The sequence below is a fragment of the Oncorhynchus tshawytscha genome, linkage group LG10, assembly GCF_018296145.1.
Source record: "Oncorhynchus tshawytscha isolate Ot180627B linkage group LG10, Otsh_v2.0, whole genome shotgun sequence".
Classification (NCBI taxonomy): Eukaryota; Metazoa; Chordata; class Actinopteri; order Salmoniformes; family Salmonidae; genus Oncorhynchus; species Oncorhynchus tshawytscha.
In genome coordinates this window covers 52,537,213-52,825,570 of record NC_056438.1, presented here as the reverse complement: position 1 = coordinate 52,825,570, position 288,358 = coordinate 52,537,213, and the positions used below count along the sequence as shown (strand labels likewise).

Sequence of the window (288,358 nt, the reverse complement as noted above, 5' to 3'; positions counted from 1 at the left end):
AAATATTCTGTCTGTATTCATACCAGGTCTCATGTTAAATGTAGTTTTGACAGAAATATATTTATTTTCGCAATTCTCTGTGTGTAGTATACTCCAGCAAAAGTCAAGAAAGGTCAAGAAAGCAACGTGGCTCATCACCTTCCAGGAGCCACTGCTACCACAACGTTATTTAACAATGTCTATGTTTAAACATACTTAAAATAAGAGCCAGAATGGTCAGCCAAACGGATGGTAAAGGGGGCCAGTCTGTGGGTGAGGGGTCAAATTGGGGGCATTGTTGGCCATAATCTGAATACAGCTCATGCCTTTGAGGGGCTTCCCTTCGGGCGTCCCAGTCAGTCGGTCACCTAACACAGACAAGTGAGTCCCAAATGGAACCCTATTCCCTATATTAGTGCACTACTTTTGACGAGGGTCATTCCACTACATAGGGACTAGGGTACCATTTGGGACTCAAACTAGCCTGGGGTCATGAGAAAATATACTGTGCTGCCCCTCTGTACTAAATAAACCCTAAACAGATGTCCACAGTTGTCCCGGCCTCCTCTCTAGAACTCACAGAAACAGGCTTCACAGGGGCCTAACTTTGCTATTTCTGGAGCTAATAACTCAGATCCCCACTCACTTCCCCTTGGCCAGAGTTGGGAGCGTAGTCCGTCCCCCTCTGTCCCTCTCCCACCCAGCCTGACCCACACTGCCTTGACCAGAGTCATTTGTCCTGTCTCCCCCTGCCCCTCTTGTCCCCTCACCACTGTCTTGACCAAAGTAGCCCCCCCACCCCCCACCCCGAGCCACACCGATTACACCAATGAGGAGAAATTAGTCTGTACTTGCTCATTCCTCAAAAAAGCACGAGAGAGTCATGAGCCATGAAATGATAGCAGAAATAAAGCATTCCACGAAAAGTACAACAAATGGCCATATATTTAATCAAGGACATCATCTACGGCTAGTCCTCCCTCTCACTCCTACTCTAATGTCATACACAATGGGCAAATATATGATCTGTTCTGATTACAAGGGAAAACTCCATGCCATATGTCCAAATGAAAACACTAAATATAGCTAGAATGCCATGTAGACTTCTTGGCAAACTATGTTGCAGAAGTCAAGCCCAGTTTTAAAAAAAGACAAGAAGGACGGAATGGGACAGAGACGTAATATATTAATTCATTTACAGATCCTCCCCTCATCACAAGAGTAAACATTGGCATAAACAGAGAGTAGTAAATATGAGGGATGGGAGTAAGTAATTGAACAGACGTCAAAGCTTGGTCTTTAACCGAAGATCCCGAATTAAGATCGTCTTCGACACCAGTGTTCCATTGATACATGTGCATTGGCGGGGCACAACAAAAAAGACACCAAACCAAGCATCACACCAGTGTCTTATTCACTCAATTGCGTTCCAACCGCTCCCTCTACACACACAAGCTCTCGTTAGCCGTACAGAAATAAATGTCTAGAAAATATTCTGTTCTGTTTTATTCTATTATATTAAATCACATTCTTTTTTTCCCTCTGTAAAATATGTGTCTTGTCTGTGATAAGGACTTGGGAAATAAGAGTCGTCTGCTATATTAACAGAAGAAGTCTATGCCATTCCACAGCCATAAGCTTCTACAAGCAAGCACCACTACTGAGGTTACTGCCTTTCTGAAGATTGTGTTCCTCGATATAGTACGCTGAAAAATATATATAAAATGCAACATGCAACATTTTCTAACTTTTTTACTGAGTTACAGTTCATATAAGGAAATCAGTCAATTGAAATACATTAATTAGGCCCTAATCTATGGATTTCACATGACTGGGAAAACAGATATGCATCTGTTGGTCACAGATAATGTTAAAAATTGGGGCGTGGATCAGAAAACCAGTCAGTATCTGGTGTGACCACCATTTGCCTCATGTAGTGTGACACATCTCATTCGCATAGAGCTGATCAGGCGGTTGACTGTGGCCTGTGGAATGTTGTCCCACTCCACTTCAATGGCTGTGCAAAGTTGCTGGATATTGGCGGGAACTAAAACACACTGTCGTACACGTCAATCCAGAGCATCCCAAACATACTCAGTGGGTGACATGTCTGGTGAGTATTCAGGCCATGAAAGAACAGGGACATTTTCAGGTTCCAGGAATTGTGTACAGACCCTTACGACATGGGGCCGTGCATTATCAAGCTGAAACATGAGGTGATGGCGGCGGTTGAATGGCATGACAATGGGCCTCAGGATCTCATCACGGTATCTCTGTGTATTCAAATTGCCATCGATAAAATGCAATTGTGTTTGTTGTCCGTAGCTTATGCCTGCCCATACCATAACCGCACTGCCACCATTGGGCACTCTGTTCACAACGTTGACATCAGCAAACCCAGACGACGCCATGCTGTCTGCCATCTGCCCGGTACAATTTTAACTGGGATTCATCCGTAAAGAGCACACTTCTCCAGCGTGCCAGTGGCCATCGAAGGTGAGCATTTGGCCACTGAAGTCGGTCATGACACCGAACTGCAGTCAGGTCAAAATCCTGCAGAGGATGACGAGCACGCAGATGAGCTTCTCGGAGACGGTTTCTGACTGTTTGTGCAGAAATTATTTGGTTGTGCAAACCGGCAATTTCATCAGAGGTCCGGGTGGCTGGTCTCAGACGACCGCGCAGGTGAAGAAGCCAGATGTGGAGGTCCTGGGCTGGCGTGGTTACACGTGGTCTACTGTTGTGAGGCCAGTTGGACACACACAGTACTGCCAAATTCAAAACGACTTATGGTAGAGCAATGTACATTAAAGTCTCTGGCGACAGCTCTGGTAGACATTCCTGCAGTCACCAGCCCAACTGCACACTCCCTCAAAACGTGAGACATCTGTGGCATTGTATCGTGTGACAAAACTGCACATTGTAGAGTGACGTTTTTTTTGTCCCCAGCACAAGGTGGACCTGTGTAATGATCATGCTGTTTAATCAGCTTCTTGAAATTCCACACCTGTTGCATTTATATTTCTAGTCAGTATATAACCACTTGATATTACAGTTTCAATCAATTCATCTTAAATGCCACTCGCTTTTCTATTGACCAAATAGCAATTAGGATTTGCTATCTGTAATGGTTATTATAAATGCACATTTTTTTCCAGCCTTAAAAAAATATATTTGTGTCCCCCATTCGAGTATTAAAAAAATAAAATAATGCGAGTACTCCAAAACTCCAACAAAAAAGTCAGACGCTCAAATATAAACAGAGCTTAAAGCTCCTGAGAATAGCAATGAAGCACAACACTGGCTTACAGTGGTCTACATGTTTTTTCATTTATTTTACTAGGCAAGTCAGTTAAGAACAAATTCTTATTTTCAATGGAACAATAGGGGTTAACTGCCTGTTCAGGGGCAGAACGACAGATTTGTACCTTGTCAGCTCAGGGATTTGAACTTGCAACCTTCCAGTTACTAGTCCAACACTCTAACCACTAGGCTACCCTGCCGCCTCTCTGGAGTTAAGATGCATGGAATTCTATGTAAAGAATAGCCCTTTCAGATATTTACCAAAGCACACAAGACCCCCAAACAAATTGTGTTATTAACATATCAAATATGAATCTAATTTCCAACAAGTGTGGGGTGGAATTTCAAACAGCCTTTCCATTCCTCCACTTGAAAGGGTCATTCTCAGAGGCACACAATGGCTAATTCCCAAATAACACACTTTTCCCTACGTAGTGCATTATTTTGACCAGTACCCTGGTCAAAAGAAGTGAACCATAAAGGGAATAGGGTGCCATTTTGGATGCACCACTATATCTTCATCATAATTGCAGCCGCTGCCCCAGTTACATTAATGAAAAGAGTTTTACAGTTGAGGACAGTGTTCTTGCTTTACAGAACAATCCTCACATGGTTACATAATGACGAGAGATCTACAAGACATTTTATATTACACTGGTATCTTACAGACAGGGGATATGTCCCAAATGGCACCCTAGTCCCTTTATAGTGCACTACTTTTAACCAAGAGTCCTGGTCAAAAATAGTGCACTATATAGGGAACAGGGTGACATTTGGGGCTTACAACACTTTGTTCCTTCCCAGGCGGAGGGAAACTAGGTTAGACTACTGTGTACAGCAGATAGCCTATTTGTTAGTGCAATATCACAGGTTCTCAATCTCTGCTTTCCTCAGACATCAAATAAAACATTCATGGTCTGTGCTAAGCCTGTTCAACCCCTGACTCAACTCCCTCGCCCCTTAAGAAACACTGAAGCTGAAGTCAGGGGAAGCTGAAACGTGAGCACCTCTATTGGCTGATTTAGAACAGAATGGCCTAAGCTTATCAATATCCAGTAGGTCTACACTGACGGTGCTCTGCTTTATAGCCCCGTCAGGCAGCAACCACACAAGTTGCTCTCTGCGACCTCCGGGGGATGTAAGCCAGCGTTTGACAGGCCTGGACTTTAACACAAATGCCTCTACGCAGGTTTGTAAAGGGAGCTGCTGCATTCTCCTCCGTCTGTCAGTCCATCGATCTGCTCAACCACTCAGATGACAGGAATGTGTGACGAAACACTGCTACGCTGACCAGGAGGGAGACAAGGAACACATTTAGAAGACTACAACAGGACAATTAGACATACAACTGCCATTCAAAAGGGGAGTTGTATTCCACCACTCCAACCGACCCACAGTCAGACTTGATCATTGATGGAGTACAAGGAGGATCAGACAGACCAACGGAACCATCAGCAGGACTCTGGACATCACCATCGTCTCTGGAATGCATTTCATATTCAGCCTCATTGTTTACAGCATCTCATCACATCTTATCACCCCCTATCCTCTAATTAGTGCACTACTTTTGACCAGTACCCATAGTGCTCTGTTCAAAAGTAGTGCACTAAATAGGGAGTAGGATGTAATTTGGAACACAGCCATGACAAGCTATGTGGAGTTTGAACTAAGGAAGCTGCCATGACAATGACCAGCTTGCTGCTGTGGCACTCAATCCCTACGGGAAACTGATGAAGTCAGGATTTCTCCCAGCTCTGTGTGTGCTGTGTGTACAACTCTGCTATGTGGCTTAAAGTAAAGCTTCATGATGTGGAGCCTTGTGACGTGCTACTAATCCTAGCTACTGTCAACAGTCATTTGCTGTAACGGGTCCGAAAAACATGCATTGTGTTGTTCTACAATGGCCAAGAACTTTTCCTTACAAACAGGGTCCCAACCACCCATTGCATTGCATTTAGTCTGCCTCCCAAATGGCACCCTATTCCCTATGGGTCCTGGTCAAAAGTAGTGCACTAAATAGGATATAGGGTGCCTTAAGTACTAATGTATTTAGCTTTCACCAAGAAAATGAAAGAGCATTGTTAGGCCGCATATATACACTGCTCAAAAAAATAAAGGGAACACTAAAATAACACATCATAGATCTGAATGAATGAAATATTTGTATTAAACACTTTTTTCTTTACATAGTTGAATGTGCTGACAACAAAATCACACAAAAATGATCAATGGAAATCAAATGTATCAACCCATGGAGGTCTGGATTTGGAGTCATACTCAAAATTAAAGTAGAAAACCACACTACAGTCTAATCCAACTTTGATGTAATGTCCTTAAAACACGTCAAAATGAGGCTCAGTAGTGTGTGTGGACTCCACGTGCCTGTATGACCTCCCTACAACACCTGGGCATGCTCCTGATGAGGTGGCAGATGGTCTCCTGAGGGATCTCCTCCCAGACCTGGACTAAAGCATCCGCCAACTCCTGGACAGTCTGTGGTGCAACGTGGCGTTGGTGGATGGAGCAAGACATGATGTCCCAGATGTGCTCAATTGGATTCAGGTCTGGGGAACGGGCAGGCCAGTCCATAGCATCAATGCCTTCCTCTTGCAGGAACTGCTGACACACTCCAGCCACATGAGGTCTAGCAATGTCTTGCATTAGGAGGAACCCAGGGCCAACCGCACCAGCATATGGTCTCACAAGGGGTCTGAGGATCTCATCTCGGTACCTAATGGCAGTCAGGCTACCTCTGGCGAGCACATGGAGGGCTGTGCGGCCCCCAAAATAAATGCCACCCCACACCATGACTGACCCACCGCCAAACCGGTCATGCTGGAGGATGTTGCAGGCAGCAGAACGTTCTCTAAGGCGTCTCCAGACTGTCACGTCTGTCACATATGCTCAGTGTGAACCTGCTTTCATCTGTGAAGAGCACAGGACGCCAGTGGCGAATTTGCCAATCTTGGTGTTCTCTGGCAAATGCCAAACGTCCTGCACGGTGTTGGGCTGTAAGCACAACCCCCACCTGTGGACGTCAGGCCCTCATACCACCCTCATGGAGTCTGTTTCTGACCGTTTGAGCAGACAAATGCACATTTGTGGCCTGCTGGAGGTAATTTTGCAGGGCTCTGGCAGTGCTCCTCCTGCTCCTCCTTGCACAAAGGCGGAGGTAACGGTCCTGCTGCTGGGTTGTTGCCCTCCTACGGCCTCCTCTACGTCTCCTGATGTACTGGCCTGTCTCCTGGTAGCGCCTCCATGCTCTGGACACTACGCTGACAGACACAGCAAACCTTCTTGCCACAGCTCGCATTGATGTGCCATCCTGGATGAGCTGCACTACCTGAGCCACTTGTGTGGGTTGTAGACTCCGTCTCATGCTACCACTAGAGTGAAAGCACCGCCAGCATTCAAAAGTGACCAAAACATCAGCCAGGAAGCATAGGAACTGAGAAGTGGTCTGTAGTTACCACGTGCAGAACCACTCCTTTATTGGGGGTGTCTTGCTAATTGCCTATAATTTCCACCTGTTGTTTATTCCATTTGCACAACAGCATGTGAAATGTATTGTCAATCAGTGTTGCTTCCTAAGTGGACAGTTCACAGAAGTGTGATTGACTTGGAGTTACATTGTGTTGTTTAAATGTTCCCTTTATTTTTTTGAGCAGTGTAGTTACAGTATTTCCACTCAGTATTGTAGATGTGTTGGAGTAACAGATTACAAAAAACGTAAATATTTTAATCAGATTACAGATATGTTTGAAAAACTAGATCATTTCTAGGAATAGGGATAGGGGGCAGCATTTTCACTTTTGGATGAATAGCGTGCCCAGAGTGAACTGCCTCCTACTCAGTCCCAGATGCTACTATATGCATATTATTATTAGTATTGGATGGAAAACACTCTGAAGTTTCTCAAACTGTTTGAATGATGTCTGTGAGTATAACAGAACTCATATGGCAGGCATGAACCTGATAAAAAAAAAATCCAAACAGGAAGTGGGAAATCTGAGGTTTGTAGTTTTTGAACTCACCCCTATCGAATACACAGTGGGAAATTGGTTATTTTGCACTTCCTAAGGCTTCCAACTAGATGTCAACCATCTTTAGAACGTTGTTTCAGGCTGCTCATGTGAAGGGGGGCCGGATGGGAGCTGTTTGACTAAGGGGTCTGCCTACAGCTTCATTCTCAGTCACGCGCTTTCACTTGAGAGCGACCTGCGTTCCATGGCTTTTCTACAGACAATGGAATTCTCTGGTTGGAACATTATTGAACTTTTATGATAAAACATCCTAAAGATTGATTCTATACTTAGTTTGACAAGTTTCTTCGACCTGTAATATAACTTTTTGAACATTTTGTCTGAATGGACCAGATCGCGCTTTTGGATTTGTTTACCAAACGCCCTAACAGAAGAAGCTATTGGACATAAAAGGACATAAATGGTGGACATTATCTAACAAAACAAGCATTTATTGTGGAACTGTGATTCCTGGGAGTGCATTCTGATGAAGATCATCCAAGGTAAGTGAATATTTATAATGCTATTTATTACTAATGTTGACGACCCAACATGGCGGATATTTCTCAAGCTGGTTTGGGCTCTGAGTGCCGTACTCAGGTTATGCTTTTTCCGTAAAGGTTTTTGAAATCTGACACAGTGGATACATTAAGGAGAAGTGTATCTAAAGTTCCATATATAATAGTTATATTTTCTTCAACATTTATACAGTATTTCTGTGAATTCATGTGGCTCTCTGCAATATCACTGCATGTTTTGGAACTACTGAACGTAACACACCAATGTAAAATAAGATTTTTGGATATAAATACGAAGTTCACCGAACAAAACATACATGTATTGTGTAACATTAAGTCCTATGAGTGTCATCTGGTGAAGATCATCAAAGGTTAGTGATTAATTTTCTCTCTATTTTTGCTTTTTGTGACTCCTCTCTTTGGCTGGAAAAATGGCTGGGTTTTTCTGTGAGTTGGTGGTGACCTAACATAATCATTTGTGGAGCTTTCGCTGTAAAGCATTTTTGAAATCAGACACTGTGGCTGGATTAACGAGAATTCTATCTTTAAAATGGTGCCTAATACTTGTATGTTTGAGAAATTTGATTTATGAGATTTCTGTTGATTTGTATTTGGCGCCCTGCAATTTCACCGCTAGCGGAAACCCAGTCCTTGACAGGTTACAATTCAGAAAGGATGTTTGAGATTATTTTTATTTTTTTACACCTTTCATCACTAAATAAAGGCGCAAGTTTAAATGAGTTCCACCTGAGCGAGTCTGACCATAATTTCCTTTTTGTACATTTATTTAACTAGGCAAGTCAGTTAATAGGGATCGCCTTATTTCAATTTTCACCTAAAATGACATACCCAAATCTAACTGCCTGTACCCCAGGCCCTGAAGCGAGGATATGCATATTCTTGGTACCATTTGACAGGAAACACTTTGAAGTTTGTGGAAATATGAATTAAATGTAGCAGAATACAACACAATAGATCTGATAGAAGAAAATGCTACCACCAACCATCTTTGAAATGCAACAGAAAGGTCCCATATCTAGCCATCACTCTGTAATTCCCATGGTGTCCACAAGATGGCAGAAGTGTATGTGTAAAGTTTCAGACGGATAACTTGAAGTATGAGCAAACTACATGACATTTAGTGTGAAGTCACCCAGGTACATTTGGGCAAATCGTGAAGGAGACATTGGACTTTTATTTAGCTTTTCCAGTACTAGTAGCCATATTACAAGTTCAACATTTGCAAAACAGACAGTTTTCATAACTTCATTACTCTCCATATTCTTATACTTTTTGTCCAAAAGGAAAAGGCTTGCTGTCGCACAAGGTTAGCAGCTACATTTTGCGACAGATAAAGGGTTTCCGGCAATTGTAATCTAAAGTGTTGTACCACTTTTCTACCATACTCCCGTAAAGCCCAGCCCATTGGCTATCTAGATAGCTTTGTTTGACCCCGATTGGTGCTTATTTGACAAAGATACAGTCGATCAAGTGAAGACCGCCCGTGTCATTGGCGTGCCATGACCAAATTTGGTGTCAAAAATGATTGTGCATGCTATATGGACCTTTGTAGGATATGAAAAATGATTTTATCTATCAAAATGACACTTCATGTTATCTCTGGGTCCCTTTGGATGATAAATCAGAGCACGATTTCAGAATGTAAGTATACATTTCACCTTCAGAGGTGAATTTATCAAACGTAATTGCATTGAAAAAGGTGTTTTGTTGTTAGGAGCTGTCCTCAAACAATAGCATGGCATTTTTCTGCGGTAATAGCTACTGTAAATTGGACAGTGCAGTTATATTAACAAGAATTTAAGCTTTTGGCCGATGTAAGACTTATATGTACCAACATTTGTTGTTTCTCTAAAGTCTGCAATCGTGACACAAGGCGCTACATGATTTACAACTGTCCCATTGACAGGACGCCTATCCCTAAGTTAAGAACAAATTCTTATTTACAATGACGGCCTACCCCGGCCAAACCTTAACGACGCTGGGCCAATTGTGCGCCGCCCTATGGGACTCTCAATCTGGGCCGGTTGTGATACAGCCTGGAATAGAACCAGTGTCTTTAGTGACGGCTTGCACTGAGGTGCAGTGCCTTAGACGGCTGTGCCACTGGGGAGCCCCACTATGATGACACACCAAATGCGTTTGATGAATCGTGGGAAAAGGGCAAGAATAGGATTTTGTAGGCTACAGTCCAAGCTGTCTTCCAATGGTGCGACTGCTGTCAGAATCCAAAGATTATCCAACTTGAATAAATGCTTGGAGGTAAGGATGACCTATGTAAGGATGACCTATGTCCTCCCAGGCCCACCCATAGGCTGAGCCCCAGCCCAGTCATGTGAAATCCATAGATGAATAATATTTATTTAAATCTCCTTATATGAAAATTAAAATAAAAATGTTTATATGCCTAATGAACACATGCTCAAATTTACACAGATTACATTACTGAGTTTGGGTAATCGAAAAGTTACATTACTGATTACAATTTGACAGGTAACTAGAAACGGATAACATTTCGAAAGGAACCTAGCCAACCCTGTGTAATTAATTCGTTATTGCACATTTCAGACTTCACTGTTTCCATGTTCAGGCCTTGATGTCCTCTTCTGCTTTCGCTCCATCTTTTTGAACTAAGTTTTACAACCAACACTGCAACAGTAAAACTATGTATTTTTGAGGTTCAGTAAGCTTCGAGATTCAGGAAGCTTTGAGTTAGCCACCCAAGCTCTGCTGTGGGGCATAGCCAACCATTGTCATGGTTCAGGGGGGGGGGTCTCCTCACAGTCAGAGTCAGACAAATGCCTCCACTATGGGCCACTCTGGAGCCGGCGCCACACACAGTCCAGCTTAACGTCCTCGGATGCTTCTAGTGCTATGTATATTATTACAGTCAGACTAAGACGGCGCCCACACACACACACACACACTGTAGCACGTAGAAACAAACCGGAGCATTCACAAATATACAATCTGTGTTGGGGTTGTCTTCTTTAGACCATTAACATCATGTGTCTTCCTGCCTCCTGATCAGCAGTCACAGAGTTATGCGTCCCAAACGGCACCCTATTCCTTTGGGCTCTGGTCAAAAGCAGTGCACTATATAGGGAATAGGGTGCCATTTGGGACACAAGTCAATATCATTAACAGTAGAGCAGAATCTGGGGGCCTCGTCTCATGACCCTGTCGGGGTAAACCAAGGCAGCAATATCTGTCAGAAGAATGTAGTCAGGTGAAAGGTGAGAAGAGAAAAAAACATTCCCAATTTTCAGAGGGAGAACAACACTAGTCCCGGCGCTTCACTTCCACCTCGCAAACAGTTGATGCGCAGCGACAGAAATAAAAAAATTGCCCAACAAATGGTTTCAGAGCCTCTATGTCTGTTTCACCTCAGCATTGTCACGTTGGCGGGAGAGAGTGGGAAAAAAAATGGAAGCTGACACATTTTCTGACCGTTGTGACACGAGCCCTGTCAGTCTGTCACATCACAAAAAACACCTATAGGAAAGGGCAGTCCTCTCTCAATTGACATGAGAGGTTTTCATCATCCAGAGAAAAAGCCTACAGTGCATGAACAATAATAGCATGAGGATAAACATATAATAATATGTGCCAATTAGCAAATTATTTTATTCAAAATGACAATTTCAGATGGGTGGCCACAGCAGGTATCGAACCCATGATCTTTGGTGTCGCAAGTGCCATGCTCAACCAACTGACCGACACAGGACCAAAACCTTTGGTGTAAGGACCTAGTAGGCACAACACACTACTGTCCATAGACAGCACAATGCAAAATGTAGCTCTTACAGCTAGGTCAAGACGCAGTACCAAAGGTACATTTTACTAAATGTTTCTCAGAGTAGGAAGTTCTGATCTAGAATCAGTTTAGCCTTTTAGATCAATATTAATACATTGAGTGGAACTGTTCTTAGATCAGCACTTAATTTTAGACACTTTTTAAATGTTGGCCCCAATTAATTGATCTTGGGTCTTGTAACAAATTACATTTTAAATTTGTTGCTCAATGTCACCTTCTCACTTGAAATTGGACATGCTTCTGAAGAACCTTTGACAAATTATATATCATTATAACTAAGTTGTAAAAAAAATCAAACCGGTCTGGAAATAGAAATTGCCATAATATGATAGCTATGATGACTAGAAGTCTCTCCTCTCTTTCTCCTCTAGGCAAAGCCAGGTGGGATGTTTCATAACTCTCCTCTTATGATTGTCCTTTTGTGAAAAGAGAGATTGTCCGTACGTCTGGGAAGACTATGAATAGGCCACATTGTCATCAATACTGCTAATGTGTCTGTGCTCTGTCCCTCTCTAGCTCTCTTTCTCCACTTCTCCCTCCCTCCAGCAGACCTGACTAAATAATTAAAAGAAGCGACCAGCTTCCACAGGGGAAGCTTGTTAGACTTGGGCCAGAGTTTCATTACTCATGCTCTTTCTTCTGTATTTGTGACCAACCAGTTTGATCTCATGTAGCAAAATGTGAAATTGTGATTTCAAAAAAATATATCTATTTTTTTACATTGGAGAAAAGTAGACAGAGCTAGAAAATGGTGTATCGTACACTACATTTGAGGAACAATGGGAAAGTAATTCTGCTTTGAAAGTTCATAAACTTGTAACCGCACCTTTGAGAAAATGGCCCTTGAATAGTTTGGTACACCTACTGGAGAGCTCTTCTTTGTCTACACTCATTCAGCATCGTTCACACCCTCATAAGTCTTAGCCCCACCCATCTCTAAGGATTCACATGTGAGGCCATGTGCTAAACAGAGTGAGTACGGTAGTGTACTAAATAACCAAAGATTTCAAGACTAAAGGCTGGTTTATAATTCGTCTATCAACATGTCTGAATACAGTTGTTGCAGTGACATCATGAACATTCGATTGTCGTCCGACATCAAACTTGTCCTTGTCGTTATGAAAAAGTTTGAACACAAAAACAACAGGCTGCACGACATCGGCAGCCTGGTGGTCCAAAATTGCATAACAGGTGTATTTTAACACCAATAACCCATCAGTTTAAAAATGAATTGAGTATTTGTCAATCTAGCAAACCAGGCAACTAAAAGCAACTTTCCAAACCATGTTTGTTCATTTCTAACTTGTTAGCTGGATAGCCAGTTAAAATAATGACCATATCATGTACAGTACCAGTCAAAAGTTCGGACCACCTACTCATTCAAGGGTTTTTCTTTATTTTTGCTATTTTCTACATTGTAGAATAGTGAAGACATCTAAACTACTAAATATTGATACATGTAGTAACCTATTTTTTTTTACACAAATCAAAGTACATTTTATATTTGAGATTCTTCAAAGTAGCCACCCTTTGCCTTAATGACCACTTTGCACACTCTTGTCATTCTCTCAACCTGATTCATGAGGTAGCAACCTGGAATACATTTCAATTAACAGGTGTGCCTTGTTAAAAGTGAATTTGTGGAATTTCTTTCCTTCTTAATGCGTTTGAGCCAATCAGTTGTGTTGTGACAAGGTAGGGTTGGTATGCAGAAGATAGCCCTATTTGGTAAAAGACCAAGTCCATATTATATCAAGAACAGCTCAAATAAGCAAAGAGAAATGACAGTCCATCATTATTTTAAGTTATGAAGAGCAGTCACAAAAACCATCAAGCGCTATGATGAAACTGGCTCTCACGAGGACCGCCACAGAAAAGGAAGACCCAGAGATACCTCTGCTGCAGAGGATAAGTTCACTAGATTTACCAGTCTAAAAAATTGCAGCCCAAATAAATGCTTCAGAGTTCAGACACATTTCAACTAGTGATGCACCGATATGAAGTGTTTGGCCGATACCGATATCCGTTATTTTCCTTGCCAAACAACCGATACCGATGACCGATATTTACCATTTTAGAGGCCTTTAAGCATTCTGGTACAGTTAAACAGTTAACACACACAGATGTCTAGGCACTGCATCTCAGTGCAAGAAGTGTCACTACAGTCCCTGGTTCGAATCCAGGCTGTATCACATCCTGCCGTGATTGGGAGTCCCATAGTGCGGCGCACAATTGGCCACGTGTCGTCCGGGCAGTCATTGTAAATAAGAATTCGTTCTTAACTAGTTAAATAAAAGTTACACACACACACACACAAAAAAAATATATATATATTTTGTTGGCATTTACATTTGTCCCCATTACCAGTAAAACATAATCAAAACCTATTTCTTTCACTTACTTGCTGTGCTGTTTCGTTGTTCATTTGTTCAGTCATTTCATTCTCAACCAGGATTTCTATGGAACGCCATTTGGGTCTTTGCGTGTCAAAAAAGACACACGTCAAATAACACTATTTGACGTGTCAAATAACACAACATCTGTTTCAGTAGCTTCAGTAGCTAGGTGTCATCTAAAAAAAATGAATTTATAAGATAGTTCTTATTTGATTAATGGTGGTCGTACCCATCTATGTGAAGCTAGCCACAATAAGGATTAACCACAATAGTGGACTTTGCGGTTAGCCTTCAAAATAAAAGTATGGCATAATTCTACTCTTTGTATTCATTTGCATTACTGTCAATGACATACTTTTTAAGGCAAACCACAAATTCCACTATTGTGCCTAATCCTTATTGTGGCTAGCTTCACAACACATAACCCACATAACTAGCCAGATGAAGCTAGCTGGCTGCTTATAACGTTAGCTTTGGGCAACAGGGTTAAGTTGCTGTCTAGCTATTTATTTTCATGAACTGAAGTTCAATTTCAATAGGCGAACAAGTGGCAACCTAGCTAATACTTACTCACGAGGATTCCTAAATCATTGCTAAGAATAGTGAAAATGACAGTTTCTACTGGTCATTGTTTTCAGACTGGTTGTATTTGTGCTAGCTAGGTACCAAGCTAAAAACTAGCTACCACAGAAGTTGCAGTCGAACAAACAATGCTTCATTACCAACGCGGTATTGTAAAAACATAGTTCGTGGCCGGTGTTTGCTTGTTTGCAGATTTTTTTGTACAGCTTTGACAGTGCTACTGTATCTTTTTTGACATGCAAAGACCCAAACGGCGTTCCATAGTATGTATGTTGTGAAGCTAATAGCATTGACGCTATTACTGTGTTATTTCGGTAGGGAAATATCTGAAAAATAGCGCACTTGGTAGTGTGTACCGGTGCTCGACCAGTTGGTGAAAGCCAACATCACCCACGACAGAGAATGGTTGATTGTCAAGGGCAATTAATTCCATTATCTTGGCTTTAATGTATTTCGCCTTTGAGCTGTCTTGATGAAATGTTGTTACTCTTTCAAATGACTGCTTGATCCACACAGCAGACATTGTGGGCTAGGTTAGGAATGCTGTGTTGCACGTATAGTGCAAATGTTACGTGGAATCATTACGTCATGTACCTACATTATACAGGTATGCACATCAGCTTTGACATCGGTTTGCACATCGGGGCGTTAAACTAGACAGACATCGGCCATTTTTTTTTGCTAATATCGGCCGATTACGATATGTTCACCGATATATCATGCATCCCCAATTTCAACATGAACTGTTCAGAGGAGACTGCGTGAATCAGGCCTTCGTGGTCGAATTGCTGCAAAGAAACCACTACTAAAGGACACCAATAAGAGGAAAGAATTGCTTGGGCCAAGAAACACAAGCAATGGACATTTGACCGGTGGAAATCTGTTCTTCGGTCTGATGAGTCCAAATTTGAGATTTTTGGTTCCAACCGCTGTGTCTTTGTGAGCATGGAGGAGGAGGTGTGAAGGTGTGGGAGTGCTTTGCTGGTGACACTGTCTGATTTATTTAGAATTCAAGGCACACTTAACCAGCATGGCTACCACAGCATTCTGCAGCGATACGCCATCCAATCTGATCTGGTTTGCTCTTAGAGGGACTATCATTTGTTTTTCAAGAGGACAATGACCCAACAGACCTCCAGGCTGTGTAAGGACTATTTGATCAAGAACGAGAGGGATGGAGTGCTGCATCAGATGACCTGACCTCCACAATCATCCAACTTCAACCCAAATTGAGATGGTTTGGGATAAGTTGGACTGCAGAGGGCAGGGAAAAGCAGCCATCAAGTGCTCAGCACATGTGGGAACTCCTTCAAGACTGTGAATCTGGTTGAGAGAATGCCAGGCGTGTGCAATGCTGTCATCCAGGCAAAGGGTGGCTACTTTGAAGAATCTCAAATATAACATTTATTTTAATTTTGTTTAATACTTTTTTGGTTACTACATGATTCCATATGTGTTATTTCATAGTTTTGTTGTCTTCACTATTATTCTACAATGTAGAAAATAAATAAAAACTCCTTAATGAGTAGGTCTGTCCAAACCTTTGACTGCTACCATAGCCGACAATGTCTTAACTTCAACTAATTTGCATTCATTTTTACAGGAAAATGTACTTGTAAATAAGGCTCTTGTTGTGAGTTTATGGTGAGCTAATTACAGAAAATAGCTTACGGTTGTGAATGACAAAATAAAATCAGGGCATTCTACCAGAGAATTTTATAACTTTTTTTGAATATTATATCCTAATCTGACTTTGGTGCAGGTTATGTTCTTCACATTAGCATTTCTGGTAAACACACACCATTTCAAATCAAATCTACGTTTATTTATTTGTCACATGCACAGGAAGTGGAAACGGTACAGTGAAATGGATACTTGCATAGTGGAGTCTTTTGTTCAGACATGTAGCTAGCTAGCTAAACAATGTACCATGATCCCAGCTTGTAACGTTACTACCCTGCATGAATCTACAGGTAGCTAAAGCTAACCAACTAGGTTCAAGGTTAGGGCGCTGGTCAAAAGGAGTGCATCATATAGGGAAATGATGCTTTATTATAGGGTGCCATTCCAGACGGAGCCCTAGCTAGCTGCAGCGCTCCTCCACGACAGGGCCCAGAATTCCACACGAGAGCGTCAACGATAGGCAGCCGACACACACACAGGGGCCATTCTGTGATGTAGTGAATCGGAGGCCGTTGGCTGCATTCTGAGGCATTATTTAGCTAGAACACAGATGGCTCAGGGGCAGAGTGGGGGGGCCAAGCAGCATGGACCCAGTAGGCATCAGTCACTGACCATTAGAGGCAGAGCATTCCTCTCCTCCTTCTAGCCACACACACACACACACACACACACACACACACACACACACGAGAGAGAGAAGGGTGGGGAACTACGAACTACCAATAGCTCTAGATTTAACGGCTCTCCCTCACTGTATCCAAAAACAGAGAAAACACATTCTTCCCATGATGCAGATAGAAAATTGAAAACAGCCTAACTGCCAAGCTTTCTTTTCTTTCTCCCCTCTGCTTTTTCATTTGCAAAGCTTATTGTAGAGAGACACAGGCAGCAGGCTACCAGGAGAATGGATAACAAAGATGTTTACCATTAGTGAATAGAGCGATCATAGGGAACTTGTTTAGAGGCTGCATTACATTCATGAAGCACAGATCTGCATTACCCTCTAGGACTATGTCTACTCCATTAAAAACATCTCACATTCACCATGTAAATATTGAACTGAGATATATATATATATATATATATATATATATATATATATATATATATATATATATATATATATATATATATATATATATATATATATATATATATATATATATATATATATATACACATATATATATACATATACATGCACAGACAGACACACACACCCCTTCAAATGTGTGGATCCGGCTTTCAGACACTCAGGTTTCTGACAGGTGTATAAAATCGAGCACAACGCCATGCAATCTCCATAGACAAACACTGACAATAGAATGGCCTTACTGAAGACCTCAGTGACTTTCAAAGTGGCACCGTCATAGGAAGCCCCTTTTCCAACAAGGTAGTTCGTCAAATTTCTGCCCTGCTAGAGCTGCCCTGATCTACGATAAGTGCCGTTATTACGAAGTTGAAACATCTAGGAGCAACAACGGCTCAGCCGGGAAGTGGTAGGCCACACAAGATCAGAACGGGCCCACCGAGTACTGAGGCGCATAGCGCATTGAAAGTGTCTGTCCTCGGTTGTAAAACTCACTACCGAGTTCCAAACAGTCTCTGGAAGAAACGCCAGCGCAATAACTGTTCATCGGGAGCTTCATGAAATGGGTTTCCATGTCTGAGAAGCCGCACACAAGCTTAAGATCACCATGCTTATTGCTAAGCATCGGCTGGAGTGGTGTTAAGCTCACCGCCATTGGACTCTGGAGCAGTGGATACGTGTTCTCTGGAGTGATGAATCACACTTCACCATCTGGCAGTATGACGGATGAAACTAGGAACGCTACCTGCCCCAATGCATAGTGGCAACTGTAAAGTTTGGTGGAGAAGGAATAATGGTCTGAGGCTGTTTTTAATGATTTGTGCTAGGCCCCTTAGTTCCAGTGAAGGGAAATCTTCACGCTACAGCATACAATGACATTCTAGACTATTCTGTGCTTCCAATTTCATGGCAACAGTTTGGGGAAGGCCCTTCCTGTTTCAGCATGACAATGCCCCGTGCACAAAGCGAGGTTCATACAGAAATGGTTTGTCGAGATCAGTGTGGAAGAACTTGATTAGCCTGCTCAGAGCCCTGACCTCAACGCCATCGAACACCTTTGGGATGAATTGGAAAGCTGACTGCGAGCCAGGCCTAATCGCTCCAAACATCAGTAACCAACCTCACTAATGCTTTTGTGGCTGAAAGGAAGCAAGTCCACTGCAGCAATGTTCCAACATCCAGTGGAAAGATTTACCAGAAGAGTAGAGGTTGTGATAGCAACAAAAGGGGGACCAACTGTAAATTAACGTCCATGATTTTGGAATGAGATGTTTGACGAGCAGGTGTCAGTCTAGTCTAGTCTAGTCTAGTCTAGTCTTGTTCTGTGTGTGTGTGTACAGAATGTGTAGTGGATATGACCAGGGGTCTGTGGTTTTGATGTTAGGAATGAGAACACAACTATTTACTTAACCAGCCAGGTTTCCCCCTCCCCCAAAGATCATGTCCTGAACTTTGACTAGGTAAGCGTCCCAAATGTCACCCCAATCACATAGTGCACAACATAAGAAATAGGGAGCCATTTGTGACGAAGCCAAGACTTTAGCTCGTTCCCATAGCATGTTATGACTGTCAGTGTCTACTCACTATGCTCGGTTTATTGCTTAAGAGAAATGGGACATTAATGATAGTGGAAACAAATCGACAGTTACACGTTGGGATATTATTTCACGATATTTCGTATTAAGACAATAACGTAATATTATTTTTGTGGTAGTTGGCTGTACCTGAACTAATACTTTCAGCACTTGTATTTCCATGACTGATCAGAACTTGTTTTCTCATGGCTCTCTCGTCTCTGCATGAGACATACGGTGAGCAATATGTTTGCAACATCGAATCACAATAAAATTACTGTATCGAATTGCATACATATAGAATCGTGACAGTCGCTATTCATATCTTATCTGCACCGAAGTACCGTGATATCGTATTGTGAGGTCCCTGGCAATTCCCAGCCCTAACCTACATGGTTGGATGTTAGTTGCTGTCTGAAAGATTCATGACATACTCATCACCATCCCAATAGATATGATAGGGCTCTGGTCAAAATTAGTGCACTATATAGGGAATAGGGTACCATTTGGGCCACATTCTACTTCTATGTTGTGTACAGTAAGTCACAGGAACAACACACAGGAGCACACACAGAGCCACTCAGAACAACAAGGATGGAGGAACACTGTGGTTCTATAGAGAGTTAACCCCTGACCTCTTTGGTAACAGGGGAAGCAGCGCCCAGCTGGGACGTAACAAAACCATGAGGAACCCGAGGGTTAACTGTTGGCGAGCTCCATGATAACCACCGAGGGTGTGAACATACTCACAACTAAGACACTTGGAAGGAAACAGGCGGAGTATGCAGAGAAGAACATTCATACACAGAACTGCATACAAATGCAAATATTCTTAACTCCATTGTCACCCAGTCTCTCCATGCAAATTATGGAAATGAAGGATTTCAGAATACGGCAGTACATTCTTTAGACGTGTCATCACTTTTACATCCTGTGTCCCCCAACAGAGACACGGACAGTTGGTGGTGAGTGGGTCTCTGTGATGCGCTGGTATGGTGATAAAAGAATGAATCAATTGCTGGTCGTAATATGCACTGTGCACACATGGTGAGCAAAACAAAACGGGGGTACTGTGGGAAATGGTCTTAAGTGCTCATGACATTTCAGAAAACCAAATTTAGCAGAGATTGTGCATCCAACTGCTCATATGAGAAACATTAGCATTGAGATATTTAAGCTTGATAGATTGTGAATGGAAAACAATGGCAGCCAAATAATCCGCCCGGGTTCTCCGGCTATAAACAAAACAAGCCATAAAAACATCAAGCAAAAATCTCTATCGGACGGCAGAAAAAGGTCATATGACACGAATGCTAAAAATAGTCCCATTTTATGTGTGGTCTTTTGTGAAGAACTAGATAATTAAGTTTTCATCATTTGCTGGATAGGTGCGTGTGTGTCTTGCTTTTCCCCTAACAAGACATATTCTCCACTCTGATGAACAAATACAGCTCATTTGCCAAGAACGATGCCTATATGTACACTGAACAAAAATGATAAACGCAACATGTAGTGTTGGTCCCATGTTTCATCAGCTGCAATAACAGATCACAGAAATATTCCATATGCACAAAAAATGTCTGACAGGTGTGACATTATCAAGAAACTGATTAGACAGCATCACCATTGCACAAGTGCACCTTGAACTGGGGACAATAAAAGGCCACCCTAAAATGTGCAGTTTTAACAACACAATGGTCAAAGATTGCTCAAGTTGAGAGACCGAGCCATTCACTAGCTGAATGAAGGAATGTCACCAGAGCTGTTGCCAGAAAATTGAATGTTCATTTCTCTACCATAAGCCGCCTATGTCGTCGTTTTAGAGAATTTGGCAGTACTGTGTGTGTCCAACCGGCCTCACAACCGCAGACCACTTGTAACCACGCCAACCCAGGACCTCCACATCCAGCTTCTTCTCCTGCAGGATCATCTGAGATCTGCCACCGGTACAGCTGATGAAACTGTGGGTTTGCACAGCCAAAGAATTTCTAAACAAACTGTCAGAAACCATCTCAGGGAAGTTCATCTGCATGCTTGTTGTCCTCACCAGGGTCTTGACCTGACTGCAGTTCAGCGTCATAACAGACTTCAGTGGCAAATGCTGTCCTTTGATGGCCACTGACATTATGGAGAAGTGTGCTCTTCACGGATGAATCCCAGTTTCAACTGTGCCGGGCGAGCGGTTTGCTGATGTCAACGAGTGCCCCACAGTGGCGGTGGGGTTATACTATGGGCAAGCATAAGCAGACAGAGAACACAATTGCATTTTAAATCGATGACAATTTGAATGCACGGACACACCGTGAAGAGATCCTGAGGCCCATTGTCGTACCATTCATCCACTCCCATCCCCTTGTCACAAGGATCTGTACACAATTCCTGGAAACTGAAAATATCCCAGTTCTTCCATGGCCTGCATACTCAGCAAACATGTCACCCACTTAGCATGTTTGGGATGATCTGAATCGACAGCGTGCTCCAGTTGCCGCCAATATTCACTTCGCACATCCATTGAAGAAGAGTGAGACAACATTCCACAGGCCCCAATCAACAGCCTGATTGATCAACTCTAGGTGAAGGGACCTCCATAGTGACGCAGTGGTCCAAAGCACTGCATTGCAGTGCTTGAGGCGTCACTATAGACCCGGGTTCGATCCCAGGCTGTGTCAAAGCTGGCCCTGACCGGGAGACCCATGAGGCGGCGCACAATTGGCCTAGCGGCGTCCGGGTTTTTATTTTATTTTTATTTCACCTTTATTTAACCAGGTAGGCTAGTTGAGAACAAGTTCTCATTTGCAACTGCGACCTGGCCAAGATAAAGCGTAGCAATTCGACACATAGAACAACAGAGTTACACATGGAATAAACAAAACATACAGTCAATAATACAGTAGAACAAAAGAAAACAAAAAGTCTAGATACAGTGAGTGCAAATGAGGTGAGTTAAGGAAATAAATAGGTCATGGTGGCGAGGTAATTACAATATAGCAATTAAACACTGGAATGGTAGATCGGCATAAGATGAATGTGCAGGTAGAGATACTGGGGTGCAAAGGAGCAAAATAAATAAATAAATACCAGTATGGGGATGAGGTAGGTAGATAGATGGGCTATTTACAGATAGGCTAAGTACAGGTGCAGTGATCTGTAAAATGCTCTGACAGCTGGTGCTTAAAGCTGGTGAGGGAGATGTTAGTCTCAGCTTCAGAGATTTTTGCAATTCGTTCCAGTCATGGGCAGCAGAGAATTGGAAGGAAAGACGACCAAAGGAGGAATTGGCTTTGGGGGTGACCAGTGAGATATACCTGCTGGAGCACGTGCTACGAGTGGGTGCTGCTATGGTAACCAGTGAGCTGAGATAAGGCGGGGCTTTACCTAGCAGAGACTTGTAGATAACCTGTAGCCAGTGGGTTTGGCGACGAGTATGAAGCGAGGGCCAACCAACGAGAGCGTACAGGTCGCAATGGTGGGTAGTGAATGGGGCTTTGGTGACAAAATGGATGGCACTGTGATAGACTGCATCCAGATTTGTTGAGTAGAGTGTTGGAGGCTATTTTATAGATGACATCACCGAAGTCGAGGATCAGTAGGATTGTCAGTTTTACGAGGGTGTTTGGCAGCATGAGTGAAGGATGCTTTGTTGCGATATAGGAAGCCGATTCAAGATTTCATTTTGGATTGGAGATGCTTAATGTGAGTCTGGAAGGAGAGTTTACAGTCTAACCAGACACCCAGGTATTTGTAGTTGTCCACGTATTCTAAGTCAGAGCCGTCCAGAGTAGTGATGCTGGACGGGCGAGCAGGTGCGGGCAGCGATCGATTGAAAAGCATGCATTTAGTTTTACTTGCGTTTAAGAGCAGTTGGAGGCCACGGAAGGAGAGTTGTATGGCATTGAAGCTCGTCTGGAGGTTAGTTAACACAGTGTCCAAGGAGGGGCCAGAAGTATACAGAATGGTGTCGTCTGCGTAGAGGTGGATCAGAGAATCACCAGCAGCAAGAGCAACATCATTGATGTATACAGAAAAGAGTCGGCCCGAGAATTGAACCCTGTGGCACACCCATAGAGACTGTCAGAGGTCCAGACAACAGGCCCTCCGATTTGACACACTGAACTCTATCAGAGAAGTAGTTGGTAAACCAGGCCAGGCAATCATTTGAGAAACCAAGGATGTCGAGTCTGCCAATAAGAATGTTGTAATTGACAGAGTCGAAAGCCTTGGCCAGGTCGATGAATACGGCTGCACAGTAATGTCTCTTATCGATGGCGGTTATGATGTCGTTTAGAACCTTTAGCGTGGCTGAGGTGCACCCATGACCAGCTGTGAAACCAGATTGCATAGCGGACAAAGGGGAGGGTTAGGGGAGGGTTTGGCCGGTCTGAATTTCCTTGCATCATCGCACTCCAGCGACTCCTTGTGGTGGGCCGGGCGCTTGCAAGCTGACCACGGTCGCCAGTTGTATGGTGTTTCCTCCGACACACTGGTGTGGCTGGCTTCCGGTCGTGTTTCAGAGGACCCAAGGCTCTCGACCTTCGCCTCTCCCGAGTCCATACGGGAGTTGCAGCAATGGGAGAAGACTCACTACCAATTGGATATCATGAAATTTGGGAGAAAAAGAGGTAAAAGTCAAAAATGAAATTATAGTAAGTATGTGAACCTTTTGGAATTACCTGGATTTCTGCATAAATTGGTCATAACATTTGATCTGATCTTCGTCTAAGTCACCACAAGAGACAAACACAGTGTGCTTAAACTAATAACACACAAATTATCGTTTTTTTCTTGTCTATATTGAATACATCATTTAAACATTCACAGTGTAGGTTGGAAAAAGTACGTGAACCCCTAGGCTAATGACTTTTTCAAAAGCTAATTGGAGTCTGGAGCCAGATAACCTAGAGTCCAATCAATTAAATGAGATTTGAGATGTTGGTTAGAGCTGCCCTGCCCTATAAAAAACACTCACAAAATGTGAGTTTGCTATTCACAAGAAGCATTGCCTGATGTGAACCATGCCTCGAACAAAAGAGATCTCAGAAGACCTAAGATTAAGAATTGTTGACTTGAATAAAGCTAGAAAGGATTACAAAAATATCTCTAAAAGCCTTCATGTTCATCAGTCCACGGTAAGACAAATTGTCTATAAATGGAGAAAGTTCAGCACTGTTGCTACTCTCCCTAGGAGTGGCTGTCCTGCAAGGATGACTGCAAGAGCACAGCGCAGAATGCTCAATGAGGTGAAGAAGAATCCTAGAGTGTCAGCTAAAGAGTTACAGAAATCTCTGGAACATGCTAACATCTCTGTTGACGAGTCTACGATAGGTAAAACACTAAACAAGAATGGTGTTCATGGGAACACCACGGAAGAAGCTACTGCTGTCCAAAACAAAACATTGCTGCACGTCTGAAGCTCGCAAAAGAGCACCAGGATGTTCCACAGCACTACTGGCTAAATATTCTTTGGGCAGATTAAACTAAAGTTTAGTTTTTTAGAAGGGACACACAACACTTTGTGGATAAAAAAGGCACAGCACACCAACATCAAAACCTCATCCCAACTGTAAAGTATGGTGGAGGGAGCATCATGGTTTGGAGCTGCTTTGCTGCCTCAGGGCCTGGACAGCTTGCTATCATCGATGGAAAAATGAATTCTATGTTTATCAAGACATTTTGCAGGAGAATGTAAGGCTATCTGCCAATTGAAACTCAGAGGTTGGGTGATGCAACATGACAACGACCCAAAACATTAGTAAATCAGCAGAATGGCTTCAACAGAAGAAAAACACCTTCTGGAGTGGCCCTGTCAGAGTCCTGACCTCAACCCAATTGAGATGCTGTGGCATGACATCGAGAGCGGTTCACACCAGACATCCCAATAATATTGCTGAACTGAAACAGATTTGTAAAGAGGAATGGTCTAAAATTCCTCCTAACCGTTGTGCAGGTTTGATCCGCAACTACAGAAAACGTTTGGTTGAGGTTAATGCTGCCAAAGGAGGGTCAACCAGTTATTAAATCCAAGGATTCACATACTTTTCCCACCCTACACTGTGAAGGTTTACATGGTGTGTTCAATAAAGATGTGAAAACGTAGAATTGTTTGTGTGTTATTAGTTTAAGCAGACTGTGTTTGTCTATTGTGACTAAGATGAAGATCAGATCTAATTTTATGACCAATTTATGCAGAAATCCAGGTAATTCCAAAGGGTTCACATACTTTTTCTTGCCACTGTAATAATAATCTCTGTGAAGGAGATGTGTCGCGCTGCATGAGGCAAATGGTGGTCCCACCAGATACCGACTGGAATTCTGATCCACGCCCCTACATGTTTTTAAGCTATCTGTGACCAACAGATGCACATCTGTTTTCCCAGTCATGTGAAATCTATAGATTAGGGCCTAATTAATGTATTTAAATTGACTGATTTCCTTATATGAACTGTAACTAAAATCTTAGAAATTGTTTCATGTTGCGTTTATATTTTTGTTCAGTATTGGATGTGTCCCAAATGGCACCCTATTCCCTACATAGTGCACTACTTTTAAACAGAGCACTACAGTGCATTCGGAAAGTATTCAGAAAATATTTTAAAATTAAATACCTTATTTAGAGAAGTATTCAGACCCTTTACTCAGTACTTTGTTGAATCACCTTCAGCAGTGATTACAGCCTCGAGTCTTATTGGGTATGACGTTACAAGCTTGACACACCTGTATTTGGGGAGTTTCTCCCATTCTTCTCGGCAGATCCTCAAGCCCTGTCAGGTTGAATGGGGAACGTTGCTCCACAGCTATTAACAGGTCTCTCCAGAGATGTTTGATCGGGTTCAAGTCCACGCTTTGGCTGGGCCACTCAAGGACATTCAGAGACTTGACCCAAAACCACTCCTGCATTGTCTTGGCTGTGTGCTTAGGGTTGTTGTCCTGTTGGAAGATGAACCTTCGCCCAAGTCTGAGGTCCTGAGCGCTCTGGAGCAGGTTTTCATCAAGGATCTCTGTTCCTCGCCCTGTTCATCTTTGACTTGTCTTCCAGACCCTGTCGCTGAAAACATCCCCACAGCATGATGCTGCCACCACCAAGCTTCAACGTAGGGATGGTGCCAGGTTTCCTCCAGACATGACACTTGGTATTCAGGGCAAAGAGTTCAATTTTGGTTTCATCAGACCAGAGAATCTCTTGGCAAACTCAAAGCGGATTGTGTTATTGGTCACCTCCCTGACCAAGGCCCTTCCTCCCCTGGTTGCTCAGTTTGGCCAGACGGCAAGCTGTAGGAAGAGTCTTGGTGGTTCCAAACTGCTTCCATTTAAGAATGATGGAGGCCACAGTGTTCTTGGGGACCTTCAATGCTGCAGACATTTTTTGGTACCCTTCCCCAGATCTGTGCCTCAACACAATCCCGTCTCGGAGCTCTACGGACAATTCCTTCGACCTCACAACTTGGTTTTTGCTCACCGCATGCACTGTCAACTGTGGGACCTTATATAGACAGGTGTGTGCCTTTCCAAATCATGTCCAACCAATTGAATTTGCCACAGGTGGACTCCAATCGAGTTGTAACATGTCAAGGATGATAAAAGGAAACGGGATGCACCGGAGCTCAATTTCGAGTCTCATAGGAAATACTTATGTAAATAAGGTATCCGTTTTTTTATTTTTAATACATTTGCAAAAAACTCTAAAAACATATTTAATCCATTTTATTTTAGAATAAGGCTGTAATGTAACAAAATGCTGAAAAAGTTAAGGGGTCTGAATACTTTCCAAGGGCACAGTATGTAGGGAATAGGGTGCCATTTGGGATGCATACTTAAGCTTGCTGTTGTCAAGCGGTGCTTCACAAACGTTGAGAGATAGCGTTACAGAACCCAACACGTGGAACGACAACAGAGCCCCGGGCAGGCGGCCACATCATGTCAAGGAGTCTACATTCGATGTCACAGCAGAGGAAAGGAGAAGTGAATAGAGGTTGGAGCTGGGGCTCAGCGACCAAAGAGCACTCAGCAGAGATATGGTTGCATCCCAAATGGAACATCTATTCCCTTTATAGTGCACTACTTTTGACCAGAGCCCTATGGGCCCTATGCACTACATAGGGAAGTGTGTGCCATCTGGGATTTAACCGTGATTCACTACTTGGGACTCCCTCATAGCCAAATGGCTGTTTTCTTCTGAGCCCAATACAAGTGTCTCATATACGTAGCCAGGGCCTAAAATTAACACCCACCATCCAACAAATGAGGGTAGATTTTGGCATTGGTGGGTAAGAATGTCTAATTCATCAGCCATGTTGGCAGGTGATTGCACTCAGGGCTCTACAGTGTGTGCATTTCATATAAATATTCAAAAGTAAAGACTGAGCACATGTGTGAGTTGTGATTTCTAGCAAAATAAATGCTGCAGTAGCTGTTTTCAAAGTATTTCTGATTTTGTTTCATATGGTTATGTACAAAGAAATACAAATCCTAACAGCCATTCCACCTCACTCAGCAATACTGTCTTTGTGTTTCTTGGCTATTTACATTGTTTTGTTCAGATGCTAGGTTGCTTTTCAATGTTTGAGTTTGCTTCCACTGCTAGCAAAGACATTGTCAGCTTCTACTGTCACGACTCTAGTGGCTCCGTTACCAAGGTAACCTTAAAGGGGCAGTTGAACATTTGTCTAATCTGTGGTATTTTGGTTAAAAGACAGGTCACAACGTATATAATTAAATTGAGAAATATACCACATTACTTTTTACCAGTAATACATTTATTGTTTTAGAATCATTCCTAAGCATGCTCATCTAACCGATATGAAATGGCTACCTAGTTAGCAGTGCGCGCTAGTAGCGTTTAAAAATCGGTGATGTCACTCGCTCTAAGTCCTTGTAGTAGTTGACTTTTGAGGAGTGATGGGTAACGATGCTTTGAAGGTGACTATTGTCAATGTGTGCAGAAGGTTCCTGGTTTAAGCCCAGATTGGGGCGATGAGAGGGACAAAAGCAATACTGTTTTGTTGTGTTTTTAGTGTAATTATGGCAAAACAAATCTGTGGCTGGTAGATTTTTTATTAATCTACCTGCCACAGTGGCTGGTATACAAAAAAGTTATTTATAGGTCCTGTACGCAGCCGACTGTGCATAATTGTCTGATAACACAGGAGATAAACAAAGCATTGAGACGCTTGCGGGGCCCCATGGTGCCTGATCAAAGGTAGTGCACTGCATAGGGAAAATAGTGCCATTTGGGACACAGACGTTGATTGTATTTCTACTGTATCTACTGTATTTCTAATGCTGCTTTCTTTTTGTTATTCTCAATGAGACAGTGGATCGTATTCAATCAAAGCCGCCGGTAGCTAAGTGTGTTTCTGTGCTAATCAGAAGCAGCAGGGCATCTTGGAATCATTGTGCATGATTTAGCTAGTTTGTCTTTGTTGGAAATATTGTTACATTTATCAAGTTGCTATATGAATCTCAACATTCTTCCTCCACTCAGTGGTCTTAACCCCAGAAACCTAGCTTAATGGTTTGGATTGAATAGGCCCTACTACCGTATTATTCAAATATATTTTGTCCCTTCAGGATGAGAATGTCATTAAGAGAGCTAGAGGTGGTGTGGCATTCACATTCACAGAGGCACAACTTCCTGCAGCTGTGTGTGTGTGTGTGTGTGTGTGTGTGTGTGTGTGTGTGTGTGTGTGTGTGTGTGTGTGTGTGTGTGTGTGTGAAAAGGAACAACAATTCTCCCAGCTGCAACTCTTCACATAATTACCATGATTGCAGACAGAGAAAGACAAGAGAGTGACAGACAGGAGGAAGGTCATAATAAAGGAGGTTCTTCCTCCACCCTCCTCATCCCTGTAATGATGACAAGCAGAGGCAGAATAACAACAGCGTTCCTCTATAGGTTCTGAATGCTGAATAGAGAACATTTGTTCACCTTAAAGCCCTTCTGACTGAGTCCCAATTGGCACCATATTCCTATATAGTGTACTACTTTTGAACAGGGTCCTATAGGTAGGAGGGAGTGGGTATTAGTTACCTATATAGGTAGTAGGCTTCCATTTGTGATGCAGCCTCTGACAAACGCCTGGTGACAACTCCTCAGTGACAGTCTGTCCCTCCGTGGTGGCCTCCTCCACGATCCATCCACACTGAGATGACACGCTGCTGCCGTCCTGCCATGCCATCAAGGATGTTTAGCTTAAAATGTAGGTCAGAATCAGCCAGCCCTGTAAGCAGCCACGCGCCTTTTCCTGCTTTGTGCTGAGCCACCCTGTCGTTATGATAATTTATATGGTGGGAGGAGGGTGGGGTGGGACTAGAAGCAGCCTCTGCCCCGAGGGCACCCGCCCCAACGCCCTGCTGGTTTCAGAGCATAAAGTGAACTGATTAGGGGGTGCATAGTGAACATAGGGCCTAGACTCGGCCTATTCCCTATAATGCACTATTTTAGATGGGTCCATAGATGGAACACTATTGGGAATATAGACATATACACGTTATATAAATAACAATACAGAGGGGTGATGCTGGTTTCAGAGCATAGTGGAGAAAAGGAAAGGTGTCATGGAGTGGATAAGACCACAACTGCTTTCTCTAAGCCCAGAGCAGCAGATGCTGCATTGTTTTATGACCTGGTAATAACCTACGTCGTCTTTAACCAAATTCTCATCTAACTGCCATCGCTATAGGGCAAGCATAACATACAGTCAGTCATTTGAGCCCTGAATGCTGATTGGCTGAAAGCTGTGGTATATCAGACCGTATTCCACAGGTATGACAATAAATTACATTTTACTGTTCTAATTAAGTTGGTAACCAGTATAGAATACCTATAAGGCACCTCTGGGTTTGTGGTATTTTAACTGTGTTTTTTCCCATATATAGACCCACCCTGTGTGTTTAAATAAAATCAACAATATGTATTGAACTCGCCTGATGCTTTAAGCACACTGTTTGATGAAATAAGACACAAATGATTCCAGATGGAGCCAGAGATCAAGATAACCAGAAAAGGGCCTCCCAATTGGCACAGTGATCTAAGCCACTGCATCGCAGTGCTAGCTGTGCCACTAGAGATCCTGGTTCTGTCGCAGCCGGCTGCGACCAGGAGACCCATGGGGCGGCGCACAATTGGCCCATCGTCTTCTGGGTTGGGGGGGGTTTGGCTGGCGGGGATATCCTTGTCTCATCGCGCACTAGTGACTCCAGTGGCGGGCCGGGCGCAGAACATGCTGAACAGGTCGCTAGGTGTACGGTGTTTCCTACGACACATAGGTGCAGCTGGCTTCCGGGTTGGCTGCGTGCTGTGTTAAGAAGCAGTGTGGCAAGGTTGGGTTGGGTTGTGTTTTGAAGGATGCATGGCTCTTGACCTTCGCCTCTCCTGAGTCCGTACGGGAGTTGCAGTGATGAGACAAGACAGTAACTACTAACAATTGGATACCATGAAAAAAGGGGATAAAATAATCATTTAAAAAACAGAGATTGCCTGCAATGACAACAAGCTCAGTCCGATGATGCTGTGACACACCGCCCCAGACCATGACGGACCCTCCACCTCGATCCTGCTCCAGAGTACAGGCCTCGGTGTAACGCTCATTCCTTCGACGATAAACGTGAATCCGACCACCACCCCCGGGTGAGACGAAACCGTGACTCATCAGTGAAGAGCACTTTTTGCCAGCCCTGTCTGGTGGTTTGTGCACATAGGTGATGTTGTTGCCGGTGATGTCTGGTGAGGACCTGCCTGACAACAGGCCTCCAAGCCCTCAGTTCAGCCTATTGTGGACAGTCTGAGCACTGATCGAGGGATTGTGCGTTCCTGGTGTAACTCGGGCATTTGTTGTTGCCATCCTGTACCTGTCCCGCAGGTGTGCCGTTTGGATGTACCGATCCTGTGCAGGTGTTGTTACACGTGGTCTGCCACAGCGAGGACGATCACCTGTCTCCCTGTAGTGCTGTCTTAGTCGTCTCACAGTACGGACATTGCAATTTATTGCCCTGGTCACATCTGCAGTCCTCATGCCTCCTAGCAGCATGCTTAAGGCATATTCATGCAAATGCGCAGGGACCCTGAGCATCTTTCTTTTGGTGTTTTTCCAGAGTCCGTAGAAAGGCCTCTTTAGTGTCCTACGTTTTCATAACTTAATTGCCTAACGTCTGTAAGCTGTTAGTGTCTTAACGACCGTTCTACATGTGCAAGTTCATTAATTGTTTATGGTTCATTGAACAAGCATGGGAAACAGTGTTTAAAACCTTTACAATGAAGATCTGTGAAGTAATTTTGGATTTTTACGAAGACAGGGTTCTAAAAAAGGGACGTTTCTTTTTTTGCTGAGTTTATGAATGTGTGTTTATTTTTTTCCTACTGCTTGACTCAAAACAATCTTGGCCCACCAACAGCCTATTGACTAAACAATCGACCAGTCGACTAATTGGGGTCAGCTCTAATCTTAGCCCAGGACTAAGAACCTCCTTAGCCCTGGGCTAAGGGAGATTTTAGCAGAGGGCTAAGTGAGTGTAACACTTGCACATTCTAAAGTGGGCTAACACAGACCTTAGCCCAGGGCTGGCCCTGCTCCATAGAAGGGTTAGCACTGACTTTTCAGCGCTAGCCTCAGAAACACGGTCCCAAAACAGCCCGTGTGAAACAGGGTCAAGAACAACACCTAGAATGCTCACTGTTCAATCACAAAAGCTGTACGGTCACTTAATTTACATATGCTCGTGATGCCTAATGCGTTCTGCACGTTATATATCTATATATATATATAACGAAATTCATACTATTTCATCCTTCCATGGGAAAAAAACTAAATACTTTTCATCCTTGCAAAAACATGGTTGCAGGCAACCTTTTTTGAGTCTACTCTAATAGGCTGACCACACCGCTCGCGTCACGTGCGCGTCGCGTTGCAAAATAAATGTAGAAATCCATGTTATTCAATTATTGCGCCCACACTGCTCGTGCGCGCCAACGAGCGTCTGCGTTGCCAAGGGCTAAAATAGAAATTGGTTCCATTTCTGACACAGATCGCTCTGCAAGTCCTGCCTCTCCCATCTCCTCATTGGTTTGTAGAAGCAGGTACCCACGTGCCATCTCCTCATTGGTTATACCCACGTGGGTGACTGAAGTCGAACGAGGTCAGTGGCGGTAACGCACCTAATTTATGAAAGTTGCCAATTACAATATAAAGTCAAGAGAAGAAAAAGCCTGGGAGGAAGAGAGATGACTAGAAATTATTCGGTTGACCGTTTTATGTGTGGATTAATTGTCGGAGTAGAGGACCTTGGGCATTTCAGGTAAAATAACAACTCAATGTTTATAACCCAGGACAAATTAGCTAGCAACAGCAAGCTGGCTAAATAGGACAAATTAGCTAGCAAGTGCAAGCTAACTAGCTAAATTGCCATACATGTTTAATGCTTTTCGACCTGTCCCCAAATTAATGTCATTGGTTCAGAGTTTGTTTTGATATTTTAACCTGTGTGTCGTGATCATGTTTGGTTTGGGAGGACAAAATAAATGTGCGCACAATGGCGCACACGCGCAGAAGGATTGGATTCTGTGTAACTCCTGCAGTCGGAGTCGAATGAGTCGGCTCTTGCTCGACTCCCAGAACATGCCAAAACAGCTGCGCACACACATACACACATCATTATTCCAGAGTCATACTAGGAAGAGTAATTTTGCATTCAAGAGAGGACTGGCGTGAGCATAGTTCGTCCCATTTAATTATCAACTTATAAAATTACTATTTTGTTTGAATATAGAAGGTGATGTGTAGGAACTAGAATATTTCAGTAATATTTCTGCTGTGCGCAGCCTTCACAGATCCCATGGGATGATGCGGTGCACTCTACACTGATGAACCCATTATTTACTGTGTTCTAGGCCATGGGACTAGTATTAGAGACTTTGGTTATGTAATTATTATTCAAGCATGTGCGTTATTCCAGAGGACGATTCACACAGGATCCGTTTATCCAAACTGCCCCTTGTAATTATTTTTGATTAAAATTGACTATTGACAGAAGACTGGTTTTTATTCTGGGCCTGAAGATATTTCAAGTCAACTTCATATCTGTAGCCTATGATCGTCTAGACAACTCGTGCTTGGTTGCCACATGAACAGTATGTCCCCATAATATTTAAATTGAGCAAGTGTGATCATAATCATTATTTTAGCTTTCCTTGGTAGACGTCCATCCCATTAATGGTGTTGTTCAATTTAAATTGACTGGCACAAGGTAGAATAGTTTAGCCTATAATTGATAGACTAATCTATACTTTTGATTAATTTATGAGGCATTGCTAGACAAGACATTGCGAGATACAGATTACAAAAATATGGCTTTTGCATACGGTTCCGACTGTCCCTCCGCATGGCCCCTCCTCCTCCTCTCTTCCTCGCTTGCCCTTTCTCTTCGCTATGAAAGATGCGAGTGTGTGTTCAGTCTAAAGTCTGTTGCGCGTAGAATAGCTAAGCCTACTTATTGACAGCCCCTACTTTAGTGAATTTGCGAGACATTGAAAGCCAAGAAATTGCAAGATACATCTTTTGATTACAGTTTGAATACTGTCTGCATGGTGGCCGACCTGCCTAACTCTGCCTGGCTGTGCCCCTCACCTCTCTCTCCCTCACTCTGTCTTTGTTGTGAAAGATGTGAGACTGTTCTCAGAAGTAGCCTACGGCAACTAGCCTGCTCGGTCTCCTCCGTTGCAAAAATACTGAATCTTAGGAGTCGCTTCCAAATGGTGTCAAACTCTCCACCACTAACTTAACCAACTAAAGCTACAAACTCTACAGCTGGAAGGGCAGCAAACGCTCAATTTGTCTGTTCTCATAGCTCTTCTATAAAAATTTTATTGGATATATCTATGATAATATTGGTTGTATGATATTGCCTGGATCAGAGAAGTTGTGTTGATGTGCCCATAATTCTCTGTACAGGTGTGAAATCCATTTTCTACAGTGAAACATTGTTTCCAAGGTCAGACCTGCAGTGCAGCAAGGTTTATACACACCATGCCTGTTGGAAATCAAATGCTAGACTAGATATAAGAAGAAATAATGTGCTTATTGCATATAACATTGATAGCATGTCAGAGATATAAGTCGGTCGCAGACAAACTAAACAACTTCTTTGCTCGCTTTGAGGACAATACAGTGCCACCGTCACGGCCCGCTACCAAAACCTGCGGACTCTCCTTCACCGCAGCCAACGTGAGTAAAACATTTAACCCTCGCAAGACTACCGGCCCAGACTGCATCCCCAGCCGCGTCCTCAGAGCATGCGCAGACCAGCTGGCTGGTGTGTTTACGGACAAATTCAATTAATCCCTATCCCAGTCTGCTGTTCCCACATACTTCAAGAGGGCCACCATTGTTCTTGTTCCCAAGAAAGCAAAGGTAACTGAGCTAAACGACTATCGCCCCGCAGCACTCACTTCCGTCATCATGAAGTGCTTTGAGAGACTAGTCGAGGATCATATCACCTCCACCCTACCTGACACCCTAGACCCACTCCAATTTTCTTACCGCCCCAATAGGTCCCCAGACGACACAATCGCAATCACACTGCCCTAACCCATCTGGACAAGAGGAATACCTACATAAGAATGCTGTTCATCGATTACAGATCAGCATTCAACACCATAGTACCCTCCAAACTTGTCATTAAGCTCAAGACCCTTGGTCTCGTCCTCGCCCTGTGCAACTGGGTCCTGGACTTTCTGACGACGAGACGGCCGACAGGGAGGTGAGGGCCCTCGTAGTGTGGTGTCAGGAAAACAACCTCACACTCAACGTCAACAAAACAGATTATCGTTGACTTCAGGAAATAGCAGAGGGAGCATCCCCCTATCCATATCGATGGGACCGCAGTGGAGAAAGTGGAAAGCTTCAAGTTCCTCGGCGTACACATCACGGACAAACTGAAATGGTCCACCCACAGAGACAGCGTGGCGAAGAAGGTGCAACAGTGCCTCTTCAACCTCAGGAGGCTGAAGAAATTCAGCTTGTCACCAAAAACACTCCCAAACCTTTACAGATGCACAATTGGGAGCATCCTGTCGGGCTGTATCACCGCCTGGTTCGGCAACTTCTCCACCCACAACCGTAAGGCTCTCCAGAGGGTAGTGAGGTCTGCACAACACATCACCGGGGGCACACTACCTGCCCTCCAGGACACCTACACCACTCGATGTCACAGGAAGGCCAAAAAGATCATCAAGGACAACAACCACCCGAGTCACTGCTTGTTCACCACGCTATCCTCCAGAAGGCGAGGTCAGTACAGGTGCATCAAAGCTGGGACCTAGAGACTGAAAAACAGCTTCTATCTCAAGGCCATCAGACTGTTAAACAGCCACCACTAACATTGAGTGGCTGCTGCCAACATACTGACTCAAATCTCTAGCCACTTTAATAATTAAAAATTGGATGCAATAAATGTATCACTAGTCACTTTAAACAATGCCACTTTATATAATGTTTCCATACCCTACATTACTCATCTCATATGTATTTACTGTACTCTATACCATATACTGTATCCTGCCTTTTCCGTTTGGCCATCGCTCATCTATATATTTATATGTGCATATTCTTATTCATTCCTTTACGCTTGTGTGTATAAGGTAGTTGTTGTGAAATTGTTAGATTACTTGTTAGATATTACTGCATGGTCGGAACTAGAAGCACAAGCATTTCGCTACACTCTCATCAACATCTTCTAACCATGTGTATGTGACCAATAAAATTTGATTTGATCGCATGTTGTGTTTACCGTTAGCGCTGGGCTTTGGAATACAAGTGTGAATCCTTAGTCCAGGGCTAAAGCTTAGTCCAGGGTTAACAAATGCTTGTGTGAACCCAGGCTAAGCTAGCCCAGGGCCAGTCCAGCCTGAGGCTTCGAACAATGCAGTGTGAGAAGGCCTATTTAGAATCCCTAGTGAATTTTCTCTATCAGAACAACTGGATTTCTAATGGAACGAGTAAAGGAACACTTCACAACATGTAGATTTGATGATAAACATGGGAGGTATTTACAGTGATCAGGACAATTTATTCAAATAAACATTTTCTGTATGCCTATATCAATGTGAATAGATAAGGAAAAGGGAATAATTGACCATAAGGTTTATTTAAAATGCATAGAATTTCCAGATGCACAGAGAGCCCATTTCTCAGTCTAACAAATTGCAGGGTCAGCCTCAGTCACATAGCTTCAATCTGCCATGCAGTCCCATAAAAAAAGATTTACCAAAAAGCAGCTAGATTAGAAAGTGATTTCAAAAGGTTGAAAAAAAATCGAAATAAAGAAAAAGCCACCAGTAGAACAGACTCCTAAAAATAATTACAACTGAAAGCTCATAGAGCAGATAGAAAAGGAGACCAAATGATTTCCATCCTTAGCAGTGCTAATCTGACTGAGCCGCCCCAAAAATGTTTTTTTTCCCTCGTCCTCAGTTCTAAAGAGGAGGTTAACAATGACAAAGAGAGGCGGGAGAAGATAGAAGATGAGAAAGAGGAAAGAGAGAGAGAGAGAGAGAAAGAATAGTATTTTCAAATATAGGGATTTTGGAGAAGTGATGGCTGGCCCCCCTTGTGGAAAAGGCCCCCACCCTTCAGAAACCACCCTGGGATCATGTTGGTCTACCTCCCAAAATGGCTCCCTGATCCCTATATAACCCCATTGGCCTCTGGTCAACAGTAGTGCATTATATAGGGAATAGGGAGCTATTTAGGACGTACCCTTGGACTCTGTAGATTAATGACTCTGCAAAGGCCAAACACTGAAACCCTTTTTTTAAATTTATAAAATCTTAATACCTCGTTATGGCGATAAAGTAGATCAAAACCGGTTTGTTAATTGGCTTTATAGCCAAACTCCATCCCAGTAATCACCAAAAAGTAGACCTTGAGGATAACAAATATCACTACATTTTAGTAGCTTCCTTCATCATATACTGTATCGTCATAACTTCTCCCAGTAGGTAATGTATGGTCCTATATGGGCTATGCTTATGAGTGAAATCAAAATACAGTCACACTTGAATGGGCACAATGTTTTCCTTCCCACACTGAGCTCACATTAAGCCTTGTAACAAATCAGAAAAATGTATCAGATTGAGCCCTAGTTTCCCAGGATTAAGGTTTACGTGTTAACACCAGAACCGCCATAGGCCAATGGCCACTGACATTTGATTTAGTAAATAAAAATTATTTTTAAAAATGCAACCTCGTGCTCATGCCCTGACTTTTCCGCAATGTTTGTAATTTACATTGCTCAGTTGTCAGAATGTCTCAGTCACACACAGAAAAGTATTTAGAGCTTTTTTCAAACCTATTCCTACCTTAACGGGCCAAGACAAATGCGCTGTAGGACAATGGTACCCAGCCAGGCACTAATGTGTCGCTCTCCTCACTGAATGAATGACGTAGACTAAATGGATGAATGGGGCAATAGAAACTGATAATTGTGCACGTTACTTCACAATTGAATTTAAATTAGGCCTAACTGAATGATGAGGGTGAAGAGGTTGATTTAATTTAGAACAATAGTATAATGAAGAATTGTGGCCATTGTGACTGAAATCGGGAGCTTAGAGAAATTTGATGAACTGACTTGTTGGAAAGGTGGCAGTCAATAAGCTATTCAGTAAGGCCATTCTACTGCCAATAATTGTCTGTGGAGATTGCTTGACTTTTTGCTCAATTTTATACACCTGTCAGCAACGGGTGTGGCTGAAATAGCCGAATCAACTTATTTGAAGGGGTGTCCACATACTTTTGGTGATGTAGTGTATCTACCTCCATAACTCCAGTATCCCTGCACATTGTAAATATGGTGTTGGAACTGACCCTGTATATAGAATGCTTACCTACTTACTGTGTTCTTCATATTTTTAATATCTCGTGTGTTTTTTCTAGTATTACATTGTTATTGTTTATTGCATTGTTGGGTTTTGAGTTGGCAAGAAAGGCATTTCACTGTACTTGTGCATGTGACAACTTGAAACACAGGGTCTGATACAATCAGTAAATGACTCAAATTGTTTTCATATCTTGTCGATGAATATATACTGTATCTTGATGAATTTTTCTGTATGCAATTGATCATTTTTTTGTTATTCCTATTTATCAGCATTGGAGCTCATGTTTATAGAAAATAAACTTGATTATGCACCTTGCGGGTTGACGTTCTCTTTGAAGTTTTACTTTGTAAAAAAACATCCATTACTGGATTGTATTTTTCACTACAACTCTATTTTTAAATCTAATTAATTTCTTCGGGAAACAAAAACATATCTCGTGTTGTTGTAGACATTTAGCACAATGCAAAACATATTGTTGAAGAACACATAGTACATATCATAACGGCCTTTTCTACAGTAACTTACAGTGTGTGCAGTGCATTCTCCATCCACTGTAAATTGATTACAGATGCACGACTCCTTCTGTCTTGCATGGTGGCCGACCTGCCTGCCACTGCCTGGCTGTGCCCCTCCCCTCTCTCTCATTTGCTCTTTATATGCTGTGAAAGGTGTGAGACAATTCTCAGAAGTAGCCTACAGCAACTAGCCTACTCGGTCTCCTCCGTTGCAAAAATACTAAATCTTTGGAGTCGATTCCTAGCAGAATCTAAGCTTGACACCCAGAAATGGGAGCCGACTCTCCACCACTATCTTAACCAACTAAAGCTACAAACTCTAGAGCTGGAAGGTGTAAAAAATGCTCAATTTGTCAGTTCTCTCGCTTTTCTACTGACCTTTAATTGTATATATCTATGATAAAAATATTATGTATTAAGCACATATTAGAACGGCCCTTTCTACTGTAACTTACAGTGCATTCTCCATCCATTGTAAATTAATAATCAATGCAATATGCAGCAAGAATGTTTTTTTTCCTCTGGTCCTTATAAATACTCAGAGAGCTGTGATCTAACTCTTCAGACCCAACGCCTCATTGCCTGAAAGCATGAACTTATCTTCTACTGTGCGTGTGCGTGTGTGTGTGTGTGTGTGTGTGTGTGTGTGTGGCCTCCCTCCTGTTGTAGTGCATGATAACCACAACTCCCCATTAATCCCCTCATCTCTCAGCAACAGTACAGAACATCCTGTATTTACACAAATACCTCCTGTGCATACACACACACACGCCTGTCTATGTACCGAGGGATATATATATATATATGTTCATACAGACTCCTGCCTATGAAGACCTACTGGTCTAAAATATGTGTACATACGGAGGTTCCCTAGAGTCACAGAAGGTTCCCAGTTCCCACAGTCATGTACACCTCTTCTTACCTAAAACTCTCCTCTCAGTTTTCCAAGACAGCTAGGGAGGGGGGGGGATAAGGGGGAGAGAGAGGTCCAGATTGGCATCTGTTGTTCTGGCACTGACTGAGCACAAGGGCCGGGAGTTGAACGTGTTAACACAGAGGCAACAACTGACAAAAACAGCAGATATGGTGTCATCTGTATCTGTGAGAGCAGAGGGGAGAGAGCGAAGTGAGAGAGCAAAGTGAGAGAGCGAAGTGAGAGAGCGGAGGCTGCGTGAAGCAATGGTCATAGAGAGCAGGCGCTGGCACATGGGCAGAGTCAGAACAGCCCCTTCCCTCCCGCTCTTCCTGCCTGAGATTGTTTTGTCTGTGAGAAAAACGCAGTGCCAAGATGAACAGCGTACTAATATCCTCTGTAGTAGTAGTGAGTGGGAGGGAGGGAGGGAGTTATCTGGAGGAGTGATACTGTGATACTGCAACACTGATATCAATATGAGGCTAGCCCCCACTGACTGGTCTTGGTTCAGATAGAGAGCCAAGCTATTAGATCACAGGGATAAACATGGCCATTGTCTGGGATGATGCAATAATGGGAAATGTGATCGATTAAAGAACTCGCACACACAAAGACCACAAATGGTCGACACATTATCAGGTTGCTACCCAAATGGTACCCTATTCCCTACATAGTGCACTACTTTTGACCAGAGCCCTTTAAAAGGAATAGGGTATAATTTGGGTTGCATCCCCAGTCATTCTAGGTACCCAAGCACCCTCAGTTACCTGGGAATGTGGGAAAACAAAACAAACCACGAGAGCTGTGTAACCTTAAGACATTATTTACTCTGGTTATCGATAGTTACATGTCGCAATATTATTTTTGGATGATAGTATAGCAATATTAGCGTTAGTTGGCTGTACCTGCACCAAAACGCCAGTATTTTTCATCCTATCGTTTGTTCTCCATGTTCTTATTAAGTAGTCAACCAACATGTTGTTTTCGGTACTTTTATTTCCCTGATCAAAACTCGTTTTCTCATGCGCTCTCGTGTGCTCTCCGCGGCTGATATACATAGCAATATGTTTGGAACGCCAAATCGACGTATCGAATCGCAATACTTATAGAACCGTGAGAATCGCAATCCATATTGTATCGGCGGCACTGAAGTATCGCGATAATATCGTACTGTGAGGTCCCTGGCAATTTCACATCCCTTAAAACTGTTTAAAATTAGCCTTACATGACAACATGAGCAGTGTGGATTTGATCTACTCTCTCTGACTGGGTTTATTTCCAGGCCTCCCTCGAAACGTTGAGCGAGGAGGATGTCCACAAAACATCAATCCTCATGACCCAGTTAGCATGGCCTTATATAATTTTTACGTTTAGCACAGACCGTTCTAACCAACCCCAGCCAACTCCAGAACGGCCAAACCGGCCAAGCTCACATAAAAAGACCAGATGTGGGTCACTAAGGTTTCCCCTAACTTGAGGGGTGAAAATACCTGGTTTTCACAGAGTCCACTGCTGTATGAGGGGGAGGCCTTCTATGAGAGGGTATTCACTTGTTTTGAGACACTTCAGACGTAGGCGCTCAGTAGAAATTTGATTCAAAAGGGAGGATATGATTCAAGTGTTGCTCAATGAGCTCAAATGGGAGCATGAAATGCACCAGCCAACATTATCGTAACGGAGCTCCTCGAGTTTCCCAATCTGTTGCACAAGAAGACTTGTTGTTGCATGACTGGGTCAAAGGAGGATGAATAACTGATATTAATATTAAAAAACACACATTTCAAGCCTGCATTTGTTTTTGTTTTTGTTTAAAAAAAAATCATCTTAAAGGAGGGAAAGGGATATGATTTGAACATATTTCCTGAACATAATGTCCACTGTCAGATCAGAAAGTAGCTTCTCAACGCTCACTGACTGAGGTCACTTTGTTTCATGTTGGCATTGATCACATTTACTGGAAATCTGCGTTCTGGTGATGGAGCTCAAGCAATGACAGAAAAATGCAAATAAGCCTCATTCAGGCTTAAAACATCAAGAGTAAAAAGGTAGTGGCAGCATTTAATTTCACTTTGCTATGTGATGATGATGCAGTAAGAATACTCTGAGATGAAAATAACAGAGAGGGGAGAAAGAACACACACATGCCAAAACTGCACCGCCATACAAGATCAACACCTGGTAGGTTCAGAGGAAATTGTCCTTTTGTCTTAGGACGGCTACTTATTTTCCTACAGAAGACCATTTTATTTACATATTTAAAAGATGCCATCTGGAGTACTGTAAACCAACGCCCGGTGAGGCGGCTTGGCGCCTCTCCAAACTACCAACTGTCAGGTCGGATGTATAACATATTTTGAAAAGGTTCAAAGTCAGAGTGAAGCAGAGAGCGCGCAGAGGTTTAGCTTTTGGAAAAGACAGCTTTGCTCAGTCTCTTTACCTCGATCAGTACTGGCAACGCTCTCACTGGGAAAGCTGATGCAAAGCCAACAGTTCCAAGACAATTTGGAGAAAGGCTGGACTTTTAGGGCAGCTAGCATTACGAAAGCTTTTCTAACAGTGTCGGAGGGCTTCCCATTGAGTTTGAGCTTGTTCAAAAACCCAACATTAAGAATGCTATTGCTGATCTCTCCCCAACACCACCATAATTGAGCAGCCACATTTGATACTGTGATTTCATGCTTTGCTACTTCAGTTTATTGAATAGGCCCTAAATGTAAAAGCATAATCAATTATGTACAAATTTGCATTCCAGGAAGGACGACAGTGTGGTCTCTAACGGAAAACATTTAGCAGCACGGAGCTAATTTATCAGGGTGCTTTCCTGGCGGCCGTTTCCATCGACGTTCCAAAACCTTTATCACCCAATGTACTGTGAAGCAAACAGGAAGCCCAAATTCTAAACCACACAGCCCTAAGTTAGCTCCAGGCAGCAAGATCGAGAACCATTTATGTTTAGTGCACAATACCACAGTTATCCACTTCATTTGATTTTTTAAATATAATTTTTGGGGATGGTAAAACGTTTTCAGTGTCAAATTAAACGACTGAAACCAAAATTCTAGGAACTTTCAATAAATTCCCTGGTTTTAGGATACCGCATTCACAGGTATTCCCTCCTGATTCTGGTAAACCTCCAACCTTGACTTCTGGAAAACCAGGGAATTTCTAGAATTGATAATGGAGCTATATATATATATATTTGATTTTTTTGTTTAAAAAAGATCTTTAACTAAACAGAATCAAAAATTCCCACAATGTCATGGCATGATTTTGTTACAATGTTTGAGTCGCTCAGACAGCAAAATAACTAGTGTTGTCATGATACCTGATTTTTAACTTAGATACCGATACCAGGTTTAGTACCACAATGCAATCACGATTCTTGATATCCATGACAAAAAAAGAAGGCGTATTAGCCAAAGTCATAGAATGGCACTTGATTCAGACAGAAACTCAGCTACTGCTCTGTTCAATTGTTGGACATATTTTGAGTTCAATATCATTACATTGCTTTTTTCACATCAACATTTTTCAGAGACAGCAATGTATGCATTAATGAACAATCAATTTGACTTTGTTTTTACCCATCTAACTTCAAAAACAAAATAATGCATTTATTTTAATGGTAAATCTATTGATAAACTGGTTAAATCAAGCTGTAGCCAAGGCATATCCACAACACAAGTCAATGCATCTTCAATAGGAGTGGGTGCATGGATTGAGTTACTGAGCTTGTTTTGGCTGGTTTCATTGGGCTACAGATGACAATCTGTTTCCCTTCCATTTGGGACTTATTTTATTGTACTGATCAACATATGCAAAGAAGTAGCTTATTTCATAAAAACGTGCGCTCTCTTTAAACAGTAATGACGTCATTCATGAGGCAAGAGAGGGGGGCGGCCAGTCAGAGCAGTCAGTTCGCTGAGGGGAATTATCATCTTTGGGAGAGGCGTGAGAGAGACCGAATAAGGGAATTCATCAAATGTTTTTGTGGCAATCAGCTTTGAAATCAGCATATTTAGCGTTATGGTTTGCATATATTATCACAAACAAAGTACAAGGGTAGTGAATTGATGTTAACTTTAGCAGTCAGCTAGCTAGGAAAGTTGGCCTACAAATCTAGAAGCTACCTGGCATTGTAAAGTGTTCTAGCCTGTATGGACATTGTTTTGCGAACAGTATTTAAGTTGAATCATTTCTACATGCCGTGTCACATTATTCAAATGTGTTAACTTATGTGCAGCATGAGTGGGGAGCTAACATGATGCAGCCAAGACTCCCAGTGCAGGCTAGCAATGAGTAAGTGAAGCAGGCATAGTGCGCGCGACAAAAGGGTCGGCTGCGCTGGTAGACCAGCTTGAGCCGTGAGACACATTTGAAAGAAGTACCAAAAGTAACACAAATTCTAGAACTGAAAAAGTACCGAAGTTCCGGTATACCGTGCAACAGTAACAGGAACACTGCATAAGCCATAGCAAAATGTGTCGAATTGCAGGAAATTTGCTTTAAAACGCCTCTAAAAGTTTGTTCGTAGAGCGCACCATTTGCCACGCCCACTACCACACACCCCTTCACTAACTTTGCCACCTCTGCTGAAAAATCCTAGGGGAAACACTGGATGTAACTCATCATTTCACGTAAACTCTTACAGATTGCCTTGTGTTGCTTTAAAGAAGAAGAATCATTCTACTGTAACCCACAGAGAAAGCTTTTAGAATTTGTCAACTTTCCTTCTGAGCGCTGAGATTTGCTTCATCTTAATGTGATGTGGGATGTGTGGCTCTTGGAACGGGCCTTTGCGGTATTAATCTGTTTCTAACAGTAAGCCTACAGGAAAAGTAGGTCATACACTAAGCATAGGAGAAAGTAAGCAATGACACCACCATGCATGAGGCATAGATTGGCTGAGTGAGGATATCCGATACAGCTGCAGATGTGTTCTTTCTCAGCTCTTGCCAACCAACAATACTACATACTGGAGCTCAATCCACACAACAAAACATCCCAGAAGAGGGGAAGAAGAGAAAGAGGAGCATAATAAAGGGTGTTTATTCCAGTCCTCTGTCTGAGGTAACAAAGGTCCACTGTTCAGTAGAAGGGGATAATGTCTTCAACCACCAGGCAGCAAAAGAAAGTTTCAAATAGAGACTCTACTGACATCGTGATGTCATCAGAAGAGTTAAGTTGGATATCTTTCAGGGGATCCCAATAACATTCAGCCATGAGCGGATGGCCGGGGTGCCGGAACACGAACACACACACACACACACACACACACACACACACACAGTACCAGTCAAAAGTTTGGACACACCTACTCATTCTTTATTTTTACTATTTTCTACATTTTAGAATAATACTGAAGGCATCAAAACTATGAAATAACACTTATGGTATGTAATAACCAGAAAAGTGTTGAACAAATCCAAATCCAAATGTATTTTAGATTTTAGATTCTTCAAAGTAGCCACCCTTTGCCTTAATGACAACTTTGAGCACTCTTGGCATTCTCTCAACCAACTTCATGAGGTAGTCAGTCACCTGGAATGCATTTCAATTAACAGGGGTGCCTTATTAATTTTGGGAATTTTTTCCTACATAATTAATTTGAGCCAGTCAGTTGTGTTGTGACAAGGTAGGGGTGGTATACAGAAAATAGCCCTATTTGGTAAAAGACCAAGTCCATATTATGGCAAGAACAGCTCAAATAAACAAAGAGAAATGATAGTCCATCATTACTTCAAGACATGAAGGTCAGTCAATGTGGTAAATTGTGTGCAGTCGCAAAAACCATCAAGCACTATGATGAAACTGGCTCTCATGAGGACCGCCACAGAAAAGGAAGAACCAGAGTTACCTCTGCTACAGAGGATAAGTTCATTAGAGTTACCAGCCTCAGATTGCAGCCCAAATAAATGCTTCACAGAGTTCAAGTAACAGACACATCAACTATTCAGCAGTAACTCTGGGTCTCCACTACTAAAGGGCACCAATAAGAAGAAGAGACTTTCTTGTGCCAAGAAACATTGGTCAATAGACCGGTGGAAATCTGCTCTTTTGGTCTGATGAGTCCAAATTTGAGATTTTTGGTTCCAACCGCCGTGTCTTTGTGAGACACAGGGGAGGTAAGCGGATGATCTCTGCATGTGTGGTTCCCACCGTGAAGCATGAAGTAGATGGTGTGATGATGTGGGGGTGCTTTGCTCGTGACACAATCTGATTTATTTAGAATTCAAGGCACAAATAACCAGCATTGCTACCACAGCATTCTTCAGCGATACGCCATCCCATCTGGTTTGCGCTATCATTTGATTTTCAACAGGACAATGACCCAAAACACACCTCCAGGCTGTGTAAGGGGTATTTGACCAAGCGGGAGAGTGATGGAGTGCTGTATCAGATGACCTGGCGTCCACAATCACCCGACCTCAACCCAATTGAGATGGTTTGGGATGAATAGGACCGCAGAGGGAAGGAAAAGCAGTCAACAAGTGCTTAGCATGTGTGGGATTTCCTTTAAAGACTGTTGGAAAAAGCATTCCAGGTGAAGCTGGTTGAGAGAATGCCAAGAGTGTGCAAAGCTGTCAAGGCAAAGGGTGACTACTTTGAAGAATCCCAAATATATTTAGATTTTTTGAATACTTTTTTGCTTACTACATGAATACTTACTACATGATTCCATAGGTGTTATTTCATAGTTGATGTATTCACTATTCTACAATGTAGAAAACCTTTGACTGGTACTTCATTCTTCTGAATTGACATACACTCTAGCACAGAGAGCATAGTGTAATTCTGAGATGCTTTTAGGCTACTTGATAACATGGTTTCACAAGCTAGATTGTGTTTTCTGTGTTTCTGTCTACCACTAATAATTCTCTTAAGTGGAACTAAACCCATAATAACTCCATCTTTTTTTGACCCCCTCCATGCCTCATTCCCTGTCTGATCCCTCAAATAAAACATGGAACACCTTTTGTTTTGCCTGGTAGGAAACCGTTTTAATAGAAACCCGTGTTTGGGATAGGGTGGAGCGTTAAAGGCCATGTAGGGACATTCCCATTCCTTTCATTGGGGAACGTTTACTACTTCATTGCCACACAGGCACTAGTAAAAGCATGGGATGCGTTCCAAATGGCACAACAATTTTATTTTGCTTGATTCATTCTCTACTTGCTTTGAAGCCAGCATATTGCAAGGGCTCATCATTTAAAGTGGGCTCTCTGGGGTGAGAGAATCCAGCACTCCCCAACTGTGAAAATAAGTACTGCAACCATGGCCTTATCCCAACATTCAAAACATGGAGATGACAAATGCCTCAGATTCTGCATTTCCCTTTTTATGAGATCCCATCCCATTGTATAGGTGAGGTTAGTTTACAGTTCCAATGATTACCCTGCCTCCCCCACTCTCCCCAACGGCCATGATTAATAATTTCATTTCCTTGTTCGAGTAATCTCCTACAGACCTCCCACAGCTCAACCAAACTCAGTTAATAATTACATTTTAACCAAATGTTTTGTCTGGGACCTTAAAGAACAACATATACTGTTTTTAATAGGGCAGTGTGACACAATCCCAACATGGAGTGTTCATAGAGCTCAGTGTAGATGAGCTCAAACCTTTGCCCGTCCAGACAGTTGCAGGCTGTATTGCACAAGATACTGATTCAGTTTAAATAGGTCTGAATCTAATAAAGCTGAACTACTCTCTCAGCGATGGCTGCAGGATGCGTCCCAAATGGCACCCTAGGCAATAATGTGCCATTCGGGACAAAGTCTCTGTGAGGTCCACGGAGAACTTCCACTCCTCTCGGAACAGAGTTCAAGTAGCAGACATCATCATCAACTGTTCAGAGGAGAATGCGTGAATCAGACCTTCATGGTCAAACTCCTTAAAGACTTAAAAAAGGATTCCTCATGAAGCTGGTTGAGAGAATGCCAAGTGTGCAAAGCTGTCATCAAGGCAAAGGGTGGCTACTTTGAAGAATCCCAAATATATTTTAATTTGTTTAAAGAATTTTTGGTTACTACATGATTCCAGATGTTTATTTCATAGTTTTGATGTCTTCTACAATGTAGAAAATAGTACAAATTAATCAAAACCCCAGAATGAGTTGGTTATAACTTTTAACTGGTACTATATACACTACCGTTCAAAAGTTTGGGGTCACAGAAATTTCCTTGTTTTTGAATGAAAAACACGTTTTTGGTCCATTAAAATAACATCAAATTTATCAGAAATACAGTGTAGACATTGTTAATGTTGTAAATGACTATTGAATCTGGAAAAGGCTGCTTTTTTTATGGAATCTCTACATAGGCATACAGAAGCCCATTATCAGCAACCATCACTCCTGTGTTCCAATGGCATGTTGTGTTAGCTAATCCAAGTTTATCATTTTAAAAGGCTAATTGATCATTAGAAAACCCTTTTGCAATTATTTTAGCACAGCTGTAAACTGTTGTTCTGATTAAAGAAGCAATAAAACTGGACTTCTTTAGACTATTGGAGTATCTGGAGCATCAGCATTTGTGGTTTCAATTACAGGCTCAAAATGGCTAGAAACAAAGAACTTTCTTCTGAAACTAGTCTGGCTATTCTTGTTCTGAGAAATGAAGGCTATTCCATGTGAGAAATTGCCAAGAAACTGAAGAAGCCCAGCATCCCGGAATCGCCTCCTCACTGTTGACGTTGAGACTGGTGTTTTGCGGGTACTATTTAATGAAGCTGCCAGTTGAGGATTTGTGAGGCGTCTATTTCTCAAACAGGGTGGCATGAGAAATGTCTGAATTTAAATATGAGACTTGCCTGAAAAGCAAAATAGTGTAAATGCCTGCCAACAACAACCAACGTCTTTATAGACTAGGTGATATAACATAAAGCAGACACACAATTACAAAGATCGAAGAATCATACATTTGGCCAATTAATTGTGGAGTCAGGAATACAATATTTATAGCTCCGTGTTCCTGATCGTTTCAGCCAGTTTTGCATTGAGCTGGGTATCCAGCCATTTACATCAGAACAGTCATGTCGTATAAACTACCAAACAGCGGTCTGGACCAATGAAAATTATAGGATTTAGAAACGCTCACTTGGAGATGGGACAGACTTAAACCCCTGCATACCCAGGCTGTGGTTAGGGGTGGCAGGTAGGTAGTAGGGATGGAAAGATTCAGCGATACATATCGGTCCACAGTTCAATTGTTTAAGATACAAGTGCATCAGGCCGGAGGGAGCCCAAACCGATCATATAGTGGTCAGAAAACAAATTCAAAAGCCATGAATCGCAAGCTCACATTTTGTTTCTCATATCATTGTGACTGAATTGATGAGTCCTCTCCTTCAGTTCAGTAGCCCATCTAACATTATGTATGTAACTGTGTATGACGGTCAGTTAGGGTTGCACATTTTGGGAAATATTCAGAGGTGGAAACTTTCCGTGGGAATTAACGGGAATATGCAAATTAACATTAATACCATTTAAAATGTAGATGTTGTTTGCATTTGATATATTTACCATATTATATGGAGACAGAAACATAAATCTTTTACCTCATCATAAGTAGACATAATTGCAAATGATTAAATCCCTTCTATAGAAAAAAGAAAACAATTTAGTTACAAATTGAACTTTAATTAAATAAGTTGACTTTTCACATGGGATGATTTCACTGAACAACAAAAGAAAGGGAATATTGAATGATCCATCGGATCTCCCAAAAACGTTTTCAACATACATCTGTAAAATGATAGACTAGAAACGAAAGTTTTGGTTGTCTTCCTCTCAGGCTTCCATGTCTTCTCCCTGGACCTCCTCAATGTCCACCTCCTCAATGTCCACGTCTTGAACATCAGACTCTGAGACCTCATCTTCAGTGTCACTTTCCAACCTTGTTGAGGATGGTTCGTTGTCAGGTTCATAAAGCCTCAAATTTTCCCGGATGGCCACCAATTTTTCAACCCTTGTATTGGTCAGCCTGTTACATGTTTTGGTGTGTGTTCCCAAACAAGGACCAGTTGCATTCTGAGATGGCTGATGTTAGTGGGATTTGGAGGATGATGGAGGCAACAGGGGAATGAGCCTCATTTCTGGCCCTTTGCAACCCTACTGTCAGATAACAGCTGCTCAAGCCAACGAGAGGTAGGCCTTAGGGTTGGGCAGTATCCAGATATTCATGCTGTTTCTGTATCATACAGGGGGATACGGTATTACCGGATACTTAAATATTTTAAACAATTTGATACACAAAACTATTTAGGCAACAAGGTTCTTGATCCAGGAGGGGATTGAATGTCCAGTCTGGGTTCCAGTCTTTTTTATTAACATTCCACTCCTTGCCACTCCAGGTCATTGCCAACGAGACTTTCGGCAATCTCAACGTTCAATATGCAGCTGGATTTACAGCAATGCTCATTGGTTATTGGAAATAACATCTACAATTAAGAAGAAGCTTGATCATGACATCTAGCTACTTAGCGAACCAAATGCAAAGCTGGCGCTCTGAGCTGGAGATACTTTGATACATGTTACATTTCTTATACTTATCGTATAGTTATAAGCAGTGGTGTAGCACACAACCCCGCAGCCCCCGGTGCCTATCCCTGTTCTAGAGGTATTTGTACATCTGCGTGGCACCGTCAGCCAGTGTTGTGTTTGAGGGCCTTCTACACCGTCAGACAAGGGCTAAGGATTCATTAAATCATTTTAATTCTGTTATTCTTTTCAATTATATTCTGATTTAATCTCTTCAGGTTTTTGTTGGAAAGGGTTAACACTGAACGGAAAAAAAGATCCAATCAGGATTTTTCTTTGGTGTCTTTGGGTAAATAAATCTAGCCAGCTAGAAATCAGACACTAGATAGAAGCATCTGACATTCAACTGTATTAGGGCAGAATTTTGGAATGACTTTGGAATCAACCAATCACATTTTGACTTTACAAAAACGTATGGAAAAGTCTGCCTTCGAAGGCCAAAAGGTCACTGAGTAATAGCGAGCAGTAGTTTTCCCATGGTCTAGCTAGCTAGCTTTTGTTGGTTGTAGGCTTGCAGCAGCTGTAGCAGGTGTACCAATGATCATCATCTGGTTAGTGGAACTGTGTTAATTGCAGCTCGCTTGCTGTTAGGTATCTCTATGAAAATAACTTGTGTGTTAAACATTGTTGCATTTAAACTCTAGATCAGCTTTACTTTGTGAGCTGAATGTGAATTTTCTGTGTGAGTGGAAAGCCCAAAGCTCGCCTCAGCCTCAGGCCGGTTTTATTCAGTTGGGAGCATTAAGTAATGCTATGTTTGTTCATTTTCTTGATTTTTGAGTTTGGCACAACGTGTTGGAAGAATTTGCCCCCCACTTAAGGCCTAGGTCTAATCGCCATGGTTCGCCACTGCGCAAACATGTTTATAATAGATATAAAGACTTATAATTCCCCCCCGGTCACCCCTTACTAGTAGTGAGTCTGCAACTTTCAAACAATTTCCCCAACTCTTCCCTACCAGTGATTCATGGAAATTCTGACGAGCGTGACAAAGTTTGAGATTTTAACGAAAGTAAAGAACAACAATGTTAAGTAAAGTAGGAGACCCAGGTTTCAATAGGCAATAAGATCATGTTTCATGAAAGGTGTGCACACACACACACACACACACACTCTACCAGTCAAAAGTTGACATAAACCCTTGAATGAGTAGGTTTCTTTATTTTTACTATTTTCTACATTGTAGAATAATAGTGGACATCAAAACTATGGATTAACACACATGGAACCCCAAAAAAAGTGTTAAACAAATCTAAATATATTTTATATTCTTCAAAGTAGCCACATTTTGCCTTGACAGCTTTGCCCACGCTTGGCATTCTCTCAACCAGCTTCATGAGGTACTCACCTGGAATGCATTTCAATTAACAGGTGTGTCTTGTTAGAAGTTAATTTGTGGAATTTCTTACCTTCTTAAATGCGTTTGAGCCAATCAGTTGTGTTGTGACAAGGTAGGGGAGGTATACAGAAGATAGCCCTATTTGGTAAAAGACCAGGTCCATCATCACCAAGACAGGAAGGTCAGTCAATATGGAAAATTTCAAGAACTTTGAAAGTTTCTTCAAATGCAGTCGCAAAAACCATCAAGCGCTAGGATGAAACTGGCTCTCATGAGGACCACCACAGGAATGGAAGACCCAGAGTTACCTCTGCTGCAGAGGATAAGTTCATTATAGTTATGAGCCTCAGAAATTGCAGCCCAAATAAATGCTTCACAGAGTTGAAGTAACAGACACATCTCAATATCAACTGTTCAGAGGAGACTGAGTGAATAAAGGACTTCATGGTCGAAATGCTGCAAAGAAACCACTACTAAAGGACACCAATAATAATAAGAGACTTGCTTGGGCCAAGAAACACAAGCAATGGACATTAGACCGGTGGCAATCTGTCCTTTGGTCTGATTGAGTCCAAATTTGAGATTTTTAGTTCCAACCGCCGTGTCTTTGTGAGACGCAGAGTAGGTAAACGGATGAACTCCGCATGTGTGGTTCCCACAGTGCAGCATGGAGGAGGAGGCAGAGTAGAAAAATCTATCACACACCGAGACAAGACCCATACACCTAATGTGGTCTCGAGATCAGACTCAAGACCGAAACCCTGCCGTCAGCATTCAGATGCTTGTTAAATGGCTTTCGCAATGTCAAATCACAGGCTTTATTAGTGAGTGACAACATATGCAATTTGTTGGATCATTGATACCATTATCAAATGTGCTGTAGAAATGTTTCAAATGTGTCAACTCACATCCAACTGCTGATTGGGGTTTTCAATCATTCAGATTTGTTTTTTTATTGTTTTAGGTTCACCTTAAAAACATTTTTGGTAGTTTTGTTTTAAAAATAATGTATTTGGTCATTTTTACATTAACAGGGTAATTTCATAAAGGACATCAATTATTTTGGTGAGCTGTGCATGGGTCGCAATCATTGGTCAGAGCGGGAGAAGTCTCCGTACAATTCCAAATGGTCTAAAATATCGTTTTTTGAGAAATATTGACATAATACTAGCTCAAAACATTTCTTTCTTTTTTTAATCAGGGGGTGATTTCACGTAAAAAGTGGGGGGACAAAAGCATAAATTGCCCCCACCCCTAATCTGATAGTGGGGTGGTAAAGGCTCAGCCTGCCCTATGGCTCAGCCCAGGTGCCTACACACACACACACACCTAACAGAGGGCCACTCAGTTTAGAGGAGTAATCTAAGACAGATCCAGCTCAGAGAGGCCCAGCTCAGAGAGGCCCAGGTCCTATACTCACAACAGAAGCAGATATTAATTTATTTAAAATGGAAAATTGATGTGTTCATGCAAAACAAAAAGTACATTGAATCATATCAATTAGTTTCCCTAATCAAACCCGAATCACATCGAAGCGTTTCAAACTAAAAATGAACCCTTCCTGCATCGTATCGGAGCCAATGTATCATGAAAGGAGCGATGCAAATTCCTAGGTAGGGAAGACCAGTAATAGACCTTTTAGGAATTTTCACCACACAAAGACATTCCAGCTAGTCTACATGTTTGTCATCAGCTGTCATACTTCACATGCTTGAAGGCAGCCTTTGGAGGCAATGGTGTAAATATTCATTTCCCCTCTCTGCCAGGGGAGAGAACAACAAATCTGAGGGCTCACTGAAATGTCAGATGGTGAACAACAGTCATTTGTTTGGCTTTGACAGCATTCTGGACATAGACGGGTTGACATGCTCTAATACAGGAGGAGGAGGTGGTGGTGATAGTGGTTGGGGTCTGAGTAATTTCTGAAGGCACTGTATAGTAAAATACAGTATACCGCCCAGCCCTACCAACAGTACCATGTCTGAAGTTAAATGACGGACAAGTCTTCAGAATCAATTGTGACTTAAATACTGGCTATGAAACATCTGTAAGAAGGGGACTAAGAGAGAAAGTCCTTACCCCATATGATCTGACTTACAATTCATGTATTATGTAACCATGACTGGGAATCAATAAACGTTACTATTCTAAATCAAATGGGAATGTCACTTCTGGTGGTTTATGGTTGTACTGAACATAACTGCTGAAAATCCTGTTCATTCAATGGTGAGGCACGGACAGTAAAACGCAAAACCTCAAATGTATAACTAAAGCCTCTAGAAGACCAGAGAATACTTTCAGGCGACGCAGTCTCCGAGACCCTGGCATTGCATGTCATTTTCACAAGCAAGCATCAACTCAACAAGACACCGGAGTGTCCTTAACATGACACAACCTCTGTGCCATCTAGGAGGGGCAGTGCCATCATCACTCTCAACTTTCCCCACGAGTCACCCACAGCCAAGGAGGGAGGAGGAAAAAGCCATTGCTATGGCAACTGCCACTCCAAAAGCAAGAGCAGCAGGGACATGGGGGGGGTCTGGCTGAATCAGATACAGTCGCAAATGGCACACTATTCCTTATATCGTGCACTACTTTTGACCAGAGCCCTATGATCCCTGGTCGAAAGTAGTGCACTACAAAAGGAAATAGGGTGCCATTTGGGACACAGACAGTGAAAGCCAAGACTGAAAGATCAGGACGATGAAAACAAATATAGCCAGACATCTACAGGTTGGCTACTAGAAAGGGAGTGATGATGTCGTAAGGTTTCTATTGACCTTTACTGTGGACCTTGACCCTAGCCTGTCATAACTCATTCTCTATGATAAACAGTGAACACTGACATGCCTTCTCTTTGTATCTATGAGTGACTATCCGTGACATGCCTAGTAGCATTCACTGTGACCGTCGCAGGTATGCTGGTGTGTGTCCTTATCATTAGGGCAACGCGATAGAGAAGTGAGCACTTACGCCATTATTGGCACGTTTTAAAATCATCACGTCTCTAAAGGAGGGGCAGCTAACCTGCCATAATCTCAATCCAAAGGTCTTGGCTGCACCTGATTTTGATCCCAACTGAAAACTGCCAGAGAGAAGGCAGAGTGTCATCATAACTCAGCACCAGGCCCACACATTATGGCACTTTGACTCGCAACTGTGACATATTCTGTGAAATGCCACGGATAGAATTAAACATTCAAACAGAGTGAGAGCAAGGCTGTACGACACACTAGGGAGGCTGCCAAAATAAATCAAGGTCATTTTATCCACCGTCGCCCTCCACAATATTATTCTGTTTTCATAAAATAGAATTTTGAGTTGCTTGCTTTTAAAAATGAAGAGTAGAAATGCACTTCACTTAGACAAAGAGGAGAAATGTCAGATTTTATCCAGAACAAAATAAAGCACTGTTCTTTATAACCACGACTATGAGATATTCTCTATTTTCCTTGGCTACTGTATAAATTGATCTGCAGGGTAATTCTCTCTGAATTGATGCATTCCAAATAAAGTGCATTAGACATATCTAAAGTATTGTAGCCTGCCGCATGTCGTGATGTCTTCCATACAAACAGTCAGTCAAGGGCAGGCTGACTTTCATACAGAATGCTGATGTGTATTCATTCCAACAATTCCAGGAATAAAACATAGGAGGATATGTGCCTACTCTGTGCAGACCAAGAGTCCCAAATGGCACCCTATGGGCCCCAGTCGAAAGTAGTGCACTACACAGGGAATAGGGTGCCATTTGGAATGAAACAGTAGGCCTACAGTGCCTTCAGAAAGTATTCACACCTCTTGACTTTTTCCACATTTTCTTGTGTTACAAAGTGGGATTAAAATGGATGTCAACGACCGACACAAAATACTCTGGAAAGTCAAAGTGGACGATTTCTTTTTTTATTAAAATGGAAAATCAAACATTTATATTTTTTGATTAGATAAGTATTCAAGCCCGAGTCAATACATGTTAGAATCACGAGTCTTTCTTGGTAACCCTGGGATTGTACAATATCTGCCCATTATTGTTTTTTTTTTATTCTTCAAGCTCTGTCAAGTTGGTTGTTGATCATTGCTAGAGAGCATTTAAGTCTCGCCATAGATTTAAGCCAATTTAAGTCAAAACTGTAATTAGTCCACTCAGGAACAGTCAACGTCATCTTGGTAAGCAATTGCAGTGTATATTTGGTCTGCGTTTGAGGTCCTGCTGAAAAGGTGGACGTCTCCCAGTGTCTATTGAAAAGCAGACTGAACCAGTTTTTCCTCAAGGACTTTGTCTGTGCTTAGCTCTATTCCTTTCTTTAGATCTTAAAAAACTCCATAGTCCTTCATGTACAAAATATATATTTTTTGACATTTTTTTAGCAGTTTTACTTTAGTGCCTTTTTCCAAATCGGACGCATGTTTTGGAATAGTTTAATTCTGTACAGGCTTCCTTCTTTTCACTCTGTCAATTAGGTTTGTATTGTGGAGTAACTACAATGTATCCACTCTCAGTTCTCTTATCATAGCCATTTAACTGTGTAACTGTTTTAAAGTCACCATTGGCCTCATGGTGAAATCCCTGAGTAGTTTCCTTCCTCCCTGTCAACTGAGTTAGGAAGGACGTCTGTATCTTTGTAGTGACTGGGTGTATTGATATACCATCCAAAGTGTCATTAATAACTTCACCATGCTCAAAGGGATAGTCAATGTCTGCTTTTTAAATTTTTACCCATCTACCAATTGGTGCCCTTTGCGAGGCATTGGAAAACCTCCCTGGTCGTTGAATCGGTGTTTGAAATTCACTGCTCGACCTTACATATACAGTGAATTATTTTTTAATTTAATTTAACTAGGCAAGTCAGTTAAGAACAAATTCTTATTTTCAATGAAGGCATACCCCGGCCAAACCCGGATGACAGTGGGCTAATTGTGCGCTGCCCTATGGGACTTCCAATTACGGCTGGATGCGATACAGCCTGGATTCAAACCAGGGACTGTAGTGATGCCTCTTGCACTGTAATCCAGTGCCTTAGACCGCTGCGCCACTCGGGAGCCCTAAAAGTATCCAGACCCCTTCCCTTTTTCCAGCCTTATTCTAAAAATGATAAAATAAGTTTTGTTCCCCTCATCTACACACAATACATCAAAAGTACCATGCAAAAGCAGGTTTAGAAATGTTTGCACAGATAAAAAACAGAAATACCTTAATTACATAAGTATTCAGACACTTTGCTATGACACTCAAAATTGAGCTCAGGTGCATCCTGTTTCCATTTATCATCCTTTAGGTGTTTCTTCAACTTGGAGTCCACCTGTGGTAAATTAGATTGATTGGACATGATTTGGAAAGGCCTACACCTGTCTATATAAGGTCATGTCAGAGCAATAACCAAGTCATGAGGTCGAACGAATTGTCCGTAGAGCTCCAAAACAGGATTGTGTCGAGGAACAGATCTGGGGAAGGGTACCAAAAAAATGTCTGCAGGATTGAAGGGCCCCAAGAACACAGTGAACTCAATCATTCTTCAATGGAAGAAGTTTGGAACCACCAAGACTCTTCCTAGAGCTGGCCGCCCAGCCAAACTGAACAATCAGGGGAGAAGGGCATTGGTCAGAGAAGTGACCAAGAACCTAAAGGACTCTCAGGTCATGAGAAACAAGATTCTCTGGTCTGATGAAACCAAGATTGAACTCTTTGCCAGAATGCCAAGCGTCACGTCTGGAGGAAACTTGGCACCATCCCTACGGTGAAGTATGGTGGTGGCAGCATCATGCTGTGGGGATTTTTCAGAGGCAGGGACTGGGAGACTAGTCAGGATCAAGGGAAAGATGAACGGAGCAAACTACAGAGAGATCCTTGATGAAAATCTACTCCAGAGTGCTCAGGACCTCAGACTTGATGAATGTTCACCTTCCAACAGGACAACGGCCCTAAGCACACAGCCAAGACAATGCAGGAGTGGCTTTGGGACAAGTCCGAATGTCTTTGAGTGGTCAAGCCAGAGCCCGGACTTTAACCCGATCGAACATCTCTTCTGAGACCTGAAAATAGCTGTGCAGAGACGCTCCCCATCCAACCTGAGCTTGAGAGGATCTGTAGAGAAGAATGGGAGAAACTCCGCAAATACAGGTGTGCTAAGCTTGTAGCGTCATACCCAAGAAGACTCAAGGCTGTAATCGCTGCCAAAGGTGCTTTGTCATGTGTGTGTGTGTGTGTGTGTGTGTGTGTGTGTGTGTGTGTGTGTGTGTGTAGATTGAGGGGGAAAAGACAATTGAATCAATTTTAGAATAAGGCTGTTAAGTAACAACAACAAAAAGTCAAGGAGTCTGAATACTTTCCAAATGCACTGTAATTGTATGAGTACAGAGATGGGAGTCATTAAAGAAATCATGTTAAACACCATTAATGCACACAGAGTGTAGTCCAAACAACGCAACTAACTTGTTAAGGCAAGCTTAACAAACTTCAAGAGTAAAAATGTGCTTAAAGGGGTTGAAAACTTCAGTCAAATGTCAGCTTTCATATTTTATTCATTTGTAAAAATATATATATATATATATAATTCCACTTTGACATTATGGGGTATTGTGTGTAGATCAGTGACAAAATCTCCATTTAACACATTTCTCAATTCAGGCTGTAACAACAAATACTGTGTGAATACTTTCTGAAGGCACTTTATTCCATATTTCAACTGTAGGTCTATAGCTTCAAAACAGAGCAGACCGAGCTGTAATTACCAGTAGCTAGCTAGTACAGTGAGGAAAATACTTTATTTAGGGAGAGGATTCCTTGAGCTGTACGGCTTTAAAACAACAAACGTCTGAGGTCTCACAGAAACGGGCAACAGATCAGACCCAGATGTGACCAAGGAGAGGTTGGTGTATGAAACTCTAAAGGCGGGCAAAATTATCTCTACATCTCATCCCTTATGAAGAACTGGCTATTCGGGGAAATTTAACAGCACTGTCTGCACTATGACGTATCAAATTTCTGTATGTGTTAGGCTCGGGAGTTGAACAACTTCCATTTGGTGGAACCAGCGAGTGAGGTTAACCAAGTGGATAAAAGCAATTGAGTCTATTGACAGTTCAACTGTTATGCCATAGCTTTGTCAATACAGTACTGGTGTGAGAACAGGAATGAATAAATAAAATAGAAAGTGTGCAGGAGTGGACACCACATAACAATACTGAATGGTCCATCGGAGGCCATGACACTATTGGGCAATAAGTGATAAGAGTTCAGTGATTTATTAAATAAAACGAGTGCATGTGTCAAGTGCTGACCAAACATATCAGATTCCTTCAGACATTGGACAAGTAATTAACCAACCATACACGGAGTATACAAACTATTAACACCTGCTGTTTCCATGACAGACTGACCAGGTGAATCCAGGTGAAAGCTATGATCCCTTATTGATGCCACTTGTTAAAAAAAATCAGTATAGATTAAGGGGAGGACTCCGGTTAAAGAAGGATTTTTAAGCCTCGAGACACAGATTGCGTATGTGTGCCATTTAGAGGGTGAATGGGCAAGACAAAAGATTTAGGCCTCCTGAGTGGCGCAGCAGTCTAAGGCACTGTATCGCAGTGTTAAAAGGGCGTCACTACAGACCCGGGTTTGATCCCAGGCTGCGTCGCAGTCGTCTGGCACACAATTGGCACAGCGTCATCCGGGTTAGGGGAGGGTTTGGCCAGCCGGGAAGTCCTTGTCCCATCGCGCTCTAACAACTCCTTGTGGCGGACCGGGCGCATGCATAAGCCAACACGTGTCGCCAGTTGTACGGCGTTTCCTCCAATATATTGGTGCGGCTGGCTTACGGGTTAAGCGAGCAGTGTGTCAAGAAGCAGTGAGACTTGGCAGGATCGTGTTTCGGAGAACGCATAGCTCTCGACCGTCGCCTCTCCTGAGTCCGTAGGGGAGTTGCAGCTATGGGACAAAACTAACTACCAAATGGGGGAGAAAAAGGGGTAAAAAGTAAAACAAAAAATACAAATAAAATACATTTCTAAAAATAATTGAGTGCATTTTGAATGGGGTATTAGGTGCTGGGTTTCTCATGCTAAACAGTTCCGTGTGTATCAAAAATGGTCAAAAAGGATATCAAGCCAACTTGACACAACTGTGGGACGCATGAGTCAACACGTGCCAGCATCCATGTGGAACGCTTTCGACACCTTGTAGAGTCCATGCTCTGACGAATTGAGGCTGTTCTGAGGGAAAAGGGGGTTATACTCAGTGTATATTTAGTCCAACATCCCTACAGCCTCTGTAAAAAAAAAAAATATTAAACATATCAGGAGAAGATATTACATGAGCATGATTTCTTTGCCGATCTAATTGCTTTAGTTATGGCAAATTTTACTAGTGATTTGTATGTATACAGTATTAAATCCTACTACCTCCCTATTAGAGGTCGACCAATTAATCGGAATGGACAATTTTCATAACAATCAGAAATTGGTATTTTTGGACACCGATTTGACCTATTATTATTTTATTTTTTATACACCTTTATTTAACTAGGCAAGTCAGTTAAGAACACATTCTTATTTTCAATGACGGCCAAGGAACAGTTGGTTAACTGCCTTGTTCAGGGGCAGAACGGCAGCTTTGTACCTTGTCAGCTCGGGGATTCAATCTTGCAATCTTACAGTTAACTAGTCCAACGCTCTAACCACCTGATTACATTGCACTCCACGAGGAGCCTGCCTTTATTGCGAATGCAGTAACAAGCCAAGGTTAGTTGCTAGCTAGCATTAAACTTATCTTATAAAAACAATCAATCAATCATAATCACTAGTTAACTACACATGGTGGATGAGATTACTAGTTTATCTAGCGTGTCCTGCGTTGCATATAATCGATGCGGTGTGCATTCGCGAAAAAGGTCTGTCGTTGCTCCAACGTGTACCTAACCAGAAACATCAATGCCTTTCTTAAAATCAATACACAAGTATATATTTTTAAACCTGCATATTTAGTTAATATTGCCTGCTAACATGAATTTCTTTGAACTAGGAAAATTGTGTCACTTCTCTTGCAACAGAGTCAGGGTATATGCAGCAGTTTGGGCTGCCTGGCTCGTTGCAAACTGTGTGAAGACTATTTCTTCCTAACAAAGACAGCCAACTTCGCCAAACAGGGGATGATTTAACAAAAGCGCATTTGCGAAAAAAGCACAATCGTTGCACGACTGTACCTAACCATAAACACCAATGCCTTTCTTAAAATCAATACACAGAAGTATATATTTTTAAACCTGCATATTTAGCTAAAAGAAATCCAGGTTAGCGGGCAATATTAACCAGGTGAAATTGTGTCACTTCTCTTGCGTTCATTGCACGCAGAGTCAGGGTATATGCAACAGTTTGGGCCGCCTGGCTCGTTGCAAACTAATTTGCCAGAATTGTACGTAATTATGACATAACATTGAAGGTTGTGCAATGTAACAGCAATATTTAGACTTAGGGATGCCACCCGTTAGATAAAATACGGAACGGTTCCGTATTTCACTGAAAGAATAAACGTTTTGTTTTCGAAATGATAGTTTCCGGGTTTGACCATATTAATGAGCAAAGGCTTGTATTTCTGTGTGTTATTATGTTATAATTAAGTCTATGATTTGATATTTGATAGAGCAGTCTGACTGAGCGATGGTAGGCAGCAGTAGGCTCATAAGCATTCATTCAAACAGCTCTTTCGTGAAATGGCTAGCTAGTTAGCAGGGTGCTCGCTAATAGCGTTTCAAACGTCACTCGCTCTGAGACTTGGAGTAGTTGTTCCCCTTGCTCTGCAAGGGCCGCGGATTTTGTGGATCGATGGGGAACGATGCTTCGAGGGTGGCTGTTGTCGATGTGTTCGTGGTTCGAGCCCAGGTAAGGGCGAGGAGAGGGACGGAAGCTATACTGTTACACTGGCAAGACTAAAGTGCCTATAAGAACATCCAATAGTCAAAGGTATATGAAATACAAATGGTATAGAGAGAAAGTGTCCTATAAATGCTATATTAACTACAACCTAAAACCTCTTACCTTGGAATATTCAGTATTGTTGTAATTGTCATTATTACAAATTAATTAATTAATTAATCGGCATCTGCTTTTTTTGATCCTCCAATAATCGGTATCGGTGTTGAAAAATCCTAATCGGACGACCTCTAATCCCTACAGACTACAGCCTCAGTAAAACTATAAAACAGTATAAGCGCTTAGCTTGTAAATCAGTTGTCTGACAGTCAGAACCTACTTCCCAAATGGCACCCTATTCCCTTCATAGCACACTACTTTTTGAACAGCACCCTGGTCAAAAGTAGTGCACTATATAGGGAATGCATCTAGAGAATTAAACCCCTGGCTAAAATAAGCCAAGGTGCAATAAGTGGACAGCTGCTGGACTGGTTTGAGTTACCATTCACCTGACAATCAGATTAAGTCAGTCCCGACACCTGCTGACATGTTGTGCCCATGCCATGCTGACTGACCTCCGTTAATACTCTATCCACATAAAAAACATCACAAATCTCCCTGGTTTACAGCAGGAAGACTCGCACCATGGCAGGTCGTGTATGTACCTGTTTTGACCAGGATCAGATTTCCCATACCACTCCATGGTAGCATTCTTAATGCCACACTATTCCCCCATTTAGGGCACTAATTCTGACCAATAGGTAATAGGGTGCCATTTGGGAAGCAACTCCATGTGTGGAATGGCTCATTTAGGAATAATGAAACCAGGAGCAGCTTCTTCAACACTCTGTGATGTCGCTGTCTTTAAACTGAGCATACACTAAGGGCTCAGACACACCAATAGCTTTTGCTTGCCGAGAGTACTTAGCACCACTGAACATCATTTGCAAACCGAGTGCGCACCGACTTCACATGTAGAATCGCATTAAAAATGTCAGCAGTCCGACGTCTATAGTGGTTCCTAAAGCAGCGCGCTGAACGATCGGCAGACGAACGCTACATCCACATTCAGTGCGATGTGTGCGAGCCTAAAGAGAGCGTGTGAATACCATCAGCTCACATAGCACTTCTGCAATGAGTCAATGACACAGTAACCATGTTTTGCAGACCACCTAGAACCCCAACCATGGGCCATATAGCATCTCAGAGTAGGAGTGCTGATGTAGGATCAGTCCCCACTCTGTCCATGTAGGCTTTTTATTCATTGTATCCAAAAGGTAAAACTGATCCAAAAATCAGCAGTCTTACTTGGAGATGCTTGATCCATAAAGCCCAAATTAATACAAGCTGAAATGTGAGTTGAGCTGCACTATCACTAGCTACAAAGAACAAGGCATTTGCTCTCAGGAATCCCAGTCAAAAGAGGCTGATCTGTAAATATAGCTCAAAATGTGAGAGGAGGTGAATAACTATGCATCTGTCTAATAAAGCTTATAAATAATGCAGAGCACCCAACTTATTTCTGTAGAAGGCGTTTACATTTGATGCTGAATAACTCTCATAACCAAGTAGATTCCTGGTTTCTAAAACACATGAATCGGGAGCGAGTGAGTTTACCCTGTAATCGTTAGAATTATTCCACTAATTACAGCATGAGGAAATTAACTTCAACTTATATTGGTGACATAGACTACCTATCCAAAGTTACTGGTTGTCTGTTAGATGCCCTTCTCTTCCCACAAGGTTGTCCTCACAGCTATAGACTCAATTAGGCCTAGTTAAACAAGATCATATTTGAATAGACTGAGCAATGGAGATTTTTTTTAAAAAGAGAGCATTATCAACATGCCCTTATTCAAACTCAAATAACTCTGCATTTAGCCTTTGCATTTCTTTGATATTGTTATGGAACATTTTCTATGTATTTATTTTTGAATAATTGCATTGGTAAGATGCTGATGCTGTCTACACCCGCCAACTGCAACAGAGAACAGAAAAGACTGTTCAGTTTCAGTGTTCAAATCTCTGGCTGCCCAGCTATCACATAACGTTCTGAGAACCATACGTTTCTTAGAGCTTGGTGAGAAAGTGGTCGTCCTATGGTTATTTTGCATACAACCTTCCCACAATGTTCTGGGAATGGTGCAGGATAGTTGCTTGGCTTTTGAAAATTCTGAGCACATTTCAGAACTTAAAAAAAAGCTTTATATTCTTGGTATTTCATTACTTTAAAACAGAATGTTTCCCAAACATTACATTTAATTTAAATTGTGTTAATGTGCTAGGAAATTTCTCCAACCAGTTTGACATTGGTAATGTCCTCAAATATACTGAACAAAAACAACAATTTCAACTATTTTACTGAGTTACAGTTCATATAAGTAAACCTGTCAATTGAAATCAATTAATTATGCCTTAATCTATGGATTTCAAATGACTTGGTAGGGGCGCAGCCATGGGTGGGCATAGGCCCAACCACTTGGGAGTCAGGCCCATCCAAATGAGTTTTTTCCCCACAAAAGGGCTTTATTACAGACAGAAATACTCATCATCTGTCCGAGTGATTGGTCTCAGACAATCCCGCACGTGAAGAAGCCAGATGTGTAGGTCCTGGGCTGGCATGGTTACATGATCTGCGGTTGTGAGACCGGTTGGACGTACTGCCAAATTCTCTAAAACGACGATGGAGGCAGGTTATGGTAGAGAATTGAACATTAAATTCTCTGGCAGCACCTCTGGTGGACATTCCTGCAATCAGTGGCAGGTAGCCTAGTGGTTAGAGCGTTGGGCCAGGCACCGCAAGGTTGCTGGATCGACTCCCCGAGCTGACAAGGTAAAAAAATCTGCCGTTCTGCCCCTGAGCAAGGCAGTTAACCCACTGTTCCCCGGGCACTGAAGACATGGATGTTGATTTAAGGCACCACACCTCTCTTATTCAGAGGGGTTGTGTTAAATGAGAAGACACATTTCAGTTGAATGCATTCAGTTCAACTGACTAGGTATTGCAAGCTCCCTCAAAACTTCAGAGGCATTCTGTTATGTGACAAAACTGCACATTATAGAGTTGGCTTTTATTGTGCACATGTGTAATGATCATGCTGTTTAATCATCTTCTTGATATGCCGCACCTGTTAAGTGGATGGATTATCTTGGCAAAGGAGAAATGCTCACCAATAGGGATGTAAACAAATTTGTGCATATGCTTTTTTTGTGCATATGGAACATTTATGGGATCTCTTATTTCAGCTCATGAAACACGGGATAAACACTTTACATGTTGCATTTATATTTTTGTTCAGTATGCTTCCAAGTACATTAAGAAACAACGTTATTCTGTGTGAATTTCAGTACTTCCATACAAGTTCCGATTGTGTATATTTAATATTTTTTGTAAATTCTGGGAATGTTCTAAAAAATTGTGTGACTCAAGCGATGTTCTCAGAACATTCAGAGAATTTATGGTTCTCTTAGTTCTTGGCAATATTATTGGTAATGTTCTGAAATATTTATTCTACACATTGACATCAGTTAGCTTTAAATTCCATTCTCAGAACATTAAGAAAACTTTCAAGAAAAATCAAGAAAACTTTAGTAACGTTCAGAAAATGTTCTAAGAACATATATTTTTAAACATTTACATTCTGTTCTCAGCATCAACAAAACAATCTTATCTTGTGTTCAGGTGTGTTGGCCACACCTGATCTTAATGAGTGTTTGTTTCCTTTGAAATGGGGTCTGTTTGAATAGACAAAAAATGAACAGCTTTCTATGCGTAAAAAAAAAAACATGGCACGCTAGCTCCATCCTGGTGGAGCAGTGGACCAATTCCAGGGATAGACAGGTTGCTTGTTTAGCAACAAAACCTACGCATGCGCAACTATGGGAAAAACAGATGGGGTTGGCTTAGATTCTTGACAACATATATAAACTATATTTAATCTCCAATGTTTATTAAAAACAAATTAATTTTCCCAATGAGCACTTGTCTCAAATATATTGTTACTGTTGTTGGTTAGCTAGCTAGCAAATTGTGGTTATATTAGCATATATGTGACATCAATCAAAACAACTCAATACAAGACATGGTATCAAGAACTAAATAAAACTAGCTGAAACAAGCCACCTATGACTTCCCACGTGACAGTTTCTTGACATTGTTGCTAGCTATCTGGCCACACAGAATCACAACAGATTTCTACCCCATTGAATCACAAGCGTTGTTTTTCCGTGAAGTTGTCAGCTAACCCGTCTATAGAGAAAAGAAGATCGTGGGTTCGAATCTCACTGATGCAGTGTCACAATAAATAAAATAAACAGTTTGCATGATTAATGCCTAAGCAAATTCATTTCATGTGTCCTTCTGTATCTGTGCTTGGAGTTATTGTTTTTTAACCAAAATAAGATAGCAGTGTTATTAAGTCATTCTGTGAATGTTTTAGGAAGTTATTCAAAAATCTTTAATGAACCTTTATATTTCATTCTTAAGTGTTTATTTAAAGTTGTCATAACACTTTCACAACATTTAAAGAAGATTCTCAGAATGTTATTAAAAAATACCTTCAAATAATCTATCATTTCAGTTCTCAGAGTTAATAAAACCTCCCAGGAAAACGTTCAGGAAACCAAAGTAAAACGTTCTCAGAACCTCCCTGCAACCTAAAAATGTATGTTCAAAAAACATGGGAAATGTTCACCTCTGTTCTCTGAATCGTTTAAAACCCGTTCCGTTTTACCAATCAGGAAACGTACAGCTTCGTCCTCACAATCAATGTGAAACCAAAAACATACGTTCCCACAACATTCAAGGAACCAAATGTGCTAGCTGGGTGAGCTCTCCAAATAAACAGGATACTTGCTCAATGCTCACGCCTCCCCATGAGAAACTAGAAAAACATTGCTAACGGCTCCGGCACCCGAAACGACACTCAGTGTCCGTTACAATTTAGGCCTCTAACAAATTTGAAAGAACATGTCAAATTGCAAGACCATAGACTGTAGGATAGTTGAGTCCATGGTCAATTTGACAAGCAAAATAATGAGAATCAATGTGTTTTTCTGTCTGCAAAAGCCACTTTGAAATTCTAAAATGTAATGATAAACGTGACGTTTAGACAACACTGATAGAATTAAAAGTGGGCTACTTTGTAGCGCCGAAAAATATGTAGGCCTATTCCTCATCATTTAGTTCGCGACAATTCCTTGAATCAATCAACAAAATTCCATCAGTTGATACATTTGACACTGATATCAATTTTGTATTGGCTTCTTGATTTGTCACAATGTTTATATTTCTAATATGCGACATCTGATTAGAACACAGTGCACTCTGTGGTGTGATACAAAAGTACAACGAATCTGATATTATGTAGCCAGCAAATAATCGTGATATTGCTCCGCATGAATTTGCGGCAGCACTCTGCTCATTGAATGCTCTATTTCCTTCCATTAATTCCCACACCGCTTTTATCAGCAGGAATGAATGTCAGTTACTCGGCCAATTCTGCTAAACATAACTATAACCTGGTGATAGTAAATATGTATTACCCTCTGATAACTCCAGTTCCAGCTCTGCAAGTCTGGTTCGCACCTCCAAAGGAAGGGGTAACGTATCACGGTCCGCCATTCTGCTTTAAAATTACTTGGCTTTCTCTTCTCTTCTTCTCACTGAGTCCAGTAAAGTGTTTCAACACTGTCCTTTCTCCACAGAGCGCCGATGCATTGGGCAAAAGAGGAGCGACTTGAGTATGAAATAGAAATGCGGAAAGTGTTTAGGCGAATATCGCTCGGCTCGCGTCTTTATTCAAGTCCCGCCATGGTTGGTTGTCCCTCTATTAAGAAAAGGTACTGCTGCTGTAATTCCAATGTCTGAAAGTGCAACTGAGGGATACTCAACCAACGTTGCCTCCAGTTTCTAGTACTGCGTGGTCTCACTACTCTGTGCTGTCACACATTCACGTGATGCTTGAGACACAAGAGCCCACATTCGAACCCTGTGGAGGGCGCCAAATGTCCACTTTAAGAACTGGTCGAAGAATTACCCCCTCCATGCAGAAGAATGACGGTTGAACATCACTGGCCCGGTTGAACATCACTGACTGTTCCAAAGAGCATTCAAATATTAAACATTTTGACCAGCCCCCCCCACAAGTATACAGTACCAGTCAAAGGTTTGGAGACACCTACTCATTCCAGGATTTTTATTTATTTTTACTATTTTCCACATTGCAGAATAATAGTAAAGACATCAAAACTATGAAATAACACATGGAATCATATAGTAACCAAAAAAGTGTTAAAGAAATCGAAATATACGTTATATGTGATATTCTTCAAAGTAGCCACCATATGCCTTGATGACAGCTTTGCACACTCTTGGAATTCTCCCAACCAGCTTCACCTGGAATGCTTTTCCAACAGTCTTGAAGGAGTTCCCACATATGCTGAGCACTTGTTGGCTGCTTTTCCTCATCCTAAACCATCTCAACTGGGTTGAGGTCAGGTGATTGTGGAGGCCAGGTCATCTGATGCAGCACTCCCATCATAAAGAAAAACCCTTGAATGAGTAGGTGTGTCCAAACTTTTGACAGTTACTGTATATATATATATATATGTATATTATGTTATATTTGGCCTGACTAAGCAGTTTTCTGCTGATCATTACTGTATGAGAATGGTCTCGTCTGGTATATATTTCACAGGCTTCAGCTTCAGGGTGCAAAATCAGGGTTTGAAGTGAGGGGTCGTAGCCTATATAGGGGTTGTAAGGGCTCCCGAGTGGCACAGCGGTCTAAGACACTGCATCTCAGGCTAGAGGTGTCACTACAGACACCCTGGTTCGAATCCAGGCTGTATCACAATCTTCCGTGATTGGGAGTCCCATAGGGCGGCGCACAATTGTCCAGGTTTGGCCGGTGTAGGCCGTCTTTGGAAATAAGATTTTTTTTTTAAATAAACAATATGGGTTGGTTTGGAGAGGGGTTGGAGATAAGGCTGGACCCTTTAAAAAAGAGAGTGGGACTCACTCACTCTGAGTCATCACATTCCATAACATCATGGATTTATGAATAGTCACATCACAAGATGACATTGTAGCTAGACTGGCTGGTTAGGCCTACATGTAAAGTCTGTTATACACTGGTAATTGTTTGAGGCAATATTGCCGAGCAATTTTGCTGGCAACGGGGTGAGGAAAGGATGACTGTCCTTGTCTCACTGACCCTCTTGCACTGTCTCTGCTTTTCAGATGAAGCCAACACACATTCCTTCCCCAGGGTTGGGGAGTAACTAATTACATGTAGTCTGATTACAAAAAACTAACTGTAGTCAGTTATGTTACAAGCAAAAAAAATATTGTAATCAGATTGCAGATACTTAGAAATCTAGATGATTGGATTACTTTTACATTTAGAAAGGATGTTTGCGTAAAAAAATACATGATGACACCTTCCTGTTTTCTCAATGACACTCAATTCAGCATTGAAAAAAAAAGCACAAGTTTAAGTTTGTTCCACCTGAGTCCACTATGATGACACAACAAATGCATTTGATGGACCTTTTTGTCTTCTTCTAATGCTTCTTAAGGGGAAATTAATCAGATAACGTTACTGGGTTTAGTTACTGATTACAATTTTGGAGTGGTAACTAGTAACGGCTTACATTTAGAAAGGAACCTACACAACACTGTCCCTCCCCCATATTTTGGAGTTATATCAGTATTTTACCCCAAGCCCATTGTGGTGTGGTGTAACCTGAGAAATATTCTCCACAGGTGTACTATCAACCCTAAGACACATTAGAGCTGCTGAAGGTTTCCGGCAGTGTCCCTCATTAGAGATAATAACAATAAGCCTTTCAATGCATTTCAAAATCCAGACATATTTTTGTCCTGTGGCTGAACACTGCAACATAATGACCCAGTATGTGTAGAGAATGGACCAGGTAACATTAGGCCTACATTACCAGACTGGCTCTTGTAAACGCCTAACATCCCCCCCCAACTAATGGCCGATCCAGTTTCTTTGCCATCGGCCATCACACAAGCTTCTTCTGATAAATAGGCTGCCCAGTCCCGGTCTCTCAGGCTCCTCCTGGAGGAAGCTGGGGTGGTATAACGTCCCAGGATGCCTGTACACATTAAGACAGATGGTCTGAATCTGGCCTGTCTGAGCCATCTGACCAATGATGATAGTGCTAAGATGGCCATAGGAGAGCATACAAACCGAGATGGCCATAGGAGAGTATACAAACCAAGATGGCCGTAGGAGAGTATACAAACCAAGATGGCCAGAGGAGAGCATACAAACCAAGATGGCCATAGGAGAGCATACAAACCAAGATGGCCATAGGAGAGCATACAAACCAAGATGGCCAGAGGAGAGCATACAAACCAAAATGGCCATAGGAGAGCATACAAACCAAGATGGCCATAGGAGAGCATAGATGGCCAGAGGAGAGCATACAAACCAAGATGGCCAGAGGAGAGCATACAAACCAAGAAGGCCAGAGTAGTGCATACACAAACTCTCAGCGTTTGATTCATGCGCTTGCATATCAGGGGAAAGAAGGAATGGAAAGACCAATTAATTGTTTTTGAGTGGGTGGGTCGGTGCATGTATGGGGCGGGCCAGGGGGCATTTCTACATCTGATTTAGTTGTCAATGTTCCATATCCCTTTATTTATATATATATATTTTTTAAAGATTATGTAAAGAAAACTGTAAGCCCACTCCTTTATGCTGATCTCTCAACAGCTGTACACTAATAGGAAACAGACCAAGACCCGTAATCAAGTGGTACCCTATTGCCTATATAGTGCAGTACTTTTGACCAGGGCCCATAGGACTCTGGTCAAAAGTAGTGAACTATATAGGCAATAGGGTGCCATTTGGGGGGCACACCCAAAATGCAAAACAGCCATGACATGGGAAAAGGAGTGGGAAGAACGTGCTTGCAGAGTAGGCCTACCATTGGATAAGTCTTTATATAAAGGGGTTACGAATTGCTGATGCCCAGGTCTACTTATTCACCAAATGTCTGCAGCTGCAAGACAATCGCCATTTGTTGGATCAAATCACACTGTGGACCCATCAGGGGTGGATGAAGAAGCCTGTTGTTTTGTGTGAGGCGTGATACACTGACTTACCCTAATAGGATTGTGGTGTGCTGTGGAAGAAATTCTCCAAGATGTTATTGTGGGAATATGTTGCCACCTTGTGGCTAGTTTTTCAAATGGAATAGAGTAAAGTACTCCCAAAGGCTTGTATATGATGTGGCAGATGGACAATGGCTCATGTCTTGGTGCGTGTTAACTTTTCCCTTGCTGCAAAAAAAAAAAAAAAAAAAAAAAAATGCATTTTGGAACTTCTATTTCTCTGTGTGCAAACCACCTTTCAGTTTTTGGACAATGGCTCATGGGCATGGCATAACATGTTGTGCAGATTGAATGGGTTGGCAATTTCAGTTGTTATAGATTGTCAACTATCACTAGCTGTGGTGGGGTGTTTCAGATGGGTATACCACAAAGGTATACTCCAAATAAGGGTCAATGAGTTAGCCAGCCAACATTAATGAACAACCATTTATTAAGAAAGCTTAACTTCGATACTGTATGTGTTGTTGGTAGTTGAGTCAATTAGACCATACCCATTTCAAGTTGAAGTACAGTACCAGTAAAAATGTTTGGAGCACCTACTCATTCAAGGGTTCTTCTTTATTTTTACTATTTTCTACATTGTAGAATAATATTGACGACATCAACACTATGAAATACCACATATGGAATCATTTAGTAACCAAAAGTGTTAAATCAAAATATATTTAATATTCTTCAAAATAGCCACCCTTTGCCTCGATGACAGCTTTGCACATGCTTGGCATTCTCTCAACCAGCTTCACCTGGAATGCTTTTCCAACAGTCTTGAATGAGTTGGGTTGAGGTCGGGAGATTGTGGAGGCCAGGTCAACTGACACAGCACTCCATCACTCTCCTTCTTGGTCAAATAGCCATTACACAGCCTGGAGGTGTGTTGGGTCATTGTCCCGTTGAAAAACAAATGATAGTCCCACTAAGTGCAAACCAGATGGGATGGTGTATTGCTGCAGAATGCTGTGGTAGCCATGCTGGCTAACTGTGCCTTGAATTCTAAATAAATCAGTTACCAGCAAAGCACCATCACACCTCCTCCGGGGTGAGGATTGCAGTGGGAATCTCACATGTGGAGATCATATGTTCACCTACTCGGCGTCTCACGAAGACACGGTGGTTGGAACCAAAAATCTCAAATTTGGACTCATCAGACCACAAGGAAAGATTTCCACCAGTTTAATGTCCATTGCTACTGTTTCTTGGCCCAAGCAAGTCTCTTCTTATTGGTGTCCTTTAGTAGTGGTTTCTGTCCAGAAACTCACCACGAAGGCCTGATTCACGCAGTCTCCTCTAAACAGTTGATGCTGAGATGTGTCTGTTACTTGAACTCTGTGTAGCATTTATTTGGGCTGCAATTTCTGAGGCTGGTAACTCAAATGAACTTAACCTCCGCAGCAGAGGTAACTCTGGGTCTACCTTTCTTGAGGAGGTCCACATGAGAGCTAGTTTCATCAGGGCGCTTGATGTTTTTTGTGACTGCACTTCAAGAAACCTTCAAAGTTCTTGAAATTTTCCGCAATGACTGACCTTCATGTCTTAAAGTAATGATGGACTGTGATTTCCCTTTGCTTATTTGAACTGTTCTTGTCAAATAAATGGACTTGGTCTTTCACCAAATAGGGCTATCTTCTGTATACAACCCCTACCTTGTCGCAACACAAACGATTGGCACAAACGCATTAAGGAAAGAAATTCCACAAATGAACTTTTAACAAGGCACACCTGTTAATTTAAATGCATTCCCGGTGACTACCTCATGAAGCTGGTTGAGAGAATGCCAAGAGTGTGCAAAGATGTCATCAAGGCAAAGGGTAGCTATTTTGAAGAATCTAAAATATATTTTGTTTTGTTTAACACTTTTCTTTGGTTACTACATGATTCCATGTGTTATTTCATAGTTTTGATGTCTTCACTATTATTCTACATTGTAGAAAATAGTAAAAAATAAAGAAAAACCTTCAAATGAGTAGGTGTGTCCAAACTTTTGACTGGTACTGTACAATTTTTTAAAAATTATTTAGGCACGTAAACTGGCTAACTAATTGATCCTGCTTTCTAGTATACCCCTCTGAAAGCAGGATCGTTAAATTAGTCAGCTAATTTTGATAAATGTTTTTTGCCTCTTTTAGAAAGCTAAGCTTGGATATAGGTCATTGGTTGTGTCAATTGTACCATTTCAATTTCACATTTTTAAGCCTCTACTTCTCAGAATATTTGAATATTCATCCTGCCTTTGAAAGGCACCCAGAAACCCTAGACACGCTCCAATTTGCATACCACCCCAACAGATCCACAGATGACGCAATCTCTATTGCACTCCACACTGCCCTTTCCCCACCTGGACAAAAGGAACACCTAGCGTTCAAACCTAGCGTTCACCATAGTGCCCTCAAAGCTCATCACTAAGTTAAGGACCCTGGGACTTACCACCTCCCTCTGCAATTGGATCGTGGACTTCCTGATGGGCCACCCCCAGGTGCTAAGGGTATGTAACAACACATCTGCCACGCTGATCCTCAACATGGTGGCCCCGCAGGGGTGCGTGCTCAGTCCCCACCTGTACTCCCTGTTCACCCAGGACTGCATGGCCAAGCATGACTCCAACACCATCATTAAAGTTTGCCGACGACACAACAGTGGTAAGCCTGATCACCGACAACGATGAGACAGCCTATAGGGAGATCAGAGACCTGGCAGTGTGGTGCCAGGATAACAACCTCTCCCTCAACGTGATCAAGACAAAGGAGATGATTGTGGACTAGAGAGGAAAAGGAGGGCCGAGCACACCCCCATTCCCATCAACAGGGCTGTAATGGAGCAAGTTGAGAGCTTCAAGTTCCTTGGTGTCCACATCACCAACAAACTATCATGGTCCAAACACACCAACAGTCGTGAAGATGGCACGGCTACGCCTATTCCTCTTCAGGAGACTGAAAATATTTGGCATGGGAACTCAGATCCTCAAAAAGGTATACAGCTGCACCATCAAGAGCATCCTGGCTGGTTGCATCACCTCCTGGTATGGCAACTGCTCAGCCTCTGATCGCAAGGTACTACAGGGTAGTGCGTACAGCCCAGTACATCACTGGGGCCAAGCTTCCTGCCATCCAGGACCTCGATACCAAGCGGTGTCAGAGGAAGGCCCTAAAAATGGCCCAAGACTCCAGCCACCCTAGTCAGACTGTTCTCTCTGCTACTGCACAGCAAGCGGTACTGGAGCACCAAGTCAAGGTCCAAAAGGCTTCTTAACAGCTTACCCCCTAGCCATAAGACTCCTGAACAGCTCATCAAATTGATACCCATACTATTTGCGTCGACCCTCACCACCCCCATTTTTACACTGCTGCTACTGGTTAACTACGCAGTCACTTTACCTACATATTACCTCGACTAACCTTTGCGCCCACACATTGATTCTGTACCGGTACCCACCGTATATAGCTTCGCTGCTGTTATTTCGTTGCACTTTAAATTTAAAAAAAACTTCTTTTTTTTTTTACTTCAGTTTGAGTAAATACTTTAACACTTATTTTTCTAAAAACTGCATTGATGGTTAAGGGCTTGTAAGTATTTCACTGTAAGGTCTACCTACACCTGCTGTGTTTGGCACATGTGATAAATACAATTTAATATTTTTTCTTGATCAGCCCCCAGACATCCCAGTATATGGGACACACACACACACACAGAACTCAATAACAGTGCCTAAATCTTTATTTTTCAATAAGCTACATTTTTCCCTCCAAATTAGACAGCTTAACATGACACAAGAGTAACTTAAATTATCAATAGTTGACATGTACGCTTGATTCCAGTCTTAATGGAAGAATAGGTAAGAAATCAAAAGCACTCAAAGATACCTCCATGAACTACTGTTATGTTCATAGGTTCTTCTCTCCCATAAAGTCAGCGATTGTCCACTGCTGTTAGCGTAACATGGTATGGGTAAAAATTAGTTAATTGACCACAGTGAGTTGATAGTGAGACAATGGCTGTGTCTCATTCCAGTCAGTTGGTGCATTGTCACATCACTTTAGAAGCAAGGTCAACTTACAACAAGCTGTAGCCGTTGCAAAAAATACATGGCACTGTCAAACTGGTGAGACGAAGCAGATCGAAGCGAACTGGGCAAGGAGAACGAGACGGCCTGATATGAGAGACTTTGTCTGTGTACAGTAACACAAGGAGAACAGCCCGAACATTACAACAGGGCTTTAGTAGTGCGAGCAAAAGAAAGAAGAAAAAGTTCAACACAAGTTCAGTCAGTCTTTCATACTGTAAGCAGTGCCATCATCTTCTGGAGAGATGAACCAATAACATTGAATGAAGAATCATTTTCTCATCATCATGCTGCACACACCTAGCTGGCGAATGAACCTTGGGTTAACTTGACCGTCAGTCAACTTTGCATTTGTGTTTTATACTTCTGCTGACCCCAGGTGGTACACTTCACACTCACACACACCCACAGTGCCCAGCCTGATAACATATCCATACCCTATCTGCAAAGACAACAGCATTAGCATTTTGCATTAGATAGGCCTACTAGCATAGACCAGCTTAAATTTACAGACAATCATGCCTCGACTTCATAAGCCAGATCAGATACCCGGTCAGATGCAGGTTGCTATGAGTACTTTGTCTAATGTCAGTGGTATCAGATTTTAATTCCCAGTTTAATAATTCTGGACCAGCTACACTTCCCATGAGTAACAACAAATATCAAAATATAAATGGCAGGCGCTTAAATATTATGTACAAGTCAAACAAACTGCCAGGCTGAAACAAATTAAATGGCACAGTTTTTTTTGCCACATTAAACGCAGTCCACATGTGTGATCAAATGATACAAAAAGACAATGCACAGTATGTTATACAGTGTGCCAGAAACCATCTCTGCAAGAAAATGAGAAGTGTAAAAAATATCTACACTATTATGATGAGTCTAAACACTGGTAAAGCCTACCAAAAAAAACTAAGTACAGTTATTACTTCTGGGGGCTACGAAAGTTCCGTTGATGTACATTTTCATGAAAAACAAAAAAACTCAAATAAAAACAAAATTACAGAATATCAACCATGCTTAATCAATTTGCGCCAAACGATTAAAGGTTGTCTGGTACAAATTACACCGTATGCTGCTGAGGAATTGACATTGGTTGGGTGTGAAAGATTTGATGTTCCTGTGCTTCAAATGTGCTTTACTGTGATTCATAAAGAACTGTTTATGGGCCAAATCACACATCAGATTGATATAAGCTGTCTGTCACAGGACAGAGTATGGACTTTGTACTGTCATTTGAAGATGTGTATTTGTACAACAGGTAGGTTCTCCCCTTTTCTCATTGTGCACAGTGAAGGGGCTAAACAACAGAAACAAACACCGGTTTGTTGAGAAAACACATGGAAATGGAATGAGAATGACATTTAAAAAGTTACAATCAGACAACCTGCCCACATTGCAAAGTGAGGCAGATGCAATTCTTCACATCAGAACAATTTTTTTTAAAGAAATTCAAACATTTAGATATCCTACATCCAGCTCAAAAGCGACATTAATAGTTCAACAAGATCAATATATGTATTTTTAAATCATTTTAAGGTACCTCTTTATATTTTCTGATTATTTACAACTGTACAAGCAAAGCACACAGTTCAAAGAACATATTTGATACAGTATTGACTATTTTGCATTTACAGGATTTATATTTCCCCCCCAAAACAAACAGAAAATAAAAACAAGGAACAAAGTTAATCAAAAGAGAGTTGAGATCAATTTTACAAAACCAAAATGCTGCTAGATTTGTACTTTAAGACCAAGTAAGACTTCTGACGTTAGGTATGACTAAATATTTCCATGCGTCTCCCTTAGTAACATGTCGGGGTTTGAAAAAAAAAAAAAAAAAACTAACTCTACGTTGTCTCGTATAAAAGTTAAGGCAAAGTCATTTTCAAGTTTAAATAAAATTCAAGTTTTTAAACACCGGATGGAAATTATACATTTGAAAATATATAAAATTGTATATATTTTTTTCTTGAAAAGAAACTTTAATGATATCTCATGGAATAAACAGCACTGGTTTCTAAATAAGCAGATGCGGTACAACATGTCTTTTATACCATCTCAGGGAAAAAACGACAAAAAAATAATACATCTGCCATTTAAGACCACCCATAAGTGCATCTCAGTCCTTCAGAATCAAACTCCCCAAATAATGTGTTTGCAAACCAAACGGCATGCAAATCAAAAGCAGCAATGACTATCAATACAGGCAATGTCTCCTCTCTCCGAATTAAGTCCTCTTTTCTAAGCAGAGTACTCCAGGGTAGCTCCTTGTTGCAGGAAGACATCAATGATACACTAAAGAAGCGCACAGGTTCCACTTTTTTTCTACTTAGAGATGTATACAAAGCACAGAGGGGAATTTGGAAGCTATATGGTTGTTATATGGAGAGCCAGGTGAAATCTCCAGAAGAAAACCATGCTAAAAATAAACTGGGCATTTCTACTGTATGGAGGGGAAGGTGTTGGAACAACCCAACAGTGCTGCCTACTCTGCCTAACATTTGTCCAAACTGAAAGGACTCAGTGGCTGCTCAGGTTTACAGCATCCAAAACAGGTCAAAGGTCATACTCTGCCTGCTCACAGGGTGCAGTTTACTACTCATATTTTCTGAGTGTCACCCAATGACTAAAGCTATACCTTCATTCTAAAAGGGCTGCCTCATCTTTTACCTTAATATCTAACATTTGTAGTGAAGGAAAAACCCCACTTCTTCCTTTCAACCAATTATACTTAATTGTAAATGTTTTGGAGCCACCAGGATTTCCTAAACTCAGTCCTGGGTCCCCTCCTGGGTGCACATTTAGTTTTTTTGCCCTAGCACTACATAGCTGATTTAAATAATCAAAGCTTGAAGAGTTGGTTATTTGGATTAGCTGTGTAGTCCTAGGGTAAAAACAAAAACGGGGGGAAGAACAGGACATAGTTTGGGAACCTTTGATCTAAGTTGTAAACCCACATTACAATTTGCTACTGTAATACTGAATAAACAAACCGCTTTATAAAAAATAAAACACCACATACCAGTGGTTTCATAATTCACTACCTAAAATGGAAAACAAAATCAAATAAAACACCACTGCAAAAATAAGCCATTGTTAGTGGAACTCCACAGGTTTAAATCAATGAAAGTGAGCACAAAAGAAAATAACTAAAGACTGAAGTTATTTTTATCCTGCACGGAAGTATGTCTAGTAGGCATTTACATGGCAGTAAACAAACAGTTTAACTCGTGTGAATTTCTCCATGTTTCTCCAGGTTAATCAAATTAGTCAACATTTAGATCTTCTGAAACGGATTACCCTGCCACAACATTTAATAATAATGTGCAAGTCAAATGGAAAGAAAAGTTGAAATCCAAGAAGGAGAAAACTACATGTTGTATAACTGATATTTTAAAGGGCTTATAATGTGACTATCAGCAGTTTCAATATTCCTCTTTACATTTCAGAGAATATTCCCTTTTTGCTTCTGTATGTCCAGAATCAAAACAAATAGTGCAAAGTTTAGTTGACGAGATGTATCAAGTATTATTTTCTAAGTACAGTACCAGATTAATTGAAGTAACACGTTCCAGGTTCATCCTCTAGCACCATAGCTATCTAAAATAATTAAGTCACTGCACCCTGCCAAAACCCTACTGCCTACTCCTTATAGTAGCCTAGCCACCTCCACTGCCAACATGTGCCCGCTGAACTAGTCTTTGACATGCTCGTTTCACAGCTAAATTTAGAAGGAGTAGAGTCACCAATAGCCACCACGTGATGAATTTATGCGTTTTTTTTCTGAGATGAAAATACATGTAGATTTCTACTGACACTGATAGTACCTCTCTCTAAGAGGCCTAACTAGCAATGTGCTTTATACGGCTAGGAAACAGACTCCTGTGAATGGGATAGCAGAAAACTACATTTTATTTTTTACCACAAGAAATACCAGATAAAGACTTTGGCGCTCTTAAAACCACCAGCACGCAACAACTAGAGGTACTTGTACCAACAATCAAAACCAGTATGCAAATAAATGTATTCTCCTCATATGCTGGTGTTACAATGACAAAGAGTTCCGTGTTGGCAGAAAGAATCTCAGAAATCCCTCAGAAAGTAGGTATTCTGTGGATTTCAGTGAAGTCTAAAATGACACTAGACTAGTTGACCTTGCATATGAATGTAAATATGTAAAAACAATTATGGTTGCGTCCCACACGGCGCCTTATTCCATATGTCGTGCACTACTTTTGACCGAGAGTAGTACGCTACTCAGGGAATAGGGTGTCATTTGGGACGCCAATCTCATGACTGACTGATCATCTCATCCTGCAATGGAATCACATTACATCTTAGGACTGCATACAACATACAGAAACAACCCCCACAACTAACAAGATCTAAACCGCTATTCCGTTACTCATCCACTTCCTTTCATTCACTCACTGGGTGGCTTCCAGTCTACCTACTCTCACAATATTATCTTGGAAGGCAGTTTGGACATATGAATTTATCCCACTAATCTGAACAAGAGTTCATTTGACTGATTGACACAAAATAATGCAAAAAAAATCCAAATGAAATAAACCTCCCAAAAAAATAAATAAGTAAAGATGAACGGTTCTCTACATGCACACCGAGGTGCTATTGTCAGTAAGCCCTGATCCAGAAACACATCCTCTCTATGCTATGACTGACTGATGATTTTGGGATAGGTTGTATTTCAATAGCCCTGACTTTTTCCAGATTTTTTTCCTCTCACACATTTGTTTTGAAATTGACTTTATTGCAGTTGGGGGTTACTGCAGGTACTTTGGGGGGGTGTTGAGATCTTTGCTGCTGGGACCCTTCCCTGGGTGGTGGGGAGGTGGTGAGGGCCACCGGCCAGTTGGTCTCCGGATCTCTCGGGGTCTGCCTGGGTTAGCAGGCTTGGAGGAGCTTGGGTATGTCTCTCGGGGGGCCTTGGGCTCGCCCCTGTCCCCTGGAGCTGCGTCAGGGCACTTCCTCTCCTCTCCTGTGGAGGCAGCGCTGCTGGCTGGCTTGACCTCTTTAGGGGCCTGTAGTGTCGGAGCGTGGTCTTTAATCCTCTGGCAGATCTCAGCGTAAGAGGGCTTTCGCAGTTCCTGAACACACAAAAAAACCTAGATTGTAGATGATTAATTTCATAGGACATTGACTACACACCCTGGTTTGACATGCATTAAAATAAGAAACACGGTCCTTACCAACCACAAGTTAGCATCTATACCTATCAAAAGATCTAGATCAGCTAATATCAATAATTGCACCTGGTTGTTTAAATGCTTTGGTGAACCAGCACTTACTGTAGCAGCCCCATTGACTTGAACAGATTTGCTAGCGGTGTACAGGGTGTCAGTGACCAGCTCCACAGAGACCCGGTTCTCCTTCTGCTTCGCCTCCGGAACTTTCACTTCCCTGAAACACACACAGTATCTCACAATTCATTCACAAAGACGAGTAGGGCATGAAATGCTGCTAAGTCAGTTCTGTTCATTTTTTTCCCAAGCTACTTTGACAACAACTACTGTATCTACTGTGTTTGGCATGTTTGATGAGGAAATAGAGACAAGTGTGAGAGAAAAGATACTGTATGATATGAAAAACAAAATAAGTTATGTTTTTCTAAATAGAAATAGTGTGTGTGTGTGTGTGGTTGAAACACACGTGTCATATACTCACTCTGCAGGTTGGGAGGGAGTGGGGATAGGGGCAGGGCCCGAGGCTGGTGCTAGGGTCAGGGCTGGGGGAGCAGCGGGCAGGAGGCTCGAGGGCTGTGGAGACGTGAAAGTCCTCAGTGGCTCCTTGTGTCCTCCTGAGGGGAGGAGGGCGCCTGCACCGCTGGCATCAACACTTACATTCTGGAACGGGATGAGAAAAACAACACATCAGGTTCCTACTGACAGCAAAGCTGAAATGTTGAGCTAAGTGATTCACTATGTTGGCTTGGAGATGACAGCTTGGCTGCATCCCATATGGCACCATATTCCCTGGCCAGAAGTCTATGGGCCCTGGTCAAAAGTAGAGCACTTACATAGGGCATAAGGTGCCATTTGGGATGCACAGAGTACAGTGGCCTGGAGATGACAGCTTGTGGTGGTAAATACTGACCCTGACCTTTGTGGCTCCTATTACCATGCTGGCCAGTCTGTTTTCAAACATGTTGTCAGGGGTCTTGAGGTGGCCTGCGGCCCCAGGCAGGGGGGGGAAGCTGGAGAGCCCCAACTCAAAGCTGGGGGACGGGGGCTTCTGAGGAGGGGGTGACTGGGTGGCCACTCTCTATACAACAAAACAGCATCAAACACCGTCAAACAGGGTGGACACTCCCTAAGCAACACCGGAGTGGGCACAAGTCAGTCAGAGAAAACAACCTCTGCACCCTACTCCCTTCATAGAGCACTACTTTTTACCAGAGCCTATAGGGCGGGTCAAAAGAAGCGCAGTATGTAGGCCAGGGTGCTAAAGCCAGCCTGGCAACCATACCTACAAAATCCCTGCAATACAAACATTCAGTCAGGAGAGGTCACAGCCTTCAGCATCAGTACTGATGGATCTTTCTCAAAGTCAAAGACTAGTTTAAGAGGAGAGATATTAAAAAAAGATGTACTTACTGTAAACTTGTTGTCATCCCTCTTTTTCCTAGAACCATAAATATTTGTCCTTTAAGAGAGAGAACATTTGAAAGATTCACTGACATTTTTTTTAATCTATTTGAAGCAAAATTTTGCCTTAGATTTCAATTCCAAAACATGAGCGCCATGCGCTCTCTCTCGAAAAATTATAATGCGTCCCAAATAGCACCATATTCAGCGGACTACTTTTTACCAGATCCCATGGGCACTGGTCAAAAGTAGTGCACTAAATAACAAATATAGTACCATTTGGGACACAACCTATGGATGTCTATGGTGGTGAAGCTCATGCAGATAGTGGATGATCACTTACCTTCCACGGCCCATGCCCAGTGAGTAGTCGGTGCTGACGGGCTCCACCCGACCCGTACCGATGTCCCTCCTGGGGTAGGTCATGGTGGAGGGGGGTAACCTGGTTCTATTCTGGCTCAGGAGCCGCGTCGTCTGGGGGGAACCCCGGGGCACCCCGTTCAGGATGCGCTCTGTGGGGAAGTTGAAGATGGTGGGGTTGTCCAGGAGCCCTGTGCCACGCTGATCTGCGTTGGGTATTGTGGGCCTCAGGTGAGGTTTATTGTGAGTGTGATTCCTGAAAAATTCCACAAGAAACACTGATCAATAATGTTTAAAGATCCTACATCATTCCATAGAATTGGATTGAGCACACATTATGGAATTATTGACTTGAATGGGGATACCTGTTCTACTCATTCTATTTCTATAATACAAGCACAGTCATGTGGACATTCTTGGTAGTATCGTGTACATTAGATGGAATGTCAGTGTACCCACCTATTCCTGGGAGAGTAGTGCCTAACACCAGCAAGAGGAGATGTCGCTGGTTTAAAACTATGGGATGTTGTAAATCCATTGATGAATTGGGTGTTGTGAAATGATGTAACCTGTTGAATATAGAAGGAAACACTAAATCAATTACTTTTATAGGAGTTCTAGTAGCATATCATACAGTGAAGTTATGAAATCTCTCATTTGATGTCTTGTAGGTTTGTGGGTGGTAGGTTTGAAAAATCGTGGTAATTTCTCCAACATTTTTAATTTGTATCTAAAATTCCCAGGTTTTCCAGAAACACCGGTGGGAAGATTCCCAGAATCAGGAGAGAAAAGGCATAAAATACATGAATTTCCCAATCAGAATTTTGGGGATTCTGCAACCCTAGTCTGTATTGTAGGTTTGTAGGTGTGTGTATGACTGTTGTTCTCACCAGTGAAGGGTCTATGAAGCTGTGGGTGGCTGACCAGGCCTGTGGAGTGATAAGGCTGTAGAGGGGGAACTGTTGCTGAGGGCTGTACACTGGAGGAATGTAGTACGATGTGTAACGCTGTTGTTGTTGTTGTTGCTGCTGCTGCTGCTGTTGAGCATATGGGTTTACCTCCACCGGGCGGTAGCCATTCTTTGGCATAAAAGTGTTGATAGCAATTGCCTTCGCCTTTATCCGTGCCTGATTGGGGTTTAGAATTTAGAGTTCCTTAGAAAATAGATTTTTCCTCAAAAACAAATATTCAAAGTAGGCATTTTTCAAAGCGGTGCACAGAGATTTGAATAAATTAGCCATATTTCTCCAGGGTATTATTTCACGTCAACTCTAAATGAACCCAAACAAACACTGTAGATTGAATTGTTGTTATCAACCACTGGAAGTTGTTTGGGGGAAAGCATTAGTTGCTGTTATGTAGACAGAAAAAGGTTCTGAAGCCCCATACTCCAGAAAGTACAGTAAATGGGTGAAGTTAACCTTAATTAACACAAAAAACATGTATTAGCTTACCTTAATAGGTTTCCCTTGGAAGGTTTTCACTTCTTCACGAAGATACTGATATGCCTAGGGAAAAAAAGGTTAAATGAACACTTCAGAAACAGCACAAAATATATCTTCAGTTTGTATACCCGCTGAGAAGGACGTAAGCTCAAGGCCAGTATATAATCCGGTATGGCCACATCTAGCGGTTGTAAACCAAACATAGACCAGCCCTACAATCCTAAAACGTGCAGGGGAAAAGTACAAAATCAAGAGCTATGATCACGCAATGGTGCGACATTCCAGAATGTTCCTTACCTGTTGTGCATCTGCTTCTGATTCAAAGGTGATGAACCAGTTGTCGTTGTAGGCAAACTCAGAATTTATGAATTTAGGTAAGTTCTTTCCTTTAAAAAGAGCCTCGACCTCCTGCAAAACAAGAGCAAATGTCAAGTTTAAAAAGGGATAGTTCAGGGTTTAAGTCTTTAAGTCTAGCATATGGTAAGCTAGTTAGCATTGGCTGGCAAAACTAACTTCTTTCATACTGGACACAGACACATACACAAATGTTATCCACGAGTTAATCTGCCTCTGGAGAAGCAGATAAAGGACTTCATTGTCAAAATCCTGATCTATCCCTTTAGTAATGCCAAAACGCCATAGGAAATGTGAGCAAGTTCCTGGTTTCGATTGAAAAGCTTAGGGCGGTCTAAGCCACTGCCTCTGGAGCACATTGCTCGAGCATTGGTTCGAATCTGGCACACTGCTTTTTCAACACACTCCCTCTTGTATCTGTATCCAACAAACAAACAAAAATAAATTGGCCCTATCAATGTCAAATATTGTCAATATTCCCCAATGGGAGTACAGTTCAGACTGAAATAACACCATTAAAATGTTCGGAATTCTAAACAGCTAAAAACATCACCCTTTAATTTGTCACACTGCATTAATTTTGATAACCACCCACTTGCACAATAGCTGAAACCTCTAAACACTGTATAAACAATGTGTCATTGTGTTCGAATACTCATACTAACTGTACTATTTGTGACGTGAATTGAGTATATAGTATGCTTATTTGTCATAGTATGGATATAGTTAGTATGCCAAAAGTTCCCAGATGTCATACTAAATTCGCCAAAATATGAAGTACACAAGCAGAGGACACTATTTCCGTACTTTAGGGACCATAATGCAAATCAGGAAATGGGCGTAGCTTCACATCATTTTCAGATTTGAAGAAATTGGTGGAAAATATGCAGCAGAAGTACAACGAGTGGAAACAAATTCATTGCTTTAACTAATTATGACAAATGTTAAGAAAATGTTGAGCAAAGTAATGACTGTTCAAATAAGTTACCTTGCACGTTATGTTGGCTGGCAATTTGTTAGTTACACGCTTACGAACCACATAACATATCATTACAGCAGTATGTACCGGTATGTTGTTAGCTAGTTACCTAACGTTAGTTGGCTACTTATACATCAAACTAGCCAGTATATTAACTATAGGTTAACTACCCAACGTTTATTGACTTGATTATTCCCATTATTCTTAGCTTAGCTAAATTGTATAGTCGTTCTCAATGGACATTTGGGTGCATTCGTAAATTCGCTCTGGCTATCTACTCCGATTTCAGAGCACTCTCGTCTGAGTGTACCAGAGAGCAAAATAATGCATTTTCGAGCGCTCAACACCTGTTGAATATGGCCGGTGTCAGTAAACGTCAGCAAAAAAAGCATAATTAAATTGTTGCCAGGAGCATAGTTAGTCACCAACGTTCTGGTTAACCAGCTCTGCTAGGGCGAGTAAAATGGTCAGAGTGGTCTCATTTGTGTCTGGAAGTAGCTAGCAAGCAAGCCAACGTTAGCTTGGGTGCTTGACTGCCGTTGTAAGTAGAGGTCGACCGATTAATTAGGGCCGATTTCAAGTTTTCATAATTGGTATTTTTGGACACCGATTACATTGCAAACCACAAGGAAACTGCGTGGCAGGCTGACCACCTGTTACACAAGCGCAGCGTCAAAAGAAGCCAAAGTAAGTTGCTAGCTAGCATTAAACTTATCTTATAAAAAAAAAAATCAATCTTCACATAATCACTAGTTAACAGCACATGGTTGATGATATTACTAGGTTAACTAGCTTGTCCTGCGTTGCATATAATCAATGCCGTGCCTGTTAATTTATCATCGAATCACAGCCTACTTCAACGTCGCCAAATTATTTAACAAAATCGCATTCGCGGAGAAGAAAAGCACATTCGTTGCACAAATGTACCCAACCATAAACATTAATGCCTTTCTTAAAATTAATACACAGAAGTATATATTTTTTTAAACCTGCATATTTCATTAAAATAAATGCATGTTAGCAGGCAATATTAACTAGGGAAATTGTGTCCCTTCTCTTACATTCAGTGCAAGCAGAGTCAGGGTATATGCATCAAGTTTGGGCCGCCTGGCTCGTTACGAACTGTGTTTCTTCCTAACAAAGACCGGAATTAATTTGCCAGAATTTAAAATTAATTATGACATAACATTGAAGGTTGTGCAATGTAACAGCAACATTTAGACTTACGGTTGCCACCCGTTCGATAAAATAAGGAATGGTTCTGTATTTCCCCGAAAGAATAAACATTTTGTTTTCGAAATGATAGTTTCCAGGTTTGACCATATTAATGACCTACGGCTCATATTTCTGTGTTTATTATATTATAATTAAGTCTATGATTTGATATTTGATAGAGCAGAATGACTGAGCAATGGTAGGCAGCAGCAGGCTCATAAGCATTCATTCAAACAGCTCTTTACTGCGTTTGTGAGCAGCTCTTAGCAATGCTTGATGACTTCAAGCCTATCAACTCCCGAGATTAAGCTGGCAATACTAAAGTGCCTATAAGAACATCCAATAGTCAAAGGTATATGAAATACAAATGGTAGTGAGAGAAATAGTCGACGTGTCAGAATTCCAATAATAACTACAACCTAAAACTTCTTAACTGGGAATATTGAACCACCAGCTTTCATATGTTCTCATGTTCTGAGCAAGGAACTTAAACGTTAGCTTTTTTTACATGGCACATATTGCACTTTTACTTTCTTCTCCAACACTGCTCTTGCATTATTTAAACCAAATTGAAAATTTTTCATTATCTATTTGAGACTAAATAGATGTTGTGTGTTATATTAAGTTCAAATAAAAAGGGTTAATTGTTCATTCAGTATTATTTTTATTATTACAAATAATAAAAATAAAGTTTAAAAAAAACAAAAAATTAAATGTTTTTTTATAATTTAAAAATATATATTTTTATTCATATATATATATATATATATTTTTTTTTAAATGGGCCTATTAAAATCGGTATGACTTTTTTGTCCTCCAATAATCGATATCGGTAAAGGCATGGAAAAATCATAATCAGTCAATCTCTAGTTGTAAGGTCAGCACGCTCAAATCAACCCTACTCCTCGGCCCCGAACGTCCAATGTGCCCCCCGAGAGTGAAACGCTCTGAATTATAAACTGACAACGCTCTGAATTTACGAGCGCACTTTGGCACTCCAGATTGAATTTAAAAACACACCCGAAATGTCTTACTAGTAATTTGTTATGCTAACTAACTAGCTTACTAGCTAGTTAGATGTCGCATAGCAACAGCATCAACTTCCGGTAGACAGGCAAAGAGCTAGTATGCTCAACTGAAAGGATACTGTTAGTTTACAGTGTACTAAAATTAACTAATAGTATATACTCAGTAAGTATGTAGTATGTTAGTATGGGTACTCAAACACAGCTCATAACATATTTAACAGGGTGTCAACATCACAACATGGAAGATGAGTAAAGAAATAAATTGACAGACATATACACCAGTATGACTTATGATTCCAGGAAAACGACTCAGGGTTGTAATCATTATTCCAAAAAGCTGCAAAATGAAAACTACTGTTTCGATTGGACAGGTTCAGCAAATGGAGGGACCTACCTGAATCTGCCCAATAGAAAGCTTTCATTGTTTCACTGTTTGGAGTAATGATTACACCTCAGGTAGTGTGCTGTGCACTCAACAGGAAATGACCTACAATGCCCTGGTTAAAACACACATATAGCCTAGTCACATAAGAGCTTGTATGAAAATGACCTAGTCTTGCTGAAACTTGACTGATTTCTTTCCACTGTCTGCCATACTGGATACAGTCAGTCGAAGGTAAGTCATTGTTTTCTTTTAAAATGGTCCAGACAGAATGTCCCAAATGACACCCTGTTTCCTATGTGGTGCACAACCCTTAGTGTTCTGGTCTAAAGTAGTGCACTACATAGGAAATAAGGTACCATTTGGGACTCAACGGCAGCTAGCCAGTGAACATACCTCTACAGGAGTGCTCTCAGGGACCTCTCTGAGGATGACGATGCAGCGGTTCTGGTTGGGTCTCACCTTCTCCCCTTTCTCATCTACCTGGACCAACGGCAGAGCTACAGGGGCAGGGCAATATTCAAGTCCAGTGAATTTATAATCAAAATCTGAAAACTTTATTGCCATGGAACAAAATGTTGCTAGGAATTGGTGTTGTACAAAGAAGGTTAACTAATACAACTGAAATCCATATGAAACCAATCCAAATGAAACATCTATTCCCAGCAATGTCTCTTAAATCTCAATAACAAAAATTGCTATTAGTATCAAGTTAATCAGAAAAAGTTCAGTGAATGATAGTTTCAAATAGAAGGGTGTCACTTACATCGTAGGATATGAACGATTAACTCCACGTCCGTGCTGAGTTTCTTGACGTGGTCCAGGTTAGCTACCGTCACGATTGGCACATACTGGTCACTATCCATCTGAGAGATAAGGTACATGTCGCTGGCCAGGTTCTCCCTTTAAGTGAAAAGAGACAAGACATAACAGTAAGTCACTCCCTGTAGCCTAAGTCACTCCTCCCTCCCCACAGCACCCACCAGGGAATTCTTGACAGCATGAAATAAAGCTTTCATTTAGAACACGCCTCCCACAAAGGGCCAAAGAGAACTAATGAGTATGCGGCCATTGTGCATCATCACAGTGACATATTTCACTGGCTGTATTCTAGCATGGGCAGCACTTGATTACTATCAACAAAAACTATGGCCCAGCATCGACACATACTGTATGGGGAACAGCATAATAAATGGAACAGTAGTGGTGTACATTACTCCCCTAGCTACCTCCCCTAAGAGCCAATTAAAGTTTGGTCAGGCAGGTTCTGTAATGGCAGAGCTGTGCCTCTGTGCTGCACGGCTGTAGATTTTATGGTTTCTGCAGCACAGTGTGCCCAGTGCATTATTGGCTGTATTGTAGTAGGCAATGTCTATGTCCCAAATGGCACCCTATTCCCTATATAGTGCACTACTTTTTCCCCAGGGCCAATTGACCAGAGTGCGACTGGCACTGGTCAAAATGTCAAAAGTTGTGCATTATATAGGGAATAGGGTGTAATTTGTGACACAATCAGTGTATAGTATTGACTGTTACTCACCGGGACAGACAGAACTCCAGGGTTTTCTTCAGGTGTTCCCGGAGGTCTTCCTGACGGCTCTCCTGCTGGAGCTCACTGTCTGCTCATCGGGGGAACAGACAACACAACATTCACCTTCATTTCACCCTTCATTTCATTCAACTCACAGGTCTTGTCCCAAATGGCACCCTATTCCCTATATAGTGCACTCTAATGACATTAGACCATTCATTATATTACACACAGTCCCCTTTAGGTACAGGTTGTTTAAGTTAAAACAAACTCATTGATGCATACATTTCTAATATTCTAAAACACAATGTTGCAGTGCAATGAGAATAACATTTATATAATTGTGTATCACTTTCATAGACGCTTTGCTCAACTCAAGTGAATGGTCTCCACTCCAGTGGATGAGGATCCCACCTGTGTGAGTTGCCTCCTGGCCAGACTCTGGGTATGCAGCAGGGTCGGAGCCCTCCAGGGTGACGGTTGCGGCCATGGGGGCTGGCTCTGCCATCACCGGTGGAGGCTCATCTGGGTCGGCCAACAGGGGCTCCTCAAACACTTTGTCTTTGCTGGCTTCATAGCCTGGACAGAGTAAAACAGGAAACAACCATCCAAGCAGTTAACACAAGCTACAGTCTTCACTGGCTTCATAGTCTGGACAGACTTAAAGGGACAACCAAGAAAGCCGTTAACACTAGCTAGTAATACCGCGATGGCTTAAGTTGAAGAAACAATAGGCCTACATGTTATGTAGTACTAGTAATACATTGATCTATACAAGGGGAAAGTGAGGTAAGTATCTAGATGTTAAAATGGATACCATGAACATGTGACTACTTTAATTGCCACAAATAACTTCACATAATGAGCTAGGAGTAAAATGTAGATGTGTCAATCTGAATAAAACTGGTCCTAATTGATCACCTTCATGTCCCCACCAGTCCCTTGTTAACTGCCACGACGGCTAAACTTGGCTAATCTTAACGTCCGCACATAAAATTATTCTGCTTATTATGTGTTAGAAGGAAGGATGGGTTGGTAATATTTATAGCTCTCCCTCTGACTAAATTCAGTATAAATGATTCAACCCATGGCTGCGCCGTGATGACAGGGGTTGCGCACCAAATGGCACTCCAATCCCTACATAGTGCACTACTTTTGACCAGGACTCTGGTCAATAGTAGGGCACTATGTAGGGAGTAGGGTGCCATTTGGGACACGACCCCTCTGTTACCGTGGCTATCTCCAGCCGGTACTTAAAATGGCTGACCTTCTGGCCCAGGGTCAGCCGAGCTGCTATCGCAGCCATCCTTCCATGGCTGGAGAGCAGGTGTGTTCGCAGTCCCAGTCGCAGTGGCGGTGTCCAGGTTAAGCATGTGATTGGCCCATGCTTTTGCATTGGGGTTCAGGTCAGAAAACTTGGCAGATTCCTGAGGCAGGAGACAAGATAGGAGAGTATTATATACATGAGTTCAGGTAGGCCTCCACACTTCAGCAGACAAAAGAAAGGAGGGGTACTCAACAACAATAACAGGAGTACAGATGTATAAGAATACTATCAGTATAGCAGAATATAGGCTAGATCAAGGAATAATGAGAAGGTACTCTCCAGGAATTTGACAAGTCATTTTTAAGGTTCTGCCATTCAACCTTGCGTACTGTTCATATATCTATAATGTTACCCCTTGGCGGCGTTATCAGAAAGCATGGCATTGATTTTCACTGCTACACAGAAGATACACAACTTCACATTTGTGTCAGAGGATTTCAGCTGAATTAGTGATTTAAATAGTTGGATGCTCACGATTTCCTCCAACTAAATCAAGGCAAGACAGAGGTACTTATTGTTGGAGCCAAAGCACAGAGCGAATCTAGTAGCCCCTTTTAATTCATGGGCAATAAAGACAACACCAGGTAAAAAAAAACACAAAAAAAACAGGTATTATTTTAGATTCTGAACTCAATTTTGAATCACACACTTGGAACGTGACCAAAAAAGCTTTTTTTACCACCTGAGGAACATTGCAAAGGTGCGGCCGTTTCTCTCAGGCTGATACAGAGAGACTCTTCCATGCTTTTATTACAAGCAGTCATGACTACTGTAATGCTCTCCTGTCTGGTCTACCCAAGAAAGCCATTGGTCAACTGCAAAACATACAGAATGCTGCAGCACGGATACTGACCAAGACCAGACGGAGAGCACATATTACACCGGTTTTAAGGTCTCTGCACTGTGAGCTTTAGAATACATTTTAAGATTCTTCTATTGGTTTTTAAAATCAATCCACGATTGTACACCTCAATACATGTCAGACATGCTTTTAAGTTATATACACCCAGTAGGTCCTCTGGCAGTGGCCTTTTAACTATCCCAAAGCCTAGGACCAAGAGGCATTCTTTAGTGATTATGCCCCCAGCCTTTGGAATAGCCTGCCAGAGAACACAATGGAGGCTGAAACTGAGGACATATTTAAAAGATATCTTAAAACACATATTTTATATTTGCTTTTCCTTAGGGTGCTTTTTAGTCATTCAGTTTGTCACTATCTTATGTTTGTGTGTAGTAAATATTTCAGCTTTTATTTTCATTGTTTGTTTTTTCCTGTAAAGCACATTGCATACCATTTCTGAAGTGAACAGTATAAATAAAGCTGGTTTTGATTTGTGGTGTGATCATACAAATACCAATGTGCAAATAGCAATGGCCAGTGGCCACAAATGTGTGTTCATCTCAGTACAGCAAAGCTGATAGCCAGTATGAAGAAACTACTATGCATGCAGACAATGATTGATGATATAGGCCACTTCATCTTGTCACACAGCAAGCAGACCATCCCTTCTGGGATTACTAGTTATCCCAGAAGTTGAATAGCCTAAATGTCTTTGAGTTGGCCTAGTCTTTGAGTTGAGGCACAAGTGTCCGTGAGAAAATGCTAGTGTAACCTAAATGTTTCCCTGTCAGTTCCACAGAAGAAATCAAGGAAAATATACACAAAATGTTGTCAGAAAAAGGTTGACAGAGAACAAACTGTTTTATATAGCCATAGCTACATCATTGAGAAACCGGAGTTTATGATAAATGCATTAAGTAAAATCAACAATGATAGATATCTGGCATAAGAGATATCAAGACAACATACATGACAGATTGAGCACCACTGCTTTGGGCAAAGAGAAGTCTGGACATACTCACAAGAGATAAGTAATTGTTCTGCCAATTCCTTACACAAGACTCACAAGCTATACGGCTGTAGCGAAGGGCTTTGGTAAAAGCCATACTAGAGTCCTGAGGCAAAGCGGCATGTCTGTAACAGTTACTCTCCGCTGCCTACAGTAAGAAAAGAGTCCAGGAGCGCATCCAATCATGCCCTGCACACTCCGGGCTCACAGTCATCGCACCTGCTGCACACAGTGACGGTCCATATGGCACCTCAACCACATTCAGAGCCAAGCACAACACAGACTACTTGTATCACCTCTTGGATATTCCCAGAGCTTTCTGAGCACACCAACCAAGAGTCTATTATCCCCTGGTTATTTCCAGAGGTTTCTGATTCCCAGGCATCACACAGCGTATTCAGCATGCCCTCCTCGGGCTTCTGCCTCCCATAGTCTTCACTGCTCTTTGATGCTTCTGAGGCTGTGGCTGCTTCTGTGGTCCGTCTGTGCTGTCAAACTGCCTCTGGGTCACGAGGAGCGACAGGTTGTCGGGGGAGAGAGAAAATTTTAAAAAATGAGACACACTGCTGCCGAGGTGTCCGACGTGGCAGCCGCTGATTCGTCGCTGTCACTCATTCCCATTTAATGGCGCTTTGGTTTCATCACTGCTGCGGCTACCCTCTGAGTCATACGCTCTCCATCAGAACATCAAACCCACGTCACCAACGAACAGACATACTGATGGCTAAGGTGGGTTATTGTTAAATCCACCTGAGCCAAAGACAGAAGCTGCCTGAGGAATGGATTATCCAGTGTGTACACTAGGCTTCTCCTTTTGCAATCCAAACCCAATAGGCCTTTAGGTGTCAGATGAACCTGTGTTTAAGTAACACACCAATATCCATAACCTACATACAAGGGTCAGGGGTCACACTAGCTTTTAGAAATCAGCATTTTCAAAATGCAGACCATCCAAAAATGTGCATTTTAAACCATTTCACCCGAGTTGTATATTGAAAGTCAAGTGGTGGTTTGCGGTCAGGGTTGTGAAACTATACATTTTCTTCACACAAAATAAATGAAAGCAAATATAATTTAAAAAATTGCTTAGTTTTTAATCTAATGACAAAAGTGCAACACTATTTGGCTAGCAGCCACACAATCAGCTTATAATTAAAAAGCCAGGCCATTTTGCATGTTTATCATAGAAAGAACAAAGCTAGCTACATTTCCTAATGTTGTGTATCATAGAAAGAACAAAGCTAGCTACATTTCGTACTGTTTTGTATCATAGAAAGAATAAAGCTAGCTACATTTCCTACTGTTTTGTATCATAGAAAGAACAAAGCTAGCTACATTTCCTACTGTTTTGTATCATAGAAAGAACGACACTAGCTACATTTCCTCATGTTTTGCTTCAAGTTCATCTTGCATTTTAACTTGCTAACAGAGATCAGTCAGAGCGCTGTCTGCCGATCCAATGTCGTTTGTGTATGAGGGAATCTGATTTCTGATAGCAAATATTTGTCATGGAGTGGAGAAGTGCAACTGAAAGACAACATTAGTCCTTTTACATTCATGATTTGGAACTAACTGTGACTGAACCAGAGCAGAAATAAATTTGATTTTTTTCCTGTGTGAAAAATGCAGAATTCTGCATTAACATGACATCGTTGGTACAAAAAGCCTTAATGGAAAACTTGGATAGTTATGATTCTCTGCTGTGGGAAATTCAAGAGGCTGAGTATCCAAAGGGGAGACAAAGTAAATCCAGCTTTCTTCAGAGTGATATAATACATTGATGGAACAGCAACAAGGCCCTTTGCTTTTCACTGGGAGCTTCTGTCTATTTGCCCGGGTCTATTTATAAAAATACACAAACTTTAAAAACACTGCATTAGGCTATAAACTCAATGGGCTGTCTGGTCAAGCATACAACACACACCAAGACAAAACGCTACATCAAAACCAGAGAGCCACACTGAGACCAAGGCAGGAGAAACAAAGAGCCTATAATCCAGTCATGCAATAATGTAATACCCTCCCACTCCCACATCTGACCTGGCTGCTATAGAAACTGGCCTGACATAACTGACTACCATGTCCAAAGCTTCAGAGCATTTCAGGTCCGCTTGACCTTTCCCAATAAAATGCCTTGGTGCCTCCATCCCTCACTGAGGGGAGTGATTCACCTTTCCCCAGTAGCCTGATTGGAAATGTTATTTTTGGGAAGCTGTTATTCATTATGAACTATAGACGTTGGGGTCGGGGGACATTGTCATCGAGTGCACAGCATGTTTTCATTGCTCCTTTAGTCAGTCAGACAGCCAGGGAAGTGTTCATTTGTACACAGGGATAGGTTAAAGTCCCTGAAAAGGATACTAAACAAAACACACAATTTGGACTGGTCCGTCTGGGAGGCTTCTGCCACGTTGAGCTCCAGACCCAGGGCAGACAGACAGTGGACTGGTAATGTGCTGAGCAACCCGGATTCAAACGACCTAGGGGGGATGCTGTGTCCACAGGAAATGTTATACTTGTGCATCCTCACAAGCCTACAGGTTCTGGCATATAGCCTAGGTTACAACTAAATGGACATCTCTTGGACAGCCAGATCCTGAAAACAATTATCTCCAACCTGACACAGAGCATTAACTAGTACTATACTAGAACCAATGACAGGCAGATTCCAGTGAGTGGCAGCAGCATTGGAGTCATTAATGTAACAGCTTTCACATTTGGATAAGATAGGGCCAACACATAGCTTTAAATAGGTCATATGTGCTATTCATGAATGTTCATATGCCACAGCATATGGCACAGTAGCACTGAGCAGAGCAGCATAGAATAAGATGCTTAACATCACACACTACATGTGAACAAGGAACACATGGAAGTAAAGGTCATTCTTTAATAAGGCGAGTGGTGGGAGGCATGAATAATTACCTTAACAACAAAAGTCCCTGGATTGAGACGTGAAAACGGCATACCTCAAGAATCTATTGGGGACTTTTTCCTGAAACCAATCTTGTTTCCAAACGTATGCCATGTGTTTAGCCTAAATGAAACTGGAAAAAGACAGCAGTGTCTTTCCATTTACTAATTTGGGAGAATAAGCTTTCCTTTTGGCCCTCATTTAGGCTATTCAACTTAACATTCTTTCCAACTCAAGAGATTGACGAACAAGGGGAATTTCAATATGTGTAGCCTACCTGCGTCCACACGCTTCTTAACAAAATGTAGCCTACAGCATGCAAAGACAACATGCTCTTCATCTAATAAAACATACAAGCCTTATGACAAATCTATTGAGCGAGACTGCCAGCCACATAGCTGCACCATGCAAGGAGAGCACAGCACTCATGAGGAGTCCTCATTTTAACACGAGTGCTGTGCTCTCCTTGCATGGTGCAGCTATGTGGCTGGCAGTCTCGCTCAATAGATTTGTCATAAGGCTTGTATGTTTTATTAGATGAAGAGCATGTTGTCTTTGTATGCTGTAGGCTACATTTTGTTAAGAAGCATGTGGTCGCAGGTAGGCTACACAAATGGCAACCTATGTAGGAAATAGGTTGCCATTTGGGATGTGACCCCAGAGACACACACATCTCCATTGTGTGAAAGAAGTGAGGAGTATGTAGGGATACCAGTACAGGAGTATCTTGGAAACAGAAAATACATGAAAGCTTGCAGCAGAACCATGACTGAGGTGTTAAAATGCCAACTAAAGAATGTATGTCCCTATAAATACTGTATACTTAATTTTTAAAATACACTTAGTGATGAAAGCAGCAGCAGGTAGCCTAGCGGTTAGAGTGTTGGGCCAGTAAGTGAAAAGCTGCTAGCCAACAAGTTGAGAGAAAAAAAACAGACGATGTGCCCTTGAGCAAGGCACGTAACCATAATTGCTTGAGGGTCGACGTTGATATTGACAGACCCTGGCTGTGACCACATTCTCCGGGGGCATCCCAGGGGGAGTTGGGACATGCAAAAAATAAAACAATTCACATTCACATGTGTATTAATACACACCTGTACATGTGTGAACTAGGACAAATATAAGCACCCACCAAAGTATTATTATATAAATGACCTCGGCGCCAAACAGCAATAGCAGTTCGCATTTAGGAAAAGTCGGCGCTTGAAATTGAGGAAAAGTTGGAGTCCATGAAGCTACAATGAGTCAAAAAATTGGGTTACAAACACAATTACAAATAGGCCTAAGTATCAGAAAACATGAAATCAACTCTTGCAGCAATAAAACATGCATTAAGTGGGAGAATATAGCCAATTACACAGAAGAGCAACCAACATCTTTTTAAAATAGAATTAGGCTACATCAGTGGGGAGGTAAGCTATGTTTACCAAACCAGTTCAGAGAAGAGAGGTTTCCCCTACTTTTGTAAAGCATACGATGAGAAAACACTGGTTCAGATGATCGAGAAGTATAGTTTTAGTTAAAAAGGCATGTGTTTTTTGCCTGGTTTTGTTTAGATTTCCCCGAAATTCAGTTTCTCCGTTTGATTTTGAGAGGGAACCTGAGAAAACCACACTTTAATAGAAAAACAACATTGAATGTTCTAAGTCCTCAACAATGTTTAAACCACCTTTGAGTTTGGCGAAAATTGAGAAATGTTGATTTGAGTGTAGTTGCCCTTTAATTATACTGTGCACCTAGCAAGAGGCTGTTGTTTAGCAGTGTTTTTGCAGCGCACATGTGATGGTAAAGTTAGCCAAACCAATACGAATCACTGATGCATCCTGTTAATGCCATGATAAACGTGTGCAAATTAATACATTTGTTACATTTAGTTGATTCCCTACATTTTGAATATCGTTGAAATCTGTTTTAAAATGTATGGATTCCGTCCATGTTCTCCGCATTGGCGGAATTTCTAGGAGCCTACTATTTAGTACCTACCAGATGAGAGCTCTCTTTTGCTTCTTGTACTTGCTGCACCTGTGGTTCAGCTACAACTTTTGTATCCTGGTCAGAAGTCATGAGCCGTCTACTTCTTGGCTCCTCAGGGAGAAGTCTCTTTGTCACCAAGTAAGCTGCGAATAGAGAAACAAATAAGTTTACCAGGGTTGTATTCATTAGTGCACCCCATAGCGGAACGTTTTGCAACGGAAAACGAAACCAAGTGTTTCATATTGAACAAATTCAGGTAGGTGCCTCCATTGTCACATTTGATTCCTTGTGAATATGCATAGAGAAAACACTGCAGCAACCAATGCTGTAGCTCACCATGGAAGTGCAAAGAAATATTTCATTAGTAATGTGTCAACAAAACATACATGCAAATCGATAAGTATGAACACCATTGGAAATGTCCCTTTTCTATCCAGTAGATCCAATTTGTAAAGAAGTGATAATCCCCCAACAATCGAATGCCTGTCTAACATGAGCTCTCGTTGTGTTCACAAACAAAGCAGAAAAATAATGGCATGGCTGTAAAGCTCACGACCTTTGACCTACATACTCATTACCACAGACAGTGTGAGCTGGGATTAACAGACCATTGTAAAGAATTAAACAGATGCTTTTCCATCAAGCAAGGCACAACTAACTACAGTTATCAAAGCAATTGTTTCAACAAGTCAACAATTGTGCTCATTTCTTGCACAACTAATTCAGAGATCATGGCCAACAGTTACAAGGTTCCCACACTAATCTTTAACTGTCATGTTTAATATTGTGTCATGGACCTATTTGACAAATGATAACGAGTTATGCCCTTATAAGTGTTAACCCTGTATGTAATTGTCTATTCGTGCATTTCTGCTTATTCTTTGAGAAACGGAAGATGGAAAGCCCTGGCGTAATCTAGCCCTGTTCCTGGAGAGCTCCCATCCTGTAGGTTCACTTCAACCCTAATCTAGCACACCTGATTGTAATAATTAGCTGGTTGATAAACTGAACCAGGTTAGTTACAACTGGGGTTGGAGCAAAAACATACAGGAAGGTAGCTCTCCAGGAACAGGGTTGGACACCCCAGAATTACGCCAAATATCAAAATGTATTTTTGGAAATTTTGCAAACATTCAATTTTGCTGATTTGCATTGTCACTTGAGGACTGTGCTGTTGTACAGTATGCAAGCAAAGTTCTGGTCTCCACAAAAATGGCAATTTAAGCAGAGTTCCAACAACTGTTCACTACAAGTGGTGACTGCAATACATGCCATCAGTGATAAATGACATAGGTTTGATATAGCCCACCAATGGCTGTCAACAGTTGACAAGTTCCTATTGAATAGTCCCTACCTCAGACAACTTGACAGACAATTTTACTCTTTCCATCATTGGTACTACCCAACTTGTTTGCACTATGCATTATCATTTTTAATTGAGATATTCTTGACACATTTCAGGAAAATGACTGTGGATACTATAGTAAGATACAGAGCAGGCCTGTTACTTCAGTCTCCAGCTGACAAGTTCAGCAGAGACCATGCAATGAGGTAAAGCCTGCAGGGAGGATTTCCATTGTGTGTGTTTTTTTATTTGTGAGGACAGGACGATGGTTAACCTAGCTACCAGATTAAGCTAGCTAGTCAAAGCTCTTTTGCTAACTAGCTACCTATGGAATTGTGGCAAGAGCCCAAACAGATCTGAGAGAAGGCTAGAATCATGGTGGCATGTGACTGCCATTTACAGTGATTCTGGCTAGTAAAATACTATAAAGTAATGCTGTGTAAAGCCCATTCAACTACAAAGTTAACCCAAACTGCTGGAAAAAGCAGAGTATCATCAGCATTCAGTGAAAGATGGCGACCTCCAGCATGATTCACCTCCATCAATCAAATGTATTTATAGACCCCTTTTTACAACAGCAATTGTTGATGGAGACTATTCCAAAGGCCAGCCAGCAGATCCTACCCGCTTGCTTACAGCTGCACTAGGGTCGGACAGGAATCCTTTGTATATTAAGACACTGGAGCTGGCGCGAGAAATAGCTCAAAACATACCTCAATCCAGGGATGCGAAATACATTGTACCCTGAACTGCCCCAGTATCCCAACTATTACATCAATAAGATTGAACTACTGCTAGTTGTTTAGCAATCGTTGAATCTTCTTGGTGTAACAGTTGGGATAATGGGGCAATTCGGAGTACAACGTATTTCTCATCCCTGGATTGAGGTACGTTTTTCGAGCCATATCTAGTTCTGCAGAGTCTTAATATACACAGGAATGTTGTCTGACCCTAGTGCTGCTGTAAGCAAGCAAGTAGGACCTGCTGGCTATTCTAAAGGCTAGACACCAATTATTATGTGCACCTGACGCTCCAGACAAGGCCATTCATAGCTCGCCAATTTAGCAAGTAACCTAGCTGGTAGTTAGATAGCAACGTCTGTAGCTACCTAACTCGGACGTCACTGCGGTGGCACATTGATTTGCCTAACAAAATCACGAAACATTTAGCAACTAGCTATCTGTGCCAACGTTACCTGTCGAATAGTGAATACTGAGCTAGTTAGCTGACTAGTTACCAATCAATTCACGAGCTAAGTAGCTAACGTTAGCAAACGCAGCCACTTCCATACTCATGTAGTTAACGTTACGTAGCTAAAAGTAGCAAGATTATAACGTGGGGAGTTTACTAGCTAACGTTAGCTAGCAATGTATTTGCTAAAAACAACGCACAACAAGCAACCCGCGTTAGTTGGCTAACTTGCTAAATTAGTTTGACAGCCGCTTCAGTAAACTTGAATTTATACATTGCTATCGTATAGCTAGTTATACGATATTGTTATAGTTCTAGGCAGCTACCGAACGACAGTTAGCAACAACGAGTAAGCGAGCTGGCTCGTTACTAAGCAATGGGCGCTACTCACCTGTCAGCTCTCACTGCACGACGATGCAAAGACTTGTGGTAAGCAAGGCCTTGAATTGGCTTCCTGGCTGAATACGCACGATATTATCAAGCTAACGAGCACGCTAGCTACGATTTACTACAGTCTTCGAATGAGCAATAACAAGCTGTTGGGGGGCTGGGATGGCAAAAACAAAAAGAACACCCGCCCTTTTAGCCAAATCTCAGAAAACAAAATACCGTAACGTTAGCTTTCCTAACTAGCAATGCTAGCAAATTAGCTTAAAAGTAGCTATTAACTTTGCACTTGTTTTGTGCAGTAGAATTAAAATAATCTATATTATTCTTCGAATTTTACTAAGCGGGGGTTCTACTAGTAGGAAAGTAAATATGGAACATCAACCCTGAACTCTCAATGTGAAGCGTTCGTTAGCTAGCTGGATCACTCGAGGTAGCTACCAGTTGGGAATGGAGAAATTGCTGTTCCAGTTGTGTGAAGATAGCCACAATAGAGGAATCGTCGGTTCGCCTTCAAATTAACAGTCCGCCATTGAAACTGATACAAATAGTGGAAATAATGCCCTATTTGGAAGATATAATGCTAAACAAGTTTGGAATGTTGTTACATAACTTACAAATGAATGAATGCAATAATACATTAATTTGCCAATAAACAGTCAAACAAAACAGTTGAAATGGATGTATAAAAATTGTCACAGACTCTAGCCACCCAAGTTATACACTGTTCTTTCTGCTACCGCATAGCAACTGGAGTAGGACCAAAAGGTTCCTGAACAGCTTCTACCCCAAGCCATAAGACTGCTGAACATTTAATCAAATAGCTACCCTGACTATTTTCATTGACACACACATGCATATTGACACCACATACACACTCTCACATAGACACTCTCTAGTACTCTTCACAAATGTTGCTGCTACTCTGTTTATCTATCCTGATTGCCTTGTCACTTTTCCCCTACCTACTGTACATGTACACATTAGTCTACACCTGTTGTATTCGGCGCATATGACAATTAACATTTGATTTGATTAGACTGCATAATTGCATGGGGGCATACAGTAAAAACCGGTATGCACTGTACAGCCTTATCTATTGTATGGAGTGGGCACCCATGAAATGGGGTATCAGCCAACTCAGTGACATCCACATATTACATTTCTGTAGAGTTTACACAAATATTAGCATCATAGCTCTTATTGAAAGACTTTGACTTGGGGAAATCACCTCCATTGTCAGTCTATTGTGTGTATTGGACATTCATATTGGATTATAGCCTTGCCTATGGCCTTGACTATGGAGTGTGAGTAACAGGGTTAGAAATGTCCCTGCTGAGTTGTCGTCACTAGTTACCAAAGCCACAAAGTCATAATTATGCTAAACCCTGCCTATTTCTACAACTTATTTTCTTAAAATCTGATTTTAAACCTAACCTTAACCACTCTGCTAAATAAAATTAAATCAAGTTTATTGGTCACGTATACACAGATTTGCAGATATTTTTGTAGGTACAGTGAAATGCTGGTGTTTCTAGCTCCAATAGTACAGTAAAACCTAGCAATAAAAAAACTATACAAACGTAGTTCCTAAACATAAAAAAATAAGTTAAATAGGATGAGCCATGACTAGAATACAATATATATATATACAGTTGAAGTCGGAAGTTTACATACACTTAGGTTGGAGTCATAAAACTAATTTTTTAACCATTCCACAAATTTCTTGTTAACAAACTATAGTTTTGGCAAGTCGGTTTGGACATCTACTTTGTGCATGACACAAGTCATTTTAACAATGATTATTTCACTGTATCACAATTCCATTGGGTCAGAAGTTTACATACACTAAGTTGACTGTGCCTTTAAACAGCTTGGAAAATTCCAGAAAATGATGTCATGGCTTTGAAGCTTCTATTAGGCTAATTGACATCATTTGAGTGAATTTAAGGTGTACCTGTGGATGTATATCAAGGCCTACCTTCAAACTCAGGGCCTCTTTGCTTGACATCATGGGAAAATCAAAAGAAATCAGCCAAGACCTCAGAAAACAAATTGTAGACCTCCAGAAGTCTGGTTCATCCTTTGGAGCAATTTTCAAATGCGAGATCAGTACAGGTGCATAAAAGCTGGGACCGAGAGACTGAAAAACTGTTTCTATCTCAAGGTCATCAGACTGTAAAACAGCAATCACTAACTCAGAGAGTCTGCTGCCTACATTGAGACCCAATCACTGGCCAATTTAATAAATGGATCACTAGTCACTTTATACAATGCACTCTAAATAATGCCACTTTAATAATGTTTACATATCTTACATTACTCATATCACATGTATATACTGTATTTTATACCATCTATTGCACCTTGCCTATGCTGCTCGGCCATCGTTCATCCATATACTTACATGTACATACAGTTGAAGTCGGAAGTTTACATACACTTAGGTTGTAGTCATTAAAACTTGTTTTTCAACCACTCCACACATTTCTTGTTAACAAGCTATAGTTTTGGCAAGTCAGTTAGGACATCTAATTTGTGCATGACACAAGTCATTTTTCCAACAATTGTTTACAGACAGATTATTTCACTTAAAATTCACTGTATCACAATTCCAGTGGGTCAGAAGTTTACATACACTAAGTTAACTGTGTCTTTAAACAGCTTGGAAAATTCAAGAAAATTATGTCATGGCTTTAGAATCTTCTGATAGGCTAATTGGCATAATTTGAGTTAATTGGAAGTGTACCTGTGGATGTATTTCAAGGCCTACCTTCAAACTCAGTTCCACTTTGCTTGACATCATGGGGAAATCAGCCAAGACCTCAGAAATAAAAATGGTCGACCACAAGTCTGGTTCATCCTTGGGAGCAATTTCCAAATGCCTGAAGGTAACGTGTTCATCTGTACAAACAATAGTACGCTAGTATAAACACCATGGGACCAAGCAGCTGTCATACCACTCAGGAAGGAGACTCGTTCTGTCTCCTAGAGATGAACGTACTTTGGTGCAAAAAGTGCAAATCAATCCCAGAACAACAGCAAAGGACCTTGTGAAGATGCTGGAGGAAACGGGTACCAAAATACCTATATCCACAGTAAAACAAGTCCTATATCAACATAAACTGAAAGGCCGCTCAGCAAGGAAGAAGCCACTGCTCCAAAACTGCCATAAAAAGCCAGACTACGGTTTCCAACTGCACTTGGGGACAAAGATTGTACTTTTTGGACAACTGTCCTCTGGTCTAATGAAACAAAAATAGAACTGTTTGGCCATAATGACCATCGTTATGTTTGGAGGATAAAGGGGGAGGCTTGCAAGCCGAAGTACACCATCCCAACCGTGAGTCATGGGGGTGGCAGTATCATGTTGTGGGGGTGCTTTGCTGCAGGAGGGACTGGTGCTCTTCACAAAATAGATGGCATCATAAATTCACCCAATTTATTGTGGGAAGCTTGTGGAAGACTACCTGAAATGTTTGACACAAATTCAACAGTTTAAAGGCAATGCTACCAAATACTCATTGTGTATGTAAACTTCTGACCACTGAGAATGTGATGAATGAAATAAAAGCTGAAATAAATCATCCTCAACTATTCTGACATTTCACATTCTTAAAATTAAGTGGTGTTCCTAACTGACTTAAAACGGGGAATTTTAACTAGGATTAAGTGTCAGGAATTGTGCAAAACTGAGTTTAAATGTATTTGGCTAAGATGTATGTAAACTTCGGACTTCAACTGTATTCTCATTCACCCCTTTAGATTTGTGTGTGTATTTGGTAGTTGGGGAATTGTTTGATTGCTTGTTAGATATTACTCCACTGTCGGAACTAGAAGCACAAGCATTTTGCTACACTCTCATTATCTGCTAACCATGTGTATGTGACAAATTAAATGTGTTTATTTTATTCCACCATTTGTACCCTTTTGGATTAGTAGCATTGGGGGACTTTTATTTTGAAGGCAAGCTGCAAATTCCACTATTGTGGCTAGCTTCACACAGGTGCATTTTCCTTTCCTTTTCGGAGGAAAGTGACCATTGAACTCAAAGCTGTCACAAGAAAGGAACTCCCGCCTCCTACCACAATAAACAGGCTCCTCAGTTGGTCGAAATTCACAGTGGGCTCACGGATCCACTCGTGATCAACATTGTGGGTGTGTATCACAGGCCACGTGTGAATTTCTTGATTTTAGGGTTTGTACCTCACAATAAGGTTTTTGGACTTTATGAAAGATGTCCACAATCTTGTAAAAAAACATATAGTCTAATGTATTGGTAAAACATTAATAAAAAAACAGGACCCTATTAATTATTATGTTTTTTATTTATCTAGGAAAGTCAGTTATGGACAAATAATGAACCAATTGTGTGCTGCCCTATGGGACTCAAAATCACTAACGGTTGTGATACAGCCTGTATGAGGTTATTGTGGTTGTGAAGTGTCTTCAACAACTGTCAGTATGGATTTAATAACAATTATTATCCCGGACATGCCTATCTTTTGTGACATGTTACACATTCCCAACCTTACATATACACAATGTATGTAAGTTGATGCTTAGATGTTTTATTTATCCCTAATTTTACCAGGTAAATTGACTGAGAACACATTCTCATTTACAGCAACAACCTGGGGAGTAGTTACAGGGGATGAATGAGCCAATTATAAGCTGGGGATGATTAGGTGACCATGATGGTATGAGGGCCAGATTGGGAATTTAGCCAGGACACCCCTACTACACCCCAACTCTTACTTGTAGTGCCATATAATCTTTAGTAACCACAGAGTCATGACACCAGTTAAATGTTCTATCCAAAAGACTGCACCCTACACAGGGCAATGTCTCAATCACTGCCCTGGGGTATTGGGATATTTTTTTTATTTTTTTTTATACCAGAGGAAAGTGTGCTTCCAACACCACCTCCAGTAGCATCTCGTCTCCCATCCATGGACTGACCAGGGTAAACCTTGCTTAGCTTCAGAAGCAAGCCAGCAGTGGGATGCAGGGTGGTATGCTGCTGGCTACAGGGTGGTATGCTGCTGGATGCAGGGTGGTATGCTGCTGGATGCAGGGTGGTATGCTGCTGGATGCAGGGTGGTATGCTGCTGGATGCAGGGTGGTATGCTGCTGGATGCAGGGTGGTATGCTGCTGGCTACAGGGTGGTATGCTGCTGGATGCAGGGTGGTATGCTGCTGGATGCAGGGTGGTATGCTGCTGGATGCAGGGTGGTATGCTGCTGGCTATTATGAAATTATCTGATTAGGGATTAGATAATGACCAAAAAGTCAATGTAAGTAATATGTGCTAAGTATGATTTCACAAATGGACACACTTGACATTTGAGTAAGGCTCTCTCAGAAACATGGTTAAATGGTTCTGTCTCTGATAAAAACTTTGAAGTAAATTATTATAATGTATTTAGATGTGACAGATTGCAGAAAGGGGGGGCATATGTAAAATATAATTTCATTGCACCCCACATGCCCATTGTTGTGGGAAGCTGCTATAGACCACCAAGTGCTAACAGTATCTGGATAATGTGTGTGAAATGCTTGTTAATGTATGTGATATCAACAGAGATTTTTTTTTTCTGGTTGAGTTAAATATTGACTGGATAGATGGAAATCTGTCTTTTAAAAACATATATTGATGAGTTACTGTAGTTAAAAAGCTATTTTATAGTAGAAAGCAGATTATTCAGTCGATGTTCCTACCGATCCTAGACTGTTGATATCATCTATGTGAACGCAGCCACCACTTAATTAAAGCCATTAGATATTGCGCTATATTACAGGTGACAGGTTTAGTACTCATCAACCAGAAAGTTGGTTGGCCATCTGATGTCACATAGGTTGATACATTGGTACGATTTCATTTATAAAGCCCTTTTACAAAAACTCCCACTGTACCCAACATCATTACTAACCTTTAGACATATGAGTTACCACAGCCGGTCTCATAGATGATTAACTCTGGAAATTCCTTTGGTCTCTACTGAGTTAGGTACATTTCCTTCTCGTTTTTTTTGCACCATATTTGTAGAACACGCTTCAAAATGTTCTTAAATGTGATGTTCTGGTGACTTTAGGCAATTCAGTACCTTATTACTGATGAATGTGTTTGTTTTTTATGACCGTGTTTGCTTTCTGTTTGCATTTTGTATTTATATTTTGATGTGTGTATTTCTATCATTTCTGTAATTCAGGGCTCATCTGTAAAAGAGACCTTGGTCTCAGTATGACTCACTGATAAAAAAAAAAGGTTAAATAAAAATAAATAAGTGTGCATTATAAAGCACACATAAACATCAGTGGTTCCATCAGCCCCATGATGTTGTGGGAGGATGATATGATGCCAATAGACTGCAGTATTCTAACATGGGGACCCAGAGGGAATGACAGTCAACCTGTCTTTGTTATCTCAAATCAAATAAAAGTTAATTGGTCACTTACACATATTTGCAGATGTTATGGCAGGTGCTGCGAAATGCTTGTGTTTCTAGCTCCAACAGTGCAGTAATAATACCTAATATACGCAGTAATAATACCTTGTCTGCTTGAATCATTCAGGTTTAATATACTGTGTAGATGCAAACTGCCAGTGCTTTCTTCAATACTTTTCTATGGGACTCTAAAGTACTGGAGGCCTACTGTAATCTACAGTTGAAGTCGGAAGTTTACATACATCTTAGCCAAATACATTTAAACTCAGTTTTTCACCATTCCTGAATTTGAATCCTAGTAAAGTTAGTTAGGATCACCACTTTATTTTAAGAATGTGAGATGTCAGAATAATAGTAGAGAGAATTATTTATTTAAGCTTTTATTTCTTTCATCGGTCTATAAAAAGTGGTCAGATGAAGCAGATGCTAAACTACAGGACTGTTTTGCTATCACAGACTGGAACATGTTAGTAGAGAGAATGATTTATTTCAGCTTTTATTTCTTTTATTGTTCTATAAAAAAAGTGGTCAGATGAAGCAGATGCTAAACTACAGGACTGTTTTGCTAGCACAGACTGGAACATGTTCTGGGATTCTTCCGGCGGCATTGAGGAGTACACCACATCAGTCCCTGGCTTTATCAATAAGTGCATCGAGGACGTCGTCCCCACAGTGACTGTACGTACATACCCCAACCAGAAGCCATGGATTACAGACAACATTCGCACTGAGCTAAAGGGTAGAGCTGCCGCTTTCAAGGTGCAGGACTCTAACCCAGAAGCTTACAAGAAATCTTGCTATGCCCTGTGATGAACCATCAAACAGGCAAAGTGTCAATACAGGGCTAAGATTGAATCATACTACACTGGCCCTGATGCTCTTCTAATTTGACAGGGCTTGCAAATTATTACAGACTACAAAGGGAAGCACAGCCGCGAGCTGCCCAGTGACACGAGCCTACCAGACGAGCTAAATCACTTCAAATCAAATTTATTTATATAGCCCTTCGTACATCAGCTGATATCTCAAAGTGCTGTACAGAAACCCAGCCTAAAACCCCAAACAGCAAGCAATGCAGGTGTAGAAGCACAGTGGCTAGGAAAAACTCCCTAGAAAGGCCAAAACCTAGGAAGAAACCTAGAGAGGAACCAGGCTATGTGGGGTGGCCAGTCCTCTTCTGGCTGTGCCGGGTGGAGATTATAACAGAACATGGCCAAGATGTTCAAATGTTCATAAATGACCAGCATGGTCCAATAATAATAAGGCAGAACAGTTGAAACTGGAGCAGCAGCACGGCCAGGTGGACTGGGGACAGCAAGGAGTCATCATGTCAGGTAGTCCTGAGGCATGGTCCTAGGGCTCAGGTCCTCTGAGAGAGAGAAAGAAAGAGAGAATTAGAGAGAGCACACTTACATTTACACAGGACACCGAATAGGACAGGAGCAGTACTCCAGATATAACAAACTGACCCTAGCCCCCGGACACATAAACTACTGCAGCATAAATACTGGAGGCTGAGACAGGAGGGGTCAGGAGACACTGTGGCCCCATCTGAGGACACCCCCGGACAGGGCCAAACAGGAAGGATATAACCCCACCCACTTTGCCAAAGCACAGCCCCCACACCACTAGAGGGATATCTTCAACCACCAACTAACCATCCTGAGACAAGGCTGAGTATAGCCCACAAAGAGTATAGCCCACTTTAGTTAATTTAGTGCTTTATCCGGGTAGCCGGAAAGTAGAGCATTGCAGTAGTCTAACCTAGAAGTGACAAAAGCATGGATTAATTTTTCTGCATCATTTTTGGACAGAAAGTTTCTGATTTTTGCAATGTTACGTAGATGGAAAAAAGCTGTCCTTGAAATGGTCTTGATATGTTCTTCAAAAGAGAGATCAGGGTACAGAGTAATGCCGAGGTCCTTCACAGTTTTTTTGAGACGACTGTACAACCATTAAGATTAATTGTCAGATTCAACAGAAGATCTCTTTGTTTCTTGGGACCTAGAACAAGCATCTCTGTTTTGTCCGAGTTTAAAAGTAGAAAGTTTGCAGCCATCCACTTTCTTATGTCTGAAACACATGCTTCTAGCGAGGGCAATTTTGGGGCTTCACCATGTTTCATTGAAATGTACAGCTGTGTGTTATCCGCATAGCAGTGAAATTTAACATTATGTTTTCAAATGACATCCCCAAGAGGTAAAATATATAGTGAAAACAATAGTGGTCCTAAAACGGAACCTTGAGGAACACTGAAATTTACAGTTGATTTGTCAGAGGACAAACCATTCACAGAGACAAACTGATATCTTTCTGACAGATAAGATCTAAACCAGGCCAGAACTTGTCCGTGTAGACCAATTTGGGTTTCCAATCTCTCCAAAAGAATGTGGTGATCGATGGTATCAAAAGCAGCACTAAGGTCTCGGAGCACGAGGACAGATGCAGAGCCTCGGTCTGATGCCATTAAAAGGTCATTTACCACCTTCACAAGTGCAGTCTCAGTGCTATGATGGGGTCTAAAACCAGACTGAAGCATTTCGTATACATTTTGTGTCTTCAGGAAGGCAGTGAGTTGCTGCGCAACAGCCTTTTCTAAAAATGTTGAGAGGAATGGAAGAGTCGATATTGGCCGATAGTTTTTAAAATATTTTCTGGGTCAAGGTTTGGCTTTTTCAAGAGAGGCTTTATTACTGCCACTTTTAGTGAGTTTGGTACACATCTGGTGGATAGAGAGTCGTTTATTATGTTCAACATAGGAGGGCCAAGCACAGGAAGCAGCTCTTTCAGTAGTTTAGTTGGAATAGGGTCCAGTATGCAGCTTGAAGGTTTAGAGGCCATGATTATTTTCATCATTGTGTCAAGAGATATAGTACTAAAACACTTGAGCGTCTCTCTTGATCCTAGGTCCTGGCAGAGTTGTGCAGACTCAGGACAACTGAGCTTTGAAGGAATACGCAGATTTAAAGAGGAGTCCGTAATTTGCTTTCATCATCAATCATGATCTTTTCCTCAAAGAAGTTCATGAATTTATCACTGCTAAAGTGAAAGCCATCCTCTCTTGGGGAATGCTGCTTTTAAGTTAGCTTTGCGACAGTATCAAAAAGGAATTTCGGATTGTTCTTATTTTCCTCAATTAAGTTTGAAAAATAGGATGATCGAGCAGCAGTAAGGGCTCTTCGGTACTGCACGGTACTGTCTTTCCAAGCTAGTCGGAAGACTTCCAGTTTGGTGTGGCGCCATTTCCGTTCCAATTTTCTGGAAGCTTGCTTCAGAGCTCTGATATTTTCTGTGTACCAGGGAGCTAGTTTCTTATGAGAAATGTTTTTAGTTTTTAGGGGTGCAACTGCATCTAGGGTATTGCGCAAGGTTAAATTGAGTTCCTCAGTTAGGTAGTTAACTGATTTTTGTCCTCTGGCACCCATGGGTAGACAGAGGGAATCTGGAAGGACATCAAGGAATCTTTGTGTTGTCTGTGAATTTATAGCACGACTTTTGATGTTCCTTGGTTGGGGTCTGAGCAGATTATTTGTTGCAATTGCAAATGTAATAAAATGGTGGTCCGATAGTCCAGGATTATGAGGAAAAACATTAAGATCCACAACATTTATTCCATGGGACAAAACTAGGTCCAGAGTATGACTGTGACAGTGAGTGGGTCCAGAGACATGTTGGACAAAACCCACTGAGTCGATGATGGCTCCGAAAGCCTTTTGGAGTGGGTCTGTGGACTTTTCCACATGAATATTAAAGTCAAAGATTAGAATATTATCTGCTATGACTACAAGGTCCAATAGGAATTCAGGGAACTCAATGAGGAATGCTGTATATGGCCCAGGAGGCCTGTAAACAGTAGCTATAAAAAGTGATTGAGTAGGCTGCATAGATTTCATGACTAGAAACTCAAAAGACGAAAACGTCTTTTTTTTTTGTTGTAAATTGAAATTTGCTATCGTAAATGTTAGCAACACCTCCGCCTTTGCGGGATGCACGAGATATGGTCACTAGTGTAGCCAGGAGGTGAGGCCTCATTGAACACAGTAAATTCATCAGGCTTAAGCCATGTTTCAGTCAGGCCAATCACATCAAGATTATGATCAGTGATTAGTTCATTGACTATAATTGCCTTTGAAGTAAGGGATCTAACATTAAGTAGCCCTATTTTGAGATGTGAGGTATTATCTCTTTCAATAATGACAGGAATGGAGGTCTTTATCCTAGTGAGATTGCTAAGGCAAACACCGCCATGTTTAGTTTTGCCCAACCTAGGTCGAGGCACAGACACGGTCTCAATAGCTGAGCTGATTACACTGACTGTGCTAGTGGCAGACCCCACTATGCTGGCAGGCTGGCTAACAGCCTGCTGCCTGGCCTGCACCCTATTTCATTGTGGAGCTAGAGGAGTTAGAGCCCTGTCTATGTTGGTAGATAAGATGAGAGCACCCCTCCAGCTAGGATGGAGTCCGTCACTCCTCAGCAGGTCAGGCTTGGTCCTGTTTGTGAGTGAGTCCCAGAAAGAGGGCCAATTATTTACAAATTCTATCTTTTGGGAGGGGCAGAAAACAACCAGCAATTGAGTTGTGAGACTCTGCTGTAGAGCTCATCACTCCCCCTAACTGGGAGAGGGCCAGAGACAATTACTCGATGCCGACACATCTTTCTAGCTGATTTACATGCAGAAGCTATGTTGCGCTTGGTGATCTCTGACTGTTTCATCCTAACATCGTTGGTGCCGACGTGGATAACAATATCTCTATACTCTCTACACTCGCCAGTTTTAGCTTTAGCCAGCACCATCTTCAGATTAGCCTTAACGTCGGTAGCCCTGCCTCCTGTTAAACAGTGTATGATCGCTGGATGATTCGTTTTAAGTCTAATACTGCGGGTAATGGAGTTGCCAATGACTAGAGTTTTCAATTTGTCAGAGCTAATGGTGGGAAGCTTCGGCGTCTCAGACCCTGTAACGGGAGGAGTAGAGACAAGAGAAGGCTCGGCCTCTGACTCAGACTCGCTGCTTAATGGGGAACAACGGTTGAAAGTTTCTGTCGGCTGAATGAGCGACACCGGTTGAGCATTCCTACAGCATTTCCTTCCAGAAACCATGAGAAAGTTGTCCGGCTGCTGGGACTGTGCCAGGGGATTTATACTACTATCTGTACTTAGTGGTGGCACAGACGCTGTTTCATCCTTTCCTACACTGAAATTACCCTTGCCTAACGATTGCGTCTGAAGCTGGGCTTGTAGCACAGCTATCCTCGCCGTAAGGCGATCGTTCTCCTGTATATTATGAGTACAGCGACTGCAATTAGAAGGCATCATGTTAATGTTACTTCTTAGCTTCGGCTGTTGGAGGTCCTGACGAACCATGTCCAGATAAAGTGTCCGGAGTGAAAAAGTTGAGGGGAAAAAAACAAAAATATAAACGGTAATTAAAAAGTAAAAACCGTAAAGTTGTCAGGTAGCAAAATAGGTTGGCAACAAAAAGCACAGCAACACGTAAACAAGTCTGCAAGTTGTGACCGGAAATGACGTGTTCAAGCACCTGAACTCAATTTCACTTATATGCTCACGTCGAGGTAAGCAACACTGAGGCATGCAATGAGAGCATCAGCTGTTCCGGATGACTGTGTGATCACACTCTCTGTAGCCGACGTGAGTAAGACCTTTAAACAGGTCAACATACACAAGGCTGCGGGGCCAGACGGATTACCAGACGGATTGCTCTGGGCATGTGCTGACCAACTGGCAGCTGTCTTCACTGACATTTTCAACATGTCCCTGATTGAGTCTGTAATATCAACATGTTTCAAGCAGACCACCATAGTCCCTGTGCCCAAGAACAAAGGCAAAGGCAACCTGCCTAAATGACTACAGACCCGTAGCACTCACGTCCGTAGCCATGAAGTGCTTTGAAAGTTTGGTAATGGCTCACATCAACACCATCATTCCAGAAACCCTAGACCCACTCCAATTTGCATACCGCCCAAACAGATTCACAGATGATGCATTCTCTATTGCACTCCACACTACCTTTTCCCACCTGGACAAAAGGAACACTTATGTGAGAATGCTATTCATTGACTACAGCTCAGCGTTCAACACCATAGTACCCTCAAAGCTCATCACTAAGCTAAGGATCCTGGGACTAAACACCTCCCTCTGCAACTGGATCCTGGACTTCCTGATGGGCCGCCACCAGGTGGTGAGGGTAGGTAGCAACACATCTGCCACACTGATCCTCAACACTGGAGCTCCCCAGGGGTGCGTGCTCAGTCCCCTCCTGTACTCCCTGTTCACCCATGACTGCATGACCAGGCACGACTCCAACACCATCATTAAGTTTGCAGACGACACAACAGTGGTAGGCCTGATCACCGACAACGATGAGACAGCCGATGTGCCAGAATAACAATCTATCCCTCAACGTAACCAAGACTAAGGAGATGATTGTGGACTACAGGAAAAGGAGGACCGAGCACGCCCCCATTCTCATCGACAGGGCTGTAGTGGAGCAGGTTGAGAGCTTCAAGTTCCTTGGTGTCCACATCAACAACAAACTAGAATGGTCCAAACACACCAAGACAGTCATGAAGAGGGCACGACATAGCCTATTCCCCCTCAAGACCCTAAAAAGATTTGGCATGGGTCTTGAGATCCTCAAAAGGTTCTACAGCTGCAACATCGAGAGCTTCCTGACTGGTTGCATGACTGCCTGGTACGGCAATTGTTCTGCCTCTGACCGCAAGGCACTACAGAGGGTAGTGCGTACGGCCCAGTACATCACTGGGGCAAAGCTGCCTGCCATCCAGGACCTCTACACCAGGCGGTGTCAGAGGAAGGCCCTAAAAATTGTCAAAGACCCCAGCCACCCCAGTCATAGACTGTTCTCTCTACTACCAGTACTGGAGTGCCAAGTCTATGACTAAAAGGCTTCTCAACAGTTTTTACCCCAAGTCAAAATGACCCCTTGAACAGGTAATTAAATTGGTACCTGGACTATTTGCATTGTGTGCGCCCCCCAACCCCTCTTTTTACGCTGCTGCTACTCTCTGTTTACTCTCTGTTTATCATATATGCATAATCACTTTAACTATACATTCATGTACATACTACCTCAATTGGGCCAACCAACCAGTGCTCCCGCACATTGGCTAACCGGGCTATCTGCATTGTGTCCCGTCACCCACCACCCGCCAACCCCTCTTTTACGTTACTGCTACTCTCTGTTCATTATATATGCCCAGTCACTTTAACCATATCTACATGTACATACGACCTCAATCAGCCTGACTAGCCAGTGTCTAAGTATCTTCGCTACTTTTATAGCCTCGCTACTGTATATAGCTGTTTTATTTCTTTACCTACCTATTGTTCACCCAATACCTTTTTTGCACTATTGGTTAGAGCCTGTAAGTAAACATTTCACTGTAAGGTCTACACCTGTTTTATCCGGCGCACGTGGACACGTGGAAATAAACTTTGATTTGATTTGATTTCATCACATTCACAGTGGTTCAGAAGTTTACATACACTCAATTAGTATTTGGTAACATTGTCTTTAAATTGTTTAACTTGCGTCAAACGTTTAGGGTAGCCTTCCACAAGCTTTGGCCCATTCCTCCTGACAGAGCTGGTGTAACTGCGTCAGGTTTGTAGGCATCCTTCCTAACATAATACCTTTTCAGTTCTGCCCACAAATGTTCCATAGGATTGAGGTCAGGGCTTTGTGATGGCCACTCCAATACCTTCTCTTTGTTTTCCTTAAGCCATTTTGCCACAACTTTGGAAATATGCTTGATGTCATTGTCCATTTGGAAGACCCATTTGCGACCAAGCTTTATCTTCCTGACTGATGTCTTGAGATGTTGCTTCAATATATCCACATAGTTTTCCTCCCTCATGAAGCCATCTATTTTTTGAAGTGCACCAGTCCCTCCTGCAGCAAAGCACCCCCACAACATGATGCTGCCACCCAAGTGCTTCACGGTTGGGATGGTGTTCTTCGGCTTGCAAGCATCCCCCTTTTTCCTCCGAACATAACGATGGTCAATATGGCCAAACAGTTCTATTTTTGTTTCATCAGACCAGAGGACATTTCTCCAAAAAGTATGATATTTGTCTCCATGTGCAGTTGCAAACCGTAGTCTGGCTTTTTTATGGCGGTTTTGGAGCAGTGGTTTCTTCCTTGCTGAACGGCCTTTCAGGTTATGTCGATACAGGAGTTGTTTTACTGTGGATATACTGTAGATACTTTTGTACCTGTTTCCTCCAGCATCTTCACAAGGTCCTTTGCTGTTGTTCTGGGATTGATTTGCACTTTTCACACCAAAGTACATTCATCTCTAGGAGACAGAGATGATGGCTGCCTGGTTCCATGGTGTTTATACTTGCGTACTATTGTTTGTACAGCTGAACGTGGTACCTTCAGGCGTTTGGAAATTGCTCCCAAGGATGAACCAGACTTGTGGAGGTCTACCATTTTCTTCTGAGGTCGTGGCTGATTTATTTAGATTTTTCCATGATGTCAAGCAAAGAGGCACTGAGTTTGAAGGTAGGCCTTGAAATACATCCACAGGTACACCTTCAACTCAAATGATGTCAATTAGCCTATCAGAAGCTTCTAAAGCCATGACATCAACCATGACATCTAAAGCTGTTTAAAGGCAGTCAATTTAGTGTATGTAAACTTCTGACCCACTGGAATTGTAATACAGTGAATTGTATTGTAAAAATGACTTGTGTCATGCACAAAGTAGATGTCCTAACCGACTTGCCAAAACTATAGTTTGTTAACAAGACATTTGAGGAGTGGTTGAAAAACAAGTTTTAATGACTCCAACCTAAGTGTATGTAAACTTTCGACTTCAACTGTGTCATTTTTGCATCCCTGACTTCATATGAGCACTAGAGGGCAGTGTAAAGAAAAGTGAGGACATTTATTTTCTCACGTGGAGTTCCTCTTGATGTAACAGCTTCACTTCCTCATCTTTGTTGTTTCGATCCGGTTTGGGTCCTTTCCGCTTGCAGTCAGTGTCCGAACGTGTTCCGAAAAAATGGCACTTTATAATTTTAAGAAGATTATGGTGGTTCCCACCTCAAAGGTAGGTTTTTACACGTTTTACAAGTTATTGATGTGTTTCTCCGGAAAATACCGACTCTAAATTACGAAAACATGCTGTTTATCTGGTTGGAATTAAATGTCTGCTTCTGGAGAGAGACACGTGTTGTGCTTGGGAAGGGAGAGAAGCCACGCATGACATTTATTTTTGGGGGGGTCAACAGTATACATACAAATGCGTGTCTAGCGATGTGAATAGTTTGTTATTGTAAAACACATAGTATGGACAAATACATTTAGTTTAAATTGTCCTCATTCAGTGTGCTGATTGTCGTTCCCAATTTATTTCACAGGAATTCATTGACATCACTTTATCGAAAACCCAAAGGAAGACTCCGACAGTAGTACACAAGCATTATCAAATTCACCGCATCAGACATTTCTACATGCGCAAGGTGAAATTCACCCAACAGAACTATCATGATCGGCTCTCCCAGATTTTGACAGACTTTCCCAAATTGGACGTAAGTAATGTTATTGCTTTGAAAGTCTTGTAATATTCAGACACTACCAAGTTCCACTTTGTGCTAATGAATAATATGGTCTTCCACAGGATATCCATCCTTTCTATGCAGATTTGATGAATGTCTTGTATGACAAAGACCATTACAAGTTGGCTTTGGGACAGATCAACATCGCAAAGAATTTGATTGACAAGTATGAAGCTTACTCTTCCCACTTTTTTTTTGTTGCTTACTCTGATCATATATGTTGGTCAATTTGGAGTGGTCCCACTCATGTGTTCTTGTTGCAGTGTTTCCAAAGACTATGTTCGACTGATGAAGTATGGTGATTCTCTGTACCGCTGTAAGCAATTGAAGCGCGCTGCTCTGGGTCGGATGTGCACCATCATGAAGCGACAGAAGCAAAGCTTGGAATACCTGGAACAAGGTGATCTTTTAGTTATTGTCTTTGTTTGATGAAAGGCAAAGTATGCTGTCAGATTTGCGTCAATTCGAAACTGGTATCAGGATAAATATGACAATTAGTCACAGATTGTATACTATGTATTTTTTATTAGCTAAGCAATAAGTGGTAAATGCAATTTTCGTATATACGGGCTCTCTGTCCCACCTCGCAGGGCAAACAGAGAACTGACTTGTTCTTGACAAAGATATTATAAATATACCCTGACAGAAAAAGTTCCTGCTTCCAAGCTGGCCTGTCAGAGACTGGGCGTGGTTTAAACTCACCCAGCCTATCGTTGATTGTTGTCGTACGAGCTGGTATCAGCCCCCGGGCGCTCCAGTTGATAGATGTAACTTGCTGTGTCGAGTATCTATGCGCTCATGCTCGATACCGTTATCTCGCACCTGGCTCCTGTTATCTAACAAAAGACCGTTTGTTCTCGCAACACTACATTCTGAATGTGCCCCCCCCCCAACTCATTGCACAGTTCCTATCTTCATGTTATTCTGTATTTTTCCATCATGAGAAAGGCCCATGGCCCTGAAACTGTTAACAATGTTTCAAGTCAGCTATGTTGCAAAACACATAGATACATCCACACAAGACAACAGCAGATAATATTCAATCACATATATGGTAACGGGCTAAAGTGCATAACACATAATCCTCATAATGCATGCCTGTAAATGGCTCCGGTGTACATATACTAAAGACATTAGCCTCCAGCTGTCATTGTTGTTTACATTTTGTTATTGTTTTTACAGTGCGCCAGCATCTTTCCCGTTTACCAACGATTGATCCCAACACTCGAACTCTACTGCTTTGTGGATATCCTAATGTGGGCAAGTCTAGTTTCATCAACAAGGTATGCATTCCTGTTGTTATTCTTTGTCAGTTCAATGGTTGGTAGAACCTTTAGTGTCCAAATAAAATTGTATTGCTCACGTGCGCAGAATACAACAGGTGTAGACTTTACAGTGAAATGCTTACTTACGAGCCCATTCCCAACAATGCAGATTTAACTCAAGACAATTATTTGCCAAATAAAAAAAGCCAATGGTAACACAAAAACAATAACAAGGCTATATTCAAAGAGTACCAGTGCAGAGGTGCAAGGTAATTGAGGTAATACTGTATGTACATGTATTTAGGGGTAAAAGTGACTAGGCAATCCGGATATATAATTATCAGAGTAGCAGCAGCATGTTTGTGTTGTAGTTTTAGTGTAGTATGTGTGGGTAGAGTCTAGTGAGTGTGCATAGAACCAGTGCAAGAGAGTCTGTGCAAAACAATTAAGATGAATAACTAATAAGGGGGTCATTGTAAATAATCTGGGTAGCCAATCGATTAACTGTTCGGCAGTCTGATGGCAGGAGCCTTTTGGTCCCAGACTTGGTGCTCCGGTACCACTTGCCGTGCAGTAGCAGGGAGAACAGTCTATGACCTGGGGGCTGGAGTCTGACTATTTTTAGGGCCTAACTCTGACATCGCCTGGTATATAGGCCTGTATTTGTCCTATATCCCAGCCCCCGTCCCCGCATGAGGCCTTTTGGTAGGCTGTCATTGTAAATAATAATTTGTTCTTAACTGACTTGCCTAGTTAAAGGCTAAATAAAAAATGAGGTCCTGGGTGGCAGGGAGTTCAGCCCCAGTTATGTACTGGGCCTCATGCACTACCCTTTGTAGTGCCAAGCAGTTGCCATACCAAGCGGTGATGCAGCCAGTCAAGATGCTCTCAATGGTGCAGCTGTAGAACTTTGATCTGATGGCCAATGCCAAATCCATTAGTTTGGTGTATTTTTAAATAAAGTTTAAGCACCAATTGTTAGAGGCATTGCACTATGTTTCTTGTCTGGATTGCTGCACGAAGTATCAATCTTAGTCAGGTTGTTGTAAATAATGTTGTGACTGGCTTCCCTGGTAAAATAAAGGCAACTAGAAATAAATGGGTTGAGGTTCATTTGAACATCCTGGTACATATGCAGAACGTGGATAAAATGGTCATACAAAACATTTTAGTAGTGTGAGAAAAGAGTTCAGCTTTGTCAACATGTCTTCCCCAGGTCACCAGAGCTGATGTTGAAGTCCAGCCCTACGCCTTCACCACCAAGTCCTTGTTCGTCGGCCACATGGATTACAAATACCTTCGTTGGCAGGTAAGATGGCTTTAATGCACTTACACGCCAGCTATCTCTAGCTGGAATAGATTGGAACAGTTAAATATTTGATATTCATACACTTTTCCACCAGATTGTACTTGGTAGGAAAATAGATCACAACACAGATACATCAAGTACCCTTTGTAGGTCTGTGATGAGAAATCATGCACCACGCTGAACATGTTATGGATAACCCCTACCACAATATCTGAGACTGTCAATAAAGTACTCGAGGTAGTGTTAGCTTCTCTCTCAATCACGAGTTGTCGAGTACGATTAACACCTGGATCATTTAATGTGTATTGCTAACTCCATATGTGGCTGCAGGTGGTTGACACCCCAGGGATCTTGGACCACCCTTTGGAGGAGAGGAACACCATTGAGATGCAGGCTATCACAGCCCTGGCCCATCTGCGTTCTGCTGTGCTCTATGTGATGGACGTCTCCGAGCAGTGTGGCCAAACCCTGGAGCAGCAGCTCGAGCTCTTCAACAACATCCGGCCCCTCTTTGCCAACAAGGTCAGAGGTCACGTTATGGAGGCACCATTGATTACTTTTTAAGACTGCATCACAAATGACACACCCTTTTATAGTGCATTATAGTGCAATTATACTATGGACCCTGGTCAAAGGTAGTGGATTGTATAAGGAATAGGGTGCCTATTCAGACCATGTTTAATGGAAGCAGCATTGTCGATAGTTGTAAGCTTGTGAGTTAGTCAACAGCTTGGTCAAAAGTCAAAACCTTTCCCTTCTTTTAAAGCACCCTGCTAAAATTGTGGGGGTGAAGCCTAGGGGCTTGGCTCTTGCGGCCATGTAAGCATGGGTACACCAAGGAAGGATAGAAAAGGCCCAGAGTCGCAAGTGAGGCTAGGACGGACCTCTTTCTTAATGTCCAGTGTCCTTTGTCTCGAGGCTCTGTGCTACATTATTTCTCTGAAATGAGCAAGGCATGTCAAAAAAACAAAATAAACTTTAGACCCCTATAGAATTCTGGAATGCTGCTTTAGATTACTGATTAGTAAGTTAAGATAAAACTAATTTTCTCACACAGCTCAAAAACAAATGACAATTACAAGTTAACTTAGTTTTAAAGAACACAGCCTCTTATTTAATGACACCACATTCATGTCAATAGGAATAACACTAATTTTGTCTTCCATTGAGTAAAGACACTATCAGAAAACGATTAACACTCAACACAACAAAACATCTTAGAGTATTTCAATTGTAGTAAATCTGACTAAATTACTCACTCAAAATGTACCATGTTTAATATATTATACTTATAAATATTATTTTCATATAAATCAAAATATGATCTGAAATGTGGCCAGAGGACAATTCAGAAGTATTTCAAAACCGACAGAGTAGGCTATTTGATTGACATCTATTCTTACTTCTGTAACATTGTAAAAATGCAGACAACTATTCATTTTCACACAACAAAATGTAGGTAACCCTTCAATAAGATTTAGTACAGACCAGGCATGACACAAAATGTAGGTAACCTCTCAATAAGATTTAGTACAGACCAGGCCTGACACAAAATATAGAAATAGCCTACTTGGACAACAATTCAGTGAATGCAACAAGAATTATTCAATATTATTATTTTTTTAACCTTTATTTATTTAACTAGGCAAGTCAGATAAGAACAAATTCTTATTTACGTTGACGGCCAAACCCGGACGACGCTTGGCCAGTTGTGCGTCGCCCTATGGGACTCCCAATCACGGTCTGATGTGATTTAGCCTGGATTTGAACCAGGGACTAGTAACGCCTCTTGCACTGAGACGCAGTGCCTAAGACCGCCGTGCCACTCAGGAGCTGCCAGATGGAGACAGATAAAGAGAGAAGATACAAAACACAACAAACTGTTCATAGACAATAAAAGATTTGTAGGACATTCATATTTCACATGGTCACTTCAGTGTTTTCATTTAGCCTAGAACGTCATGGAACTTCTGGAAGCACAGCCCCATAGAGCACCCAAAGGAGGTTTCTACACATCCCCCACTCTTTACACTGCGTCCACTCTGGATGCACACCACACACCCTCTTGCGCCCTTCAAAGTTAACCTGCTTTCAAATGAGTTACAACTCGATCCACAAGTCCCTGGTTCCACACTCTTGGCTCCTCACTTTCTACAATATCACAAAGGGAATGCCTTCAGGGACCAGCACCTGTGGTTTCTGGGAAGGGACCTTTGCAGGGTCCCCCACACAATGTACGCATTTCTGATGGCAATGTTGAGCATCCCCCAAATCGCATACTTCCACCATTTTCTGCCTCTGTCCCCAACATTGTAATAGCTCCTCAGTTGGTCAAGATGATCAACCCCTAGAGGAACAGAGTAACGGAGGGAGAGGAGTAACAGATAAGATAATTGTGGTCAATTGTCCACCGGTCTAAAGTCCATTGCTCGTGTTTCTTTGCCCAAGCAAGTTTCTTCTTCTTATTGATGTCCTTAAGTAGTAGTTTCTTTGCAGCAGTTCGACCATGAAGGCCTGATTCATGCAGTCTATGAATATATCCTCCTAGCAAACATGACAAACCAAATCCCAACAGATAAACACATTACTCTAGCCTTTGTTTCGGTGGCTAATTATATGGTTGTCTGTACTGCTAGCTAGGGAAAGTGACAGCTGAGGTTCTTGTCTGACAGACTAACTATACTGAACAAAAATATAAATGCAAAATGCAACAATTTCAACAATTTTACTGAGTCACAGTTCACAAAAGAAAATCAGTCAATTGAAATTGCCCTAATCTAGTGGATAATGGATTTCACATTACCGGGCAAGGGCAACAGTTCTCTGGCAACAGCTCTGGTGGACATTCCTGCCGTCAGCATGCCAATTTTACGCTCCCCCAACTGCACATTTAAGTGGCCTTTTATTATCCCCAGCACAAGGTGCACTTGTGTAATGATCATGCTGTTTAATTAGCTTCTTGATATGCCACACCTGTCATGTCGATGGATTATCTTGGCAAAGGAGACATTTTCACTAACAGGGATGTAAACAAATTTGTGAACATCATTTGAGATAAATCAGCTCATGAAACATGGGACCAACACTTTACATGTTGCGTTTATAATTTTGTTCAGTATAGTTAGCCAGCTACCTATAGCAAGCATCTTGGGCCGTTTCCACATCGGTAGAAACAAGATAACGAGTTAGCTGACTATATACAGCTATACCCTGCAACTTGAGCCCGAGAGCAATCATTTGAGCACCACTGTTGATGTGTCCGCCTGTACCAACCAAGTTATCATGACAGGACTTGCTCACCTGAGAGCTATTCCAAGTTTCACAGCATCCAACATCGACAACACCAAACATACATCTGCTGTTTACATATTTCACTCACCTCAACATCGCTTTTCGAAGTGCAGGGACTGGTCCGAATCCGTATCACCAACCAACATAGATACAGCCTCTTTCACAGTGAAAAGTCGTGTCCACTTCTGTGCTGTCATTTTGAGTAGTGTTTTTTTTTTTTAACTGTTAAAGTCAAATGACGGCGTTCCCTGTTTCTGGTTTCACGCAAATATGATAATGTTATTGTATTTTTTCCCTCTAGCCTTTGCTCATTGTGGCAAACAAGTGTGATGTCAAGAAGATCAGTGAACTCACTGAAGAAGACCAGGTTCGTAGTTTTTTTCATGTTCGTTAATATATTCTTTATCTTTACTTTGGCTGTATTTTTTGTCCCAGTTTACTTTGTCATCCTCTTCCAAGATGGGACTTGCTTATCAGGGTTTCCTACTTTGTTTCCTCAGAAAATCTTTGCTGACCTTACTGCAGAGGGCATCTCTGTCATTGAAACCAGCACTTTGACTGAGGAGGGAGTGATGACTGTGAAAACAGAAGTGAGGAGTCTAGTCCACTCTTCTGATTACTAACAATTTGCTAGTAGCACATTTTTCAAAATGTTCTACAAATAACTAATATATTTTCTTCAATTTCAGGCATGTGACAAACTTCTGGCCCATCGTGTCGACGGCAAAATGAAGGGCAAGAAGGTGCATGATGTGCTCAACAGATTGCATTTAGCAGTGCCTGCAAAGAGGGACGAGAAGGTAGGTTAAACACTGTACTCTCTGTGGATGTGTCCATCTTTCCACACTTTGTTGTTTGCCCAAGTTAAACATGTTTGCAAGTCATAAGCATGATTTTGGTCATGTTAAAACAAAAAATGTAATGGTTTATATACATTTTCAATGTGAACAGGTGAAATTGAGTTGTCCTGTTTTCTCAACACTAGGCGAGACCACCATTCATTCCGGAAGGGGCCCGGATTGGCAGGAAAACAATGGAGGTGGATGCACCCAAACGCAAAACGGTAGAGCCATACTAATAATAGTAACAGTTGTGGAAGGATTATCTTGGAAGAGCCTTGGATGGAATCCGTGTGGGTTATGTTGTGGTAAACATGCATTCTAAAGATCTAGCTGTCTTGCTAAGTATTATTTCACGAATGACCAATTTCCATCATTGATTTACAGGAGAGAGACCTGGAGGTGGAGATGGGAGATGATTATATCCTGGACCTACAGAGTATGTATATTGACGCTTTCATCAACTTTATCAAAAGCTTGTCTGAAAGGATATTGTGTACATGGTTATCAGCAAACTTATTTGGTCCATTTTCTCTAATACTTGATGTTTCCTCTTTTCAGAATATTGGGATCTGATGAATCAAGATGAGAAATATGATGTGATTCCTGAAATATGGGAGGGTCACAACATTGCAGATTATATCGACCCTGATATCATGAAGGTGAGTGGGGGGTGAAACCACTGATCTTGGTGACCATAGTTATTGTTCATCGGTATGGATAGGATGGACAGTTCTGCCACTATAGCTGACAACATGGACTGAAAAGGGATAATTGACAGGAATGGGAATGCCTCTAGTGATTTCATGGAATCATAGACTTAAATGGGGATGCCTTTTCTATTCATTCTATTTCTATGGCCGCCACCTCCTAACATCTCTCTCATGCCCATACAGAACCTGGAGGATCTGGAGAAGGAGGAGGAGCTGAAGGTGAAGGCAGGGGAGTACGAGACTGATGAGGAGAGCGAGGACGAGGAGATGCAGGAGATCCGTCAGCTGGCCAAACAGATCAGAGAGAAGAGGAAGCTGAAGATCGTTTGCTCCAAAGACAAGGATGTGCACGGCCCCAGACTACCCAGAACTGTCAAGAAGGTGACATGGACATCTTGTTTATATGCATAGAACTTTTAAAGTTAATCTTGTTTTATTTTCGGTCTTACTAATCACTGGGCCAAAATGTTAAACATTTACAGGTTGAAAGAAAAACCCTGGAGAAGGAAATGGGAGACCTTGGTCTGGACATGACTGGCAAAGATGATGTAAGTTGCTTTTCATTTAGTTCTGTTTATGTCAAGTACAATGTCTTAATACAAGCTACAGACCGGATACTATATTCACACATTGCTGTTGATGTCCATTCAGAGCCACTATGCAGTGAATGCCCGTAGATCCCGGAGCGTTGGCGTTGCCAAGAAGCGTAAGCGTGAGGCGTCTGTCGTTCCCACCTCTCGAACCCGCAGTCAGAGTGCCTCTCGTCCTCCACGCGACCAATCTGGTGTTCGCGATCCTAAGGTATGTGGTGTAGGCTACGCTAGATCTTCCTGTCATCAGGTGAAATGGTTTGTGTTAAAAATATGCACAATGCATATTGGGGGAGTGTTAGTCCCTTGGCTTAAAGAAACATATGCTTTTGGAGATGTTATGAAGATTAAGTTTGTCTGAAGTGGAACCCTATTATTGGCCCTGGTCAAAGTAGTGCTCTATATATGAATGAGTTCCATTTGGGACGCAACCTGTGTTTTGCTGAGAATTTACTGAAAGTATGTTTTCCTGTATAGATGGCGAAACAGGCCAAGAAGTTGATGAAGAACCAACAGAAGGACATGAACCGCCAGGGGAAGAAGGGAGAGGCAGACAGACATGTATTTGACCTCAAGCCAAAACATCTTTTCTCTGGCAAGAGGAAGTCCGGAACCAACGATCACAGATAAAGGCATTGATCGATGCGGTTTACTTTTTAGTCCAGCTTCTATCTCAATTGTATACATTTTCCTCTGGAGTAAAACTGAACATAATTCAGGAACCGCAAACATTTATTATCATTCATTATATTGAGGTATTGAGTGACACGGACGTGTCGTTCCTGGTTTTGAAAAGCTGCCGCTGTGCAGTGGAGCACAAACATAAAATCTGACAAGGTATCAGCAAGCAATGAGATGTTGGTGGATTTTAGTGGTAGTTCAACTTGTCACTTATGTGAACACCCACAGTCATAGCTTCCAATTGCTGTGGCCACCAATTGTTATACGAAAAAGGCTCAAATAGCATTCGAGTAAAGTGTACTTGAATTGTAAACTTTCATTGGAACATCTTGCCTTAACTCCTGGAATTTAAAACAGTGTATTTCTTTGGTGTCACTAGAAACATAAATAACATGAAGCTGCATGCACCGTAACAGTTAACCTCTCACTAAATGTGAGTTTCTTCTACAGTGTACACTGATGTGGGGGAACTGATTAAATGCTAAATTGACATTTGTCTCTGTGATGCTTTATTAAAATCAAATATACTGAATACTTTAATATTGATCTTGTCCTGCCTGTTTATTAAATAGTGTGATCGAAAGATATAATAAATGATGTACCCGTTCAGGAAATGTTAGGAAACTCGAAAATGTTGTGTGGTGCACTCAATAGGCCTGCTCAAAGTGGGATGTTTAAATCATAGCTTGGTCAACAACGAGAATCAGAGATCTGTATATGAAAGAAACATACAGGAACTCAAATCCTTCTGTTCACCTGATTTAGAATTCCTCACAATCAAATGTAGACCGCATTATCTACCAAGAGAATTCTCTTCGATTATAATCACAGCCGTATATATCCCCCAAGCAGACACATCGATGGCTCTGAACGAACTTTATTTAACTCTGCAAACTGGAAACGATTTATCCGGAGGCTGCATTCATTGTAGCTGGGGATTTTAACAAGGCTAATCTGAAAACAAGACTCCCTAAATTTTATCAGCATATCGATTGCGCAACCAGGGGTGGAAAGACCCTGGATCATTGTTACTCTAACTTCCGCGACGCATATAAGGACCTGCCCCGCCCCCTTTCGGAAAAGCTGACCACGACTCCATTTTGTTGATCCCTGCCTACAGACAGAAACTAAAACAAGAAGCTCCCACGCTGAGGTCTGTCCAACGCTGGTCCGACCAAGCTGACTCCACACTCCAAGACTGCTTCCATCACGTGGACTGGGAGATGTTTCGTATTGCGTCAGACAACAACATTGACGAATACGCTGATACGGTGTGCGAGTTCATTAGAACGTGCGTTGAAGATGTCGTTCCCATAGCAACGATTAAAACATTCCCTAACCAGAAACCGTGGATTGATGGCAGCATTCGTGTGAAACTGAAGGCACGAACCACTGCTTTTAATCAGGGCAAGGTGTCTGGTAACATGGCTGAATACAAACAGTGCAGCTATTCCCTCCGCAAGGCTATCAAACAAGCTAAGCGCCAGTACAGAGACAAAGTAGAATCTCAATTCAACGGCTCAGACACAAGAGGTATGTGGCAGGGTCTACAGTCAATCACGGACTACAGGAAGAAACCCAGCCCAGTCACGGACCAGGATGTCTTGCTCCCAGGCAGACTAAATAACTTTTTGCCCGCTTTGAGGACAATACAGTGCCACTGACACGGCCTGCAACGGAAACATGCGGTCTCTCCTTCACTGCAGCCGAAGTGAGTAAGACATTTAAACGTGTTAACCCTCGCAAGGCTGCAGGCCCAGACGGCATCCCCAGCCGCGCCCTCAGAGCATGCGCAGACCAGCTGGCCGGTGTGTTTACGGACATATTCAATCAATCCCTATACCAGTCTGCTGTTCCCACATGCTTCAAGAGGGCCACCATTGTTCCTGTTCCCAAGAAAGCTAAGGTAACTGAGCTAAACGACTACCGCCCCGTAGCACTCACATCCGTCATCATGAAGTGCTTTGAGAGACTAGTCAAGGACCATATCACCTCCACCCTACCTGACACCCTTGACCCACTCCAATTTGCTTACCGCCCAAATAGGTCCACAGACGATGCAATCTCAACCACACTGCACACTGCCCTAACCCATCTGGACAAGAGGAATACCTATGTGAGAATGCTGTTCATCGACTACAGCTCGGCATTCAACACCATAGTACCCTCCAAGCTCGTCATCAAGCTCGAGACCCTGGGTCTCGACCCCGCCCTGTGCAACTGGGTACTGGACTTCCTGACGGGCCGCCCCCAGGTGGTGAGGGTAGGCAACAACATCTCCTCCCCGCTGATCCTCAACACTGGGGCCCCACAAGGGTGCGTTCTGAGCCCTCTCCTGTACTCCCTGTTCACCCACGACTGCGTGGCCATGCACGCCTCCAACTCAATCATCAAGTTTGCGGACGACACAACAGTGGTAGGCTTGATTACCAACAACGACGAGACGGCCTACAGGGAGGAGGTGAGGGCCCTCGGAGTGTGGTGTCAGGAAAATAACCTCACACTCAATGTCAACAAAACTAAGGAGATGATTGTGGACTTCAGGAAACAGCAGAGGGAACACCCCCATCCACATCGATGGAACAGTAGTGGAGAGGGTAGCAAGTTTTAAGTTCCTCGGCATACACATCACAGACAAACTGAATTGGTCCACTCACACAGACAGCATCGTGAGGAAGGCGCAGCAGCGCCTCTTCAACCTCAGGAGGCTGAAGAAATTCGGCTTGTCACCAAAAGCACTCACAAACTTCTACAGATGCACAATCGAGAGCATCCTGGCGGGCTGTATCACCGCCTGGTATGGCAACTGCACCGCCCTCAACCGTAAGGCTCTCCAGAGGGTAGTGAGGTCTGCACAACGCATCACCGGGGGCAAACTACCTGCCCTCCAGGACACCTACACCACCCGATGCTACAGGAAGGCCATAAAGATCATCAAGGACATCAACCACCCGAGCCACTGCCTGTTCACCCCGCTGCCATCCAGAAGGCGAGGTCAGTACAGGTGCATCAAAGCTAGGACCGAGAGACTGAAAAACAGCTTCTATCTCAAGGCCATCAGACTGTTAAACAGCCACCACTAACATTGAGTGGCTACTGCCAACACACTGTCAATGACACTGACTCTACTCCAGCCACTTTAATCATGGGAATCGATGGGAAATGATGTAAATATATCACTAGCCACTTTAAACAATGCTACCTTATATAATGTTACTTACCCTACATTGTTCATCTCATATGCATACGTTGATACTGTACTCTATATCATCGACTGCATCCTTATGTAATACATGTATCACTAGCCACTTTAACTATGCCACTTGGTTTACATACTTATCTCATATGTATATACTGTACTCGATATCATCTACTGTATCTTGCCTATGCTGCTCTGTACCATCACTCATTCATATATCCTTATGTACATATTCTTTATCCCCTTACACTGTGTATGACAGTAGTTTTTTTTTGGAATTGTTAGTTAGATTACTTGCTCGTTATTACTGCATTGTCGGAACTAGAAGCACAAGCATTTCGCTACACTCGCATTAACATCTGCTAACCATGTGTATGTGACAAATAAAATTTGATTTGATTTGATTTGATTTATATAATGACCAGATGCTCATGTCTCCATCCTAACAATGAGGTTGTTTATCTGGCTGGTTTATCCTGGTGGGAGGAGTTTGGATCGGGTGAGCCAGGTGCCCTGCTCTGGCCAAGTCTGCTAAAAACAAAAGTGAGAAAGAAGCATACAGAGTGATGAGTAGGATTCTGTTTTCACATGCAAAAGTGATTGCTTTTGATAAAAAACGAGTGCTGAGCGATTAGTGCTTTTTGAGATGGGTTTCGATGATAAATGATTCTACAAGGCAGAGAAAGTTAATACATGTCCCATGATGGTAGACTGCCCATGACTACTTATCACTTATTAACCATTGGTTATTCACATTACTTTAGGCCTGTTTTAATAAAATATTACAGTTGTGTATATTACATTTGTTTTATTTGATGACTATTCCATTCCAAGTCATCTGATCTCTATAGAGCTGCTGTCTGACAATCACATTTTGTAGTTCTAAGTAAAGGCATACTATGACTGAATACCAATACCTCGCAAAGCAACTGCTCAATGTATCCCCTCTTGATCACACAAAAAGAAACAGACCGGACAAGTAGCTGCACAATGGATTATGGTTATTGCAGTTAATTATGTTTTCTGCGCTGACCTATGTAGAACATTGGCCAGTTCTAAACAAAAATATAGATGCAACATGTAAAGTGTTGGTCCCATGTTTCATGAGCTGAAACAAAAGATTACAGAAATGTTCCATGCACACATTTGTTTACATCCCTTCTTCGTGAGCATTTCTCCTTTGCCAAGATAGTCCATCCACCTGATAGATGTGACATATCAAGAAGCTGATTAAACAGCATGATCATTACACAGGTCCACCTTGTGCTGGGGACAATAAAATGCCACGAAAATGTACAGTTTTGTCACAACACAATGCTACTGATGTCTCAAGTTTTGAGGGAGCGTTCAATTGGTATGCTGACTGCAGGAATGTCCACCAGATCTGTTGCCAGAGAATTGAATGTTCACTTCTCTACCATAAGCCATAAATGTTGTTTTAGAGAATTTGGCAGTACTTCCAACCGACCTCACAACCGCAGACCACGTGTATGGTGTCGTGTGGGCGAGCGGTTTGCTGATATCAAAGTTGTGAACAGTGCCCCATGGTGGCAGTGCGGTTATAGTATGGGCAGGCATAAGCTACGGAAAAGAAACACAATTGCATTTTATCGGTGGCAATTTGAATGCAAAGAGATACAGTGACGAGGTCCTGATGCGCATTGTCATTCATTAATTTGCTGTCTTAGCCTCGTGTTTCAGCATGATAATACACGGCCCCATGTCACAAGGATCTACACAATTCCTGGAAGTTGAAAATTACCCAGTTCAACCATGGCCTGCATACTCACCATACATGTCACCCAGTGAGCATGTTTGGGATGCTCTGAATCTACGTGTGCTACAGCGTGTTCCAGTTCCCTCCAATATCCAGCAACTTCGCACAGCCATTGAAGAGGAGTGGGACAACATTCCACAGGCCACAATCAACAGCCTGATTAGCTCTATGCTAAGGAGCTGTGTCGCGCTGCATGAGGCAAATGGTCACACCAGATATTGGCTGGTTTTCTGATCCACGCCCTTAAAGTATCTGTGACCAACAGATGCATATCTGGATTCCCAGTTGTGAAATCCATAAAATTGACCGATTTCCTTATATGAACTCAGTAAAATCTTTGAAGTTGTTGCCTTTATATTTTCCTACTACATCACACAGTTCGGGCATGATCTGATTTATCTCGCAATTGACATCTGTCGATTAGTTGTTTAAAAACAGAAAAATAACCAACATTTCGGTTTATCGCTCAGCACAAATAAAAACTAGTTTCTGGGCGATGCACCATGCTGCCTTGTTGTGACAACATAACGGAGCAGCGCAGATTACTGTTCATTTGAGAAGGTTGCTCCTTCTTTCCCCCTTTCGCCAGATGATGTGACGGGACATTGCCCAGTTTAACACGGGCCAGCGTAATATAACTACCACAATGGGGGTTCAATATAAACCCATAGAAACCCACTGCGCTTATTTTTGGACAGATTTTGACGAGAGTGAAACTCTGGCTTTGCCTCTCCCTCTGCTAGAATGGAGAATGCCACCCGGAATTAGGCATAATTTCCTTTGGTGGCCTGGATGAAACAAGAAGGCCAGCAAAGATTATGGATATACTGACAAGATACATGTCTCTGCCATAACAGTGGGAGTCGTTGTCCACAAAGTGGCACAGCTGTCTTGCTCCAGCCTATGCTTTCTTTGAATTGGTGGATACATCTCATTATTGTGATCCATTTTTGAATATTCGATGAGGGTTGTTCAACTTCAACTGCCTGTATTCAATGGAGAGAGATGCTATGCTTACTAGCCTCATACCATGAATATGCATAGCCATCTCGAGAAAACTTCGATATAAAATGTATTTTCTTACATTTGCCAGGATGTCACGTGGTCCTACTTATATCAGTACACTCGTAACAATTTAAGCATTAGACAACTTATATTTGGTTAAATAAATCTCACGTAGCAAATATCACACTCAATGATCTCCTCACAAAAACTCATTGCTTTTTGGGCAAAACAGCGCCACCTGCTGGAGTGAGACAGATTTCCTGCGTTTGTTGGGCCTCTCTCTTCGTCTTCCTGTCTGAGGCCAGTCAAACCAGTCAGCTTTCCACTAGATAGCACAGCCACAAAGTAAAATATCGTAATAATTAATGAACACAAAAAATAGCGATTTCGTTTTAATGTAAGGTTAGGCATAAGGTTATCAGTATGGGTTAGGTTAAAATCACATTTTAAGCATATGAATTGTGGAAATAGTCAGTAACTAGACGACGACAGTCGTCTAGTTACCACAGCCACAAAGACTTAGACCATGCCTATTTCCACAATTCATATGCTTAAAATGTGATTGACAGTCGTCTATCTGTTTGACAGAGACGGGAGAGGAAGCGAGACACCCCACTTGCTGTTTTGTGTTTGTCTGTGTTTTGGTTTCGGTTTAGTTTCAATGGGGCCCAGTGAACTAGTATTGCATTGGGGTCTATGGGAGACACACCCAGTTAAGTTGACCGGAACTGAACATTTGTTTTCAACGGTAAATGGCCTGGGTGATCTTAATTTATCCATCATCTTTGATGGGAAGAAGTCAACAAGGATCCCAGTAACGTTACTTTTCATTTAGAAAATGGCAAAATGGTCTGTCGCAGAATAAATTTCAGAGCAACTTGGAACAAATACCTGGATTTCTAGTATTGTATGTAAGTATGCTCACGTTTCTGTCATAGCAAGTTAGCTAGCTAGTTACGTACATTTAGCTAGTTTGTTAGCTACACATACTCAGTGACTATCTACCTTAGCTAACGTTAGTTAGCTTCGTAATAGCTGACCTGGCACCTCCTTGCCTATTTCTTTTTTTGCCTATTTGTGTGTATAGTTTGTGCAAAACAAGTAGCTAGCTTGTTAGTTCACATACCTCGTCCTGTTACTAAAGTAACATCAATACTTTTTTTGTCAGCTTTGGTAATTCACATTGGTTAGCTAGCTAGATATGTTTGACATCTATCGTCTTTAGCTAGCTAACGTTAGTTTGGTTAGCTAGCCAAAGCAGGGTGGCTTGACAGTAATGGTGCCTACAACAGAAATGGTTAGCTTGCAGTAATGAGTAGTTCTGTATTGTTTCACATTCGTTGAACGTTTTCTTTGGAGACATCAGTCCTTCACACTCCTCCCAAGGGCAAAATGATACCAAGCTTGTCATGCTGACATCACATATCATATTAACATGCATTTCAGATATTACGTCTGTTTTATGATGACTGACATGCATGAATGTCAGACATACTCAAGAGTTGTCAATATGTCCCTAAATTAATAACAATGCCTTGGTTCCCCTGGGAGCTATTCAGATGTGAAGGAGAATGTGAGCAATACTGTCTGTCAGCGTGTTGTGGTATTTGTGCACCTGAACACCAACCACCACCCAACATGGGGTCTGGTGTAGCTATACCAGAGAGGAGGAGGTGACAGAATATACAACAATATTTGTCCATACTGACTCAGAAAGACACATACTATTTCTTAGTAGGTATGGCTCGGGCCTTGTGTAAAGGAATAGCTTCAGACTATTATAGCTAATCATTCTAACAATGTACTCTGCTTCCTCCTTTACAGTTTCACATAGGAAAGTTGGGGGTCTATGAGGAGGGATGCCTGTCGAAAGTGGAAGCAGTGCATCCTCCCGCCAGGCCAAGCAGAAGCGCAAGTCCCACAGCCTGTCCATCCGTCGGACCAACAGCACCGAGCAGGAGCGCACAGGTTTACAGAGGGAGATGTTGGAGGGACAGGTGTGGACTGGGCTGGGGAGAGCCTGAGAACAAGTGGAGCTTTTGTCCAGCTGAATGTTGTCACATAACTAGAGAAATGTTTTCCTATCTGAACACAAGCCAGGATAATTGTATGATTGCATAAGTGGTATAGAATGAGGCAATCCACAAATGTCTGTGGTTGTTTGTTAGGTTCTTACCTTGAGTGCAATTATGGCACTGTGGTTTGCGCTGTTAGGCTCACTAGTTAAGTAGACCTAAGCCAATTACACTGTGATCCATCAGTTTAGTCAGCATGAGAATGTGAGGTGCTGTTCAACCAATAGAATCGATGCATGCACTTCTCTCCCAGTCCATTTGACACACATGGACTCAAGCTAATCTTGTTCAACATCACTTAGTTAAATCAATCGTGTGAGATAAAGTATATGGATGCAGTTAGAAGAACATAATATGTTCAGTTGATGGTGGGGGAGTATTTGTAGTTATGGATTAGGCTACATGAGATGAAATAAATATACTTAGTAGACAGTTGTTGTAATCCAGGTAGTTAGTTAATTTAGTTATTGTTCATTCAATGATCTTAGTTCCTGTGCTTGCATCACATTGTCTTAGCTAGGTTTTCTACGATACATTTTTTTTACAAACAGATTAAGATAAATTCTATGTCTGGTTAATAAGGGGATGCCAATTGAACAGTTTACTGAGAAAGGGATCACCGTAGAATGCCACTTGTCTTTTTGAGTATGCCTTTTTCATAGAGTATGTTTTCAGGTCTTCTCTGCTATTATGGTGGTAGCATGTGTTGTTACTTCAGAGCAACAATACACACTTACTCTTAAATTATTTGGGAAATGGGGCAAAGCACTTAATCCAACTTTTTTGTTTTCACTCTGGCTACTTTGAGTAGTCTAAGTCTGCTGATAATCTGCATCACTATTTGAAACCTGAGGTAAGTTGGGTGTTTAGAAACACTGTGTCAGAATGTAGATTACCTTCTCAATAGCGTACTAAATAGTTTAGTTCTAGTGTTCTTTTCTAGTGTGTTCGTTCACACACAATACTTTTCCATTCCCCTTGCCAAATGTCTCAGCTCTATTAAATCCACAGGAAGCTTGATTCAATATGCCCTGTGCTCCTATCCAGAAAATCTGTTTCAGTATTGCAAATCTCTCTATGCTATACAGGTTCCATCAAATTCCCCCCTGCACGATAGCCAACTCTGTAAACTACACCACCCCAGCCTGCTTTGCTGTTACTTTGTGCATTGTGGTGTACTGGTACTCATCCTTTCTCCAGCTGCATCATGACTTGTTACTGTTAGCCTATGAATGCAAAGAGCATCTCTACTGAACTCCTTAGAAAAAAAGCTGGACCTGCAAGCAAGGGTACAAAGGGCCTGTATGTGTTTGGCCCTGGACAGACTGTGTTCTTGTGGCACTAGGCCATTCAGCTCACATCAGTGCTCTGGTAGAATAAGCATTTCTATGTTAAAAGGAATGACTTGGGTAGATTTTCCATCTGGTTTGTAACACAGAGAGTCAGGGACCATTTTGTCTCAACACTTATTGTCCTTGTGTAGTGGTAACACAGTTGATATTTAGTTGTCAGTGTTAGTTTCCCTGTCTTCACCCTTGAATGTTTGGTTGTATTAGTAGCCTCGTTTCCTATTGGCTTACAGTCCCCTTAGCACTAGTAAATAATTTGTTTTTCAGTGTCCTAGCAGGAATATTATGCTAAATAGTTTGCTATTATTGCACTAGGACCAAGCCCACCCATTTGGGTTTTTTGTTCTTGGTCTCATTATAAACCAAAGGGTGAATTATTCTGTTATCTCTTCCCTATTTTCCCCTAAAATCTTAATATCCCAATTGATGCATCTGCAGGATTCCAAACTACCATTGTCTTTGAGGAGCAATCTTTTGGACCTCTTTGGCCAGATTGAGAGGGAGTTTGAAAACCTCTACATTGAAAACATTGAGTGTAAGTACAGCACACACATTGGTGGATAACATTCCTATAGGTGAATGTGCACAGCCATCATTGGAGTGGATGTCACTTAATATGATTTCACCCCATGTACAGCAGTAACAATATGTGAAAATGTTTTGATTGATATCTGCTTGATAATCCCATTGCTGTCACTATCCCTCAATGTGATTTCTATTCATTTGCAGTGCGTAGAGAGATTGAAACCTTGAACGATCGTTTAACAGCTGAAGGACAAACCATCGATGGGGGAGACTTGACTAAGGGGGCACTTAAAGCGAAAGGTTTGAGACAGCAGAATTCTGTTTGACATGTTAGAACGTTTAGTATTATTTCTGTTCAACACATGTTAATACTGCTGTGAAGGGCCTTCATGCCAAATGGAGTAAATGACATAGACCCACAATATGTTGATTAGAGACTTCACTGGCTTCTTATTCTGTTCTCATAATGTGCTCTCTCCTCTTAACTCACAGCAAGTCATAGCACAAGTCAACTTTCTCAAAAACTGAAGACGACTTATAAGGCATCTACAAGCAAGGTAAAATCTCTTATCTTTATCTGACTTGCATGATGATATGTAATTTAAAAAATAATATTGTTGAGTAACTTACAACCTAGTTTGCTATAATAATAATAATAATAATAATAATTTCAGCGAAGGGATGACTTAGAAGGGACACAGTCCACTGTTCTATTAAAAAAACACAATCTTATACCAAAATTGTATTCATTTTTTAGGAAATGTATCTAAGGCTATATTCTTTAAAATACAGTTGGTTTCGGGTTTGTACTAAATGTTCATTGAAAAAGAGAAATGAAAGTGGTCGTATGGTCAGCGGTAAATCTATTTTTATTTTTCACCATAGCGCTCACATTCTTTCCATGGCAAAGTAGGTGGTGGACCTCTTCCCACCTTCAATGTGGGGAACATTGTGGAGTTGTGGGGTGGAGACTCATGGGTAACAGGTTCTTCATTTCCCCCGTGTCCCCCCGCCATTATGCATGAGCAGCCCAGCCATGGGGCTGATGCACCGTCTCCAAGACACTTGGTGATTGAAATGTATGACTTGTTGTTTTATAGACTAATTTACAGTGAGACATTAAAGACACTAATTGATATCTCTCACTAACAAAAGCTTTCTAAGAAATTTACCGTACACACTTTTTTGGGGGTTTGTTTCTGCACTCACTAGAATGGAAGCACATTGGATTTCCAGGCTGTCACGCACTTAGGCCGAAAGGCTGACGAGATCTCTGTGAAATGCCTTGAGCTTCAATGGCTTAATGACAATGGTTTGAGTTGAAATGGCAGTTGTGGGCTTTCCTTTGTTTCACAGAGGGAGTCAGTGCAATGAAAGATGACGTTGTGCTCTTTCTATCTTTACATTTTAGTCATTTAGTAGGGGAAAAAACAACACCATATCACAGTTACTGCAAGTAGACTGTTCGAAGTAGCTGCTATCATGGCAACAGTGTGGTGGTCTGTTTGGATGAGCTTGGGTTTTACCTCATTGAACATCAACCCTTTGTATGACTGCAGCTAAAAAAAACAATCTTACCATAAAGAACTACCCTATTAACACACATTGCGAACAATAAGTTAGGATATTTCCTTGCTCTGTTCAATGTATGCTTCTTTTCATACTTCCATTCGATGTTAACTTGATGATCTACGCAACCGTTCAAAAGTTTGGGGTCACTTAGAAATGTTTTTGAAAGAAAAGTACATTTTCTGTCCATTTTAAAATGACATGAAATTGATCAGAAAAACAGTGTAGACATTAATGTTGTAAATGACTATTGTAGCGTGAAACGGCAGATTTTTTTGTGGAATATCTCCATAGGCGTACAGAGGCCCATTATTTGCAACCATCACTCCTGTGATTTTAAAAGGCTAATTGATCATTAGAAAACCCTTTTGCAATTATGTTAGCACAGCTGAAAACTGCTGTTCTGATTAAAGAAGCAATAAAACTGGCCATTTAAAAAAAAAAAAAAAAAAAAAAAAAAAAGTTTATTTTTACCCCCTTTTTCTCCCCAATTTCGTGGTATCCAATTGTTAGTAATTACTATCTTGTCTCATCGCTACAACTCCCATACGGGCTTGGGAGAGATGAAGGTCGAGAGCTCCGAAACACAACCCAACCAAGCCACACTGCTTCTTAACACAGCACGTATCCAACCCGGAAGCCAGCCGTACCAATGTGTCGGAGGAAACACCGTACACCTAGCGACCTGGTCAGCGTGCACTGCGCCGGGCCCTGCACAACTGAGCAAGCAGACAAGTAAGTTAGTGTCTAGTTTGAGAAACAGATGCCTCTCATGTCCTCAACCGGCAGCTTCAATAGTCTCAACGTCAACAGTGAAGAGGCGACTCCGGGATGCTGGCCTTCTAGGCAGAGTTGCAAAGAAAAAGCCATATCTCAGACTGGCCAATAAAAAGAAAAGATCAAGATCGGCAAAATAACAGACACTGGACAGAGGAAGGTTGGAAAAAAGTGTTATGGACAGACAAATCTAAGTTTGAGGTGTTCCGATCACAAAGAAGAACATTTGTGAGACGCAGAAAAAATGAAAATATGCTGGAGTGCTTGACGCCATCTGTCAAGCATGGTGGAGGAAATGTGATTGTCTGGGGATGCTTTGATGGTGGTCAAGTGGGAGATTTGTGCAGGGTAAAATGGATCTTGAAGAAGGAAGGCTATCACACCATTTTGCAACGCCATACCCTGTGGACGGCACTTAATTGGAGCCAATTTCCTCCTACAACAGGACAATCACCCAAACCACAGCTCCAAACTATGCAATAACTATTTAGCGAAGAAGCTGTCAGCTGGTATTCTGTCTATAATGGAGTGGCCGGCACAGTCACCGGATCTCAACCCTATTGCGCTGTTGTGGGAGCAGCTTGACCTTATGGTACTTAATAAGTGCCCATCAAGCCAAATACAATTTGTGGGAGGTGCTTCAGGAAGCATGGGGTGGAATCTCTTCAGATTACCTCAACAAATTGACAACTAGAATGCCAAAGGTCTGCAAGGCCGTAATTGGAGGATTCTTTGACGAAAGCCAAGTTTGAGGGACACAATTATTATTTAAATTAAAAATCATTATTTATAACCTTGTCAATGTCTTGACTATATTTCCTATTCATTTTGCAACTCATTTCATGTATGTTTTCATGGAAAACAAGGACATTTCTAAGTGACCCCAAACTTGAAAGGTAGTGTACATAATTTTCAGAAATGGCACTTGAAGACTTCAAGCAAACACTAATCCTTTCTTGAAATGCTGATGTTCACTGATGTAAAACGAGCAACACTTTGATATGCACATTGCAGACCATGCACTGTCACAATAGGCTATATCCCATAAACTGCTGGGTGCATTAGATATTTAACCAGCTTTGTGTTATCTAACACACTTCCTGTTGCCTATTGGTTAAATGTAGCATGTTACGCCAGTTAGGGTTGCACATTTTGGGGAATATTCAGAGGTGGAAACTTTCCGTGGGAATTAATGGAAATATATGCCAATTAATATTAATACCATTTCAATGTAGATGTTTTTTGTATTGAATATATTTACTATATCACATGGAGACAAACGTAAACCTTTTACCTTATCGTAAGTAGACATAATTGCAAATGATTAAATCCTTCCAATATAAATAAAGAAAACAATTTAGTTACAAATATAACTTTAATTAAATGAGTTGACTCTTCACATGGGATGATATCACTGAAAAACAAAAGAAAGGGAATATTGAATGATCCATCGCATCTCCCAAAAACGTAAAATGATAGTCTAGAAACTAAAGCTTTAGTTGTCTTCCTCTCAGGCTTCCATGTATTTTCCTTGGACTTCCTCAATGTCCACCTCTTGAACATCAGACTCTGAGGCCTCATCTTCACTGTCACTTTCCAACCTTGTTGTGGATGGCTCGTTGTCAGGCTCAAAAAGCCTTATTTGCCCAGATGGCCACCAACTTTTCAACCCTTGTATTTGTCAGCCTGTTGCGTGCTTTGGTGTGTATTCCCAAACAAGGACCATTTGCGCTCTGAGGCGGCTGATGTTGGTGGGATTTGGAGGATGATGGAGGCAACGGGAAAGAGCCTCAGATCCACAAAGTCCCTTCCACCAGGTGGCTGATGCAATATGGAAGTCGTGCCAACATATCTCATCTCCATTCCAAAGCCCCTGCTTGGAAGTGTACAGACTCCCAAGAAGCTTGCCCTCATCCAGGACAAGGCGGCGAGACATGGTTGTGATGACACTAGACCGGATGCTCTTGCCAGCATACTTGGGGTCCAACATGTACGCTGTGGCGTATATGGGCTTCAGGCAGAAGTCTTCATGCTTTTTGATGTATTTCACAACTGCAGTTTCCTCTGCTTGGCGCAACAGTGAAGTGGGCAGGGCAGTACGGATTGCTTCTCTTACATCTGCAAGCAGAGTCTGAACATCAGACAGGATGGCATTGTCTCCCTCAATCCGTGCAATGGCAATTGCTATTGGTTTCAGGAGTTTCAGGCTGCTTACCACTCTCTCCCAAAATACATAATGCAGGAGGATCCTTTTGATGGGGCTGTCCATATTGACTGACTGTGATATGGCCATTTCTTGGAGAGACTCCTTCCCCTCCAGGAGACTGTCAAATATGATGACGACAACACCCCAACAGGTGTTGCAGGACAGCTTCAATGTGGTGCTCTTATTCTTCTCACTTTGCTTGGTGAGGTAGATTGCTGCTATATTTTGATGACCCTTCACATACGTAACCATTTCCTTGTGTCTCTTGTAGAGTGTATCCATTGTTTTCAGTGCCATGATGTCCTTGAGGAGTAGATTCAATGCATGAGCAGCACGGCCAATGGGTGCTATGTGAGGGTAGGACTCCTCCACTTTAGACCAAGCAGCCTTCATGTTCGCAGTGTTGTCTGTCACCTGTGCAAATAGCTTCTGTGGTCCAAGGTTATTGATGACTGCCTTCAGCTCATCTGCATTGTAGAGACTGGTGTGTCTGTTGTCCCTTGTGTCTGCTGTGCTCTTGTAGAATACTGGTTGAGGGGTGGAGATGATGTAGTTAATCATTCCTTGCCCACAAACATTCGACCACTCATCAGCAACGATTGCAATATAGTCTGCTTTCTCTATGATTTGTTTGACCTTCACTTGAACTCTGCGTCCAGCAAATGAGTAGCTAAAGCATGTCTGGATGGAGGGGTGTATGCTGGGTGAAGAGCATTCAGAAATCTCTTCCAATACTCATTGCCTGTGAGCACCAGAGGTGAACCAGTTGCATACACAGCTCTATCAAGACATTCATCAACATATATAAAATATTTTCGCCCCACCTTGGCTCAGACACTGTAGTAGTGTGGGCTCAATAGCATCTCATTAGTGTGCAAGATCTTGAGAATCAGCTGCACATGTGACGGAAGAATGCACTGTGCATGCAGAGGATTGCAATTCCATTGAATTGGGGATAGTTTAACCAAAATATGCCACAAGACCTAGAATTGCCTTATTTGTATCCCACAAAAAAAGGTCCACTGTTATAAGCATTTATTTTTAATGAATTTAAGCAAAATTCCCCAAATTCCGGGGCTTAACTTTCCATGGAAAATTTCCGCATCACTTCCGACCCTTTGCAACCCTAACGTCAGTGTTCTATTTAAACTAGTTCTGTAACCCTTAACAGCCCTTTAAGAGTATAAACGGCAGTGCCATCTCTCTTGTGGCCATCATTCACTACTTCCTGTTGATAGCGCTTCATTTATCTTTTACCACAGTCTATGCACACTTTAAACTTAATGTGGCTCTTTGTCTTTCATAGGACACTGTATTAAATCAGACCTGGTAACATTTAGAAAACCATTCAATTCTATCTATGTCATTCCTGAATTTTTTTCTGAAATGATTTGATAGTAATTATTTTATTGCGCCGTTGCATGTATCTCGTACCACAGCCTCAGGCTGTGTCCCAGATGGTTCTGGTCAAAAGAAGTGCATTATATAGGGTGCCATTTGAGACACACCCTCAGATACTGTATCTGCAGATGTTTTATATGTGCTGCCCAGAGAGATCCAGAGCTGCTGCTGTTATGTGTGGATAGACTGCTGCGGCAGGCCTGCTCTGTGCTTACAACCAACCAACCCCTGGCTCAGCAATCACTGAAAATAAACTGCAACTCATCAAAGTTGTGGATAGCATTTTAGTCTTCCATGATGTTATTATGCTTTAACTAGGCCTATGTGTTTACTATAAGTTTATACATAGTGTTGATTTTTTTTTTTTCCACTTTAATTTCCATATTTTTCTGAAGTATGATTTTATGTTGTTTGTATTTGGTTGCAATATTCTGGTTTTCCCAAAAATCCGGTAGTAGGATTTTGGAATTCCTGCTTATTCCCTCCTGATTCTGGGAATCTTCCAACTGGAATTTTTGGAAAACCTGGGAATTTTTGGAGATTTACTGTAATTCTGCAACCCTATTTTTTTTAATGTTGTTGAATTATTTTGGTGAGATATCTGACCTGCTTATTTGTCCCCTCTTGCTTTTGCAGTGGGAACTTATTTAGTGGTTTGTTTCAAACACCTGCCCCTCCCAGAAGTCCAACTTGTTTTATCTCCATTTTAGATGTAAACATGGATACTGACTGATGATAATCATTTGACTATTATTATTTAAAGTTATTTTGTTTTACTTAACCTTATATAGGTTCATATATTCTTTATCCCCTCTTTCTTTCACAGCTTTGCATTTAAAATCAGTTTTGATTAATGCAGCATAATAATTGTTGTGTCCAACATGATACTAAGGTGATGTGAATAAATAAATAATAATGATGATTGTGTTCCAAATGGCACCCTTTTCCCTATTTAGTGCACTACTTTTTTAAACCACGGAATAGGGTGCCATATGGGATGCAGTGTAAAACAACCCAAGCTTCTTAGCCATTGCAGAGGTATCATGCTGACTGTCTGGAGCCCTAATGACCCCCACCCACCCAGTGCTGCTGTCCCTCCCTGCTTCCTCCCCTGCTTCCGTTATGCTTCCTCCTCTTCATTCAATCAGCTGTGTGTAAACACCATCTCTTGTCTCTGCTGCCTGCCCTTCAGATCGTCTCCAGTTTTAAAGCCACCACGTCCAGAGCCGTGTGCCAGCTGGTCAAGGAGTATGTAGGCCACAGGGATGGCATATGGGACCTGAGTGTCACCAGGACACAGCCCGTGGTGCTGGGCACAGCGTCAGCAGGTTAGAAAGCTACAGTGCATTCCAATGCCCTCCTGATAGGATTGCAAAATTCCAGTAACTTTCCCCAAATTTCCTGGTTTTCCAGAAATCCCAGTTGTAGGATTCCTGGAATTGGGAGGTAATAAGTAGGAAATCTAGAATCCTCCCACCAGGACTTCTGAAAAACCTGGACATTTTGAGAGGTTACCGTAACTTTGCAACCATACCTACAGAACATCCGAACAGGCGTCATAACCATCAGATTTGGCCTGTTTTAAAAAAGATATATATTATTTTGATTTGTTCTCTCTGTAGTATACTACTAGCCACCTAGCAATGTTATGAAGTTGTCTTCAGCTAGATAGGTTCCCAATCTCTCAACCTCATAACTAGCTACCAAGCTTTTTCAGGCTGTCAATCAAGTTAGAGTAGCTTGTCTAACTGTCTTAGCTGGCATGCCTGCTGGCAAGGTTGGTCAACTTTTAGAAAAGCAAGCAATTACTAAATGTACTGAAGTAAAGATAATGATTATGGCTCTAGATTGCAGGAAAAATATTTTTCAGATGTTTGAAAAATGCAAAACTCCAACTTTTGGACCACCCCCCCAGCCATCCATGCGTACTTTGTGTCCCCTCAGATTTCCCCTCAGATTTTTGGGGTGCATGACTCCCCTGCATCCCAATGTCTTGACTACTGGCCTTATTTTCCTTCTGGCCCAAGACAGACAATCATGTTAGTGAGTCACATTTTAAACTAGTCGTCCGTAACGTTCAGCCTGATGGCTCATTAAAGTGCACTGCAGACTTTGGTTTGATATTCAATGAATTGAACTGTCAACAGGTGCGTGTTAAGGTTGTGATAAAGCCATCATATGGTCTGGTAATTAGGAATTGCTTTCAGACCAGAGTGCTTATTGTGCTAAGAGGGGGCAAATGTAATTTGGCAATGATTACAGTATGAACGTAGAGTGAACTGAATGACTCATGAGTTAAATCCCGAATGGCACGATATTCCCTATTTCGTGCACTTTGTAGGTGTATGGAATAGGCTGCCATTTTGGACGTAAACAATGATTACAGTGATGTATGAAGGGGGTGTGGCCTGAAAGCTGAATGTGTGTACACCACGTGTCTCCCCATACAGATCACAGTGCTATGCTATGGAGCATCGAGACTGGGAAATGCCTCCTGAAGTATCTAGGTCATGCAGGATCAGGTGAAATGTTCTCTTCTTTCTGTTCCATGCAATGTGTATGAAGGAATGTATTCGTCCTAAATTATTCATAGGGTGCGTCCTAAATGGCACTGTGGGGCCCTGGTTAAAAGTAGTACATAGGGGTAGGTAGTAGGGTGCTTTTTGGGACAGGCCCAAAGTGTTATTGTGGAGGCTATTCATCAAAAACATATGTTTGTCACTTTCCAGTTAACTCTATCAAGTTCCATCCCACGGAACAGATGGCTCTTACAGGTAAGGATCTCTTTCTGAATGGCCACAATTGTCTGAAAAACACTTGAGTCCCATGTATGTTCAGATGTCTATTGGTTTGGGGTGTTGTGAGGTGTTTTTGAGGCCTCTCTCTCTGCTCTGTCCACAGCGTCTGGTGACCAGACAGCCCATATCTGGAGGTACACGGTGCAGTTGCCCACCCCACAGCCTGTAGCCGACATCAGTGTAAGCTTCTCAAAAACCTGTCTCTTCTAACCCACTGCACCTAGATGTCTAGGTCCTATATGCTGGTGTGTGTGTGTGTGTGTGTGTGTGTGTGTGTGTGTGTGTGTGTGTGTGTGTGTGTGTGTGTGTGTGTGTGTGTGTGTGTGTGTGTGTGTGTGTGTGTGTGTGTGTGTGTGTGTGTGTGTGTGTGTGTGTGTGTGTGATGTCTGTTTCTGTTTTCACAGCAGACACCCTGTGACGACGACATAGACTTCTCAGATAAGGACGAGGCTGACGGGGACGGTGACGGCCCTAACGAGTGTCCCTCCATCCGCGTCTCTTCCACTACCCTCAGGAGCCACCAGGGGGTGGTCATTGCTGCAGACTGGCTGGTGGGGGGCAAGCAGGTGGTCACAGCCTCTTGGGACCGGGCTGCCAACCTGTACGACGTGGAGACCTCCGAGCTCGTCCACTCACTCACTGGTACGTCCACCCCCCCACACTTTTCGTACGTTACAACATCAACGTAGAGAAATAACAACACGTGAAGGAGAAAACGCACACACAGTAAAAACTAAACAGAAATACCTTCATGTGTTGTTTCTGTGTCTGTAGAGTGGGCATTGCATTGGTTGTTATGTGTCATAAGGGCTGTTTTGGATTACGTTGCCAATGAATGCCCTATTCCAAGTGACTCTGCCTTACCCCTCTGAGCTGTGTCTGTGTCCCCAGGCCACGACCAGGAGCTGACCCACTGCTGCACCCACCCCACCCAGCGTCTGGTGGTCACCTCTTCCAGAGACACCACCTTCCGGCTGTGGGACTTCAGAGACCCCTCCATCCACTCTGTCAATGTGTTCCAGGGACACACTGAGTGAGTCTCACACACACACACACTTTCCATCTGTGTGATTTCAGTGATCCCCTCCATCCACTCTATCCAGGGACACACAGTCAGTAGCACCCCTACAAAATTCATGCAGAAAGCATATCGCCACCCATAATGTGGCATTAATTATCCATCAATTAGCATTAATAAGCCATGTGTCCATTTAGATTACAGGGGCTAGATTTGGTCTGCCCACAGTCGCGGGTGAGGGCACAGCTAATCAGCCAATAGCATCCAGAACAAATGATACTGTGGTACATGAGTCAGTCAAGAGAATGAAGGAGCTGGTGACCTTCAGGCCTCGCCATTTTCCCACCCAGACGTCATGTGTGTTGTAGACTGCTTCGATCACGTGGACTGGGATATGTTCCGCATTGCGTCAAACAACAACATTGATGAATATGCTGATTCTGTGAGCGAGTTCATTAGAAAGTGCATTGAAGATGTCGTACCCATAGCAACGATTAAAACATTCCCAAAACAGAAACTGTGGATTTATGGCAGCATTCGCGTGAAACTGAAAGCGCGAACCACTGTTTTTAACCAGGGCAAGGTGACCAGAAACATGACCGAATACAAACAATGTAGCTATTTCCTCCGCAAGGCAATCAAACGAGCTAAGCGTCAGTATAGAGACAAAGTAGAGTCGCAATTCAACGGCTGCACAAGAGGTATGTGGCAGGGTCTACAGTCAATCACGGATTACAAAAAGAAAACCAGCCCCGTTGCGGACCAGGATGTCTTGCTCCCAGACAGACAAAATAACTTTATTGCCCGCTTTGAGGACAATACAGTGCCGCTGACATGGCCCGCTACCAAAACCTGCGGACTCTCCTTCACTGCAGCCGACGTGAGTAAAACATTTGAACGTGTTAACCCTTGCAGGGCTGCAGGCCCAGACTGCATCCCCAGCCGCGTCCTCAGAGCATGCGCAGACCAGCTGGCTGGTGTGTTTACGGACATATTCAATCAATCCTTATCCCAGTCTGCTGTTCCCACATGCTTCAAGAGGGCCACCATTGTCCCTGTTCCCAAGAAAGCTAAGGTAACTGAGCTAAACGACTACCGCCCCGTAGCACTCACTTCCGTCATCATGAAGTGCTTTGAGATACTAGTCAAGGACCATATCACCTCCACCCTACCTGACACCCTAGACCCACTCCAATTTGCCTACCGCCCAAATAGGTCCACAGACGACGCAATCGCAACCACACTGCACACTGCCCTAACCCATCTGGACAAGAGGAATACCTATGTGAGAATGCTGTTCATCGACTACAGCTCAGCATTTAACACCATAGTACCCTCCAAACTCGTCATCAAGCTCGAGAACTGGGTTCTGGACTTCCTGACGGGCTGCCCCCAGGTGGTGAGTATAGGTAACAACATCTCCACCCCGCTAATCCTTAACACTGGGGCCCCACAAGGGTGTGTTCTGAGCTCTCTCCTGTACTCCCTGTTCACCCACGACTGCATGGCCATGCACGCCTCCAACTCAATCATCAAGTTTGCCGAAGACACTACAGGGAGGAGGTGAGGGCCCTCGGAGTGTGGTGTCAGGAAAATAACCTCACACTCAACGTCAACAAAACAAAGGAGATGATTGTGGACTTCAGGAAATAGCAGAGGGAGCATCCCCCTATCCATATCGATGGGACAGTAGTGAAGAAGGTGGAAAGTTAAGTTCCTCGGCGTACACATCACGGACAAACTGAATTGGTCCACCCACACAGACAGCGTCGTGAAGAAGGCGCAGCAGCACCTCTTCAACCTTAGGAGGCTGAATAAATTTGGCTTGTCACCAAATGCACTCACAAACTTCTACAGATGCACAATCGAGAGCATCCTGTCGGGCTGTATCACCGCCTGGTACGGCAACTGCTCCGCCCACAACCGTAAGGCACTCCAGAGGGTAGTGAGGTGTGCACAACGCATCACCGGGGGCAAACTACCGGCTCTCCAGGACACCTACACCACCCGACGTCACAGGAAAGCCAAAAAGATAATCAAGGACAACAACCACCCGAGCCACTGCCTGTTCACCTCGATGTCATCCAGAAGGCGAGGTCAGTACAGGTGCATCAAAGCGGGGACCGAGACTGAAAAACAGGCCATCAGACTGTTAAACAGCCACCACTAACATTGAGTGGCTGCTGCCAACACACTGATTCAACTCAAAAATGGAAATTGATGTAAAATATATCACTAGCCACTTTAAACAATGCTACTTAATATAATGTTTACATACCCTACATTACTCATCTTATATGTATATACTGTACTCGATACCATCTACTGCATCTTGCCTATGCCGTTCTGTACCATCACTCATTCATATATCTTTATGTACATATTCTTTATCACTTTACACTAGTGTGTGTGTGTGTATACGGTAGTAGTTTTGGAATTGTTAGGTTAGATTACTCGTTGGTTACTACTGCATTGTTGGAACTAGAAGCACAAGCATTTCGCTACACTCGCATTAACATCTGCTAACCATGTGTATGTGACCAATAAAATTTGATTTGATTTGAAATATCTAGGTATTTATTTGACTGCAAATGTACAGTCCTGCTAATAAGGCCTTGGTCCCTAGAATGCTACTTTGATGTTGTCCTTTCCAGGAATCATAACGTGTTTCGCTGGTTCATAAATCTCTTTTTACAGCAACCGTTGTCACCTAAGTGCTTTACAGTAACCTGGCCTAAACCGCAAGAAAAGCGGGTTAATGACTAACTCTCTTTTCCATCATGTTGTATGTGTCCAGCACGGTGACATCAGCTGTGTTCACTGTGGGGGACAATGTGGTGTCTGGGAGTGATGACCGCACCGTCAAGGTCTGGGACCTCAAGAACATGAGGTCACCCATAGCTACCATCCGCACAGACTCTGCCGTCAATAGGTGAGAGGGAACTGTATCACACAATTTATTCTGGAAACCTCTTATTAGGTAGAGTATGTGTGTGATTTAGAAAAAGAAACAGCTGGGATTAGAAGATACATTAAAAAGGGGTTATTTAAAGCCTTGTTGTTTACTGTACTTTGAACTTTTTACAGGATAAGCGTGTCGTTCTAAATAAATATTGATTTTTAGAGGGATGTTAAGAATCAATGTTGTGTTAGAAAATGTAATTCATTGATTATATGTTTAACCACTCACAGGATAAGTGTGTCAGTGAACCAAAGAATCATTGCTCTTCCTCACGACAATCGTCAAGTCCGGCTGTTTGACATGTCTGGAGTGCGGCTGGCTCGACTCCCACGTAGCAACAGACAGGTAACCAGAACCAAACAGTGGGGCTAACACTGGACTGTAATCACAACCTATTTCCATATTACCTCTCATGACTAGGCTGCTCAACCAGTACCAGACATGACTAGGCTGCTCAACCAGTACCAGACATGACTAGGCTGCTCAACCAGTACCAGACATGACTAGGCTGCTCAACCAGTACCAGACATGACTAGGCTGCTCAACCAGTACCAGACATGACTAGGCTGCTCAACCAGTACCAGACATGACTAGGCTGCTCAACCAGTACCAGACATGACTAGGCTGCTCAACCAGTACCAGACATGACTAGGCTGCTCAACCAGTACCAGACATGACTAGGCTGCTCAACCAGTGTGATATGGACTGCCACTTCTGTCTTACCCTTAGCCCTGATGGGTTTTCCAAAGGGTATGTATTTTAGTTTTTATTGTGTTTACTATTTTCTTGTGCGTAGTGTATTTATTTGAATTGTGTCAAATAATTCAGCATCGGCTGCCATTGATGCTTTCTAAGGTTGAATTTGAAATAAACCATGCCATTCTATATATAGACTGAGTGTACAAAACAATAGGAACACCTTTCTAATATTGACTTGCACCCCTTTTTGTCTTCAGAACAGCCTCAGTTCGTCGGGACATGGACTCTACAAGGTGTCAAGTGTTCCACAGGGATGCTGGCCCATGTTGACTCCAATGCTTCCCACAGCTGTGTCAAGTCGGCTGGATGTCCTTTTGTTGGCGGACCATTCTTAATACACATGGGAAACTGTTGAGTGTGAAAAACCCAGCAGCGTTGTAGTTCTTGACACACACAAACCGATGTGTCTGGCCCCTACTACCATACCCTGTTCAAAGGCATTTCAGTCTTTTGTGTTGGCCATTCACCCTCTGAATGGCACACACACATACACAATCCATGTCTCAATTTATCAAGGCTTAAAAGTCCTTCTTTAACTAGTTGCCTCCCCTTCATCTACACTGATTTGAAGTGGATTTAACAAGTGGCGTCAATAAGGGATCATAGCTTTCATCTGGTCAGTCTATGTCATGGAAAGAGCATGTGTCCTTAATGTTTTGTACTCTGTGTATATAATCAGTCAGGTTAGGTACTAATGTTACTGTTGCTTCACAGAGTTGTGTTCCTTGTTGTCTATGACCTTTGTTTCTTGTGATGGTTTTTCAGTGAAAAGTGTGTTTATTCCCAGGGCCACCGGCGCATGGTGTGCTGCTCAGCCTGGTGTGAGGATAACTCTTCTTGTAACCTGTTCAGCTGTGGCTTTGACCGGCAGGCAATCGGATGGAACATCAACATACCCGCGCTGCTGCAGGAGAAGTGAGCCCAGCCAGGACAGGTTAGTTTTCCCTCATTTACTTTTATCCTATGTTTTCTTTTGGTTTCCTCTTTCAGGGACGGTTTTCCGGGCACAGACTAAGGCCTGTCCTAGACTCAATGGAGAATCTCCATAAAAATAGCTTTATAGTCCTGGACTAGGCTAAACCTGTTTCCAGAAATCCACACCCTAGTGTTATTCGCAACTTTTCATTAGGATTTTTATAGATTTCTGAAAGGGGGGCTTTAAAAGCCTATTTTAGTATTTTTTTAAATTTAAAAATTTTTTTTTACCCTTCACTGCACATGTACTTTTGTCTTTTAATTCTCTGTAACTAAGTTGCTGTACATAAGTGTCTGCTAAATGACCTAAATGTCATAGTTTTTTTGTCTTTTTCTTGTGTGCAGATTTAAAAACAGGTCCAGAGTCAGCTCTGAGCCACCCGCCTGGCCCATTTGCTAATTGAGCCCATCTTAAGAGCTGGTCAGATACCCTGATCCCCAGTCACATACCCTGACCCTCAGGCAGGGAGGGGAGAAGATTGATCGAGGACCCCCACCCCGACCGCTCTCTCTTTGTGTCAAGTCCTATATTCTTTTGACACTCCAAATGTGGTCACAGTCTGGTCTACATGGTCTGAATATACATACCATAATACATACATGTGTGACAGTGTGTGTGGTTGATTTCAATCTTGCCCATGTACAGAAAATGTGAAGGACTACTCTCTGCTTTGTTGTTGGGCTTGTTTTGATCCGTTTATTCATCAAATTGCTGCTGAAGATAAAGAGCACAGTGTCAAACAGGAGGTATGGGGGTGGTAGGTAAATGTAGTGTGCCTAATTTTCAGTTCAGAGCAAGTCTGTCCCACGTAGATGGTGTAGCCTTAGAATATAATGATGATGATGATCAGCATTTCATGGAGACTTGTGTTCTGAAATTCCACACATCTGCTTTCTACCTATCTAACCTGCTCAGATGTACAGCAAGCCAAGCTATATAGCTGTCATTTTGGCAGAGCCACACCTTGAAGAAGTCTACAGGTCCATGACAGTCTACTGCTGATTAACTGAGCTCTGCTTCGTACAATACAATGAGGTTACAGTACAGTGAGTTCTTGTGGCTCTGTCATGCACCTTTTAAAACCAATATCTGTTAGAGTTTATTTTGTTGTGTAACACTTTTTAGCCAAAATCTCATTTCAGCTTTTGTACAGAATGTTAAGAAGCCTACTCCGACACGTTATGTTGTACCATTGGAATAACCTGTGTAAACAATCCATGTTTTGGGGTGGAGGTTGATCGTCTTCACCATTTCAATAGGCACTTCATTTGTGTGTAATATTCATAAATGAGTCTTAGAAAGTAAGACGTTCTGAAATTGCTGTTTAGATATAGAGTTTACAAGCAATATTAATTGGTAAAGTGTATCTTTAAAATATTTTAGCAGTGCCATTAGTCAGTATTGAAAACCTGTTACAGGGATACATAGACCAGTCCTAGTTGTACTTGCGTAAGTGGAATCTCATTAAGAGCATTCAAATGCAATGGCTGTAACATGCTTGTGTGGTCAGTGATCATGGCGTTAATGTCTGCTTCCAAAACAACAAACTGCATAGAAAACTAAAAGAAGAGATTGTTGTGATGTGTTTGGGTGGGGGGATAGTGTGATGTCACAAAGTACCTGAGTCTGTTTTTGTTTTTAGATGAAGAGAGTCGATGTCGGCCTCTAAAACATTTGGGACGTAATTGTCTGCAGGAGTCACTTGGCAGGCAGCACAGTTGACTAAATTCCTGCTGAAGAGCAGACGAATGCCTAAAAAGGATCTATGTATCTCAGTACATGAGACCAGACAGTTTTATTGCAGGAGTAAAGGCTTCTGTAGAGACTTTTAGATATACTTTGTGTTTTGCCAATATATAACAAAATGATGCTCATTAATATTGATACAGCCACATTGAACATCTTATATCCCATATTGAATAGTTATTGTGACAAGTCTAAAAAAGCCATGAAGCCAAGTGTAGAAGAAGCCCACGGAGCATAACTTTCCTTTCACAATAAATCTCACATCTGGTGCAAATTAAATGTAATATATTCAAAGTGGCCCATTTGGCTTAATGATGTCTTACTGCTGCAGATTTTATAAACCTTTTTAATGTTATGAGGTGCTCTTTTCATTTCTACTAGTTCTTCATCCTGTGCAGTTAAATCAGTTGGATCTCTTAAGTTTCATTGACTGAAGTATTGTTGCTTTAATCTATAGGGGTTTGCATAAATCTCAAATACTGATTTAGTTGTAATTCTCACGTATCATTTACATCCGGGATGTCTTAGAGGGCGACGGCTAGCCTGCTCCCAGATCTTTGTGCTCGAGCCAACTCCATTGGTCTTTATCAAACCAAACAAAATGACAGTGGGTGGATTCCATTATGCTGAGCCGTGGGGTACCCGTCTATGGCCCATGACGTGAAAGGGCAAAAACGGTGGGGGAGGAGCACTCTTCTCAAATCAAACAGTAATCTGTGCCACTTGGTCATGTCAACATCTCTTTTCTATAAAATGTTAGAATTTTCAGACTAGTTTTCATTGGAAAGGCAGATTTTAAAAAAAGTGTTGTTTATCAAAAACAATCACTTTTGCATGTGAAAACAGAATCCAACTCATCACTCCACGTGCTTCGTTACGTCACTTTTGTTTTGAGCCGACTTCGCCTTGGGCTTTGAACGCGGCACCTGGCCCCAAAACGAATGCAATCAACTTTCACTCAGTGCAAAACACGCCTACCAGGGCGCCCGGGCCAGATGAATCAAATCCCCTCAACGAGTGACAAGGAGTTGGCATGATGGCACAAACAGACTGGCACTCAAGCTAGCTACTGCATATTTTGTTGTGCAGTCCTATGCATGATGTAGTACTAGATGCATTTATTCAGTGATTATAGTAGGCTGTTAAATGGGTTGGTAAAATAAGAGGTGCCTCTTGGACCGTAGCCATCCAGGACTGTCATCATCCCTGATTGAAGAGAAACAGATTTGTTTGAATGGCAAAAATATCAAATGTGTGTCCTCACTGGCCTGTGAATGTGTCATTTTAGAATGGTCTTCCAGTATTTTCTTATTTGCAGACAGTCTATCTACAGAGCTGGATTTGATTGCACCTGAACTCAAGCCACATCCCAGATCTGTTTGTGTTCTTGCCAACTCCACTGCTCGTTTGGCATTTGTTACAATGTGTTTGCATGATGGCACAGACTGGCACTCCGGGCTACCTGAACTCCTTAATCACACATTCTGAGCCACCATGTTTAGCTAATTGACCATGTTTATCATCAACTTTAATAGTTTTGTTATTATTTGATTATTTACATTTCAGTCTCATGGTTTTCTCCCTCAAAATGTAAATCTGGTCCTGTGGTCCTGCTCTTTTGTGTTCCAAAGGGCACCCTATTCCCTTTACAGTGCACTACTTTTGGCATGAGCCCTATGGGGCCTGGTCAGAAATATTGCACTACGAAAGAAGTAATGTGCCATTTGGGACGTATCCCTCATTACATCACAAATTTAGCAACAGAAATCAACTGTGCAATAGCTTTAGTAAAAATGTGTTTGTTTTTTTACCTAGCTAATGATATTGTAAGTACATAAAACTCAACATTAAACAGTTTTTGCTGACAGCGGTGTTGTGAGAGAGAGATGTATAAGGAACAACAGCTTGTGAAATAAAATGTTGTGCCATTTTATTCCCTCAGATTGTATGCTCTTTGTGTTGTAGTTCAGCCTTGCTTTGAGTCAGTTGCTAAATTACCATTACATCGCTTCAGGAGTATGAGGATAGTATTTAATTAATTGTTCAGTCTGTTACCACGCAGTTGTCAGAAAACACCCAGTGGCCAATCACTATACCCTGCCTTCACGTACATGTCTACCTCAAATATCCTATACCCCTGCACATTGATCTGGTACTGGTACTCCCTGTATATAGCTCCACATTGACCTGGTACTCTGTATATAGCTCCACATTGATCTGGTACTCGCTGTATATAGCTCCACATTGATCTGGTACTGGTACTCCCTGTATGTAGCTCCACATTGATCTGGTACTGATACTCCCTGTATATAGCTCCACATTTATCTGGTACTCCCTGTATATAGCTCCACATTGACCTGGTACTCTGTATATAGCTCCACATTGATCTGGTACTCCCTGTATATAGCTCCACATTGATCTGGTACTGGTACTCCCTGTATGTAGCTCCACATTGATCTGGTACTGATACTCCCTGTATATAGCTCCACATTTATCTGGTACTCCCTGTATATAGCTCCACATTGATCTGGTACTGGTACTCCCTGTATGTAGCTCCACATTGATCTGGTACTGATACTCCCTGTATATAGCTCCACATGTATCTGATACTCCCTGTATATAGCTCCACATTGATCTGGTACTGGTACTCCCTGTATGTAGCTCCACATTTATCTGGTACTGGTACTCCCTGTATGTAGCTCCACATTTATCTGGTACTGGTACTCCCTGTATATAGCTCCACATTGATCTGGTACTGCTACTCCCTGTATATAGCTCCACATTGATCTGGTACTGGTACTCCCTGTATATAGCTCCACATTGATCTGGTACTGGTACTCCCTGTATGTAGCTCCACATTGATCTGGTACTGGTACTCCCTGTATATAGCTCCACATTGATCTGGTACTGGTACTCCCTGTATATAGCTCCACATTGATCTGGTACTGGTACTCCTGTATATAGCTCCACATTGATCTGGTACTGGTACTCCCTGTATGTAGCTCCACATTTGATCTGGTACTGGTACTCCCTGTATATAGCTCCACATTGATCTGGTACTGGTACTCCCTGTATGTAGCTCCACATTGATCTGGTACTGGTACTCCCTGTATGTAGCTCCACATTTGATCTGGTACTGGTACTCCCTGTATATAGCTCCACATTGATCTGGTACTGGTACTCCCTGTATGTAGCTCCACATTGATCTGGTACTGGTACTCCCTGTATGTAGCTCCACATTTATCTGGTACTGGTACTCCCTAAATATAGTTCCATTCTTGTGTAGTTTATGCCTCTTGTGTTACTATTTTTCTTTGTATTATTGTTTAACTCTGCGTCATTGGGAAGGGCTCGTAAGCAAGCATTGCACGGTTAAGTCTACACCCGTTGTACTCTGCGCATGTGAAAAATACAATTTGATTTGGAAAACTGGCAAAGACCAAGTGGAGGATTCTAAAAATGCTAATTTACTGCCTTTTAATAAAAATAGTAATGACTATTTTACATTTGACATTCAATGATATTGATACAAAATACTTTGACATTACTATTTGCATTGTCGTTTTAGTCTGTGAGATGGTGTTGTGCAGAGATGTCTTTTGTGTAGAAATATATATCTAGCAATAAAGTTGCTTGCAGAAAGAGGAAATACATTCATTAATTTAAATTAGCTATATGACATGTCTATATGTGCAATTGTAATGTAGATAAAATAAAATAAAAATGAGTAAATTACTGTCAACTTGAAATGTACTCTTTAAGCCACTAGATGTCACTGCTCTTTCATGTTTCTCATGGCCAGTTTCACATACTATAGCCAGTCACATACTATGGTCTACTGACTCCCCAGTACTACAATGACAATTTTCTCTCAAAACTATTTAATAACATTCAATGTAAAAAATGAACAAGACAATACATGACAGAATGGTTGAAAGGGAATATCGTTTGCATTGTAAGGAGACACCAAAAATAAGGGGAGCTCAACAGGTGTGGGTGACGGATTACTAAAGGGGAAATGGGATCATCTTTGGGCTACTATTGTTATATGATTGCACAGAGGAGGCGGAATGAAAGCAGGACTACAAATTCATTATAGATAAGCAAATAGTGCACAGAAGCAATCCAGGGAACTTTAGCTAGGCAAATTTCCTCACACACTCACCTCACACTGCCAAAATAAAGGAAACCCCAACACAAGAAATGCCATAATTTGCTGGTGGTAAACGCTGTCTCAGGTGCTGCTCCAGAATCTCCCATAATTGTTCAATTGGGTTGAGATCTGGTGACTGAGATGGCCATGGCATATGGTTTACATTGTTTTCATGCTCATCAAACAATTCAGTAACCACTCGTGCCCTGTGCATTGTCATCCAATAGGGTCTTCATGGGTGTACCCGAAAACAAATACCCGATACCCGACCGCGGTCCAGAATTATAACTTTTCCCTTGGGTCCTGTTTGATTGTCATCGGGTTTGGGTCTAGGTACTACAGCCGATAGACCCACGTTGACCCGAATGGCTCTTCATAGCCTATAGCATATTATTTTACACTTATAATGTGAGTTTATTGACTTTACAGAAGGCCTAGCCAACATATAAAGGCCTATTTGTTAACCAGAAGAGCAACTTAGTTGCAAATTTAAAAAAATATCTCTCTGGTCCAATCAGGGGTCTGGTCTAGATCCAGAACTGTTAGGGTACAGGTCAGGTCTAGGTCTGGGTGTTGTCGGGTCCATTTATGCTCGGGTCTGATTGTTGTCAGGTTCGGGTCCCCTTTTAAAAATTCTTTAAATAATTTGTCCATTCGTGTCCATGTCCACATTTTTGGACCTGAGAAGACCTCTAGGGTTTTTCATTGTTGGACATAAACAAAATCATAGAAAGATACATGATCGTATAAAAATGTAAGCAAGGTTTGAAATGACTATGTTTTAGTCAAATAGATCTGTTTTGGGCTTCTTGTGGTCAATTTGCCTAGAAATGATCTGTAATTATGTTCCGCCCCCCTTTTTTTAATTTATTTTTTATTTCACCTTTATTTAGTGCATGGCTGAATCTAGTTGATAATCCATGCTTTCCTCCTCCAGCATTTCTATACATGACCCTAAGCATTATAGAATATTAACGGCTTAATTAACTCGGCTTTCAATATACTTTGTATCCTTCATTTACTCAAATGTTTCCATTATTTTGGCGGGTTACCTGTACATGTGCTCTCCCTATCACGGTAACATTGTGTTATAGGACCTCTATGGTCTTAGTGACCATGATAGGAAGAGCGCATGTGAGTGTGTGTGTGTGTGAGGGAATTGCTTCTTCTATAAGAACCCCTTACACGCTGCTCTGGAAGTGCTCCTGTTCTGGTGGTTTCCTGTTCCAGATGCCCAGGCCTGCCTCCTGCAGTGAGAGGACAAACTTCTGCTTGGCTCTCTGGTAGGCCCCCGCTGTCATCTTAGCTCCACAGTACGTCTTTATGGCCTTCTCGTCACCCAACACTTGTCCTGGCCTGCTCAGCTGAGGAGAGAGACAGCAACAATAGGAAAGGCTTGGGTTAATAAAACACCACCCAGACAGAATAAAAACTAATGAGCCAACCCAAATTGCAAACTTCAACAGCTGGGCTATCTTCCCCCATTTACATCTCACCAAACAAATTAACATTCCACGGGCTTTGCTTTATTTTCTCTCTCCCTCTCTCTCTCTCTCTCTCTCTCTCTCTCTCTCCCTCTCTCTATTCTCTCTCTCTCTCTCTCTCTCTCTCTCTCTCTCTCTGTCCTTTTCTCGTGGCAACAGGTCACAAAACTTGCTGCTGTGATGGCACACTGTGGAATTTCACCCAGTAGATATGGGAGTTTTTCAAAATTGGATTTGTTTTCGAATTCTTTGTGGATCTGTGTAATCTGAGGGAAATATGTCTCTCTAATATGGTCATACATTGGGCAGGAGGTTAGGAAGTGCAGCTCAGTTTCCACCTCATTTTGTGGGCAGTGAGCACATAGCCTGTCTTCTCTTGAGAGCCATGTCTGCCTACGGCGGCCTTTCTCAATAGCAAGGCTATTCTCACTGAGTCTGTACATAGTCAAAGCTTTCTTTAATTTTGGGTCCGTCACAGTGGTCAGGTATTCTGCCGCTGTGTACTCTCTGTGTAGGGCCGAATAGCATTCTAGTTTGCTCTGTTTTTTTGTTAATTCTTTCCAATGTGTCAAGTAATTATCTTTTTGTTTACTCATGATTTGGTTGGGTCTAATTGTCTCTCTCTCTCTTTCTCTCTGTCTCTGTCTCTGCCTCTCTCTCTCTCTCTGACTGTCTCACACATATTTAATGGAGTACAGCCAGGATGTATAGTACATGACTGTTTATTCTTGCATGTGATATTGAGTGCAGGAAGCCTTTTCTGCTATTCAAATGCTTTTCTAAATAATTATGACTCTCTACTGTCATCAAAATGGATCCACTGACATTTGGAACAATGGAACGCACCGGCATACATATTTAATTTCACAGTGGAAATGTAACTGTACTTTAAAAACATATTCATAATGAGGAGTGTTAAATGGAGACAGAAATGCTTGGTGAGCCAGTAGAGTGCAATTGAACAAAGATGGATGGCATCTCTATTGTAAGTTTGGCCTTTTCCACTATCAGCAGTAAGCAAATAGTTTGTTAATACCTCTCTCCTCACTGCAGTAATACGAAAGACCACATGCCTTTAGTTCCAATACATACATTAGAGCTTCTGCTTACAGCATAATGGAAGTATCAATGGATGGCATTGTAAAACAGAAGTATCAAAGTGTGGACTCAGGGTTGCCAGTGTGGGTTGCAGGCAGTGGTGGCTGGTGGCTCAGAGGACAGTCTCACAGTAATGTCTGGAACGGAATTAATGGAACGGAATCCTGTTTGATACCCTTCTATTTTTGCCATTCCAGCTATTACTATGAGCCGTACTTCTCTCACCAGCCTCCACTGGTTCTGGGTAAAGCATACTGAATAGCCCCCCTGTTCATGACTAACCTGGTGGTGTAGTCTCTCCCAACGAGTGAAGAGGGATCTCTTGCAGAGTCTGGATGGTGTCCCTGAGCCTTTCCTCCTGCCTGTAGAGGTATCCAGCACCTCCAGCTCCCCGTCTCCAGCACTCCAGTTCACACTGAACCTGGGGGACTTCCCTGGCTGCCGACCCTCACTGCTGCTGAGGCCTGGAGACCACACAGAGACCAGACTGGGGTCAGGAAGGAGAGCAGAGAGGTACAGGTACGTACTTAACATGCACTCTTCAGATACCACATCATGAGCCAGCACAGAGGCATAGTGGAAGAGACAGGACCACGAGGACCATCTGGAGGAACAAGGTGTTTATCCTTCACGCTCAGGTGGTCCTCAACGTACCTCTCCACCAGGCAAGGTAACAGAATGACCTCATGACCTTTCTTCCTCCTAACATTTCTCTTTGTCAGGTCTCTAAACCTGGGTTACTGCCAAATGACTCCTGGACAAGTAATGGACTAAATACTGTATCTGAAGTAACCATATCATGTTATCATCTCTTAGATCTGGGTGACTTACAGCCGAGGAGTAGGCTGTTGTGTCTATAGGAGGAGGACGTGGGGCTGATGTGCCCCATGCGTCGTGCCATGGTCCTTCCCAGGTGACCCGTGTGGCACAGGCTGCCCACAGTGAGGCTGTGGAGGTACACTGGCTCCACCAGGTGAGACAGGAGAGAGCCCTGGAGACCTAGAACATTCCACCTGGAGATACAAGCAATAAGGCTAGAGATCAGGCAGGACTAGGATCTGCGTCCCAAATGGCACCCTGTTCCCTATATTGTGCACTACTTTTGACCAGAGCCACTGGGTCCTGGTCAAAGTTAGTGCACTATATTGGGAAAAGGGTTCCATTTGAGACACAAGCCTGGAACATTACCATTGGAACAAAGAGAGAGAGACAAGCCCCCATTGTTCAGTATGTTATACGTTTGTGACTCAGTGAAAGTCGTCACTGTCTAGCTGGTGCTCACCTGGCCATTTTATCTGTGCAGGACATGGTGACCGGAGGTTCCCTCGGCAACCCCCTGTCCCATTTCTGATTGGCTCTCCGTACGCTGACAGGAAGTGTACCCTCACCGCCTTCCATCTTCATCCTCAGATGGCAGCGTAACTTCCTTACAAATCTGTGCCAGCTGTGGTCTGAGGGAGTAGACAACTGATGCAGCACCAACAAATGCAAACCTGCTCTATGAACCACAGTACAGGCAAATCCTTTTAAAGTAGAGCATTTTAAAACCTTGGTTTAATGTAACTGTAGATTCTGCTTAATTCAGTCTTGTCGACTGCGAGTATGAATGATATAAAGTGAAATAAAAATGTTGACATTTCTTACGTGTAGCTGTTACCTCGTAGGGGCAATTGAGGCGTGCGTCCCCACAGGGCGATGAGCTCACATACATATGGAACAGAATACCATCTCTCAGTCTGTACCCAGACTCTTTGTCTCGCACAAAGATGGACTGCTCCAAACTGTCTGGCTGGTTACTAATAAAGGAAATGATGTTGTTCTGATCATTCTGAGTATGAACTTTCAAATAAATTGTCACAAGTTGCCTAATCACCCAGATACATCTACACTATATACACAAAAGTATGTGGACACCCCTTCAAATTAGTGGATTCGGTTATTTCAGACACTACCGTTGCTGACAAGTGTATAAAATCAAAAACACCCATGCAATCTCCATAGACAAACCTTGCCAGTAGAATGGCCTTACTGAAGAGCTCAGTGACTTTCAATGTGGCACAGTCATGGGATGTCACCTTTCCAACAAGTTAGTTTGTCAAATTTCCACCCTGCTAGAGCTGCTCCGGTCAACTGCAAGTGTTGTCATTGTGAAGTGGAAACGTCTAGGAGCAACAACGGCTCAGCCGCGAAGTGGTAGGCCACACAGCTTCAGAGAACAGGACCGCAGAGTGCTGAAGCATGTAGCGAGTAAAAATCATCTGTCCTTGGATGCAACACTCACTACCAAGTTCCAAACTACCTCTGGAAGTAACGTCAGCAATAGAACTGTTAGTCGGGAGCTTCATGAAATGGGTTTGTGGAAGTGTGTTCTCTGGAGTGATGAATCACGCTTCACCATCTGGCATTCCGACGGACGAATCTGGGTTTGTTGGATGCCAGGAGAACGCTACCTGCCTCGATTCATAGTGCCAACTGTAAAGTTTGGTGGAGGAAGAATAATGGTCTGGGGTTGTTTTTCATGGTTTGGTCTAGGCCCCTTCGTTCCAGTGATGGGAAATCGTAACACTACAGCATACAATGACATTCTACACCATTTTGTGCATCCAACTTTGTGGCAACAGTTTGGGGAAGGCCTTTCCTGTTTCAGCATGACAATGTCCCTGTGCCCAAGCAAGGTTAATACAGAAATGGTTTGTCGATATCGGTGTGGAAGAACTTGACTGGCCTGCACAGAGCCCTGACCTCAACCCCATCGAAAACCTTTGGGATGAATTGAAATGCCGACTGCGAAACAGGCCTAATTGTTCAACATCAGTTGCTGCAAGTCCATGCAGCAATGTTCCAACATCTAGTGGAAAGCCTTACCAGAAGAGGGGAGGCTGCTATAGCAGCAAACTCCAACTCCATATTAATGCCCATGATTTTGGAATGAGATGTTCGACGAGTAGGTGTCCACATGCTTTTGGTCATGTAGTGTATTTTGAGATGAAAAGGGTGTTTTATGTTAAACATTTCTATACTTCAATCATCCTTGTGCACTTGACGTTGATGGGAACACGTTTAGTTATTCAAGGCTTTTGTGTTAATGTGTTAATCGATGTGTTAATCAAGAATCAAAATTGATTCTTGAGTGATGGGGAACGGGTATAAAATAACATTTACAAGTGGCTCTTTTTAAAATGGAACCAAAATATCAGTGCAGATAGGTAACAGCTGATATAAAACGTTTCACTTGCAACTTCAATGTAAAAGTATACAAGCAAAAGATTCTTCAACTTCGTCCTCACGGTTGAGGACTTGTCCCAAATGGCACCCTATTCCCTTTATAGTGCACAAATTTTTACCAGAGCACAGAACCCTGTTCAAAAGTAGTGCACTATATAGGAAATATGGTATATTACAGTACAGTATATAGTATATAATTAAGCAATAAGGGCCGAGGAGTGTGGTATATGGCCAATATACAACGGCTAAGGGCTGTTCTTACATATTACGCAACACGGAGTGCCTGGACACAGCCCTTAGCCGTGGTATATTGGCCATATACCACAAACCCCCAAGGCGCCTTATTGCTAATATAAACTGGTTACCAATGTAATTAGATCAGTAAATAGAAATGTTTTGTCATACCCGTGGTATATGGTCTGATATGCCATGGCTGTCGTCCAATCAGCATTCAGGGCACAAACCACCCAGTTTATAATATACAGTATATTACCAGAGGAAGAGCTCCAGTTGGGTGTAGAGAAAGCGGAGGAAAGCCCTCCTTGTGATGACCTCAGCATGGCAGTCATTAACCGTCCATCCCTGGTCACTGACACACACTCCACTGAAACACTTGGTCCCTGTCCCCAGAGACACCACCTGGCCTCGCCTAACGTCAAAACCTGGGCAGGGGACAATACACAATATTTCTTACTAACCAACATCAAACAAAACTGCACAGTACACTTATACAACAGATTTGAGAGTGTTGTCCGTGTCCCAAATGGTACCCTATTCCCTACATAATGCCTTTTTTTATTACTACTTTGGAGCCCATGGGTCCTGGCCAAAAGTAGTGCACTGCATAGGGAATAGAATAGGGTGCATGACAACGGTTGTCTTTTGGGATATCAGTTACAGTAATTTGGCCTCAAACAGGAAATGTCCTTACAAACAACTTCATCTAATTACATTTTTTTATTTATCCTTTATTTAACTAGACAAGTCAGTTAAGAACAAATTCTTATTTTACAATGACGTCCTACCCTGGTCAAACCTTCCCCTAACCCGACACTGGGCCAATTGTGCGCCACCCTATAGGACTCCCGATCACGGCTGGTTGAGATACAGCCTGGGATTGAACCAGGGTCTGTAGTGACGCCACTAGCACGGAGATGCTGGGCCTTAGACCGCTGCGCCCCTCAGGAGCCCAAAATTTAAATTTCACTGTAATAGACTAAGATGGCTAAATAAATTATTCTGAGTAAGAAATGACTAATGGGACAGAATATAACACACCAGTATCCTACTATTTGATGTATTTATTTAACCTTTATTTACCCAGGTAAGACCCAACAGCTATGTTGTTGTCTTACCACAGCACCTCATGAAATATTTGCAAAAAATGTAATGACTGTCTTATCTCATCAATGGTATAAAGTTGCATCTTGTGTTGCTGAGCAAGCTGAGCAACTGCTTATTTTCTTGTGAGGTATTCTATATGAATGAAAGTCTGGGAGGGATTCCTATTGGATTCACTGCCTTTTGGGACGGCAATACCTGTGATATACCTGTGCCCATAGCAATAAAATGAATAGAACTCCTTGCAATTCTATGGTTTTGCCCACTCTCTCATCTTAGTTATTCTGTAAGATCCAAGGAGCTCTACTGTCTAATGAGAGTTTCCTAGATTTTCAGGTTTGCGAATAACCAAACCATGCTGGCTTCAACTGAAGGCACTAATATACACTCTCAGTTGACTGGCATACTGTTGATGTGGGAATGACACATGCAGGCCTATAAAGGCCTGTATTCAAAGGCATTTGAATCATTTACGACGTATCATACATTTTGATGCTGGTATCTACAGTTGTATTAAAGAGAGATCCACCCTTTCTCTTTCATTTTGACTTGTAAAATATTTAAATGTCAATGAAAAGTGTAATTATGGTTGCCTTCCAAACGGCACCCTGTTCCCTATATAATGCAATACTTGACCCGAGCTGGTTAAAATTAGAGTACTAATATACGTACAGGGAATAGGGTTCCGTTTGGACGGAGTCCATCGCCTACCTCTGGTCATTACGATGCCTGCCAGTACTTTGTGACGGGTGTGGGAGGCAGGGCAGTAACAGTCTAGCTGACTGTGTTTCTCTCTCACCAAGTGGAAGATTGACTCTGCAAAGCACTGCAATCACATACGTTAACGGATGACTTCCTAATCAAACAGGCAATGGTCAAGATAACAGCTGTATTCACATCTACATAAACAGACAGTAGAGCAAACAAACGTTTGCCCGCTAGTTGTTAAGTCAATATCACAGTCACCAAAACAACCAGATAATAGTTGCCATGCGTCATCAGGTGTGGTGGACGTGCCGCAAGCCTGCGTCCCATATGGGTTTTGGTCAAAAGTAGTGCATTACATAGGAAATAGTGTGTCATTTGGGAAGCACACTGTGGCAGTGCTTTCAATGACTCTGACAGAGGTTCCTTCTCTGTCAACACTCCCTGAGACATACAATATTAGATTAGCATTATATTGAGAGTATATCTGGGAATGATGAGACTATATTGACAATATTTAGTAGTTAATTTAAAAAAAGTCTAACTCATCCACTAAATTGACATAATATATATGATACATGATCATTGAAGTTATCATCCCACCCGTGCCCTGATATCAAGCTTGGAGAGATGACTAGAAAGGGGAAAGGATATTGTCTAAATGGCAATGGGACAAGGTCATGCGCAATGATGCGTAATGAGCGTATTAAATAGTTATTAATATGCTCTTCACACCTCCTCTTAATTTCATCTCCTTCAGTCTGGGGCTCCTCCTTGATCACCAATATGCCGCGATGATAATGTTCACACTACAGTCTCACTGTGACACCGGCGACTTCTAACCCCTTTGAAACATTGTGTGTTTTACTCCTGGGTCGTTGCATTGGATTCGCCTATTTATTCTGAATGCGCTGATACCAACCACTCGTCTGTGTGATTAACAGGGGCTGAGCCAGAGTGGTGTTTGTGAGACAATGGCGGATCTCGAAAACGGTTCTTCTTACAAAAATGTATGGAAAGTCCGAACGGTTTGAGCTACAACCTATTGTGATCCATCTCTCACAGAGACACGTGTCATTAGAAGGTACTCTTTGAAGAGTATCTTAAATAACTCTCCCGGCGCCCCCGACAAGCACTGATTTTGCTGATAAATACTTTGTTGAGGGAAAATGTACTTGACACGATTGAGATATGTTGTTGTCTCACCTAGCTATCTTAACAAGAATGCACTAATTGTAATTCGCTCTGGATAAGAATGTCTGCTAATTGACTAAAATGTCAAATGTAGAAGGCAAGGGGTTCTTCTACATAGAAGGTCATAGGAAATCCCAGGATTTGTGTCTATAATACCGTAATAAGTTCACACAGTTGCTGTAACAAACTCCAAATCCACACAGCTGTCACTGAGCAAAGAATTTATGTACTTGTGGCCTCCTTATAAGTATTTTTTTTAGCAGGTTTTTGCTTGGCAGACCTTTTTTTAATTGCCACTTGTCAATACAACTCATGAATAAAGCTGTTCATGTCCAATTGCCTTCTACTTGAACCCTGGTTGTCCTGAAAATAAAATGGTAAAACACTTCAATGTGAGACTAAATATGAGGGCAGAGCAAGCAAATATAAAAAAAACATATTTTTTGGAGGGGAAAAAAGAAGAGTACAGATTATTCAATGGGTCGGGCGCACTAAAAACAAACGTTTTTGAAAAAGCTAATTTGAAAAGAAAAAATGTTTGTTAAGTAAATGTACTTATTGGTTTCTTTTCATTTTTATAAGAATGCAATGAATGTTATTTGTTGCAATTGAACAATTTTTTATTTATTTTTATTTTACCCCTTTTTCTCCCCAATTTCGTGGTATCCAATTGTATTTAGTAGCTACTATCTTGTCTCATCGCTACAACTCCCGTATGGGCTCGGGAGAGACAAAGGTTGAAAGTCATGCGTCCTCCGATACACAACCCAACCAAGCCGCACTGCTTCTTAACACAGCGCCATCTAACCCGGAAGCCAGCCGCACCAATGTGCCGGAGGAAACACCGTGCACCTGGCAACCTTGGTTAGCGCGCAATGCGCCCAGCCCGCCACAGGAGTCGCTGGTGCGCGATGAGACAAGGATTTCCCTACCGGCCAAACCCTCCCTATCCAGGACGACGCTCCCGGTCGCAGCCGGTTACGACAGAGCCTGGGCGCGAACCCAGAGTCTCTGGTGGCACAGCTGGCGCTGTAGTACAGCGCCCTTAACCACACCCGGGAGTTCCGCAATTTAACGATTTTAAGGTTTGGTGTGGGGTCACAAGAAATTATTGGTAAAAATATTTGGCCCTCAGAACATCGGGCAAAAATAGTTTTGGCCCCCATTAAAAAAGTCTGAATACTACTGTTCTAAAGTATGGCAAAAGATGAAGAGCAGATTTTCTGAGGCCAGACAGACATAACAGGGTTGTGAAGCTGCTGTGGCTGGGCATGCAAGCCAGGAGAGCGTTTAGTCCTGAGGCTCCTGGACATGAAATGCATATTGATACGATACACTCCATTTGGTGGCAGTCTGAGCACCTCTTAGATATATGCAGTATGACCATTTAGAAGATGGGATGGATGGTAATGCTGCAGCTACAGAGGCAATGGACGGGGCATGTTCAATAACCCTGTTCGACCTGGGCACTTCAATGAGGATGTGAATGAAATGGAGGAATCAAAAACATGATGCACTGTGATTGTTATATCCAAATTACAGCAAATTGAAACACTGCATCTCAACATTGTCATTGTTTTAGGAGAGACATTGAACAGCAAGCAAGGCTTGGTACTGATTGCAAAATTAATTGAGATTGAAGAATTCTCCCCCATAGCTAGACAAAACAGAGGTAGGAATATGGTTAAACTCAGAACTCATACAGTAAGTCAGTGAAGGTAAGGTACCCACCTGAGGTAGCTGAGAGCTCTTGGCCCAGCTGGCAGTACGACTGATGCTAGTCTCAGGCCCCAGACTGATGTTAAACAGGTCCTGTAGGGCTGAGGTAGCTACCTGGGCTTGAGCCAGTCTCTTACTGCGCCCACAGCCCTCAAATATCCTTCCATCCACCCTCACTGCCATCACAAAGCTCCTGATCGGCCTGCCCCGCACTCTCTCCATCAGGCAGACGTACCTCAGGCCTGGCCTTAACTCATTGAGCAGAGCCACAGGCCTCAGCTCCTCAACAATGGAGGAACCGATCCTCTGCCTCTTCTGATTAGCTGAGGACATCAGGTCAAGGGTCAGGCATACTAGTCTCCCATGGTTACAAATGCTGGAGAGCAACTCCTGTCCCTTTCCCCCTGTCCTGTGGCTGTGGTATAGGAGTTGTGTATCTCCCTGCGCTGGTGGCTCCTCAAATTGCAACTCCTTTCCGTCTGTCCTGTGGTAAAGGAATTGGTCTTCGTTTGCTTCTGGCTCAAACTCCTTGAAGAGCGTGTCAGGGATGAGAACGGCCTGGTCTGAGGTGAAGTCTGCTGGTGCTGTGGTGTTGATAAAGTTAAGGTTTCCCATGGTGATGTGAGCCTGAGGGGCATTGGGGAACTGGATGAAGGACCTAAGAGCCATCTCTGCTGCTCTCATCTTAGCCTTCTTCTTGGTGGGGCCTCGGCCCTCGAACCTGAGACCGTTGACCTCTACTCCTACAGCGAACACAGGGGCGTGAACTGGCCCTGTCCAGGATGCTATCTCATACTGTAGACCTGGTCTCAGCTCATTCAACTGCACCAGGGCGTTCTTCTTTGTGACAGACCATGAAGTCCTCATTGTCTTCCGACAGGTTGCGTCACTCCCGCGTGATGCTCCTCCCTCAACCGACAGTGCAGATGGAGTCGTGGCGCTATCTGATGTAAAGCAATGGGCCGTCCTCTTACAGATCAACTGGAGTTCATAGAGAAGACTGTCTTTTCCTTCCACCAATGGCTGCTTCCTCTTTAGAGCAGTAGTCCTGGAGAGCTCTCTGGAGATGTCAGTGTAAAGAGCTGGTTGATGATGTGCAGGTTGTCGTATGGTTGAATAGTCCACTTGATTTGTGCTATGACGATTCTCCTTCACCTCAGCGCTGCTGCTAACTGTTCACCAATTAAGACAAGAACAAACATAGTTGAGGAAACCGCTATTAATTTTCACATTATGTTGATGCATTTTTAAAGAAAAGGCCAAACTACCGAAATGGGAAAGCTTAGCAAAAGGTGTAAATTGAAAGTATAAACTGATAAATTGCTGGTGTGCTACTCTGATTGAAATGTGGTGTGAGTGAATAGCATGGAAAGGGAAATACAGGAATCAATTACTTGAAGTGTCTCCATTGTCTTTTGATGTTGTTGTCCCACTATCTCTAATCTTCATAGGGCTGATGAAGGATGACAGCATACTGGTTCTCTCTGAAACACAACAACAAAGACAGACAGTTACTGGGGAATCCACACAAAACATTACAAAACCCCATGTAAAACCCCAGACATGTTTATTTCTTCATTTTTTATTTTATTTTTACCTTTATTTAACTAGGCAAGCCAGTTAAGAACAAATTCTTATTTGCATTGACGGCCTACCAAAAGGCAAAAGACCTCCTGCGGGGACGGGGATGGGAACTGGGATAAAATAAAATAAAAACAAATAAAAATGTAAAGGGCCTCCCGGGTGGCGCAGTGGTTAAGGGCGCTGTACTGCAGCGCCAGCTGTGCCATCAGAGTCCCTGGGTTCGCGCCCAGGCTCTGTTGTAACCGGCCGCGACCGGGAGGTCCGTGGGGCGATGCACAATTGGCCTAGCGTCGTCCGGGTTAGGGAGGGCTTGGTCGGTAGGGATGTCCTTGTCTCATCGCGCACCAACGACTCCTGTGGTGGGCCGGGCGCAGTGCGCGCTAGCCAAGGTTGCCAGGTGCACGGTGTAGCCTCCGACACATTGGTGCGGCTGGCTTCCGGGTTGGATGCGCGCTGTGTTAAGAAGCAGTGCGGCTGGTTGGGTTCTGTATCGGAGGACGCATGACATTCAACCTTCGTCTCTCCCGAGCCCGTACGGGAGTTGTAGCGATGAGACAAGATAGTAGCTACTACAACAATTGGATACCACGAAATTGGGGAGAAAAAGGGGTAAAAATGTAAAAAAATTAAATTAAATAAAAATGTAAATATAAAAAATAAATATAAATATGTAAATATATATATAAAGAAAATAAATTAAAAATAAATAAATAACATATAAATAGAGGACAAAACACACATCACGACAAGACAGACAACACAAAACTACATAGAGAGAGACCTAAGACAACAACATAGCAAGGCAGCAACACATGACAATGCAGCATAGTAGCAACACAACATGACAATAACATGGTAGCAACACCACATGGTAGCAGCACAAAACATGGTACAAACATTATTGGCACAGACAACAGCACAAAGGGCTAGAAGGTAGAGACAACAATACATCACGCAAAGCAGCCACAACTCTCAGTTAGAGTGTCCATGATTGAGTCGTTGAATGAAGAGATTGAGATAAAACTGTCCAGTTTGAGTGTTTGTTGCAGCTCATTCCAGTCGCTAGGTGCAGCGAACTGAAAAGACAAGCGACCCAGGGATGTGTGTGCTTTGCAGACCTTTAACAGAATGTGATTGGCAAAACGGGTGTTGTATGTGGAGGATGAGGGTTGCAGTAGATACCTCAGATAGTGGGGAGTGAGGCTTTTACAAATAAGCATCAACCAGTGGGTCTTACGACGGGTTTACAGAGTTGACCAGTTTACCAGTATAGAGATGTCCTATGAGGAGCATTGGTGGCAAATCTGATGGCTGAATGGTAAAGTGCATCTATCCACTCGAGAGCACCTTACCTGCCGATCTATAAACTATGTCTCCATAACCTAGCATGGATAGGATGGTCATCTGAATCAGGGTTAGTTTGGCAGCTGGGGTGAAAGAGGAGCGATTACGATAGAGGAAACCAAGTCTAGATTTAACTTTAGCCTGCAGCTTTGATATGTGCTGAGAGAAGTACTTATATGAGGGAACTACCTCTAGCTCTAAACCCTCAGCGGTAGTAATCACACCTGTGGGGAGAGGGGCATTCTTCTTACCAAACCACATAACCTTTGTTTTGGAGGTGTTCAGAACAAGGTAAAGGGTAGAAAAGGTTGTTGGACACTAAGAGAGCTTTGTTGTAGAGCATTTAACACAACATCCGGGCAGGGGCCAGCTGAGTATAAGACTGTATCATCTGCATATAAATGGATGAGAGAGCTTCCCACTGCCTGAGCTAAGTTGTTGATGTAAATTGAGAAGAGCGTGGGGCCTAGGATTGAGCCTTGGGGTACTCCCTTGGTGACAGGCAGTGGCTGAGACAGCAGATTTTCTAACTTTATACACTGCACTCTTTGAGAGATGTAGTTAGCAAACCAGGCCAAAGACCCATCAGAGACACCAATATTCCTTAGCCGGCCCACCAGAATGGAATGGTCTACCACATAAAAAGCTTTGGCCAAGTCAATAAAAATAGCAGCACAACATTGCTTAGAATCAAGGGCAATGGCGACATCATTGAGAACCTTTAAGGTTGCAGTGACACATCCATAACCTAAGCAGAAACCAGATTGAATACCAGAGAGAATACTTTAGATAAAGAAGGCCAGTCAGTTGATTATTGACATGTTTTTCCAACACTTTTGATAAACAGGGCAAAATAGAAATAGGCCTATAACAGTTAGGATCAGCTTGATCTCCCCCTTTAAATAAAGGACGAACTGTGGCTGCCTTCCAAGCAATGGAGAGACAGGTTAAAATGGTTGGAGATAGGCTTGGCGATGATAGGGGCAGCAACCTTAAAGAAGAAAGGGTCTAAACCATCTGACCCAGATGTTTTTTTGGGGTCAAGTTTCAGGAGCTCCTCTAGCACCTCGGACTCAGTGACTGCCTGCAGGGAGAAACTTTGTAGCGGGGCAGGGGAAAAAGAGGGAGAAGCATCGGGGATAGTCGCATTAAAAGGGGTGGGAGATGAGGAAATGTTGGACAGGCAAGGAGGCATGGCTGAGTCAAAAAGGAATCCTGACTTAATGAAGTGGTGATTAAAGAGCTCAGCCATGTGCTTCTTGTCAGTAACAAGCATATCATCAACATTAAGGGACATGGGCAGCTATGAGGAGGAGGGTTTATTCTCCAGGTCTTTAACCGTTTTCCAGAACTTCTTGGGGTTAGACCCACAGAGAGAGAACTGCTCCTTAAAGTAACTAACTTTGGCCTTCCGGATAGCATGAGTGCAATTATTTCTCCTTTGCCTGAACGAGAGCCAGTCAGCCTGAGTATGCGTGTGCAGAGCCTTTCGCCAAATGCAACTCTTGAGGTGGAGTAACTCTGCAAGATCACAGTCGAACCAGGGGCTAAACCTGTTTTTAATTCTCATTTTCTTTATGGGGGCGTTTGTTAACAATACCACTGAAAATATCAAAAAGAAGGTCCAAGCGTCTTCGACAGAGGGGATCAAGCTGATTATATACCATTTTACAGAGGCCAGTTCATGAAGGAAGGCTTACTCATTAAAGTTTTTTAGCAAGCGTCTATGACAAATCAGGACAGGTAATTTCACTGAGAAGCCATTTCAAACACAGGCTGTAAAACAGTGATCACTAAGGTCATTACAGAAAACACCAGACTGATCGCTATTAGGATTATTTGCGAGGAAAACATCAAGAAGAGTAGCCTTTTCTGTGTGTTTGGAGTCATACCTTGTCAGATTGGTAATAATCTGAGAAAGATTTAGGGAGTCCCATTGCTTTAGGACTGGTGGTTTAAGCATGTTCCATTTTAGGTCACCTAGCAGGACAAATTTGAACTTAGTGTAAGGGGCCAGGAGAGAGCTTAGGGCAGGTAGGGTACAGGCTGGTGCTGATGGAGGACGATAGCACCCAGCAACAGTTAACAAAGAGCTATTTGAAAGTTTAATACTTAAAACCATCAAATTAAATTGTTTGGGGCGAGACTTGGTGGAGACAACCGAGCACTGAAGGTGATCCTTGGTAAAAGAGTGCCACTACCCCACCTTTGGAAGATCTGTCTTGCCGAAAAAGGTTATAACAAGAAAGGTTAACATCAGTATTCAAAACACTCTTCCTTAATTAACCACGTCTCAGTAATGACCAACACATCTGGATTGGAGCTCTGAACCCACACTTTCAATTGATCCATTTTAGGTAATACGCTTCTAGTGTTAACGTGCAGAAAACCCAGGCTTTTACAGGAGCAGAAATCAGTGAAGCATATATCAGAGCACAAGTCAGAATTGGGGCTAGCAACAGTAGATGGGCCAGGGTGTACATGCACATTTCCATATCATCAACAGTAATACAATCAAGGCACGGCAGAGGACAGGGAGAGCTCTGCAGTGCTGATTTATGACATCTGAATGTGTATCAGATGGCAACAAGATCATAGTGTACAGCAATTTCATCAGGTAACATGAATCCAAAGCCGGCGAGAGTTGTTTAGAATGGGATGGGAGGCCAAAAGTCTGTGTAACCAATAGAGAGTCAAAGTCCCGAGTGTGGGAACAAACATAGTCTGCCCCACGGTTGGGTGAAGAAAGTTGGTAGTCAACAAAGATTGCAGGAGTCATGAGGCAAATAGCAAAATAGCGAAATGCACAAGAAAAAAATCAAATATTTAATGACTTGGGGCTAGCCATTGTAAGTTCAGAGTCACTCTTCCCAACAGTGCATGGGGGGGACCCAGACAGGGGGAGACTGCCAAGGGCAGACGATGAACAGATCAGCCAGGTGGAATCCAAGCAGCAGTGCAGCAGGCATCGGGAGTAGGTGTCACACCCACTTGGGAGAAGCTTTATTTCCGGAGGCAGATTTCGTGTAGAAAATGCCAGTGGATGGTCTTTGGACAGCAGGAAGGGGCTTCAATGCCTCTTGATCTGGGTGGGGTAGCCTGCCATTTGTTGGGATCTAAGGCTTCGACACCTCTCGCTTCACACGTCAGTGCTAATTGAAGTTGTATCTCTTTGTCCTAGCATGGCTTGGTAGCCTGAGCATTCAGTCCTTATTAAGTAAAATATATATTTGTAATGTATTTTTTCTTCTTGGCTTTTGAAAGTAAAAAAATGCTTCAGACTAAGCATTACTCACTCAACTCCAGATTAGATGGGGTTTTCAGGTCTCTGCTTGTTTGCCAGAGCATTTGATGTATAGTTTGGGAATAATAATCCTTGAGTGTAGGAAGCATTCCAAGTAATTCCATCCAAAATCATGTTGTAGGTTTGGAGTTTTGATTTGGAGTGAAGGTTATGTTGTTTAGGGTAGCATCCTGAATATGTCCCTCCCAAAAAATGTAAATTTGTCTAACTCTAAATCGATCTATATTTAAAAACATCTCTCTGGGGATCCTGTGGCAATGTGTTAACCCACATTAGAGTATATTACGCAACCATTATGTCATGATGGAAGAGGGTTGGATATAGATTCATATAATGTACATACAGTGCATTCGGTACATATTCAGACCCCTTGACTGTTTCCACATTTTGTTATGTTACACCCTTATTCTAAAAATGGATTAAATCTTCACACAAAAGCCATTATGACAAAGCAAAAACAGATTTTTAGAAATTTTAGCAAATTTATAAAAACACAGTGGCATCCATCATTCTTAAAAACTTATTAGGGCTGAGATCCCGTTAACGGGATCGATATGACAACAGCCAGCCAGTGAAAGTGCAGGGCGCCAAATTCAAAACAACAGAAATCTCATAACTAAAATTCCTAAAACATACAAGTATCTTATACCATTTTAAAGGCAATCTTGTTGTTAATCCCACCACAGTGTCCGATTTCTAATAGGCTTTACAGCGAAAGCAGCACAAACGATTATGTTAGGTCAGAGCCAAGTCACAGAAAAACACAGCCATTTTTCCAGCCAAAGAGAGGAGTCACAAAAATCAGAAATAGAGATAGAATGAATCACTAACCTTTGATGATCTTCATCAGATGACACTCATAGGACTTCATGTTACACAATACATGTATGTTTTGTTCGATAAAGGTCATATTTATATAAAAAAATCTCAGTATACATTGGCGCGTTATGTTCAATAGTTCCAAAAACATCCAGTGATTTTGCAGAGAGCCACATCAATTTACAGAAATACTCATTATAAATGTTGATGAAAATACAAGTGTTATACATGGAACTTTAGATAAACTTCTCCTTAATGCAACCGCAGTGTCAGATAAAAAAAAAGCTTTACGGAAAAAGCAAACCATGCAATAATCTGAGTACGGCGCTCAGAGACGCAACAAGCCAAAATGATATCCGCCATATTGTGCAGTCAACAGAAGACAGAAATAACATTATAAATATTCACTTACCTTTGATGATCTTCACCAGAATGCACTCCCAGGAATTCCAGTTCCACAATACATGTTTGATTTGTTCGATAATGTCCATCATTTATGTCCAAATAGCTACTTTTGTTAGCACATTTTGTAAACAAATCCAAAGTCATGAAGCGCATTCACTAGAAGCAGACAAAATGTCAAAAGGTTCCGTTACAGTCCGTAGAAACATGTCAAACGATGTATAGAATCAATCTTTAGGATGTTTTTAACATAAATCTTCAATAATGTTCCAACCAGAGAATTCCTTTGTCTTCAGAAAAGCAATGGAACGCAATCTACCTCTCATGTGAATGCGTGTGACCAGCTTGTGGCTCTCTGCCAGACCACTGACTCAAAGAGCCCTTATGAGCCCCTCCTTTATAGTAGAAGCATCAAACAAGTTTCTAAAGACTGTTTACATCTAGTGGAAGCCTTAGGAAGTGCAACATGACCAATATCCCACTGTATCTTCAATAGGGAATGAGTTGAAAATCGACCAACCTCAGATTTCCCACTTCCTGGTTGGAATTTTTCTCAGGTTTTTGCCTGCCATATGAGTTCTGTTATACTCACAGACATCATTCAAACAGTTTTAGAATCTTCAGAGTGTGTTCTAATCAAATATACTAATAATATGCATATATTAGCAACTGGGACTGAGGAGCAGGCAGTTTACTCTGGGCACCTTATTCATCCAAGCTACTCAATACTGCCCCCAGCCATAAGAAGTTAAATGGAAGAAGCTTGGAACTTCCAAGACTCTTCCTAGAGCTGGCCACCCGGCCAAACTGAGCAATCGGGGGAGAAAGCCTTGCACCCGATGGTCACTCTGACAGAGCTCCAGAGTTCCTATGTGGAGATGGGAGAACCTTCCAGAAGGACAACCATCTCTGCAGCACTCCACCAATCAGGCCTTTATGGCAGAGTGGCCAGACGGAAGCCACTCCTCAGTAAAAGGCACATGACAGCCCACTGGTCTGATGAAACCAAGATTGAACTCTTTGGCCTGAATGCCAAGCGTCACGTCTGGAGGAAACTTGGAATCATTCTTACGGTGAGCATCGTGGTGGCAGCATCATGCTGTGGGGATGTTTTTCAGCGGGAGGGACTGGGTGACGAGTACGATCGAGGGAAAGATGAATGGCGTAAAGTACAAGTTTGTACTTGTAGCGTCATACCGAAGAAGACTTGAGGCTGTAACTGCTGCCAAAGGTTCTTCAACAAAGTACTGAATACTTAATCGTGATATTTCAGATTTTTTATATACATTTGCAAAAATTTCGAAAAACCTGTTTTTGCTTTGTCATTATGGGGTATTGAGTGTAGATTGCTGAGGGAAAAAAATCTATTTCATCCATTTTATAATAAGGCTGTAATGTAACAAAATGTGGAAAAAGTCAAGGGGTCTGAATACTTTCCGAATGCACTATATCTGCCTTCCCAGTCATGAAATCCATAGATTAGGGCCTCATGAATTTATTTAAATTGACTGATTTCCTTACATGAACTGTAACTTCAGATCTGTAACATCTTTGAAATTGTGGCATGTTGGATTTATATTTTTATTCAGTGTTTGAAATACCTGTAACGGCTTTCTTCCGTCGAAGGAGAGGAGGACCAAAATGCAGCGTGGTTAGAGTTCATGGTTTTTAATAAGAGAAACTAAACATGAACACAATTGCAAAAACAACAAACGTGGCAAAACCCAAAACAGTCCTATCTTGTGCAGAGAACACAAGGACAGGAAACAACCACCCACAAACCCCAACACAAAACAAGCTACCTATATATGGTTCCCAATCAGAGACAATGACTAACACCTGCCTCTGATTGAGAACCATATCAGGCCATACATAGAAACGGACAAACTAGACACACAACATAGAATGCCCACCCAGCTCACGTCCTGACCAACACTAAAACAAGGAAAACACAAAAGAACTATGGTCAGAACGTGACAATACCTGTACTGTATATTATTTATATTCAACTCTATATATTCCGAGCCCAACTATTACTTCCAGAAAAAAATCTAATAAAATGGACTGAAGTAAACACTTTCATGGTAACAATGCAAATCTGATGAGTAAAGCTGAAAGTCGATTAGATTTCTGCTGGCTGAAGGGATGGAGAGAAAACAAACACAGAGAGGGAATGCTTAGAAAACTGGAGTAATTGAAAGGTGTGGCAGATAAGACCAGAATATTCCACACAGGGGCATCCTTTTAATGGAATCCATTAAAAGAAATCTGCCAATCTGACTAGTTCTATGTAACCTAGTTGTCTCCTAGATGTTTACAGAATGTATGGACAGCCAGGCAGTTTGTTCTTTTGTTTTATCAATGATTTTCTGCTAATAGACAAAGAGCTGTCAATCAGTTCACACTTCTTTTGAGCAGATGTGTTATTTTTACCAGATAGAAGGAAGAATAACATGCTAATGGCAATTGCGAGTCACCTTAGTGACCAATAATGCAAAGTAATGAACTTTCACGCTTCCATTGCACTTAAAACCAGGCGGAGGTAAAAAAAGAAGCGAACCATTAGCCAGTTACCATGGTCCACTGTGCATACATTGTACGTATGTATTATATACAGTGTACATGTAATATATTGATCTGTATGATAATAATGAATCCGAATGTTCCCAAATGATTTGAACTGCTTCTGATTTAGAGGAATGGCGTTGAGACTATTGTCACTACCGTCAGCTAGAAACTATCCAAGTAGTTCAACATTTCTCTTGCCCTTGAAGAAAGACAGTAACGCATTAGAGAAAAATCACACCACTTTTTATTAATTATGCTTAGCAAATGAGATTATGCATAGCTGTCAGGCCTCACACATTGGATGGGAAGGGGGTGCTTTTCACTTTCCTTGCCATGCCTAATTTCATTATTCTATTAAACATGCTTCATTAACAATGACGGAATTAACCAATTTGCCTCTGGAGTATTAAAAGAGTCACACTGGAATATGATGATGTGATATCAGATTTTACCCTTAGCATGTAATGTACATAATGTGATTCTCCATGTCTAATAGGCTTGGGTTTGAGGTAGCTGTGATCATGTGATATTAAATGATAAAAAGTGTCAAAAGTGCACTAAAATAAGAGTAAACAGTGAAATTTCATTCGCGCCGACAGAAACAAACATCTTTCTGGTAAGAAGACGGGCGGGGGCGTATGTCTTATGGCCAACGTGACATGGTGTGATGAAAGAAACATACAGGAACTCAAATCCTTCTGTTCACCTGATTTAGAATTCCTCACAATCAAATGTAGACCGCATTATCTACCAAGAGAATTCTCTTCGATTATAATCACAGCCGTATATATCCCCCCCCAAGCAGACACATCGATGGCTCTGAACAAACTTTATTTAACTCTCTGCAAACTGGAAACGATTTATCCGGAGGCTGCATTCATTGTAGCTGGGGATTTTAACAAGGCTAATCTGAAAACAAGACTCCCTAAATTTTATCAGCATATCGATTGCGCAACCAGGGGTGGAAAGACCCTGGATCATTGTTACTCTAACTTCCGCGACGCATATAAGGCCCTGCCCCGCCCCCTTTCGGAAAAGCTGACCACGACTCCATTTTGTTGATCCCTGCCTACAGACAGAAACTAAAACAAGAAGCTCCCACGCTGAGGTCTGTCCAACGCTGGTCCGACCAAGCTGACTCCACACTCCAAGACTGCTTCCATCACGTGGACTGGGAGATGTTTCGTATTGCATCAGACAACAACATTGACGAATACGCTGATACAGTGTGCGAGTTCATTAGAACGTGCGTTGAAGATGTCGTTCCCATAGCAACGATTAAAACATTCCCTAACCAGAAACCGTGGATTGATGGCAGCATTCGTGTGAAACTGAAGGCACGAACCACTGCTTTTAATCAGGGCAAGGTGTCTGGTAACATGACTGAATACAAACAGTGCAGCTATTCCCTCCGCAAGGCTATCAAACAAGCTAAGCGCCAGTACAGAGACAAAGTAGAATCTCAATTCAACGGCTCAGACACAAGAGGTATGTGGCAGGGTCTACAGTCAATCACGGACTACAGGAAGAAACCCAGCCCAGTCACGGACCAGGATGTCTTGCTCCCAGGCAGACTAAATAACTTTTTGCCTGCTTTGAGGACAATACAGTGCCACTGACACGGCCTGCAACGGAAACATGCGGTCTCTCCTTCACTGCAGCCGAAGTGAGTAAGACATTTAAACGTGTTAACCCTCGCAAGGCTGCAGGCCCAGACGGCATCCCCAGCCGCGCCCTCTGAGCATGCACAGACCAGCTGGCCGGTGTGTTTACGGACATATTCAATCAATCCCTATACCAGTCTGCTGTTCCCACATGCTTCAAGAGGGCCACCATTGTTCCTGTTCCCAAGAAAGCTAAGGTAACTGAGCTAAACGACTACCGCCCCGTAGCACTCACATCCGTCATCATGAAGTGCTTTGAGAGACTAGTCAAGGACCATATCACCTCCACCCTACCTGACACCCTTGACCCACTCCAATTTGCTTACCGCCCAAATAGGTCCACAGACGATGCAATCTCAACCACACTGCACACTGCCCTAACCCATCTGGACAAGAGGAATACCTATGTGAGAATGCTGTTCATCGACTACAGCTCGGCATTCAACACCATAGTACCCTCCAAGCTCGTCATCAAGCTCGAGACCCTGGGTCTCGACCCCGCCCTGTGCAACTGGGTACTGGACTTCCTGACGGGCCGCCCCCAGGTGGTGAGGGTAGGCAACAACATCTCCTCCCCGCTGATCCTCAACACTGGGGCCCCACAAGGGTGCGTTCTGAGCCCTCTCCTGTACTCCCTGTTCACCCACGACTGCGTGGCCATGCACGCCTCCAACTCAATCATCAAGTTTGCGGACGACACAACAGTGGTAGGCTTGATTACCAACAACGACGAGACGGCCTACAGGGAGGAGGTGAGGGCCCTCGGAGTGTGGTGTCAGGAAAATAACCTCACACTCAACGTCAACAAAACTAAGGAGATGATTGTGGACTTCAGGAAACAGCAGAGGGAACACCCCCTATCCACATCGATGGAACAGTAGTGGAGAGGGTAGCAAGTTTTAAGTTCCTCGGCATACACATCACAGACAAACTGAATTGGTCCACTCACACAGACAGCATTGTGAGGAAGGCGCAGCAGCGCCTCTTCAACCTCAGGAGGCTGAAGAAATTCGGCTTGTCACCAAAAGCACTCACAAACTTCTACAGATGCACAATCGAGAGCATCCTGGCGGGCTGTATCACCGCCTGGTATGGCAACTGCACCGCCCTCAACCGTAAGGCTCTCCAGAGGGTAGTGAGGTCTGCACAACGCATCACCGGGGGCAAACTACCTGCCCTCCAGGACACCTACACCACCCGATGCTACAGGAAGGCCATAAAGATCATCAAGGACATCAACCACCCGAGCCACTGCCTGTTCACCCCGCTGCCATCCAGAAGGCGAGGTCAGTACAGGTGCATCAAAGCTGGGACCGAGAGACTGAAAAACAGCTTCTATCTCAAGGCCATCAGACTGTTAAACAGCCACCACTAACATTGAGTGGCTACTGCCAACACACTGTCAATGACACTGACTCTACTCCAGCCACTTTAATCATGGGAATTGATGGGAAATGATGTAAATATATCACTAGCCACTTTAAACAATGCTACCTTATATAATGTTACTTACCCTACATTGTTCATCTCATATGCATACGTTGATACTGTACTCTATATCATCGACTGCATCCTTATGTAATACATATATCACTAGCCACTTTAACTATGCCACTTGGTTTACATACTTATCTCATATGTATATACTGTACTCAATATCATCTACTGTATCTTGCCTATGCTGCTCTGTACCATCACTCATTCATATATCCTTATGTACATATTCTTTATCCCCTTACACTGTGTATGACAGTAGTTTTTTTTGGAATTGTTAGTTAGATTACTTGCTCGTTATTACTGCATTGTTGGAACTAGAAGCACAAGCATTTCGCTACACTCGCATTAACATCTGCTAACCATGTGTATGTGACAAATAAAATTTGATCTGATTTGATTTGAGGTTGAGAAGGCAATGCATGGGAGAGAGAAAGTATGTCAACTCAGCCTAATAGTTAACTATAACTATGCGACTGACTCACTGTAATAGGGGGTCCTGTCTCGATATCTGAGGTAGTGGAATTTGACAGGTGGAGGAAAGCTACAATTATCAACTGATATGTCTCTACTTCAAGATGGTGAGAGATGTTATTTACCTTCCGGAATACAGTGTCTTTAGAGGTATTGTATTACGCAGAAAGGAAATGTTCATTTGAAATATGTCTGTATTTGCCTTGCTTTCACTCGACTGTATTTAACAGCATTAAGCTTAAACTCTTACAGAAAGCTTATACAGTTCAGTCCTTGTTTCCTGTGAGGGTATAGTCAGATTAACCTGAATTAAAGCTGAAGGCACATTCTAATGAACATCTTGCTAATGCACATGTAATCCACCCAGAATGGGGATGAACTAAATACCTAGGCAACTGTCGGCTTGTAATGTTCCTGCTTGTCAAGTCTTCAATACTAACCTTCTATCTCGCTTCTTTGGCTTTCAAACTGATAAACTGAGGCTTGTTATGAGTAAGCATTCTCTTCTATCAAGTCAGTTAATTCTTATGGAGTTCAGAGAAGGAGACAGATATTAAATCTAGCTAAGCAGCTACGGAGGTGTGGTAGGGTTAGGGGAAAATAATAAAGATATTTTTAAATATATGCGGGATTGGAAATTATGCAGACAATTACATTGTTAGAACCCACAATCTATCTGCAATATTAAAGCTAATCTACCCCCTAAAAAATACAATAATAATCAAATTTAAAAAAGCAGCTGCGTGACAAAATACAGTTATTTGTTTTGGTTTCCAGAGTAAATGACATCATTAGCTGGGAGAATACGGGCCAGGAAAGAGCAGGAAAGAGCTTCCTGTGCCATTCCAGTTTAAAAGCCTTATGATTACATCTCATTCTTTCTGCATTTAATATACTCAAATATCCAAGGGAACAGCAAAGTGTAAAGTCACAGTAAAGTATAGTGCTTTCAGAAAGTATTCACACCCCTTGACTTGTTCTACACTTTGTTGTGTTAGAGCCTGAATTTAAAATGGATACAATTTAGATATTGTGTTCCTGGCCTACACACAATATCCCATAATGTTAAAGTGGAATTATGTTTTTATAAAAGTTTAGAATTCATTACAAATGAAAAGCTGAAATGTCTTATTCAACCCATTTATTATGACAAGCCTAAATAAGTTAAGGAGTAAAAATGTCCTTAACAATTCACATAATAAGTTGCATGAACTCACTCTGTGAAATAATAGTGTTTAACATTCTCGAATGACTACATCTCTGTACCCCACACATACAATTATCTGTAAGGTTCCTCAGTTGAGCAGTGAATTTAAAACACAGATTCAACCACAAAGACCTGGGAGGTTTTCCAATGCCTCGCAAAGAGGGGCACCTATTGGTAGATGAGTAAAAAATAAAAAGCTGACATTTAATATCCCTTTAAGCATGGTGAAGTTACAAATGGCAGAGGTTGAGCAAGTACCATACATCATTTAATCTCATAGTGGACACTCCACCTTTTGGCTAAATGCATTGTTTGAGCTAACAGGCTGACCAGAATAAATCCATTGAGCTTTTCCAAAAACATTTCCAGGAAAACATTGGAGCACTTTCTCATGATATGAAAATGTACATTGTCGTAAAGTAATCAATATCAGTGAAAAGAATATCTGTCATCAAATGCTAATTTACATGTTTTGATATGTCACAGTTTCCCATTATAGTGTACTAATTTTAACCAGGGCCCATAAAGTAGTGCACTAAATAGGCAGTAGGGTGCCATTTGGGATGCAACCATGGCTTTCCTACTCTCCATGTGCCTGAACTGAATGAGAATCTTTCGGCTTCTCACATTGCAATATTAAGACAACCAGTAGGTATAGATGTCTACAGGTTCAAGAAAACAACTGTTTCAATTATTCGTATTGCTTTGTAAGAAGTGAGGCAGAAAAGGGATAAAACATCCTGTGTACATGTTTGTCTGTACTTCTCTACTTTGTCAAACTGGCAATGAAGTGTGTACACACTGAAGTAGGCAATGATAGGAAGGTGGTTTCATAGTGTGGGTAGTAGCCTACTGTGCATAACATAAGACAGTGATGCAATCATAAACTATTACAGTCACCAGTAGTATAGAGGGTTTTCCTTAAGAAGGCAGGTAGCTTAGCGGTTTCCGTTGGGAAAAATCTGTTGATGTGGCTTTGAGTAGGGCACTTAACCCTAGTTTGCACCAGTGGTGCCATACTACTATGGCTGAACCTGTAAAACAACACATTTAACTGAACCTATCCGGTGTATGTGACAATAAAACATAAATATTTTATTTTTAAACAGAAATAGATTTTTATAAAATACTTTATTTTTGGACAATTGTCCATTATTCATCCAGGGTCCTATCATCATCAGGGGATTCCCTGTAGTCCCACAGTGACATTTAACACATTACTGGTGCAGCACTGTGTAATGTGCTTGGGTTTTGGCCCCTGAACCCAGAGACACCAATTTCACTGAGATGTATCTGCTGCCTCACCCCCACCGAGCAGCAGAGATGTGGCACCCTATTCCCCCACCCCCCAAAAAAAGTATTCAGAACCTTTACTCAGTACTTTGTTGAAGCACCATTGGCAGTGATTATAGCCTTGAGTCGTACTGGGTATGATGCTACAAGCTTGGCACACCTGTATTTGGGGAGTTTCTCCAAATCTTCTCTGCAGATACTCTCAAGCTCTGTCAAGTTGGATGGGTGTGTCGCTGCACAGCTATTTTCAGGTCTCTCCAGAGATGTTCGATCGGGTTCAAATCTGGGCTCTGGCTGGGCCACTTCAGGACATTCAGAAACTTGTCCCAAAGCCACTCCTGAGTTGTCTTGGCTGTGTGCTTAGGGTCGTTGTCCAGTTGGAAGGTGAACCTTCACCTCAGTCTGGTGCTGCCGCCACCATGCTTCACCATAGGGATGGTGCATGTTTCCTCCAGTTGTGACACTTGGCATTCAGGCCAAAGAGTTCAATCTTGGTTTCATCAGACCAGAGAATCTGTCATGTGCCTTTTACTAAGGAGTGGTTTCCATCTTTGCTACACTTCCCCAGATATGTGCTTTGACACAATCCTGTCTTGGAGCTCTACGGACAATACCTTCGACCTCATGGCTTGGTTTTTGCTCTTGTGGGACCTTATATAGACAGGTGTGTGCCTTTCCAAATCATGTCCAATCAATTGAATTTACCAAAGGTGGAATCCAATCATGTTGTAGAAACATCTCAAGGATGTTTTTCATTATGGGGTATTGTGTGTAGATTGATGAGGAAATATTTTTATTTAATCAATTTTAGAATAGGGCTGTAAACGTAACAAAATGTGGAAAAAGTCAAGGGGTCTGAATACTTTCCAAATGCACTGTACAGACACATTACTTTATTTTGCACAAACATCAAGACCACAAATATTTCTCCAGTTTAAAATGTGCATATTTGCATTGTTATCATCTTTGCAAAATGAGTTTGATGAGGCAAACATTGTTTCAATATACATACATTCAATTTCCACAATTCAATCCATTTAGTGGATCAAATAAGCATCTCACATTTAATGGTAACAAATTGGTCATAATTTGTAGAATCCGCTCAGCAGGGCCAGGTTGGAGTCTGGCTGGGGGAAGGGGAAATGAGGTGAGAAATAAACCATGATGCATCCCAAATGGTACCCTATTCCCTATACAGTGCACTACCTTTGATCAGGTCACACAGGGGATGAAGAGGGGATGGTGGACAAAAGGGCCTGGTGGGTGAAAAACGTCAGTCACTACTAACACCACCAGTGTATTCTGTTCACCAAGGGGGAAATGGCCACAGTGTTGCAAAGACGGCGTTAGACTTTCCATTTTGAGCTGTGCACTTCACAGAAAATAGCGCTGGCAGTAGGGCTAAAGGTCCAGGAGTGTGCCCAAAATATTTTTGCTATTTTCACTGTGGGAATTATGAGTGCAATAGCAGTTGGTGGAGCGAAAGGGCTGGGCTTTGAATAATACATAAATTATACATGTGAGGAGGGCCCTCACTGTCCAATCAGCATGTTTCATAGCTTAATACTGCATGCAGTTATCTTAAGTTCTGTAGGTTATTGACAGTCTTTGCATTGTCTTCTCCAATTCGGCTGGGGGCACAATTCTCATCCTAGTCCATTGTGGATTGATACAGTTTGTTAAATAGCATAGGCTACAGTAATGAGTAATAGCAGCAGTTAAAACACATCCAGTGCTCAATATGTGTAGAGTGTTGAAGTCAATATTGTTGTACATAGCTTCAAGGTGTATAGGCCCATTTACGCATGGCACTTATCCTCAAATAAAAAAAAACTAGGCTCCTGCTCCTGTGCTGTTTGTGTGAGGCACATATCGTTGATATGGTGTTATAGGACTGAATCATGTGTATATGTTTGGATGTGCGCGATACAAGCTGAATGGAGTAGCCTATGCACTGCAGGTAGGCTGACGTGAATTCTGAAAAATGCTAAATCATGAGCGACCATTTAGAAGCCTGTAATGGATAGGCTACTTGGCTAATGCATGGTCAGGATAAGAAAGACACGACAGACGCATCGCTGTTGAACCAGCTTTCATTATAGTAGGGTAAGGGTAGCCTATAAGGGCTTGTTTTTTAATCAAACTAAACAGAGAAAAAAAGCTAACAATTATGTAAATGTTCCTAAATACGAGTGTCACCGGATTATCTCATCTCTTATTCCATGACGGGCATTTTACGCACATCCAAAATAATAACAGGAGCCGGCTCAAATAATGTACAATAGAAAGGGGATTCTCCCAAACCTGATATTTTTGCATATGGGCACTGTGCATCAAGGCTGTACAGACTGCCCTTGCCCTGTCAAAATCTATTCCATAACCAAACTCGTTACCATGGTCTAAAATATCCGCACCAGCGCTGCCTGAAATTGGCACTTTGGCGAACGTTTTTAAGGAAGAACGCACCTCCGATATTGCCACCCCTTCCACCTCAGCGCAAGAGAGCTCATATAAGACAGGTAAAGGACAAATCCTTTGCTAGGGTTTGAAAATAGGAGAGCGCCGACTTTAACACGCTAACCTTTACCGGATCGGTGTCTCTAAACCGGGACGTTTGTTGCTCAATATGCGATAATGTGACTAGAAAATGTTGGATACAACAGTCAACTTTCTGGGACATAGCCATGTCTTATATGGGCCGAAAGCTTAAATTCTTATTAATCCAACGGCAGTGTCCAATTTACAGTAGCTATTACAGAAGAAAAAAAAAGATCATGCTATTGTTTGAGGATAGTGCACAACAACAAAACACTTTTTATCACGGCAACTGGTTTGATTCATTCACCTCTAAAGGTAAATAATGTACTTACATTCAGTAATCTTGCTCTGATTTGTCATCCTGAGGGTCCCAGAGATAAAATGTAGCATAGTTTTGTTTGATAAAATACTATGTGCAAAGTACTAATTAAAAAAAAACTAAAATACTACTAATACTATATTCAAATGTAGCAACTGGGTTCTATAATTTGACCCCACTGCTGTCTCTGGCTCAAAATATTGTGTAGCGAGATAATTCTTCTCTGGATCAGTCTGAAACTTTGCACACACACTGCTGTCATCTTGTGGACAAAATCTAAATTGCATCTGGGAACCTATGTTAATGTATGGCCTTTCTCTTGCATTTCAAAGATGCTGAAAAAAAAAGATTTGTATAATCTTTTACCAGATCTAATGTGTTACACTCTCCTACATTATTTTCACATTTCCACAAAGTTCAAAGTGTTTCCTTTCAAAAGGTACCAAGTATATGCATATCCTTGCTTCAGGTCCTGAGCTAGAGGCAGTTAGATTTGGGTTTGTGGTTTTAGGCTAAAATTGAAAAAAAGGGTCCAATCCTTAAGAACCCTGCAAACAAAATTGCAAATGAGCATGTGATCATTGCCAGCTGAAAACAAATAGAGCCCGGTGTACCCGACAATACTTCAAAACAACTTGGACCAATTTTGAATGGTTTTTTTTTTCCATTGTAGTGAGGGTTTGAGATGTGTATCTCTATCGAACCAGAGGGAGGTGATGGAACAATCATCTGACAACCTCCTTTAATTTACCTGTGAACCGCCTCTCTGAGGAAACCAGCACACCCATGTAACGCGGATGAAACTATGAAACTGACACAATTGGCTAGGCTCCTGTCTGCCAAAAGTCTGCATCGCTACTGAGAAAATGACATCAAATGAAGATAGCAGGGGGGAAACAGCCTGTCATGGTTAGGAGCCAAAGGGAGGTCTGTGGGCTTCATTTGATGCCACTTTTCCCAAACTCATTTTATAACTAATACATAATATGCTACAAACTATTCATGTAGTTGTGATGTTTGGAGTTCACAAGCAGGTTGTTCCCATCTGCAGTGATCAGATAAACAGGAAGAGAACTTCATAATTATATTCTCAGAGAGGAGGAGCCATATTACCACACACATCAACAAAGGACTCTATTAAATCAGTTTGAACAGGTTGTTATGCAACAGACATTACACAATGAACATAATGAACCTTGAAACCTCAGAGAGAAAAAAATGTCTTTCCAGTTTAGTGGGTACTTAAGTGAAAAATCAGGGTCCGTATGTATTAAGTATCTCAGAGTAGGAGTGCTGATGTAGGATCAGGTACCTCCTTGTCCATGAATCTTATTAAAAGGCTAAACTGATCCCAAATCAGCAGTCCTACTCTGAGACACTTCATACATAAGGCCCTGGATCTTCTTAAAAACAGCCCACCCATCTAATCTGCAGTCATATCTTTGAACTATAGATGACAATATCTCATAAACTCCACTCAACCAGAGGCTCAGAGCCAGTCAAGCAGTGAGATATCTGATATCTGAGCACAAATCCATGACGATCACACGCATCCCGTCCACTGTGATCACACACATCCTGTCCACTGTGGAGGAAAGTGGAAGCCTTCCACTTGACTCCCTTTAGCTTGGGTGATAGCCTTTAGCAGAGACATCTAATCAAATTACTCATACAGTACATCAAATCAAATAAACACAGACAAAAGCTGTTCAAAAACTAAACCCAAAGCTGACAATAAATACTTGCTTGGAACTGAATGATGAAAATATTTCCTAAAACATATGGTAATGTGAAATAAATTGCAATTGAGGATAATAACAATGGCATACTGTGGCACAAATCTGTGGCTCTCCGATGATACAACAGCTGTGAAAACGTCCCCATTTCAACTAGTAGCACCATTGACTGCTTGTCTGCCTCTTCATCAAACCAAATACTATATTTCCTCTAATCTATGTTGCCTTGTAGTAGAGTGAGTCTTCTGACAAACGGCATCTTTTCAGTGGAATCAATGAGAAGGGCTTTATTAAACCTTTTTTCTTTTTGCTGAAACAATAGCACTCTGTCAAATGATCTACTCCCTGAACATATTGAAGATATTGTTCTGGGTTTCTTCACTACAGCTTATGGTTCATGAATACTACAACATTAAATACAATAAGTGTCATAGTTTCAGTTATCTCTCTCGACAGTGTTGCTGTGCAGTGGACTGTAATAATTGCAGCTTTATTATATTGGTGTCAATGTGGATTTAAAGTTGACTAGTTTCCCTGACACATTAAATGAGATTAAAACATTCCCTAATGCTGATTCATAGACAGATCAGGCAGTCTGTCTGTCTGGCCATCAGTCTTTAAAAAAATGCTGTCTAGTTGACTGCTGTCATGTCTGGTTTCAATGCAACTTAACAACCAACAAAGATAAATGCAGACCTGACGTTTCTACACTGCATTAATATAAGCCTTTTTCTTCCTGTCTGTCTAGACCTGAGGCACTTGCTATACATGCTACAAATCTGTGAATAATGCCGAAGTAAAATTGCACGTTGACTTGCTCTAGCAATGGTTATATGTTTGTTATACAAATGTAGGATCTTAATTTGATCACTCTTTTGCTGCTGAGAATTCTCCTGCACTGTTGGAAATGCAGATGAGCTCTGTAATTTACTTACATTTACTGAAAACCCACACTAACACACGGTTATATTAACAGTATTGCACATTTAATGTAGCCTACATTTTGGCCAGCTAATAGCCTAACCACTGATCAAGCAACAATATGGACTAAACGTTCAAAACCTGTTGCTGCATGATTATTTTGCATTTTATGTCAAATTAAGATCCTACATCTGTAATGTAACTTTATATCAAAATAACAATCAAATCAACAAATATGGATACAAATCATCATAATACGTTTTGTTGAAAACAACAGATGACAGAAATGGTCAACAACAGCTGTTGTTCCATGTTGGTTCATCATGTTAATCTGTCCTGAATAAAGAACAATATTGTGCAACTTTCCCAAATAACCAATTACAGTATACTGTCCTGAAAAGTCCACTAGTCTCTGCACAAGGTAAAGCACCAGTCAAACGTTTCGACACATCTATTCATTCCAGTGTTATTCTTTAATTTGACTATTTTCTACATTGTAGAATAGTAGTGAAAATAGTAGTGAAAACTATGAAAAAACACATATGTAATCATGTAGCAACCACAAAGGTGTTAAAACAAATACAAATATAATTTATATTTGAGATTCTTCAACGTAACCACTCTTTGCCTTGATGACAGCTTTGCACATTCTTGGCATTCTCTCAACCAGCTTCATTTCTGGAATTTCTTTCCTTCTTAATGCATTTGAGCCAATCAGTTGTGTTGTGACAAGGTAGGGGTGGCATACAGAAGATAACCCTATGTGGTAAAAGACCAAGTCCATATTATGGCAAGAACAGCTCAAATAAGCAAAGAAATGACAGTCCATCATTACTTTAAGACATAAAGGTCAGTCAACACAGAACATTTCAAGAACTTTGAAAGTTTCTTAAAATGCAGTAGCAAAAACCATCAAGCGCTATGATGAAACTGTCTCTCATGAGGATCGCCACAGGAAAGGAAGACCCAGAGTTACCTCTGCTGCAGAGGATAAGTTCATTGGAGTTACCAGCCTCAGATTGCAGCCCAAATAAATGTTTCACAGATTTCAAGTAACAGACACATCTAAACATCAACTGTTCAGAGGAGACTAAGTGAATCAGGCCTTCATGGTCGAATTCCTGTAAAGAAACCACTACTAAAGGACACTAATAAGAAGAAGATACTTGCTTGGGTCAAGAAACATGAGCAATGGACATACAGTTGAAGTCAGAAGTTTACATACACCTTAGCCAAATACATTTAAAGTCAGTTTTTCACAATTCCTGACATTTAATCATAGTATAAATTCCCTGTCTTAGGTCAGATAGGATCACCACTTTATTTTAAGAATGTGAAATTTCAGAATAATATTAGAGTGAATGATTTATTTCAGCTTTTATTTCTTTCATAACATTCCCAGTGGGTCAGAAGTTTACATACACTCAATTAGTATTTGGTAGCATTGCCTTTAAATAGTTTAACTTGGGTCAAACGTTTCAGGTAGCCTTCCACAAGCTTCCCACAATAAGCTGGGTGAATTTTGGCCCATTCCTCCTGACAGAGCGGGTGTAACTGCGTCAGGTTTGTAGGGCTCCTTGCTCGCACACACTTTTTCAGTTCTTCCCACAAAGTTTCTATAGGATTGTGGTCAGGGCTTTGTGATGGCCACTCCAATACCTTGACTTTGTTGTCCAAGCCATTTTGCCACAACTTTGGAAGTATGTTTGGTGTAATTTTCCATTTGGAAGACCCATTTGCGACCATGCTTTAACTTCCTGACTGATGTCTGACGATGTTTCTTCAATATATCCACATAATTTTCCTCCCTCGTGATGCCATCTATTTTGTGAAGTGCACCAGTCCCTCCTGCAGCAAAAGACCCCTACAACATGATGCTGCCACCCCCGTGCTTCACAGTTGGGATGGTGTTCTTCAGCTTGCAAGTATCCCCCTTTTTCCTCCAAACATAACGATGGTTACTATGGCCAAACAGTTCTATTTTTGTTTCATCAGACCAGAGGACATTTCTAAAAAAAAATACAAAATATTTATCCCCATGTGCAGTTGCAAACTGTAGTCTGGCTTTTTTTATGGCGGTTTTGGAGCAATGGCTTCTTCCTTGCTGAGCGGCCTTTCAGGTTATGTTGATATAGGACACGTTTTACTGTGTATATAGATACTTTTGTACCTGTTTCCTCCACCATATTCACTAGGTACTTTGCTGTTGTTCTGGGATTGATTTGCACTTTTCTCACCAACGTACGTTCATCTCTAGGAGACAGAAGGCGTCTCCATCCTGAGCGGTATGACGGCTGCGTGGTCCCATGGTGTTTATACTTGCGTACTATTGTTTGTACAGATGAATGTGGTACCCTCAGGCGTTTGGAAATTGCTCCCAAGGATGTACCAGACTTGTGGAGGTCTACAATTTGTTTTCTGAGGTCTTGGCTGATTTCTATTGATTTTCCCATGATGTCAAACAAAGAGGCACTGAGTTTGAAGGTAGGCCTTGAAACACATCCACAGGTACACCTCCAATTGACTCAAATTATGTCAATACAGGATTAAGATTGAATCCTACTACACCGGCTCTAAAACTACTACGTACTACAAAGGGATCCCAGACATGAGCTGCCCAGTGATGTGAGCCTACCAACGTGCTAAATGTCTTTTTATGCTCGCTTCAAGGCAAGCAACACTGAAGCATGCATGAGAGCACCAGCTGTTCTGGATGACAGTGTGATAACGCTCTCGGTAGCCGATGTCGGCAAGACCTTTAAACAGGTTAATATTCACAAAGCCGCGGGGCCAGATGGATTACCAGGACGTGTACTCAAAGCATGCGCAGACCATCTGACAAGTGTCTTCACTGACATTTTCAACCTCTTCCTGACTGAGTCTGTAATACCTACATGTTTCAAACAGACCACCATAGTCCCTGTGCCCAAGGAAGCGAAGGTAACCTGCTTAAGTGATTACCGCCCTGTAGCACTCACGTCGGTAGCCATGAAGTGCTTTGAAAAGCTGGTCATGGCTCACATCAACCACATCCTCCTGGATACCCACTCCAATTAGCATACCACCTCAACAGATTCACAGATGACGCAATCTCAATCGCACTCCACACTGCCCTTTCCCACTTGGACAAAAGGAACACCTATGTGAGAATGTTGTTCACCCTGGGACTAAATATCTCCCTCTGCAACTGGATCCTGGACTTCCTGACGGGCCGCCCCCAGGTGGTAAGGGTAGGCAACAACACGTCTGCCACGCTGATCCTCAACACTGGGGCCCCCCAGGGGTGTGTACTTAGTCCACTCCTGTACTCCCTGTTCACCCACGACTGCGTGGCCAAACACGACTCCAACACCATTATTAAGTTTGCTGATGACACAACAGTGGTAGGACTGATCACCGACAACGATGAGACAGCCTATAGGGAGGAGGTCACAGACCTGGCCGTGTGGTGCCAGGATAACAACATCTCCCTCAATGTGAGCAAGACAAAGGAGCTGATCGTGGACTACAGGAAAAGGCTGGCCAAACAGCCCCCCCCCCTCCATTAACATCATCGGGGCTGTAGTGGAGCGGGTCGAGAGTTTCAAGTTCCTTGGTGCCCACATCACCAACAAACTATCATGGTCCAAACACACCAAGACAGTCGTGAAGAGGGCATGACAAAACCTTTCCCCCTCAGGAGACTGAATTTTTTTTGCATGGGTCCCCAGATCCTCAAAAAGTTATACAGCTGCACCATCGAGAGCATCCTGACCGGTTGCATCACCACCTGGTATGGCAACTGCTCAGCATCTAACCATAAGGCGCTACAGAGGGTAGTGCGAACGGCCCAGTACCTATATCCAGGACCTATATCATAGGCAGTGTCAGAGGAAAGCCCATAAAATTGTCAGAGACTCCAGTCACCCAAGTCAGACTGTTTTCTCTGCTACCGCACGGCAAGAGGTACCGGAGCGCCAAGTCTAGGACTAAAAGGCCCTTTAACAGCTTCTACCCCCAAGACATAAGACTGCTGAACAATTAATCAAATGTCCACCCCCACCCCCGCCATTTGTTTTGTACACTGCTGTTACTCACTGTTTATTATCTATCCATAGTCACTTCACCCCTACCTACAATCATGGCCAAAAGTTTAGAGAATGACACAAATATTAATATTCACAAATTCTGCTGCCTCAGTGTCTTTAGATATTTTTGTCAGATGTTACTATGGAATACTGAAGTATAATTACAAGCATTTTACAAGTGTCAAAGGCTTTTATTGACAATTACATGAAGTTGATGCAAAGAGTCAATATTTGCAGTGTTGACCCTTCTTATTCAAGACCTCTGCAATCCGCCCTGGCATTCTGTCAATTAACTTCTGGGCCACACTGATGGCAGCCCATTCTTGCATAATCAATGCTTGGAGTTTGTCAGAATTTGTGGGTTTCTGTTTGTCCACCCCACCTCTTGATGATTGACCACAAGTTCTCAATGGGATTAAGGTCCAGGGAGTTTCCTGGCCATGGACCAAAACTATTGATGTTTTGTTCCCCGAGCAACTTAGTTATCACTTTTGCCTTATGGCAAGGTGCTCCATGATGCTGGATAAGGCATTGTTCGTCACCAAACTGTTCTGTGATGGTTGGGAGAAGTTGCTCTCAGAGGATGTGTTTGTACCATTCTTTATTCATGGCTGTGTTCTTAGGCAAAATTGGGAGTGAGCCCACTCCCTTGGCTGAGAAGCAACCCCACACATGAATTGTCTCAGGATGCTTTACTGTTGGCATGACACAGGACTGATGGTAGCGCTGGTAGCGGGGATCCATCAGAGAAAATGATTTTACCCCAATCCTCAGCAGTCCAATCCCTATACCTGTTGCAGAATATAAATCTGTCCCTGATGTTTTTCCTGGAGAGAAGTGGCTTCTTTGCTGCCCTTCTTGACACCAGGCCATCCTCCAAAAGTCTTTGCCTCACTGTGCGTGCAGATGCACTCACACCTGCCTGCTGCCATTCCTGAGCAAGCTCTGTACTGGTGGTGCCCCGATCCCGCAGCTGAATCAACTTTAGGAGACGGTCCTGGCGCTTGCTGGACTTTCTTGGGCGCTCTGAAGCCTTCTTCACAACAATTGAACCGCTCTCCTTGAAGTTCTTGATGATCTGATAAATGGTTGAATTAGGTGCAATCTTACTGGCAGCAATATCCTTGCCTGTGTAGCCCTTTCGTGCAAAGCAATGATTACAGCACGTGTTTCCTTGCAGGTAACCAACCATATTTGACAGAGGAAGAACAATGATTCTCAGCACCACCCTCCTTTTGAAGCTTCCAGACTGTTATTCAAACTCAATCAGCATGACAGAGTGATCTCCAGCCTTGTCCTCGTCAACACTCACACCCGTGTTAACGAGAGAATCACTGACATGATGTCAGCTGGTCCTTTTGTGACAGGGCTGAAATGCAGTGGAAATGTTTTTTGGGGATTCCGTTCATTTGCATGGCAAAGAGGGACTTTGCAATTAATTGCAATTCATCTGATCACTCTTCATAACATTCTGGAGTATATGCAAATTGCCATCATACAAACTGAGGCAGCAGACATTGGGAAAATTAATATTTGTGTTATTCTCAAAACTTTTGGCCACGACTGTACATGTACAAATGACCTCTAACCTGTACCCATCCCATCTGGTTTACACTTAGTGGGACTATCATTTGTTTTTCAACAGGACAATGACCCAAAACGCACCTCCAGGCTGTGTAAGGGCTATTTGACCAAGAAGGAGAGTAATGGCGTGCTGCATCAGAGGACCTGGCCTCCACAATCAACCCAATTGAGATGGTTTGGGATGAGTTGGAGAGTGAAGAGAGAGAAGGTGTGAAGGAAAAGAAGCCAACAAGTGCTCAGCATATGTGGGAACTCCTTCAAGACGGTTGGAAAAGCATTCCTCATGAAGCTGGTTGAGAGAATGCCAAGAGTGTGCAAAGATGTTATCAAGACAAAGGGTGGCTACTTTGAAGAATCTAAAATATATTTGTTTAACACTTTTTTGGTTACTACATGATTCAATATCTGTTATTTCATATAGTTTTGAGGTCTTGACTATTATTCTACAATGTAGAAAATAGTAAAAATAAAGAAAACAACAATTTTTTCAGTAATTTACCAAATGTATTCTGTTAATGATCAAAACATTGTGTTTAAAGAAAACTTTCATGATATCCAAGAAATGTTCCAAGTTCATATATTTGTCTCATCATTTGAATGTTTATATAGCCTACTCAAATGTTTACCACATCCCACATTCAAAAGAGAAATATACAACTCTTCTGTCAATATATCAATTCAAAATAACCTTTTAGTTAAATCATTACAACAAACCTCCTCAAAAGAAGGCCACTGATTATTTTGAAACCAAGTCTGCACTAAATGCAGTGCACTAATGGGAATCGGCTAGCATTTGGGGACATGCAATTCATTCACTGTAACGTTATACACTCTCACATTGAGCAGCAAAAGGCCAATAGGTCGTACATAGAATGGAAAAGGTTTAGGCACTTTGAATAAGCATAGGTTTTAATACAAAGCCCCTCATGAAATAATCTGCAGCATTTTCTGAGGATTAGTGTGTCAAGAACAATGGCAGTGCAGTGTAATCCTAAAATGTTGACCTGTTGCCAAGAGGACAATAGAAATTATTGTCAGGGCTTTCATGATAATGAGAGTGAATTTAAATAACAGGAGATAGAGGGAGGGAACTATCAAAAGCCATTTAAATTATTGGTCAAAGCATTCCATTGATTGGAGTAAGCCTATTTTATAATATCCTTACGAATCAATTCAGGACCAAAGGCACTTACAGTTCAATAATATGAGAATCAAAATTCAACACAGTGCATTTTCTCTGTTGCCTCCAATATGAGGAGATCAATTAATAAACAATTGTATCACTTCACTCCTTGCAGAAATGAGTTGAGCATGTGCTGCACAGGTACTTGGTTTTACAGTGTGGAATGATCATATTTGTAATAATGTAGGCTACATATTATGACCACTGGCAAACCTTACACCTCCAAAATAAAGTAAAGATATTTTCCAATAACGATGCAGTGACAAAGTATTCCTACGTTTATTTCAGGCTTTGTGATTTTATCTTACATAGTAACCCTCAAGGCAAACTTAAATCATCTCAATGAAGGGTACATTCTGTGACCTTCTGTCCACATTTAACTCATGGTGACAACTCGTCATTTGACCACAACAAGTTGTCTACTGACCTTTTCTTGTCGACCTCCTCTTTCTCCTTCTGAAGTGGCTTCTCAGCTCACAATCTGAAGTTCCCGTAGTTCGGGTGCTGTTTCCAAGTACCGCAGCCATGAGGCACACGAAGAGACTCCTACAGTCTTCCCTGAATGCCTTCCCCTGGTTGATAACCGGTGAAATGAGAAGCAGAGACTATCCAAGTAAAGTGCAGGACTATTTCACTGGAGCGCCTTGTTGACAGTGTGTGAGGTTTACTGCGGGAATCTCCCTGCTACTGTGTTTGGGTGCCACCTACATTCTTGCTGACAGCCTTTTTAGAAAGTGACATCATTTAGACTGGAGAGGAGAACCACCACACGCCCCATGGGGACTAACCGCTGTATGTTGCTCTTATGCAATTTAATGCATGCTTTCTTCCCCGATTGAAAACAAACAACATGCAAAGACACCAACAGACAACCAAGACTTTTACGCACAAGAAGGCAACACGTGTATGCTATCTTTAGGAATGGAATGTGCGCAATTGTGCATGTCTTCCCGGGGAGCGAAAATGTAGCGTATTGTCTTTATTTGCCTGAAATGTCAAAAGAGTCAAGACTGATTTATTTCTCTTAGTACAATCAAGTGACCATCCATCTATTCAATTAACTCATGAAATATAAGAAGGCAACTGTTTTCATTAGTAGTAGCCTAGTGTTTCAGCGTGTATAGCCCAGTCAAATTCTTTACATGGAAACTCATATGGCAATCATATTTGCTTTTCTGCCTGAATGATGATGCATTCCAAACAGTCATTATCCTAATGGTAGAACATTTACCTGCTATCATTATCCGCAGCTTTGAAACCCACATCCATGAAGGTTGCTGAAGCAATGGCTTTTCAGTGGACGCATGTTAGAAGGCAGTTCACGCAATCCACAAACTCTGGTCATTTGTATCATAATACCTATTTTGCATAATCCTCCCAATAAATACCATTTCAACTTTACTTTTAATTAACTGGTGTTTAATCCCTGCCAGTCACATACCATTGTTGTCCCCAGAAGGATCATTATCATAAATAATATTCCAATTATGATTCCAATTTATGGCACACGTTGTACACAGGGATGCAACAATACCATATCAATATCTTGCTAATTGTGACTGTCATATTTGTTTCAGTTCCAGCTGTATGGAGAGGAGAGATGCAGGTTCAGGTTGTTTGTGTCCTTGTATTTCTAAGGCGGGGGTTGATTTGAACTATAAGCCTCCTGGAGGGGATCAGTTTGATACTGTAACCTCCTTTATCTATGATTCCAATGCTGTTTTGGGGGATTGTGTCGAGCCCGTTGGGATCCCTTCTTCCAGATAGCCTTTCACCTCACTGCCTCTGTGCGTTTTTTAGTCTCTACCCCACAGCTACTTGAGATTATGAGTCCCAAATGGCATCCTATGACCTGGTCAAATGGTCAAAAGTAGAGCACTATATGGGAATAGAGTGCAATTCGGGAGCATCCTGGTAGTAACAAGGTGTACTTTCATTGTTTGTCTGATACAAAATCTGTTCTTAGAAGGCCTTAAGATAAAGGAATGAATTTGGGAAAATTCGAAATATATTTTTTTACAGAGACTCATTCACTACACTATGTTAAATAATGTCACCAGTGGTAAATGTCCTCTGTTCATATCACATGAACAGGTTTATTACTGTAAAAAGGTACAGTATAATTAATACCATCCTTTCAGGATTCTCCGAGACACATTGCTGATGGTGTTAAGTTCCCTAAATGTATATTGTGTAAGAGGAATATAGCCTTGGTGGTGGGCAGAGTACAAAACATGATTTAGCACTTTAACACACAAACTGTTTTGATTCAAAATGAAAAAAATGGAAATTCCAGCAATGTAACTGTTACCATTCAGTGGATCAACCTGCTGTCATGTTTGTGCTTCTCTCCATTTTGTAAACATTTGTTTACCACACACAGCACCTTAACTCCTAATGTGATCTTGAGAACCATCTCATGCAGCCCTTTTTCAAAGGTTTTCTTTGGGCAGTATCTAGAGGCATGCACCTGCTTGAGCTATGATCTGTGTGCCAATTGGAATCCCTATTTCCTGCACTACTTTTGACCAGTGCCTATAGAGAATAGGGTCCCATTTAGGACACAGATATAGGCTACAGTTAAAATAATCCTCATGGGTGGGAGAAAACCCCACTGGGTTTAACATTGACTATACTCATGCCTCTGTCACACCGTGTCATGTGGAATAACTTTAGGATTTAAGGATACATCCCAACTTTGGGATGGAAACGGAGGGACAGGGTTAGATGAAACATGGTCTGCGTCCCAAATGGCACCCTATTCCTATATAGTGCACTTTGTAGGAAATAGGGTTCCATTTGGAACACAGCCAGTGATGTGACCTCTTTTCACCTCAGTTCAGGTTGAGTTTAATATAAGATTTCAGCATTGTGTTGGCATAAGAGAAAATCCAAGTCCTCATTGTGTCTCATAAGGAACAGATAACACATGCTCCAGTCAGTGGCTGAGAGCCCAGGGGGCAGGCAGGGGGAATGAGCTGCTGCCTAAATGATCCTAACACAGGCCACTCAGATAGGATACAACATTTTGTATGGGTTCTCCTGAGGCCAGGCATTAGAGAAAACAGATCTGACCCTATTCCACTGGAAGTATCTCTTCCTCCAAGACATGTGGAAAAATGTGTATTTTTAAAGTGACGTTTGACCATATAATATTTGGCTCTCTATTCTCTCTTTGTTTTCTTCAATCAGATTTGGCATCAAATGGAAATGTGATAATGATTGTAACACTTTCTATTTAGTTGAATGCAACATTTGGCATGAAACCAGGCTCTCACATTTTTCACATGTAACCTGCAACAGTTGTCAGCATCAAATTTTGACATTGTCCCTCATATTTTGAATGGAGATGGGTGTCGGGGGGTGTTTTTTGGTATCTCTGAGACACTAGGCAACTAATCCTGTCATGTTTGATTGAAAATTCCAGACTAGGATCTTTCATTAAGATGTGTAATAAAGATAATATTGTGGTTAACTTGATTTGATTTCCTGAATATTTGGAAGGCATACCAAATGGCTAACTAAATATTTACTGGCAGTTTAAGTATAGTGGTGTGGGGGTATCATTTCATATCTCACAAACTCCTTACTGTATCTCTGTCACTATCATTAACCCATGATGACATCAGCTGGATACAGTTACCTAGGAGTTCTTGTTCTTCTACGGCATGATCAAATATGTCTTTCATTTCAAGTATTTTTACAAGAAATCATTTACAGCCATGTCTAAAACAATATATACAATTTATGGTTGATAGGTTGGGCCCTGAGTTTTTCCTGACCACGTGACCTGACGAGGATAAACTCAGGCAAGGGCCCAAATTTTGTTCAAGCCTTCATGCTCAGAGTAATAGTAGATCCTTGTAGCAGAAGTGGACCTTAAATTGTCTGCTTTAGGCGAAACATTGAATGTCAACTGAATATAGATGTGCAGATTTAGGCATTTTGATCAACTTGACATATAACCTACTTGAATTGGTCCAATAAGAAAAGCTTGTTTTCGTTTTTCCCATGCAAAATGTTTTGCTACACTGTGCACGAATGAATACAACCCTGGGTTTGGGATGATTAGAACATTGCATGTGACTCAAATTAAGCAGGTGAACTTTATGTTGATTATAGGACAAAGATCATCTTTTAGATGTAACATTTCCAGCCAACTATCTATGTAAAGAGTGTACATAATTCATATCCAAAGCCTGGTGGCATTGACATGTCATCAAATTATAGACCAACTTTGAATCGTTGATAAGCCAGGCTTACATGCGCTGTGTGTAATAACCTAGAAATGAGGTTAGTGCATCACTGTCACTATAGCTATCAGTAGAAAATACTCAAGTCATGGGTAACTGCAACTCAACATGGCTGCCGGACACCGGTGTTTTAACATAAAGGGGCGTATCAACGCAAGTGGGTGTAATAGAAAAGCTAATTGGGCAGATTTGTTGCCACCCAATGCTGCAACTATGAGAGCATTTTAGCTAAGCCTAACCCTTTACCTTAACCTCATTCTCCTAACTTGCTATGTTAATTCTCCTAACCTGCTACATAAACAAACCATCAGACCCGACCAACCATCAGTATCACCACACAGGAACTGACCAATGAAACGTGTTGAAGGTCCAATGCAGCCATTTTTATATCAATATCAAATAATTTCTGGGTTACACCCATCGCTGATGATCCACCCACTTCAAATCCAAGTCACATTAATATTGATTTAATCATTTAAACCTAACCTGACCCATCACCTTATATATTATAAATATAAATAAAAAAACAACACAAATGGCTCCTAGCCTCCCATGCTTCCTTTCTGTCCCTATCACTAAAACTGAAACTGAATAATATAAAATTAAATGGAAATACCTGTTTACCAGAGGAGGCTGGAGGGAGGAGCATAGGAGGAGCATAGGAGGATGGGCTCATTGTAATGGCTGGAATGGAATAAATGGAATGGTATCAAACATATGGAAGCCACATGTTTGACTCTGTTCCATTTGTTTTATTCCAGCCATTAAAATGAGCCCATCCTCCTATAGCTCCACCCACCAGCCTCCACTGCTGTATACAACTACAACTAAATAAAAACTAGTAAATCAGGTCTGAAAACTAACCTCAAATAAAAATTGAAAAACAAATCGAAATAAAAACGATTATAAAAACACAAATCTATAATACCCTTAATAGCAATGTGCTGTAATGGTGGCCTGGCCACCAAAACAACATAAAATGTACCTTGTGCTTATATCCATTGCAGGTTCTTGTGCCACCTATTACGAGATTATGAGGTGGGAAGTAGCAGTGCGTGGGTAAAATCACTGGGGAAGCCAAAAAAAAAGCCATATTACAACCTGTGTTGTGATATAATTGCGTTGTTTAGTTCATATGCCTTGCGACTGTGATGTATATATAGGCCTAAAGGCCAAGACAATAAGAAAACACAGTGGCAGAATAAATTCAACCAGGTCTTTGTTTCATCACAAAACTGGAGAGCAACCTCTGTCTGGTGAAGTCCACAAAACATATTGCATGTAACAAACAGTTACATGACCTACAGCATGGTCCAGCAAGTTAATGATTCCGACATTTTCAGACTACTAAACAACTATTGATTTAGAACCAGGGAGAGTTACCGCAGGTCGCAAGGAAAACAGGAGCTACCTCCACTATTTCAGCACCATTTCAACTTCAACATTTCAACATCATCAAATCACCTATGCTTAGTCTAATACAGTGACAACTAAAGATACCAACAACAATTTAGTAGAATCAATTTAAGCTAAATATGATGTGGCTGCCCATGGTTCTGATTTCTGTGTGCGTGTGTGTGTGCACGTTTGTGCAGGTAGAAAAAACATGTTGACTCACCCTACTTGAAGAGAATGCCATTCTCTTCTCTCTCATGTTGACGAAACGGTCCCTCTCTCTGTCATACAGTACACACTTTTTTATTTTTTGTTGTCCTAGGCTACCTGGCTACAATGCTTGCTCGCTAGCCAACCTTCCTTTCATTGGCAATGTTAGCTAGTTAACAATCACCTGCTACATCACCCTAAATTTTGAACTTCTATCCTCTCAGGCCAGGGGCACAATGTATGAATTAATGGTTGGATCAGATTCGCTATTATAATCATTGGACAGTACGGAGAATGTAGTAAATCCCTAATCCCATCTCCAATTCAGGAAAGGGACAATTTTAGCTAGCTAGCTAGCCACCGGAGGACAACAACACAAGAAGAAGGAACAATTCAAGCTGTTTCTGTCAATGATTTATGCTCTCAATGCGATTTGATAGGAGTGATGCCAAATCCAAAACTGGCTTCTGCTCACTCAGTTTATCTCAACACTGATTGGCTATTATGTTGTACTTTTTTTTAATCAATGGAGGCCAAATGCTCGCTGGCTTCCCTTGCATTCAATTCTATGGGCGGCAACAATGTCATACTCTTTTGGACCAGACAGCATCAGATAGATGGCCTACACATACAGAGACAGAGGAGCGCTGTTTCGCTGGCACAAATTCTTTCTCCAGTGAGATATATTCAAGGACAATTCTGAAACACAGAGAGACTAAATATGAATGTTTTTTTCTTGGTCAATGTTTTGGGGAAGCTTGGCTCCCTTGGCATCCATGAATACACGCCACTGGAGGCGGGCATATCTCTCAGGCTTACCTGAGAACATAGTGGACACAATCTTGGAGAAACATGCAAAGAAGGGTCACCAGATGAGAAAGCGGTTAATTACTCCTGTATTAGTTCCGGTCCTTGGAATACAAAGTGCATGCATGGCCCTATTACATGTTTCAAGTTATATATTTGAGTCTAGAAGAGTAGAATAAAAACAGAATTGAATTCCACCCACCTGGTCTAGAGAGGCTGCTATAGCCCCATTAGTTCCATTAATCACCTGATCTAGAGTGTCTGCTATAGCCCCATTAGTTCCATTAATCACTGGGTCTAGAGTGGCTGCTATAGCCCCATTAGTTCCAAATAATCACCTGGTCTAGAGTGTCTGCTATAGCCCCATTAGTTCCAGTAATCACCCGGTCTATAGTGTCAGCTATAGCCCCATTAGTTCCATTAATCACCTGGTCTAGAGTGTCTGCTATAGCCCCATTAGTTCCATTAATCACCTGGTCTAGAGTGTCTCCTACAGCCCCATTAGTTTCATTAATCACCTGGTCTAGAGTGGCTGCTATAGCACCATTAGTTTAATTAATCACCTGGTCTAGAGTGGCTGCTATAGCCCCATTAGTTTCATTAATCACCTGGTCTAGAGTGGCTGCTATAGCCCCATTAGTTTCATTAATCACCTGGTCTAGAGTGGCTGCTATAGCCCCATTAGTTTAATTAATCACCTGGTCTAGAGTGGCTGCTATAGCCCCATTAGTTTCATTAATCACCGGGTCTAGAGTGGCTGCTATAGCCCCATTAGTTTCATTAATCACCGGGTCTAGAGTGGCTGCTATAGCTCCATTAGTTTAATTAATCACCTGGTCTAGAGTGTCTGCTATAGCCCCATTAGTTTCATTAATCACCTGATGTAGAGTGGCTGCTATAGCCCCATTAGTTCCATTAATCACCTGGTCTAGAGTGGCTGCTATCACCTAATCAGTTCCATTAATCACCTGGTCTAGAGTGGCTGCTATAGCCCCATTAGTTCCATTAATCACCTGGTGTAGAGTGGCTGCTATAGCCCCATTAGTTCCAGTAATCACCTGGTCTAGAGTGGCTGCTATAGCCCCATTAGTTCCATTAATCACTGATTGCTATACTTTGTTGCAATATTAATTGCCTCTGTATCAGAACCCCATTGACTGTTTTACTGAAAATAACAGTAATCATGAGCTAGGTTCACGTTTTGGCAAAAATGATATTTCCTACTCTAGTCCACATGCCTGTAGCTCTGTGCACTGACAGTATCACATTCAAAACTTGTAGTATATCTTGTTTGATTCTAATGATCTTTGGGCATAGCCATGGGAAGTAGTGATGATGAGGGTGCTGCAGCGCCCCCTGATAAAAAAACAATAATGACATGTTTTATTGTTTTTAGGTGGATGGAATGCAATACTTATTTTAACAGTAGTGATACTGATTATGCCTCATGAGCTTAGTTCAACCGCCGTACCCCATCAGAACCCTAAATATAAGCTTGTTTTACTCCAATTTTTGTAAAAAATATAAGTGTAAACAAACATTATATAGCCACACAGCATGGTTAAAACTATCATGTTATTATCACGGATGGTCAGTCCTCGTATCCATAGCTCTGTCTATGAATTTGAGAGTGGTTACATTTCTCCAGCATCATCAGCTTTTTACTGAAATGGGCAGGGAGTGCACTTTGTTATTGTTTCTATTGCTGATTGCCACTTTATATGAATTATATGAAAATGCATGACTTGAGACTGATGCATTTGTTTACTGGGTTCTATTGTTTTCTTTCTTTTTCTACATCTAGATGAATGGTCGAGAGTGCATGCAGAGGATGAGAGAGACATTTGCACAAGAGTTCATGCGGACCTGATGAGTGATGAGGAGGATGGCCTGCAAACCTAGATCCCACGGACCCCTCAACCCTCACCACAGTAACCCCAATGGAGGCTGGCCCGAAGCGAAGCTGGATGACTCCTGGAAGTACTGTGCTTGATTATTTTGAACACTTTTGTTGATCTTTGGATTTTGAATAGGCTCTTTCATATTGAGGTATACCCCCCACCCTCTTTAACCCATGTAAGCAGGTAAACACCACATTTGAAATTCGAAGATTAACGAAAGGGTTTTCAGAAGAATGAAGCAGAGTACAGGCAGTAGTTCTCTAGTTTGGCCCAGGGCTAGCCACCATCGGGCTTCCTTCAGTTTCGGGCCCTGCTTAGCCTAAATGCAGATACTATTACTTACTTTCTCCTGCTCTACTGACATGAATTGTCATCCTTCAAGAAGTGTATTTGTGTGTTTTATTCAAGGGACTAAGAATTGTTTTAGGAAAGCGATGTCACGAGGTGCTGGAAAAACCTTGATAGTGGTGCTTGAATTTTATTTCTGAAAAGGTGTAGGAACCCCAATGTGTGATATTAATAACATTAACACGTGTTCATCCATTCATTCATAACTCACTGTAATTCATTAACACTGACATTTATTGGCGAGTCGTTGGCGGATGTTGACGAAGATGTTTTGCATCTCCAGGACATGTCAAAGGTGTGCACTGGATGTGTCCTGGTAAGTGGGTGGACATGTGTTTACTGGGGATTTACTGAACTGTTGCTGGCCATATACACGTCTGTGCACATCCGTGCACTAAAATGGTCCGTTGTCTGAAATTTACGGGAAGTGTGCAGCGCCGAACACTGCTGGGCATTTTCAGAAATGGTACATTTTCGGACTTGCGCACTGGAGTGTTCGACACATAAATGTGCCTTTTCATGCAGTGTTACATGATTGGGAGAAGAGTCAGTTATAACCTGAAGACAATAAGATAAGATCTAACCTGTATTTTACACTGAGGCCTGAGCAACTAGGTAGAATGGAGCAATCGTCCATTGAGTAGGCTAGTCTCAATAAGTTCAAATCAAATCAAATTTTATTTGTCACATGTGCCGAATACAACAGGTGTAGGTAGACCTTATAGTGAAATGCTTACTTACAAGCCCTTAACCAACAATACAGTTAAGAAAAATACAGAAAAAAAGTAACAAATAAAAGTAACAAATAACAATAGCGAGGCTATATACAGGGGGTACCGGTACAGAGTCAATATGTGAGGGCACTGGTTAGTCGAGATAAATCATGCCCTCTACACTCAAGAAGTTTCATTTTTGGCTAAAAAACGTACCCACTTGAAACTTCCTATTTATCAGGCCCAGAAACTAGAATATGCATATAATTATCAGATTAGGATAGAAAACACTCTAAAGTTTCCAAAACTGTCAAAATATTGTCTGTGAGTATAACAGAAATAATATTGCAGGCAAAAACCTGAGGAAAATCAAACCCGGAAGTGCTGTTTTTCCTGAAAGCTCTCTGTTCCATTGGATGCCTTGCCTCCATTTAAAGGGATATCAACCCGATTTCTTTTCCTATGGCTTCCTCAAGGTGTCAACAGTCTTTAGACATAGACTTTTATTTTTAAAAATGAGCGAGAAAGATAACATCGCGTCAGTGGATAGCTGGGTGTTCGCAGAGTTTTGCTTGCGCAACAGAGTGGGGCAGCCATTGTCTCTCCCTCTCCTATTGAAAAAGAGACAGTCCCGGTTGATATATTATCGATTATATATTTTAAAAACAACCTGAGGATTGATTATAAAAAACGTTTGGCATGTTTCTGTGGACATTACGGATACTATTTGGAATTTGTCTGCGATGTCGTGACCGTCTCGAGCCTGTGGATTTCTGAACATTACGCGCCAAACAAATGGAGGTATTTTGGATATAATGGACATATATATTTATGGAACAAAAGGAACATTTATTGTGTAACTGGGAGTCTCATGAGTGCAAACATCCGAAGATCAAAGATAAGCGATTTAATCTATTGCTTTTCTGACTTTCGTGACCAATCTACTTGGCTGCTAGCTTTTGTAATATTTTGTCTACTGAGAGAGATGTTCTTACATAAACGCTTGTTATGCTTTCGCCGAAAAGCTGTATTGAAATCTGACAACCAGGTGGAATAACAACAAGCTAAGCTGTGTTTTGCTATATTGCACTTGTGTTTTCATGAAAATTAAATATTTTTAGTAATTTAATTTGGTGCGCTGCAATTCAGCGGGTGTTGATGAAAATTATCCCGCTAAAGGGATGGGTGCGTCAATAAATTAATTGAGGTAATATGTACATGTAGGTAGAGTTATTAAAGTGACTATGCATAGATAATAACAAAGAGTAGCAGCAGTGTAAAAGGGGGGTAGCCATTTGATTAGATGTTCAGGAGTTTTATGGCTTGGGGGTAAAAGCTGTTTAAAAGCCTCTTGGACCTAGACTTGGCGCTCTGGTACCGATTGCTGTGCGGTAGCAGTAGCTGGAGTCTTTGACAATTTTTAGGGCCTTCCTCTGACACTGCCTGGTAAAGAGGTCCTGGATTGCAAGAAGCTTGGCCCCGGTGATGTATTGGGCCGTACGCACATCGCGCACCGCTCCCGAGCATATTCCGCGCCAATGTCCAGTCTCTTGACAACAAGGTAGACGAAATCCGAGCAAGAGTTGCCTTCCAGAGAGACATCAGAGACTGTAACGTTCTTTGTTTCACGGAAACATGGCTCACTCAAGACACGCTTTGGAATCGGTACAGCCACCTGGTTTCTTCACGCAAGCGCGCCGACAGAAAAAAGCATCTCTCTGGTAAGAAGAAGGGCGGGGGTGTATGCCTTATGATTAACGAGACATGGTGTGATCATAACAACATACAGGAGCTCAAGTCCTTTTGTTCACCTGACTTAGAATTCCTCACAATCAAATGCTGACCGAATTACCAAGCAGACACATCGACAGCCCTGAAAGAACTTAATTCGAATATGTAAACTGGAAACCACATATCCTGAGGCTGCATTTATTGTAGCTGGGAATTTTAACAAGGCTAATCTGAAAACAAGGCTCCCTAAATTATATCAGCATTTTGATTGCGCGACCCGGGCTGGCAAAACCCTAGATCATTGTTATTCTAACTTCCGCGATGCATATAAGGCCCTCCCCCACCCTCCTTTCGGAAAGCTCCATTTTGTTGCTTTCTGCCTATAGACAGGAACTAAAACAGGAAGCACAGGAAGCACCCGCACTCAGGTCTGTTCAACGCTGGTCCGACCAATCGGATTCCACTCTTCAAGATTGCTTCGATCACGTGGACTGGGATATGTTCTGCATAGCTTCAAACAACAACATTGATGATTTCACTGACTCGGTGAGCAAGTTAATTAGCAAGTGCATCGGTGATGTTGTACACACAGTGTCTATTAAAACCTTCCCCAACCAGAAACCATGGATTGATGGCAGCATTCGCACAAAACTGAAAGCGCGAACCACTGCTTTTAATCAGGGCAAGGTGACCGGACACATGACCGAATACAAACAGTGTAGCTATTTCCTCCACAAGGCAATCAAACAAGCTAAGTGTCAGTATAGAGACAAAGTAGAGTCGCAAATCAACAGCTCAGACACGAGAGGTATGTGGCAGGGTCTACAGTCAATCACGGACTACAAAAGAAAAACCAGCCCCGTCGTGGACCACGAAGTCTTGCTCCCAGAAAGACTAAACTTCTTTGCTCGCTTTGAGGACAATACAGTGCCACTGACACGGGCCCGCTACCAAATCCTGCGGGCTCTCCTTCACTGCAGCCAACGTGAGAAAACATTTAAACGTGTTAACCATCGCAAGGCTGCAGGCCCAGACGGCATCCCCAGCCGTGACCTCAGAGCATGCGCAGACCAGCTGGCTGGTATGTTAATGGGCGTATTGAGACCCTGGGTCTCGACCACACCCTGTGCAACTGGGTCCTGGACTTCCTGACGAGCCGCCCCCAGGTGGTGAGGGTAGGTAACAACATCTCCACCCCCGCTGATCCTCAACACTGAGGCCCCACAAGGGTGCGTTCTCAGCCCTCTCTGTACTCCCTGTTCACCCACGATTGCGTGGCCATGCATGCCTCCACCTCAATCATCAAGTTTGCAGATGACACTACAGTGGTAGGCTTGATTACCAACAACGATGAGACGGACTACAGGGAGGAGGTGAGGGCCCTCGGAGTGTGGTGTCAGGAAAATAACCTCACACTGTCAACAAAACAAAGGAGGTGATCGTGGACTTCATAAAACAGCAGAGGGAGCAGCCCCTATCCACATTGACGGGACAGTAGTGGAGAGGATGGAAAGTTCAGTTCCTCAGCATACACATCACGGACAAACTGAAATGGTCCACCTACACAGACAGCGTGGAGAAGAAGCGCCTCTTCAACCTCAGGATGCTGAAGGAATTCGGCTTGTCACCAAAAATACTCAAACTTTTACAGATGCACAACCGAGAGCATCCTGTCGGGCTGTATCACCGCCTGGTACGGCAACTGCTCTGCCCATAACCATAAGGCTCTCCAGAGGGTAGTGATGTCTGCACAACGCATCACCGGGGGCAAACTACCCGCCCTCCATGACACCTACACCACCCGATGTCACAGGAAGGCCAAAAATATCATCAAGGACAACAACCACCCGAGCCACTGCCTGTTGACCCTGCTATCATCCAAAAGGCGAGGTCAGTACAGGTGCATCAAAGCGGGGGACCGAGAGACTGAAAAACAGCTTCTATCTCAAGGCCATCAGACTGTTAAACAGCCATCACTTACATTGAGTGGCTGCTGCCAACATACTGACTCAACTCTGGCCACTTTAATAATGAAAAAATTGATGTAATAAATGTATCACTAGCCACTTTAAACAATGCCACTTTATATTGTTGACATGCCCTACATTTCTCATCTCATATGTATATACTGTACTCTATACCATCTACTGCATCTTGCCTATGCCGTTCGGCCTTCACTCATTCATATATTCTTATTCATTCCTTTATACTTGTGTGTATAAGGTAGTTGTGGTGAAATTGTTAGGTTAGATTACTTGTTAGATATTACTGCATGGTCGGAACTAGAAGCACAAGCATTTTGCTACACTCGCATTAACATCTGCTAACCATGTGTATGTGACAACTAAAATTATATTTTGATATGAGTACAGGAGGGGACTGAGCACGCACCCGTGAGGGGCCCCCGTGTTGACGATCAGCGTGGCGGATGTGTTGTTACCTACCCTTAGCACCTGGGGGCAGCCCGTCAGGAAGTCCTGGATCTAGTTGCAGAGGGAGGTGTTTAGTCACAGGGTCCTTAGCTTAGTGATGAGCTTTGAGAGCACTATGGTGTCATAAACCAATCTTTGTCCCCCTCCTTTAAAAAAAAATCTGACACAGAAAATTTTACTTATTTGGGGGTGCTGTTTTAGTGTTGTTCTGTTGTTTTTTCCCCCTGCGAAATCACGCTGTTTTAGTATCAAATGATAAGCAACTCAGGTTTTCCTGTCTAACTTGAGTCTTTTTCTTTGGTTGGAGCGCCCCTTGCTGGTTAGAAAGCAGAAGTACATTCATAGAGGTTCACAACAGCCTGCATAGATACAATATGCCACTAGATGTCTCTCTTGACTGACAGTAACCAAACAGATGCCTTCTCGAACCAAATCAAATCACATTTTATTTGTCACACACGTGCTTAGCAGATGTTATTGCGCGTGTAGCGAAATGCTTGTGCTTCTAGCTCCGATAGATATTACTGCACTAACAAGTAATAATATCTTTGCCTTCTGCAGAGGATTTCAAATCTTTCCCTCTGGTTTTGATGCACATAAAACAGCCTTATAGCAACAAGGCTTGGGTGTATTCACTAGGAACCGAAAGGGGAGGGCCCTACTGGAATTTGACCAATCGAATGACACAAAATATACAAGTAGGAATGTATTTAGACTATATACATATGGACTATTGACATCAGAGCGGAACGGACTAAGATACTGTAGAATAGTATAGAAAACATTATATACACACACACACACGAGGTGAGTTATGCCAGATATGTAAACATTAAGTGACTAAGATAGCATAGAATACAGTATATACATATAAGGTGAGTAATGACAGATATGTAAACATTATTAAAGTGACTAGTGTTCCATTCCTTAAAGTGGCCAGTGATTCCTAGGCTATGCCTATAGGCAGTAGCCTCTAATGTGCTAGTGATGTCTCTTTGGCAGTCTAATGGCTTTGAGATAGAAAGAAAAACTGCTTCTCTCGGTCCCAGCTTTGATGCACCTGTACTGACTTCACCTTCTGGATAATAGCGGGGTGAACAGGCAGTGGCTCGGGTGGATGATGTCTTTGATGATCTTTTTGGCCTTCCTGTGACATCGGGTGCTGTAGGTTTCCTGGAGGGCGGATAGTTTCCCCCCAGTAATGCATTGGGCAGAACGCACCACCCTCTGGAGAGCCTTGCTGTACCGGGCGGTGCAGTTGCTGTACCGGGCGGTGCAGTTGCTGTACCGGGCGGTGATACAGCCCAACAGGATGCTTTCAATTGTGCATCTGTAAAAATTTGTGAGGGTTTTAGGTGACAAGCCACATTTCTTTAGCCTCCTGAGGTGGAAGAGGCTCTGTTGCGCCTTCTTCACCACACTGTCTGTGTTGGTGGTCCATTTCAGTTTGTCAGTGATGTGTACACCGAGGAACTTGAAGCTTTCCACTTTCTCCACTGCGGTCCCGTTGATGTGGATAAGGGGTGCACCCTGTGCTGTTTCCTGAAGTCTACGATCATCTCCTTTGTTTTGTTGACGTTGAGTGAGAGGTTGTTTTCCAGGCACCACACTCCCAGAGCCCTCACCTCCTCCCTGTAGGCTGTCTCGTCATTGTTGGTAATCAAGCCTACTACTGTTGTGTTGTCTGCAAACTTGATGATTGAGTTGGAGGCGTGCTTGGCCATGCAGTCATGGGTGAACAGGGAGTAGGGGGGAGGGGGCTGAGCACGCACCGTTGTGGGGCCACAGTGTTGAGGATCTGCGGAGTGGAGGTGATGTTTCCTACCTTCACCACCTGGGGACGGCCCATCAGGAAGTCCAGGACCCAGTTGCAGAGGGCGGGGTTCAGACCCAGGGCCTCGAGCTTAATGATGAGCTTGGAGGGTACTATGGTGTTGAATGCTGAGCTGTCGTCAATGTACAGCATTCTTACGCAGGTATTCCTCTTCTCCAGATGGGATAGGGCATTGTGCAGACTGATGGCGATTGCATTGTCTGTGGATCTATTGGGGCGGTAAGCAAATTGAAGTGGGTCTAGGGTGGCAGGTAAGGTAGAGGTGATATGATCCTTGACTAGTCTCTCAAAGCACTTCATGATGACAGAGGTGAGTGATACGGGGCGATAGTCATTAAGTTCAGTTACCTTTGCCTTCTTGGGTACAGGAACAATGGTGGCCATCTTGAAGCATGTGGGGACAGCAGACTGGGATAGGGAGAGATTGAATATGCCCGTAAACACACCAGCCAGCTGGTTTGAGCATGCTCTGAAGACACTGCTAGGGATGCCGTCTGGGCCCAGCAGTCTTGCGAGGGTTAACACGTTTAAATGTTTTACTCGTGGAGAAGGAGAGCGAGAGCCCACAGTCCTTGGTAGCAGACCACGTCGGTGGCACTGTGTTATCTTCAAAGCGTGCAAAGAATTTGTTTAGCCTGTTCCGAAGAAAGACATCGGTCTCGGTGACGTGGCTGGTTTTCCTTTTGTAGTTCGTGATTGTCTGTAGTCCCTCCCACATACGTCTCGTGTCTGAGCCGTGGAATTGCGACACCACTTTATCTCCACACTGACGTTTTGCTTGTTTGATTGCCTTGTGGAGTGAATAACTACACTGTTTATGTTCTGCCATATTACCAGTCGCCTTGCCATCGTTAAATGCGGTGGTTCGCGCTTTCGGTTTTGTGCGAATGCTACCATCTATCCACGGTTTCTGGTTAGGGTAGACTTTTCTCATCATCAAACAAATACCCCAATTAACAGGAATTCTATGATAAAAACGATTAATTTGGAATTCATGGGCACATGTTTAAGTAGTAAAACAGTACATTTTAGGAAAACAGTGATGCCTTTTTTTCTTTACTTGTTTGACAAATCATTTCAGACACAGTGTTTAGACAACTTGCATGCCTGCATGTGCTTGCCCTTTTGGATAGGGTTAAACAACCAACCAGTTAGAACCCTTAGAAACAAAGGAGATGTTTACGCAACATGATTGAGCAACTCCCGGCCAGTTAAGGCTGTCAATGAGGGACTACTTTTCTCACGAATTAAGCCACAAAAACGCACGAAATTTGCTGAAATGCATTTTGTACATATATGCACGAATTGATTGTGAGACTGTGTTGCGTGGTCACATGCAGGACCAAACCTGCTCTGTGCTTATGTGCAGTATCAGACTTTTACACATGGAATAAACAAACATACAGTCAATAACACAAGAGAAAAGTCTATATACAGTGTGTGAAAATTAGGTAGGATAAGGGAGGTAAGGCAATAAATAGGCCATAGTGGCGAAATAATTACAATTTAGCAATTAAACACTGGAGTGATAGATGTGCAGAAGATGAATGTGCAAGTAGAGATACTTGGGTGCAAAGGAGCAAAAATATAAAATAAAAACAGTTTGGAGATGAGGTAGTTGGATGGGCTATTTACAGATGGGCTATGTACAGGTGCAGTAATCTGTGAGCTGCTCTGACAGCTGGTACTTAAAGTTAGGGAGATATTATGAGTCTCCAGCTTCAGTGATTTTTGCAATTCGTTCCAGTCATTGGCAGCAGAGAATTGGAAGGAAAGGGGGCCAAATGAGGAATTAGCTTTGGGGGTGACCAGTGAAATATACCTGCTGGAGCGCGTGCTACGGGTGGGTGCTGCTATGGTGACCAGTGAGCCGAGATAAGGCAGGGCTTTACCTAGCAAAGACTTATAGATAACCTGGAGCCAGTGGGTTTGGTGACGAATATGAAGCGAGGGCCAGCCAACGAGAGCATACAGGTCACAGTGGTGGGTCGTATTTGGGGTTTTGGTGACAAAACTAATGGCACTGTGATAGACTGCATCCAATTTGCTGAGTAGAGTGTTGGAGGCTACTTTGTAAATTACATCGCCAAAGTCAAGGATCGGTAGGATGGTCCGTTTTACAAGGGTATGTTTGGCAGCATGAGTGAAGGATGCTTTGTTGCAAAATAGGAAGCTGATTCCAGATTTAATTTTGGATTGGAGATGCTTAATATGAGTCTGGAAGGAGAGGACACCTAGGTATTTGTAGTTTTCCACATATTCTAAGTCAGAACCGTCCAGAGTAGTGATGCTGGATGGGTGGGCAGGTGCGGGCTACGATTGGTTGAAGAGCATGCATTTAGTTTGACTTGCATTTAAGAGCTGTGTCTGAGCCTGGAGGTCTGAGACCCGATGATGGTATTATTACTTAATAATAATGACTATAATGACTATGGCCAGAGCTGTGTGCACCCCCCTCCTCACCTCCAGTGCTATGTGCTCCTCCCTCCTCGCCCTCTCCATCACCTCGAGCACAAGCCTGACTGTATTTAGAACTTCTGCATCACTGCTTATCATATTGACTCGAGAGAATAACATACACATAAAATTATCTACTGTTCCCCACCTGCCCTTTCATTCAGATTCAAGGGGAGGCTTTCAAGGAAGAATACCTCATGCTACTGACATATTATCCTGGTGTTAATTCTTCATCTTCCTTATCCTTTCTACCAGTGTGTACCACTCTCTCTTTTCTGGCCATGCAAATTATGCTTCACATAAATATTCTATAACCACCCCTCCAGAGGTATCATTTCAGTCTAGACTAAAGCAAAAATGAAGTCTACTGTTCCTAAGGATGGTAACAAGCTTAGTGTGGGTTATGTGACCTTTAATACCATCATTATTATTAAATAATAATAGCATCATCGGGGCCCAGACCTCCAGGCTCAGACACAGCTTTTACTCACAAGCGATCAGAGAACTGAAATCTTCAACCGGTCACTTGCACTGACTCCCTGCACCCTAACACACATACAGTGGGGAGAACAAGTATTTGATACTCTGCCGATTTTGCAGGTTTTCCTACTTACAAAGCATGTAGAGGTCTGTAATTTTTATCATAGGTACACTTAAACTGTGAGAGACGGAATCTAAAACAAAAATCCAGAAAATCACATTGTATGATTTTTAAGTAATTCATTTGCATTTTATTGCATGACATAAGTATTTGATACATCAGAAAAGCAGAACTTAATATTTGGTACAGAAACCTTTGTTTGCAATTACAGAGATCATACGTTTCCTGTAGTTTTAGATTCCGTCTCTCACAGTTGAAGTGTACCTATGATAAAAATGACAGACCTCTACATGCTTTGTAAGTAGGAAAACCTGCAAAATTGGCAGTGTATCAAATACTTGTTCTCCCCACTGTATACACACACTCACACACGCTCACACCTAGACTCGAACACACACACAAACACACTCCCACTCTCTCACACACACACAGAACACACATACCCACGCTACACACACACTCCATGACTGCTGCTACTGGATACCTACGGTGCCTTCAGAAAGTATTCATACCCCTTGATTTATTCCACATTTTATTGTGCTATAGCCTGAATTTTATAATGGCCTTTGATCATCTTTGAGCTGTCACAACAACTTGATTGGAGCACCCCCCTATCCACATCGATGGAACAGTAGTGGAGAGGGTAGTAAGTTTTAAGTTCCTCGGCGTACACATCACAGACAAACTGAATTGGTCCACCCACACAGACAGCATCGTGAAGAAGGCTGAAGAAATTCGGCTTGTCACCAAAAGCACTCACAAACTTCTACAGATGCACAATCGAGAGCATCCTGTTGGGCTGTATCACCGCCTGGTATGGCAACTGCTCCACCCACAACCGTAAGGCTCTCCAGAGGGTAGTGATGTCTGCACAGCGCATCACCGGGGGCAAACTAACTGCCCTCCAGGACACCTACACCGCCCGATGTCACAGGAAGGCCATAAAGATCATCAAGGACAACAACCACCCGAGCCACTGCCTGTTCACCCCGCTATCATCCAGAAGGCGAGGTCAGTACAGGTGCATCAAAGCTGGGACCGAGAGACTGAAAAACAGCTTCTATCTCAAGGCCATCAGACTGTTAAACAGCCACCACTAACATTGAGTGGCTGCTGCCAACACACTGACTCAACTCCAGCCACTTTAATAAAAAAACATGGAACTACCCAGACTCTGTCTAGAACTGTCCATCCGACCAAACTGAGCAACCGGGCAAGAATGACCTTAGTCAGGGTGGTGACCAAGACCACTCTGATATAACTACAGTGTTTCTTGGCTGAGATGGGAGAACCTGCCAGAAGGACAACCGTCTCTACAGCACTTTACTCAATGCTTCCTGTTTAACTGTTCCTCGCTCGTGACTAGTTACCACAGCCTCAAAGGCATAAACCCCGCCTATTTATACAGTTTAAAAGTGATTTTAAACCTAAACATAACGTTTAACCTAACCTTAACCATACTGCGAACATTATGCCTAACCTTAATCTTAAATGAAGACCAAAAAGATCCAAGAAAAAAATCTATATTCAATTTTGACTTTGTGGCTTTGGTAAGTAGTGGACACCTTCCTAGTCCCTACCATCTTGTCGCTGTAGTAGTTTCTAAGGACCCAATTGGTCAGAAAAGTTTGAGGAATATACGTGATGCAGTAATCTAATGGATAACAGCACTGTCAATTAATTAATTACAGGAGGAAAGCTCCCTCATAGGCTCACTGCTGCCATCGGGAACAGTGGGGAGATGAGCGTGTCGAGAGCAGGAAAAGGGGGCGTAATCACTTATTTTATTTCATAACAAAATACAACTACCGGTGTTCAGATATTATATTTGTGAAGGATAGACGAGGAGCCATGGCGAAGCAGCAGGACACAAAGAAATTATTTGAGGATCTCTCTGGCACCGGGAAATCCATCGGCGTTCTGACAAGCGGAGGAGATGCTCAAGGTATCGATTATTGAAACAAGTGGATAAGAGTGATATATTGTATCAAATGGATTACAGTGTAATAACTACATGATACTAAAATGGAAACAAACTGTTGAGTTATCATTTTTCCAAGTGTTGTCATTGTTTAGCCTAAAGGATCAATTTATCTTACAGTAGGCCTATTTGTTATCGTATGGTTAACAAAATTATGCAACAGATATGGTTGAGTATTGACACTGACAGTCGTATAAGCTATTTAACAGAAACATTTTAAATGTAGGGGCCTAACCATAATTTTTTGAATTATTTGGAAGTCATGTTACAATATCTCGTCATTTAAAGAAATGTGATTATGCACACTTATAACCGATAAAACACATGTAGCCTATAGGAGCAAATAAGTTAGGATACCATCTTTGAGGTTACTGAAGCCTGCATTGCAGACTTCCAATCGTTGGGTAGATTACGTGGCGCAGAAATGTCAGTCTGCAGCTATCGCGCCCTGCATGTTAAAGTCTACATGCCATGATTTTAGAGAGCAAAGATATAGACCTACACCTCAAATTCCATCATTGGCGCTTACCCAATATTGTAATGAATGTAACTTTATAGACTGTTGCAATGGCTTTCATCGTCGACTTCCCCTGTACGTTAAAACAGGTCTTGTGGCGTGCATGACAGATGGGCAGACATCCACTTGAGTTGTGAGGAAGGGTGGGGGTCATGTACTGTAGACCAGGCCTACGTGAGGAGCGGGAAGTAGCGGGGTTTTCCCAATAATTTATATATAAACTAGATGTCCGATTGGGGGAGCTATGTTGAAGCCACCGGACCTCCATCTTGGCACGCCCCTACCTTGTACAAAAATATTTTGGAATTGATAGAAATGGATTTATTAATGTCTACATTCGTTTTTGCCACACTTATTCTATTACAGACATCATACTTTTAAGTTATGTTATGTGAGCTAAGCATAAAAAAGGAAAATATATGAAAACATTTTCCTTAGAGTATACATTTTTGGAGATGACTAATGTTACTGGCCCCGCTACAACCAAAACATTGTAAAGTTTGTTCTGTACATGTAATTTTGTTCTTGAAACATTTAATTGAAAAACTGTAGAATTCCATTCATTCCTGTGGAGGACTGCTCCTACTGGGGAATGCCAATATGTCTGATATTTTGGTTCAAAGCCTCTCAATACCCAGTCCAGGGTGTATAAACAGTTGAAGTTGGAAGTTTACATACACTTAGGTTGGAGTCATTAAAACTCGTTTTTCAACCACACCACAAATTTCTTGTTAACAAACAATAGTTTTGGCAAGTCGGTTAGGCATGACACAAGTAAATATTTCAACAATTGTTTAGAAACAGATAGTTTCACTTATAATTCACTGTATCACAATTCCAGTGGGTCGGAAGTCTACATACACTAAGTTGACTGTGCCTTTAAACAGCTTGGAAAATGATGTTATGTTTGGAGGAAAAAGGGGGCGGCGTGCAAGCCAAAGAACACCATCCCAACCGTGAAGCAGGGGGTGGCAGCATCATGTTGTGGGGGTGCTTTGCTGCAGGAGGGACTGGTGCACTTCACAAAATAGATGGCATCATGAAGATGGAAAATTATGTGGATATATTGAAGCAACATCTCAAGACTCGGTCTTCCAAATGGACAATGACCCCAAGTATACTTCCAAAGTTGTGGCAAAATGGCTTAAGGACAACAAAGTCAAGGTATTGGATTGGCCATCACGAAGCCCTGACCTCAATCCCATAGACGATTTGTGGGCAGAACTGAAAAAGCGTGTATGAGCAAGGAGGCCTACAAACCTGACTCAGTTACACCAGCTCTGTCAGGAGGAATGGGCCAAAATTCACCTAACGTATTGTGGGAAGCTTGTGGAAGGCTACCCGAAACATTTGACCCAAGTTCAACAATTTAATGGCAATGCTACCAAATACTAATTGAGTGTATGTAAACTTCTGACCCACTGGGAATGTGATGAAAGAAATAAAAGCTGAAATATATCATTCTCTCTACTATCATTCTGACATTTCACATTCTTAAAATAAAGTGGTGATCCTAACTGACCTAAAACAGGTAATTTATTACTAGGATTAAATGTCAGGAATTGTGAAAAACTATAAACGTATTTGGCTAAGGTGTATGTAAACTTCCGACTTCAACTGTATAATGGGACATTTTTTCACCAAATATTTTTAATATAAGGTACGATCCTCGCTGTGCTTTGATAGGTGGGGGCAATGTACTGGTGGGGTTCATTAGCATATTTGGGGACACAGTCAAATATATGTATATTTGTGCCAACCATCAGTGGAAGTGTTGTTGCAGATTAAGTTTGAGGGTTATGCAAGTGCAAGTTGAGCACCTCATTTGACACTGTCTGTTCTGCAAATGTTGTAAGAGCATGTGTCACTAACAAGCTGCTCTGTAGTTATTGTGCATTTTCCAGCAATTTAACAGCAACTTGTTGTTAGAAGTTGCTGTGAATTTGTATTTTCTTAATTAACTGGAAAACATTTGTCAGTAAGTTATTGTAAAATTCACAATAATTTACAGGCAACTGGCTGCCACGAGCAATACATGCCAGTAATGTTATGTGCCTTCACTGACTCTTCTGTTGACAACATGCAACATTACTTGCTAATTGGCAGCATACTGTAGAAGTGGCAGCCTATCATAATATTGCAGGCGTGGCTTTCAGCTCCCATGAGAAGGAATATCATCCCAGTTAATGTGATCTGTTCTATTCTGCTCATAAACACGATCTTGTACACTGTCAGTTCTCCAGGCTTGTTAAAAGCTGACGTACACTACATGACCTTCAACCTTCTGGGAAGAGAACTAGTGAGGTTAGGCACTGATGTTGAGCGATTATTGTAAGGCTCGTAGTCGGCGTTCCAATTTATCCCAAAAGTGTTCGATGGGGTTGCCCCTGTGCAGGCCAGTCAAGTTCTTTCACACTGATCACGACAAACCATTTCTGCGTGGACCTCGCTTTGTGCACAGGGGCATTGTCATGCTGAAACAGGAAAGGGCCTTCCCCAAACTGTTGCCACAAAGTTGGAAGCACAGAATCGTACAGAATCTCATTGTATGCTGTAGTGTTAACATTTCCCTTCACTAGAACTAAGAGGCCTAGTCCTAACCATGAAAAACCATTATTCCTCATCCACCAAACTACAGTTGGCACTATGCATTGGGGCAGGTAGCATTATCCTTGCATCCGCCAAAGCCAGATTCATCCGTCGGACTGCCAGATGTCATTGTACATGGTGTTTGCCCATGAAAACCCATTTTGTGAAGCTCCCAACGAACAGTTCTTGTGCTGACATTGCTTCCAGAGGCAGTTTGGAACTTGGTAGTGAGTGTTGCAACCGAGGACTTGAGTACTCGGTGGTCCCGTTCTGTGAGCTTGTGTGGCCTAAAACTTCGCGTCTGAGCCAATGTTTTTTCCTAGATGTTTCCACTTCACAATAACAACACTTACATTTGACCGGGGCAGCTGTAACAGGGCAGAAACTTGACGAACTGACTTGTTGGAAAGGTGGCATCCTATGACGGTGCCATGTTGAAAGTCACTGAGCTCTTCAGTAAGGCCATTCTTCTGCCAATGTTTGTCTGTGGAGATTGCATGGCTGTGTGTTCGATTTTATACACCTGTCAGCAATGGGTGTGGCTGAAATAGCCGAATACACTAATCTGAAGGGGTGTCCACATACTTTTGTATATATAGTGTATCACCCAACCCTACTCTACAGCTTTAAAGATTGTTACTGCGCATGGCCCTAATATTGTGGTCTTACTTATAGCCTTCAAACACAGTGTTATGTCTCTGTGTTTCATTGGCCTGATGTTTTTTACTTTGCTTGCTTCTATCTCGAATGGTCAGTAGTGCTGAAAAGAAGAGGTTGTATGCGTACACACGCCTGTGTTGTGAAATACACTGTATCCTGACTTCAACTGTACATCATTGGTTTTGCCTCTATGTGTCACTATTCCAAAGATTGTATAGTATATTGACAAGATAGTCAAGTGACCACTGTAACAATGGAAATACATGTCCTCAAAGATGGAACGCAGGTGGGAGGAGGTGAGATCTGGCGGGACCTTTCTAGCCAATGAGAGGTCACATACAGGTGTGAACAACAGGCCATAGAGATAGAGGACTCATCTTTGTATCTGCCATTATAACGTCTATGACATTATGGGCATTTAAAGTATCCAATTTTCTTCTTCATTGGCTGATTGCTCCCAACTCATAGTAATCCCCACCCTGTTGACTACTTTAAAATGGCAATGTCCATGCTTAAACAGGTTATATCCATAATGAATACTCTATCTATAGAACAGGTTCAACTTCACATGCATCCACTTATATCAGTCCATTCGTAACATTCGTAACAACCTAACCATCTTCTATTTGATCAAGCAAATGAGCAATAACAAAATGTGTTGACCAATTTTACACTCTTGTTGATCTCCATACAAAAAATCCTCACTTCTTGGACTTATTTTCGTGGACAGATTTTGGGCAGAGTAAAACCTCTCACTTTTCCTCTTCCTCGAACTTACTATCCTCCTGAGACCCAGCAAAAAAAAAAGGGTTTGGATGTTTTATTTTTTATTTTTTTACACCACATAAGTGTTTGGGGTGGGAAAAACATCTTACAAAGAACATTAAAATAAATAAAGAAATAAATATATATATATGTTCTATTTTATTTTAAATTTTCCATAAAATTATCTCAGTGGATCTCAGTTGATAATATGAAAAATGTAACATTACAGTAAATGTTGACAGTAGGTAGAAAACATCCAGATGAAAACTCACCAAACTGTTACTGAGATATTTACCTATTAGAAACAATTTGAATATCAAACTCACAAAAATTATAATTACACAATTACACGCACTTACCATAAAATGTGCTAATTGTAATGGAAATTGGGATGGTTGCCATTTTGAAGAACCAGAAAGAAGAAATTATCAAGGTGACACTCATACACATATGGTATCATTGAAAAACCCAGAATGTCCTCTTAAAGGTACAACAGGACCTAACACAGTGGCAAGTATGGAGATATGGACCAAAAACGAATGTCCGTTAGAGAGAACAAAAATGAGTCTCAGGAGGCTACCATAATGTGGAAACCCAACTGACATCCCAGTTAAGGACTGTGGTAGTAATAGAGTAATAGTGACTCAGTCCTTCATTGCTTCATGCCTGGCTGTCATCCAGTAACAATATTGCACTCTCTGAATATGGACGGTCTTATTGGCATACAGGCTACAGTAGGCTGAGATTTCCACTGAACTTAGGATACTGTAGTCTACATTTGCAATAATAGCCTATCTGTCATTGAAGTGTGACGTGGTGGGGAGTAGAGTAGTGGGCTACTCCCTTTCTCACCAGAGCACCAGTGACAGGAGCCTACAAGTTTCATTTATGATCATGTAATGACAATTCTTGCTCAACACAATAGGGTTGGGCGATGACAACCTTTGTCCTGTCGTGATTATGTACTCATTAAATATTGTGCTATACCTGGCCTGGGCAATCCCAGTCCTTGGGGGCCCGATTGGTGTCACACTCCCCCCCATCCCTAGCAAACACAGCTGATTTAAACTACGTGCATTCTAAACTGAAGATTATGATTAGTTGATTATTGGAGTCAGGTGTGTTAGCTAAATAAATAAAATGAACACCTCTGGTAAAACCCCTGTTGAGCTATAGCTCCAAATCGCATGCTACATCTGGACAAATCATGACCAAAGATATTGTTGTTGGAAGCCTGAGCAGAGGTTAAGTGCAGGCAAATATAATATTTATTTCTGGTGGAGATTCAGCATGGAACAGGTGTGTCTGTCTGTGTCTGTGTCTCGTACATATGATGGAGCAAAGTGACAGTCAGCTGATGAGGAACAGGCTGTTTTACCGTAGTGAGTTAGGTTATAAATAATGGGTGTTATAGAAACAAAGTCTACAGTCTTGAGAACTGGATAATAATTGCGTTGCCTCATCATCCTGTTTTAATAGGCTATTGTTTGTTATATCACTCATAAAGCTGTGATTGAGAATAGCCTATAGACTCCGATTTCCATTATTTTTAAAAGCTGCAACTTTAGGAGAACAGTAACTTCTTAGGCTATTTGGGAAATTGGCTAGTTGTTCATAACTTTAATTTGTCTTAAATCCTTATGGAAAAAACACCTTTTTTATTTGATTTATTTCACCTTTATTTAACCAGGTAGGCTAGTTGAGAACAAGTTCTCATTTACAACTGCGACCTGGCCAAGATAAAGCAAAGCAGTTTGACACATAGAACAACATAGTTACACATGGAATAAACAAACATACAGTCAATAATACAATAGAAAAAGTCTATATACAGTGTGTGCAAATGAGGTAGGATAATGAATGTGCAAGTAGAGATACTGGGGTGCAAATATGGAAAGGTGCAAAGATAAATACATAAATACAGTATGGGGATGAGGTAGTTGGATGGGCTATTTACAGATGGGCTATGTACAGGTGCAGTGATCTGTGAGATGCTCTGACAGCTGGTGCTTAAAGCTAGTGAGGGAGATATGAGTCTCCAGCTTCAGTGATTTTTGCAGTTCGTTCCAGTCATTGGCAGCAGAGAACTGGAAGGAAAGTGGGCCAAAGGAAGAATTGGCTTTGGGGGTGACCAGTGAGATATACCTGCTGGAGTGCATGCTACGGGTGGGTGCTGCTATGGTGACCAGTAAGCTGAGATAAGGCAGGGCTTTACCTAGCAGAGACTTGTAGATGACTTGGAGCCAGTGGGTTTGGCGACGAGTATGAAGCGAGGGCCAGCCAACAAGAGCATACAGGTCGCAGTGGTGGTTAGTATATGGGACTTTGGTGACAAAACAGATGGCGCTGTGATAGACTGCATCCAATTTGTTGAGTAGAGTGTTGGAGGCTATTTTGTAAATGACATCGCGGAAGTCGAGGATCGGTAGGATGGTCAGTTTTACGAGGGTATGTTTGGCAGCATGAGTGAAGGATGCTTTGTTGCGATATAGGAAGCCAATTCTAGATATAATTTTGGATTGGAGATGCTTAATGTGAGTCTGGAAGGAGAGTTTACAGTCTAACCAGACACCTAGGTATTTGTAGTTGTTCACATATTCTAAGTCAGAACCGTCCAGAGTAGTGATGCTGGACAGGCGGGCAGGTGCGGGCAGCAATAGGTTGAAGAGCGTGCATTTGGTTTTACTTGCGTATAGAGCAGTTGGAGGCCACGGAAGGAGAGTTGTATGGCATTGAAGCTTGCCTGGAGGGTTGTTAACACAGTGTCCAAAGAAGGGCCAGAGGGATACAGAATGGTGTCGTCTGTGTAGAGGTGGATCAGAGACTCACCAGCAGCAAGAGCGACATCATTGATGTATACAGAGAAGAGAGTCGGCCCGAGAATTTAACCCTGTGGCACCCCCATAGAGACTGCCAGAGGTCCGGACAACAGGCCCTCCGATTTGACACACTGAACTCTATCAGAGACTAGTTGGTGAACCAGGCGAGGCAATCATTTGAGAAACCAAGGCTGTTGAGTCTGCCGATAAGAATGTGGTGATTGACAGAGTCGAAAGCCTTGGCCAGGTCGATGAATACGGCTGCACAGTAATGTCTCTTATCGATGTCGGTTATGATATTGTTTAGGACCTTGAGCGTGGCTGAGGTGCACCCATGACCAGCTCTGAAAGCAGATTGCATAGCGGAGAAGGTACGGTGGGATTCGAAATGGTCGGTCTGTTTGTTAACTTGGCTTTCGAAGACCTTAGAAAGGCAGGGTAGGATAGATATAAGTCTGTAGCAGTTAGGGTCTAGAGTATCTCCCCCTTTGAAGAGGGGGATGACCGTGGCAACTTTCCAATCTTTGGGAAAAACATGTGATCACGTGATTTTATGTAAAGTTACTGTGATAACACGTAACAACGTGAAGAAAACATGATCTCATTTGAAATAAAAGTGACAACATGGTGATGCAAAATTTCAACATGTGATGCCATGCCAACTACACATGTGATGACATTTGAGCAGGTCAAAACGCTGTGTCAAATGTTATTGAGAATATTTTATTTTCAAATGTATAATGGACATTAATTCAATGAGTCATCGTCCCCTGCAAGTGTTATCTAGTTCCCTGTTTGTGGACAAGAATGTTTTTAGAATGTTGTATCATGGTCCCCTGGATAACTTGGGACTCAACCTCACAATCTCTTGGCCAAGTTTGTATCAGTCCAATGTCTCATCAGAATACATCAGAATCCAGGTGTGGCCAATTTGCATAACCACTCCATCCTGTAGCCTACCTTGTAAACTAAAGAATGCGGTATGTATATTTCCTCACATGATGTTAGTAAAAACCACTTGCAAGTCTTACCTGCCAGAAAATATCAGTTTGTTCTGTATATAGGGGGATTTCTATAATGACTCACAGAACCATTGGCCATGCTTCAGGAAATCTTCCAGTGGATTAATAAATTTTGAAGTGTTTATCATTATTAATCCACATTGAGAAATCTGTGCCATTCTCCATGTGTAGACTCATCTCCTTCATCTTATATCGTTACTGGTACCCTAGCATGACTGCTTGGCACTAGCCAATCCACAGTACCAGTATCAGTGCTTACAGTTTCATTGCAACTAAGATGCCAGTTTTTATAATCATTATGATCAGTTTTCAGACTGTAAATGGAAAATGTATTAGATATTGAATTAATGCAATGACACATGGCCGATGGCTATGCAAGCAACTTTCTCTGCTGGACAAAGCACCCCACTGGGCAAAGACGTCAATTCAACGTCTATTCCACGTTGGTTCAACGTCATTTCATTGAAAACAACGTTGATTTAGTGGGACATCACTTTAATTTGGTTGATTTATCTCTGTGATTCATTACATCTCCCTGATGAGTATTTTCAGTCTGGAGTCTACTGGATGGAACATGCAGTGCCATAGCCATTCATGTACTGCCATTTTTAATTCTCTCTCCAACCTCTCTCTCTCTCTCGTTGTGCAGGTATGAATGCTGCGGTCCGGGCTGTTGTCCGCATGGGTATTTATGTGGGAGCTAAAGTCTACTTCATCCATGAGGTGAGATCATGACAGACACTACTTGGGGGCTTGTACCATTCTACCACTGACACTGAGACAAATCAACTCTGGCAAGCTCTGTGTTCAGGGGGCAAAGCTATTCTTTCAAATGAGGGTCATGAAAATGAGAAGTAAGGTTATTTAACATTTTGCCATGTCATGGGTGTTAAGTTCATTTTTTAAGTATCCCTATAGTTCTGTTTTTATGGGGCATTCACTCTGTTATTAATACTCCTGTGCAGCAGTCTCGTTGTGGATGAACCTGTCCTGAGTGCAATGGCAACCATGTAGTGTGCTAATATGGTTTAGTAAACGTTGTTGAACTGGAACCTTGTCGTTGTGTCATTTCGAGTTAACAATGGTGTCAGTCCTAAATGGCACTCTATTCCCTATATAGTGCACTACTTTTGACCGGGGCCCTTTATAGGAAATGGGGGCAGTTGATAGTGGGAGTAGTTTCCCAAAGATATGTAGCTTCTTTAAGCGATAGTTCACCCAAATTACAAAATGACACATTGGTTTCCTTACCCTGTAAGCAGTCTATGGATAAGGTAGGACAGCAATTCATGCGTTGGTTTTGTTTCCCCAGCACTGTTTCCACATGATAACATTTTAGCATTTGTGGCACAAATCCCATTCAAGTCATGGGACTGATATAAGCATTTTTCGCGCATCATGTCTAAATCATTCAAAAGTATCTACAATTTATGGTGAAGCTCAACAAAGTCACTTAGATGATTTGAACATGATGCGCGAAAAATGCTAATATTGGTCCCATGACTTGAATGGGATTTCCGCCACCAATGTTAAAATGATAGCATGTGGAAACAGTGGCAGGGAACTTTGCTTAAGTGTTGTCTATTGTTAGAGACTCTGGTGTTTAATGAGTGATGAAAGGCATTCCGTTGAGGAGGCTCACATCACACTCACTGGCTTTGTCCCAAATGGCACCTTATTCTTTATATAGTGCACTATTTTTGTCCAGTGCCCTATATAGTGCAATACTTTTAACCAGGGCCCATAAGGTCTCCTATTTTGTGCCCTACTTTTGATCGGGCCCATCCGGTTCTGGTCAGAAGTAGTGCACTATTTCCTATATAGTGCTCTACGTTTGACCAGATTCCTATGGGTCCTGGTCAAAAGTAGTAAGAGGTGTTAGGTTCTATTATTAGAAAAAGAACTCAACAGACACTATGAAAGCTCAAACCAAGTTTATTCTTCCCAGAGGGTCAATACAGCTGCATTAGACAAAGCCATGGTTCCACCTGTGGTAGTATACAGACCCCACTTTGGGTGGAGTCTCCTCGTTATCGCTACACATTGCATCATTATTGCTAGGCAGGGAGCTGAGTGATATTGGCCTTAAACGGTTCCTCACTGTCACGGATCCCTTCGGAACTTTCATCACACACACCTGTCCCCTATTCCCACTGATTAGTATTGGTATATATGTGCCCTTTGATTTCCATGGTCTTGTTGATTATTCTTACAATCTGTCTGACTCAATAGAGGATGTAGGATTCCTTGAGTTGTCTATGGAGGCCAGTAGTGACAGTATCTATGATAATCTGTTGTTTACTTTTACGGGGAGTAGTTAGCATGATTTAGCATCGTCATCTCAAAGTCAATGTCAATATCCCTGATAGCATAGCTGCATTGTAGAGTCAATGACTGATAGTATGTAACAACATTATAAGTGGTGAAGATGTTCGGAAATGAGGAAATATAGGCCAATGTTAAGGTTTCTTTTCTCCTTGCAGGGTTACCAGGGTATGGTAGACGGTGGAGATAACATTGAAGAGGCATCATGGGAAAGTGTCTCCAGCATGTTACAAGTGGTAAGGAGGCAAAATACTAGGGATTTCTTTAGAATTCCCATAGGCTATGTACAGTATACAATGCTAGGAATATGAGCTGAAAGTTATTCCACTAGCTAAGAATAGCAAAGCACCCTTAAGCCAATCAGCCTGTTACCGACCCTTAGTCAACTTTTGGAAAAAATAGTGTTTGACCAGATACAATGCTATTTCAAAGTAAACAAATTAGCAACAGACTTTCAGCACGCTTATGGTGAAGGGCATTCAACATGTACGGCACTTACGCAAATGTCTGAGAAAAATGTTTTATCAGAAAACTCCGGGGGCTGTTTTGTTAGACTTTCAGTGCAGCTGATGATTGACATTATCCATCATAATCTGCTGCTGGAAAAATGGTGTGTTATGGCTGTACATTCCCTGCTATATTGTGAAGGAGAGTTACCTGTCTAACGGAACACAGAGGGTGTTCTTTAATGGAAGCCTCTCCAACACAACCCAGGTAGCCAGGCATCCCGAGGTCATCGGTCTAGACCCCTTACTTTTTAAAACCACTGGCACTAAGTAAAGCCCGTGTGTCTATGTAACAAAGAGCTGCAGTCAGTTTCAGAATGGGCAGCAAGAAATAAGCGAGTCCTAAATATTTAAAAAAAACTAAAAGCATTTGGGACAAAACATTCACTAAACCATAAATCTCATCTAAATCTTGTAATGAATGATGTGGAAATTGAGCAAATTGAGGAGATTAAACTGCTCGGTGTAACCCTGGATTTGAACCGTTATGGTCAAAACATATTGATGCAACAGTAGCTAAGATGGGGAGAGTTCTGTCAATAATAAAGCGCTGCTCTGCCTTCTTAACAACACTATCAACAAAACAAGTACTACAGGCCCTAGTTTTGTTGCACTCGGACTACTGTCCAGTCATATGGTCAAGTGCCACAAAGAGGGACATTGGCAAATTACAGTAGGATCAGAACAGAGCAGCTGGCCCTTAGATGTGTACGGAGAGCCAGCATTGATAATATCCATGTCAATCTCTCCTGGCTCAGGGTGGAGGAGAGATTGACTGCATTACTGCTTGTCTTTGTGAGCAGTATTGAAATCACTGAGCTGTCTGTTTAAGTGACTAGCACACAGATCAAATCAAATCAAATGTATTTATATAGCCCTTCGTACATCAGCTGATATCTCAAAGTGCTGTACAGAAACCCAGCCTAAAACTCCAAACAGCAACCAATGCAGGTGTAGAAGCACGGTGGCTAGGAAAAACTCCCTAGAAAGGCCAAAACCTAGGAAGACACCTAGAGAGGAACCAGGCTATGTGGGGTGGCCAGTCCTCTTCTGGCTGTGCCGGGTGGAGATTATAACAGAACATGGCCAAGATGTTCAAATGTTCATAAATGACCAGCATGGTCCAATAATAAGGCAGAACAGTTGAAACTGGAGCAGCAGCACGGCCAGGTGGACTGGGGACAGCAAGGAGTCATCATGTCAGGTAGTCCTGAGGCATGGTCCTAGGGCTCAGGTCCTCCGAGAGAGAGAAAGAGAGAATTAGAGAGAGCACACTTAAATTCACACAGGACACCGAATAGGACAGGAGAAGTACTCCAGATATAACAAACTGACCCTAGCCCCCCGACACATAAACTACTGCAGCATAAATACTGGAAGCTGAGACAGGAGGGTTCAGGAGACACTGTGGCCCCATCCAAGGACACCCCCGGACAGGACCAAACAGGAAGGATATAACCCCACCCACTTTGCCAAAGCACAGCCCCCACACCACTAGAGGGATATCTTTAACCACCAACTTACCATCCTGAGACAAGGCTGAGTATAGCCCACAAAGATCTCCGCCACGGCACAACCCAAGGGGGGGCGCCAACCCAGACAGGATGGATGGAACACAGCCCAGACATGTTTTATTGTATGTAATTGTGATTGGAACCAAGGATGTGTAGCTGCTGCCTTGGCAGCTAATGGTGATCCAGAATAAAATCCAAATCCCAAATGGTATAAATATATTTGTGGTCCCAGACTTGTAATTCACAAATTGCATGTGACAGATGAGCGCAGCTGCATTTCTGCCTGATGCTAACAGAGTGGAAGGTGCCTTGTCATTGTGGATTCTGCATGAACCCGTTAGTTAATGACAACAACAAAACACACCACACAACACAAAAAAAACTAAATGAGAGGTTGAATTAATGAGGCATATCAATGACTGCAGCAGTGCTCCATTTTGTCAGATTATGCCATCCATTGGTTTGGTCTATAGCTTTGTGTTCCATCCATCCAACCGTCATCTGCGCATTCATCTAACATCCATCCATCCACATTTATCCATCCATCCATCCCTCTAGCTATCCTTCACCCATCTACCCAATCTTCCTTCATCTATCTATCTAACCTCAACCTATCCATCAATGAAATTGTCATCCATCCAGCAATCCATCTTTCCAACTGTCATTCATCCATTCATTTGAATTCTTAGCTGTTGTGTTTTCCTGTCAGGGTGGCACAGTCATTGGCAGTGCCCGCTGCAAGGAGTTCCGCAGCCACGAGGGGCGTCTAAAGGCTGCCCACCAACTGGTTCTGCGCGGCATCACCAACCTGTGTGTGATCGGAGGGGACGGTAGCCTCACGGGGGCCAACCTCTTCAGAGAGGAGTGGAGCGGACTACTGGAAGAACTTGTTCGACAGGGTAACTGAACGTTGTAGTCCATGTAGTGGACCAAATGTTCACAGTAATCTACTCGATCACTAAATTAGATAACTAATTTCCCACGCAAATTACAAAAAAATGTATTTTCCCACATGATATGTAGTAAGACATGTATTACTAGGAATTACCAAAGTCTGTATACCAAAGCCTGTATACAGCCATTCCACCTATGCGTGTACATTACTCAGTAGTAAAACCAGTGGGTTAAATTGTGGTCTTGTGTATCCTGTTTAAAGGTCTGATTGATGAGGAGGCTGCTCAGAACAACTCAGAGCTGCACATCGTGGGTATGGTGGGCTCCATCGACAACGACTTCTGTGGCACTGACATGACCATCGGGACAGACTCTGCCCTGCACAGAATCATAGAGGTGGTAGACGCCATCATGACTACTGCACAGAGGTACTGACAGAAACAGTATAGCAAGTGTTTCCCAAATGGCACCCTATTCCCTATATAGTGCACTATTTATTTGGGAAGCATCCAGTGAATTTAATAAAGGGTACATATTACAGCTCAGTGGTGTTGTTTGTACAGACTGAACCTTTACACAAACTTCTCTCCTTTCTCTCAGCCACCAGAGGACGTTTGTGCTAGAGGTCATGGGAAGGCATTGTGGGTATGGAATGACATTTATTTGCTGCTCTGACTTCCTGCTTTATTCTTGTGTATTTCCTTGCTGTAATTTAGCTATGGGCTCTCAGCGGTCTTGCTTTGAAAATGTTTGTTCATAATACATACAAATGGGTTTGTGTTTGCATGTAGTTATTTATAGTTTATTATATTCTAATGTGTGTGTGTTTGCGTGCGTTTGTGTATGCGTGTGTAGGTACCTGGCTCTAGTCAGTGCTCTGGCCTGTGGGGCCGACTGGGTCCTGATCCCTGAGATGCCCCCTGAGGATGGTTGGGAGGAACATATGTGTCAGAAACTATCTGAGGTAAAACATACACACGCACAGGTGACATCTGACATGTGCAGATGTAACAATAAACACATTTTAATCTATGCTTTACATTGAATGGGATGTACTGCTTAGTGATCACAAGTGTTGTAGTGTATAGTATTCCCTTGTATTTCCTTCAAGCAAAATCAACAGTGTTCATTCATGCAGTGTGTTTCTTAATGCCCAGAGCCGATCCAGGGGTTCAAGGCTGAATATAATCATAGTTGCTGAAGGAGCCATTGACAGACAAGGAAAGGCTATTACTGTTGATAATGTCAAGGATGTGAGTACCTGAATATGCAACGAAGGGGGAACGAAAAGCAGGTCCGACAGATGCGTGAATAGCTCCATGCTTTACAGATGAAAGGAATCTGTACAGTGAAAGATAGAGAAAGAAAGAAGAGGTAGTAGACATATCTGTTCTTTCTTGTTCTAAGGTAGGCATGCAGCTGTTTCAGCATAAACCGGGTCCAGCTTTTGACAAGCCAAATGCAAAACTTTTCTGTCATGTACTGTATATCTGTGCTTTGTTTGTATTCCTATAGAACCGTGCAGATAAGAAACGGCTCAATATCATTATTGTAGCTGAGGGGGCGATAGATTGCCACAACAAGCCTATCACTACAAACCATATTAAGGAAGTAAGTGCTATGAGAAGACCAGCCCAGCCCAGCTGTCTTGTACTGGTACAGTACTCATCTGCAGACCTGAGTTCAAATCCGGTTTAAAATCTTTCAAATACTTTGAATGTTTGCTTGAGTGGCAGATGGGTGGGGTTTGCAGTTTTGCGACTATTCTATTGTTACCAAGCGCCAGCCAAGCTCAATTAAGCCCAACTTAAGTATTTTAAATGATTTCAAATAGTTTTTGAATCCAGGTCTGGTACAGTACTCCTTTGTTTCCATGGTTCCTTCTGGTTGGACATTGTCATCTCTCACTCTCTCTGTCCCATTAACAACATGCTGTACATGTTTTAACTCTGAAGTCTTTTCATGGACCTTTCTTAGTGATGTGAAGTTCTGTGAATTATACTCCTTCCTGTTTGTGCATTGCCACCTTGTTCTTCGTCACCGCACCTAAGAACCTAGTAAGCATAGAATTACATATAGAACTTATAGGATCTCTGTGCCGGTAAGAGTCCTATACAGTACATTTTACCTGGGAGAACAGAAGAACAAGATTGAGTCCAAAGTGACACCCTATTCCCTATATAGTGCACTACTTTTGAGCAGGACCCATTGGACTCTGGTTAAAAGTAGTGCACTATATACAGAATAGCGTGACATTTGGGACACAAAAGTGTTGGAGGTGTTACATCTGCTCCTGCCACGCCCTGTTCTGCTCATCCTGTTTCTCCTTGACCTGCCACGTAACAGTACGATCTGGCCAAAGAGATGAACCCAGCGGACTCAGATACTCTCCACCAAACCCTCTCTGGCCAAGGCGCCCTGCTCGAGCAACATGACCAAGCCCTGAAAGCCCTTCTGGAGCACATCAAGGAGTTTTCACAGAGCCTGTCTGACCTACAGGGCCGAACATTCACCCAGAGCTCACAACCAGTCCCAAGTCATTCTTCTCCGCCTCGGGAGCCATTTCCAACTCCCGAGCGCTACGATGGCAACCTCTGAGCTTGCAGAGCCTTTTTAGTATAATGTTCACTAGTATTTGAGCAACAGCCCTAATCTTATGCTAGCAAACATGCCACGATTTCCTTCCTGATTAGCTGCCTCCATGGAGCAGCGCTTTCCTGGGCCACAGCGGTTTGGGAGAGACAGTCCCCCATCTGCTTCTTCTACTCTAGATTCACGGAGGAGATGAAGAAAGTCTTTGACCACCTGGTCTGCGGTAAGGATGCAGCTAAACGACTCCTGTCCCTCCGTCAAAGCCACCATAGTGTTGCTGAGATGGCATGTGAGTTTCGCACCCTCGCCGCTGAACGCGGCTGAAATGAGGAGGCCTTTCAGGGAGCATTCCAGAATGTGCTCACTGAGACCATCAAGGACGAGTTGGTGTCCAGGGATGAGCCTGATGGACTCGATGAATTCATCTTTCTCGCCATCCGCATCGACAACAGTCTCCGCGAGCGTCGGAGGGAGAGAGTAGGTAAGGTTGCATGCACCATAATATCTGCTTCAGCACCTTGTCCTCCTTCTCCGACTGCATCCCTTTCCAAGGCACTTCCTGATCCTGAACCCATGCAGCTTGGCCGGGCCCGCCTCTCTCCAGAGGAGAGGCAGTGGCGAATCAGTGCTAGGAGCTGCCTATACTGTCGTCAGGTTGGTCACTTTGTCTCCAATGGTTCCCTGCGTACAGAAAAAGTGGGTAGTGGGGGATATACTGTTGAGCAAAATTGCCTGCCCATCTTCCCCCAGACCCCTGCTTGAAGGCAACCTTGTGTGGCAGAGCCAGGCTTTTCCTCACTCTGCTCTCATCGATTCGGGCGCTGACGGGAGCTTCCTGGACCGAGGTGTCGTTACTCAGTTGGGCCTGGACACTGTCACACTCGTTTCAACCCCTCAATGCCAATGCTCTCAACGGACAGCTCCTCGCCCGTGTCTGTGAGAGAACCGTACCTGTCATCCTGTCTCTTTGGAAACCACCAGGAAAAGATCAGTTTCCACATAATCGACTGTCCTTACTCCCCCTGGTTCTTGGCCATCCATGGTTAAAGCTACACAACCCACAGATTGACTGGACTTCCGGAAAGGTAACCACTTGGAGTTCATTTTGTCACTCTAACTGTCTACATTCTGCCATTCTCCCTGCCTTTTCTGTGCCCCAGTTCATTCTAGAACCTCCGGACCTGTCATCAGTTCCTCCAGAGTATCACAATCTACCTCCTGTGTTCAGCAAGCACCGTGCCCTGTCGCTGCCGCCTCATTGGCCTTATGACTGCGCCATTGACCTCCAGCCTGGAGGTCCTCTTCACAGTAGCCGGTTATTTAACCTCTCTCGCCCGAGCAAGAGGTTATGGAGAGGTACATCCAGAATTCTCTGGCTGTAGGACTTATCAAGCCATCTTCCTCCCTGGTGGGTGCTGGGTTTTTCTTTGTGAAGAAGGATTAGTCACTGAGGCCGTGCATAGACTTCCGTGGGCTGAATAATATCACAGTAAAGAACAAGTACCCCTTGCCACTCATCAGCTCTGCTTTTGCCCCCCTCCATGGTGCCACAGTGTTTACCAAACTCAACCTCCGGAATGTCTACCACCTTGTCCGCATAAGCGAGGGATCCACTGGATCACTTTGAGGAGTTGGTCATGCCTTTTGGTCTAACTAACGCCCCTGCTGTTTTCCAGAACCTAGTCAATGATGTGCTGAGGGATGTGATTGGACACTTCATTTTTGTCTATTTAGATGACATCCTGATTTTTTCCAAGGACCCTGAGGCCCACCATCAACACATTTGCCAAGTTCTTCAACGGCTGTTGGAGAATAAGCTTTTTGTTAAAGCTGAGAAATGTGAGTTCCATGCTGCTTCAGTGTCTTTCCTTGGTTATATTATTGCACAGGGACAGTTACGTATAGACCCTACCAAGGTCATGGCAGTCTCAGAGTGGCCTGCGCCATCCAACCTGAAGCAGCTACAGCGTTTTCTGGGGTTTGCACATTTTTACAGACGTTTCATCCGCAACTACAGCCGTCTGGCTGCACCACTCTCACCTCCACCTCCACTCCATCCCAATGGACTCCTGAGGCAGAGGCAGTATTCCTGGAACTCAAGCGTCGCTTCACCTCTGCCCCGGTCCTTACTTAGCCCAACCCAGGACTCCAGTTCATCGTGGAGTTGGACACCTCTGACACCGGGGTAGGTGCTGTTCTGTCTCAATGTTCCCCCTCTGATCAGAAGGTCCACCCATGTGCATGCTTTCCCCTTAAGCTCTCACCTGCAGAGGAATTTTGACATCGGAAACTGTGAACTCCTGGCTCTTGAGGAATGGCGTCACTGGCTGGAGGGCTCTGTACTCCCCTTCATTGTGTGGACTGACCATAAAAATCTGTCCTACATCCAGACTTCCAAACGTCTGAACTCCCGGCAAGCCAGGTGGGCCTTGTTCTTCGGTAGATTCAATTTCACACTCGCTTATCGCCCCGGTTCAAAGAATTTCAAGCCTGATGCCATCTCCCGCCAGTTCACCACCGACAGCATGGGTACCGAGGCAGAAGCCATTGAGCCATCCACCTGCATCGTTGAGCCTGGCGGATCTAGTCCCGTATCGGCCAGGCTCAGCAGAACCAGCCTGATCCGGGTAACGGTCCAAGGAATGCTTTGTTTGTTCCAGATTGTGTTCGCTCTGTTCTTCAGTGGGACCATTCTACTCACCTCACCTGTCACCCTGGTATGAACCGGACCCTCTCCTTCCTGCATCAGCGCTTCTGTTGGCCCACCATGGAGAGAGATGTCCGGGAGTTTGTCTCAGCCTGCTCGGTTTGTGCTCGGAACAAAACTTCCACTAAACCCACTTCTGGACTGCTGCGCCCTCTTCCCTTACCCAGTCGCTCCTGGTCACACATCGCTCTGGACTTCATCACTGGCCTTCCCCCATCTAACGGTAACTCCGTCATCCACACCATTATTGATAGGTTTTCCAAAGTGGCTCACTTCATTCCGCTCTCCAAGCTCCCGTCCTCCAGGGAGACTGTGGACCTGCTAGGATCCCATGTGTTTTGTCTGCATGGCATTCCCACTGACATCGTTTCCGACTGGGGACCCAACTCCCAGGTATGGAGATCCTTCTGTTCAGCTCTTGGAATCAATGTCAGTCTTTATTCTGGATATCACCCCCAGACCAATGGCCAGACCGAACGGGCCAACCAAGAGTTGGAGACTGCCCTACGCTGCGTGACTTCTGCTAACCCTTCTTCCTGGAGTGCTCAGCTAACCTAGGTTGAATATGCCCACAACACCCTCACCAACTCCTCATCAGGTATGTCACCTTTCGAGTGTGCTCTGGGTTACTAACTCCCCTTGTTTCCCGCCCAAGAGGTCGAGGTTGTGGTCCCCTCTGTCCAGGACCATCTGCGCTGTTGTCGTCGTACCTGGAGCAAGGCTCGGGCTGCCCTTCTTCGTGCCTCCGACAGGACCCAGTCCCAAGCCAACCGTCGCCGGGTCTCAGCCCCAATCTACACATCAGGTCAAAAGGTATGGCTCTCATCAGAGGACCTGCCATTGAAGAAACTGTCCCCCCAATTCATTGGTCCCTTTGAAATTGACCGTGTCATTAACCCCTCTGCTGTGCGCCTGAAACTCCCAGCCTCTCTCAGGATCCATCCTACCTTCCATGTATCCCTGATTAAACCTGTGTGCTCCAGTCCCGTCTCCTCCTGCAAGAGCTCCTCCACCCCCTCGACTCATTGATGACCATCCTGCGGCTTTTGGATTGACGCGGTCCGGCTTGCGGCTGGCAGTACCTAGTGGACTGGGAGGGGTATGGCCCGGAGGAGCACTGCTGAGTGCACCACCGTCACATTCTGGACCCCTCCCTCTTACGTGATTTCTATACCTCACACCCAGATGAGCCTGGTCGAGGGGGGGGTACTGTAAAATCTGCTCCTGCCACGCCCTCTATTGCTCATCCTGTGTCTCCTTGACCTGCCGCAAAACAGGAGGCTCACTTACTGTGTACATGGCAGGAAGTGTTTTGCATGTGTCTACAGTGCTTGTGCTTTCCCCTTCTGTCTTACTTCCTGAGAAATAGCATGCCATTTTCATTCTCTTTCTGCCATACATAGTGTATTATGTAACATATCTCAAATACCACATTTTCAAATAGTCAATATTTACGTCCCAAATGACACACAATTCTTTATATAATGCACTACTTTAGATCAGAGCTGTCTGGTCAAACGCAGTGCATTATATAGGGAATAGGGTGCCATTTGGGATGTAACCAGTGTTATTTAAGTATACTCTGATCTTCCTCTCCTGCTATAGCTGGTTGTTAGCTGTCTGGGGTTTGACACCCGAGTCACCATCCTGGGTCACGTCCAGAGAGGAGGAACCCCCTCTGCCTTCGACAGGATCCTAGTGAGTGGTACATCCACATACCAATATTACATAATTAAAAGGCACTTACAGTTTCAGTATTGCTTCCCAAATGGCACCCTATTCCCTATATAGTGCGCTACTTTTCAGTTGGAGTCACAGCCATTTGTGCTGCTGCTTGTCTAATAGCTGCATAATATCCCTGGTTTGTTTGTTTTGGTTAGTGACCATGAGGCAGCCAAGGTTTCAGAGTGGTCATCATAATTTAAAGCGCATGTCATACTATTAAGCAATTTCTAACTTGAAATTGAAGTTACAGTATTTTCCCAGTGTCCCAAAATACAGTGTAACCTTTGACCTGTCTGTCCAGGCCAGTCGTATGGGAGTGGAGGCGGTCCTGGCCCTGCTAGAGGCATCAGACAGTACACCGGCCTGTGTGGTGTCTCTGTGTGGGAACCAGGCTGTCCGTCTGCCCCTCATGGAGTGTGTTCAGATGGTAAGTGCTGTTGGCCTGCCACTTACACTGTGTGTTCAAGATTACTTTACTCAACTGTAAATGAAGCACACATATGGAGTGATAGCCTACCCCATTTTAGTGGTGTGTTTTTATGTTGTACACCCCCGAGTACTTCTACCTACAGTATACATTATAGATATATTAAGAATTAAGATAATTGGTAGGCTGTTGATTAGAGACAAATTACCATTCGTAATTATTTTCTCACTAGACACAAGATGTCCAGAAATCCATGGACGAGAAGAATTTTGAGGAAGCCGTGAGACTGCGTGGGAGGTACATTATCTGACTCTGTGTATATAGGATTTCTTTGGTAAAATAAACATAAATCTCTGTATTTGGAAGCTTCATTGAATTGTGATTGATTTTCCACTGGCCTTTAAAAGCTTATGCAACTCAGTAATGGAGGCTTCTGGAGAATGGTAGAAGGATAAATAACAGTATGTTTCATTAATATTTTGCAGGAGTTTCGAAAACAACCTGAACACCTACAAACTCCTCTCTTACCACAAAGCAGACTCTAAACTCCCAAATGTAAGTAACCTCAGATAACCCAAGGTAAAATGAATAATGTACATACACAAAGTAACTGTGATATTCATATTTATTTCCTCCTAACGTTTGTGTCATTCCAGCATTTCTCAGATTTGCGCGTTAGGAACAGGTACTTCCTGTTGAGGTGCATTGTGGGTCATGCGGAGGTCTTTTTGTGACAGTAACAGTGTTTGTTCAATTGCTTCCGTCTTAAGGGGATAGGAGGAGGATGAGCCCCCGTTTAATGTATGTGCTATACTGTAGCCTACTATACTATAACAGTTCTAGCTCAGTGCTCCTAAGTGCCAACTATTAGTTGCAACTATATCTATTTTTAATTATTATACATTTTTTAAAAACCTTTTTCTCCCCAATTTTGTGGTATCCAATTGGCAGTTACACTCTTGTCATATCACTGCAATTCCCGGACTTGTGAGAGGCGCAGGTCGAGAGCCGTGCGTCCTCCGAAACACAAACCAACCAAGTTTGCTTCTTGACACAATGCCCACTTAACCCGGAAGCCAGCCGCACCAATGTGTCGGAGGAAGACCTGGCGACCATGTCAGCGTGCAGTGTGCCTGGCCCGCCACAAGAGTCGCTAGTGCGCGATGGTACAAGGACATCCCTGCCGGCCAAACCCTCCACTAACCCGGACGACGCTGGGCCAATTGTGCACCGCCCCATGGGTCTCCAGGTCGCGGCCAGCTGAGACAGAGCCTGGACTTGAACCCAGAATATCTAGTGGCACTACGATGCAGTGCCTTAGACCACGCCAAGTTGCAACTATAGCTATACCTTGTCAGATATCAGTCTCAACGTCAACAGTGAAGAGCCTGGCAGCTTCTATAGTACACGCAAAACACCAGCCTCAATGTCAACAGTGAAAAGGTGACTCCAGGATGCTTGCCTTCTAGGCAGAGTTCCTCTGTCCAGTGTCTGTGTTCTTTTGGCCATCTTAATCTTTTATTTTTATTGTCCAGTCTGAGATATGGCTTTTTCTTTGCAACTCTGCCTAGAAGGCCAGCATCCCGGAGTCGTCTTTTCACTGTTGACGTTGAGACTGATGTTTTGCAGGTACTATTTAATGAAGCTGCCAGTTGAGGACTTGTGAGGCGTCTGTTTCTCATTCTACTCTAATGTACTTGTCCTCCTGCTCAGTAGTATACCGGGGCCTCCCACTCCTCTTTATTCTGGTTAGAGCCAGTTTGCGCTGTTCTGTGAAGGGAGTAGGACACAGCGTTGTACGAGATCTTCAGTTTCTTGGCAATTTCTCGCATGGAACAGCCTTCATTTCTCAGAACAAGAATAGACTGACGAGTTTCAGAAGTAAGTTCTTTGTTTCTGGCCATTTTGAGCCTGTAATCGAACCCACAAATGCTGATGCTCCAGATACTCCACTAGTCTAAAGAAGGCCCGTTTTCAGCTGTGTTAACATAATTCCAAAAGGGTTTTCTAATGATCAATTAGCCTTTAAAGTGATGAACATGGACTAGCAAACACAACGTGCCATTGGAACACAGGAGTGATGGTTGCTGATAATGGGCCTCTGTACGCATATGTAGATATTCCACTAAAAAGCAGACGTTTCCAGCTACAATAGTCATTTACAACATTAACAATGTCCACTGTTTTTCTGATCAATTTGATGTTATTTTAATGGACATTTTTTTTGTGCTTTTCTTTAAAAAACAAGGAACTTTCTAAGTGACCCCAAACTTTTGAATGGTACTGTAGGTGATTACAACGCTTATGATGTCACTCATTATACGTGGGGTCTATCTGTCCATGATCTTACTGTGATCATCATGTGATTGACAGCTAAAGAATTTTCCTAAGCTCAGAGCCAGTGGGCTATGTGAATGAAGTACAACAGCAGCCTATAAAGATGTAACATCTTGGAGCCATAGCATGAGGCCTTGTTAGAGATTATCAATGCATGCTGCTCCATTCTCCGCAGAGACAGCAGCTTTGCCAAGCCTTTACAGCATTTCTCCTGAACATCAAGCATTATGTGCTCCTATTGTATACAGAGGGATCTGCTGTTGATATGTGTGTCAACGGCTTGGAGTTGGGGCCAATTCTATTTAAAGAATTGGATAAGTGCCATTTATCTTCAATGAGTGTTTTGACATGAACTGAATTGAAAAAGAATCCTCGCTGTCTCAAAGTGTGTGTGTCTGCACATATGCTCGTGTGTGTGACGGTTGTGCTGTGCTGTTGATCCTCAGAGCTCCTTCAACGTGGCTGTGCTGAACGTGGGCGCCCCCGCGGCGGGCATGAACGCAGCTGTCCGCTCGGCCGTCAGGGTGGGCATCAAAGAGGGGCACAAGATGTTTGCCGTTAATGACGGCTTCGAGGGATTCTACAAGGGACAGGTACTGGCGTTAAGACATACATCTGTTTTGTTTACCTTGTTGTCATTTCATTCTTACCCAATGAGGATTATTGTCCCTTATCACGCCCCTATGACGCCTACTTCCTGTTATTGTTAGTAGCGCCTCACTGCCACATGATCAACAGGTCAACGTGATAAGAACACAAACACATTTTGACCGTATTAGTCCCCTAGTATTGTTTACACCATAGAAATAGTTATGTTGTTTACACTATATCTTGAAATCACTAGCAAAACCAGAATACTTCTGCATATTTGATCAAAAGATATCAGACAGTGTTGGCTGTGATGAAAACATGACAGCGAAAACAGGTAAGCTATAGGATTATAGTGACCTTGTTAGTGTAATACACTTTTCAAACCAAGATGTTTTGCCGCCAGCTTTAGCATGCTGCCATCTTTATTTCCATCTCCTTTATATCCGAAAGGTGTTGCCGGCAACAAAGCCTGTACTTTTATTTCCGCCGACCGACCTAGTCATGATTGCGGTATTATTTAAAAGTCCCGCCAACCCCCTGTATAAATGTCCCCTTTCATCTTACTGGCTTTGTCATTATGAAACAGTATAAACACACAAATGACTGTCTGCATGACATCGCAGCTGCCTGGTCCAAATAGCAACATTACCTGCTCAATTTTGTTTGCACCAACAAAAAAAACATTGGTTTAAATGTTTATTTAGGATATGTAGCTATTAAATCTAGCAAGCCAGTGAACTAAAAGTGAACTTTCAAGACAATGTTTTGGTGTGTTGCTAACGTTAGCTTGTTAGCTAGCTATCTAGCTGGCTAGCCAGCTCATATAATTAAGAGAACATATCTAACAATGTTTTGAGTTCAACTGTAGCCAACTTTTTATTCACCATAACAGGAAAATTAACACATTACAAAGTAATTATTTACAAGTATGGCATGCTGCTATCTTCTGCTGTGAATGTGAAGAAATAGAACAACTTGCAGCTGTCACTCATGTTACCAGGACTACTGTTGCAACAACAGGGTCTAGGAGCTAGGGTCAAAGTTAAATGTCTCTTGCTCCTTGCCGGCTAAAGCAATGGCGATATAAAAGGGGAATGCAGACAAGAAAGACGTAGAAATAGGGCTGTTTGAAATGGGATCATAGAAACATTGCCCGATTGTTTTTACAGGCAACATACCGTCAATCCTATGTGAAATCAGTATAAGTCACCTATACCCCTGTGCCCATGATGCTGGCACAGACAGTGTTTTACAGATACAACTTGTGTGGGGAAATAAACAGCTTACAGTAAGCCATTTACTCTCACCCTCACCCATTCTCCCTTATGGAGGCATCTCTCTCACCCCCACTCTCACCCCTTTTCCCTTATACAGGCCTTTCTCTCATCCCTACTCTTACCCCGTCTTCCTAATGCAGGCCTCTATCTCGCCCACACTCTCACCCCCTCTCTCTTATGCAGGCCTCTCTCTCACCCCATTCTCATCCCAAGTTCCCAGGCCTCTAACCCAGTTCCCAGGCCCCTCACACCCACTCTCTTAGCCTCACCCCCACTACCTCTCTCTGTCACTCTCTCTCCCAAATCTCGTGCCCTCACCCAGGCCTCACAACACTGCCTGGGCCAGTCTATGTTCAACTGGAGGAAAGCATGAAGGCAGGGATAAGTGATTGAAAAGCATTGGCTGCTCATCCAGACATTGTCTAAAGCTACTGTACCTCGGCCAACATTGGGGGATGTGTAAGATGTGGGTAGAGGGCTGTCGGTAGATTATAGCCTGTGTGCTGCAGTACAGACAAGCTGTCAGCTCAGCGTTCAACACCATATTGCCCTCAAAGCACATCACTAAGCTAAGGACCGTGGGACTAAACACCTCCCTCTGCAACTGGATCCTGGACTTCCCGACGGGCCACCCCTAGATGGTAAGGGTAGGCAACAACACATCTGCCACGTTGATCCTCAACACGGGGGCTCCTCAGGGGTGCCTGCTCAGTCCCCTCCTGTACTCCATGTTCACCCATGACTGCGTGGCCATGCGCGACTCCAACACCATAATTAAGTTTGCCAACGACACAACAGTGGTAGGCCTGTTCACCTACAATGATGAGACCACCTATAGGCAGGAGGTCAGAGACCTGGCAGTGTGGTGACAGGACAACAACCTCTCCCTCAACGTGAGCAAGACAAAGGAGCTGATCGTGGACTACAGGAAGAGGAGGGCTGAACACGCCCCCATTCACATAAACGGGGCTGTAGTGGAGCTGGTCGAGAGCTTCAAGTTCCTTGGTGTTCACATCAGTAGCAAACTATCATGTTCCAAACACACCAAGATAGTCGTGAAGAGGGCACGACAATGCCTATTCCCCCTCAAGTGACAGTAAAGATTTTGCACGGGTCCTTTTCAGTCATAATTTCTTGGTAGGGCAACTGCTTGGCATCCGACCGCAAGGGGGTAGTGTGTACGGCCCAGTACATCACTGGGGCAAAGCTTCCTGCCATCCAGGACCTCTATACCAGGCCGTGTCAGAGAAAGGCCCTAAAAATCAAAGACTCCACCCACCCAAGTCATAGACTGTTCTCTCTGCTACCGCAAGGCAAGCAGTACCAGAGCACCGAGTCTAGGTCCAAAAGGCTCCTTAACAGCTTCTACCTCCAAGCCATAAGACTGCTAAACAGTTCATCAGATGGCCACCCGGACTATTGGCATTGACCCCCTTTTGTACGCTGCTGCTACTCGCTGTTTATGAATCACTTTACCCCTACCTACATGTACATATTACCTCAATCATCTCTACTAACCTGTACCCCCGCATATTGGCTCGGTACCCGTACTCCCGGTATGTAGCCTCGTTATCGTTATTTTATTGGGAAACTTTATTATTCTTTTTTTTCTTAAAAAAAAAAAAAAAAATTAAAAAAAATATTTGTGCAAATATTTTCTTACTTACTTTAAAAACAACTCTGCATTGTTGGTTAAGGACTTGTAGTAAGTAAGCATTTCACCTGTTGTATTCAACACGTGACAATTTGGGGGGGGATATTGTCATACAAAGCAAGATAGATGTTGATTGTAAATCTGATGTGCTTGATTGCTTTTTAGAATGTAATTCATTCATTTAGCTTAAATGCTAATGTTTTGTGTCCCCTTGAAATGAACATGATGAGGTTCACATTTAGCACAGCTTTTTGGAGACTACACAGAACACATTTGAAACCTCATTCTCAAACACAGTTTTGTTGTTTTTGTCTCCTCACAGATAAAGGAGATTACATGGGGAGATGTAGCAGGTTGGACCGGCCAAGGGGGGTCCATACTGGGAACAAAGAGGTAGGCTAATATTTATGTCTGTGGGACTTAAATGGCAACCTATTCCCTATATAGTGCACCACTTTTCAACAGGGCCGATAGAGTGCCATTGAAAAAAATCAACACTGACTTACTGTAGTGTGTAGAAGATTATTGGATTTTCATTTCTAATTTTAGAACCCTTCCAGCGAAGCATCTTGATAAGATTGCTGAACAAATCAGGATACATAACATCAATGCTTTGCTTGTTATCGGTGGATTCGAGGTATGTAGAGCACATAACAGCATCAAGTACATTTTACATTCACAGTTGAATATTTACATTTTATATGTAATATATTTACAATATTATTACAGAATTATACCACTATTTTGCAGTACCAAATTGTATATTGTACTTTTTATAATTTCGAAAAGTTATTAACATTAAGCGTATGAGTAAAATTGGAATCTTTGAGTGATACTAAAACATATACTCTCTTCTCATGTGTCTTTCTATCTTTTTCTTAAGTGTTTTACACAGTTATATTAATTAATTTTACAATCTAAAGTTACAAAATATTCTCCTTTATTTCCTCCTATAATAATCAAGAACATATTTCTGTATGTTCAAAGAACCCTTTTAGGCTCTCTCCTCCCTGTGTGTCCCTCCCCATCTCTGTGTGAGTTACTGTGTGGTGCTTCCTGTCTGAGTCACACTGTCCGTTGGGATAGGACTGGCTCCCTCACCCTGGCTCCACCTACCTTGTCTCATCTTTACTCATGGTTGTGTCCCAAATGGCACCCTTTTCCATATACAGTGCACTACTTTTGACCAGGGCTCAGTGTCAAAAGTAGTGCACTACATAGGGAATAGAGTGTCAGTTTGTGCAAACACATTAACTCCTCGCTCTTAAGCCCTGGCTCTGGCTCTGCCCTGTACTGCAGGCCATCCTCGGAGTCATAGAACTGTCCGCGGCCCGGGAGAAATATAATGACTTCTGTGTCCCCATGGTTATGGTCCCTGCCACAGTCTCTAACAATATACTGGGCTCTGATATCAGCATTGGCAGAGACACAGCTTTAAATGCTATTACTTATGTAAGTGTGGCTGGGGATCAGAGGTCGCGAGGTCAGATGTGTTTAGAACACCTACCACCCAATCAGAATAAAGGACTTCACTGATTGCAGCTTGCGTGTACCAGCATCACAACAGGCTGAACATAACTAGGTCTAACCCAAACACACCATACTGATTTGTGTTGAGCTAGGTGTGCATGTGCTCCTATATCATCTGAAGGAAAATAGTGAGGTAGAGTTTAAAAAGCCTTAGAAGGGAATCATAAACACAGTGAAATAGCAAGATAAGGTATGACAACTCATCGTCTGATCACCTGCAAACAATGTATACATTAGAAACAGCAAGCAGTTACAAAACAGTGTTTTCATTCAAGCTCAACCCATGCAGAGGTAAAGTAGTATATAATTAGGGGCCAGTTTCCCGGACACACTTTAAGCCTTGTCGTAGACTAAAAAGCACTTTCAATGGAGATTCTCCTTATGTTTTTTTAGTCCAGAACTAGGCTTAATCTGTGTCTGGTAACTGTCCCTGTAAGTCTAGGTCTTTCAGTCTGAGGCTTCTGTTGCTGGTAAATATCACAATGAAGATCCCAGGTAAGTGATAGATACTGGCATGAAGTGACGTCAGTGGCATGTTTTTGCGGCTAGCGTTGTTCTGCCTGCAGCTGCACCTTTCTATGCTTGTTTACTAAACACAAGGAGTTGACTTGTCCCTGGTCTGGTTTAACACAACACTTCCTATCCTGCTATCTCTACAGCACTCCTATCCTGCTATCTCTACAGCACTCCTATCCTGCTATCTCTACAGCACTCCTATCCTGCTATCTCTACAGCACTCCTATCCTGCTATCTCTACAGCACTCCTATCCTGCTATCTCTACAGCACTCCTATCCCGCTATCTCTACAGCACTCCTATCCTGCTATCTCTACAGCACTCCTATCCCGCTATCTCTACAGCACTCCTGTCCCGCTATCTCTACAACACCCCTGTCCTGCTATCTTTACAACACTCCTATCCTGCTATCTTTACAACACTCCTATCCTGCTATACATTTGTCTACAAGCCAGTTGGATGAGGTGGATGTTTTTAAGGGAAGGGTATTTAATGAAGGAGAACTAGTAGTAGTAGTAACATTTAGATGTCTTCTCTAACCAATATTTTTACTTTCACCCATCTAGTTGATTTTAATTCCATCATCAACCAAAACTAGATTTTCACTAAGCATCTGAAAAGCATTTGAATAGTCACTACTGTATTGGAGAAGGAAGTGAATTCACTTAAGTAACCTACTTGTTGTGAACAAACACAGTATCTTATTTTGTGTTTACTGAGAATCTATTGCTAATAGTGAAAAATGGAGATTGAATGTGTCATAGAACAGTATTAGGCTATCTAATTGTTGTTTTGAACCAGGCCAGACCTCCATCTTGTTTTGAACACTGTCTGCATCGGTAGTGTACCTCACGAATAACAGCCAGCATTTTTCCACTCGCGTTCAAACATTCCCTCACGTCGTGAGGCCAAGTGCAGTGTCGCCAGGCTGCATCGTGACAGTCTGAGTCTACTGTTATTTCCACGTCAACACTTCTGTCTGTCTGCCAGCCAGGGTGACCAACCAACCCCGCCCTTCTCTTCTTTACCAATGGGATGCCAAGCCAACCCCCCTATCACACGGAGATAGCCACCCTCAGGATACACAGACACTGCATTTTCTAGATCAGGCCCTAGTAGGGTAACAGGAGGTTCTGCCTCCCAAATGAGAGCCTATTCCTTTTATAGTGCACTACTTTTGACCAGAGTCCCATGGTCCCAATAGTGCACTGCATAGAGAATAGGGTGCCATTTGAGACAACGCCCATAGTCGGGGTAAAATAAATTTGGATTTGATTTGATTTTGATTTGATTTGATGAAGTAGGATTTCTCTTTGAGTCTGAGAGTGCCCCCCCTAGTGGTCTAACACGTTTGTGCCGCACCACCTCCAGGCGTTTGAGTGTCTGCTGCAGCTCTATGAGGCCCGGACCAGCCATGAGGACTTTTGCATCCCGATGTGTGTGCTGCCTGCCACCATTAGTAACAATGTGCCCGGTACTGATCTGAGTATTGGGGCAGACACTTCCCTCAATGCCATTGTGGAGGTAAGGTAGAACTCACATAGTCTGGTCCCAGATCTGTTTGTGCTCTTGTCAACTCTATTGCTGTCATTGTCAAGACAAGCATGACAGGGAGTTGGCATGAGAGCACAAACAGACTAGCACTCAGGCAAGAACTCACAGCTTTCAATAGGGGTGAAATTATACCGTACTATTGAAGTTATCAACCATCACTTGATTTGTATTATTATGTGGTATGCTTTCCTAGAGATCTTCAAGTATACTCATGAGCATTGTATTAGCTAAAATACAACAACAAAAATAGTTTAGTCAAGAATTCTCTTATTGGACAGACCCTAGTTGACATTGTGGAAAAGAAGAATGCACAAATGTACTTGGGAATATAGACTGACAACAGACACAGACATTTCCCACAATGTCTCCCACATTTACACAGACTTATACAAGCACACTGTACACAAGCCCATTTCTGTGCACTTACAACATGCATACTTTAATAGTTAGAATTACTCTTCCCTTTACTGACTGTTTTCTGCTTTAGTGTTATGGAATAATTCTTTATCAGACTCTGCATCCTGGTAAATCTTGCAATACTGTTTGTATTTTACGATTGTATTATATTGTGACATGGAGCATGTTTTGGGCAATTGTGTGAGCATTTGATACCTACTGTATAGACAGCATTTTTGTATGTACCTACTACCTAACAAAATAACATTGTCTGCAAGCTATTGATAACCTTACAGTGGCTGTGTGTCCCAAATGGCACCCTATTCCCTGTAGTGCACTACATAGAGAATAGTGTGCCATTTGGGATGCAGAAGTGTGTCTATTTGATCTGACTATGAGCATCTATGTGTGTGTGTGTGTGTGTGTGTGTGTGTGTGTGTGTGTGTGTGTGTGTGTGTGTGTGTGTGTGTGTGTGTGTGTGTGTGTGTGTGTGTGTGTGTGTGTGTGTGTGTGTGTGTGTGTGTGTCAGACATGTGACCGCATCAAGCAGTCTGCCAGTGGGACCAAGCGGCGTGTGTTCATCATTGAGACCATGGGGGGGTACTGTGGGTACCTGGCCAGTGTCGGGGGGCTGGCTGCGGGGGCTGACACTGTCTACATCTATGAGGAACCCTTCAACATCAGAGACCTCCAGGTGAGGACTATTGTTTTACAAAGGGTTGCAAAATTCCGCCAACTTTCCCAAAAATCGCAGTTTTTATAGAAATCCCGGTTGGAAGATTCTCGGAATCAGGAGGGAATAAACAGGAAATTCGGAAACCTCCAACCATGATTTATGGAAAACCAGGGGAATTTTGGAAACCTAGTTCTACACAGTATACAGTACATTGTTACAAATGTAAAAGTTTACATCATAGTTTATTCCTCAGTGGATACATGTGCAGCTGTGACAACTTTCTAAGTTGAAGCAGTTTTTTTAGTATGGAGAACAATCTCCATGTGGCTGTCAAAGGTTACATTGTCCTATTTATACAGTGCTGTACAGTACAATTACACTCCAAGGAAAGAGCATCCTTGACAGCAATGTTTGTATTCCCTTTATTGTGCACTACTTTTCAGCCCTTTTGACCCTGGTCAAAAGTGGTGCACTGTAAAGGATCGGGCGGCAGGTAGCCTAGTGTTGGGCCAGTAACCGAAAGGTTGCTGGATCGAATCCCTGAGCTGACAAGGTAAAAATCTGTCATTCTGCCCCTGAACAAGGCAGATAACCCACTGTTCCCCTGCCAATCACTCTCTCCTCCCTCAGCACAATGGGGCCTCTATTTTAGGAGTGCTCAGGTGACCCAAATACAGTACATAGATAAGGCAGTTATTAATAGGTGGAGAGCATCATAATTCCAGGAGTGTTAAGCTCTGATCAAGACACATCACATTATGGTTTGAGGAGGTCTACTCAACATCAGTAGAGAGTTGTTGATGTGCCCGTTTTTATTGTCCGAGAGACACATTGCTGTTTTCAGGTACACAAAAGTTATAGATCCCCTCAGATTATGGAGAAAATATGCAGTCTCTTTCTAAGACCAGACCAATGACATGAAAATGAAAGTATTATTTAATTCCATGAACGTTATGGAAATGCTACATTGTGAAACGAGGTGATGTTGATATTTACCCATGTGTTGCAAAGAGCCCACACAGTATAAACAAAAGATCGTGTTGATTTTGTGTAATGAGTGCTCATCAATACCCTTACCACAATGTTCAAGCTGTAGCCAAACTTGGTCGGAGTGAATGGCGACAACTCCTCTAAGTGGACAGAAAATCAGTAAGACGTGAGCCACCTCCTGGTCACCAGAGCACACTGCAGTGCTCTGTCCCTGAGACACAGCAGAGGAATGAGCGCTCATTCTGCAGCTCTGAAAGTTCGTGCAGGTTAGAGATAGAGGAGGAATACTCTAGGATACTTCAGACTTCTCACAGCTAATGTGAGGATTTTTCTCACCGCTTCAGTCCAACGTTGAGCACTTGACAGAGAAGATGAAGACGGGGATCCAGAGAGGCTTGGTGCTGAGGTAAGTGAGCAAAGGCAGAGTCCAGCATGATAGCCTGTTAACAAGTAAACAGTATGTTAACAATGAAGGCATATGTGTACGTCGCCAGCTATGTATGATAGTCATACTATCTTAATGCCATACTGTATAGGCTATTAATACAAATTGTCTAATAAAACTCTTCATTTGTATGTTAAAATATAACCTTTTTGGAACTATTCATCACAATTATAGCCCATTTATATTGTGAACGGGCCCTAATTCTTCCTGTACTGTTGATATTCTATGGAGTCTCTATCAAGGCCACTCATCATCGCTTTGTGTAACTGAACTGAGAGGGAAGAGTCCCCCTGTAGTGCAGCAGCAGGACAACTGGAACCTTGACATTGTGTGTGCGCGTGCGTGCGTGCGTGCGTGTGTGTGTGACGTGACAGGAATGAGAACTCCAACGAGAACTTTACCACAGATTTCATCTATCAGCTGTACTCTGAGGAGGGGAAAGGGGTGTTTGACTGCAGGAAGAATGTGCTTGGACATATGCAGCAGGTGTGGTTAGCTCATCACCCACGCACACGCACATACAGCTGTGTATTCCACATAATATTATTAGCCTACTCCAACCCTAACCCATGAACCTGACCTGAGTAAAACGGATCAATTGTTTTTATTTATTTCCAAAGGGAGGGGCTCCTTCTCCATTTGACAGGAACTTTGGAACGAAGATTGCAGCAAAAGCAATTCAGTGGATTTCAAGAAAGCTAAAGGAGTCCTACAAAGACGGTACTGTACATGTACTGAATGTAGTTCATAAATCCTTTTTTAGTACTAACAGGATGTGGCCTCTTTAGTTTCCCTGTTGATTAAGGTTGCATTCCCAAATGGCACCCTATCCCTATATGGTGCACTATTTTTGACAAGGGCCCATAGGGCTCTCTAGTCAAAAGTAGTGCACTATATTTGGAATATGGTGTCATTTGGGACATACATAAATGTGTGCTGACTGTATTCCCTTACCATGCAGGGAAAGTGTTCGCTAACACAGAGGACACGGCCTGTTTGCTGGGGATGCGTCGCAGAACCATGGCCTTCCAACCAGTAGTGCAGCTGAAAGATGAGACAGACTTTGCGTAAGACAACATTTACAGTACCTTCAGGCACAGCACTTACACCTACACAGACACCCATTTAGGATTTCAACCAATGACTGCTCTTCAAATGAGAGAGAGTAATTTTTCTGTGTAGACTTCCATAGTAGCACATAATGAGAAGTACAATTATTTATTCAATATGACTGACTAATCCTACTTCAAATCAAGTGTAGGTCTTACTGTGAAATGCTTCCTTACAAGCCCTTAATTAACCAACAGTGTAGTTCAAGAAAGAGTTAAGAAAATATTTACCAAATAAACTAAAGTAAAAAATTATAAAAAGTAACACAATAAAATAACAATAACGAGGCTATATACAGGGGTACCGGCACTGAGTCAATGTGCAGGGGTACAGGTTAGTCGAGGTAATTTGTACATGTAGGTAGGGGTGAAGCGATTGTTCAGCAGTCTTATGGCTTGGGGGTAGAAGCTTTTGGTCCTAGACTTGGCGCTCTGGTACCGCTTGCCATGCAGTAGCAGAGAAAACAGTCTATGACTTGGGTGACAATTTTTGGGGCTTTCCTCTGACACCGCCTGGTATATAGATCCTGGATGGCAGGAAGCTTGGCCGTGTACTGGGCCGTACGCACTACCCTCTGTAGCGCCTTACGGTCAGATGCCGAGCAGTTGCCATACCAGGTGGTGATGCAACCGGTCAGGATTCTCTAGATGGTGCAGTTGTAGAACTTTTTGAGGATCTGGTGACCAAATCTTTTCAGTCTCCTGAGGGGTAAAAGGTGTTGTCATGCCCTCTTCACGACTGTCTTGGTGTGTTTGGACCATAATAGTTTGTTTGTGATGTGGACACCAAGGAACTTGAAATGCTCGACCCACTCAACTACAGCCCCGTTGATGTTAATGGGGCCTGTTCGGCCCGCCTTTCCTGTAGTCCACGATCAGCCGCTTACAACTCCTTACAACGTCCACCCGTTCAAACGTAGTGGCAAATTGAATTGTCTTTATGGTCTCTCATACACAGCATGTGTGTCTCTTATCTTCTCTCTCTCTCTGTGTGTGTGTGTGTGTGTGTGTGTGTGTGTGTGTGTGTGTGTGTGTGTGTGTGTGTGTGTGTGTGTGTGTGTGTGTGTGTGTGTGTGTGTGTGTATGTGTATGTATGTATGTATGTATGTATGTATGTATGTATATATATATATATATATATATATATATATATAGCCACAGGATCCCTAAGGAACAGTGGTGGTTGAAGCTTCGCCCCCTGATGAAGATCCTGGCTAAGTACAAGACCAGCTACGATGTGTCTGACTCTGGCCAGCTGGAGCCAGTGACCCGGGTCAGGCCCAAGAAGGCAGACTGAACAGACCATCTAGCCTTGCTGACCAGCACTGACCAGCAGATAGCTAGACTAGATAGGCTAGTCTGTAGAGGCCTAGGCTGCTCTGAGCTGATCTATTCAGTGTAACTTAGCCTTTATCATGATAACTCTTACCAGCACTTTTCAGTCCATCCCATTCTCATGTCTCCTCAGAAACGCCACCCTTCATCCGAAGTATGCACTTGAAGACTTTCTCTTATGGGTTTTACAATGGTGAAAACTGCTTCCAGCCAACACTTGTGCTTTTAAATTCATGACTGGGCGTGTTATAGTGCACACTTATGGAAAAGGGTGGAGAATCAGGATGTAGCTTGAGTCGACTCTCATAGGTTCTTCTTCCCTCTCCATGTTCTTCTAAAGGGAGAGCCGACTGTGTCTCCCATCACCTACTGTAGGTCTATTCCACTGTGTGTTGTTACTCTATACTTGCACTTTGTATCAAACCTGGGCTGTGTGTGGCACTTAAAGGGATAGTTCACCCAAATAAAATAAAAAGAACACAGAGGTTTTCTTACCCTGTAAGCAGTTTGTGGCACTTAAGAGTAGGGGCTGTATTCAATCCGTGTTGCAGAAATTCAGCGTTCCCGCATTAGCTGAAGATGCCGGCTCAGTAGGAAATGACCTTTACATTGCTTTAGCGATACAGATTGAATAGAGCCCTGGGTCATGTTTGTTCTGCTGCTGTATTATGTTGCTTTGTTGAGGATGATGCATTTGTGAAAACCATTAATATGCAATATAACCTTGTTCTAATATGTTGACTCACTGTGTGTTTTCTCCAATTAAAGAATACTTGTGAAACCTCAAGCACAGCAACACTATTCAACATATCAGAGGAAGGGCATGTAAACCTCACAGAATAAAAATGCATGTAGAATTCTGTCTGGTATAGAGATGGAAGTTCAAAGCCTTGTGAAACCGACTGAGCGCTGTATTTGTATTTATTATGGATCCACATTAGCTGCTGCCAAGGCCGCAGGCTGCAACTCTCCATGTGGTCCGGCAAAATGAAGGCAGTTATTCAATTTACATTCATTACAGAATTCACAACACACTAAGTGTGTGCCCTCAGGCCCATATGCCACTACCACATATCTACAACACAAAATCCATGCGTACGTGTGTGTATAGTGCGCATGTTATCATGTGTGTGTATGCATGTGTCTGTGCCTATGTTTGTGTTGCTTCACAGTCCCCGCTGTACCATAAGGTGTAGCTTTGCCAAGAGTGTGCAGAGCTGTCATCAAGGCAAAGGGTGGCTACTTTGAAGAATCTCATATATAAAATATATTTTGATTTGTTTTAACACTTTTTTGGTTATTACATGATTCCATGTGTTATTTAATAGTTTTAATGTCTTCATTATTATTCTACAAATGCAGAAAATAGTAAATATAAAGAAAAACCATTGAATGAATAGGTGTATCCAAACTTTTGATTGGTACTGTATATCATAAATGACACGTTGTATTACAACATGAGAATTTAATGGTCATATTTTATACAAACACTGAACAAAAATATCAACGCAACATGCAACAATTTCAAAAATTTGACTTGAGTTACAGTTCGTAAGGAAATCAATCAAAATGAATAAATTAGGCCCTAATCTACGGATTTCACATGATTGGGAACACAGATATGCATCTGTTGGTCACAGATACCTTAAAAGAAATTTTAAAAAATAGGGGCGTGGATCAGAAAACCATTTGCCTCATGTAGCGCGACACGTCTCCTTCACATAGAGTTGATCAGGTTGTTGATTGTGGCCTGAGGAATGTTGTCCCTCTCTTGAATGGCTGTGTGAAGTTGCTGGATATTGGTGGGAACTGTAACACACGCTGTCATACACGTCGATCCAGAGCATACCAAACAAGCACAATGGGTGACATGTCTGGTGAGTATCCAGGCCATGGAAGAACTTGGAAAATTTCAGCTTCCAGGAATTGTGTACAGATCCTTGGGCCATGCATTATCATGCTGAAAATAGCCCTTGAAGGCGAGCATCGCCGAACTGCAGTCAGGTCAAGACCCTGGTGAGGATGACAAGCAGATGAGCTTCCCAGAGAGTTTCTTACAGTTTGTGCAGAAATACTTTGGTTTTGTAGTTTCATCAGCTGTCTGGGTGGCTGGTCTCAGACCATCCCGCAGGTGAAGAAGCCGGATGTGGAGGTCCTGGGCTGGTGTGGTTCCACGTGGTCGGCTCGGCTGTTGAGGCCGGTTGGACATACTGCCAAATTCTCTAAAATGACGTTGCAGGTGGCTTATGGAAGATACATTTACATTCAATTCTCTGGCAACAGCTCTGGTGGACATTCCTGCTGTCAGAATGCCAATTGCATGCTCCCTCAAAACTTGAGACATCTGTGGAATTGTGTTGTGTGAAAAAACTGCACATTTTAAAGTGGCCTTTTATTCTCCTCAGAACAAGGTGCACCTATGTAATTATCATGCTGTTTAATCATGAATCATGCTGATTCTTGATATGCCACAGCTGTCAGGTGGATGGATTATCTTGGCAAAGGAGAAATGCTCTCTAAACGGGAAGTAAGCACATTTTTTGAGAGAAATGTCTTTTTTTATTTGAATGGAAAATGTCTGTGATCTTTTATTTCTGCTCATGAAACCAAACACTTTAAATGTTGTGTTGTATATTTTTGTTCAGTATTCATATATGTACCCTATGGAAATACAGTATTTCAATAGACCATCTTTGTACATACTTGCATACATTTAGAAACCAGAGGTGAGTATGTCTAGAAACCAAATAGACTTTCTGGTTAATTCATTACAATTCAAGTTATATTATTACCGGACACAGTCCAGTTATTCAGGACAATCAAGTAACATTGATGTTCACCATCTTATGACACAGTGCCTCTGAAGTCGCTTCATTGTAAAATAGAAAAGTGGATAATTCTATGTCTGGTTATTTTACCACCCACGAGGGGTCTTTCTTGATGATGTCATTCTCAGGGCCCAGAATAGCAACTCCACATGTCCTTTGTCCAATGCCAAGGTACCTGTGTAAAACAGAAATCCAAAATATTAAATGGCCATTCTCTGCATATAACATTTTATTCAGTCCAATAATATGGCTTACCTAGGGACAACTTCAAAAAATACAAATTCATGGTAAACTGTAGTTGGAGCACTCAAAAAACAGGTTCATATCTATATTACAAATTCAACCCTTGAAATGATATTACCTGCCAGCAACATCGACAATGTTCTTGTCTGTGACAGCAAAGAGTCTCTCTCTGTGGGCCTGTTTCAGCTCGTCTGTGATTCCACTCAGGAAGCGGCCCATACCTGCAACACGGTGGTGTGATGTGTCAAGACATGGATTGACAGTCGGTCTATTTCATCTCTTTGTTTTGGTCCATTTATAACATGTCATTTAGAAGTCTCTAATGCAATGCATCTCTTTGTAGACACTATAAATGTGTCCAGTGCTGTCCTCATGTAGAGTAAAAGTTAACAGGACATAAATGAACAGCATGTTAAATGTCAGGTAAAGAGGTTGAGAGCTGGGACAACTCCAGGAGAGATAAGGAAGGGCCCATCTTTTGTCAGCTGTAGTATTTGTCATCCAGTGGGATTTCTGTTCAGTATGGAAGGCTCTTTGTGAGTCCCAAATGGGACCTTATTCCCTACATAGTGCACTACTTTAAACCATGGCCCATAGGGCTACTCATAGGTCTCTGGTCAAAAGTAGTGCACTAAATAGGGAATATGGTGCTCTACCTTTATCGGAGGGGGCGACGGGGGAGTCCACGGCTGAGAATACGGACAGCTTGGCCTCATTGATGTCCTGCTGGGTAAACTGTCCTGATATGGCCCAGTCCACACCCTTACGGAACGCTGACAGAGTCTGCACCGTGTTGGGGTCTCTGAAATAAACACAGGGACATGCAAATTAAATATGAGAAGTTATCTAATGCAAAAATGTACAATCATTTTTATTAAATAACTCTCCTTAATGTACATTTTGATAGGTTCAGATTTAACGTGAAAAACGTGAAATATGAAATGCAGAACATGTTATTGTTAGACATCAGGTATCCTATGGAAAGGAGAAGGGCCACAGTCTGGTTTCAGTTGTTGGGTTGTAATTTGAAATACTTGCTAGATCAGAAGTTAATGGTTATCTGTAGGAGGAATGTATATGGTGGGTCAATAAAGGTTGAATATGAGTCAGGGGCTTGGAATGTTACTGAGGAAGGGAAAGGCAATCACATGGTTGTGGTCACTGATAAGGGTGGATAGCTGTGGATTAGTGAGGAATGGGGGCTGACGTCAGGTCACATGAAGGGAGAAGGAACAGTTTATTACCCACGTCACTTAACTTCCTGCCTAGCAATGAAGATGTAATGTTCAGAGAAAAGGAGAAGACTACCTAAAGTGGGGTATATATACATGCACATGTGGGAACATGTCTGTCTGTTCAGCTCTCTGACCCATTGGGTGAATAAACTTGGTTTTAGCTTTTCCTAGTTGTCTGTTAGGTACTAAATAAACAGAGTAAAAACGAACAATTTCACGATTCTAAGATAAAAAAATAAAAAAATGCATTCAAAATAGTTCCAATGTTTTGTGATTACATGTATTATTTTCCATTTCCTGAAAAGTTCCAGTTTTTGAGATTTTCTTTCGACAGTGAGTCATGTTTCCATCTGGTTAACAACTGTTAAAACCGGTTTGAGTACAATATAATCCTGTCTTATTGCAGTACATTAATACACTACACACCTGTATGAATAGAAGGTGAATAGTCCTCCTCCCATCCTGGCCCCTCCACCGTAGGCCCCACCCTTTTCTCTGATCTCTCCATGCAGGTACTTAGACGTCATCATCCGGGCCAGGATATTCAGGCTGAGGGAGAGAGGGGGCAGAGCATGGGAAAGTTTTCCAAAAACCCTGGTTGAAGGATTCTGGATTTCGTGCATTTTCTAAAAGTAACCAGAGTTTTGGAACCCTAGTAAATGTAAACATGGATCTGAGAGGGTATGGAAAGACATGGAACATGAACTACTAGGGCGATAGCTTAACACAGTATTAAGACATTCACCTGGCACAGTCCTCATGGGTGAAGGGCACGGTGCGGATACACTCGCTGACAAAGTTGATTGGGAAGGGCATTGGGAAAAATGTCTTCATCTGGCAGGGCTTGAAGTTGGGCTCCTGTGTGGGGATGATCAAACACACTCACATTAGCTCAATGGTAGAATATGGAGGTCAGGGACCAATGAAGACCATTGGTCAGAGACCAATGATAGTAAGATCAAACTAATGTTCAGGGGCTGTATGTGATCAAGCGTCTGAGAGTCGGAGTGCTGATCTAGGATCAGGTCCCCTGTCCACCATGTAATCTTATTCATTGTGATCTAAAAGGCAAAACTGATCCTAAATCAGTATGTATGCTCTATACAGTACATACGGCCCCGTGGCCTAGGTTAAAAGTGGAGGCGATACGCACAGCGACAAGTTTTCTGCTTGGGCCAGATCCAGGGGGTGCCAGTGGGTCAAGAGGTCTCTGTTAGGATCAAAAGAAAAGTGAATGAAAAATCCTGTCAACTCACAGTGAAATACAGGCTTCGTCCCAAATGCGACCCCATTCTCTACACAGCGCACTTCTTTTGACCAGATTCCTATGGGCTCTGATCAAAATGTCACATGGAATGATGCTGGAGAGACGGAGCAGGTACGGGGAGTAAAACATTGAATAAATAACGGACATGGAACGAGACAGGAACAGCGTCAGCAAACAGGTAACACAAAGGAAAGACAATCAATGCAGAAGCGGGGAACAGAGCTGGGGAACTGACATGTATAGGGGAGGTAATAACAGGTGATGGAGTGAGTCCAATGTCGCTGCTGCTCGTGACGAGGGAAGGCTGGTGTGCGTAATGGATGATAGGAGTGCGTGATGCAGGGCAGGCTGGCGCCCTCAAGCACCAGGGGGGCAGACGTGACACAAAAATAGCATACTATGTAGGGAATAGGGTGCTACTTGGGACAAACCCACAGTACTCATTTCAATTGGTTATAGTGCAGTCTCAGTACAGTACCAAGATAGTGTAACAAACTCATACCTCAGTGATATTGGAATGGACTGGTTTGCGATCCTTCTTATTGGAAGAAACGTTACACATTAAGCTATCCAACTGTCCAGCGGCATTAGACATCTTCTGCGGCGTTGCGTTAACCGCACATCTGTCCAAAGAAGTTGTAAAACACTTTACGTAAAGTCAACATAGAGAAATCATAGTAATATCTTAACCTTTGATAAGTAACTGTCACGTGTAAAGACCTTACCCACCTCATGTTCATTGGGTTGAGAATGTGTCTCTTGATTCTAGGAAGTGTCCGTAGAACTTGGGTGAGGTCTGGCATTTCTGCGACCCTCTTCATAAACTTGACCTGATATTCAAGATACACAAGATACCTGAGATTTCTTTCATTTGAGGGTACAGAAGTGCATTATATTCTCATTCAGAGGGTACAATACCAGTGTCCTTCGTCATTAGAGCTTTTTCTTCGCTTGTAGACCCTCAGGTTACATGGTCTGACTCCCCCCTCTCACCTGCTCCATCCCTCCGAAGGTCTCCTGTAGTTCTCCTGTTGGGGTAAGGTTGCGAGCTGCCCGTGTCATGGCATACATGTGACCAGAATTAGATATCCCATTGGCCAGTTCCTGAGCCGACATCATGACCAGAACACGCAGACGCTCCTCGTCATCAAAGTGCGGGCTGTGGGTCAAAGTTCAAGGGTCAGAGCAGAGGGACAAGGGCTCAAATAATATCAAATTACTTATTAGAAAACAATGGACATATGGATCATTAGTGATAGATGGATAATTTAAAGTTTGATAATTATCTGATAAGAACATATAACCATGTATTACTGTTCCATTGTATTATTCTAATGGACATGTGAACCTACCTGTTGAATATGTCACTCCACAGGTGAAACATATCAGGAAGATTCCTCTCCAGGCAGGAAGATGAAAGGAGGACTCCCTGTGAATCAGAGGTGATTGAGAATGCTCTGTCTTGTAGCTAATTGCATTGTGTACTTGTGTAGGGTATAAACTAGGCTTTATGGTGACTGACTGGCTGGGGACTGACCTGTTCATACATATCCATGTTAGAGTAGTCAGGGTTGACTGATGTGGAGATGGACATGCCTCCTGTTTTCAGCTCCATCTGCTGGTCCTGCTGCCTGTAGTCCAGCCCTCCACAGCCCATCCTGAAATAACACACCGTCTCAATTATCATATGTCTCATTTTACAGCCACACGGGACCAACACACACTCCTTATCATATTCACCTTACATCCCATCAAGAAAGAACACACACTCCCATGACCTTTTCACAAATCCTACTGACCTAACAGCCAACACAGCACGCCATCTCACAATCACCTCAGTAACCCAGACTGACACACAATCTCAAGACAAAAGCTCAATAGTCGGTATCACAATTGCAACTACCTCCATTACCTTCAACTAGAGGTAGACCGATTAATTGGGGCCGATTTCAAGTTGTTTTCATAACAAATCGGTAATCAGCCTTTTTTGGACGCCGATTACATTGCAATCCATGAGGAAACTGCGTGGCAGGCTGACCACCTGTTACGCGGGTGCAGCATCAAAAGGACCTTGTGGCTGCAAGGAGCCAAGGTAAGTTGCTAGCTAGCATTAAACTCATCTTATAAAAAAAAATCAATCTTCACATAATCACTAGTTAACTACACATGGTTGATGATATTACTAGGTTAACTAGCTTGTCCTGTGTTGCACATAATCAATGCGGTGCCTGTTAATTTATCTTCGAATCACAGCCTACTTCAACTTTGCCAAACGGGGGATGATTTAACAAAACGCATTTGCGAAAAAGCACATACGTTGCACAAATGTACCCAACCATAAACATCAATGCCTTTCTTAAAATCAATACACAGAAGTATATTTTTTTAAACCTGCATATTTAGTTCAAATAAATGCATGTTAGCAGGGAATATTAACTAGGGAAATTGTGTCACTTCTCTTACATTCAGTGCAAGCAGAGTCAGGGTATATGCAACAAGTTTGGGCCGCCTGGCTCGTTACGAACTGTGTTTCTTCCTAACAAAGACCGGAATTAATTTGCCAGAATTTTACATAATTATGACATAACATTGAAGGTTGTACAATGTAACAGCAATATTTAGACTTAGGGATGCCACCCATTAGATAAAATACGGAACGGTTCCGTATTTCACTGAAAGAATAAACGTTTTGTTTTCAAAATGATAGTTTCCGGATTTGACCATATTAATGCCCAAAGGCTCATATTTCAGTGTGTTTATTACAATTAAGTCTATGATTTGATATTTGATAGAGCAGTCTGACTGAGCGGTGGTAGGCAGCAGCAGGCTCGTAAGCATTCATTCAAACAGCACTTTACTGCGTTTGCGAGCAGCTCTTAGCAATGCTTGAAGCACAGCACTGTTTATGACTTCAAGCCTATCAACTCCAGAGATTAGGCTGGCAATACTAAAGTACCTATAAGAACATCCAATAGTTAAAGGTATATGAAATACAAATGGTATAGAGAGAAATAGTCGACGCGTCATAATTCCTATAACTACAACCTAAAACTTCTTACCTGGGAATATTGAAGACTCATGTTAAAAGGAACCACCAGCTTTCATATGTTCTCATGTTCTGAGCAAGGAACTTAAAAGTGAGCTTTTTTTGCACTTTTACATTCTTCTCCAACACTGTGTTTTTGCATTATTTAAACCAAATTGAACATGTTTCATTATTTATTTAAGACTAAATAGATTTTATTTATATATTAAGTCAAAATAAAAGGGTTAATTGTTAATTCAGTATTGTTGTAATTGTCATTATTGCAAATATATATACAATTTATCCGAATCGGCTTTTTTTGGTACACCAATAATCAGTATTGGCGTTGAAAAATCATAATCGGTCGACCTACCTTCAACACATGTATATGAAACCATACGAGCTAAGATTTCTGGACAATACACAAATGATCTTTCACATCATATTGGTTCTGGACTCACTTGGTGATGACACTGCAGAAGAGGGGCACGTATAGTTTGAGGTCCTCAGGGAGGCTGTTGAGACTACACATAGCTCTGAAGTAGACCATGCCATTGGTGGGCTGCTCACAGTACTGTACTGGCACTCCTCCTAGTGGGGTGAAGAGAGTAGAACAGGACAAATGTCAAAGGTAGGCAAAACCATGAGACAAATGACCTGAGTGTCCTAACGTTGAACTTCAAGGACTGATTCTCCAGGGAGCTACAGAGTTTATACATCAACACGTATCCATAGTACCGTGCATGTTGCTTTAAATGAGGGGTTTAGTCTATCAAAACAGACAGACTGGGTGGACTAGAGTGTAATCTCAGAACCCAGAGTAACTAGAGTGTAGCGTCAGCATGTATCCATTAATACAGTAAGTACTGTACCTGCAGTGCCCATCTCCACATGTGTGACTGCTATCGTTGGCTCAATATCAGATACGTTCAGGGCAGGGAGACATGAAGCATCCTGGGTCTGGCTCTGAATCGATAGCAGCTCAAGACCTGAGTTGAAAACAACACAAAATAAAAAATGTTTTCATAATCAAGTCAATGAGTCTCTCTATTCTCCTTTATAGACGTAGAACTGACCTTTCTCATAGATGTCTTTCTTGTCACTCTCAGACAGAGCCTGTATCTTCTTCTGGAGTTTCTCCTCCTCTGCTTTGACCTGTTTCTCCAGGTACGCCTCATCAGGACTCATAGACAGAGTCAGTCTGTGAGTATTATCCTGCACAGGCACAAACATGACACTCATGACCACAACACTAAATAATGTAAATTACATTATTACACTGATGTCATGTTCTGCTTTCAACAACACCATGGTCTATGACCCCTGCATGATGACTTCTCAACTTCCTTGATTAGACTGCTGAATCTCCTTTATTGATTTATTTTGTTGAATTTCCTGTTACATACGTAATTCAGATTTAGATGCTGTCTATACTGAAATTTAAAACTCAACTTATTTTCTCCTGTCTGGTTACTCACCTTGAAGTAGTGCACGACTTTCTCCTGGAGGAAGCGAGGGTTGTCCTTCAAGGCCTGTCTGAACTGGGTCACACTGTCACAGATCTTCAGCAGCTGAACCGGGTCTCCATCATGGTTCCAACAGGAAGCTATGTACTGTTAGCAGAGAGACAACATACAGGGTGAAACATGGTTACACTGTACATAAGAGCTGCCCAGGTGTGTGTGTGTTTGTGTGTGTCCATCGTGGTTCCAGCAGGAAGTTATGTACGGCAGAGACAAGTAAGCATGAGTTGACCCACACAAAACACCAACATAGTTAGAGAGGTGCTGACTAACGGAATACTAAGCTTACCAGAGGTCATAGTGTATACAGGAGTGCTCACAGGACAATCACTATGGTTATGTGTACATTCTTGAGTCTGTCTTTATATACAGTGAGCTACAAAAGCATTGGGACAGTGATACATGTTTGGTTGTTTTGTCTTAGTACTCCAGCACTTTGGATTTGAAATGATACAATTTGTGCATCTAACTTTCCAACTCATCATGATTCACAATTAATTCAGGATTATCCATAACATTGGTAGCATCCACATGAATGTAGAAGTGTTTAGAAACATATTCTATTCATATTTACAATTAAAGTGACTCCAAAATGACACATTGGGCACCAAATAATCTGAAAAACAACCAAAAGAAACAGCAAATGCATCCTAACAAATTTGTTGTCACAAGCTTGATGTAGTCATTGCGTGCTATGAATATGGGACCAAATACTGAACTTTTACTGCATCTCGGTGCTAGAGGCATCATTACATGCCATGGTTTGATTCCAGGCTGTATCACAACTGGCCGTGATTGGGAGTCCCATAGGGCGGCACACAATTGGCCCAGCGTTGTCCGGGTTAGGCCGTCATCGTACATTTTTTTTGTTCTTAACTGACTTGCCTAGTTACATAAAGGGTTCAATAAAAGTACATTTGACCTAATACTTTTGGTCCCCCAAAAAATGGGGGACTATGTACAAAAAGTCCTGTAATTTCGGAACAGTTAACTCGATATTGATGAAAATACCCTAAAATTAAAAGGTGACAGTCTGCACTTTAACCTCATAGTCATTGTATTATTTCAAATCCAAAGTGCTGGAGAACAGGATCCAAAACAATAAATAATGTGTCACTGTCCAAATACTTTAGGAGCTCACTGTACAATGTCATTCCCTGCACATTTAATCTCTGTTTAGGGTGAAAGTGTGTGTGTTTAGGGACTTGACAAGGACTTGTTCATGGTTAAAGCACAGGGGAGGCACTAGTCATGCTGTGGCCCTGTACTGTACTCACCGAGGCCAGAGACAGGCCGAAGCTGGTAGACTGATGTTTCATCTGGATCTCAATCTTATGAAGCAGGGCTTCTATCCTCTCCTCCTCAAATCCATTACTGGACCGTTAGAAGGGAAGTACAGTTAGATGAAACGGCATTATTGTGATGACAAAAGTTACAAGAAACATTAGCAGCAAGTGCACTTACGCAATGATCTCATCAAAGGTTTGGATGATGATTTGCTTGACTTTCTCGGTATCTTCTTCGGCCATTCCTTGTAAGCCAATACTGAACGATGCCTCTTTGGTGCTCCCATCATATCTGAAAAATATACACCGGTAAATTAAGTATATACTGTTCCACTTAAAAAGGCAAACACTTTAAACAACATTTCTTACATTGCTCCCCAGCATACTATGACAATGTTGTTCTCGTGTAACAAGTTCTAAACACCTCCCACTTGAACCTACCCTACGACAGAAGAAAAGTCTGTTCCTATCTTGGGTTCTATAAGGGCCTTGTAGAAGGGAGCGTTAGGTCCAGAAATCATCAGAGAGGACATCAGACTCAGGGTGAAGCCCTCAAATGTATCTGTGATACTGCAGAGAGAAGAACACATGAGTGACACCACTACATTATCACTTACTGATTTCAAGTTAAATGACCAAAATGCATATGGAAATCACAGTATGCACCAATTGAGGTTACAGTCGCTTTAAAACTGACCAATGTATACTATCCCAGACAAAATTTTAGAGAAACAACTGGTAGTGTTGTAGTAGATCAGCATTACATACTCTCCAAGCAGGTAGCTCATACACAGTGTGTTCTGTTTGGCTGCATCAGGTGCCATAACATCGGGACTGCAGGTCACATGGTCCTCTCTCTGTGGACAAATCAATTAGAATTACAGGAATTATAAAAGCTTTATTGTCCACACAATGTGGAAATTTACATTTGGCTTCACACATAAAAAAAGACATCAAAGCATTATCAAACAGTACCTTATCATCAAGATCATTCAAATAAGCAATTACAGTGAAATGTATTCAAACTTCCAAACCATAGACCTTGCCAAAGTTGCTCAAGTTGAGAGAACAGATTTGGAAAATCTAGGAGCTGATAATGAATTAACTAATATCTGATAGCTGGTACTGACTGAGCTACAATGATACTAAATGGGAAGACTCACAGGCCTGTCCCAGTGGACTTGGTTAGGGACAGCAGTGTCAGGCTCAGTGCGTTCAAACTTGGACAGAGCCTCCTCATGGATCTGTTTCAGGTGCTGCTCTAAGGGCAGGTCCCCGTAGGTAAAGAACCTGAGGAGCAGAAAAGGAAAACCCTGTTACTGCCAAGGCCCAACAGAGTTGTGTGACAAGACACAGTGCGACTGTACCGAGTATTTAATATTGGGGTGTGTGACAGTGTGTTGTGCCGTGCATTGCTAAGTGGTAATATGTGACAGTGTACTGTACAGGTCATGGTGTATCACAATCTACTTTACAGTGTGTTGCTAGTATGGAGCAGTAGCTAGTGTGGCAGCATGTTAGACTGTACCTTGCGTTGCTGGGGTGGTAGTGTGTGGCATGGAAGTGCTTGAGTTGCTCCCAGGAGAGGTCAGGGATGGCCAGAGGTTCCCCTCCAGACACCACACCATATGTGTGGTCAGGATACAGCTTGTTCTGGAGGTGCTGGGCATACACTTGCTCATTGTCTGACTGAAATCACATACAGAAAGGAAATGTAAGACTCCAATATGACATCCATTTGTCCATCTTCTGAGCAAATGATTCTGTAATTAACATAGCCTAATTCTCTAGCTATTAATAATTTGGAAAGAAATAACTCACAAAAGCACCCTTCATTTCATTGAAGACAACTCCTTTGAAGACCAAAGGGGAACTAGGATCTGTAGGGTTTTCATTCTCCAGTCTCCATCCCTCCTGCCTTTAATGACACCCATTGAGGACAAGGGTGTGAATGGCAGACTTCTGATGTCACCGATTATGATTAAAGAGGTATCTATTTAAACATCACACTTACCGAAAATCTAGTTCCCCCAGACAAGGGAAAAACACTGCATCCAGATACACGGAGAGGAGATTCTGGAAGTCTTTCCCGTTTTGTGTGGAGAATGGATACATGGTGAAATCACTGGCTGTGAATGAAAAACAATGATTTTAGACACCATTCTCTCTCTCTCACACACACACACACACACACACACACACACACACACACACACACACACACACACACACACACACACACACACACACACACACACACACACACACACACACACACACACACACACCTGTGAATGCATTCATGAAGGTGGAGAGTGATCTGTTGAGCATCTTGAAGAAGGGGTCTCTGCAGGGGTACTTCTCTGAACCACACAACACTGTGTGTTCCAGGATGTGTGGGACCCCTGTGTTGTCCATCGGGGTCGTCCTGAGCTGAACACTGCAAAGGTGTTAGGACAAGAGAAGGAAACACAGTCATTACAAAAAGCATTGTCTTAAAATAAGTATTTTGTTATTAAACTAAACATTTAATTTGATCTAATCTTTTCCACCAGCCCGCTCTCTCTCTGTCACGGTAGCAATTGAGCCTGGGGACAAGGTTACATTTGACCTAATCCAAATAAAGCACAATCCCACAAATGTGGGATTATTACCTAAAGAGATTGTTTTTGTCATCTCTAGCTGCGTGTAGATACTGGGCGCCTGTGTTGTCATGGGTCAGTTTGACAGCTGTAAGGAACAGGTCAGGAACATCAACCACCTGTAGAAATACAGGAAGATAATTCACATGTTATCTTTACCTTGCGCTAACCCTTGACTAAAACTGTATGTGAAGATGATCAGAATCGGGGTAATCTTTTTGTTGTGGATTGGTGTTTTTTCCATCCTAGGGTCCCAAAAGGATACACATTTTTGTTTTTGCATTTGATTAGTGGAATCAGGTGTTTTAGTGCTAGGGCTAAACAGGACCATGACTGAGATACACAGTTGTGAATAATGTGATGACTTGGTCATTTCACCTCCTTGACTGTGAAGCCATGGATCTTCTGTCCTGCCTGGTACTGCAATGCCCTCTCTGTTGCTGGGGTGCTCCTGAACCTCCATGATGGATTATGCCCCTGGAAACTGGATTTGCCAAGAGAGAGACCATTGCTGGCTTGCATCAGCTGTTGCATCACGTTATACATTGTGTCTTTCTAGACAGCAGAACACAGAGCAAGAATACAGCTGTACAGGTTTACCTACGTGTAAAGGAAAGCATCGATATACTTGACACCACTGAAGGAAAGGTGTTTGAATATAACGTTACAGTATTTAACTGGCTTGCTGACAGGCTAGCTAGCTAACGTTACATTACTCACCTTAAAGATCGAAGTTTCTGGAGAACTGTTTTACTCTGTCTAAACATTATTTCCTTAATTTAGCGACAATAAATATAATGGGTATTTATCCGAACACATGCATATCAAAATACTACGCTCAGAACAGCTGTACTATTAAAAAAATATAATCACGTTTTGGTTAGTTACACATCCATGTCCTCTCATGCCGACAATACTGTTGTAGCTAGTTGACACACGGAAATTGAAGAGGACAATGTCAACGTTGCGTCAACTGCGCAATGACAAACTAATACATGTGTTGACCCAAGTCACTCATTGATATTAGTATGCGTGGGTTCAGGTTGTTGATAGATCTACATAAATTGCGGCTTGCTATTTAGAGTTGATGGTCTAGCCTTTCAGTGTTGTACAACTTAACTTTCTATTGGCTAAGTAGGTAAGAACATCCGATATGATTGGGTAAACGTGGTATGACGACAGTTACAACGCCATGACGTCCGGAAATGTTCGGACAACACCAAATATTTATAACTAACCCTGGCAACACGTGGTTCGGGACGTAGCTAGCGTGCAGCGAGTAGTGCGGACGAAGTGGAGAACATGTTTGGGTGTTAATTCTGATGATATGGAGCGGGAGGATGAGGGTCAAGGACCGGAATGGTCTGTAGTAGAAAGACATACAGCACCAGGCAAAAGTTAGGACACACCTACTCATTCCAGGGGTTTTCATTATTTTTACTATTTTCTACATTGTAGAATAATAGTGAAGACATCGAAACTATGAAATAACACATATGGAAACTTGTAGTAACCAAGAGAGTGTAACCAAAATATATTTTATATTTGAGATTCTTCAAAGTAGCCACCCTTTGCCTTGATGACAGCCTTGCACACTCTTGGCATTCTCTGGCATTCTCTCAACCACTTTAATGAGGGAGTCACCTGTAATGCATTTCAATTAACAGGTGTGCCTTGTTAAAAGTTCATTTGTGGAATTTATTTCCGTCTTAATGTGTTTGAGCTAATAAGTTGTGTTGTGACAAGGTAGGGGTGGTATACAGAAGATAGCCCTATTTGGTAAAAGACCAAGTCCGTATTATGGCAAGAACAGCTCAAATAAGGAAAGAGAAACAACAGTCCATCATTACTTTAAGACATGAAGGTCAGTCAATCTGGAAAATATCAAGAACTTTGAAAGTTTCTTCAAATGCAGTCGCAAAAACCTTCAAGTGATATGATGAAACTGGCTCTCATGAGGACCACCACAGGAAAAGAAGACCCAGAGTTACCTCTGCTGCAGAGGATAAGTTCATTAGATTTACCAGGCTCAGAAATTGTTGCCCAAATAAATGCTTCACAGAGTTCAAGTAACAGACACATCTCAACATCAACTGTTCAGAGGTGACTGTGTGAATCAGGCCTTCATGGTCGAATTGCTGCAATGAAACGACTACTAAAGGACACAAATAGGAAGAAGAGACTTGCTTGGGCCAAGAAACACAAGCAATGGACATTAGACCAATGGAAATCTGTCCTTTGCTCTGACGAGTCCAAATTTTAGATTTTTGGTTCCAACCTCTGTGTATTTGTGAGATACAAAGTAGGTGAATGGATGATCTCCGCATGTGTGGTTCCCACTGTGAAGCATGGAGGAGGAGGTGTGATGGTATGGGGGTGCTTTGGATGGTGACACTATTGGTGATTCTGCAGCAATACGCCATCCCATCTGGTTTGCGCTTAGTGGGACGATCATTTGTTTTTCAACAGGACAATGACCTCCAGGCTGTGTAAGGGCTATTTGACCAAGAAGGAGAGTGATGGAGTGCTGCATCAGATGACCTGGCCTCCACAATCACCTGACCTCAACCCTTTTGAGATGGTTTGGGATGAGTTAGACCGCAGAGTGAAGGAAAGGCAGCCAAGAAGTGCGATATAGAATCAGTCATATTGTATTGTATGCAGAGGCTGTAAGACAGATTAGTAGAACTACAGTGCGGACTGATTGAGCTTACATGGATGTTCCTGTAGTAAGTGGACACACTGTCGGAGCTGTGCTTCTGCTGGTCCTGGCGCGGTTTTGAGGCCTGTTCATAAATCTTGTGCTCATGAATGTGCGGTGTCAAAGGACACTTTAATAATGAATAAAGTTGACTTCATAGCTTTTATTGGGAAGGTTATCAATACGACTTGGGTTGTGGAAAGCAGAAATGCCAGGTTGAAGGTTATTTTGGAGACGGTAAAAGAGATATTGGGGGTAACCAATGTTAAAGTTGAAATGATTGTTGACATGCTGAACAATCCTATGGTTGGAGTGTTTCAGTATGATATAGATAACGTTTAATGGGGTAGGGGGCTTGGGGAGGGTGTGGGTGTGGTAGAAGTTAGTAGGGGTTTGTTTGGTTTTGAACATAGTTGTTTAATGGTAGTACAGAATTGGGCAGATCATAATTGATTGTGCATTCCAGCACAGTAGGTGGTGGCATGCACTTTAAATATTTGGACCGCCATCATATCAAAGAAGAAGAAGGGTAACATGTGGACCAAGATGGCATTGTTCAGAAGCGGGAGTGTTTGAATTCGTGTTCCTTTAAATTGAGGAGTTTGTGATATTGCTCGTGAATTTGATGACTGTTCTTCTTTCAACCGTTTTAATTGGTTGCACCAAAAGGTGATTAAGACGAGATGTCATAGTTTTAATGGGCACAAAAGATAACATTTGTGCGACTCACAAACACCTTCCCGTGAGCACAGAAATAAATGTAAAGTATTCAAAACATAACACGTCCATAGTCAATACTTAGACTGCATTTTTATTTTTCACTATTACATTTGTGCACACTTTCCAGTTATGTTCCCAGCAGAGAAAGTATATAGCTAGAGATAAAAATATCTTTCCAGTTCATAGTCTGGCTGTAAGTTGCTTGGTCTACCAGCAGATGGTGGTAGAGGGTCATGACTTCCAATTATGGACGTTTGAGTCAAAATGTTGCAATTTTGGTCAGTTTCCATATGATTACTTTAGCAGAGATCTGTAGCCTAACGTTAAAGTGCGATTAAGCTTCAAGTACTTGACACAAACTAGGCTATTTGCCCACACACTACAAATATTGCTTGTACTGATATACCCTGTCAACTGTATTGACGAGGGTCTGAATATAATGTCATTTATATGATTGATGCACTCAGGGTCATCATGTGCATTTCCAATGACAACAAACTGAAGTTACTCCACCATATCAGCATGAGGAGACCTTGAGCTAGAGGTCAGCATGAGGAGACCTTGAGCTAGAGGTCAGCATGAGGAGACCTTGAGCTGGAGGTCAGTATGAGGAGACCTTGAGCTGGAGGTCAGCTTGATGAGACCTTGAGCTAGAGGTCAGCTTGAGGAGACCTGGAGCTGGAGGTCAGCATGAGGAGACCTTGAGCTAGAGGTCAGCTTGATGAGACCTTGAGCTGGAGGTCAGCATGAGGAGACCTTGAGCTGGAGGCATGAAACCGCTTGCCTTTAGCAGAAAGGGACAAAGTTTTTTAGATGTATTTTTTGTATTGTTGGACGTAAGACTAAGAACACCAGCAAATCAGCTCCAAGTGATTATCATATAGGAAATATGTACCAAAGTATTCCTACGAATAATAGAGAGATATATGCGATCGTATAGCATACAAATGTAAGCAAGGTTTGAAATGATGTTTTAGTCAAATATTATATCTGTTTGGGCTTCTTGCATTCAATTTGCAGTCAAATTGTTTACTGTCCCCTCACCATCCGCTCAAGAAAAAAAATCTCCCTGTGGTTGAATCTTGTTGATGATCCCTGCTCTACAGTATACTGTATGATCTATTCCATTGAGATACCACAATAAAAGTGCATCAGATTGTATACTTGGAATCTTGACAAATACAAGCAAAGCTGGTTTAAAAAAGTGGCCAGTGATATAGAACCCTAGATCTAGAGCCTAGAACACAATGTAGAAGTACAGTGCATCATGCAGTAGGTAGCAATGCATTATATTCAGTGTTTGTAGTGCATCATATTCAAATACAGGCTTCTGGTGTGCTAAACAATGTGCTCTCTAGCACACACTGTTGTTATGGCCAGTGCTGTGCAGGACAAGGCTGTCTACACAGGACCCAAGATCTTCATTCAGGCATCTGTGCAGGATAGTGTATTGATAAGGATTCTGATATTGTCTCCTGTGAGCCATTGCTGTTTTGATGTGCCATGTCCAGCCCTCAGGTACCATCAAGTAGCCAATGTAAATGAGCAGAATCAAACATTTTAGGTTGACCAAGTATGCACTCACTTTCACGCACACACATCTCTCTCTCGCTCCCCTGATGGGTTTGGTGTGAAATATTAGAGTTGATCTCAGCGGGACAATTATCAGGACAGATATCCTCCCCCAGCCACTCAACACATATAGACCTCAGATGGATTCTCTCTCTGACGAATGGCCCCGGGTCCTGCTCTCTTTTATTCAGACACAGTAAAAACCATGCTGTTGCACTATATAAAAAATCTGCCATGTTGTAAGAGCACAATGAACAGCACTTGTGAGATTGAGGTTAATTGGAGAGAGCCAAGAGGTCGATAACATGCAAAGTCACTATATTCTGAGTCAGGTAGACTGCTAGAGTTTAATATCTTGCTTTTTCAAATCCCTCTGTGGCCCAGTTGGAATTGTTTCATTCAAATGTAAAACTGTCCTGTATATCTCAAGTAGGCTATTCACAGCAGCCTCAATTGTGAGAAAAAAATATAAATAAATGTATAACTAATCAGAGCCGAATTTTCAAATTCGATACCATTAGCTTCTGTATCGCTCCAGTTTCCTCCATTGCTTTTATTAACTAAGCTGTGCTTCACTCTAGTGGACAATTCTCCTTAGACTGGACCCCATGGACATTCTCATTCTGCTGTTTGAACAGTTCCCCAAAGATGAATTCAGTGAGTGAGAAGCTCCCACTCAGATCCAGTTTGCTTTGCATGGGCTGCTTTAGCCCAATAATGGACTAAAGGAGCCTAACATTACTCCTTATAGTCCAAGGACCTTACATGTCTAGTTCTGTTTAAAGGCGAGTAGGCTCTGGAAGCAAAACATTTGCGGTATGGTTCTGGAAACATAAATCCCTCTACTTTCATATCATGTCAAAATAATTGCCCAAATACAAAAATCACACTTACTATATGTACTCTGTTTTAACCGGTTTTAACACAGTTGCAGCCGATTGTATTTTTCAGTGACAACTTGTTTGTGGCGTCCATCTTCCGTTTAACACAATACCCCATAATGACAAAGAGAAAACAGGTTTTTAGAAATGTTTTCAAATGCAAAAAAAACCCGTACATACAGTAGGGAGAACAAGTATTTGATACACTGCCGATTTTGCAGGTTTTCCTACAAACAAAGCATGTAGAGGTCTGTAATTTTTTTTATCATAGGTACACTTCAACTGTGAGAGACGGAATCTAAAACAAAAATCCAGAAAATCACATTGTATGATTTTTCAGTAATTAATTTGCATTTTATTGCATGACATAAGTATTTGATCACCTACCAACCAGTAAGAATTCCAGCTCTCACAGACCTGTTAGTTTTTCTTTAAGAAGCCCTCCTGTTCTCCACTCATTACCTGTAAGAGCATTGAAGATGGGTCGTGGCTGGGTCTTCCAGCATGACAACGACCCGAAACACACAGCCAGGGCAACTAAGGAGTGGCTCCATAAGAAGCATCTCAAGGTCCTGGAGTGGCCTAGCCAGTCTCCAGACCTGAACCCAATAGAAATTCTTTGGAGGGAGCTGAAAGTCTGTATCGCCCAGCGACAAGCCCCGAAACCTGAAGGATCTGGGGATGGTCTGTATTGAGGAGTATGCCAAAGTCCCTGCTGCAGTGTGTGCAAACCTGGTCAAAAACTACAGGAAACGTATGATCTCTGTAATTGCAAACAAAGGTTTCTGTACCAAATATTAGGTTCTGCTTTTCTGATGTATCAAATACTTATGTCATGCAATAAAATGCAAATGAATTACTTAAAAATCCTACAATGTGATTTTCTGGATTTTTTTTATTTTTAGATTCCATCTCTCACAGTTGAAGTGTACCTATGATAAAAATTACAGACCTCTACATGCTTTGTAAGTAGGAAAACCTGCAAAATCGGCAGTGTATCAAATACTTGTTCTCCCCACTGTAAGTATTCAGACCCTTTGCTATGAGACTTGAAATTGAGCTCAGCTGCATCCTGTTTCCATTGATCATGCTTGAGATGTTTCTACAACTTGATTGGAGTACACCTGTGGTAAATTAAATTAATTGGACATGATTTGGAAAGGCCTACACCTGTCTATATAAGGTGCCACAGTTGACAGTGCATGCCAGAACAAAGACCAAGCCATGAGGTTGAAGGAATTGTCAGTAGAGCTCCGAGACAGGATTGTGTCAAGGCACAAACCTGGGGAAGGGTACCAAAAAATGTTTGCAGCATTGAAGGTCCCCTAGAACATATCGGCCACCATTATTCTAAAATGGAAAACGTTTGGAACCACCAAAACTGTTCCTAGAGCTGGCCGCCCGGCCAACCTGAGCAATTAGGGTAGAAGGGCATTGGTCAGGGAAGTGACAAACAACCTGATGGTGACTCCGACAGAGCGCCAGAGTTCCTCTGTGGAGATGGGAGAACCTTCCAGAAGGACAACAATCTCCGCCTCACTCCACCAGTCAGGCCTTTGGGGTAGAGTGGCCAGACGGAAGTCACTCCTCAGTAAAAGGCACATGACATCCCGCTTGGAGTTTTCCTAAAGGAGCCTAAAGAACTCTCAGACCATAAGAAACAAGATTCTCTGGTCTGATGAAACCAAGATATTGAACTCTTGGCCTGAATGCCAAGCATCACACCTGGAGGAAACCTGGCACTATCCCTACAGTGAAGCATGTTGGTGGCAGCATCATGCTGTGGGGATGTTTTTCAGCGACAGGCACTGGGATACTAGTCAGGATCGAGGGAAAGATGAACAAAGCAAAGTACAGAGAGATCTGTACTTTGGTTCACCTTCCAACAATCCTAAGCACACAGCCAAGACAACACAGGAGTGGCTTCGGGACAAGTCTCTGAATGTCCTTGAGTGGCCCAGCCAGAGCCCGGACTTGAACTCGATTGAACATCTCTGGAGGGACCTGAAAATAGCTGTGCAGCGATGCTTCCCATCCAACCTGACAGAGCTTGAGAGGATCTGCAAGGAATGGGAGAAACTTCCCAAATACAGGTGTGCCAAGCTTGTAGTGTCATACCCAAGAAGACTCAAGGCTATAATCGCTGCCAAAGGTGCTTCAACAAAGTACTGAGGGAAGGGTCTCAATACTTATGTAAATATGATATTTCTGTGTTTTATTTGCTAAAATTTCTAAACCTGTTTTTGCTTTGCATTATGGGGTATTGTGTGTAGATTGACTATTTAATCAATTTTAGAATAAGGCTGTAATAAAATGTGGGAAAAGTAAAGAGGTACTGAATACTTTCCTAATGCACTGTATACTTCCATCATTTTTTACAACTGGCACCAGGGGACCTTCAGACAAGTCTTGTGAGGCCTGTGGGTGTCTTAGAGCAAAACAACTGACACTTACATGTTCATGAGTCTCACCTTTGCACAGAGGTGTATTAGTGTGTAGCCCAAACTGTTCGGACACTACAGACAGAAGTTGTCAGATCGGCTGTACTGCTCCAGACACTTGTGGAGGTCGGAGAGCAAAACGGAGAACACCATCATGTTTGTAAGAGTCACATTTTTCATCTTTCATAATAGTTTGAAGGCCAAACCGTTCAGCAGCTATCGACTATTTTGTGAGAAAACCTTTCACTGCAGATGCTGAAGTGCGACATAGGGGCATGCGGTGGATTGAGATGCATCCAATGCAGAAATATAAATCAGTTATCTCTAGCTTTTTGGGGGGGGATTTTTGTATTATGCTTATTCGATTTTCGTGGGGGCGCAGACATCGACCGTAGTGGGCACACAGGTGTTCGGAGACGCAGATGGTTAATTAGCACAGGTAGTCCACTCTGTCTTCCGTCTGTTTTCCGTAAACAAGCGCTGTAAATTGGAAATATAGACGTGTGGGAAGTTGGGAACGCTAACCATATTAAGGTGTGCAGTAGTGATGTGCGGGTTGACTCATAACACGCAGTCCCCGAGGTGGGCGCACGCCAAATAGCCTATATGCCAAATGCGTTTGGGACCGGGCAGAAAAGTTAATGTTGATCCAAGGAGGCAAAATGACAATGTCTGAGTTTAGTGCAATAAAATAAATGTTGCAAAATTGAATGTTGAAAATAAAGAGAAGAGAGGGCCAGGAAAGTAGGCTAATGTTTGGTAAAGTGGTAAAAGAGGATGATAGCAGTTATGGCTATGTTACGTGTGATGGTTGTGACGCGTTAACATGCCAGTTACAAGACCGGGACTTCAAATAGGCCTATGGCATATCAAGGGAACTGTCTCCTACTGTTCAGATTGGCTAAATGGAAGCTGAATCTAGACACTGACTGTAGGTATAACCTCACAAAACCTTTATATTAACTCTGCAGAATTAAGCATTTCTTGCAGTACAATGATACAGCAAAATGTAGGCTACATTTTGACTCGGGAACAGGAGTGGAGAAAAATGATTTCTTTCAGCATCTTGAGAGAATGCGAATGCGCCGTTAGATACCATCTGTAAAGCTTCCCTCGTTATCAGCATCATAAAAGCAGATAGAATTTCAACCACATAAAATATACGTTCTAGCCGAACTTAAATCTTATCAGAAACATTTTTTTTGTGATTGCATTTTCTCCCCGGTCGCTAAACGTCTTTTCTCCTAAATAAGCAGAGATGACAGCGAACACTTTACCAATGTAAACTAGATCGAAGCATGCATTCTTAATGACATTCTGGTAAGAATGGGTTTATTTAGTCTTCTAGGGAAAATGACAGAAGAGAAGCTGCATATCTAATTATAGACTAACAAATAGCCTACCATAATGCAGGGAATTATAAGCAGAAACATCTAAATCAAGCAACAAGTCTTTAAAAAATAGTTGTAACCTACAGCGCATTTTCTATATTAGTGGGTTAGAGTGGGTTAGAGTTGGGTGCGGGCCTCAAATTTTCACTTTATCACATATAGTCTGGCGATTGCCGACGGGTTATTAGCAATTGCGGGCAGGTGGGGAAGAACAAACAGCTGACCATTGGTGTGTAGTAATTTAGCCTTTTGTTTTATTGAAAACGATTTCTCGCTGATATGAAAGATTGTTCCTTATGTTTCTAAAACTGTACCGCAAGTGATGCGTGTTAATATTTAGAGCAAGCATTGGTGCTCTTAAAACTCCCCCGGTCATTAGATACTATCATCAATAGGTTTAGCATCTGTGAATTGGGTAGGTATGCCTCAGAGCCGTAAGGGTCGTTCCAACAATAGGTGCCTTTTGAGAAGTGTAACTCGGGCCCCAAAAATTATATTTCACAAAATTTAAACATTCTGTCATAAATAGCACGTTCAACAAAAAAAAACATGTTTTCCCATCTCAAGAGGCTAAATTTAAAAAAATGACATTAGTAAGTGCCTATTAAGTGCCTAATAAAGTAACACGGTTGACTATAACAGGGTTGACGATTTCATCTTAAATCAGCCATATCAGCCTTTTGACAGGGGGAAAGGAAGCTTGTTGTGTGCAACATGGACATAGAAAGAGGATACCTAGTCAGTTGCACAACTGAATGCATTCAACAGGAGTGGAAATTGAATGCAAGCTTCTCTAGCCTGTCTATTTATGGGTAACGAATTGACTCAGTTTTCCACCACAAAACACCAGAAAATTACCAAAAAGAGTAGAACCAGCTCACCTGCTTTTACACTGTTAATTGTTTCTTTAGAAAAAAATATTTAAAAGGAATTGTTTCACATATTAAAATGGGAGTTCAGTTCACATAACAGGGTTGACTTTAAAATGAGGGACAGGCATAAATTAATCACTAATCACATTACATAAATAATAGTCTTCAGAAATTACTTTGTCAAAGCAACAAAATACCTAGGGCTCTACACTGATGGTGAAACTTGGAGATATTTTGGGATTAAGTCTGTAGAAATCATCCCTAAAAGTGACAATGTTACCCTACTCCCTATGTGGTGCACTACTTTTGACCAGTGCACTATAAAGGGAATAGGGTGTCATTTGGGGTGTATGCTGTGGCTCTGGTGTAAACTTCCTAACAGTAAGCCTTTACTCTACACTTTATTTCACCTTTATTTAACCAGGTAGGCCAGTTGAGAACAAGTTCTCATTTACAACTTGTTGCCAACATTTGTTTTTGAAATGGCAAATCACACAGAATAGTTAATGTGATGTGATCTGACATTGTAACCCTGAATGCCAGTTTTTTTTTGCGTCACATTTGAAGTGTGTTTCTAGCACATAGGATTTTTTTAACGAATAGTTGACAGCGATATCAATTTAACAAGCTACGGTCATGAAAGGCAAACCTTGTTTGGCAGTTTCTAAAAAGCTTCCTTTAATGCAATGTTGTCATATGTTTAAATTATTCATTAGAGTTATTATAGACAGGAATATCATTATATACTTTGACATTGTTGTCGAAAAATCCCCAAATTCATTTTTATCTCTCAAACATTCATGCATATTTAATGGGGAATGCAAAGAACTTCACAGAGCAATATAATCCCAATATGCAGACACTCGTTATCACTGTCATATGCAATAATTCCTCATACCACTTTGTAAAAAATGAAAGCTTCCAAAGTCGAACCCCAGAGTTTGGATCCCCTGGGTCTCGTTCTTTGTTCTCCGCTGCCCAAGAGACAGGCGCTGTTAACTCAGTGACACTCCTTGATTGGCTCCTTGTTCTCCTCAGGGGCTCCGTTGCCTGGAGCCGTGTAAAGCCATCACAGCTCCAGCAGACCTGTTGACAAAGCAGCAAGATATTTTTAAGGAAAGGGACTAGAAAATGGGGCTATAAACAAATAAGATAGGTATTCATTCCCTTGCTTTACTCTGTAAGTTTATCTCACTCTCAAGGTACATTTATTTAATCAAAGGTACACCTGCCAAACAAGGCATGGAATTGTATTTGTCTTGTCGAAATGTTTAATTAAAGACTGTCTGTGTGTCCCCTGTGACTTTAAGATTGCATGAGTGAGCAGAAAATATCTACTACAAAAAAAGCCATTCAATAATGTAGCCAATCGCTGCCAGAAGAAACATAAAAATGGAAAATGAAAGACAACAGAAAGACGACATGCCACATAGAGATCAGCACACTCAATAAGACTCCCTCACAGGGGTACCTACACAGAGATAGAAAGCCAACGTCATAAAAGGGACCAACACTATTCACCATGACTTAAAGGCAAGGTTTTTTTAATTACATTTAATGGGGGAAGAGGGGAGAGATGTTCTTTTCTATGAAGCACAAATTGAGTCGACATGCCAGAGAACCTCACATGGGCACAAGTGTCATCGCACTTGTTTGGGTTTCCAAACTGGGTCCTGGAGCCACCCCATGGGTGCACATTTTGGTTTTTGCAATAGTACTACACAGCTGATTCAAATAATCAACTAATCATCAAGCGTTGATTATTTTAATTGGCTGTGTAGTGCTAGGTCAAAAACCAAAACGTACACCCACGTGTGTATGTTGAGAGGAGAGGGTCTGTGTCCCAAATGGCTCCCTATAGTGGACTACATTTGAGTAGAGCCCTAGGAGGTTCAGGCTGCAGCTTTACCTGTTGACCAGTAACCTAATCCGTAGGGTTTCCCAAACTCAGTCCTGGAGCCCCCACATGGGTGTACGTTTTGGTTTTTGCCCTAGCACTACACAGCCAATTAAAATAATCAAAGGACCATGTTTGGAAACCCAAACAAGTGCGTTGACACTTGTGCCCATATGATGCTAGAGACATGACCCCGTCGTTCTTTCAATTAGTTTGATATTTATGGATGCGACCCAGCCATTCGTTTTTTATGTTCCGTTGCCCTGCTCAGTGGCAATATTTTTTTTAACCTTGCTAGCACACTAGCTAACGTTATGGCTACACAGTCACGACCTCTGCAGCCAGAATAACAGTTTTTTGCATTGCATTTGTTTAAGCTGTTTATCCCGCTTATACCACAGTTGCCAAAGGAAACAATACTAAGCACACATTTACCGGTAGAAATCAAAATATATATATATATTTTAATTTACATAAACAAATTCATACTTTCTCATATTTTGGTTAATAGAGACAATACCCAGTCATTCAATTATATGCTGACTACACCGGCCACGCGCATGCATCCACATCGACACCAGACATGATCATGACATGCAGGTTTAAATATCAAAATTAACGCTGAACCAACTATACTAATTTGGGGAGTGGTCAAAATACGTATGAAACATTCATGGGTATTTAGCTAGCTAGCTAGCTTGCTGATGCTTGCTAATTGTTCCTGGGATATAAACATTGGCTTGTTATTTTACCTGAAATGTACAAGGTCCTTTTTTGCTGGATCTTTGTAGATTATTGACCAATTTTGAGTCACACACAATTGTGTGTTCTCTCCTCTGACAATTAATCCACAAATAAAAGGGGAAACATAGTTAGTTCCTTGTAATCTCTCCTCATTTAGTCTTCTTCTTCTGTGGATTTTATATGGCAACCAACTGTAAGGTGCATTACCGTGTGGACCTTGTTCATCTTTCAATCACCCACGTGGGTATATGCTCCTAAAAACCAGTGAGGAGATGGGAGAGGAGGGACTTGCGGCGCGTTCTATTTTACACACATGAGCAATTTGGATGAAATTATTGAATAACATGTATGGGTACATTTATTTTGCAACGCTCGCGCACACAACGTGGGCGGTGTGGTCAGCATGTTGGTTTAATATTTATGGATGCGACCCAGTCGTTTGTCCTTTATGTTCCATGGCAACATTCTTATCCCTTGCTTGCTAACTACATGGGTGTACACACGTACACAGAATAATGGCCACACAACCCTTGTTACTGTTCTGGACCCTTGCCTTATACCCATGTTGGGCACAGACCTGGTAATACCTGAATCCTTCAACTCTACTCTCATACAGAGATTAATGACCATGCTATTTACAACCCTTGCTTTATGCCCATGTCTGGCTGTGTTTTCTCCACAGGTCATTTCAGATGCACAGACCTGTTCACCAGAGTCATGGGCTGCTTACCAAATGGCACTATTCCCTATACACTGAGTCTACAAAACATTAAGAACACCTGTTCTTTCCATGACAGACTGACCAGTTGAATCCAGGTGAAAGCGATGATCCCTTATTGATGTCACTTGTTAAATTCACTTCAAACAGTGTAGATGAAGGGGAGGAGACAGGTTAAAGAAGGATTTTTAAGACTTGAGACAATTGAAACATGGATTGTGTATGTGTACCATTGAGAGGGTGAATGGGCAAGAAAAAACATTTAACTGTCTTTGAACGTGGTATGGTAGTAGGTGCCAGGCGCACCGGTTAGTGTCAAGAACTGCAACACTGCTGGGTTTTTCACGCTCAACAGTTTCCCGTGTGTATCAGTACGGGTCCATTACCCAAAGGACATCCAGCCAATTTGACACAACTGTGTAATGCATTGGAGTCAACATGGGCCAGCATCCCTGTGGAACAAGTCCATGCCCCGACGAATTGAGGTCGTTCTGAGGGCGGGGGGGGGGTGGAATGTAACTGGGTGTTTATATTAAAATTCATTCACTGCGACCTCAGGGGAACAAAACAATTATGCTCTCTACCTTTCGGTGACTTGTGAGTGCACGACAGAGGTAGTAGACTAGAAGGTAGGATGACTGGTTGCCAGGTAGGATGTTCTGAGACACAGGATGAATTTGATGTGCGCCTCACTTCCTTCCAGAGTCCTTGGCTCGTTATCATTGTGCATCAGTAGTTTCTCTGTGTGCGTCCCAAATGGCACCCAATTCTCTACATAGTGCACTACTTTTGACCTGGGCTCTATAGGGAATAGGGTTCCACTTGGGACACAACCCTGGTATTTAGATCTGCTCTGGGTTCATCTAGTGGACGGTGACAGTCTTATCTCCCTCGGGGCTCACTCACCTGGAAAGGCAGAAATTATGGAGCTCAGAGCTCAGTGGGGAAAAGGCTAAAAGAAGCTTCCCTTTGTTAGATGCCAACCTTTCATAGTTCTCCTTGTGTATCTGATATCTAATGAGCTGGAAAAGGTTTTGATGTTATATGATCCTTTTATGGAAGATTAGATAAGACTACATTTCATCTTATGCACATTCAAACATTCATGAAGGCAAATGTAAGGGTACATACTGTATGTATGTCAGCAACAACATAAAGGTTTCAGTGACCTTTCAACTTGTTGTTGACATATACATTTCCATGTTTCATAAACATGAGAATTGACTATCCTTTTAGAGACCATTAGGCTGCTTTTTTTGCTTACCATGAAAAATATACACAATATTAAATATGTTTATACCACAGCGTTAGTGAATACTCGTTTATGATTGGCTACAAGGGCATTCTAGACTGGACAGTAAAACCAGATAAAGGGACAGTTGGAAAATATATCGGGACACCTTGCAATCATGACGCAATAAGCCTACTTGCTTCAAAGTTACAGAAAGCTAAACCAACAACCACACACCGAAATTGGATACAAATGTAAACGCAGGTCCAATGAGGGAAAATGCAGTTATCTAGCTAGCATTTGTTTGTTTTTGCAGATACTTTTTGGGGGAGTATCTGATGAGCTCATGGTGAGTGGTAAACATGAATTTCTTTGGTCCCTACTGTTGGCTGCAGTCATGATGCAAGTGGTGCTATGCTGTCAAATCCTCCCACGTTTCTAGTTTGACCAGCGGTTTTCAGCAACTGGTATTTTTGAATTCGATTGTCGTATTGGCAGGTTTGCTAGCAACAAACTATTTAGCTAGCTTCTAGCCTATTGTTTGATATGCAATGTGATCTCCTAGAAATTAACAGTGTCAAGTGTTCTGACAAGAAGCCACACTTTTCTATCTATGCTAGGCGAATAGGGCATTATGAGCTCATTGGTATGGATGTATCCAAATGAATGTCAATAGAAAACAGCTACTTTGCTGTTATTCTATCTGCAGAGGTCATGACTGTGTTAGCCATAGCTAGCTAGCTAGTTAGCAAGCAAGGGATAAGAACGTTGCCATGGAACATAAAGGACAAACGACTGGGTCGCATCCATAAATATTAAACCAACATGCTGACCACACCGCCCACGTTGTGTGCGCGAGCGTTGCAAAATAAATGTACCCATACATGTTATTCAATAATTTAATCCAAATTGCTCATGTGTGTAAAATAGAACGCGCCGCAAGTCCCTCCTCTCCCATCTCCTCACTGGTTTTTAGGAGCATATACCCACGTGGGTGATTGAAAGATGAACAAGGTCCACACGGTAATGCACCTTAAAGTTGGTTGCCATATAAAATCCACAGAAGAAGAAGACTAAATGAGGAGAGATTACAAGGAACTAACTATGTTTCCCCTTTTATCTGTGGATTAATTGTCAGAGGAGAGAACACACAATTTTGTGTGACTCAAAATTGGTCAATAATCTACAAAGATCCAGCAAAAAAGGACCTTGTACATTTCAGGTAAAATAACAAGCCAATGTTTATACCCCAGGGACAATTAGCAAGCATCAGCAAGCTAGCTAGCTAAATACCCATGAATGTTTCATACGTATTTTGACCACTCCCCAAATTAGTATAGTTGGTTCAGTGTTCATTTTGATATTTAAGCCTGCATGTCATGATCATGTCTGGTGTCGATGGACAAAATCAATATGCGTGCGATGGTGCATGCGGACGCATGCCGTGGCCGGTGTAGTCAGCATATAATTGAATGACTGGGTATCGTCTCTATTAACCAAAAGATGAGAAAGTATGAATTTGTTTATGTAAATTAAAATATATATATATATATATTTAGATTTCTACCGGTAAATGTGTGCTTAGTATTGCAACTGTGGTATAAGCGGCATAAACAGCTGAAACAAATGCAATGCAAAAAACTGTAATTCTGGCTGCAGAGGTCGTGACTGTGTAGCCATAACGTTAGCTAGTGTGCTAGCAAGGTAAAATAAATATTGCCACTGAGCAGGGCAACGGAACATAAAGAACGAATGACTGGGTCGCATCCATAAATATCAAACTAATTGAAAGAATGACGGGGTAACGTCTCTAGCAACTAAAAGATGAAAAAGTATGAATTTGAAAATATAAACAATTTTTTTTTTCTACTAGTAAATGTGTGCTTTAGTATTGTTTTCTTTGGCAACTTTGGTAGAATTGAGATAAACGCCTCTGTTCTGTACATTGCCTTGAAAAATTTACTCAGCTCTGCCTCGTCATCCATTATATCCAAGGTAATGTATAGAATGTCGGTACGTGGATGCCTGGATACAGCCCTTAGCCATGGTATATTGGCCATATACCACAAACACCTGAGGTGCCTTATTGGTATTATAAACTGGTACCAACGTAGTTAGAGCAGTTAAAAAATATATATATTTTTGTCATACCTATATTATACTGGCTGATATATAGGGGCTGTCAGCCAATCAGCTTTCAGGGTTCCAACCACCCAGTTTATAATAAGTTTTATACAACGGGTGGGTCCCAAACATGGATGCTGATTGGTTAAAACCGCATTCCAGCCGGTGTCTATTCCACAAATTACCACCGGCTAACTCTATGACGTTGACATGCCTATTTACTCTGTTCCATCTGACTACGCAATCCACTGTCTCATCAGCTCAGCCTGGCAATTGATATACTAGATCTACACTGTAAAAAGCATATAGACATTATCTCCCATTTCTTTAGACTAGGATTTGGCTTTCAACAGCGGAGATTTGTAATAACCTTGATGTCTGTCTCTCCTACATATGCAACATTGTTTCAGTGTTGAAATTCGATCTCCAAATGTCCTATGGTAATGATCGTGTCGGGAGTCAGGACCTGACAGACAGGCTGGCAGCTTTTCTCAGCCAGTCAAAATCATTAATCAGCATCATGTTTATGGATATATACAAAGAAATGTCAATAGAAAAACACAAAACTGTGTTAGCCAAAATTGGTTAGCTAGCAAGCAAGGAATAGGAACGTTGCCAGCCATCATGGCAATGGAACATTTAGAATGAACGTCCATAGATTTAAAACAAAAATACTTAATGACTGGGTAGCATCTCTGGCAACCGAAACGATAGAATGAACAACCAGCCGGGTGGGTAGCAACCCTATATTTATATCGGGACTATATCTTGTGGAAGGATGAAATAGAATGAATCAATTCTTCAAAATATATATTTTTATGAAAATATGATCATCATTATTTTAATATGTTGGTAACGCGTTGTATAAGAGTGATAATGCCCTCGAAGCCCGTGTTTGGAGGATATATTGGCACGGTTTCCGTCTTGGGCCTAACAACACCCGGGCCAATAATATTATATCCTCCAAACTCCGGCTTCTCGGGCATTATCACTTAAGTCAACTCTTGAGTGAACTATTGTACAGGTGAGGGTGAATGTTTTGTTTGAATTACATAATCAGAAGTCTTTCATTAACGCATTCTCCTTGGGTTTCCATGGAAACAGACTCTACAGTCACGTGTTTAAAAATGGATGGATAACACAGTGTAAGAGGGAATAGCTGTGTGTGTGCGTGTGCGTGCACTTGTGTGTGTGGTGTGTAAACGCCAGAATAAAGGAACATTTTTGGGAGAGGAGAGGACTCAGTTTTGAACAGACTTTGTTATCCTCTTTTCTTTGAACACCACCCACCAAACACAAAGCAACTTCCCCATTGAGCATCCGCTATGGAGTTGACACAATTGAGCCTACTGTATCACCACAGGCAGGCAGAGGCAGCTTGCTGTCTGACATTTCAATGTTAAAAGGGAACTCATTTGACAGATTTGACTCTCCAAAAGGCTTTCTCGATCCCTTATTAATGCCAATTGAGTTTCTCGTTTGTACATCCGAGGTCTCTGTAAGAGTTCAGCTCATCAGGGAAGCTTTATACACAAGTCAATTTATGACATCTTTGATCTCAATAGCATCATTTATTAATAGGCTAGCTCCCTCCAAGTCTCCCTCCCGCCTGCTTTACAGTACAACGGCTTGACATACACACCAAAAAACTAGACTCCCCTAAGCTCGCTCCATTGAGTGTTATAGCAGTTGATGGACTGCTTCTGAAACAGCTAGCAGAGCTGCATGTCCCTGGATCTTGCCTGTACGAAATCACCCCCCAGTGCACCGTGCACCAACACCGTGTCTGAATTAGCCCGGGTGCCTCCGGCTACTTTCATCTTAATAAGTATGTTGTTTATGGGCCTATAAGCAAAATATTGCCTGCACTGCTCATTACTGCTGAGTGGGAGGAAATCCCATGAGGTCTGCCTGCCACGCAGTTAAAACAATTCATATCCACGGCTTATGGCAGGCTCAAGGAAACACAATATAAAAAATAGTAACAGTACAGTGGCGCTACTGATGCTCCAGCTGCTGCTTCTCTCCAAATGGCACCCTGTTCCCTCTGTAGTGCACTACTTTTGACCAGAGCCTATTAGAATAGGGCGCCATTTGGGACGATGGCTCTGAGTGCCTCTCAAATATTTTGACTGGGCACTTCAACATACATTACGGCCTACAATGAGGACTGTGAACACTTATTCGTGTCAGCAGTAGTTTAAATGGTTCAGTGGTTCCGTGTTATCGCTACTGTACCAATCTAAACTGTACTGGGTGAGTCGTAACACTCCTATATAAAAAAGATGACTGTGTATGCATCCCAAAAGTAGTGCACTAAAGGGAATAGGGTGCCATTTTGGGAGCCTAGTTTTTTAAATATACTGAATAAAAATATGAACGCGACATGTAATAATTTCTACGATTTAACTGAGTTACAGTTCATTTATGGAAATCAAACATTTTAAATAAATTCACTGGACCCTAATCTATGAATTTCATATGACTGGGAATACAGATATGCATCTGTTGGTCACAGATACAGTTGAAGTCATAAGTTTACATACACCTTAACCAAATACATTTCAACTCAGTTTTTTCATAATTCCTGACATTTTAGTGGTCTTGTATTGTCACCAGCACAAGGTGGACCTGTGTAATGAACATGCTGTTTCATCAGCTTCTTGATGTGCTACACTTGTCAGGTGGATGGATTATCTTAACAAAGGAGAAAGGCTCACTAATAGGGATGTAAACAAATTTGTGCACAAAATTTGAGAGAAATAAGATTTTTGCTTGTATGGAAAGTTTCTGCATATGGAACAATTCTGGGATCTTTTATTTTTTCAGCTCATGAAACATGGGACCAACTCTTTACATGTTGTGTTTATATTTTTGTTCAGTATAAACTCAGCAAAAAAGAAATGTCCCTTTTTCAAGACCCTGTCTTTCAAAGATCATTCGTAAAAATCCAAATAACTTCACAGATCTTCATTGTAAAGGGTTTAAACACTGTTTCCCATGTTTGTTCAATGAACCCTAAACAATTAATGAACATGCACCTGTGGAACGGTCATTAAGATACTAACAGCTTACAGACGGTAGGCAATTAAGGTCACAGTTATGACACTAAAGAGGCCTTTCTACTGACTCTGAAAAACACCAAAAGAAAGATGCCCAGGGTCCCTGCTCATCTGCGTGAACATGCCTTGGCATGCTGCAAGGAGGCATGAGGACTGCAGGTGTGGCCAGGGCAATAAATTGCAATGTCCGTACTGTGAGACGCCTAAGACAGCGCTAGAGGGAGACAGGACGGACAGCTGATCGTCCTCGCAGTGGCAGACCACGTGTAACAACACCTGCACAGGATCAGAATATCCGAACATCACACCTGCGGGACAGGTACAGGATGGCAACAACAACTGCCCGAGTTACACCAACAACACACAATCCCTCCATCAGTGCTCAGACTGTCCGTAATAGGCTGAGAGAGGCTGGACTGAGGGCTTGTAGGCCTGTTGTAAGGCAGGTCCCCACCAGACATCACCGGCAACAACGTCGCCTATGGGCACAAACCCACCAGCGCTGGACCAGACAGGACTGCAAAAAGTGTTCTTCACTGACGAGTCGCGGTTTTGTCTCACCAGGGGTGATGGTCAGATTCGTGTTTATCGTCTAAGGAATGAGCGTTATACCGAGGCCTGTACTCTGGAGCGGCGGGATCGATTTGGAGGTGGAGGGTCCGTCATGGTCTGGGGCGGTGTGTCACAGCATCATCGGATTGAGCTTGTTGTCATTGCAGGCAATCTCAACGCTGTGCATTACAGGGAAGACACCCTCCTCCTTCATGTGGTACCATTCCTGCAGGCTCATCCTGACATGACCCTCCAGCATGACAATGCCACCAGCCATACTGCTCGTTCTGTGTGTGATATCCTGCAAGACAGGAATGTCAGTGTTCTGCCATGGCCAGTGAAGAGCCCGGATCTCAATCCCATTGAGCATGTTTGGGACCTGTTGGATCGGAGGGTGAGGGCTAGGGTCAATCCCCCAGAAATGTACAGGAAGTTGCAGGTGCCTTGGTGGAAGAGTGAGGTAACATCTCACTGCAAGAACTGGCAAATCTGGTGCAGTCCATGAGGAGGAGATGCACTACAGTACTTAATGCAGCTGGTGGCCACCAGAAACTGACTGTTACTTTTGATTTTGACCCCCCCCCCTTTGTTCAGGGACACATTATTATTTTCTGTTAGTGAAATGTCTGTGGAACTTGTTCAGTTTATGTCTCAGTTGTTGAATCTTATGTTCATACAAATATAAAAATACACATGTTAAGTTTGCTGAAAATAAACGCAGTGAGAGGACATTTCTTTTTTTGCTGAGTTTATATCATGTCTTCACTCTGGCCATGTCTGTACTGCTTTTGCTTCACTGGTTGTTTCGGACTCTCTGGGTTTGCCAGAACATATTTGTTGGGGTTGTGATCAGACCTTCTGGAGCTTTATGGTCTTATCGAGGCATCTGACAGGCCGAAAACATGAACAAATGACGGTTCTTACAGTGACTTAGGCCTACAAACTTTCAACCATGTCTCGACCTAAACCGTATAGTAAATTAGATAATGTAGTCTTTACTCATGTGCCGGAAAGTGTTTGTTGTGGTTCTGTCCAGAGTTGTTATGGTTTTATGGAGATGTCTGTGTCACGTGATGAGGTTGGGACCCAGGAGCAGAGACCAGACAAGGAATCAGTGGTTTGGATAAATGTAAATACTTTACTGAGAAAACAACAAACACTAGGGCTCAAAAACTCACTCTGGAGACAAAAGCACATGGCAAACGAATCAAGCTTCTGCAAAATGAAACAGAAAACACACCTCTCTTAAAAGGGAAATCATAATTAGTGATAGAACACACCTGAGTGTCATTATTGTCTCAAGGACGGTCTCTGTCGCACTCTGGTGACAGGTGGAACCATGACAGTCTGAACTTGAATGGGCTAAAAAATAACAAATATCTATTCCCACTGACTTTAATACAACAGACATTTAAGTTGAGCTATCAACATGCCTCCCTCCACCTACAGTAGATGATATCTTGACCTGAATACTGCATGTATTTGCAATACGGCAGAGGCTAAAAATGGAGGTGTATTAGGTTTGTATGCCAAGATGCTAAAAATACTAGGAGATGTAGAATGAAAAATAATTCAATTTATTGAAACATTATTCTCACTTAATTTAGCAAATAATTTAATCCAATTCCTATAACACCTATTACACCACTTTCAATCTCTTTAAGAGATACAAAAAACAGTAACAAAATTATAAAATGTATCCCTCTGACATTTTATTATACTAAACTCAATGAGTGAACCATGAAAAGTCATTGATATGAATCTAATTAAATTCAGTCTGGATGATCTAAAATGGATTGACACCATCAAAATCCAAATAACTGCCTTAAAAATAACTAATTAATGTAGCTCAAACACACTAGTCTACAAGGTGTATAGTGGCATTAATATTAGCTTGTTGAGCTTTCATCAGATTTGATATCACAGCGATGGAAGCTCTTATTGCATCCCGAATGGTACCCTTGTCCCTAGAGCACTACTTTTGAGTAGTTCACTGTATAGGGAATAGGGTGCCACCTGGGACACATCCCTTGTCTAATAAAATAAACCAATTATGGTTCAGACAATTATGTGTGAAAACATGTTATTTTTTTTGTATTTTCCTGTTCTTTGGATGAAAGCCCTTTGACATACAGTACCAGTCAAAAATCTAATCAAATGTATTTCTAAAGCCCTTCTTACATCAGCTGATAACTGAAAAGGTTGGACACACCTACTCATGCAAGGGTTTTTCTTTATTTTTACCATTTTCTACATTTTAGAATAATTGTGAAGACATAAAAACTATGAAATAACACATATGTAATCATGTAGTAACCAAAAAAGTATTAAACAAATATTATATTTGAGATTCTTCAAAGTAGCCACACTTTGCCTTGATGACAGCTTTGCACATTCTGGCATTCTCTCAACCAGCTTCATGAGGTAGTCACCTGGAATGCATTTCGATTAACAGGTGTGCCTTGTTAAAAGTTAATTTGTGGAATCTTTCCTTCTTGATGCATTTGAGCATATCAGTTGTATTGTGACAAGGTAAGGGTGGTATACAGAAGATATTTGGTAAAAGACCAAGTCCATATTATGGCAAGAACAGCTCAAATAAGTGACAGTCCATCATTACTTGAAGACATAAAGGTCAGTTAATCTGTAAAATTTCAAGAACTTTAAAAGTTTTTTCAAGTGTATTCGCAAAAAACATCAACCGCTATGATGAAACTGGCTCTCAATGAGGACCACCAAAGGAAAGGAAGACCCAGAGTTACCACTACTGCAGAGGATACATTCATTAGAGTTACCAGCCTCAGAAATGGCTTCCCAAATAAATGCTTCACAGAGTTCAAGTAACAGACACATTTCAACATCACCTGTTCAGAGGAGACTGCGTGAATCAGGCCTTCATGGTCTAATTTCTGCAAAGAAACTACTACTAAAGGACACCAATAATAAGAAGAGACTTGCTTGAGCCAAGAAACACAAACAATGGACATTAGACCGGTGGAAATCTGAGTCCAAATTTGAGAATTCTGGTTCCAACTGCAGTGTTTTTGTGAGATGCAGAGTAGGTGACCGGAAAGCATGGAGGAGGTGTGATGGTGGGGGGGGGGGGCTTTGCTAGTGACACTGTCGGTGATTTATTTAGAATTCAAGGCACACTTAACAAACATGGCTACCACAGTATTCTGCAGCAATACGCCATCCCGTCTGGTTTATGCTTAGTGGGACTATCATTTGTTTTTCAACAGGACAATGACCCAACAGACCTCCAGGCTGTGTAAGGGCTATTTGACCAAGAAGGAGAGTGATGGAGTGCTGCATCAGATGACCTGGCCTCCACAATCACCCAACCACAACCCATTTGAGATGGTTTGGGATGAGTTGGACCGCAGAGTGAAGGAAAAGCAGCCAATAAGTGCTCAGCATATGTGGAAACTCCTTCAAGACTGTTGGAAAATCATTCCAGGTGAAGCTGGTTGAGAGAATGCCACGAGTGTACAAAGCTGTAATCAAGACAAAGGGTGACTACTTTGAAGAATCTAAAATCTAAAATATATTTTGATTTGTTTAACACTTTTTTGATTACTACATGATTCCATATGTTTTATTTCATAGTTTTGATGTCTTCACTATTATTATACAATGTAGAAAATAGTAAAAATAAAGAAAAACCCTTGAATGAGTAGGTGTGTCCAAACTTTTGACGGGTACTGTGTATATATATATATATATATATATATATATATATATATATATATATATATATTAGATATAGATATTGTAGGCAATATCGCTGGGTTCAACCA

At 42.2% G+C, this 288,358-nt stretch overlaps 7 protein-coding genes and 1 non-coding gene across 26 annotated transcripts in view; 4 read left to right on the top strand and 4 right to left on the bottom strand.

Annotated features, from left to right (window-relative positions):
- Positions 1 to 66,997, bottom strand: part of LOC112259592 (disco-interacting protein 2 homolog C) — a 255,580-nt gene extending 188,583 nt beyond the window's left edge. For 7 of the 11 annotated variants that reach the window (XM_042328726.1, XM_042328724.1, XM_042328734.1 and 4 more), the window contains exon 1: positions 66,605 to 66,996. In XM_042328726.1, coding sequence (XP_042184660.1) covers positions 66,605 to 66,683 — 79 coding nt within the window. In that variant the 5' untranslated portion in view covers positions 66,684 to 66,996. Of the gene's footprint in view, positions 1 to 66,604 lie in introns of all 11 variants that reach the window. The other 4 variants (XM_042328721.1, XM_042328723.1, XM_042328722.1 and 1 more) reach the window with 2 other exon arrangements.
- An 11,168-nt stretch (positions 66,998 to 78,165) lies between these two features.
- Positions 78,166 to 99,660, bottom strand: LOC112260425 (la-related protein 4B). Of its 3 annotated transcripts, none has more exons than XM_024435516.2 (17): positions 99,166 to 99,660; positions 96,248 to 96,381; positions 89,438 to 89,597; positions 88,585 to 88,749; positions 88,180 to 88,258; positions 87,406 to 87,542; positions 87,036 to 87,139; positions 82,979 to 83,089; positions 82,691 to 82,744; positions 82,127 to 82,363; positions 81,696 to 81,805; positions 81,220 to 81,492; positions 80,886 to 80,934; positions 80,386 to 80,553; positions 79,957 to 80,135; positions 79,581 to 79,692; positions 78,166 to 79,379 (listed from the first exon to the last, which is right to left on the bottom strand). In XM_024435516.2, the coding sequence occupies exons 2-17, from the start codon at positions 96,326 to 96,328 to the stop codon at positions 79,056 to 79,058; spliced, it is 2,343 nt and encodes a 780-aa protein (XP_024291284.1). In that variant the 5' UTR covers positions 96,329 to 96,381; positions 99,166 to 99,660; the 3' UTR covers positions 78,166 to 79,055. The 3 variants fall into 3 exon arrangements, with proteins under 3 accessions (XP_024291284.1, XP_024291285.1, XP_024291286.1); XM_024435517.2 differs by having other exon boundaries at positions 80,392 to 80,553; XM_024435518.2 differs by having other exon boundaries at positions 80,886 to 80,913.
- Positions 99,661 to 114,568: 14,908 nt separating this feature from the next.
- On the top strand, positions 114,569 to 124,447 carry gtpbp4 (GTP binding protein 4). The gene is made up of 17 exons (XM_024435514.2): positions 114,569 to 114,711; positions 115,022 to 115,192; positions 115,282 to 115,385; positions 115,483 to 115,619; positions 116,402 to 116,502; positions 117,701 to 117,793; positions 118,124 to 118,315; positions 121,386 to 121,451; positions 121,585 to 121,674; positions 121,774 to 121,884; positions 122,070 to 122,147; positions 122,311 to 122,362; positions 122,485 to 122,585; positions 122,820 to 123,017; positions 123,119 to 123,184; positions 123,288 to 123,437; positions 123,704 to 124,447. Exons 1-17 carry the CDS (start codon positions 114,664 to 114,666, stop codon positions 123,854 to 123,856), a joined length of 1,911 nt encoding a protein of 636 aa, XP_024291282.2. The 5' UTR covers positions 114,569 to 114,663; the 3' UTR covers positions 123,857 to 124,447.
- On the top strand, positions 118,546 to 118,727 carry LOC112261190. The gene has a single exon (XR_002955140.1). It is a non-coding gene; the product is annotated as a small nucleolar RNA SNORA81 (small nucleolar RNA).
- Positions 124,448 to 130,641: 6,194 nt separating the features above from the next.
- LOC112260422 (WD repeat-containing protein 37) lies at positions 130,642 to 151,982 on the top strand. 2 transcript variants are annotated; one of them, XM_024435513.2, is made up of 15 exons: positions 130,642 to 130,799; positions 131,713 to 131,885; positions 133,751 to 133,847; positions 134,042 to 134,137; positions 134,330 to 134,394; positions 140,983 to 141,118; positions 142,241 to 142,312; positions 142,520 to 142,564; positions 142,692 to 142,768; positions 142,996 to 143,230; positions 143,480 to 143,621; positions 146,404 to 146,538; positions 146,799 to 146,913; positions 148,115 to 148,261; positions 148,648 to 151,982. In XM_024435513.2, the coding sequence occupies exons 2-14, from the start codon at positions 131,748 to 131,750 to the stop codon at positions 148,244 to 148,246; spliced, it is 1,485 nt and encodes a 494-aa protein (XP_024291281.1). In that variant the 5' UTR covers positions 130,642 to 130,799; positions 131,713 to 131,747; the 3' UTR covers positions 148,247 to 148,261; positions 148,648 to 151,982. The 2 variants fall into 2 exon arrangements, with proteins under 2 accessions (XP_024291281.1, XP_024291280.1); XM_024435512.2 differs by having other exon boundaries at positions 130,644 to 130,799; positions 142,993 to 143,230.
- A 1,696-nt stretch (positions 151,983 to 153,678) lies between these two features.
- On the bottom strand, positions 153,679 to 194,252 carry LOC112260421 (double-stranded RNA-specific editase B2). The gene is made up of 10 exons (XM_024435509.2): positions 193,897 to 194,252; positions 166,363 to 166,452; positions 164,981 to 166,140; positions 162,062 to 162,176; positions 160,503 to 160,671; positions 158,429 to 158,580; positions 158,067 to 158,235; positions 157,616 to 157,797; positions 157,067 to 157,248; positions 153,679 to 155,566 (listed from the first exon to the last, which is right to left on the bottom strand). The coding sequence occupies exons 1-10, from the start codon at positions 193,994 to 193,996 to the stop codon at positions 155,384 to 155,386; spliced, it is 2,502 nt and encodes an 833-aa protein (XP_024291277.1). The 5' UTR covers positions 193,997 to 194,252; the 3' UTR covers positions 153,679 to 155,383.
- A 19,595-nt stretch (positions 194,253 to 213,847) lies between these two features.
- LOC112260420 (ATP-dependent 6-phosphofructokinase, platelet type) lies at positions 213,848 to 250,390 on the top strand. 5 transcript variants are annotated; one of them, XM_042328716.1, is made up of 23 exons: positions 213,854 to 214,096; positions 223,154 to 223,227; positions 224,988 to 225,065; positions 227,559 to 227,748; positions 228,006 to 228,171; positions 228,344 to 228,388; positions 228,599 to 228,707; positions 228,901 to 228,996; positions 229,259 to 229,354; positions 234,648 to 234,740; positions 235,069 to 235,194; positions 235,427 to 235,491; positions 235,680 to 235,749; positions 237,978 to 238,124; positions 241,376 to 241,446; positions 241,603 to 241,690; positions 244,470 to 244,622; positions 245,578 to 245,742; positions 247,059 to 247,120; positions 247,534 to 247,645; positions 247,780 to 247,879; positions 248,121 to 248,226; positions 249,424 to 250,390. In XM_042328716.1, exons 1-23 carry the CDS (start codon positions 214,003 to 214,005, stop codon positions 249,563 to 249,565), a joined length of 2,448 nt encoding a protein of 815 aa, XP_042184650.1. In that variant the 5' UTR covers positions 213,854 to 214,002; the 3' UTR covers positions 249,566 to 250,390. The 5 variants fall into 5 exon arrangements, with proteins under 5 accessions (XP_042184654.1, XP_042184653.1, XP_042184650.1 ...); XM_042328720.1 differs by lacking the exons at positions 229,259 to 229,354; positions 244,470 to 244,622 and adding an exon at positions 242,353 to 242,505 and having other exon boundaries at positions 213,848 to 214,096; XM_042328719.1 differs by lacking the exons at positions 228,901 to 228,996; positions 244,470 to 244,622 and adding an exon at positions 242,353 to 242,505 and having other exon boundaries at positions 213,852 to 214,096.
- A 1,635-nt stretch (positions 250,391 to 252,025) lies between these two features.
- LOC112260419 (presequence protease, mitochondrial) lies at positions 252,026 to 264,714 on the bottom strand. 2 transcript variants are annotated; one of them, XM_024435504.2, is made up of 27 exons: positions 264,373 to 264,714; positions 264,031 to 264,207; positions 263,665 to 263,771; positions 263,299 to 263,450; positions 263,025 to 263,139; positions 262,832 to 262,928; positions 262,539 to 262,699; positions 262,174 to 262,300; positions 261,779 to 261,867; positions 261,452 to 261,580; positions 261,189 to 261,302; positions 261,002 to 261,098; positions 259,680 to 259,814; positions 259,278 to 259,416; positions 259,074 to 259,190; positions 258,663 to 258,792; positions 256,714 to 256,834; positions 256,529 to 256,605; positions 256,170 to 256,335; positions 255,906 to 256,006; positions 255,679 to 255,799; positions 255,063 to 255,119; positions 254,655 to 254,767; positions 254,336 to 254,458; positions 253,331 to 253,476; positions 252,793 to 252,895; positions 252,026 to 252,606 (listed from the first exon to the last, which is right to left on the bottom strand). In XM_024435504.2, the coding sequence occupies exons 2-27, from the start codon at positions 264,196 to 264,198 to the stop codon at positions 252,513 to 252,515; spliced, it is 3,099 nt and encodes a 1,032-aa protein (XP_024291272.1). In that variant the 5' UTR covers positions 264,199 to 264,207; positions 264,373 to 264,714; the 3' UTR covers positions 252,026 to 252,512. The 2 variants fall into 2 exon arrangements, with proteins under 2 accessions (XP_024291272.1, XP_024291273.1); XM_024435505.2 differs by having other exon boundaries at positions 264,031 to 264,136.
- Positions 264,715 to 288,358: the final 23,644 nt, after the last annotated feature.

Excerpts from the sequence above, each read along its gene's own strand:
- LOC112260425 (XM_024435516.2), bottom strand. The coding sequence starts at position 96,328 with ATGACTTCTGACCAGGATACAAAAGTTGTAGCTGAACCACAGGTGCAG. Across the intron at positions 87,140-87,405 it reads AATCGTTCATATCCTACGAT|CTCTGCCGTTGGTCCAGGTA; the intron begins GTAAGTGACACC and ends CTGCCCCTGTAG. Across the intron at positions 83,090-87,035 it reads CTGAGAGCACTCCTGTAGAG|GAGGTCGAGGCTCTTTTTAA; the intron begins GTATGTTCACTG and ends CTTGTTTTGCAG.
- gtpbp4 (XM_024435514.2), top strand. The coding sequence starts at position 114,664 with ATGGCACTTTATAATTTTAAGAAGATTATGGTGGTTCCCACCTCAAAG. Across the intron at positions 116,503-117,700 it reads AGTCTAGTTTCATCAACAAG|GTCACCAGAGCTGATGTTGA; the intron begins GTATGCATTCCT and ends TGTCTTCCCCAG. Across the intron at positions 123,438-123,703 it reads CTGGTGTTCGCGATCCTAAG|ATGGCGAAACAGGCCAAGAA; the intron begins GTATGTGGTGTA and ends TTTCCTGTATAG.
- LOC112260422 (XM_024435512.2), top strand. The coding sequence starts at position 131,748 with ATGCCTGTCGAAAGTGGAAGCAGTGCATCCTCCCGCCAGGCCAAGCAG. Across the intron at positions 134,395-140,982 it reads ATAAGGCATCTACAAGCAAG|ATCGTCTCCAGTTTTAAAGC; the intron begins GTAAAATCTCTT and ends CCTGCCCTTCAG. Across the intron at positions 143,231-143,479 it reads GCTCGTCCACTCACTCACTG|GCCACGACCAGGAGCTGACC; the intron begins GTACGTCCACCC and ends CTGTGTCCCCAG.
- LOC112260421 (XM_024435509.2), bottom strand. The coding sequence starts at position 193,996 with ATGGCTGCGGTACTTGGAAACAGCACCCGAACTACGGGAACTTCAGAT. Across the intron at positions 166,141-166,362 it reads AGACAATGGAGACACTTCAA|TTAGCAGCAGCGCTGAGGTG; the intron begins GTAATTGATTCC and ends ATTGGTGAACAG. Across the intron at positions 157,798-158,066 it reads TGCACAGATAAAATGGCCAG|GTGGAATGTTCTAGGTCTCC; the intron begins GTGAGCACCAGC and ends TTGTATCTCCAG.
- LOC112260420 (XM_042328716.1), top strand. The coding sequence starts at position 214,003 with ATGGCGAAGCAGCAGGACACAAAGAAATTATTTGAGGATCTCTCTGGC. Across the intron at positions 227,749-228,005 it reads GGAAGAACTTGTTCGACAGG|GTCTGATTGATGAGGAGGCT; the intron begins GTAACTGAACGT and ends TCCTGTTTAAAG. Across the intron at positions 241,691-244,469 it reads TTGTTATCGGTGGATTCGAG|GCGTTTGAGTGTCTGCTGCA; the intron begins GTATGTAGAGCA and ends CACCACCTCCAG.
- LOC112260419 (XM_024435504.2), bottom strand. The coding sequence starts at position 264,198 with ATGTATAACGTGATGCAACAGCTGATGCAAGCCAGCAATGGTCTCTCT. Across the intron at positions 261,581-261,778 it reads ATGAGCTACCTGCTTGGAGA|TATCACAGATACATTTGAGG; the intron begins GTATGTAATGCT and ends TTCTCTCTGCAG. Across the intron at positions 256,007-256,169 it reads CCTTCGGAGGGATGGAGCAG|GTCAAGTTTATGAAGAGGGT; the intron begins GTGAGAGGGGGG and ends CTTGAATATCAG.